The sequence below is a fragment of the Meriones unguiculatus genome, chromosome 6 (assembly GCF_030254825.1).
Source record: "Meriones unguiculatus strain TT.TT164.6M chromosome 6, Bangor_MerUng_6.1, whole genome shotgun sequence".
Taxonomy (NCBI): domain Eukaryota; kingdom Metazoa; phylum Chordata; class Mammalia; order Rodentia; family Muridae; genus Meriones; species Meriones unguiculatus.
This window is the reverse complement of record NC_083354.1, coordinates 25,415,775-25,618,260: the sequence shown is the minus strand read 5'-3', so window position 1 is coordinate 25,618,260 and position 202,486 is coordinate 25,415,775. Positions and strand designations below refer to the sequence as shown.

General features: G+C 44.0%; 4 protein-coding genes across 6 annotated transcripts; 2 read left to right on the top strand and 2 right to left on the bottom strand.

The window, feature by feature from the left end:
• Positions 1-5,361: 5,361 nt before the first annotated feature.
• Fem1b (fem-1 homolog B) lies at positions 5,362-22,707 on the bottom strand. Its single transcript, XM_021640474.2, has 2 exons — positions 22,261-22,707; positions 5,362-11,123 (listed from the first exon to the last, which is right to left on the bottom strand). The coding sequence occupies exons 1-2, from the start codon at positions 22,506-22,508 to the stop codon at positions 9,488-9,490; spliced, it is 1,884 nt and encodes a 627-aa protein (XP_021496149.1). The 5' UTR covers positions 22,509-22,707; the 3' UTR covers positions 5,362-9,487.
• A 22,099-nt stretch (positions 22,708-44,806) lies between these two features.
• Cln6 (CLN6 transmembrane ER protein) lies at positions 44,807-58,129 on the top strand. The gene is made up of 7 exons (XM_021640480.2): positions 44,807-44,985; positions 50,677-50,791; positions 52,063-52,161; positions 52,916-53,104; positions 53,590-53,645; positions 54,957-55,079; positions 56,973-58,129. Exons 1-7 carry the CDS (start codon positions 44,912-44,914, stop codon positions 57,241-57,243), a joined length of 927 nt encoding a protein of 308 aa, XP_021496155.1. The 5' UTR covers positions 44,807-44,911; the 3' UTR covers positions 57,244-58,129.
• Positions 58,130-62,887: 4,758 nt separating this feature from the next.
• Positions 62,888-74,926, top strand: Calml4 (calmodulin like 4). Of its 2 annotated transcripts, XM_021640462.2 has the most exons (5): positions 62,920-63,057; positions 63,139-63,169; positions 68,946-69,086; positions 70,908-71,096; positions 74,474-74,926. In XM_021640462.2, exons 1-5 carry the CDS (start codon positions 63,055-63,057, stop codon positions 74,569-74,571), a joined length of 462 nt encoding a protein of 153 aa, XP_021496137.1. In that variant the 5' UTR covers positions 62,920-63,054; the 3' UTR covers positions 74,572-74,926. The 2 variants fall into 2 exon arrangements, with proteins under 2 accessions (XP_021496136.1, XP_021496137.1); XM_021640461.2 differs by lacking the exon at positions 63,139-63,169 and having other exon boundaries at positions 62,888-63,057.
• A 2,278-nt stretch (positions 74,927-77,204) lies between these two features.
• Positions 77,205-186,641, bottom strand: Pias1 (protein inhibitor of activated STAT 1). 2 transcript variants are annotated; one of them, XM_021640470.2, is made up of 14 exons: positions 186,567-186,641; positions 158,920-159,364; positions 123,025-123,109; positions 122,749-122,796; positions 116,802-116,892; positions 115,955-116,089; positions 109,686-109,791; positions 99,889-99,962; positions 93,091-93,251; positions 90,532-90,662; positions 89,511-89,691; positions 86,398-86,540; positions 84,101-84,138; positions 77,205-81,001 (listed from the first exon to the last, which is right to left on the bottom strand). In XM_021640470.2, the coding sequence occupies exons 1-14, from the start codon at positions 186,588-186,590 to the stop codon at positions 80,708-80,710; spliced, it is 1,956 nt and encodes a 651-aa protein (XP_021496145.1). In that variant the 5' UTR covers positions 186,591-186,641; the 3' UTR covers positions 77,205-80,707. The 2 variants fall into 2 exon arrangements, with proteins under 2 accessions (XP_021496145.1, XP_021496147.1); XM_021640472.2 differs by lacking the exon at positions 186,567-186,641 and adding an exon at positions 162,117-162,225.
• Positions 186,642-202,486: the final 15,845 nt, after the last annotated feature.

Here is a 202,486-nt window from a genome sequence, read left to right as displayed (position 1 = left end):
CTAGGACCTGGAAGGGAGATGAGTGAGCATCAGGCTCTGCTGACAACCATCATTACAGAGAAGCTCCCTCAAGTACAACCTCAAATCAACAGTAAAATTTCCGTTAAAGTGGCATGGGAGCAAACACCTGGCATCCCAGCATTGTGAGGTAAAGGCAGGAGGATCAAGGTCACCCTCATTTACATAGGAATTCAAGAAGGACCAGAAATGGAAGGACAGTAAGTTTAAAAGAGCCTGGGCTATATAAAATCCTGTCTCAAAATGAAACACTGAAGCCAGGCATAATAGTGCATGCCTTTAATCCCAGCATTCCAGAGGTAGGGGCAGGTGAATCTCTGTGAGTTCAAAGCCAGCCTGATCTACATAGTGAGCTCCAAGGCAGCCAGAGCTACATAGTGAGACCATACCTCAAAATAAATTAAGCAGAAATAGACAAAAACAAACAAACAAACAAATAAAAAAGGAAACACTGTAGCTCATAGATGGGAGTAAATAACTGTGTTCTAGCTAAATCATTATAATATTTTGCAGTCCTCCTGACTTTCAAGGCTGAGACCTCAGGTTCAAGGCCAGCATAACCAACACGATAGGACCATCTCAAAAAAAGTGAAACAATGGCCATATAGCCCAGTGGTGGAGTACTATCAGGCACATTCAAGGCCCTGAATGCAATTCTTCAATCCCCAGTACAACAAAAAAACATATATAACATATTGTTGTATATATATATATATTTATATATACATGATAGATATACATGATAGATATAAACATGTATATATATATATACATGATTTTTTTATATATACATGATATATATAACATGTTTATATATATCAGAGAGCTGAGTGGTGGTGGCGCATGCCTTTAATCCCGCTTGGGAGGCAGAGGCAGCTGGATGTTTGAGTTTGAATCAACTTGGTCTACAGAATGAGTTCCAGTACGGTTGGGACTACACAGAGAAACTGTCTTGAAAAACCAAAAATCAAATAATAAAACAAAACTCAGATAAGGTTAAAAGGAAATAAAACTAACCTAAAAAAATGGTTCTTTGAAGGAAGCATGGTATATGTCTAACCTGAGAAACACTCTAAATAGCATGTGTTCCTATGGTCATTGTGTGTAAGTCTGCAGTAAAACCAAGTGTGGCTTCTACATAAACCATGGCTGCAGTTGGGGGTGGGCACAGAGTCTGCTCCCTAGCTGTCAGGATTTCTGAGGTCTTGGCTTTCTATCTAGTAGAAGAAACAGCTACAAGGAGCTGAGAAGCAGAGGAGCAAGGCATGCCAGCGGGGGCTTGAGGTGCACCCTGAGGAGAACACGGCCCTGTCATGAGGGAGAAAACCCTCAGAGAAGGTGCAGAGGCAGAGGGTCAGCCCTGGGCAGACTTGGGGAGAAACTTCTGTAATGTTCTGGGGAGTGGGTAAAATGTAGCCCCACTCAGTTCTAAGGTGCTGTGAGCTGAAAAGTCAGGAAATTTTTTTGCCATTAGATGGTGTGGCCTGTGGGCTCTGAGGACAAAGCCCGCCATAAGGCAGGCTGTCTGGGCTGAGTTTCAAGTGTGGTCCCAGAGTGGCCTCAGTACAGATCCGAACTCCACAGTGCCATCCTAGGCCTCACAGACTCAGCTACAGTGAGGTGGACCGAACTTCTTTATAACTGGCCCTCAAGAGCCATCAGCTTTTGTTCCTATCCTCATGGCCCTTCAGCTTTGTCCACACCTAACATAGGGACACACTGATCTCTATAAGCCCTACGGGTTGTCCTTCTATACACACAGTGGGTATTACTTATGCCAAGAAAGGTGGTGGTTCTTGTGGGGGACGAGGTTAAGCATAAGGGGGACACATGCAGAGAAGTAACAGAGTGAGGTACCATGGGAGTGCTGCTAAGAAGACCACTCCCTCCCAGAGGTCTTTCACAAGACAGGCTGCTACCTCCCCTGCCACTCTATATTCTCTGAGAAAAAGACAGTCCCTCTGGCTTCAAGTCCCAAGATGCTAATATGTGACGGAAATAAATGGCTTCATCATGTCCCTTTCCTGGCACTGCCAATTTCATCTGCCAGACAAGGAATAGCCAGGTCTTTCTCCCTCACAAGGCATCATCTGTTGTTAATGTCCCTGTTGAAGGAGAAAAACCCATCTGATGTATGAGCACACCACACTTCAACAAACAGACAAAATGAAAGGTCCAGCTCTTTCTAACCCTGTCCCCAAGTGAGACTTTATGACCTAAGTGTTGTCACATTGTGGTACTGTAAAGCAAGTACTGCTATTTACCCTAGTCCTATCATGATGATACCTAAACAAAGAAAAACATGATCTGAGGTCTCAAAGCTACCTGGATTCTTCAGCCCAGTGGCACAGCACACCACCACAGAAGCCTCACAGACAGCAGCAGGGGCAGCCCTAGTCTCTTTTGAAAGAGTACAGAACCATAGGTCAAGAGCCACACAGCTCACTACCAACCCTGACAGTCTTTATGACCAGGGATTTCTGAGCCTGAATCCTCAACTATAAAACAAAAGGGTTGTTGGGGCTGAAAAGATGCCTCAGCAGTTAAAGAGCACTTACTGTTTTCCAAAAGACCCAGGTTCATTTTCCAACATCCACATGACAGCTCACAACTGTCTATAACACCCTCACACTGTCATACATGTTGGCAAAACACCAACACACATAAAATAATATTTTTTTTTTAATTAAAATGGTCAGGTGTAGAGGCACATGCCTTTAATCCCAGCACTCAGGAGGCAGAAGCAGATGGATCTCTGGTAGTTGAACTTGAAGCCTGGTGTACAAAGTTCCAGGACAGCCAGGGATACATAGAGAAACCCTTTCTCACACACAAACACACACACACACAGATCTTTTTAGATCTCTATAGGCTAGGATGAGCACCCCAAATCGAAGTCTGAGCCTCTAACACCTTAACAATTAACAGGTTTTTATATAAATGTATAATAAATACGACATATTTGTTATGCCTGAGAGTGAAGGAGGAGAAGAAAAAGAAGGAAAAGAAAAAGAAGAGAGAAGAAACAGGGCCTAATAACTCAGACCTGGTATTCCTCCTAGTCTGGAGGCTGAAGCAGGGGGATCCCATTGATTCGGTGCTAAACAAAATAATCTTTTTTAAAGATGTATTTTATTTTAGGTGTATGAGTATTTTGCCTACATGTATATGTATATCATGTACATGCCTGATGGCCTTGGCCAGGCTTTGGGTCACCTGAAAATAAAAGTCCTATGGCTTATGAGCCACCACGTGGGTCTAAGAACCAAACTCAGCTGTTCTGCAGGAGCAGCAAGTACTCGAAACTGATGAGCCTTTTCTTCAGCCCCAACAAAATAATCTTTAGAGGTCAATGAAATGGCTCAGCAGGTAAAGAAAGATGGCAGGCAACAAGTCTGACAACCTGAGTTAGATCCCTGAAGCTTACCTGGTGAAGAGAACCAGCTCCTCTTACAAACCATCCTGATTCCACATACAAGTAAATAAACAAATGTGAACCCATTTACATTTAACACCTAAGGTAACCCTGAAATTCATGTGAAAAAATAAGCATACAACAATGAAAAGGCTGCTTATCTCTCACATTCACATACTCCAAAGAAATGAGCTCCTGGCTGATCTAAAAATACTTGGCATTTATCTGCCAGGCATTTGGACTGTCTCACTGATCATCCCAGTACAGACTAGATGGTATTCTTTCCCAACTCACAAAACCTGGGGCTCCTGAGAAGTCCCTCCTCAGAAGTCAGTCCTCAGATCAGCACAGCAGAAGAGCTGAGACTACCCAACTGCTTTCCAGGAATTTACAATTCAAATCTCGGTTAGTTGAATACTTGTGTCAAATTAAATTCCTGGTAGGTTAACATGTAAACCAGGGAGCTGGCGAGATGGCTGAGCAGTGCTCCTGCAGATAACCTGGGTTTGGTTCCCAGCACCCACACTGGATGGCTCACAACCATATACAACTCCAGTCCCAAGGGTTTCACCAGCTCTTCTGGCCTCCTTGGGCACCTATATGAAGGTGATACACACAATTCATAATTCGCTCAGGCACACGTATACACATAAAAATTCAAGTCAGTTTCTTTTTTAAAAAAAATTAAGCCAAAGGAAGGAGGAAGGAAAAGCCATCTTATGTATTTCAAACAGAGAAAATGTACATTAAAAAGATGTTCTGATCTTGGAATGAAGACAGCCTGACAAGCAGGATACAAACCTCAGTATCCACTAAAACAACAAAACAAAGCCCCTATGTAAGTTTGGCAACATAAAAATGTAAATTTTGGACCAGCAATATGGCTCAGGTGACAAGGACGCTTACCTCCACGCTTGAGGACCTGAGTTCAACCGTCACATGGCAGAAAGAGATTAACTGACTTCTGAAAGTTGCCCTCTCAGGTAACACACACACACACACACACACACACACACACACACACAATAAATGTACTTTTTAAATGTAAAGTTTTCATACAACTTTTTGAAAAAAATAACCAGTAGGTGAGAAAGTTCCTTTTAAACTTTCACAAAATTTCTAATAAATGCTAAGTAAATGGTCATAGTCCAACACTAAAGAAACACAAAATGTTAAAGGAGCACACATTAAAAACCAAACAAAACTGTTCATTAATCACCCTAGCAAAAACTAAATGAGGTAGTATGTGGTGTCCGTCAATATAAGGGAAAATAGAGGGCAATTTTAACAATCTGTCAGAACTGTAAGTACAGCCATTTAAGACAAAGTCCAAGGCTAGCAATGAGCTTACGTGGCTGCAAATCATGTAGGTGTTCATTACCATAGTACTTAGAAAACTGAAAATCTAAATGTCCACAATAAACACCTGGGTAAACAGACAACTACAGAAGTGCTTTGAAGTTTCATTTTTAAATATATATATATATATATATATATATATATATATAAATGAAAACATGTTTAACATATTAAATGATAAACACCAAGTCCATCCGCATTTTCACGTGAAAATAAGTGATATGTACATGCACAGAAACATACAGGAAACTACTCAAAGATGTTTGATAAGCTGGGCTCAATGGTCCACACCAGTAAGCACTCAGAGAGGCAGAGGCAGTTCTCCCTTAGTTCAAGGCCAGCCTGGCAGAGAAACCCTGCCTTGAAAAACAAAAAACAAAACAAAAAATTGTTTTATATCAACTGTCTCTACAGAGTCCAAATGGGACATGGAGAAAACTTGGCTTTACTATTTGAGCTTTTCTTAATATAAATTTTTTTTTCCACACACACACATAACTTCAACAATCCTTTTAAAAGGAACTCAACAAAAGATCTCACATTGAACAATAAAGACACAAACTTCAAGATACTTTTTTTTCAAACATTTACTGAACACAACACCATTTTTCCTTTTACACAGCAAAGTTGTTAGTTTCAAATTAGCTGAGCCATTAGGACTGTCAATTGCCATGAAATCAAAGGTGATTCTACATGTCAAACTCAAAGAGAAGGCATCATGCAATACACAAGTCACTGATAGGCCTCGGTGCAGTCAGCAAGGTCACTGTGCTTCATAAAGTCGCGTCGATGGCCTGACAAGAGTGAACGACAGAACATCACCGGCTCATAGTTAGCCACAGCGAAGGACTGGACTACAGCTCTGGAGCCCCTCTGCACCGAGGACTGCAGGATGCGGTGAACATTACAAAGGACAGTCTTGTCAATAGGTTAAGGCCAGATTTACTCCCCAGCTAGGTACCACTGAAAGACTGGTTAGGAAAGCTTGGAGGGAGGGGTCCCCTCATCTTTTTTTTCTCTACCAATTACTGAGCAACAACAAAAAAAGCCATGCACACATTTTACAATACCTGGTAAGAAATAGATACAAAGCCTGTCTGTTTCCTCGACTAGCCTGAATCTTCATGCCTTCATTTTTCCGAGAGGCTACTCATCCCCATGATTCACCACTAAAGGAAAGCTGTCAGTAATTTAGCAGTATTCACTCCTGTACACACATCAAAGATACCTTCCCCATAACCATCGAGAAGCCACTGTCCCTTCCCTACACACTAACAAAGGTACACTCCACACACCTAGGACTAGAGACCACGTTTACTTTACATTTGTAAAAGTCATGTATCAGCATTGTCACTCTAGGATTTGTCCCAGACACCAGGGTTGGTATGGGGCTGCTGCATGCCTGGCCCATCTGGGGCAGGTCTGCCAGAAACTTCTAAGTGCCTCCATGCATGTACACAGTGAGGGACTGCCAGATGACATCCAGAGTGGAGCTGTGCATTTTCTAAGTGGGTGTGGGCACAGCTTAGAATCTGGACTGAAATCAGTTCACAGAGCAAAAGGTAAGAGGGCTTTACTCCTGTTACTGTTGCAGGAAGTTGTAAGAAGGGTGCGCTTCTGCACTGACACCTGGGTGGCTGATTTTTACAACTGTCATGAGGCATAGATACTTTGGCCCACATACTCCTATGAGTCCAGCCACTGGCTGCTTCTCAACCAGCAAAGTGCAGACAATTCAATCCTTTGGCTTCCCTAGTCCAAGAACAAGAAAGCTCTTCTGCCTGAATTGTCCAAAGCAACCTCATTCTGAGGCACTGCCTCAACTACAATAAAGGACTGCTCTCTGGAACTTAAGTTTTCAGAAACACTACTCTAGTGCTGCCTTTAGGGAGGTGTTGCTCCCTAACCATAGTTTATGTCAAACAATGCTGCCATGCCTAAGCCCTCACAATCATTATTCATCAGCTATTAGCGTAATGAGATCAATCAAAACCCCTCTCAAAAACTAGCAAAACCAAAGCTTTGGCACATGGGCTGCTTTTTGGTTTGTGTGTTTAGTCCCCACAGAGAATCTCCAGACGGTTGAGCTGTGAGAGCAATCGGAGTGGACTGTAAAAAGTGTCAGTCTTTTTCAACAAGGAAGATGGGTTTGCTGCCCAGAGTGGGGTTAGTTACTGAAGCGCAAGTGCATGAAAAGCAGAAAGCACCCCCATGCACTCCTGGCTCATCCAAATCTACGTGACAGTTTACACGACCGAGAACTGGGGAAATCACAAACACTACCGAAGAAGTGTTACAGTTCAAAGCGTGATTCTACCAATAACAAACATCAAACAACAGACATGGCTGCAACAGAAGACAGCTCAGTAAGCTAGCTACAAAGCTACCACCTTTCACTTACTTATTTTTCTTTAAAAACAAAGTTTATGGAACATTTGGCTGAGCATATTTTCAAAGAATTCTACCAAAAACACATAATGAAAAAAACAGGCATGAAGATCACTTCTTCCGATAATGGCTTTATACAGGTGTCCCACAATGCAGATCTGGAGCGCTGGTACAGACAGAATTAGACCCTCAGCAAGAGCGCACAATGTGCAACTATACAATAAACAAATCTGGCTAGTTTGCCACCAGCACAGACGAGTTCACTCCACCCGTCAGCACTGTCTTCCCTCCTTCAAAAGCTGTCCTTAAATTCTATGTCTGAATATGCACATCTTATCATCTTCATATATAATGTATGGAACAGTGTTGGTCCTGGGTAGTGACGGGGAAAACGTTGTTAAAGCATGCAGCATTATCTGATATTTTAAAAAATGAAGCCAACTGAACACTAAGTGTCACAGCTATTCCTCACTGTCCTCATCAGGACTGAGTCCAAAAGAAAGACCTGACCTGAGCCTGGGAAGGGGCAGGGCTGACTCACCTTGTGCAGTATGTCATCTCTTCCGGGACACTGAGAGCTGCCAGAACAAGGAGAGACAGGAGGATGGATCTCAGAAGTTCCCAAATTAGGGTCATTCCAACACCTCCCTTTCAGCCATCAGAAAAGCCTTGTAAACTCTCAAGTTAGGAAAATAGAAATCTATTAGCATAGAAGAATTCACCACCAAAACATTCCTAACTGTAGCAAGAACACACACAAAGCACAATTAGAGCAACTGGGTCTCACACCCTTGGAGGAGGAAGCTTCAAGTCTCCCTTCCTGCCCTCCCAGGTATCTCATTTTGTGGGGTATCTGTTTAAGGTGCTGATTTTGGCTTGGTTGCTTTACACTGCTTCAACAGCAACCATTCTCCTACATGTTAAAAGCAAATCCACAGGTAAAATGTTTGTGAAATCTTAAAGGTTTAAAGTTTTTATCTGATGTTGTATCATGACAAGGCTTTTCACTAAAGGAAAACAAGAAGCTGCGGGTCTCCACTTATGGTACCATGCACTAGGGGTAGCTCAGGCATTTGTTTGGCACTAGAGAAAATTACAGAAACTAGTTTTACTTTCATTATCATTCCCAGCCTCAGTAGAAGCTGGTGCTCCTTCAACTTGAATTTCTGTGATGCTTAAAGAGGAAAATCACAGAATACTCTTGAGTTGAAATGTTGCTGATAAAAGAAAGCAAAAAACAAAAACCTCCGTGACACATTCAGTGATAGAAAAGTCTACAGCTGAGCTATACCTTTCGTGTGGCATTGAGAATCATTTCCTTATCAAATACTTCATTTCCTATACCCTACTCCTGGTTTTCCTACATCTTACAATGGACTAAGTAAAAAAACATCAGGTGTGTGTCCTCATTCCTTCTCATCTTATACCTAATTAGGGAGATAGAAACCCCTTCTGGAAAGGCAGTTTCCAAATTTTAAAGATACAACACAAGAAGAAAGGGCTAGAAAAGGACAAAATACAATGTCTGGCTATACTGCGACAATGTTTCCTAATACAGTGTGCTCCTTATTTATTATGCCTGTGAGCCAAATCAAATGCATGACTGCAATTTAGATCCGTCAACAGAAACCAGAAGAATTCAAGCCTAAGGGTGGAATCTAGCAGTGTCTACAAGGTTAAGACCACCAGTTAGAAGACACTACCCAGCAGAATGCCACGGTTTCCATGAATTCGACTTTGCAACAATGACTGCACATCATTTTCAATTAATCAGTAGCTAAGTGTTTCAAGTCCTCCTGCTATAAAATGTGCGGCATCCCTCCGCACATACTGGGAGAGCGAGAGCCATCCGCACAGGGCTCCGGCATCTCCCACTGCTCTCAGTCTTCCTTTAGTTCATTTTCTTCACGAAATCCTCAAAACTGCTGCACAGATGACATGCCGACATCAGCTTAACAGAAGTACTATTGTAGGCAGCTGTTTAAAACATCAATTTTAAAACATCATCAATTTTCAATCACAAATGCCCCCTATTACACAAAATCTCTTACATTCATTCCTTTAAAAAAGAAAAAGAAACAAGCAAAATGTCCAAACACCTTCCAGTTACACCTGAACAGTGCTGCTATTTAGTGTGCTGAAATCAATACCACATGAGAAAAGAGCCAAACGGAACCAAGGACGGACGGATGGGCTGAAAGGATAGTGGAAAGAAAAGGAGAATTTACAAACACATAATTCTATTGTCTGTGATTAAAGTCCTTTACTTTTTAGCACCACATTAAACGATTTTACACATCCAGTCACTTAATGAAATCCAACAAACTCTTCAAGAGTCCGGGGGATCTGGTCTTGGTAGTTAATGTCATTGGCCCGAACTGCTCGGGCAGCCAGGCACTTGAGGCTCATCTTCATCTGAGTTTTCAGTAGTATCTCAGACACCCCAGTCGTACTTTTGTCTAATGGAGTCTTATTCTGCTTGTTTGTCATATCGGTGTGAGCGCCAGCCTCCACAAGGCTGATGATGATGGAGTGCAATGTCAGAAAGTCGCTGATGGGCCTGTTGTACTGGACGATAATGTGGAGGGCGCTGTTCCCCTCATTGTCCACGGCATTCACCTCAGCGCCACAGTCCAGCAGGAGCTTGGTGACCAGCGCATTGGGAAAGCTGCAGACGTCATTGGTGTGGAAATCGTCAACTGGCGTGTTTGAGTTGACAGCCAGGTGTAGCAAAGTGAAACCTTCCCGCGTCCTAGGGTCCAGGTGGATCAGGTTGTAGATCTGCTTGTTAATTCTGCACTGGTCTTCTTCACTACACTGTGTCTTAGTGGAGATGCATACCAGGTACAGAAAGGTATAGAGGTTACACTCATAGTTGTCCATGGCACTGTGGACATCAGCATCGGAGATATTTTTAACTCTGTTCATGCTCTGCTCTATTTCCAAAACACTGCACCTCAAAACGCATTCTATGTCTGGGGCCTTCACGGCTTCGTTGAGGTGTATCATCTGCGAGAAGACTTGTGCGAACCGCAGCAGGTCCTTGTGGGTGTTCCTATTACCTTTCTGCCTGAGATGCAGTGCATGAAGCCACAATTTGATGCACTGCTCGAACTCCATGTTATCAGCATAGACAGCCCCTCTGTAAATGATGGGGTGGGAAACATCAATGTTGTCAGCACCTAAAATCCGCTCCCGAACTATAAGACCCTCCATGTGAAGAGCGTCTCTGTCTTGCCGAATGGCCTCCAGTTCCTGGGGGTTCCTACACTCAGTTCTGTTCCCGTAAGCATGGATGGGTGGGAGGACCTCTTTCTCAAAAATGTTGTTGCCATCCTGAAACCTCTCCAACATGGCTAAATATAAGTAGTGGTATGTCTTCATGATGTCATAGTTCTCACGGTCATTTGCAAAGGAGGCACCTAAGAGCTCCAAGGCTTCAATCCGACTTCTGCGGTCACAATCAGCATGAGAGAGCAAGAGTTCAACGACATCAGCTTTACAGCTTTCAGCAGCTACTTTCAACGGTGTCATCCCATGGCCATTCACCACTATTGCAGCCCGCCATTTTATCAGCTCTTTCACGATGTCAATGTGGCCAGCTTCAGCTGCAAAGTGCAAGGCTGTGGCTCCACAGTGTGCTTTGGCATTGGGGTCAGCGCGCTGTTCTAAAAGGTATCTAACCACATCTGTGTGCCCCTTATATGCTGCAATCATTAGGCAGGTGTTGTCATACTTGTTGGCAATGCTGATATTGGCATTATTTTCAACCAAATATTTTACAATGTCCAGTCTGCCATCAAAACATGCTGCCCGCAATGGGGTCGAGTTAGTGACTGTGGTGTGGTTCACATTGGCTCCATGGCTGACTAGAAGTTTAACAACTTCAAAATGTCCAGCTCCCGCAGCACACCAAAGAGCAGTGGCACCATCAATGACATACCTACACACAGAAAGAACAATCAGTCAAACAATGGGTTTATGTGCCCTCGCATGTTTTAAAGGATACATTCACAGGCACTAACCAAAAATCCACTCTCAAACATTAATAAAGTTTCAGTTTGGGTAAAAATAAAACCAAGTAATTTCAGCAAAGCATCTGACTAGCATGGGATCAATAAAATTACTGCTGTTATTTTAAAGGACAATTCTTTAAATCTGAAGAATACTCTCTACTACCATCAATATACTTCAGAAAACTCAAGAGAAGCTGGCAAGATTGGCTTACTGGGAAAATACATGCTGTGCAAGCATGAGGGCCTAAGTTCCAATCTCCAGAACACACTTAGTGCTGAGAGTGACAAGTGTCTAACACCGCAGTGTTCCTACATGAGGTGGGAGGGGGAGACAGGAGACTCCCCAGAAGCTAGTAATGGGCCAGCACGGCAGGCATAGACCCCATCTAACAACAACCTGTATCAGGGAGGAAGGTGAGGACCAATGCCACACACAGCTTTAACACCAACAAACACAAAGCATGCAAATGCAGAAGGAGTATCTGGGATCTACACGGTGTTCAAGCACTCTTCAGCGCACAGCATGATTTGCCTCTTAGTAGACCAGGGACCCTCCAGGGGCCAGTTTTCCCATTTAAGGAAACAGCTCCAGTTCCTACACAATTTCTGTTAGCTGCCGCTTTAAGGGTGGGGGAAGCTGCAGATGACAGCAGCCCTAAAACAGCGGTTCTCAAGCTGTGGTTCACAAGCCCTCGGGCAACCCTCCATCTCTAAATATATTTACATGATGATTCCTAACAGCAGCAGAATTAGTTATGAGGTGTGGGGCGTCAGCACAACACGAGGAACTGTATTAAAGGGTCACAGCAATAGGACGGTTGAGAACCGCTGCTTTTAACATTACCTGAGCTACAGCAACACACAATACAGGCAGCTGCATCCTGCTTTCCTTTAGGAAAGGTGCGGGATGGCAGGAGGCACATGGAGACTTAGTAAGCAAATATGCTCACCATGTAAATATTATGCTGTATAAAAATGTGTTTTAGCATGCTATGTCCCAAATGGAAGGTTAGTATGTGTGTGTACTATGTATCTGTATATATTCCCGAAGCAAATCATTATGAGAAACAGCTAGCAAGAAACAACTAGCATTTGGGAAACTACCCAGGCACCTCCCTGACTGGACACTGTGGACACTGAGGGTTTAGTTACCAGTTACTCAGTGAGCCTTTGTAGCAAGCAGGGTTTGCAACCTCTACAAAGTTAGGCTCTTCTGACAAGTCCAACCTTTCCCATTTTCCCCATCTCCTTTTCCTAATTTTAATCTTACTAATAATGGTTTCATGGAATCTAAAGAAGATTTTGCTAAAGATATTTAGAATTACTGTTCTAGGACCAGTCAGTAAGTATACCTGACAGTGTTAGGAAAGAAAGATGACCAAATAATTATTCACTAGTACAATTAAGCACACCAAAGATCTATTAATAAGCTTCACTGCACAACCTTATGCTGTGACACAGATCAAATTACAGCCCCCAAAAAGTAAGAGGGCAACTCCCACAATGCATCTCCAAAAGTCAGGTGTTACAGCTTGGGCACCTCCCTGCCTCTTAGAAATTATAGCTCTTATGAAAGAGGTTCAGCTCTGGGCAGGCTGACCTGCTCTTCTGCCTTCTACCATCTGGAAAGACAGCATTCTTCTCTGCAGAATGCAGCCCTTACCAGATAACCAAACTTCCCTTCATCTTGAATGTCCACTGTAAGAATCACCCAGACTTGTTGTGTTAAGTGTATGTATGTGTGTGTGTGGTGTGTGTGCTGCAGATGCCACTGAACATCTGGAAATGAGAGAATAACTTAAGAGAGTTAGTTCTCTCCTTGACCACGTGGGTCCCAGGAATGGAACCTAGATGATCAGGTCTGGCCACTGATTTTTACTGGCTGAGCCATCCCACTGGCCCTGTGTGTTTTTGATACAATGTATTAATACCAGTCTAAAAACGTCCTTTTGAAATAGAAACAAAATGTACTATTTCCTCACAGTTGGTATTTTATGTTCAAAGATCTTTGAATATTTGGGTGTATTTGGTGCTATGTAAACCTAATAGTTATCTGCAAGATGGGCATGATAATAGTACCTACCACTTAGGGCTACTAGCAGGCTATTGTAAAGACTGAGCTATATTGAATACTGAGTAGTTAGTACAGTTCTAGAAACACTGTAATATTTTGCATGAACAATTTGATGCATTTGAGCTATTCTTTAAAGTCAAGTGTACCTCTTTAAGTCTATACAGCTTAGAATTACAAACCTAATAAAATTCACAAACTTTTAAAAATGTAAATCTATTTATTGCATGCACATATATTTGTGTGTTGTGGTACACACACACAAAGATGAGGACGTCAGAGGACAACTTATGGGAGTTGGTTCTCTTTCCTACTTTTCCACATCCTTTTAGTTAGTGTTGGCCATATGTGCAAATGCACACGTGGCCTGCTAAGAGTGTGCTTTGGGTAACAGCAAATGTGTAGAGATCCCTTTGATGGGATATTCACTCCGAGGCTACTGAGACTTCTAAGCCACGAACTAGGAGTTGGTTTTCCCTGTTTATTGTTATCTTCTGTTTCTCTTAAAGAAACTTTGTAATTTTCAGTGCAGATATCTTGTACATTTTTCATTTGGTTTACTACTAGAGTGACTATTTTATAATACTACTACAAATGGTATGTTGTGACAATGAAAACATTTTAATTGAACTCTGTATAATATATATATACATACATATATATTTTAAAATATTTTATGGCTTTGTTTTCTCAACACAGTGTTTATTTATTATGTATAGTATTTTGCCTGCTTTTACATTTACACACTAGAAGAGGGCGCCAGATCTCATTATAGATGGTTGTGAGCCACCATGTGGTTGCTGGGAATTGAACTCAGGACCTTGGGAAGAACAGCCAGTGCTCTTAACCTCTGAGCCACCTCTCCAGACCCTGAACTCTGTATATTAGATGAAAATTTAGATATACTAATTTTAATTAAAATGAATTTTAATTAGACAATTGTTGGTAAAAGGCACAGTTGGCAATCATGAAGCTATTGCTTATCTAACATTTTACTGACTCCTCCAACTTCTTTTTTCTTTTGGTGATTTTTCTACAATAAGCTAACCCAGAAATTGCTATGTAGCTCAGGCTGGCCTTAACCTGGCAACCCTCCAGCCAGCTCCAAGTATTAAGATTAAAAGCATGTACCATCATGCCTAGTCCTGATTAATTCCTTAGTTTATAAACAATGAAAATAAGAGTAGTATTTTAAGCATGTGCCTAAATGGGAGTCTGAGACAGGAAGATAAGGTTGTAGGCAGCCTTTGATGTAAAGTGAGCCAGTATTTATTATCCTTCCCCCCAAAAAAATAAAAATTATTTTGCTTTATTTCATTTTTGAGAGAGGGTCTCACCAGCTGTTGTCTGGTCTGGAACTTACTTTGTTCCAGGACTCAACTGGCTCATGTCTCTGTGTCCCAAGTGAGAAAAGGTAATATATTTTATTTGCTAGTGTTAAAAATAATGTAAAGGACCAATTTTAATGTAACATTTCTTGAGATTTAAATACCTTATATTTGTATTCCTAGCACAGAGCAATTTCATATTTTAAAACCAATATAGGGCCTAAGAATGCAGCTCAGTTGTAGAGTGTTTGAAGAACATGTTCAAGGCCCTGGTTTTAACCTCTAGCACCCTATCTACACACACACACACATACACACACACACACACACAAGCAACAGCTTCACAAGCCAGTACAAGGACACATTGTAACTAACCGCGTTAATACCAACATCTACTAACTTCATATATATTCTAGGAACCAAACCCAGGTTCTGTGGAAGAGAAAAACAAGTTCTTTAACAGTCAAGCCATTTCTCCAGGCCCCTCCTTTAAGCATGAGGAAATGAAACAATAAGCAATTAGAATATTTTCCTGACATGAAATTTCCCATAATCTATGGTGAAAATTAAATTTCAGGCAAGCATGCATTTCACTTGATTTTTTTTTTTTTTGAAAATTATTAAGGTGGTATAGTACCTCAATAATATCAGCATTTTGAAGGCAGAAGCTGGTGGATCTCTGTGAGTTTGAGGTAGACTATTCCAGGACAGCCAGAACTACACAGAAAAACTCGTTGTCTTGAAAACCAAAATAATGCACTGTAGAGATGGCACAGAGGTTAAGACCACTGGTTGCTCTTCCAGAGTTCCTCAGTTCAATTCCCAGCAACCACATGATAGCTCATGATCATCTATAATGAGATCTGGTACCCTCTTCTAATATACAGGCATACACGCAGGCAGAATAGTATATAGATAATAAGTAAAATTTTAAAACCATAATAATAATAATGGTAATATTTTTTGTTTTATTTTAGGGTCTCACTAGGTAGTTCTGGCTGTCTGGAACTCACCATGTATACCAGCTGGCCTTGAACTCAGAGATCCTTCTGCTCCTACCTCTGGAGTGCTCAGATTAAAGGCATGGACCAACATGCCCAGCATTATTATTAAATTTTAATTATTTAGGGGGCTAGAGAGATGGCTCAGGGGTTAAGAGCATTGTCTGCTCTTCCTGAGTTCCTGAGTTCAATTCCCAGCAACCACATAGTGGCTCCCAAACATCTGTAATTGAGCCCTCTTCTGGTATACAGGCACATACAGACAGAATATTGCACCATAATAAAAATAAATAAATACATCTTTTTTAAAAAAATTAATTATTTAGTGTATATATGCAAACCAATGCACATCATGACATGAATGAGATTAGAGGACACCTTGCAAGAACTGGTTCTCTCCTTCCATCTTGTGCATTCCAAGAACTAACCAAGTCCTCAGACTTGGTAAGCACCCTTCCCCACTAAACCATCTTGCTAGACCTTCACTTCTTATAATAGAAAGTACTCGATCACTTTACCGTTTTTCCTTTATTCATATAGAAATACAACAGGAACTATGGAACAGTTCCAATTACCTACTCTTTTGTTTGCTCCTTTGCATGCACATATGTGCATGTATGTATGTATGTTTTTACTGAGTCAACTAAAATTCAAATATTACCTCACAAAGTCTCTAAGTATGTGTGTGTGCATGTATGCACATGTGTGTATAACTTATATAGCCCTAAAACAAAAATACCATTTTTTGCAGGATGTAAAAATATAATAAAATTAATGCACCATTTACTGAGTTCCTTCTAGAGAATCACTGTATTACAGTAATCTTGGAGCTGGTGAGATGCTCAGGCAGTAAAAGCACTTGATGCAAAATCCTCTCAGCTGAGTTCAAGCCCTGAAACCCACATTTTAAAAGAATTATTAGTAATAACGTAAAAAGCCAAGATTCAGCAGCTCACATCTGTAAACCCCAGCTCCACAGCAAAATGGGCAATGGGACTAGCAGGCTGCACACACAGCTCAACAACAGAAGTAACGAGACCCTACCTCAAAACAAGGTGGATGACAACATAAACTAAACTGTTTAAACACTGATCTTTCTAGTCTTGATCCGAAACTGTAATGCAATTCCCTACTATATGATCTGATCAATCCAATCTCTTCAAGAACAAAGTCATTCATGAGGCATAGAGATTTTACTGTTGAAATGTTTTAACGACTGATTTCCTGGTTCTGCTTAAAATGGAAATACATGGTTCAAGCACTGGGAACAAAAATGAAAACTCATTAGATGTGCATGATCAGAGCCTTAACTAAAGTCCTGGAAATCATTCTCAAGACCAACGGGGCTCCCTGACACATTGCCAATGTTTTTCTAAGCAAAGGTGGAAGATGTGGTCCTCCTGCTTTTCCTCTCACTGGCTTTGAAAATAAGAGCACTCAGCATTGTCCTACCTTGCACTCTCCCACTCATGTCTCAGCAAACTGGCTCAAGAATAAGTGTTTCCCAAACTAGCACAAAGGAGTCAGACCCCTAGTACCTACCCAGGTCAGCACAATTACTCCACAGCTGCAGGATGGCTTCCCTTTGCTCTGTTCCCCTTCTGTGGCATTTTTGAAGCTCCCCACCACCAACTGAATGTTGTTTTTCATTCCCTCAAGGAGCTCTTCCCTACTCAACCTCTATCAACTCCAGTGTTTACATCCTAGGCCATAAGCAAAATAATCTCAAATATTACTCCGGGACTCTAATTACTGACATGAGGCTTGATCCTAGAGGTCCCTCTAGGTCCTCTAGAGCAGTGGTTCTCAGCCTTCCTGATGCTCTGACCCTTTCATTACTCATATTGTGGTGACCTCCAACCACAAAATTTTTGTTGGCATTACTTTATAACTGTAATTTTCCTACTTTTCTAAACCATAATAAATATCTGACAAGTAGGATATCTGATATGTGACCTCTGTGAAAGGACTGTTGGATCCCCACAACCCACAAACTGATAATCATTGCTCTAAAGCTTATACTATGAATCCACTTTGGTTTCCAAGAGGTTATAAAAACTTTTAGGTGGAATGCAGTGTGATGGTTTGTCAACTACATGGGACCACCTACGAGACAAGCCTCTAGGCACACCTGTGATGGAGGGATTATGGAGGCTCTGGGTATGCCTAAAAGGGACTTTGTTGATGTGGGGAGGCTGAGGGAGAACAGTCCACACTGAGAGCAGCCAACATCTTTCCCAGATGGTTCCTGAGCTGAGCACCAGCAATCATAACGCTCTGCTTCCTGAGTGTGGATGTAATATGATGCTTCCAGCTCCTGCTGCCTCTCCATCTTTATGATGGACCCTTGCACTGTGAGCTGAAACAAAATCTTCTTCCTTGAGTTGCCTGTTAAAATATTTTATAGCAACAGGAAAAGAAACTAAGATACACAGAGTTTAAAAACAGCAAAAATCAAGCAAACAAACAAAAACCTAAAGTGGGTGTGATAGCACATACCAGTAATCCCCACACCAGGGAGGACTTGAGTTTTAGGCCAACTTGGGCTATATAACAAGTCCTTGTCTCAAAAATATCTGACACAAATAATTTTAATAGCTGTGTCTCTCTTACACAAATATACACACAAAACACATCAAAACTCATCATTATATGGGCACTGCTGTGCAAAATGAAACTAAAATGTGAGGTAATGAAACTAAATGCTACAGGCAAGTTATCAAGCAAATACCTAAATTTTTAAAAGACCATGTTTAGTAAATAACATCCTGAACAAGTTTGCCTAAAACTTGTGAAGATGGTATATGAATAGCTACAAATTAGAAACATTAAATCTACTTTAGTACACAAAAATAGCCTCATTGGTTCCCACCTGGTCATGGGTGTCAAGTGCCAACAATATCTAAAGTAAGAGATTAACTTTTTAAAATCCAGCCCCAGGGTGGAGACACAGCAAAATGGTAGAACACTGCCTAACATGAGTGGAGGATCTAGGTACTGGGCCCAGTGCCACAAAAATTGTTTTTAAAAACAAAAGCTGGGGACTGTAGAGATGGCTCAGTGGTTAAGAGCACTGACCACTCTTCCAGAGAAACCAGGTTCAAATCCCAGTACCCACAAGGTAGCTCATAACTGTCTATACCTCCAAGATCCAACATCTTCACACAGACATACATGCAGACAAAACACCAATGCACACAAAATGGGGAAAAATTTAATTAACATAAAAAACAAAAACAAAAACTGGGGATTGGGAGAATACCCCTTTAACCCAGCATTCGGGAGGCAGAGTCAGCTTGGTCTACACAGAGAAACCCTGTCTTGAAAAACAAAAAGAGAAAGCTAGCCTGGGCATAGTGAGTGGTACACCTTTTTGACTGCAGTAGTTAGGAGACAATAGCAGACAGATCTCTCTGAGTTCATTCAAGGCCAGCTTGGTCTACATAGCAAGCTCCATGACTGCCAAAGCTACACAGTGAGATCCTGTCTCTAAAAAAGCAAAACAAAATAAAAAGCTAGAAGCTAGAGAAATGGCTCAGTAAGAGCACATACGGCTCTCAGACAGGCCCAGAGTTCAGATCTCAGGAGACACATTGGGCAGCTCAGAATCATCTGCAACCAGAGAATCGAATGCCCTCTTCTGGACTCTCAGATGTCCATACAAACATAATATAAATCTTTTTAAAAATTATAAAATTATATAAAATAAGCCAGCCTTCAATACATGAGTGAGCTTCATGTTGTTATCAGCACTCAGACTAACAGGCTCTAAATGTCTGAAATTAGTGCAGTGAGAAACCATTCTTTTTCTGTTTCTCAAATGTCAAAATATGAGATAAACTGCAAAATCCTCTCAGAGACCTGTGAGCCAGCTGAGATGTAGTCATATATGTCAATCCTTCTCTTTTGTTAACTGATAAGCTTGTCAAAAGTGAAAGACCCTCAGACTGTACCTACCACAGGGATTTAAAGAATAAAATACCACCAGGCACAGTAGTACATGCCTGTAATCCCAATCCCAACACTCAGGGAGGCAGAGACAGGAGGATCTCTGAGTTCAAGGCCAGCCTAGTCTACAATAAGAGTCCAGGACAGCCAAGGCTACAGAGAGAAACACTGTCTCATAAAAATAAAATAAAACCAACCAAACAAACAAACAAAAGAATAAAATACCAAGCTACTTAAATATAGCAGTTCATAGCCATAACAATCCATAGGCTAAGTAGACACAGCTTCCAGAAGCCTTCTGCAAAACTGCAAATGGTTGCAACACTTGAAGTTACAGTTTCACCAGTCTTTGTGTCTTAGTGTTTGATATGAACATTAAAACCTGATCACTGCATCCTCCCAGTACCCCACTCTCTCAAGTGATCTCTCCATCCTCTCAGTACCAGACACTCAAGTAACCTCTGCATCCTCCCTGGGCCTAGCCTCTTCTCTCCATCCTCACAGTATTTCCTACTATTCCGTGGTTGTCTTTGCTTGGATCTCTTCTTGCAATAGCACTGAAACATTGAAGTATACCAGACTGCTGTCTCCCCTTCATGTCCCACTGTTATTTAAAGTACAGCTCAAATACTACCTCCTCTGTAAAGACCTGATTCTCCACCACTACAAGGCTGAGTACTTCCTTTTTCTCTGTTCTCCCTCAGCAGTCTCAAAGGCTCCTATAAGCCTAAATGGCAGGGCATCTTATGTTTGACTGTGCCCAAACTGTCAGCCTCTACAGTCTTATTTGTCTCTGAATATAGATCCCTACCAAAAGCTTAGCACACAGTAGGTGACTGCAACTGTCTGCTTTAGAACTCCTCAAGCTCAGCTGGAGAGATGGCTCAGAGGTTAAGAGCACTGGCTGTTCTTCCTAAGGTCCTGAGTTCAATTCCCAGCAACTACAGGGTGGCTCGTAACCATCTATAATAAGGTCTTGTGCCCCCTTCTGGTTTGTAGGCACCCATGCAAGTAGACTACTGTATAAATAAATCTTTAAAAAAAAACTCCTTAATCTCACTAGTTCGTGTGTAATGGTAAACAAGATATTCAGGTACATAGGCTCAAAACTGCATTTCCAATCCCTTCAGGAGTTAGGGGGAGGGTTATTTGTTTTTAATTTTTACTTGGTTTTGAAACAGGGTTCCTGTAGCTCTGGCTGGCTGGCCCCAAATTTACATAATTTTCCTACCTCTCAATGTTGGGATAAGAGGCATGCATCACCACACCTGGCATCAGGTTCTTTTAATTATCACCTCAAAATAGCTTTCTCTTTGATGATCCAAGCAGATACCATTAACCAGAGCTTTCTAAACTCCTGAGAAAATTAATTTCTTCCCTGACAGATCTCTCATTTCTACCCAGTAGCTCTGCAGCAGCAGCTACTATGGCAGGGATTTGCTGCTAACTTAACACACAGGTATTGTACAGTGGGGCCATCCTGCTTCACTCCTCTAGGTGCAGGTAAGGTTATGAGATGCTAAAAATTTCCAGGACACAGAAGCCAATGGGGAGAAACAAACATTAGTTTGCTATCTTTGCTCAACACCACCTTCCTACTATCTACAGCAGCACCAAAGATAAGCCAAGACCCAGGAGCTGGCATTTCATTAGAATGTAGCAGACCACTCGTTTTCCTCCCATTGAAAACAGAACCAAAGGCTTTTACTGTTTAAGGAAAAAAAAAAAGCAAACAAAATTTAACATTTCCCTAGTCATCTTAAAAAAAAAAATACTTTAAAGAACACATCTATAATCCCAGCATTTAGGAAGCTGAAGCAAGAAGCCGGGAGATTCCAGGCTAGCCTGTGATATGGAGCAAGACCTGGTTTTGAAAACCAGAATAATAGGTAAAAATAGGTAGGTAGGTAGGTAGGTAGGTAGGTAGACAGATTGACAGTAGCTGTAATGTGCCAATTATTCAGCAAAGAAAAAAAAAAGTCAAACATGATGACTCTCGCAAAGTAAGTACAATTAACCCCAAAAAATAAAATTTGACTAGAACAATAGTAATTTCTTAACGATATTAACTGTGAAGCCTTCCCACCTTATCACCTTACAGAATGTAATTTAGCAATGGCGTAACTTCTACATGAGGTCCAGAGACATCTGTGCAGGCAAAAAATACCTGCCAGCGATGTGGAAGAGTCAGAATCGTGTCTAGAGATGCCGGGCTGTGAGACGAAATCAAGAGTCTGTGTCTACTGCTCATTGTAGAGGCTTATTTTAACCCAAATCCCCACCGATCTGCTTTCAGGCTCGTTCCGACCACACGGGGTACAAAATGGAGTAGTTAAATAAAGCACCAGAAGGTCCCCAATTTTAATTGCTGATCTCGTTAATTTCCGATCTCGGTTAGGCCAGTGCTGATAGAAGGTATAAAAACCTAGATGGGCAGCCACCACTCCGACACTGCGTGTTCGCCGACTAATGGAGAAGACATTATAGATCCCAAGACCCAGGGTGTGGCTACCACCTACAGGGAGACTAGGGTAGGAGCCGATAAGAAAACATAGCAAAACATAGCCTTGGAATACGAAGTGGGCATGAATGGGGCAGAGGGAGAGATGGAAAGGAAGAAGTGAGTCCACACATAAAGACAGGGTGAGGGAGGGGAGGATCCAGGCCATGGGAGGTCCGCGAGCGTGGAGGGACGCCGGAGTTGGGGTGTACCTACCCGTCGAAGCGGACGGTGCCTGTCTGCTGGGTCTGCACACGGTAGTGTTCTAACAGCAAGCGCACCACCTTGGCGTGCCCATTTCGGGCTGCGATGATGAGGGGTGTGGAGCGCTGTCCCCCCTGCTGGCTGACATAGCCCAGCAGGTAGCGGATATCGCTTTCCGACCGGTTAAGGAGCAAGGCAGCCAGAGTGAGCACCTTGCCCTCGCTGGCCGCCTTGTACACATAGCCAGCCAGGCCCTCCATGGCCGCCGCCAACTCCAACACCCGTTTGGTCGCCACCGCTGCTGCTGCCTTGCGCCCCCGGAGGCCGCGTCCGCCAGCACTTCAGACCCGGGCCCTCACAGCCCATTCAACAGGGCGCCGCCGCCGCCGCGCCCAGGCAGCAGCGCGACCCAGCGAGGGCGGAGACACAGAGGGGGCTGAGCGCCGTGACCCGGCCCGGGCGAGGAGGAGGACGGTCAGGGCCGCCCCCGAGGCCCCAGGCACCGGCCCTGGGCCGAGGGGATCTCCATGGCGGCCGCCGCCCCGGGCCTCAGGCCGCCTCCTTCCTGCGGGCTGCGACAGGCGCGCGCCCGAGCTACGGGTCGCCGCTTGGGTCTCGAGAGGCCCGCGCGCGCCCCGATGGCTAGCGATGTGCACGCCTGCCCCGCGCCGGGCTGACGGCCCGGAACGGTCTCCGCTTCGCCCCTGGCGCAGGAAAACCACGGGCACTCGCCCGCCGGCAATCGGAAGTGTCGGGCGGCGAGGAGGGCTGCCGCAAGCCCCGCGTGGGTGTTCGCGGAACGCTCCGGCAGCACCAGCACCGGAACTTAGGGTGAGAGGGAGGAAGCCCTCGCACACTGAGCGGAGGAAGGGAGGGAAGGCGGGAGTGGGAGGGACGCTTAAGTAGGTATCGCTTCCTAAACCGACCGGCGGGCAAACGAAGCTCTCCTGAAGAACAGTTCCGCTGTGCGCAGTTAGCCGAGCCCTGGTTTAGTCTTGAAAGTCCCCAGTGTCCTTGACGCAAGGAGCCATCAACTCGCCTCCCTAGGACCCTGGGATACTTAATCAAGATTGGGGGCGGAGAGAAGGCTACCGAACTTACCGGCTTGGGAGCACACCCAGTTTTATGATTGATAGTGTGGGATACTGTCTGCCTGTGATGCGCGAGGGGGCGGCGAGGGGAGGGGAGAAGCAAGGAAGTCTAAGCACCCAAAACATCCACTCTTGAATAAGGACTATAGGTCTCGAAGCTTCCGAAATTTGGGCGGTCGTGGGAGCACTGAGAAGAAACTTTAAGCCGGACCAGACCTCCCAGGAAAGGTGGATTAAGAGTAAAATAAAGAGCTAAAAGGAAGCTGTCATAGCCAGACTGAACCAGTCTCTGGTCCTGACCCTGCAAACCTCCTATGTCTCACATGCGTCACAGAATTGTTAGGATTTGAAAAGAGCCTTTATCTCAAGAATGCTATAGGCCATCCACGTACACGGCTTTGGTTAGCGTCAGAGATGTCCTGGGGCTTGTGTGATTTTGTAGAGGAAGCAGACAAATAAATGACGTAGAGTTGTTGGATTCAGAGAGTTGTTGGGTTCGTATCATTACCATTTGCTGTGAAACAGGGATGTGGGTGTAGACTAGGAGATCTCGTTTGGATAGTCAGAGAAGACGTCCATAACAGGTGACCAGAACAGAGACTAGGCAAAGATCCTGAGCAGAGGACAGATGGTGAGCTTAGAAGAGAAAGCAGTGCGGCTGCCGACTGTAGGACGAGTTCTAAAGGATTAAGTCGTCAGCAGGATGCGAGTCATGTGGGCCCAGTGACCTACGTTCGGTGGCATCTGCAGAGTTTAAATAGGAAAACGACAAGATAGTGCTTAAAAAAAAAAAAATCACGTTGCATGGTTGCCTGATGTGTGTCGAACATACCCCAGGAAGCAAGAGTTTAGAAGCACAAACTCCAGTGAGGAGAGGCTGGGATTACAGGTGGTGGAGGATCAGTCCGCTTCTCAGATTCTCTCCCACAGCACAACTTTACCTATCTGCAGATCCCTATGCAAATGTTGGAGTTGTCCCCCTCCCGCTTACAATATTAAACAAAAACAGCCCTGGAAATGAGGACTGAAGATGAGACTTCTCCTTTTTTAAGATGTATTTATGTATGTTAGGTATATGAGTGCTGTGTCTGCATGCATGCCTTTAAAAGGGTGGATCAGATCCCATTAAAGATGGTTGTGAGCCATCATATGGTTACAGAGAATTAATCTAAATCCTCTGGAAGAGGAGCAGTTCTCTTAACGGCTGAGCCAGCCATCATCTCTTCAGTCCCTGATGATGAGATTTCTAAATCCAACATCTCTGAAATAACTGGTGGAAAGGTAGGGGAAACTAGCTTGTTTTGTGCTGGGGCTTCAGGTTGTAAGAAAATCAAGTTTTTAACAGGTTGTGACAGTCAGTTGTGTTTTGAGGGTTTTTGTTTGTTTGGTTGGTTGGTTGGTTTTTGTTTTGTTTTTGAGTTTTTGTTTTTTGTTTTGTTTTTTTGGTCAACTTGACACAAGTTAGAGTGCTCTAGGAAAGAGGAACCTCAGCTGAAAAAAAATGCCTCCATCAGATTGTGTGCAGGGAAGTTTGTAAGGCACTCTCTTGATTGTTGCTGGGGCTTAGGCCCCCAGAGGCAGCGCCACTTCTGGGCAGGTGGTCCTGAGTGGTGTTAACAAAGCAAGCTGAGCGAGCCACAGGTCGTGAGCCAGTCAGTACTCTTCCTTCATGATCTAGCTTCAGGTGTTGCCTCCAGGTCCCTTCCTGAGTTCTTAGTTTCCATCTGTGACCTGGAAGTGTTAGCCAAACAAAACCTTGCCTCTTCAAGTTGCTTTTGGTCACAGTGATTATCACAGCAACAGAGAAACAAACTACCACAGGGAAGCACTGATCCCTGAACGCTTTCTCTCCTTTCTCCCTCTCTCCATCCCTCTCTCAAACTCACCCCCTGGGCACAGCCATGTAAGTGTGCCTGCCTCCTAAGGAAAGGCCACTTCACAGCCTTTTGACCCTGCCACATTCTACATGTTTTCCCACCTGATTAGGTGAAGAAAATAATTTAAAAGTCTTGCCACAGGCCCCTTATTCCCAGTTTGTTTTCTATGGGAGACCTGGCTCATTCCCATACCCACTGTGAGACTTCCTTCTTCCTCCTTTGGTACTGTAACAAATAAGACCAGATAAGACCAGTAGTAATCCAGGAGAGGGGCTCCTCTCGTAGGTAGGAAAAGGCTTCTGCTCTGGCAGCCACAGTCAAGAGTCCTGAACCACTACACTAAAACAGAATTTAGTTCAGGGCTCTGGGTTCCTATGGTTGCTCAGTGACCATCCACCACTGGAGACTACTTGGTTGCCTCTATTTACCTGGCCTTGGAGGGTGATATTTCTGTGGTCAGGCTGTGCAAATCTGGAGAGAGGATGTGTAAACAGAATAAGTCTGCGTATGCAAAGTCCAGAGTCCAGAAATAGTTCCTTGTGCTTCAGACCTCTTAGGCTCTTCCTAGACAGATAGCCACTGAGCAACTAAGAACAGAAAAATAGAAGCCTCGTGGGCTCGCTAGTGGCAGTGAGCTGAAGCTTTCTCCATGGACAAAAGGCTGGGCAGCCCTTTGCCTCCTAAACAATGGAGCTTTGCCTTCCATGGAGCAGACAGTTCTTTTTCCATACTAGGCTTCCCCAGCCCAAAAGCTCTGAAGCAGTGGGGTTTTTCGGGTTTTTGTAGAGCGATCTGTGTCATTTTTAAACACCTATAAAGATACTCATTTTAATACTATGATCCTCTCTTGGTACAAAGAAGAGCTGACTCTGGTTTTGAACAGATCCCCATTGCATTCCCATATCTGCAGGCTAAATGGGGCTCCAGGCAAGTTTCACTTATGCAATGGAGTTTAGTACATTCCTTTCGGGACTGCATGATGAAGACATGCAGGCTCCTTGGCCAATTCTGATCCCATGGAGGGGTGTCTGTCAGTATATATGCTCTTCCTTTCTCTCACCCTGGCATTCATCCTTCCAGTGTGCCATTGTCCTGCTCAAAAGAGGAATGCCCTTTTGTGAACATTGAGCGTATCTACAGAAGTGTATCTGTCTCTAAGAACACCACCATGTACAAGGCTGGATGTGGGTGGACAGAAGATTCATTCAGAAGGATTCAAAGCTAAGCATAACAGCTTATGCCTATGAACCCAGCACTTAGAAAGCTAAGGCAGGAGAATTACCATGAGTGTGAGGCTAATCCGAACTGACTCTGTTGAGAAAGCAAGAGTATATTCAGCCATCTCAACAAAGCTACAGAAGGAAAATATCAGAAAGTAGAGTAACAACCAAAATATTATTTCTGAGCAGACTGTGTTAGCTCAGGGTCACAGGATGGGGCTGCCCATCAGCCTCTTCTTCCTCTGCATCTGAGTCGTGGTTTTTCCCTGAAAAACAGATCCAACTATGGACAATACTAAGGCAATGGAGAGATGGCAGCCAGTGTCTGTTACTTCAAAGACCAGCTCAGCCCTGCCAGAATCCAATCAGGAAACCAGACTGATTGGTGAGGCTGTTGTAGTCAACTAGCCTTCCCTACACACTAGCTGCAGCCAGGTGTTTAGGGTTATAATGACAGTGGTGATAGCAAGTCTCACTGAATGCATCCTGTGCCAGCGGTCACAGTGACCACTGCATGCGGGCTGGTTCAGTTTACACAGGCTGCTTAAGTGCAGACAATTATCTGTGTCCCAGCACTGAGGAACTCAGGCAGAAACTGTGGAGCAGCTTGTCTGTCATCTCCTAACTAGAAAGTTCTAGAAAGCCAGGGTTTGAATCTGACTCTCGTTCCTCTCTAATCTTCATCTCCTCTCACTTGCCCCCATCCAGTTAGCTCTGCATTTAGCTGCCTAAGGCTTCCTGTCATCCTGGCCAAGAAGCTGGTTAGCTTATCTGTAATTTTATGCTTCTGGAGAAGGGCTCAAAGAATCCTTAACCCCCACCCCACACCAGGAACTCCTCATTCCCACCCCAGAAATGCAGGTCCAGATCCAAGCATTTGTTGTCTTCTGCTAGAGATCTTTCTAAATTTTCCCTGAGCAACACACTACTTCTGGAGACCCTTACTCCTTTCTGAGTAAAGCTCGTGTTTGCACAGCACCCCAAAATCTTGAGAGCACTTACCCACCCACCCCATACAAAGTCTTCATCTCTGCCCTCCTAACTGTCTTCCAGAGCTGGGCCGGTACCGACAGAATCACAACCTGGCATCCACTGTGCTGAAAACCCAGACCCATTGCTTACTAGATGCATGCTGTTGGGCACACTACCACCTGGAAGTCTCAACATCAGTTGCCCTGTGTGTGACGTGAGGGTGGCAGCTGCACCTGCCTGTCAGGCTGGAAGGCCGAGCAGAGTAAACACTGTGTTTTCCTCATCTCACGGATTCTTTCTCCCAAACCCTGTGGGAATAAGCAGAGCGAGTCAGTTCTCGTCATCCTCGAAAATGAGTTTAAACCACATGACCTCTAGGCTCTCTTCCAGCTCTACGAAACTATGATTCTGCCATGAATCAGTTATTTAAGGAACTGTCTTTGCCCCTGATGCTGTAACACTCTCAAAAGACCCAGCCCTTCACACAGGGCTTTGTGTATAGTCGGCCGTCCTGCCAGATCAATGATAGCATGTAACAACAGTCCCTGCCTGGGCCAGGCAGTGGGAAGAGCAAATGAGGGAACTTCTAAATAGTGCTTAGCATAGTGCCTGGCATTGAGTGAGCTAATAAACCACAGTTATATTGTTATGTATCTTATAATAGCACTCCCCAAGCCCATCATTAAAAACTCACTAGGCATGGTGATGCATGCCTGTAATCCCAGCACTTGAGATGCTGAGGTGGAAGGGTGGCCTGGGCCACAGAGCAAGACTCTATCTTAAAAAAAAACACCTTGGACTCCAGCCACATTCCCTGTGACCTTGAAACCAATTAACTACTACGCTATGCCTCAGTTTCCCAGTCTGTAAGACAAACATGATGATCACCATAACCACCTTGGATTTCATGGAGAGCTGTCCCTGGCCTAGGCTCAGCATGTGTAAGTGACTTTTATTTTCATTTACAGATGAGCCCCATGCTCAGTAACATTAATTAGCACTCTCAAGCTGAGTGAAGCTGGGATCCAAACCTAAATCCAACTGGCCCCAGATCTTGTTCTCATACAAGGGTAAACTGGGCCGAGTAGGATTCATGCATGCTTTAGCAGGATTCTGGATCCAGCCTTTCAAATCTTCCCACTAGGAAGAAAACTTCTCCAGTGTGGAGCTCTGAGAATGTCTGCATAGAGAGCCCTCTGGTGGGAGGGCCACAGGATCCCTGAAGTCTCACCAAAGAAGAAGCAGGCTTTTGCTCACTGGTGTTTGGCCACATTGCTTTAGCATTCATGCGGTTCCACAGCCCAGAAACAAAGCAGCACCCACACCTGCCTTCCAGCCTGGGGCCTACAGCAAAACCCTTAGTATGCACATTAATGTCACCCTTGGAACTGGGCCCAGCTTGTCAACAGAAATGGTCCCTGGCCTCCAGGCCTATTCCATTTCTGAGGCATGATTCATCCAGCAGACAAGACCAGACAGACTCTTATCAGCAGGAGGAAGAGCTGGGAGACAGATCTAGAGTTTAAAAAGCAAAACAAGCCTCGCTAAGATCTGGCTAGAACTCACAGGTGCTGGGGCTGCAAAGCAGCAGTAGAGCCAGGCAGGGAAAGGGACCCGCCTGCTTAGCCCTGGCCTGCGGCGTCCCTTGTCCAATTTATCTTTCAGGCGGTCAGTCTCATTGATCTCAACGTGAATCCAACTGTGATTCTAAAGAAAAAATGCTAATGACGTTGCCTGTTAAGATCTGCAAAGGCTTTTGGAGAACAATAAGCTGTAATTTCCAATTGCTTTTTAAAATCATTTGCCTCTAAAGCCTTTGTTGCCAAATCTAACAACCTGAATCAGTATCCATGTGGTAAAGGATCTAGAACGGATTCTCACAAGTTTTCCTCTGACCTCCACATTTGCGACAAACATACACACTCACACAAATACATAAATGTTCTTAGAAAAAAAAGTTACTGCTTTCCTCTTACAAAATACCCTGTGCTTATTGAGAAATACTGAGAAGAGTGTGCTTGTTGAGAAATACTGAGGAAAATGTTCAAATGTAATTTTTCAAAATTCTAAACGTGTATATAGAATTCTACGAGAAGCAGGAAGAGTTTCCATACCTTGCCAGCTAATCTTTTGATTTTTTTTCTAAACTCACATACATATGTACTACATTAAACAGACCTGGAACTGTCATGGTTAGTTTTTCGATGTGACACAATCTAAAATCACCTGTGAAGAAGGTCTCCCTGAGGAACTGGCCAGATCAGGTTTACCTGTGGGCCTGTCTCTGGGGGAATTTTTGTAACTGAGTAAATGAAAGCAGGGAAGAGCCACCCTGAGCGTCAGCAGCATCCTTTCTTGGGGGCACTGGGCATGGCATGCATTCTCTCTGCCCCTCGCTGAAGCTGTGACCTGTTGCTTCTGCTGCCAGGACTGACCTGCATTGATGGACTTAACCTGGAATTTTGAGCTATAGTTAAATCCTTCGTCCTGTAAATTGCTTTTGTCAGGGTATTTTATGACAGCCACAAGAGGAAAGGAAACCAAGAAGATACTAAAAAGAGACATACATAAATTATTTTTATCTTTTCTTCATTTAGCAAAATCTTAGATTTTCAATGTTACTAAACATTCTGTAACAACTCCATAATGGAAGTAGACAAATTTGTTGCCATTTCTTTTTCTTTCTTTTTTTTTTTTAAACAATGTACTAGCCTAGGCTAGCCCATGTTCTTCCTCTACCTTTCCAGGACTGGGATTAACTGTCCCACCATGCCAAGTATAAGTGGTGGGGATCAAACCCAGGATTTGTGCAAGCTAGGTACCTTTCAAAGGAATTTTAATTAAGAACATGCCTGTTCTGGCAAGAGAGTACATTCAAAGACCTTCTAGGTCTCTGTGATTAGCTGCAATTCAAACATGCCTTTAATCCAGGAGATAAAGGCAAGCAAATCTGAGTTCAAGGCCAACCTGGTATAGAGCAAGTTTCAGGTAAAGAAAAGCGTAGGTCCAGGTGTGACACAAGCAATAAAGGTAAAGTTAGTTTGTAAAATGAAATATCTATGTTTAAAAGTGATGTCTAGTTGAGTGGCGGAAAAGGTGACAAATGAAAGAAGATTTGGCAGAATAAGACATGCCCAGCTCTCATGAGGAGAGAGGAAAGAGAAACTGCTTAAGGGGCAATGAGAGAGAGAGGAGGCTGTTTTACCTAGACAGTAATAGACAGGTTGCAGAGAAGGAACACAGGTAAAGAATGAGTGAGCCAGAGAATGAGAAGGACCCAGGAGATTAGAGCAGAGTGCTTTGAGTTAGTTGGTGGCCAAGCAGAGCAATTCAGGAGCCAAGAGAAAAGCCAGATTGGATAAGTCAGCTGGGAGAGGAGTTTGAGTCAGAACAGCTGAGTTGAACCCTACAGCCCAGAGCTCAGTTAGAGCTGGGCGCTGTTAGCGCACACCTGTAATCCCAGCATTCTGGGAGGCAGAGGTAGATGAGTTTGAGACAGCCTGGTCTACAGAGCAAGTCTAGAATAGGCTACACAGAGAAACCCTGTCTCAAAAAAAAAAAAAAGCAAGATGGGTTAGCTTACTAAGCAGTAAGTCTCAGAGGCTGAAAACATTCTTGACCTAGGTACAGAGGCTAGAAGCTTCTTAGGACTAGGCCTAAGTTAGCAGATGAAAGCAATATCCTCCAAGATGACAACTGAACCAGGCGAATAAAAGTTTCTTTGCAGAACCCCCTCCAACTGAGCCACACTTCAGCCCCCAGGGACATCTTTTTTATTTACATCTTAAGATAAGTTTCTAGAATTATGTACACGTATGAGTGTTTTACCTGTCTCTGCACCATGTGTCCTTGGTGCCCGTGGAAGTAAGAAGAAAGTGTCAGATCCCCTGGAACAGGAGTTATGGATGGTTGTGGGTCACTGTGTGGGTACTGGAAATCAAACTCAGTCTTCTGCAAGAGCAGCCAGTGAGCTCAGCTGTGGAGCCATCTCTTCAGCCTTTAATTTACATTTTCCTCAGCTGGTTATAGCTCAATAATAAATTTCTAGTGATGGATTTACCAGCTCAGTGTTTAGTGTTTTTGTCAGTTTTCCTCCCAGTGACACGTTGGCCTCAAAAGTCCTGAGCTCAAGTGATCCTCCTGCCTCAGCCTACCAAGCAGCTGGTACCACAGCCATATGCTGCCATGCCAGGTTTGCATATTTTTTAATTATACTAGTAGTCCTTTTAATTTGTGGTTTCACTTGCCACTGTTTCAGTTAGCCATGATCTGATAGTTCTACTATTTGTTTCTTTTCTCTCTCTGTCTCTGTCTCTCTCAGGTTTTGAGATGTGGTTTCTCTGTGTAATAGTCCTGGACTCATTTTGTAGCCCAGGCTGAGATGAACCTGTCTCTGCCTCCCGAGTGCTAGGATCAACAGCATGCATCATCATGCCAGGCATTTATTCTTTCAGAGAGACCATACTCATATTTCCGATTGCAGTATATCCTTACAATTATTCAGTGTTATTGTTGTTGCCAATCTCTTACTGTGCCTAACTTTAAAAACTTTTAGATTTGTTTCATTTTGTGTGTATGCTTTGCCTGCATGTATATATGTGCACCACACATGTGCCTGGTGATTGAGGAGGTCAGAAGAGGGCATTAGGGCACTGGAACTGGAGTTATGGATGGTTGTGATCTACTGTGTAGTTCTGGAAATCAAACTCAGTCCTCTGCAAGAGCAACAAGTGCTCTTAACCACTGGGCCATCTCTCCAGCCCACTGGGCCTTAGAAATATACGTACGTAAATAACAGGCCTTGGTACTGTTTGCAGCTGCATCTTTAGGAGTCTGGCAACACATTCTCTGTGGAAAAGGGGGAACTTATGTGCTCTCAGATGAACCACTACCCAAAAGACATATTTAGTTCATACTCCTGCCCACGAAGTGTGAGGACACACCTGTTGCCATCATCATCCTTGCAGCCAGACAACTACCATCTCTGGGAGTTCAGCTGTGCTGGCTGATTCCAGCTGGGCTTGCTGCCGGTTTAGCCAGCCACCAGACCACCTGCTGCATAGACTGCTTCCCTAACTGCATGTGGCCTCGGGGAGGGACTAGATTAGATAGGCCAGGAAGATTAGATGTGGAGGTCCAGAAGGTGGGGAGGGCTCGCCATCCAGGTGGCTGTGGGAAAGCCATCATCCTTGATGGGTAAAAGTTTCCAGTACAGGCTTTTGGGGAGAGGCCACACCCACATGCCTTACCTATGCAGGTGAGTTTCTGTGAGTTCCTGGCAAGCCTGGTCTTCATAGTGAGTTCCAGAACAGCCAGTGCTACACAATGAGATCTTTTAGCAAATATAAGTAAATAAATAACATTAAAAAAAGAAGAAGAGTTTGTCACCTCAGCCTTTGGTTTTTCTGTAATGACACTTCTCTCTCTGTTCCTATCACCTGGCCCTTTATGTTGCCTGTGGGAATTAGGAGCAGCACAATGGGCAGATAACTCTGGCTGCTTTTTTTGCTCCCTTTTGCCTTTGTTCTAGATCTTTCCTGTCTTTCTGAATCGTCTGTGAAATTGGCAAGGGAGGAGAGCAGAACATCTTCCCTGTCCTGTGCCAATACTGCAGAGACTTCAGAGGAGCGGCCAGCCCCAGCTTTGAGTGTCAGGTGCCACTCACACAGGATTTGTTTTGAGGAGTGTGTCGCTAGGTGATTTTACAGACCTTGTAGAGTGTATTCACACATGCACCATAGACGGTTTCTGTGTACACGGCTGGAACACTGTTTACAGTAGACATATAAGGAACATGTACTCAAATGATGGTGAACAGCCAGCACAGTTAACTGACAAACCGTCACGTGGCTTCTTATCATAGTCAAGTAATACATGCTGTACGGCACTGGCTGTGTTGACATTAATTTTTTATTGCTTTTATTTTATTTTACTCATTAATTTATCTTGAGTCAGGGCCTCACTATACTGTTTTGACTGTCCTAGAGTGCAATCTGTAGACCAGGCTAGACTCAAACTCACAGAGATCTACCTGCCTCTGCCTCCCAAGTGCTGGGACCAAAGACATGCACCATCACGCCTTGCTTTTCCTTTTTCGTAAAGAAGACTGTACTGTGTGTGTGTGTGTGTGTGTGTGTGTACGAATACCTGTAAGAATGCCTGCCACAACACATATTTGGAAGTCAGCGGACACCTTTTATGAGTCAGTTGTCTTCTGTGGGACCCAGGAGTCAAACCCAGGCCATCAGGCTTGGTGGCAAATGCCTTTTTCCACTGAGCCCTCTCACCAGACTTTTTTCTTTTTCTTTTCTTTAAGACAAAGTCTGACGATCTATCCTGGGGTAACCTTTAACCCTGATCTCCCTGCTTCCCTCAGCCCCTCCAGTACTGTGAGGCAGCATCACCACCTTGCCTAGATGCATGCTGCACATTTAAGCTGTAGTGAAGCAGCTTTGTTTATGCTGACACCACAAACTCCCAAGGCACTGGTACAGGGGCCGGCATGACCTCACTGAGAGTAACTTCTCAGATCCATTTTCTTCTGATGGGCCCATCTTTAAGATGGGAATCACTGAAGACAAAGGTATGCTGGGCTTATTGCTAACATTCAGAATTAAAGCAAAGGATAGGTTTCAGTTAAAAGTAGGGTATTTTTTCCCCTCATTCAAATTGATAATGTTTATAGGATTCTTATGGACAGTCTTCCAAAGAACACCAAGAAAACCTGTTGACTAAGCAAAATCTGAATACCTGTTTTAGTGCTTAAAGTGGGTGGGGCCTGATGTGCCAACAGCTACAGTGAGGCAAACACCCTTGAGGGGACAGGGCAGTGTGAGAGACAGTGAGCTTGCTACATCTCCCCCACACACACACTGGTAACAAAACCTGCAGAAGGTGAAGCTGAAGAACACTATTTGTAGTATACAAGATGTTTACTCTGAAAGTCCGTAATGTTAGCTATAATCTTTGTCGCCCTTGAGACAGCATTTCTCTGTGTAGCCCTGGCTCTTCTGGAACTCACTCTGGCCTCCAACTCACAGAGATCCACCTGCCTCTGTCTCTCTCCATTTGGGATGGAGAGAAAAAATGTCTGGAACAAAAACATGACAGTAAAGCCCTGTGTGGAGGGAGGTTTAGAAACTGTGGCCTTGATGGAGAAGGTGGGTCACTTGGGTCAGGGTAGGAGAGGTTGAAGACTCCTGATGGATCTGCATTTCTGCCACTCTCTCTCCTTTTCCCGTTTGCGTTAAGGCATGAGCTTTGGCTGGCTGCTCCAGCGCCTGCAGGACAGACTCTAGTCCTTTCGGAACCTTGAGCCAAATAAACCCTCCCTTCTCTAGGTTGCCTTGGTTGTGGTGTTTTCTCACAGCAGCAGAAAAGAAGCTGAGATAGAGACTAGCCTAGAACACAGGAGACCCTGTCTCAAAGGAGGGAGGGGCACAGAGGGGAGATAGAGAAGGAGCGATTCTTCCAGTAGAAGACCCAAGAACCTGAGGAAAGAGAGGAGCCTATCACACCCACCAACCGAAAGGCTCCGTGCTGTGAAGACATCTCTTCCCCCTATTCCCTGCTGCTCCAAAGCACCTCTATTCAAGAGTCCCCTCTCCTGCCCTTTTTGTAGAAATGCAGAAGCTCAGTAGATGTTGCCAGATTTGTAGGGACCACAGAAACCAGAATACCAAAAAGGATCCTGACGAGGAGCAAGAAGCGTAGTGAGGATGTAAAGTACATTCATCCTGATGGGTTATAAAGCCACTACCATTAAAACCATATTTGTACAAGGATAAGCACAACCACAGAGCAGAGACTAGAAATCCAGAAATAAGCCACACACAGGACCTGCTAATGCATGACAAAAGTTCCATTAAAATACAAGTGAGGAAAGACTCTGCCTCTTTGCCTCCCTCCCTTCCCCTTCCTCTTGCCTTGCCCTCAATATCCCCCATCCCTCCCTCCTTTGAACAACTGAAAACGCAAGCCCAGTAAGGTGACTTGGAGAGATGGCTCAGCACCCTCGTTGCTCTTGCAGATGACCAGTTCTCAGCACCCACACTAGAACCTGAGTTTACTTCCCAGCACCTACATTTGTGTGTGTGGGGGGGGGTTTAACTGAAGGAGCAAGGCCGTCAGGCACTCCTGACATGCCAGGGATCCTGTTATCCTGCTCTCACAGTGAGAAAAGACTGCAGGTATGAAGGACCCACAAAGCCCTGTGATGTGGGCTGTGTCCAGCGGCAGCTCCAGAAGGGGCTTCTGGTTCCCCAGGATCCCAGGGTTGTTAAGGCCAGAGCTTGGTCTAGAGGAGAGGTGGCGGGCTTGGGGAGCTGGAGAGATGGCTCAGTGGTGAAGAGCACCTGAGAAAGGTTCCCAGCATGCACACTGGGCAGCTCAACAGCCACCTGTAGCTCCAGCTCCAGGGAATCTTGCTCTGCAGGTCTGAAGAGCTGGATAGGGCCTGGTGAGATGGTTCAGTGGGTAAAGGCACTGGCCACTAAACCTGACAACAATCTGTGTGTGTGTGTTTGAGGAGGCCAGAGGGTGTTGGATTCCTGGAGCTGGCTTCATCCGGGTCCCCTGAGCAAACCTGCACACAAAGTTTCAAAAAACAAAAACAAAACAAAAAACCCGACAACAACAAACCAAAAACCCTATTTTATAGGTCCCTATAGGAAAACAGAACACTGCTAGATAGAGTTTGTGCTACTTTAGATATGTTTCCATTTCAGCAGCCTTTCTTAACTAGAATTTACCTTACAGAACACACTTCAACTGCACATAGAGGTGAAAAAGATTCAATAGGCTCCTTTTAAAAGTTGATAGGTGAACTGGGCATGGGTGGCGCATGCCTTTAATCCCTGCACTCGGGAGGCAGGGCATGTGGGTCTCTGAGTTCAAGGCCAGCCTGGTCGACGACAGCTTGGGCTAGAAAGCGAGTACCAGGCCAGCCAGAGTAAACATGGTGCGACCTTGCCTCAAGCAAACACTCAAAGACCCAACTTAAAGGTTAGTACACGACCTCCTTTCCTGTCTTAAAAATAGTTGAAATGACCTGAGTCATTTCAGTAGCAGATACTGAAAAGTGAGGTTGAAGTTAAAAAGCAAAAAAGTGGTTGTTAAGTACTTAAATACCGAGTACAGAACATTGGGGTTTATACAGTCTCGGGGAAGGTTGAGGGAGCCAGGCAGCGGTCCGTGTGCAGCGCCCAAGCCGGGTGGGTCAGGGCCTGCTCTGAACCCCGGTCACAGGATCCGCGCGGCAGAGCCACCCCTCTCCTGAGCTCGGGCTGCAGCGCCCCTGCAGGCGAGCTTCAGAAGCACACGCGGGAGCTGCCGGGAACGCCCTTGGGTCTCTGCACGCGCCGCCTCCGCAGGCCTCCCTCCCCCCACGTGACAAACCTCTCAGGAGCGCTGACCGCTCACGTGGGCAAGGATTCTGGGAAGTGTAGTTCCCGGCTTTTCCATGAGCACGAGAATTCAGATCGGAACTATAGGTTCTTTTCGCTACTTTGTCACTGCCTCTGCAGGAACTGGCATGGACATTGCCCTCGGAAAACCCAGCCAGCTCCTTGATTTTTTTTTTTATTTAATTTTAGCGGTGGTAGCGTAATTTTGCTCATGTTTTTGAGAAAAGGGCTCATACTGTATAACTCAGGCTAGCCTCAAACTCAGTCCTTCCGTAGCACACACAGCAACGTAAAAAAACTATTCTTTCTCCTCCAAGTCCGGTTGTTGTATGAAACAATCCTAGTTCATCACGATTCTAGGACACCTGTTTTCTCTCTTACTGTGCTGAGGATCAAACCCAGAGCCTTTCACTAAAACCACACGACTCCCAGCCCACCGCTTACTCCTCTAGCCAACGTGGGTTGATTTTATGCGTGTGCTCACAGGTCCGTGCTGGTGATGGGACTCTACAAGCCGAAGGCCAACACTGGGTCTTTCCTCCCTCACTCGCCCAGGAGCGCTTATCCATGTGAAGAGAGGCTGGCTCCCAAGCCCCAGGATCCAACTTAGTGTTGGAAGAATGGGAGTGTGCCATCATGTTTCGTGTTTTTTGTTTGTTTTAACCTGGATCAGAGGCGTCAAACCCAGACCCTCAGTCTTGTGAGGAAAGTGTTTCACCGACTGAACCAAACTGAGATGATGGTATCAGTGTTCCAAGTATTGGGGGGAGGCAGGAAGAATGAGAGCACAGGGCCACCTGGACTTCATGACCTGGTGTTCGAAGAAGAATAAGGAGGAGGAGGAAGAAGTCTAACTCAAAACTCTCCTCTAACACACATGAACAGGCACACGTGCGCATGCACACATATACACACACAAAGAGAGACAGTTTAAGTTTGTGGCTAGCAAGAGAGGTCTTTGAGTTCCTAATGGAAGCTACAGATTTCAGAAAAAAAAAATTATTGCAGAGGAGCATCTCTAACCTTATGATCTGGATCCAGAAATTCTGTAAAATGTGAAAAGCTTTAAGCCCTGATGTGATGCCACTAATGGAAAATTCAACATCTGGCCTCATGTGTCCTAATCAAAATACAGGTACACTAACAATACCACATGTAGTTACCTTCAGTTTATGTAAGTAAATGTGAAACACAACTGAATTGTGTGTTCAGACTTTAATCCTATCCTCAAAACGTCCAAATATGTGTCTGTGTATGTGTGTGTGTGTGTGTGCGCGTGTGTGCGCGTGTGTGTGTGTGTGTGTGTGTATACACATACATATACATATGTGTGTGTGTGAAACCTGTCAGGGATGTGACCTGTACATCCTGAAGCAGGTTGTCTAAAAATATCTGTGACCCCCTACTGTGGACCTGTCCAGAGAAAGTACAACTCTGATAAAAAATGATAATAAAAAGGCACAGTAAGAGGTCACAAGGCAGGAGTGGAGGCAAGACCATGGTTCTGGAGCCAAGCATGGTAGCAAGTGCCTTTAACCCAGCACTCCCGAGGCAGAGACCCCAGAGCTCCGAACACAGGCCCAGCTGGGCTACATAGTGAGTTTCCAGGCCAGTCTAACCTTCTGTAAGAATCAACTTTTCAGTAAATCTCAGTTCAGTTTTCATAAAGAAGCCAAAGCCACTAGAGTTCTCCTCCCAACATTTTATAAAAGCACACAAACATTTCAAATTAAATATTCACTGCTAACTACTGTCTGCCCATTAGTTTTAAATTGTATTCAAAATATAGTAGATGGGGTAGAGGTCAGTGGTAGAGCACTGGGCTAACATCTGTAAGGTCCTGGATTCTATCCCTAGTGTATAGACACACACACATACAGAGGAGGGAGTTGTTGTGTTACATTAAAGACTGCTCTAAGGGCTGGGGAAGTGGCTCGGTGGTTGAGAGTTCTTGTTGCCCTTGCGGATGACCCGCATTGAGTTTCTAGCACCCACATGTGGCTCACAACTGTTTGCAGCTCCAGTTCTAGGGGATCTAGTGGCTCCTCCTGGCATCTTTGGGCATTACACATATGTAGGCAAAATAATTCATGCAGATTTTTGTTTTGTTTTGTTTTTTGAGACAAGGTTTCTCTGTGTATCCCTGGTTCTCCTGGACTCACTTTGTAGGCCAGGATGGACTCAAACTCACAGAGATCTGCCTCCCTGAAAGCTGGGATTACAGGCATGTGCCACCATGCCAGGCTTCATATAGAATTTTTTAAAACTTAAAATAATAAGATTTTTTTTTAAAAAAAGAATGCTGTCACTCACCCCTGCTGATGCGGCCTTGCCAGGCCACAGAGGAAGAGATCCAGGCAGTCCTGATGAGACTTAAGCTATAGGCAGATGGCAGAGGAGAACTCCCCCTTTCAGTGGACTAGGAGAAGCTGATGAGGAAGGGAGGGTGGGACTGGGCAGAGTGAGGGAGGGGCTTCAATCGGGATATATAATGAATAAATTATGAAGAAAAAATTAAAATAATAAAAAAGAATACTGCCATAGCCACACACCTTTTATCCTAGCATTTAGGAGGCAGAGGCAGGTGGATCTCTGTAAGTTTCAGGACAGTCTGGCCAATATAGAGAGTTCCAGGACAGCCAGGGTAACACAGTGACATTGTCAACACAAAAGCAAACACAGAAAAACCAGAGAAGCTGGGCATGGTTTTCTAAATCTGTAATCCTTGAACTCCAAAGGAGGGGCAGGAGAATGAGGAATTCAAAATCATCCTTGGCAATACAGTAACTCTGAGGAGATACATGTGACCATTTCTCAAAAAGAGGTGGTGCACACCTCGAGTCCCAGCACTCAGGAGGCAGAGGCAGGCAGATGTCCAGGAGTTCAAGGCCAGCCTGGTCTACATAGCAAGCTTCAAGCTAGCCAGGGCTATAGAGTGAGGCCCTGTTTGAAGACAACAAAGCAGGAAGGGAGGGGCTCCTTGGGAGATGGCTCAGTCTGTAAAAGTGCCTGTCACACAAGCATGAGGAGCTGCATTCAGATCGCGAGAACCCATGTAAAGAGCAGGTATGGCAGCACAGGCCTGTAACCCCACTGCACTGGAGAGGGAGAATCCTTGACATACCTCCAACTACACAAATAAAATAGAAGAAGGAAGAAAGGGAAGGGGGAAGCATTGGTCTGTGTGGCCTCATTCCAGCGCAGCTCAGCAGATGCTTACTGATTGACAAGTCCCTGAGAACTGCCTCTGGTTTCTTGTCTAGCTGGGAAGTTTGCCTGCTTGGCCCATTAAGAATTATGACTTGCTTATTGTTCAGTGAGGGATCCTGTATCCAAGCAATGAATAGTTAATTTAATGTCCATCAAGGAGGCTTTTCTGCATTGGGTAGAAAGTTAATTCCCAGGTCATCCATACATTATGCATAGATTGCTTTGGCCTGATTCTCCTTTTGTCACTGAAGCCCATCCCAGTAAGATCAGGAAAGACAAAGGGGTGTGGGAGACAGAAATGGGGGTAAAGGACCCTGTGCAGAGCTTCTCTCTTAAACTTCAGGCATGAGGAGCCTTGAGGACAAAGGCATCAAACTCTCAGTTTGCCTTTCCAGCAGGCTGCTACCCACCTCTCTCGGCTCAGAAGTAATCAGTCTCCTTTGCCTTCAGCTACTCAGAGCGCTTTTGTTTTGTTTTGTCTTTGTTTGTTTTGTTTTGTTTTTTGAGACAGGGTTTCTCTGTGTGTCCCTGGCTGTCCTGGAATGCACAGAGATCTGACACCTTGTGTCTCCCAAGTGCTGGGATTAAAGTCTTGCACCACCTCTGCCCGGCTCAGGTCTTCAAGATTATGACTTGAGTTGGTACAGGTATTTTGGAAAACAGTATGGCAAGGTGGAGGCAAGAAGATAAGTGTTCAAGGGGGAGAGAAAACAAAACAAACAAAAGCAACAAAGGAAAGCGTAACTCTGCTCATGGTAAGCCCTAAGGGTTCCTCTGCAATTCTACCCTGGGACTAAAGCTCCGAGACAGAGGCCAGTGCTTCTTTGCTGTGCAGGGATCATGTCCCCCACAGAGTCCCAAGCAAGACCCTGCAGATGCACGCCCCTCGGTGCCCAGGAGTTGGCACTCGCTTTGCCCTCCACAGCATAGAGCTAAAGGAGATAGATGGTGTCCTTCAAGGGAGCAGCTGGGATAGGAAAGAACAGGCCTGTGAGTCACATCAGACTTCGGGGATTGGGGCTGTGTCATCCAGGAAAGCCAGCCACAGCAGCTTGGGCTCCTCTCCTCTCCAGCTGATTTGTTGGTATTTAACTAGTTGGGGATTAAATGGGTCACAGGCTCCCCCTCTACACAGCTTCCTCTTCTGATGGCTGGAAGCCCACGAAAAGGATATTAAATTCATGGTCACATCTGGGTACTTCAGCCCCCTCCCTTCCAAGCCCAGCAGCATAGCAAAGCCACAGAGGGGTGGGGGATGGAAATTGGGGTCAGAGTGGGGAGGCTACACTGGCATCAATCTGCAGATCAGAGTCCTGAGAATTAAGCCAAAGACCCAGCTTGGGTGGTGCCATTGGCTGACCTTGAACATATTACTTCAGCTCAGGATGTTCATTTTCTTTGCTCCCAAATCAGGACATCACCTGCTCTGGTTACAACCTAGGCAAGATAGAAGAGATTAAAAAAAAAAAAAAAAAAAAATCACCGAAGGAAGGGATAGGGATGGAGCTGCCTAGTTTTTGAGAAGCCGAGCAAAGTGAATAGGACTCAGTGAGTGGAGACCGAAGTTTAAGGTCATCCTTAGCTATAGAATAAGTTTGAGGCTACACTGGTTTACTTATGATCTTATTCCAAAAAAAGAAAGAGAGAAAGGAAAGAAGATAGAGAAAAATGTAAAGGGATGCATTGAAACGATATACCATTCAGTAGGGTGGGTGGAGGCATAGCAACAATGTGGCCTCTGGGCTGAAGAAGAATGACCTTGAGGCAGACAGCCCCAGACTCCCATAGTCAAGTAGGCCAGGCAGGTCTGACCAAAGCAAGGGAAGATTATCTCAATAAAAGTCCTCCAGGGAAAAAAAAAAAAGCGGGGTTCACCCCACCCCGATTCCATAGAAGAGGCCCTCAGAAGAGGATGATGTAAATAACCCACCCAGGAGCCTGGCAGACGGTGCAGGCGGCAGGATGGTACTGCCCAAGCATGAGGACTTAAGTCTGGCTCCCCAGCCTTCACCTGAGAGGCCAGGGGTATGGGGCACATTTGTTCCCCGCTGCGGGAAACACACAGCTGGAAGAGTCACATCATTGAAAGGCCTGTTTCTCTGAAAGCGTATCAGAGACAGGTGGCAATACAGCCCCCAACGGCCTCCCAGCTCCCCAACCCCCACCGCAGCTCTCACCGCCCACGCAGACTCACTCTTCCTGCTGAGCTTCATTCCTTTGAGTCCAGCACCTGGAGGAATGGGTGCCTGGATACCCCAAGGGAAGACGAGGACCCTGGCTCCAGAACAACAGGCAGGCAGAGCCCCATGCTCATTGGCCAGCTGACCTAGTCAAATGGAAAAGCTCCAGGTCAGTGAGACACCCTATCTCCAAAATAAGAGAACAGATACCTAGCGAAGACCTCTGGCCTCTAGGCGCACCTGCCTATGCCAGATGGTCTGCAAGGGGCTCATGTATTCCTCTACCCTCCATATTTTCTTTTCTTTCTTAAGATTTGTTTGTCATGTATGCAGTGTTCTGCCTGTATGTACACCTGCACACCAGAGGAGGGCACCAGATCTCATTACAGATGGTTGTGGGCCTCCATGTGGTTGCTGGGAATTGAACGGAGGACCTCTCTCTCCAGCGCTCTTTTTTTGTTTTTTCAAGACAGGCTTTCTCTGTGTACCACGGGCTGTCCTGGACTCCCTTTGTAGACCAGGTTGGCCTCAAACTCACAGAGATCTGCCTTCTTCTGCCTCCCAAGTGCTGGGACCAAAGGCCTGCACCACCACCTCCCGGCTCTACCCTCCATACTTGCAAAGCTTTCCCTGCCAGGCATGGGGGTGCATGCCTTTAATCCCAGCACTCAGGAGGAACTCACTCTGTGAGTTTGGGGCCAGCCTGGTCTACAAAGTGAGTGTAGGACAGCCAGGGCTGTAAACTGAGCAATTTAACTGAGCCACTACTAGACTGGACCTCAGGCAGTGTGCCCTGGAGGCACTTCTCCTGTTTGGTTCTTGCTCTTTTCTCATAGGACATCGTCTCTTTAGGTTCTGGATGCCATCGATGTTCCTGCGACTCACAAGCCCATCTGCCTAGGACCCAACGTGTTGCCTGAGCTTCAGACCCATAGCATCCAGTAGCATCCTGACGCAAACTTCATGTATCCAAAGAAGACGCCTCATTTATCCTGTACTTGCTCCAACCCACTTCGAAAGACTGTCCTGCTCACTTAGATGCAGAGCCAGGTCACATCTGAACTCCTCTCCTCTAGCAGCTATGCATCCATTCAGAAAAGATCGCCCCGCATCCGCCGTTCCTGCTACAGTTCAGGACCCTCATTAGAGCTCGGAACCCTACAGGCTGCACCTCCTTCTGGGGCACTTCTGCTTCTCCTCACCCACCGTGCGAGCTGTGCCTCGGCCAGTGCCCTCCAGCTGCTTCCCGAGCTTCTCAGGGACGGAGGGGTTCTGATCCAAGCCTGTCCCACCCCCACCTCAGCCTCTGTCACTCTGTCCCTGCACAGGCTCTCACAGAACGTTCCATTCCTCCAGATACCAAGCCAGCCTCTGGACAGGGGCAAGGTGGGGGGGTCATTCTGATCTCTCTGCCTGAGTTCTTTCCCACGTCCAGTTCACACTTCTCTGTCCTAAGATATCCTTCCCATGTCTACACAACCCGTCACTGTCACTAGCCACAAACAGGGACACTTTTCAACAGGGCTCATTGCTTCCTCCTTGCACAGAACTCACAAGGTTGTTAACACACTTGAATGGGGGAGGGCTTGGGTCTTTCCCCAAGCCAAGTTGGAATGACAAAGCAAGGACTGGAACTAAACCCAACTAGGAGAGAATCCACTGCTCTCCTGCGCACGCCATTCATCAAAGCACAGAGTTGGTAGTCTATTGAACAGTCTTTTCTTTTTCCCGAGACAGGGTTTCTCTGTGTAGCCTTGGCTGTCCTGGACTTTGTAGACCAGGCTGGACTCGGAGTCACAGAGACCCGCCTGCCTCTGCCTCCCTGAGTGCTGGGATTACAGGTGTGCGCCACCGCCCTGTCTAGCTGTTGAGCAGTCTATAATCAGAGGAAGGAGGGCTCGCGCACAGCCTGAAGGACTCAAAGACCCTTCTGATGTGATCATTCTGGGTCCCCAGGTCACCTGCGTCCAGTACCCTTCTCCAGGCTAGGCAAGGCCTCCTTCCTGCAGAAATGTACAGGACCCAGAAACCAAACCAAACCAAACCAAACAAACCACCCTCCAGGCACCAGGCGTCCTCAAGGGGTGTGCAGATCAGGCCCAGACCCGAGACCTCCAGAACATTGGTTAGGACCCTCCTTCCCAGGAGGAGAGCGCCCTCCTCCGGGCAGCTTCCGCTCTCCTGCCCCCCCACCCCACCCCGTTCTCCTTCCTTCTCCCTCTCTCCTTCCTTACACTCTCCGTTCCTTACCAGCCTCCTCTCCCTTCCCTCCCTAGGACCCTCCCCACCCTCCTCCCTCGACCAGTTTCTCCCCAAGCTCTTTCCTCCTCCCCCCCTCGTCCCTTCCCTCCCCTCCCCTTCCCTTTCCTTTTCTCCTCCCCCCCCCCGTTCCTTCCCTCCCCTCCCCTTCTCTCCTCCTCTCCCTTCCCTTCCCCTTTCCTCTCCTTCTCGCCTCCCTTCCACGCCCCCCCCCCCGTCCCTTCCCTCCCCTCCCCTCCCCTTCCTTCTCCTTCTCTTTTCCCCTCCCCTCCCCTCCTTGCTTCAGCTCCTCCCCCGCCCCGTCCCTCCCCTTCCCTCCCCTCCCGCCCTCCCGCCCGCCCCCGGGCCCGCGCTCGCGTCCGGCCCAACCTTCCCCGCGCCGGGAGCTGAGGCGCCGCGCGGCCCGCGCAGCCGACAGTCCTCCGGGAAGGCGAGGCCGAGCGCGCGGCCATGGAGGCGGCGGCGCGGAGGCGGCAGCTCCCGGGAGCGGCGGGCGGCCCGGGCGCCGCGTTCCTGCAGGCCAGGTGCGCGCCGAGCGGGGACAGGGAGGCCGCGCGGGGCCCGGAGACCTCGCCGGGGTTGGGGAACCGCAGGGCAGGCTGCTCGGCAGTCACCCGGCCAGCCCTGCTGAGTCCCCGCGCCACTTGCAAGTTCTCTGGAGCCTCCTGCTCGGGGCAGGACGGCGACTCTGCTCTGAGTCAGGAAGCGGAGGGGCGGTGGGGGCCAGGAAGGTAACCGGCGCAGCGGGAAGTGGCACGCTCCCGTCCCGAAGGAGGGAGATGTTTGGGGTTTCATCTGTCTAGGCAGGGCAGAGCCTTTCATCTTTCCCTCCAGTCCCCTTCACTGACTAAGTTCCTGTGCTGATTAAATACCTGTCATGTGCCTAGCGCAGTGCCAGGTGGGAAACGGGAAAGTCGGAGCCAACGCAGGTGACAGCCAGTCCTGGAGGGCTTTTTGGAGGAGTTGAGTGGTACAGCACTCTGCAGGGGACACTTAGCACTTTTAGGCGGGGCATGCTGGCTATCCTTTAATCCCGTCCCTCGGGAGGCAGAGGCAGGTTTCTAGGGGGATGTATTTCAGTCAGTAGTGACTGCATAGCGTGCAGAAAGCCGTGGGTTCGATCCTCAGCACCGCAGACACTGGATGTGGTGGCCAGTGGGAGAATGTGAGGAACTGACGCCGGGCCACAGGTCCAGGTGTCTGAGAAGAGGACAGGGGCCTGAACTGACTTCGAAGTGCCCGGAGTTGGACCAGAAAGCCCTAGAATCTGAAGTTGGAGGAGGTACCAGTCCTGAAAAGGAGCTGCTTAATCCGTGAGCAGTAGGCCCTTACTTTCCTCCCCTAAATGACCTGTTTAAAATTTGTACCGCATACCCCATCGGTACCAGAGCCATGGAAGGCTTTGAGCACTAGGATGCTCCACGTGAATTTTAAGAAGTTCTAGTGTGCTTTGGGGTAGTGGGGGAAGTTTTGGGGGACAGGGCTGAGGCCATCTCTTTCATTGTTCCTGAAGAATGTGGGATTCTTTGCTTTTTGGCTTGGATTAATTCTCTGAGCATGTACAGTGCTACGCCTAGCAATGTTTCTACCCGGTGGTCATCCTCTGAGGTCTTCAAGGCTTAGTAACACAGCGGCCATCTGAGTTTGTACTTAAACTCTATCGTGTTTGCACTGGGGCAGATTGGCCTGTGGGCACATCGCTGAGCACTTGTCACTGGACTGCCCCTTCCTCCTCTAAGTGTTACTTCATCATCTTGACTGATAAGGAGAGGAGCCTGATCAGACTGAGACGCAAACTGTGTAACCCAGAAACATTCCATGAGTTCAGGAGGCTTCAGCAAGCCTCCTATGGTACCAAGAGGCTCAAGTTTACCTTCCACATTTGCGACTGTCACAGTTGTTTTCCACTGTTACTTGTGGATTAATTCTAAACAGTAGACGTCAGTTTACATTATTTAAGCTGTCTTTGGTTTTCTGTTGTATTGAGACAAGATCTCCCTCTATTATGTAGCTGTGGCTGTCTTGGAACTCACTCTGTAGACCAGGCTGGCCTAGAACTCACAGAGATCCATCTGCCTCTGCCTTTACCTTCTGAATGCTGGGATTAAAGGGGTGAGCCTCTGCCCCTGGCTCTTAGTTATCTTTTTATTTTCTCCTTGTTATTCTTTGTCTGCACCTTCTCATTTTTTATTAAAACATCTCCATCTCATTATGTCTGGTATTTCATCATCCTTTATAAAGAGCCCAAAGTCATTCCCATTCATAGTTCTCTGTTTACTTGTCTAGACAAGCCCTTTTCTTTTCTGCCATTCAGGCTGGCAGATGCTGCTGTGTGGTACTGGCTACCCAGCTGTTGTGGGGTCGGTTTCCCCAGGTGGTAGACTGGGGAGCTGTGCAGGGGAGCAGGAGCAAAGGCTGGGCTTGTCTCAGGTTGCCTGGCATTGTGCTTTCACCACTGTCCTCAGTTCTGTCAAGGATTGCTGGTGATGGGGATGTAGGACCAGCATGGCCTGGGGGTTCAGACTGAGAAGTCTGGAATCAGGAACTTGAGACAAGCTTGAGGTTACTTATCCTCTGGACAAGAGCTTGGTGTTGAGGGGAGACACCTTTCCTGTGATTTGCCTTCACAGTTAGAGCCCCACAGAAGAACACCCTTCAGATGTTTGCAGTCTCTGTCTGTGTATTGCTGGTAAAGGAAGCTTTTATTAGGGTGAGGAAAAGCAGAGTGGGGATTCCAAAACACCATGTGTATCAGTCTTGATTCCCAAGCTGGTATTTTCCCTGTTGCTACCTCTTTTCCCCACCTGCCCTACTGAGCTAGGCTAGACTAGTGTCAAGGGCTCCCATTGACAGAAGTTCTTCCTGGGATAGAGGAAGAAATTGTTCCAGAGCCTCCAGTGGGAGCCAGTAACTTCTAGAGGCAAGCACCATGTGTCCCTTTCCCTGTGGACTTTCAAAATCCCTTTAACTTTTTTCTTTCTTTCTTTCTTTTCAAACAACTTTTTTCTTTTTCTTTCTGAGAGAGGGTTTATCTTTATAGTCCTGGCTGTCCTGGAACTCTCTCTCTGTAGAGCAGGCAGAGCTGCCCTGCCTCTGCCTCCAGAGTACGGGGTTAAGGGTGGACGGCACCACCTCCAGCCCTTTATTTTTTAAACATCCCACCTCTGCTTTGGGGGTTTCAGAATGAAATACTGAGGGCATTCTCCTACTCCTTCCAGATTCTTCATCACTTGCTCATTTGAGGCCTGTCCTACCAGTCAGAAGAGGAGGGAACACACATGGGCTCTGCTGGGCAGCATCACTGACCTCTTGAGCAGGCTGCACGTTTCTGCCATTTCTGCCTCCTCTCCTCCCCCAGGCCTTTCCCTCCAGCACACACGCAGCCTTTCTTCCTGCTTAGAACTTCCCAGCCCTGCATTAGTACACCCTTCCTTTCTATAGGTTCTGCTACGCTGATCCTTCTCTAGTCTGACCTCAACTGCCAGCTGCCTTACTATAGTGATCAGAATAGTCACTCATTAAGGGCACAGAGACCCAGGATTGAGTTCTGTGCTATCCAAAACTCCTGAATTTCCGAGGCAGTCAGGGTGAGCTCAACACCCCCAGCAAAAGGAAAGGTGCCAGCACATATAACCTGAGGCGGCCTACTGTGTGACACATGAACACTCTGTGAGCACATATGCACACACATGTGCGCGCACACACACACACACACACACACATACTTTATTTGAGGCCACTTCTTTTTCTCTTGAAAAAAGGAGGGTGGAATCCTGACAGTTCTGGGGCTTGCATCCAAGAGAGCCAGCATCAGAAGGAGCTCATTCCCCAGCTGGCCAAGCCCTCCCTGTGGCTAACACTACCTCTTTGGGAAGAAGCAAGAGTTGGAAAACGGGTAATAAAAAGTAGTCACAGCAGCTCTTTTCAGTGACTGAACTCTGGCCTCAGAGCCTCAGCATCTTTGTCTGAAAGACACAGGAGAGTAGCTCCTGCCTCCCATGCCACTGCCTCCTATTAGCTGAGATGGTAAAGGTCACACACAGCATCATGCACAGTTGGTGATCAGTGTGTGGTGGGGGGCACTAGGATGGGGAACAGAGGCTATGCTGACTTAGGGAAAGCCTACTCTCCCTGCCTTCCGCAGGACCACAGATCCCCTTGGCCTCCTTGGCCCTAGGTGCCTTGATCTGTCTATTCATCTTTGGGATTAGTGTCAGCTAATTAGCTGAGGAGCCCAGCAAATTATGATAATCACAACAGCATGGACAGAGGATTGCCTTTCTGTGCTGCTCGGCTCATGCGCTTGTAGAGCAGGGGTACTGAACTGGCCACAGTGATGCCTCAAGTCAGTGCCAGCCAGGGACAGAGCAGACAGCTCTGGAGGTCAGGGGTGTGCGTCACCCATGTTCTGGCCACACACACAGGATAGTGACAGCATCCTAATTGTTTCACAAGTTAGTAGTGTCTCTGGGTACTCAGTAAGATGTAAGAGGATCCAGACTCTGATGGGAAGGCTGGAGAGGTGGGGGAACCCTAATGTTCTCCCCCTTTAGGCTGCTGATATGGCTCTGTGGGTTAAGGCACCCACCAAGATCTGAGTTTGATTCTAGGACCTACATGATGGGAAAGAGAGAGGCCTCCAGGGCATGGCATGTGGGCATGCTCATATATTCAAATAAATAACTTTGATTTTTTTTTTTTTTTTTTTTTTTTTTTATAAAAAGGCTCCTCTCTTGAGGGCCTAGATGGAAGAGCACAGCTCCAGTCCTTTGCAGCCATGACTGGCCTGATCAGTGAGGAAATGCTTGCTCCCTGTAGGGCTGGTGTGATTTGGAAAAGCTTTCTCAGAGGAGCCCTCCCATGGGAAGTGCCAGGCCCTTGAAATTCTGTGCATCTGTGAACAGCAGGGGACAGGCTTTGAGGGGGACGGGCTCCAGCTGTCTGGTGGCACTTACACCTTGTCCCTGCTGGCGTCTTTCTCTGACATAGACTGGAAAGAAAGTAATGTTCCAGCAGCCCCAAGCATCTGTGCCGTTGGGGAGCCTCGGTGTGTGTGTGTGGGCTTTCGGCCCACCCCCAGTCCCTGTTGCTCTATGATTGTTCCCATGGGCCAGTCAGCAAGGACACATTGTGAGTGCTGAGTAGTTAGGGTTCTATTGCTCTGAAGAGACAATGTGACCAAATCTTATAAAGGGAAATATTTGATTGGGGCTGGCTGGGTTCAGAGGTTTAGTCCATTGTCTTCATGGCAGTACTCAGGCAGACATGGTGCTGGAGAAGTAGCTGAGAGTTCTACATCTTGGTCCTCAGAAGGAGACTGTATGCCACACTGGGCGTGGCATGAGCCTCTGAGACCTCAAAGCCCACACCCAAAGTGACATACTCCCTCCACAAGACCACAGCTACTCCAACAAAGCCACACCTCTTAATGGTGCCACTCCGCATGGGTGGTCCCCTCCTGTAGGAAGGAGCCATACCTATTCAAACCACATGGATGGAGATTAAAAGGAAAAACTCTGAAGCCTAATCACTTAGGTTACTCCTGGGGCAAGATACTTAGTCTATTGAATGCCCCCACACACACTTATAACACGAGGGTAACATTCAGATCCCAAAGAGTATCTATAAAGATTAAAGGAATCAAGTGAGCAGATGGGGATATAGCTCAGTGGTGGACACACGCTTCCCATGTGAAAGGCTCTGGGCTCCATCCCCAGCATTACACTCACAAAAATTCACAAAAATCAGGGACTGGAGAGATGGCTCAGGGGTTTTAAGTATGTACTGCTGTTGTGAGAGACTAGAGTTCCGTTCCTAGCACGCCGTGTCAGGCAGCTCACAGCCACTTGATACTCCAGCTCCAGGCCTTCTCAAGCCCCTGCACATGCATATAACAGAGATGTATATGCATGTCTTTTAAACTCAGTACACAAGCCAGGCATGGCAGTGCATACCTGTAATTCCAGCACTCAGGAGGCAGAGGCAGGCAGATCCATGAGTTCCAGGCCAGCCTGGTCTACAGAGCAAGTTCCAGGACAGCCAGGGCTACACAGAGAAACCCTGTCTCAAAAAAACAAATCAAAAATACGCCGTCCTTTTGACTATGAAATGTTATCCCTAGATAACATGTATGTCCTGTTTTCAAGTGCCTAAATCTCTTTGTCTTTCTCTTGTGTTGATGGCAAGAAGGCTGACCCTAGTCTTGTCCTTGCCAGGCACAGCTCCGTGAAGGCCGAGGAGACAGACCGCACGGCTCCCTTCCACTTTGACCTCTGGTTCTATTTCACACTGCAGAACTGGGTCCTGGACTTCGGCCGCCCCATAGCCATGGTAAGTGTGAGGCTGAGTCCTGCCCAGTGTTGAGGGGACTTAATGTGACATCAATGTGCTTGCTGAGTGACCTTGCAGACATTGCTTCTCATAGCGAACCAGAGGCTTTCCCATTCTGTAGCTGTGTGGGAGAGGCCAGGTGGGTCCTGATAGTCATCCTGACTTCTGTGTAACCCACCCTGAAGTAGTCGAACCAGATTTGACCACTCACTGAGCGGACAGAAGGGCTTGGGAAAGGCAGCAGAGCACACCTGTTGCCCTCCCTCACCATCTTGGGGGAGTACCGTCATCTAGAGGTGAAGCCTGTCAACTGGTTTTGCACATTGTAACTGACCAGATCTGTAATAGCTAAAATAAAGTCACTTCCAAGTTGTGAGAGTAACACAAAGAAGTCCCCAAATTAGGAAGTGTTACACTTTCCAGGCCCCGCTCCTGTCCCGGGCCTGAGGGCTTGGGGCCTACCTGTCCACTGCTTTCTCTGTTTATATAAACATATAGAAATGTTTTATATAACCAAAGGACATTTTGTTTCATGCCTTATATTCTGCACCTTGATTGTTTTACATTAGAATATATCTCTATAGCAATATATGCAAATTACTGTCTCCGTTAATGGCAAGTTAACCTTCCACAGTAAGCATGGACTATCGTGGCCTGAGATACACAGTGAAAGACAAGACAAAACAAACCTAGCTGCTAAACATGCCCAGCAAACGGCAGGTTACAAAATTAGTATACACAAATCTGCAGACTTCTCTATACCAGACACAGACGGAGAAATAGAAAGACAGCTCTATTCACAATAGCCCGAAAAAGAAAACAAAATACCCTGGAATAAGCCTAACTGAAAGAGTGAGAGACCTGGGCAGTGCAGAGCTCGAGGGCAGCTTGACAGTGCGGGCACTCAGTGGGAGAAAAGGAGGTGATAAGGTAGTGTATTTTTCATTAAAAAAAAAGGTTAAATGAAAAAGAAAGGTTTTCAAATAAAGAATGGTTTTAGACTATAAAAGAGTTTTGTCCTAAGATAAAAGATGACATTAAACAGTTAAAAGAAAAACCTAAAGCAAAAAACCTAAGACAGGCCCTGGATTTCTGTGTATCATATATGACTGGACAGTCTATTTACCATCAGTGGAACTCAGTTTCTCTGGGGGAGCTTTTGGCTTGGGGCTCCTGAAGAGGGTCCTAGAATACAGGAAGAGCTCAGTCTGTGAGTAACTGGTGCCCAGTGGCCTGTAGGCCCTCCTGTGAGCTTGTGGTCTCTTCCACAGCTGGTGTTCCCGCTCCAGTGGTTTCCTCTCAACAAGCCCAGTGTTGGGGACTACTTCCACATGGCCTACAACGTCATCACACCCTTCCTTCTGCTCAAGGTACAGACTTGCCTGCCTCGCTCCCAGCCTCTCTGTCTCTGTCTCTGTCTCTGTCTCTCTGTCTCTCTCTCTCTCACACACACATGCTTGAGAACTCATATATGCACAGGCATGCGCATAGGCACACGTTTCATGAGCTGTCAAACTGGCTCAGTGAGTCAGGTGCTTTCTGCCAAGTCTGACAGCCTGAATTTCATACCCACAGGACAGAGAGAAACAATTTTCACAAACAAGATGTCCCCTGACATTTACATGTGACATGTGTACCTACAGAAATATACACAATAAAGAAATAACTGCATGTTTCTTTAAAAATGTTTAAATGATAGACATCTCAAACCGCTACATTTTAGGAAAAACACAGCCTCAGAATACAGCTTCTGTGGTTTTGGAATGCCCACTCCACTTTGTATGTCCTGACATTCCCTTCTGTTTGCTGGGACCTGGCACTCAAACACCAGACCCCTGCAGCATGCTAGCCCACTCAAGGCGTGCACACACTAGGATAGTGGGAGGTCTGGCCTGGTCATGACTTCAGCCTTCAGGGTCTGGTACCACCGCGGCCGTCTTCCTGGAGAGGAAGGGTGTGCTCAGCAGACGTTGCTGGCTCAGCCCCCACCTGTCTGGAGCTAGGCTGCTCACTAAGGAACCCCCGACCTCTAGAGAGACTTTCTATCCCGTTTTTCTGAGGGAGGGGAGGTTCCCGCACACTGACGGAGGCAGGGGCCTGCCATGGACGGTGTGCTTCACTCAGCTCGTCGAGCGCTCTCCCCGCACGCTGCCACGGTCTATAATCTACGTCAGTATCATCACCTTCATCATGGGAGCCAGCATCCACCTGGTGGGCGACTCAGTCAACCACCGCTTGCTCTTCAGTGGGTACCAGCACCACCTGTCCGTCAGAGAGAACCCCATCATCAAGAACCTCAAGCCAGAGACTCTGGTGAGGCTGCCTCCCCAAGGCTCTGCCAAGGCCGCCCCGACTGGGGAATCTGTCCTTGGGGGCTCAAGAGGTTCCTCAGCCAGTCACCATGGCTCATGTGGCCAGGGGCGATCCTCTTGCCTCTGCCTCCCACAGTGCTGGAATTAAAAGCATGCAGTAAGTGAGGGCACTGATGTCTACCCAAACTAGTGTGCTCTTAGACTGCAAAGGGGCACAATGTCTGCCTGGATCTGGGGTGAACATCTGTAAACCCCAGCACTCGGGAGGCAAAGAGAAGAGGATTGCTACAAGTTCAAGATGAGGCTGGTTTATGTAACCAGACTTTGTCTCAAAAAAAAAAAATGTAATATAGTGATTGTCTCCCCATGGTCCCTCTGGTACCCCGGGGAGGGAAGGAGAATGGTGTATGTGTTGGGGGCTGGGGGAGTGGGCAGTGGTGTGGCTTGGGGTCCCAGTCCCTCACTCTCACCCCTGTGCTTCCTCAGATCGACTCCTTTGAGCTGCTGTACTATTATGACGAGTACCTGGGCCACTGCATGTGGTGAGTGACGGGCCAACTGATCTGTGTTCCAGGCACCAGGAGATGCTGGACAGGGCTCCCTGGATCCAAGTATTGAGTGGATCCTGGGGAATGGCTTTCTCTGCTCAGCGGAGGTGTCATGAGTGGTCTCCCTGGCATGCCCCTTCAGGCTCTTCCTAGTGCCTCCTTCCTACCTGAAGTTTCCACAGTGGCCACTAGAGGGCGGCAAGCAGGTGTTTGTCCACCTCAGCCATTCCTGAGCCTGGGATTGGGGAGGGAGGACGGTTAGCCCTGACACACTCTCTAGATGGTTCCTGATGGGGAGCAGGAGGCAGGTGGGGTTGTAGGAAGCTGAGAAGAGCCAGCAGGGCCAGGTTCAGGGGACACAATTTGCGTCCCTCATCTTAAAATCCCCAGGGGAATCTCCCTACCACCACTCAGGAAAATCTCAGCCGTGTGGGGTCCAAACCAGGGACTCAGGGCTCAAATAAGGGTTTCCTCTGCCGCCCCTCATCCTGCACTGGATAAGTTAAAGCCAGAGAGAAGAGATGAGAATGGCTGTCAGCTAGGGGGTGGTGGGCTAGCCTGCACTTGGGGGCCCATCCAGACCGGGGTGCTTCCCTCAACACACGCCCAGCACTGATGTCTGTGGGTCTGTCTGAGGCTAGGGAGGTTCATCCTCTTGGTTCAGAGGGTCCTAGGGAACCTCAAAACAGGCCTCTTGCCCCCTCTTTTTTACTTTACCAGATGACCCTTTGCATTGGAAGCTGGGAAAGGAGGGAGAAGAAACACATTCTGGGGAGCTTTGGGGAGTGGGCGAAGTATTGAGTGTAGGGGCGTCACAACAAACAAAAAGGTTGTGTGTGTGTGTGTGTGTCCTGGAAGGAAAAAGGAAGGCCCTGTGTGGGGAGGAGAGAAGCCATACCCTCCGAGGAGGCGGGACTGTCGGCTGAGTATGAGGGCCCCACAGCTCTCCTGGAGTGCCTCAGCACTGTTTCCCTCCAGCTGCAGCCCCGCTGGGTATCCGCACTTCCCAGCTAGCGTGGCACTGGACATGCTGGTGGTGGAGGCTCTAGATGAGACAGAGCCCACATCCCCTCACTTCCATGCCGAATGAAGGACAGGGTGGGCACAGGTCCAGGCAGCTTCACCTCTGTAGGAACACAAGGGAGCCGCGGCTCTTCTCTGCGTGAGCTCTGCCTTGACTCCCAGGCAGAAAGACTGGACGTGGAGCAGTGTGCACGCCACCTTGTGTGACAGTGCAAGGGACCAGTGGGAAGGTAACGGGGACGGCCCCTGTCAGCCTGTGAAGCTGCTGCCTCTCTGTCGCAGGTACATTCCCTTCTTCCTCATCCTCTTCATGTACTTCAGCGGCTGTTTCACCACCTCCAGGGCTGAGAGCCACATGCCGGGACCTGCCCTGCTCCTGGTGGTGCCCAGTGCACTCTACTACTGGTGAGTGGGCACTTGGGACAAAGGGCACAGCACTGAAGGAGCCACCACAGCAAAAAGCCACACATGAAGTGTTGGGTGTGATGGCACACTCCCGTAAGGCCAGAATTTGGAGGTGGAGACAGGAGGATCAGAAGCTCCAGACTAGCATTGGTGACATAATAAGTCTGATATCATGATGGGTTATATGGACCCTGTCTCAAAAAGAGAGAGAAAGAAAAAATGGTCACACTTGACCACAGACCTGCAGTGTGACCCCAGGTAAGACTTGCCATCTGCAGGCCTCTGCTTCCTCCTGGGTTGTGTGAGGACGGTGTCCTGGCCTGGTTTCTCCCTTACCAAGAGTCTCGGTGTGAAATAAACAGTGAGAGATGGCAAGGCTGCCTCTTTCCTCTGTACCTCCTCCCGGCACATCAGAGCCACCCTGAGGCCAGGAGTCTACCTCGAGTGCCATGTGCTGTGAATCCTCCTGAGCCTCAGTTTACCCCTCTGAACCTGTCCCCTTCTCAGAAGATGCTGGGATCCAGTGGGGAGAGAAGAGCCCCATGGTGACAAGATGACTGAGCAGCGGGATTTCCCAGCCTAGTGCTGCCCCTCCTGTTGCTTTGTTCTCCTCAGGTCCTGTTCCCCACTCAGGCCTCTGCCAGACCCTTGTTTTCCCATCATTTCTTCCTGGGAAACAGGTCTTTCTCTCTCACACACATACCCAGAGGACTGTGGGATTACGGGAAGGGCCAGCAGTCCTGGGCCTTCCGTAAATGGGAAGCCCCACCACATGAAAAAGGCCCTTCCTGGGCCAGCTCCAGACACTTCAGGGCCTGTACCTACAAGAGGGCCCATTACAGCTAACCTATGTTCTCCCTGAGGGTGGGACTAGAGATAGTGGCATTTATGCCAGAGAGAGAGGCTTGACCTGGGCATGCTTACTACCACAGTGGTAGATCCACAACTGTGCACCATTCACCGAGCATTGTGCCTTCCCAAGTAAGAGATGCAGACAGCCCTTGACAGACACCTTGAGGGTTGGGCCTCTTATGCTCCCCTCTTAAAGGAGAAAACAGCCTTGAAGTTGTTCAAGGTTGTCGCTTGATGACCCCCAAGGCCCCAGGCCACTGGGTTGTGGAGCTGGAGTTCCGTGCGTGAGCAGGTACCATCAGGACCGCCAAGAGGCAGACAGCGAGGAAACCTTGCAGAAGCCCCAAGTGCGGCCCTGCTTCCAAGGGAACAGTGATGACAATAGCCTCTGTATTGAGATGGCACCCCCAGAAACCACACAGGCAGCAGATGAGGCCCTGGGGAGTGAGAACCGAGGGCCATGGTCACATGGTGTTCTCTGCAAAGAGTGCGTTCTGCTTCTCACAGCCAGTTTTTGTCATGTGGAAGTGTCCTAATGTGGTGAGAAACGCCAGAAACCAAAGCCCAGGTGTCCTGTGATTCTCAGTATGTCTGTAGCCTTGCTGTTTGGAGACCATAGACCTGCCTGCCTCTGCTCCTGGGCACTGTGTAAATGTGTGAGCCACCACACCCAGCTGAGGATTTATTATCATTATTATCAAACAGGGTCTCTGTGTAGCCCTGGCTGTCCTGGAACTCACTATGTAGACCAGGCTGGACTCAAACTCAGAGAGATCTGCCTGCTTCTGCCTCCCCAGTGTGGGGATCAAGGGTGTGCATCACCACAACCGGCTATGCAGCAGTGTTACTAAAGCATGGAAAGTCAAAGCAGCATGGTGCCGCTGGGCTGTGGTTTAGGCCGTCCTGGCCCATGGGGTCCACTCACTAGGTGAGCTGCTCTGGCTGGCGGGAGGGCACCCCAGGACTTGGTCCAGAGGATGCCAGGCAGGATGGCGTTGTCATGGCACCCACTTCACCTCCATGCCTGTCCTCTTTCTCCAGGTACCTGGTCACCGAGGGCCAGATCTTCATCCTCTTCATCTTCACCTTCTTTGCCATGCTGGCTCTCGTCTTGCACCAGAAGCGCAGGCGCCTCTTCCTGGACAGCAACGGCCTTTTTCTCTTCTCTTCTTTCGCCCTCACCCTCTTGCTGGTGGCCCTGTGGGTTGCTTGGCTGTGGAATGACCCTGTACTCAGAAAGAAGTACCCTGGTGTCATCTACGTCCCTGAGCCCTGGGCCTTCTACACTCTCCACGTCAGCAGTCAGCACTGAGGCTTACTGTGGGTACCAAACCACCGCCGTGACGTGGGCCACCGCAGTGCCACGCTGTGCACTGTGCATGCGGATTGGCAGGATAAACCATTGAGAGACTGGTTCTGGTCAGGTGGTTTAGGCTTGTTTGCTTGCTTGTACTTAGATGGCATTCTCCGTGAAGCGGCCTGCCCCTGGGCCCTCGGTTTCTAGGTCACATCTTCTTTTGTGCTTTGAACAGAGCAAGTCCATCTCTGGGCTTTACCTGTTCTGGGGGCTCGGTGGTCCCCACGTGCTCTGTGGACTTGGGGCCACAGACCCCTTTGGGGGCAGCCTCAGCAAGGAGAGAGGTTCTGTCTGTTGCTGTGTCCCACCCTAAGCCTCGGAGAGTCTGATCCTCGCAGTCTGTCCAACCTCCCACGCCACTCACAGGCTGTTTAGAACCCAGGCTCCAGGTCACTATCCGCTAAGCTCTTGAAGCTGCCATGTAGCTTTTGAGCTACATGGAAGGCAGAGCTCTCAAGTCCTTGTTTTAGGATTCCCTGAAACCGTTGTAAGGGTCTAGGATGTTACAAGTCTGTCTCACAAAACAGCGCATCTCAACCTGAACCTCTTATCGCCTACCTGGTGCCTTGGTGCCCAGCATGGTGGCTCCTGCCTCTCCCCAGCCCACCTCCTCCCAGGCCTCAGACACAGGTCTCCTTGGCACAAGGCTCCGCCACCTCATTTTGCAGCCAGCACTGGCCTGTGCTGTGAGTCTTGGGGACACTCTGTGCATGGCCCTGCCTCTTTTCTGTTGTTCTCAGGGAACCCTGGGCCTCAGTTTCTCCTCTTCGGTTGTGGTCCTTCAGTGGGCTAGGCCATGCTGGGTGGTAAGAGGTCTGAATAAAGGCTGATGTGAAGCCCAGCCTGGCTGGTGGCTGTTTCTTGAGAGGGAGATGTGGGCTGAGGGGGAGACTGGTGGTTCTGGGGCCTAGACTGCAGAGGCTTTCTCTTGGGGAAGACTTTGAGGGACCCCTACCCCAGTCATTTGCCTATTACTCAGGCTGTGGGCAAGAAGGACCTCTTCCCAGTCAGTGAAGAAAAGTGGAGCATCCCCAGGCCTGGCCCAGGAACGTCCCACCAGCCTTCCCGTGCCAGGAGGCAGTGAGGAGCTAGTTCATGGAGATGGCCCAAAGCCACAGGCAGTTTGACGACTCACTTGGAGCCTGAGCTTATATTCTCAGCCTGGCCACACCTCACCAGAGCTGTGGGTAGAGCTGTGGGTAACATTGCTAAAAGGCACAGAGTGGGGAGCATGGCTGTACCCACACATCTGTCCCCTCAGCTGTCATTTTAGGACTATCATCAGAAGGTCTTAGACAGCCATCTCGTAAGCAGGGACAGGCCTGGCTTGTGGGGCCTGAAGACTATCAGTTATGGGGATGGGAGCCCTTAGTAAGAAGGGAGGTGTGGGGTGTGGGCAGCATAGGACAGAGGGCAACCTCAGGTGTCCTTTAGGAACACTATTCACCTTTCCTTTTTAGATTTATCTATTATGTAGATGAGAGCTCTATCTGCATGTATGTCTGCATGCCAGAAGAGGGCATCAGATCCCACTATAGATGGTTGTGAGCCACCATGTGGTTACCGGGAATTGAACTCAGGACCTCTGGAAGAGCAGACGGTGCTCTTAACCACTGAGCCATCTCTCCAGCCCCTGTTCTCCTTGTTTTTGAGACAGGGCCTTTTGTTAGCCTGGAGCGTGCCCATGATGCTGGGCTCACTGGCCAGTAGGCTCCAGCTGTCCCTTCCTCCCCATGCCTAGATTATAAACAGGTGCCAGCACACTTCTGTGAGTTCTGGGGGTAGACCTCAGGTCCCTGTGCTTGCAAGGCAAGTACTTTACTGGTTGAGCCATCTCCTCAGTCCTAAGAAAACATTTTGAAATATTCAGCAAAGCAAGGATTTAGGAGTAGCAAGTTCCTAGAGCCTTGGGCCACCATGTGCCTCTTAGACATTTGTCTAAGACTGTCGCCCTGGAGAGCTATCTGGATGGAGCCTGGCTTCATATTCCTGGATTTCTAGCAGGAAGCTTCTAGAACATACTATTCCCAGATTATGTCATGTTGTAGGAGAAAGCAGAACTAATCAGAAACCGGAGGTGGGCCCTGCAGGCCATGCTGATGTGGCTCTTTTGGGGATCACCACTCCACGGTCTAACTACTCACTGTGACTCCAGACTGCAGCTACAGCTTCTTCTGGAAACTTGGGGCAACAAAGCAGCTTGACTTTCCCAGTTGTACCTAGAAGGATCCTTGAGGCCCCAGCTCCGTGCTGCCCAGGCACCGGTATGCTGCCCATGTGGTTTTTCTAGGCAGCTGTAATGAGCATGATGGCTGAGAACAGCAGGTGTTTACCAGCTCAGTTCTGAGGGTGGCTGCTGACAAAGTTGTGTTCTCGTGGGCTTAGAGGATGCTTCTTCTCTGCGTCTCCCAGCCTATGGTGGGACCCATGCTATCCCACATGTTCTGGGCTGTGAGACCATTAGTCATGGCCTTCACTGTGGTGTCTGAATCCCCCTCCTTGAGTTAGGACCTACCCTACTCTCTCTGCATCATCTCATCTCACCTACATCCACAGACCCTACTTCCAGATGACGCCCCTTAGGCTATAGGTAGATGTGGATTCCAGGGACACTAGTTAGGCCAGGAGAGGCCTGAGCCGAAAGGGTACACAGGATGGAGGTGGGGGCAAAGGCTGAGGGCATTTCTTGCCTTCCACACTTTACCCAGAAGGCACACAGGATGCCTGCCAGGCTAAGCCTCACTCTCTTGGCGTGGGGGTGGGAGATAAGGACTGCCCTGTCAGCCCCCAACTGTTTGAGAGGCAGGACCCTTGGCTCTCTCAGAGCCTAGCTGAGGAACACAGCTTCACCAGAAAGAGGCAAGAGGAAGAACCTGTTGTCTGTGTCGCTTTTGAGGGCAGGATTTAGGGAGACAGGGTTGGGAAAGGACCCAGCAAAAGTTGGTGATGACCAGGGGAGGTGCTGGCCCCTGGCCAGGAGGGCCAGGCGTCAAGAATGACGGGAGTGCACTCAGCCCACCTGGTGCTGGAGAGGTGGTCTGTGGCATTTCACAGGGAGGGTCACACATGTGGAGTGCTGTGCAGCCCGGCAGGCCTGCACCGTGAGCCCTGCACCGTGAGCCCGGCACCGTGAGCCCACGAAGTCACAGCCTTGGAGCAGGTGTCTGGAACTAGCTGAGACAGTATGTGAGAGAACCCACATGTCGCCTCCAAACAGAGGGAACTGGGTGTGGCTGCAAATACCTGATGTGTGTGGGAGGTGGAGGCAGGAAGATCAAGAGTTCAAAGTCATCCTCAGTTACACAGAGAGTTTCGGGGCAGCCTGGGCCACATGAGATCCTGTCTCAAAACAACAAATGGGTGCCGGAGAGATGAGTCAATGAACACTTACTGTTTTGGGAGAGGGCCTGAATTTGGCTTCCAGCATCTACCTGAGGTACCTCACAACTGCCTGTAATCCAGCCTCAGGGGATCTGACCCCCTTTCCTGGCCTCTGTGGGCATCTGTATTCACATGTACACACAAACATACATAATAAAAAGTGTATTTTAAAAATGCTTTTCTGTCTGCTGGCAGCCATCAGATGAGTCAAGCAGACTCATCTGCAGTGGTCCTCAACCTGTGGGTCACGGCCCCTTTGGGCTTACATGGGGCCACATATCAGGTATCCTGCATATCGGGTATTTACATTATGATTCCTAACAGCAGCGAAATTATAGCTATGAAAATAAGTTTATGGTTGGGGGTCACCACAACATGAGGAACTGTATCGAAGGGTTGCAGCAGCGATGCGCTTTCTTCAGGGGCTCGCTGCTAGCTGTATCACCAACTCTGCTCCACAGCCAGGTAAAGCAAACAGACTGCTTTATGAGGCTAAGCAAAATGACATTCGAGGCAGGACTTCATGTTCATGTCCATCCTGGGGTTACCTGGCTAAAGACTGCCTAGTCGTTTGTGGAGAGAACTGGACTCTGCCGAGGAGCCCTGAGGGTCCCGAGTTCTTCCTAGGCTGAAGGTTTCCCACAGACCCTTTGCACTTCTCTCGCTTATCCACTCCAGAAGTTACCAGAATAAATCCTAACACCTAGTAGGCCACCAAACTAGCCTATTAGCACTGGGAGATTCCTGGGCTGCCATCTGCTAGCCACAGGAGTTGTGGTCTCGGGCAACAAAGTTCTGACACATGCTACCCAGCTGGAGAAAGCAAAGAACTCTCCAGCTCCATTAAGCTGTAAGTAATGTAAGCAATGCTTGCATAACATATCAATAAATGATTTAGGACAGACACACACACACACAGACACACACACACCAGCTTAAACGAAAACAAAGAAGGGAGAGTGGATGGGTATCAGGATTTCCTTAGGCATACATGGCTGATCCTAGTCCACACTTACTGAAACCCAAGAAAATGCCTTACCTGCCTTAGAGCCTACAAAGATAGGGTGTCTGGGGCCTCAGCTCTGCGCCTACAGGTGTCAAATTCCTGCCTACCTCCCTTATTCTCCTAAGGCCACTTAACTGCACCCCCCAGCTGTTCCCACTCTCTCCCTCCCTCCCTCCCCACCCTCCCTACCCCACAGAGTTGGGTCAGAGTCTCAAGATTCTCAAGCCTACAGCGGGTAAGAAAAGGTGACTCAGGAAAAAAACAAAAACCAAAACATTCCACATGGAGGGGCCAGGACCAAGGGGAGGACATGTGTCCACATGCCTCCCACGAGTTAATGGACCCTCATTTGGCTTAGCAGGAGGCCTCCTCTCTCTTCCTCCAGCAGCTGCAGCCTTTGGCATCCGCTTAGCTCCCTGTGTAGCACAAGCCTGTGTGCCCACACACAGTGACCGACAACGGCCAGACTGGACTCAGCGCCTTGCAGGCAAACCAGCCACCAGGTGTGGTGAGGGAAGGAGACTTCCTGGCTAGTCTGAGAATAGTCATGCCCAGGGCCCAGCAGCAGGTCTCGGAGCCACCCATCTTCCTGTCTCTCAGGGGAAAGGGAGACACACAGAATGCTGACAAATTCAGTCAGCAGCTTACACAGGAAGGGGTGAGACGAGGAAGGAAGAGAGAGGAACTTCCTGCCTCAGGAAGTCAAGAGAGGTCAACTCCAAGGCCTCCAAGCAGCTAGTTTAAGGGCTGGAGACCCAGCTCCATCACCCTCCACCACTCCCAGCCCCTGAGGAGGTAGATTCTGCTGTGTGCTGCTCATTGGATTCTCCTGGCTGCCATAATGTATCTGGCGAGGAAACTGAGGCACAGAGAGGAACGATTTGGATTCCAGCTGAGGATCGGTGTGTCCCAGCTGCAAAGCCTCTCCTCTGAGCATGGCTCCCTTCGACAGCCTCTTCTGGAGAGACAGCGTGGGTGTCTGGCTCCAGCAAGGAGCCCAGCTTAGCCTCAGGAGAGAGAAAAGGGTCCCCAGACAGGCTCAGACCTGGACACGGAGTCAGCCCCACCCAGAGCCCCCTTTTCAGAACCTAGGCTCTCAGGAAGGGTCCCGGACATTTGTCCTGTTGCTGCAGAGCCCCTGCCTCCAGGGGCAGGGACTTCCGGGAGAGTCTGTGCTGGTTTCCTCACAGTCAACCTTCTTAGGAAGGTGGGGGCATCCACTGTCAGAGGAGGCCGGAACCTGACCCTCATGGCACGGGGCCCAGTCTCCATAGCAGCAGAGGATTTATTACCAGGCCTCCACCCAGCCTGGTGGACTTTCGACTCCGAGCCAGAGGAAAGAGAACCAAACACGGTTCCAGGAGCAAGAGTGCCTGAGGATGGTGAGTGAGGGGCTCTGCCGGAAGTAGGTGGGAAGGGCCCCTGCTGAAGCCCCCCTCCTGACTGTTTTTTCTCTGCCGCAGGCCAAGTTCCTTTCCCAGGACCAAATTAATGGTAGGTTGGCCTTGTTCTTTAATTAGAAACTCCCCACAAAATGTGTCTCTCATTAGGCAATTTGCTTTGCTGGGTTTTGTTGGTAGGAAGGAAGGAAGGCCTGAAGGGTGGAGAGCCGGCCACCCACAGGCTTGGAGCCAGGTGCTGAGGGGTGGCTGGCTATCTGCTTGGGGGTGGCCCTGAGATGGGCTTGCTGGCTTCCAGGGCTTGTTATATGTCAGCATGACTTTCAAGCTGGGCCATAAAAGAGAGCTTGCTAGTGCTCCCGAGAGCCTGAAAGTGGGTCTGGGTAGGAAGCTGGTGACAGAGAAAGATGTCGTAACTGAACCACAGACAAGGGGCTGGGGCTTTGTAGTCAGTCAGGGCTAACCCTTCGGGCTTTCTTTATGGGCTTGGTCTCTACAAAACTAGGGGCTCAGGGGCACCTCCTGCCTAGTTCAGCTCGGGCACCTTATTCTAAGGCTTCCTGCAGAGCAGAGGTCTGTTTCCCCAAGACCAGAAAGGCAGAATTGAGCTACAGAGTACTGGCCAAGACCTGGCCAGGGGTCTGGTGGCTGAGTTCCTGGCAAAGAGACCAGAGCGCAGCCTGGAGCCTTTGCGGACTAACCATATTTTCCCTGAGGCTGTGCCCCTACCCCTGCCCCAAAAAGAGGATGGAAAGAGGCCCAGTAACCTCCTTCTCGTATTGCTGCTGAAATGACACCTCGTTGGAGAGCTAGAACTGCAGGTCCACAGGGCCAATGGGTGCTGCTGCAGGGCCGTGTCCACCAGGCTGCAGGGCCGTGTCCACCAGACTGCAGGGCCGTGTCCACCAGGCTGCAGGGCTGGCTGCTGCTTACCCAAGCAAGGATCCAGCCCAGAGACGTAAATGACCGGAGCTCAGTCTGGAAGATGAGGTGACAGGGATGTGTCTTATAGGCCCAAGTGGGTACTGTCTCCTCAAATCCTTAACTCTCTAGCCCCAAACCAAGCCCAGGACCAGCAGGGACAGGCAAGAGGACTTTCAAGCACAGAGCCTTGCCCAGTTCTGGGCTACGGGCTGGCAAGATGCCCCAGTATGTAAGGATCTGTACTGCTCTTGCAGAGGACCCGAGTTCCCAGAACACAGAGAAGGACTGCTCATAACCACCTGCACCTCCAGCTCCCAGGGCATCGGACACCCCTGGCCTCCTCGGGGTGTCCTTGTTCATGCAGGCACAATGGAAAATAATGTCTTTGAAGGGAGACCTAAGTTAGATTTCAGCCCCAGCAGTCCCCTCACCCCGCCCCTGTGCCCAGACAACAGACTCAGTGTCCCTCCCTTCCATGGTTTTTGAAACTACTAGAAAGGAAGAAGACAAATTTTCTTTGTATCCCAGTGTCTGACACCGAGAAGGTGGCCATTAATGTTTAGGGGCCGGAAGCCTGGATTGGGATGGGAGAGGAACAGGGTCTTTGGAGGCTGCCTGGCAATTCACCTTTGAGCCTCAGTATTCTCATCTGAAAAGGAGGGACACTGATGCCACTTTTGGGGGCTGCTATGGGCTAGGGACAGAGGAGAGAGTACCATCACATGCTGGACACTGGGCATGAGAAGTATACTTTCAGAAATTTTATAAGCTGATAATTAAAATAGAGCATTATTCAGCAGGGAAGGTATAGACCATGCCCAGTGTGTGGGGAAAGCTTAGGAGACAGCCTTGCTGTCATGGCACACAGAAGGCCCTGGGTTCAGCCCCCAACCCTACATTAACTGGGCATGATGGTATTTCCCTGTAGTCCCAGCATTCAGGGAGGCAAAGGATGAGAAGGCAAGGCTAGCCCGGCTGCGTGAGATGCAGGAAAGCAAGCAGCTTCAGCTCAGGGACTGTAACTTGCACCATGGTGAGAAACAGTTTATTAGAGGCTCCCTTATTGGATTTAGTAGAAGTCATTCTTTCGTTGAGTTGAAGCTGTGGGTTATGACTACAAGCGTGGGCAGCGTTCACCCGCAAGGGTCAGCTGGGTGGGCAGAATTCAGAGTGGAGAGCATTGCGTATTTTATTAAAATAATTTTATACATTCACTTGTATCCCAGCTGTAGCCCTCTCCCTCTTTCCCTCCCAATCCTCCCCTCCCTCCCTCATCTCCTCCTTGCCCCCTTCCGAGTCCACTGAGAGGGGGTGTCCTCCTCTCCTTCCGTCTGGCCCTAGCTTATCAGGTATCTTCAGGATTGTTGTAATGTCCTTATCTGTGGCCTAGCAAGGCTGCTCCTCCCTCAGGGGGGAGGGGAAGCTCATGAGTTCGTGTCAGGAACAATTCCTGTCCCCCTTACTAGCGCATATTTTATTATGTGTGAACTGTGCACTGCACATCCTTAATACCTGTTAGGTGCATGGTAAACATGTATGCATGCGCTGACAGAACTGTTACATCATTCTCCCACACAGACCTTCAGCACAAGAGAATGAGGCCTGGAGAAGGTCTCTTTGGGAATCTTTTAAAGATTTATTATGTATACAGTGTTCTGCCTGCATGTACACCTTCATGCCAGAAGAGGGCCCCAGTTCTTGTTATAGACAGTTATGAACCACCATGTGGTTGCTGGGAATTGAACTCGGGACTTTTGGAAGAGCAGTCAGTGCTCTTAACCTCTGAGCATCTCTCTAGTCCCTCTTTGGGAATTTTTAACTTGATGCATTTACCTCAGTTATTCTTTTTAAAAATTATTTATTTATTTTATATACATTGGTGTTTGACTGCATGTGTGTCTGTGTGAGAATATTGGAGCCCCTGGAATGGGAGTTACAGAGTTTGTGAGCTGTCATGTGGGTGCTGGGAATTGAACCCGGGTCATCTGGAAGAACAGCCAATGCTCTTAACTGCTGAGCCATCTCTCCAGCCACCTACCTCACTTATTCTTTATTTCAGTAAAACAGTCCTTTTCCTGTGCTAGCCCTACCCCAGGTGTAAAAAAAAAAAAAAAAAAAAAAAATTCAGCAGTGAGATGGGAGATAATTTTGGGGATCACAGTCGAGGAGAGCGAAAGACAGAATGAGAAGCAGTGAAAGATGGGTGGGCTAGGATGAAGAGGCACAGCTGGGGGAATGTGGGGGGGGGTTAACTGAAGGAGCAAGGTCCTCAGGCACTCCTGGCATGCCAGGGATCCTGTTATCCTGCTCTCACAGTGAGAAAAGACTGCAGGTATGAAGGACCCACAAAGCCCTGTGATGTGGGCTGTGTCCAGCGGCAGCTCCAGAAGGGGCTTCTGGTTCCCCAGGATCCCAGGGTTGTTAAGGCCAGAGCTTGGTGTAGAGGAGAGGTGGCGGGCTTGGGGAGCTGGAGAGATGGCTCAGTGGTGAAGAGCACCTGAGAAAGGTTCCCAGCATGCACACTGGGCGGCTCAACAGCCACCTGTAGCTCCAGTTCCAGGGAATCTTGCTCTGCACATCTGAAGAGCTGGATGGGGTCTGGTGAGATGGTTCAGTGGGTGAAGGCACTGGCCACTAAGCCTGACAGTCTGAGTTCCATTGCCCCAGCCCCCATATGGTGGAACCCCGAGAACCAACTTTTCTACCAGAGACCCTCTGACCCCGCCCCCATACACACACTAAACAACTAAAATGTATTAAAAATGCTTAAGAAAAGGTGGATCTGTTGAGGCTGGAAAAGAAAACATGTCAGTTTTTGTTTCTGTTTTTCCCCCAGAGGCTGGCTTGTTTAATCTTTGCCCTAGGCCCCACTTGCCAGCATGGATGAAAGCAAAGCAGTGTTGCCTGCCTGGACAGCCAGCAGATCCTGGTCCCTCCCATAAGCTTCAGCTCCTTGTTTGGAAAATGGAAGGGATTAGGGCATTAGGGCAGCTCACCCCAAAGAATCTGCATCTGTGGATCTGGAGCTTTCCCAAGCTCCCAGGTGGCTTGGCTTTGCCTCCAGAGGAGAGAGCCAGGACTGCTCTGCGGGCTTTGCGACCGCAGCGCAGCAGGCTCCTGCCCAGGGATGAGGACTGCAGGCGCGCTGTAGGCCCGCTCTGCTGAGGCTCTGCGCACACTTCCCGCAGTTCCACGGAGGGGTCAGGTCTCGCCAGAGCACAGCTTGAGAACTCAGGAGCCATGCAGCAGTCACAGTGATCCCCAGATTATCATCAGAGAACCATTGTCAGGCACTTGCTCCCAGAGGGGCTCTGCAGACAGAGGCAGGACAGTCTCATCATTTCGCAAAGCTTGCTGGGAGTCTGGCAGCCCTACCAGGCTCTCTTGTCAAGTCCCGTGTCAGCCCAGGTGCACTCCTTCCCTGGGGGTATCCAGGCACCGTCCTGCAGATATACTGGACTTGAAGGAATTAAGCTGAGCCAGGTTGGGAGGGTTAGCAGGATTCTCCGTTTTTGGTGCTGAGTCTTGGGGGGAGGGGGAGTGCGCTTTTCCAAGATGGTTTTCAGCCAAACAGCCCTCCTTTACTGTGGGGCATGGGGCTATATAAACCTTGGGGAAATGGGTAGTGGTTTTCGAGGTGAGTGTACGTCATTGGCTGGGGCTGAGGTGCTGGAAATACTTCATTTGCATGGAGAGGAATTCCAGGTGCTGGCTGGACATGCCTTATAAGAACATGGAAAGTTTTAAGTTGACACCTGATCACCAGGGTGCACTACCTCTGAGAATGGCGAGGGTGGTGAAGGTCAGGGTCCCAAGGCTACATGCACCAGCGCACACAGACCCAGAACAGGCAGGGAGTGATCCTCACTCCTCCAGTCTCAAGATGAGATTTCTGGGTTTGGACACATCTCAAGCTCGCTCTTGCTCCAGGCTGGTTCCAGTGGTCCCACAGCTCACTTGCCCTGCAGTCCCAGAAGACAGCTTTTGAGTAGCATCTTAAGGAACAGAGAATGAGAGGAAGGGACGTTCCGGCCAGATGAACCACAGGACACCAGTGTGAAACCTGGATTTCAGATAAACATTCTTTTTGAGGGTGGTATAGCCCGTGTAAAATTTGATATATGGTTGGTATGTGCTTATACTAAAAGCTAATTCAGTGGGGCTGGAGAGATGACTCAGTGGCTAAGAGCACGCACTGCCCTTCCTGGGCTGGGTTCCTGTACCTATGTAGGGAGGCTTACAGCCACCTGTAACTACAGTTCCAGGGCATCTGACCCTCTGGTGTCTTTGGCACTTGCACACATGTGGCATTAACTCGTAGAGTTAGACACATACAAAATAAGTAAATAAAAATAATATAAATAAGCCTTCAACAATTAACTCATCATGCCCCAAATTCTGTTTAACTTGGTAATTTTCTATTTGCACTACATTTATATAACCTATGTAGTGTGTGTGTGTGTGTGTGTGTCTACATGTTCTGTGGATGTCAGAAGACAATGTGCACAAGTTGCTTTTCCGTATACCACATGGGTTCTGGGTCATCAGACTCAGCAAATACCTGAACCAACTTGCTGGCCCCCTTTTTTTTGTTTTGTTTTGTTTTGTTTTTGAGACAGTGTCTCATATAGCCTAGGCTACCCTCTAACTACTACATAGTGGAGGATAACCTTGGACTCCTGCTCTTCCTGCCTTCACCTCCCAAGTGCTAGGATTGCTGTTTCTATTGGTTTCTGGACTTCAGGTGGGGCAAAAGAAGGGAAGAGAACAGAGAGCGGAAGTGCAATGTCAGGGTGCTTATATAACGTGTGCAAGGTCCCCCCACCCCCATTCATCCCCAATATGGGGCGGGGGAGGGGGAGGGGAGAAAGGAATGGAAGAGCAGAGGAAAGGCGGGGGTGGCAAGGGACCACCTGCTCCTGACTTCCTTCCCCAAATGTGTGCAGAGTACAAAGAATGCTTCTCCCTCTACGACAAGCAGCAAAGAGGGAAGATGAAGGCCGTGGATCTTCTGGTGGCCATGAGGTGCCTGGGGGCCAGCCCAACGCCAGGGGAAGTACAGCGGCACCTGCAGACTCATGGGATAGGTGAGTGGGCTGTCTGGGTGGGCTTACAAAGGATCCAGCAGGTGGTGGCCGTGGAGAAGGCTCAAAAGCCTGAGGTAGTGTGCCTCACCGGGACTGAATTGTAGAGAAAGCTAGCCATGTATACTGAGTTCCATCCCACGGGGACCCTGGTCTGATGTCCCAGGTGTCACATCCCCTGGGATAGCACACTAACATTGGCAATAGTGGTTTCCTTTGTTGTTGTTTCTCTGCTTTTATTTTGAGATAGGGTTGCATATAGCCTAGGCTGGTCTTGAACTCACCTTATGCTAGCTCAGGGCGATAGTAAATTCCTGATCTTCCTGCCTTCACCTCCTGAATGCTGGGCTTACAGATGTGTAAAGCCACACCCAGCTTCTACGTTTGGGGAAAACAGCCTTTTGCAGGTGTTTGGCAGGTGCTTAATGAAAACAGCCCAGTTGTGTGGGTCCTAACTGAACACTTCCTAAACAAAGGTGGTGTCCCAGAGCCAGGAAGGTGCCTGGGCTCTGGAGCCAATGGTGGACTCCAGAGCAGAACTCAGTTCTTCTGATCTCATAGGCTGACCAAGAAACAGTTGCCTAACAAGACTGCCAAACTGGAAGGAAACCTACCCAAAGCATTACCAACCAGCCCTCTCTGCTGCTATCATTAAGGGTGATTTTCTTTCCTTTTTGATGGGAACATATGGGACTTTTAGAAAAAAACCAATTTTTTTATTTTTTTTTTTATGTTTAGGAATTAAAAACTCAGGGCATAGCATCTGACAGCAGGCTGCCTACGCTGGGCACTGGACACTTAGGAAGGAGGGGCTAGCATAGAGAAAGGGGCATTTTAGGAAGCCCACTTGACCCGGAGCCTGAGTCCACCCGTCAGTGACGTCTTCTAGGGTCACTGGAGGGCATGTGAGCATCTCCTGCTGCAGGCAATGCCCATGGCACTGAAACCTGAGCTCTCCATTTCATGACTGAACGGGTGGGAGCTACACTGGATCCTCCTAGAAAGGAAAGGACACTCAGGGGGCATTCTCAACTGGTTGCGGCAGGGTGTGTGAGAGTTGAGGTCCCTTGCCATGCCCAAAGAAGAAGAGACTGAAGGCCACGGGAAGGTAGAGGGAGTGGGGAGGTGGAGACCAGGGCTTAAGACTCGTGTATCTTTGATGGGTCTGCTGGCTGCCAAGAGGAGACTGGACCAGGCCCCCTCCACTTTGGAAGCATGGGAGGAAGCAGAGGAGGAGGCTCAGTCTGGTTCTCCACCACGAATCAACTCTGGGTTTCTGTCTCCTTAGAAAGCAAGATTGGGGGAGGGAATAATGACCATCGTGTCTGAGTTGTGTTATTGTTTTCCTGTTGTTATGAGAAAATACCATGACCAAAGCAACTTAAAGACAGAAGGTTTTGTTTTAGCTTACATATCAAGGTAAAGTCCATCCTGGCCTGAAGCACCTGATCACATAGTCAGAAGGCAGCAATGAATGCATGCATGCATCTTAGATGAATGCTAGGTCTCAGCCCACTTCTTCACTGATATGGTTGGGGGTCCCCCTATCCTAGGGAATGGTGCCACCCACAATGGATGTGTCTTCACATCAAGTAACATCATCAGGATGATCCCCCACAGGTATGCCCCACAGGAATCACCAAGATTCTGATCTGTTAATTGATATCATACATGGTTACCAAGGATTGCTGGAAGGATAAAATGGAGACTTTCATCCTGTGAACGGCCTATGTAGGGTCAGAAGGAGCTGTGACTACTGCCTTGAGAACTAGGTAGCTGTGGAGCTGGCTTCCCCATCTCACTGTGCTGTGTGGGGTTTCCTAGACGAGCACGGAGAGCTGGATTTCTCTACCTTCCTGACCATCATGCACACACAAGTCAAACAAGAGGACCCAAAGAAAGAAATTCTTCTGGCCATGCTGATGGCAGACAAGGAGAAGAAAGGTTACATCATGGCATCTGAGCTACGGTCAAAGCTCACGAAACTGGGAGAGAAGCTCACTCACAAAGAAGGTAACAGCGCCCAGACTCTCAACCAGCTGGGGAGGGCTAGGGTACTATGGGGAGGGCAATGTTGTGTAGCCCATGGCCAATTGATGAATGGCCCAGAAGCTTATGAGCAGAATTCAAGCTGGCTGAGTGCTGGACTGGGGTTCAAGGCAGGACCAGAGGAGAGAGGCAGAAGTGGGCTAGGGTAGAAGATCAGCCCAGAGACAGCCCAGTTGGAGTCCTATCAACAGTGGAGCCTGTTTTCATGTGACCAGCTGGGGCCTCTGTCGGGCTCTACTTTGCTGGAGAGTGCAGCCCAATACAAAATCCTGAGCTTACTTTAAACATCGTAAGTTTGTTTGTTTTAAGAACTTTACTACGTGGTTGCCAAAAGTCAACTTGGAGGGTGATAATGCTGTGTCCCAATGTCAAAAGGGCATAACAGGGGCCAGGCTAGAGAGATGGCTCCTTGGGTAGAGTTTGCCCCTCAAGCATGAGGACCTGAGTTTGGATCCTGGGAACCCATGTGAAATAGCTGGACAGGTGTATGTGGCTGCCTGTAACCTTAGCTCTCACTCAGGAGGAGAGAGATGCCAGAGCAATTGAGCTAGCTACACTAGTCTGAACTGTGTGCTCCAGGTTCAAAAGTAGGGAGCCATAGAAAATAGCAGCTGTCAACCTCAGGCTTCCGCACATAGTTGCTAGTGTGACTCCACACAGATAAACAGGAATACACGTTCACACTCAAGCTACATGCACTCAGAGCTAGGACACCACCGGCAACACAGGTTGAGCTAATAGGAGCCGCCGGAGTGGCTCTGGAGTAGAGCTGAGGCAGAATGCAGAATCCAGCACCCCTCCTTTCCAGGGCCATCCTCTTTCCACAGCCACTGATGGTGTCTCCACACTGAGAAGCCATTGTGCTCCAGCCCCCAGTAGCCCTAGGATTGGGGTGTGGGAGCTTTTAGGGCACAGCTAGAGAAACCTGCTCTGGCCCCAGAACATAAGGTGGTCTTGCTTACTACATTTCTTGCCTCAGAGCAGGATGAGGGCCTGGGCCATTTATGGTGTGTTTCTTCCTAGCTTGCTGTCTAGCTAGCTAGCACAACTGTGGACCACGGCCTGCCCCTAGTCAGCATCACAGATTTCCAAAGCCAGGGTTTTCAGGTTGGCTGGCCAGCTTGCCTTGGGTCAGTTGGAAGGCTCAGCTTAGGCGTAGTGGCTTGAAAGGTCCCAATGCCCCCTGATGATTAACTTTTGGTCAGATTACAACTAACAAGTGCAGGTTTCAGGTTGTGGTATGAACTGAATCCAGGCCCTTCCTTCAGGGAGCCCTGGGATGCTTCTTCCCCATGCTGTAAATGAGGTTGCAACAGATATTCCTGGGGTACTGTAAGAGCTAGCATTCTATGGAGGTCTGCCCTCATGAAGGTCCTGAGCAAAGCCTTTAAATATGGCAGGTTGCTCTCCAGCACATTTCCGCTGGCAGCTTTTACTGCATCTGTTTGTGAAGGGGGAACACTGCCTTGGCCTCCATGGCACTGCTGGTGGCATGTTCTCTGAGGTGGTTAGCAGAGCAGTGACAGTCAGGCTCCTAGACTTCCCTCATGTTAACCAGCAAAGGATACTGGGAAGGAGCTGATAAGAGTGTTTTCCCTCCTTGTTGCAGTGGAGCACAAGGTACCACAAGTAAGACCGATTCTTCTGGGTATTCGGAAGAAATGTTCTGTTGTTTGGAAGCGCCCTTGGCACACGTAGCACCCTGCTCAGCTACCGCCGGGCTGGAGTGCTGCCCCCTTCTGGTCAGCACCAGCCCAGGGTGCGCTGCCCTATTCTGGTCTTTCACTGATGCTGGCGAGGATCCTTGGCCTGGCCTCTGTGGCTGACAGCCAGCCAACTGGCTAGAGGTTAGAAGCTTTTCCATGAAATAAAGTAAGATGCAGTATCTGTCTGTCTTCCTGTCTCTCTCTCTCTCTGGATCTTACTATACAGACCTGTCTAGCCTCCACCTACCTACCTACCCATCCGTCTATCCATCTGACAGGAACTCACTATATAGACCAGGCTAGCCTCACACTCAGAGATCCACCCATCTATTTGTTTGTCTGTCTTACAGGAACTCACTATATAGACCAGGCCAGCACCCATCCATCCATCCATCCATCCGACAGGATCTCACTATATAGACCAGCTGGCCTCAAACTCAGGAGATCCACCTGTCGCTGCCTCCAGAGTTTGGGGATTAAAGGTGTACACACCACCATACTTGGTTAAATTAGTATCTTTTAAAAAGCAATTCTGCTTTCAAAAAGATTTTATTTGGCACGTGTGGTGGCACAGGCTTTAATCCAAGCACTTGGGAGGCAGAGCAGCCTGGAACTCACCAGAGCTCAGGTCTGGTCTACACAGTATGTTCTAGGCAGTGCTACCTTCTCAAAACAAAGAACGTAGCAAGAAAAAAGATTTTCTGTATGTATCAACGCGGGTGTGTGCACACATGCAACTGTCCTGAGGAGAGCAGGCAAGGGGCCTCAGATCCCACAGAGCTGGAGTTACAGGCAGTTCAGAGCTGCCCACACGTCCACTGGAAATGGAATTAGGGTTCTCTCAAGAGCTGTACGTGCTCCTAACTGCAGAGCCATCTTTCCAGACCCGGAACAATGTAGTTTGATGCTTTTTACTTTAGATGCAGTTGGATTTCTTTTTCTGTATGTACACTGACAAGATAGATGAAGATTACACGTTGACGCTAGGGTCCACTCGAGCCCCGATGCTCACTGCCCACGTGCTCCTCGCCCAGCTTTTCTGCAGCAAGAGTAGAGTAGCGGAGCACTGTCACTCAGTATTCCTTTGGCAGCGGCCAGTGAGGGAAGAGGTGTGCTTCTGTGGAGGCGAGGCTGGACCAGCGTGGCTGTCTGCAGCTGTGGATGATCACAGTGTGACTGGGAGGTGACTAGGGTAGGCTGCACAGGTAAAACGTCAGGCTAAAGGTTCCTTGAGAGACAGATACAATGGCCAAATGTCTCTTTAAAAGAAAGCCCAGGGCTTAGTGCTGGCTGCCAAGCCCAGCCACCTGGAACCCCCACGGGGGAAGGAGGGGCTGACCCCCCCACATGTGGCATGTACAGTACCCCTCCCCCAGTGAAGAAATAGATGCTAAAAAAAGATTAAACTCAGGCACAAGGCAGTCTCAGTTACTGAATCCCCACCAGCACACTCTGTGCTCATATCCTGGACCCTGCAGAAAGGAGGAGAGTTCTAGGGTCTTGGAAGCAGGTTGTCCTTCTGTTTTGGTTTGTGACCCAGGCCATGGAAACAATCCATCAGATTTCCTGGGAAGACTTCTGGGGACCCCCAACCTCAGCAAATCCACACTGAAACATTAATGTGATTTATTGCAGTGGATGATCTTTTCAAGGAAGCAGGCATTGAACCAAATGGCCAAGTGAAATATGACACATTCATCCAGAGGATCACCCTTCCTGTACAAGACTACTGAGGTCAAGCTGAGATCAAGGGAGCAGAGCATGGGGGCCTCCTGGGCCTGAAACTAGCAATGACAAACACTGCAGTGAGTCCACAATCAGTGCAGGAGATGAAGTAGCAACAAATGATGCAGCCATGGTATAACATGCCTGTAGTAAAAGGTCTGTATTGATTTTAGTATTCGCATTAGCCTAGCTCTTTGCAGCATGGGAGGGGGGCCTCTGATTTGTAGTCAGGTTTGTGTATCAATGCTGGCTCTGCAACGTCATTACCATCACTTTGTTTGGGGAGACCTCTGTACTTCTCAAAGCCTTTGGGCCTTACAAGGATGAAGATCACAGCTTGAAAATAAATGGCTGGCAACTTGAGAGCATGTGGAATTGGCGTTTCCATGGTAGTGGTTTTTCTCTAAATGAGCAGTCTGCTAGAAGACCGGTCTGCTTTTGGGTGCAAGAACAATCTTCAACATTTCCAAGATAAAGCCAGGGTTGGCTGGGAACCAGCAACAAGCAGAGTGCACCCACACACATAGCAACAAGCACAGAACACAGACACACAGAGCAACAAGCAGTGTGCACACAGACAGAGCAACCAGCATAGAATGCATGCACACACAGACACACCCATTTCTTGTACCTCTACAATCCCACTGATAAATCATTTCCTTCTCACCAGCCAGACCAAGTGCAGGATGCTTTTTCATAAACAAGTATAATGTGAAACACACATTAGAGTGAGTGTAGGATCAGCTGAGCAGTGGGAAAAGACCCAGCTTTACATCCCACACCAAAGGGAAGTGGAAGGCAGGGCCCCATCACCACCTTAGAAGCCTTGCAGAATGAGGCAGCCTCTCTGATGCTCCTGGCAGTTTGCTGAAGCTGTGCCCTGGGCCACTGGTAGGTTCCAAAAACTATGATGGTTTGCGCAAGTGACCTGGAGTAATCCTGACTTTAAGCCACTCTCTTGGGACTAACAGAATAATGGGGGCGTATGAGGCCATGGCCAGAATCTGAGAGGCTCTGAAATCAACAGTGGGAACCAGTGCCCCAGACAGGAGAACCCGGGCCACCCACAAAATACTCCAGCATAGGCAGCGTGCAGAGCTCTGAATATGAAGACCTTCATTCCTTTGTGTCAGGACTGGCTGTGGCTGTTCCTTAAGTGAAGGCAGGAAGACATAGCAAGACACACATGCCTCCTGGGAAGTTAGACCAGACACCTATCTTTCACCAAGGGCTCTGGGAACACCAGAGGACCAAACAGAGCAGTCTTCATTCAACTACCTCACATCTCTGGACGACTCAGGCCAAACAAAAGGCCTGGGAAGGGAGGGCCTCATTTTCCCGGGAGTAGATACTATGTGTTCCCTGATTAGCTTGATTATAAAAAAGGGGTGGTGGTGTGGTGGATAATAGAGGCACAGCCCTTCAAAGAGGATTTTGGTTTGGGGCCAACATGAGATACAAAGCAAGAGCCTGTCTGGGAAACACAAAGATAAAAACGCAGAATTGCTGGGCTGTTCTAGGGAGCCTGAAGGAAGCCAGGAAAAGTGAGGGAAACATACAGTGAAAACTCCATGACTCCCATGGCAGTTCCTGCTAGGGGAAGCTTCTTCAGACACAAGGCTGCCATTTCCCTGCTGTGTGGGAAGGTTCCAGACTCCCAACACCTCTGACTTGTCATGGCGTTAGAATACAATCTGCTCACCAGTTTAGAATACCAGAGATCTGACAGGCGTTTCATGCGGACAGTGTACATGGGAAAGGGTGGGACATGGTGAGGAAAGAAACTGCTCCGGTGCCTGTCAGAAATGGCGTTTTTCCCCCCTTAAGGAGAGGATCTCATGTGTCCCAAATTTGTGGAAGATATCTTTGAACTCCTGATCCTCCTGCCTGTGCCTCCTGAGTACTGAGATTACAGGTGTGCACTATGCCTTTTATTTGATGATGGGACTGAGTCCAACGCATGCCAGACAAGCTCTCTGCCATAGAAACCAAAGCCTTCCAGTGTAGGCTTTGCTTGTTTTTGTTTTGTTTTCCTTGGCTTTTTGGAGACAGGATTTCTCTGTGTAGCCACTGCTGTCCTGGACCTCACTCTGTAGACCAGGCTAGCCAGGAACCCTCAGAGGGTCTGCCTGCCTGTGTGCTCCACCAGGTCTGGCCCCAGCGCAGTTTTAGAGCACACTGTGTGAATCTCACCTGGGGAAGTGATCTCCAGCACAGCTTGAGAGAGCACTTAGCTAGTGGGTATTCGGCATAACCTGGGCTGTTCTTCCCCACTCTTCTACTCGTGGGTGGCAGGTTGAGCTCACACGCCTGAGTCCGAATTACACAGATACATCAGGAAAAGCTCTGCTGCCTCAGTTTCCTCTGTAATGCATTCCTAAATTCCAACAAGTTTACCTAGCACCCAGCTGCTCACTATAAAAAAAGAGGTGTTTTCACAGCAGATAGACAAGCACCTTTCAAATTTTAAGGTGAGTTGTATACCATTAAGGAGAGATCTCAAAGCATGATGTGAAGGTGGCAGTTACTTGTCACGCTTTGAAGCCTCTGAATGCCAGGGGCCCTGGGAGCATGCGGCACCAGCACTTTCTCATGGGGACTGTTCCCCTGTGCCCAGCAGCAGTATTTTACAGAACACAAGTTAACTGAAGGCTTTTCTTTTATTGCATCTAAAGAGCTCTACACAAACAGGTAAACATTCAATAGGGAAACAACTTTTCTCCAATGCATGTAATAAATATTTTCACTTGGTACTTTTATACAAACTGACATCGGTCTACTATACATTTTTAAAAGCCATTTTACTGGTTTGGCATGCGGTATGGAAATTCTAAGAGAGAAAGTTTTAAGGCAATGAATCACAGATTTAAGTTCATGGGATTTATGGTAACTTTTGTCTATTTACATACATCTTCCCCGTGGTTAAGACAACAGCAGCAGCACACCCTGGGACCGCCAGCTCTTCCCCTCCCTCCTTGTAGTCTACCAAGCAGAATTCAACGTGTATCCACAGAACACAGTTCTTACCAAAATAAATTCAAATGTGCTTTCAAGAGTCCTGAAGATTCTGGGAGTTTTATGTATTTAAAATTGAAATTGCTTTAAAAACTAGGTTCTTTCTACATTTGTTCATTTACAATTGGGGTATATTTTCATTCGGTTTCACACACTTGTCTCAAAGGAAAATTGACCAAAAACCCCCCAAAAAATAAAAAAACAAAAAACCCCCCACATTTTTCAAAACTTAAGTGATTCTTTAAGTCAGTAATGTATAGCATCTAAATTAGCAATGGAAATATTTCCAGATTCGACCAAGTATGCATGGTTAGGTTTCATATTTTAAAAATGTGTCCGGCAATGCCCACAGAGTAAATTAAGAGCCACCTCCACCCTGCTAGTTGAACAGCTACTTTATTGATGATGTGTGCTTACAGAGACGGGGCACACGCAGCACTGCACAGAACACGCGTGTACATGCTAGTACTAAAGACTAAGGGGCTCCCGGCACCCTGCTGAGAGATGCTGAGAACAGGCTTTGTCCACAGCCTTTCAAAGTGGGCAGGGCTGGGGAGCGAGGGGGCCTGAGAGAACAGTGACTACAACAAAAGGGACAAAATGGCCATGCGCTTTCCTCTTCTAAACGCAGGAGATAAAGTAGTGCATGGCTCTAATAACTGTTAAAGACTGTGAAAGTCTCTCACTGACTTGACCACATGCCACATTTTAGAAAGCAACAACTGAAGAAACGAAGACCTCAGGAAGTGGAATGAACTAAATAAAATACACAGAGAACCAAATGGTCCGTTCTCCCATGGAGACATGACCAAAAAGCCGCAGGACACGGATTCTCCCCCTCCCACTCCCCCTCAGGTTGTCACAGTGCAGGCCAAGAAGGAAAACGGCCCTGGCTGAGGGACGCAGAGGGCTGGGCTTTCAACTGAATTGTTCTAAGTTTGTAATTCAGCATCAGACACAAAACCTACTGATCAATGTCCACTAACAACAGTAACTAAAAAACAAAAACCCAAAACAAAACCAAGAAAACAGAAAACTATTCATTTTACCTCAGATAGTTAAAATAATAAGAAATGTTTTCTACTGCAATGTTAACAAAAACACCCCCAAATTTTAGCAGCTCCCACTCTAATCCCAATTTAGACACAAATTATGACCTTATCCAAAATGAGCCTAAATACAGCAATGAGAAATGGTAGAACGTGTCCTCATCATACCACCACATGAATTTAAAAACGTAACTATTTCTGGTTTGAACTGACAACAAATGCCTTGTTTTATTGCAAATTGTTTTGTGACTAACACAGCCGTTTCTGTGTGGAACACACGTGCGCAGGGGAAGACGATGTTACTCACACACACTTGTTTATAAATACATATATACACACACACATATACATATCAACACCAACTTTTTCAAAATTCAAGTTGACAATTTAGTAGCAGAGACGCTATAAAACAGATATTATTTTTCGATGCCACACTGCCATGTGACCCATACACTTATCATACAACTGAAGATACAGCCTTGGCTTTTACCTGGATTAGTCTCGGCCCTTCTGTCACTGATGCTGGGTTTGAAAACACGTTTACCATACGTAAAGATGGTCCTTCACAACTCTGAGAGCACGAAGTCACTGGCAACTGGCAATGCCGTGCTCCTTGTGCCCCTTCCCCTCTGCTAAGCCCGCGCTCTCCATCCGCTCCGCCTGAGCTCCACTGTGAGAGCACGGCTGTCTTCTCTGCCGACTCTGAAGTATGAGAAGCACTTCCTTTGACCCTTAATCATCTCCTGAAGTTTTAGCATATTTACAAATTCTGCTATTAAGAGTAGGTAAGACCAACTGATTCATGAATTTAAAAAAACAAAACCAAAACAAGCCGCTTCCTATGCCACACTTGCCACTGAAGGTGAAGGAAAAATAAACACGGCTGACAAAGGAAGTATACCCAGAGCCAGGGACCAAAATAACTCAGGTTATATTTTTGAGTTTCAACTGTTTATCAAACAAATTTGCTAGGGATCCACATGTGGGCTGCACTGTACTGTCAGCTTCAGGGTTTCTGACTTCTTTCCTTTCTTCCTTCTTTCTTTTTTGAAGTGGAACAATGTCCTCTGAGAGCCGCACACGGCACCCCACGGGGCTTCTGGGTTTTTTCACATCCTACTTTGATATGCAGATCTAAGGAAAACTTGTTACCCTGTGACCAGAATGCAGGTGCTCACAGACGGGGCCGCCATATGAAATACTGGAGCGCCAGATCTCAACCGGCACAAGTACACCGTCACCCACAGGCCGCCCACAGGCTGTCCAGGCAGCCTCTGCTCCAGCACTTCTGGGACACACACTCTTTGGGGCTAGACAGCAGATCACAGAGAACCTGTATGGAGAACATGCATCTGGGGAAGTTGAGGAAGATGCTCTCATGAGAGTTTAAGACCTCTAAAGCACTTTGAAAGAAGCAGGCAACTGATATAACTAAATGCAAACTCAGAAGGAAGGGACACAGTACATACAGGCACACAGCGAACATACATACCCAGAGCGATGTCCTGAAAACAAAGGGAATGCAGCGGGATAGGTGAGAGTCATAACTTAAGGCGGTAAAATCCACGCACACACAAACAGAATCCAAGTCTGTTGCTTTTAAAAAATGGAAATCAAAACTATCCCAACCCCCACCCCCCACAACAAGGCCCACAATTTAAAACTTCATACATGCAATTCTGTTTCTGTTATTGCAAGTAAGATAATGCCATTTAAGTAAAATAAAACCCAAACCATAGGACCAATGGTGAAAAGTCTTCAGAATCCAGAAAATGAACTGAAGGAGGTTTGTGGGTGCTTGTTTTTTTCTTTTCTTTTCTTTCCTTTCTTTTTCTTTTTTTTTTTTTTTTAAACAAGTGTTTTATCAGACAGGCAGTCTTAGATTTATATACAAAAGTAAAACTGAAAATATAGTTTTGTTCTCTGTACATTTCTTTTAATTTTTTTCCCTAAAAAAAGGAAAAAAAAAAAACCACACTTGTGTACTTTTCTAAACAGGATAAGGTAAAACAACAGAGCACAGCGCTCTCCTGCCAAGTCATTTAATGCGGGACGGGGTGGGAGCAGCAGGGCGAGGGCGTCAGTCCAAAGAAATAATGTCTGGTATGATGCCAAAGATGGATGCCGTGTCCGCGCTGCTCCTGCTGGCCACGCCATGGCCATGGCTCTCCCTCAGACTGTTGGAAGACACAAGGCTGCTGTTGCTGCCACTGCTGCTCCCATTGGTGGCTGGCAGGGACGTGCTTCCTCCCGCGCTGAGCTGGTCGAGAAACACCTGCGAGGAGGTGTACGGGAAGAACCGGGAGGAGTGCAGGAGGTCCTGGTCATCCGAGACCGCCGCCGCCGCTGCCGCCAGCAGGGAGGTGTTGTAATGCTAGGAGGACCAGAGACAACACTGTCACGATCAGATGCACCTCTGCGCCATCTCAGCAGGTAAGGCCCAGGTGAGCATATCCTGCGCACCTGGCTCCTCTGGAGACAACACACTCCGCTGTGAAATGACACTCTCGGTCACTGATACCGAGAGCGCTGTGGCTTGGCATCTCAAACTGGAATAACATTTCTGATTGTGTGTGCATGTGTTTTAGTTTGTACTGCCTGCAGTTCTGAAAACTCTGTTTCTGAGGTGTTTAGAAACTACTAGGAGGAAGAAGAGCAGCTGCTCCTCAAGATACACTTCACATTCCCACCTGGAAGTTTGGCCTGCTATCATGCCCAGCTCACAGTTAGTTCTGTGCAGCCTGTCTATGCTCTCAGCACTGTAGGCACTGGGCGAAGTATTTGTGCATATAAGCATGCCTAAGCTGCAAAAGGAAGGGAGAACTTGCTGTAAAAAACAAGCAATGTCACGTCTGTGTGGGGCACTTCCAGAGTGGAGTGTATGGGGCTGCACGTCTCTCTGGTCAAGGGCCGTTGATAAGCGGCTCGAAGGCTGAGGACAAATCTGTGTACTACTGTGGGCTTTACCAGCATTCCGTACTGAGGCTATTCTACATTCATTGTTAAAAAAACTTCAAAGCTTCTTTTTAAAAGCAACCAGTTATGCAACAATTTTACTTAGCTTTCACAACATATACTAATTATACACAAGAATGGATTTCATTCTAACACTTTCACATGCGTGTGTCTTTTTGTCATAATTGCTATCTACTACTTTTTCTTGCTTCCCTCTCCCTGTAGCTGATCTCCTTCCTCTTTCCAATGTGTGTGTCCGAACGAGTTTACTCAGTGTTGCTCACAGAGCAGAGTCAACTTTTCAGTGGCTACACCACTGAAGAAAAATGTCTCCCCCACTAATCATTAACTGCCTGCAGCTCTTCAATTGCTGACTACTTTATTCTTTGTAATAACACTTAAAACATCAATACACCGTATGGCTGTGCAAAACATTTTTTCTTCACGCCTATACCCTATGAGATCGAATTATGTACTCTACTAAAAGAGTAAGGCAAATATACGTATGTATACTCTTTCTCTCCGCCTCCTCCCCGGGTCCACATAGGCCAAAGGGTTGCTGTCACTATCTACCAGCCACATGCTGTTTCCTGCGAGCTTTCCAGGGCACAGACAAAGCCAGCTTCTGGATGCCTGACGACACACTTCACTTCATCCTGAGTAGCTGCCATTTTTCGGAAACATGTTGCGGTGCTTTGCTTGGTTTGTCCCTTTCTATCTGAGATGTGCTGGGGAACAGGGCACAACAAACAGCCCCTTCTCTGATGTCCGTGCTCTCAAACACCTGAAGGGGTGCTGATGTTTGGGAGTTCCCACTAGCTCCTTCATGAAACTTTTTGGAGGCTCCTTCTGTCCCCTGCAGTTCCTGTCTCTCTTGCCTGCTTTTCAGCTCCAAGGCTTCTACAACAGTTTCCTCAGGAACCTGTCTGGGGTCTCTTCAGTGTCACATATGCCAACTTGGAGTTATCCGCCACCACACTACAGCATCGCTTTGCAACCTCCTCACCTTTGGCAAATCCTTGGGAATTTCTAGAGTGTATTCTCCAGATGCCATCAGTTCTCAGTTACATCAGCTACAGTATATAAACTAGAGCTTGTTTATATAGTACGTAAACAAGGCTATGAGACAGGACTGGTGTTGCCATCCATCCACATTCCCAGGCATGTCTCCTCAGTGCCCCTGTTTCAGCAGTAGCTTGGACAAAGGACCTACTCAGGCAGTGGCCCCCAAAGGCTGCTAAGTCTCCTTGATCAGCCAGCAAGATGGCTCAGCAGATAAAAATGCTGGCTGTGTAGCCCAATTCAATGTGAACTCAATTCAATGTCTGGAACCTCTCCATAGAGGTGGAGAGGACTGACTTCAGGGAGCTGTCCTCTGACTTCCAAACATGTGCTGTGTTTCACCAATACACTGCATGCATACACTAGCAATAAAAATTAAAAAATGTGTATACAGAGAGGGGCCATAGGAGAAGCTAAGAGAGGAAAAGGGTGGGTGGAAATAATGTAAATACAGTATACTCATGTATAAAATCCTCAAAAACAATCTCCATGATTTATTTCTATTGGTTGGAACAAGAAAGAACACCACTCTGACAAGAAGGAGGTACACAAGCACACTGCTACTGCACAACATCTTGCAAGGTTTGCTCCTCTCCCATCAGTGATCCGGCTTGTTACCATGAAACTCAAGAGGCCGTTCTGGACAGCAGCTGGATCAGGGCTTTAGCAGTGACAGCCACAGTACCAAGAAGGATGTGCTTCTGTGTCTGGGCTATCGTCCTTGGCCACTTCTCTATGGCTGAAACAGGCCTTTCCCAACCTGTGTTTGTCTCATTGTTTCTGATGAGACTCCTGCCACTTTGTTCTCAGGGTGCAATGGGACAGCCTGACTGCGAGGAAGAACCACTGACTTCCTCCCTCCATTCTCCATGACCAATTGAAATTTTGTTTCTAGGTCACTAGATACGGCCTTTTAGCAATTCATTTTTACATTTAGGGTCTGAGATGAATAAAGCAACATGAGCTTGAGTCAAGCTTGGGAGAAGATGAAGCAATCAGAGCTGCAGTAAACACAGCATGAGGAAGCACAGCATATTATATAACTGAGAACCAACAGTCACTTGCTGTTACTCTCCAGCATTCACAGACTAAACGTTAATATGTATGAGACACACCACTGGCAACACAGTAGAGACATAGGCTACAGCAGCTGTGGTGTCCTGGGCAACAGGACACTCTCACATATGTGGCCTAGACTGAACTCTCTCCATCACAGCCCAATGCCCTGTGTCTTGACACAGCAGACTGAGCTGTCAGTGGGCAGAGCCTGTGTTACCCTTCTCTGGGGTGGAGGTAGTGACGAACAATGGCTTTACTTAATTTTTACAGCCAGAGCAACACTAGGCATATGTACTCCACTTTCTAAGAAAATTTATTCTTTCTTCTGGCTACGTCTTATGCTTTTAGATATTTAAATAGACAATGAAAGGAATGAATTGTTTTCTCATGAACATACCTGATTGTCTCCTGATAAGAAAGGAAAGAAATCTAATCCTGTGGAAAGAAAAAAAAAATTAGCTCAGAGGAAAAATACAACAAAAAAAGGAGAGCAAACCTTTCTAAATATCCAGTACTTCAGTCTTCTACCCCGTGCTCTCTGGATTCATAGTTAAACACAAGGAATGCTGGACCATGGTAGTGCACGTCTTTAATTTCAGCACTTGAAAGAGGCAGATCTCTTAGTTAGAGGCTAGCCTGCTCTACTCAGCAACTCATAGGCCAGTTAAGGTGACATGGAAAGACTGTCTCAACATACAAAACTCCTACAAAAAAAAACCTCCCTAAAAACAACAAAACAAAACCATGCAAAGTAAGTTGGGTGTTCTATGGTACTTCCATCCGTATAAAGCCCACGTTTTGGCAACAAATACCTTGTTCTTACTTTCCTCACACGTAACCATCTATGTGTCTGCCCATCTGCCCGTCTGTTTAAATGGCATCTTATGTAGTGCAGGCTGGCTATAAACTATGTTGATTTTGAACTTTTTTTTTTTCTTTCTGAGACAGGGTTTCTCTGTATAACCTTGGCTGTCCTGGACTCGCTTTGTAGACCAGGTTGGCCTTAAACTTAAGGCATCTACCTGCCTCTGCCTCCTTGAATGCTGGAGTTACAGTAATGCACCACTCAATGTACCAGGCAACTTTGAGCTTCTTAATCATGTCTTCACTTCCTGAGTGCTGGAATTATAAACTACCATGTTTATTTGATGCAAGGAATCAAACCCATTGCCTCATGCACACTTGGCAAGCACTCTCCACATTGAGTTTCATCCCTAACCCTAAAGTAACCTATTTCTATCTATTTACACCACGGTGCCTCTTGGGGTCTTTCATTACTTTTGGTTTGATTCACAGGTGAAATTTTAAGAGGCCATACAAATTGTAGCAAAGCTTTTAATTATCCCTCTCAAAGTGTTTACGTCTCATCGTCTAGATCAGATTAAAACCCAAGGGTGTCTGTATGGCCAAGCATAGTGACACATGTCTTTAATCCATCCTGTCTTAAAGAAGCAAGAGATCCTGTCTTTAAAAATAAGTGTCTGGTGGCATCACAGAAAGCCTGACCCTGATTCCTGGCTGCAGGCAGACCTGACTTACATAATGGTTCACAGCACTGACATAACAAAGAGCAAGAAAACCAATAGTCTCATTCTGATGACTAACCTTAAGGCACATAAGCAATACAATATGCTGGCAACTATTCCTGCCTACAGCAGAAGAGACTACAAGATGAAGGCCTACAAAATGGACCTCAGAAGTCATGTATGTGTGGAAACAGGGAAAGAAAGGTGTCTAGAAAACTGCTGGGAGTAACCAGTCTAAATTACAGAGATACACCTAGAGCTGAAACTCTTTTCTGAGATAGGAAGGAATATGGTGACATCTCAAACTCCTCTTAAAGGACGAGTCTGCACACAGCAGGGTAATGCCTGCTGGTGGGTATCTGTCACTTTGAGGATAGTCAGGACCATCTCAAAAAAAAAAAAGTCTGAATTCATCACTACATGAAACAATAAAACAGGACGGGCAAGATGTCTTACTGGGTGAAGGTACTGTCACCAAAGTTGACTCAAGTTTGATTCCTAAAATCCACATGGTGGAAAGAGAAAGAATTCCTGTAGACTGTCCTCTGTGTCCACAAGTGTGCTCAGCATGAAACACCTCCTAAATCTCCTGCTTCTTTAAAGACAGGATCCACCAGCTTCTGCCTCCTGAAAGCCAGGATTAAAGACGTGCCACTATGCTTGGCCACACAGACTCCCTTGGGTTTAACTTGGTCTAGATGACGAGAAGTGAACATCTGCGAAGGAGAATGGGCTTACAATCCTAGCTCTTGGGCAAGGGATGACAGCACGTTTGAGGCCAGTTTGGTATGCTATATGGGGAGCTCCAGGCCTATACCAGGGCTACACAAACAAGACCATGTCTTGTAACACACAATGTCTGTTACACGCAGCCACAATCAAAGAACAAAACCCAGCATTCATCACCATCAACCTCAAGGCCACATACAGGAAGTATCCCAGCAGCCTGTAGAACGCTGGGACGGTCAGACCACTGCCTCAGTGTTTCCACAGCAATGAGCTCTGGCTGCTGAGAAAGGTGCCAAAGAAGAACCAGGCCATTTCTCCTGGGATTCAAAGCCCTGTTTTCCCCACATCCACTTCTTCCCTATACTCCACCCCCAGACTGAAGCCACACATAGAGTAAAGGCATGAGCCTGTGTGACAGCAGCAAAGGACCAGGACTCACCTTGTAAATCATAAGGCATGGGCGTCATGTGGAAAGGGTGCCTGTAGTCCTGGATGAGGGAGGTGTTGATGTAGCTTGTATCTACAGCAGGAAGGCTGGGTGTGCGGGACACAGGTGATGCTTGATGAGGAAGACTTAAAATGCTATAGGAAAGAAATATTTGGAAAACTTAAGTCACTTTAACACTTTAGCAAATCAAAGTATCCCATGAGTCCCACATTTTATGATAAATTAAAAAACAACAAAACCAAACAAAAAGCAAAGCAAATGGTAAGAAATAACTTTGGTATGTAGCAACATTTGTAGAGGCTGTAAGGAGATGTGATGATATCACCACCGACAGTCCATGCAGTCCTTAGATCGCCATCCTCCACTCTAAGAACACAGGAGCGATGCATAGCTGAGTCACCAAAACAGGACTCAAATGAAAGGTACAACAAAGGAAACTTCAGTCCTTTCAAAGTAGGTACTGAGGGGGTAGGCAGTAAGAAGTCTAGGCAAAGCTTTTGTGCTGAACAATTTCATGTCAGTTTGACTCAAGCTAACACCACCTGAAAGAAAGAAACCTCAATTAAGAAAGTGCCTCTATAGGTGGTGTTGCCCACTGGGCTGTGGGCAATCCTGTAGGGCATTTTCTTAGTGATTGATTTGAGAGGGCCCAGCCCATTGTGGGTGGTACCACCCTGGGCTGGTGGTCCTGGGCTTATAAAAAAAGCAGGCTAAGCAAACCATAAGGAACAAGGCAGTAAGCACCCTTCTATGGCCTCTGCCATTAGATCCTGCCTGTTTGAGTTCCTGCCCTGTTTGAGTTTCTGTCCTGACTTCCTTCAATGATGAACAGTGATATGGCAGTGTAGGCCAAATGAACAATTTCTTTCTCATCTTGCTTTTTTTTGTCATGGTGGTTCATTACAGCAAATAGAAACCCTGACTAAGACACCCTGGTAAAGAAAACACAAATAGTGACAACTAGGGGAATGCAGCAGATGAGCACTGAAGAGAAAGCTGACTTAGAGCTGGCAGTGACTTTGGTGCACCCATGTCTAGCTTGGCTGGCAGTATAGTTCAGATATAGGGCTGGTGAAGCCATCAAAGCTGTGAGGCAAGGCAACAGCATGTCCCAAAGTGAAAAAGAGACAGGAAGCTGTTAAAGGGAGAGTGGTAGAACTGGAAAGGAAACTCCAGAAAAGTAGTGACGTGTTTCAGCAGCTGGATGTCTAATCTTTCTCCTTACTTCCCTTAGGAAGAAAACAGGGCACCAGGTGGTGGTGGTGCACACCTTCAATCTCAGAGGCAGAGGCAGGGGCAGAGGCAGTCAGGTCTCTGAGTTTGAGGTCAGCCTAGTCTACAGAGTGAGTCCAGAACAGCCAAGGCTACACAGAGAAACCCTGTCTCAAAAAAATAATAATAAAATAAAATAAAATAAAGGAAAAAAAAGAGTATCTTTTCATTTTGCAATAATGGCACAAAAATATAACAATACATTTGTTTCCTGATGCTGGTGTGGGCCAGTTCTAGGACCTTCTACAGACATCCAAATCCCAAAAATCCTGATTTTTGTCCCTCATGTGTTACCCATGCATCCCTCCTGGGTCTCCAGGTTCCTCAGGACACTAACTACATTGAAACTACATTTTTTTTTTTTTTTTGATGATGTCCTCTATTGCAGGCTGGCCCCAAACATGTGGCAGTCCTATGAGTGATGGGGTTATAAATATGAGCTACAAACCCCAGCGTCAAGGTACAGCATGATGGAAGGTTCCTGGGAAACAGGCAACAAGCCTTCAAAACAGGGCTAACTGTGAAGGAAAGCCTAAGTCACTGCAGATCTTTCCTGACAGCTCACATGTGTCTGCAGCCAGTGTCAATGCCCCGGTGCACACAGTTTTCTACTGTAAGTGCTCTAATTGAACTAACTTTATAGCTAGTAGGTTCCAGGTTTTAGCCAGAACCCTACAAGCAGACCAAAATGAAGGCTCATCCTTGTGGCTTCTGAACCAAACAGGAACTGTGAAAGGCATTCGATGCACCTCCTCACATTCAAAGGAAGACTGGTCTTGTCCCCTTTCCTAGGAGCTGACACACCTGAAAGGGTGAAGTCTGCAGTGTGTGAGGACACAGAAGGTCCTCAGAATGGCAGAACGATCCAAGTTCACACGATCCAAGTTCACAGGAAAAAATGTATTATCTACACTGAATAAGTCCAGCGGGGAAGAGGATAGTGGCTCAGCTGCCCATGTGGCACGCTCTCTAGCAAGACGGCTACCACCAGGCTAAACTGGACAAAGACTGTAAAAAGATCCTGGAAGGAAAGCCATGCCTCAAATATGAGAAGATACAGGGAAAGAGCATTTTTTTCTTCTGTCATTATATATAGCAGGCTGGTCTGGAACTCATAGAGATCCATCTGCCTCTGCCCTCCCAAGTGCTAGGATTAAAGGTGTAGACCACCACACCTGGTCCAAAAGTAATTTTATTTACAATATTAGCCACAAATTTGTTAAATGAGGGCTAGTAGACTGCTTACAAGGTAAAGGCACTTGCTTCTCACTGTACCAATCTTAGTGTGATCCTGGGACTCACAAGGCAGTAGAGAAGCAATTCCTGAATGAAGGTTGTTTTCTGACTTCCATCACATTCACATAAAACAAACAAATCTTTTTAAAAAAAGGGACTGGTTAAACACAAACAAAATTCTTCATGATCCTGATGTAGCATAACTACCGTATGTATCAGAATTATCTTTAAAAAAAACTGTGGGAGTGCGCATGCACCCTTGATGGCCAGAGGTGGCAGCAGGTCCCCTGGAGCTTAAATTAGAGGCAGGTGTGAGCCACCATGTGGGGGCCGGGTGCTGAGCTTGGGCCTTCTGCAGCACCAAGCACTCTCAATTGCTGAGCATCTCCCCAGGCCCAGAAGCTTCTCTTGATAGGATGACTCCTATATCCAAACTCTTGTAGTACAGTACTTTTAATTCCTCAAAAAGGCCACGTCCCTGGAAAAAGTCAATCCACACTGCATTCAAAAGCAACGTTCTATCTGGCAGCCGTTAGCCTACTTTCCAAATGCACTTTTGTGAGAGAGGTGTCTAGAAAAGTCTTAGCAGCACTCACCCTTTATTATTTAGTGGTGACGTAGGAGACAAGGAAGGACAGGTCCTCTTGGCAGAGGGTTCTTCTTCCTCCTCATCTGATGAACTGTCTATGGTTAGGTCAATCACCTCCACTCTCTTGTTTTTATTTGAGGACTGGTTGTGTGAAGCCACCTGATGCTCCAATGTGGAGCTCAAGCATCCTGTGTGGAAATGATTCAATCACAAGGCCTACGTCAATTCTCTTCTGTTCTCAGTGTCCCCATGGATGTTCACACTATCACAGCAACACTACCACAGCAAAGCGGAGAAGCAACAGTGTCTGTGTTCTACTTTCTTAAAACTGCAGTACTCCGAAGGCAAAAGATATCTATGAGTTCAAGGCCAGCCTGGTCTACATAGTGAGTTCCAGGACAGCTGGGGCTACATACATACATTCATACATACATAGACAGAGAGAGAGAGATCTTGTTTCTCAAAAAAAGTATCTTTTATGTCCATTTTAGAATAAAAGTAGATTTAGAGCAGGATGTGTTATGTTACCTAGGAAATACTACATCTCCTGCTAACATTGAAAGTCAAATCTATTCACACATACATATAAATATTTAAAGAAAAAAGCAGGTGGGTATGAGGATGCACACTTTTGGTCTCCGCACTCTGGAGGTGGAGGCAAGTGGATCTGTGAGTTCCAGGCCATCTAGGGCTACAAAGTGACACCCTGTCTCAAAAGGAAAAAAACAAAACAAAAAAGAAAAAAAAAAAAGGAAAAAAAAGAAAAAAAAAGGTCACTACTCTGCACTGAAACTATTAAAACTTTTAAAAGAATAGATGCTTCAAAACGACAACTTTAAACATGACTTTAGAATACTCTGAAATCTGGTGCCATCAACATCTTAAGGCTGGCAAAAAAGCTGATGTAAAAAGAGTCTATTATTTCTAGACATTTAGTCAATAACCTAACAGTTACTTGTATGCTCAATAAGACTGAGAGCCCTGGCGTACCACAGCAGCAAGCACCACATTTGTGGAAAGTCACTCACCGTCAACTCCGTTGTATGAGGCAGTAACTTCCTGCACTTCCTTTTTTGATCTCATCGGAGCCCATGAGCCATCCTCCTTAAACTGTATCTCATCACAGTCTGTACAATACTTGAGAATTTCCATAAACAACCTAGACAAACAATCTGTCCTTAATACAGCATGTTTTAGATGAAGAGAAATGAAACCTTGACTCTTACAATATTTAGGTCTTCTGTTATATTTAAGTAGTAAATGGGGAAAAAGAAAGCAGAGCAGACAAATTACATTTGTTCTCAAAACCTAATGCTAAGTAGGGAAAACAGTGGAACATTACTCAAACTGCAGAACATTTATATAAAAATGTCCTGTAACTTTGAAAGAAATGACAATTTAAAAATACTTATTTGGTTCGTGCTATAGGAGTAGGTGGGGCTACAGCTGCATGTGTTGCGGTCTGAAGACAACTTGTAGGAGTTCGTTCTCTCTTTCCACCATGTAGGTTCCAGGCATTGAATACAGGTTCTCAGGCTTTGCAGCAAGCACCTTTACTCATTGAGCCCCAATATTTTTAAAGATACAGAAAAATATTTAGCTGGATGGTGGTGGCGCACACCTTTAATTCCAGTACGCGGGAGGCAGAGGCAGGTGGAGCTCTGTGAGTTCAAGAACAGCCTGGTCTACAGAGTGAGTTTCAGGACAGCCAGGGGCTACACAGAAAAACTCTTGTCTCAAAAAACTTAAAAAATAAATAAATAAAACTTGAGATGGTCAAGGAAAAAAAAAACATATCTTAAAACAAGATTCTGTGTGTGTGAGTAAAAACACACACTAGTATCCAGTTTTCTTCTTTATACTACAAACTTGCAAATTGCTCCTAGGACCTTATTTGATAAACTGAAATGATTCATATAAAAAGGTACAATCAACAGATAAATCCACACAAAATACATTGGCAATAAAAGAATATTTACAGGAATGCATGAGATTTATTGTGGTCAAATTATTCAGTCATAATATTAAATAAAACCAAAGCCTAAACATTATAAATAGCATATAATCAGAATTTATATTAAAGCTAAACAAGAAATTCTATCAAAAATGCCTTTTATTTCCTGTTCTTTCCATTTTTTTGAGAGAGAGAAAACTTTATTATAAGAAAAGGAAGAAAAATTAAAAAAAGAAGAAGAAATGGAAGAATTAAGATATATACTACACAGAGCTGGTAAAGTATTAGTATTAATTTAAATTTATAAGTTATCATTTCATTTCTGAAAAATGCAACAGGAAACATACTATTTACTTATATTCTCCCAAGACCCGACATCTTTAAAGCTTTGGATTGTACGTCTATTGATAAATACGTTCAATTTCTTGTATTATTCCCTTCAGGCTCTTATACTTTCTCATATACTCTAAATAAACTGTCTTGTTTGAGTGTTTCACTGAAGAATATTGGAAGTATTAGGAAGACATTTTCCCTTTCACAATTCATTTCCTTGTTTCTTGTTCAGTGATAAAAAGGCAAACAGAAACCTAAGGAAAGTGACAGACTCATGGCCAGATATCAACAGATCAAAACCCACAAACAAATAGACTATAAGGAGAACCACTGATCACTGCAATGTAATGGTGAAGACAGGGGAAGAGACACAACGGGAGAAAATACAAGGATAGAAACACAAGTAGCAGATCAAGGAGAGTTGTCATTAGCTGGCTGCCCTTTGCCGAGAGCCCTGACAGTGATGATCAGGTCTTGATGGAAGCCAGATCTTGTTTCTAGAAACTGGCTACCTTCTACTAAAAAGCTCAACTAATAAAGAAACTGTATTATTTACAAACTGTATGAATTATTTGTGTGTGCATGTGTGTCTGTGACTATGTGCACATGGATATGGAAAAGGGCATTGGGTCCTGAGAGCTTGGAACTGAACTTGGGTGACCTGTAAAAGCAGTTTAACTCTTCACTGCTGAACCGCACCAAAAACTCTTTTTTATTTTTGGATGAGTTTGAATTAGCCAGAACATCATAATTTGATCATGTTTTCTCTTAATGCAACGTATAGGTCTTAGATGTACTAAAAAACACATACATAACCTGTTTAGAACTACTGGTGCTTAAAATAGTAAACAGCAGAAGGTGCTGGAGGTTAAAAAAAAAGCATGTGTTTTTCAAAACAAGTAGAACACATATAAATAAAAATCAAAGTTAAAAAAAATTAAGTGTGTGGGGGGTGTCAGCGAGATGTCTCAGTGAGTTCAAGGTTGCTGCCACCAAGCCTAATAACCCAAGTTCCAACCCTAAAATATATGTGGTAGAAGGAAAGAACAAGCTCACCAACATTGTCCTCTACCTTTCATATGCTAATATACACCCCCAATGAATGTTTAAAAAATTTAAAAACCCTAAAAGATGAAAAGTATTTACATATTAATTACTCATTGATTTCTAGAATACTGAAAATCCTACAAAGCAACTTTGAAAGAAAGTTCCCTCTAGGTTTACTCTCAAACCTGATGGTAACAAGCTCAGAGAGCAGAGGGTCATTTCAAAACACAAGGAGCACTGTAAACATACATACCCATCAATAATGAGGTGTTCATATGGAGCCTTCTTATCACAGACAGGACAGACCCATGTTGGTTTCTTCTCATTCATTTGAATATAAAGAGTTGCATCAAAACACTGAAGGTGGGAACAGGTAAGCGCTCGACATGGAATTGTCAGCCGCATTTTCCCAAGCTTTAAGGGGGTGAAAAGGTCAATATTAAAATGTGTTGCTGAAAACTTGGGCTATAACTGATTTCCCGAAATACAATATGCATATATTCTGATTTAAAGCACACTTGCCCACAATTTTGTGAATTCTCAGTGAACATCATGGAAGAGGGGCAGAAGGAGAGAAGCATGAAGCCAGAGGAGCATGAAATCTGCTGAGACTGTCTCTGAGAAACAATAGGGAAGCCTCTCACCCATGATACTGCAACCATATGTCTGCCTAAAAAGACCCGAGTCAGGCTAAGACTGACAGACATGCTAACATAGGACAGGGAAGGCTCACAGTACCGGACTCCTAGACCAAGAACTATATACAGGCAATTAAGGGATGCTGAGACTACAAGAAACAGTATTCCCCAGGGATGAGCTTCCTAATTGGTTATCAGATACCAAACAGTCAGCTTGGAAATTATATACATACAAGTTAAAAGTTCATCACATGGACCGAGGAGGCTGTATTTATATACTTAGGCATATTTATACTAAGGCATACTTTATACTAAGGCATGTGTGTATAAATACATATCTATGTAATAACAACACTTAAAGAAAAGAGGCCATGATTTTGAGAGTGAGCAAGGAAGGGGGTCCTTGGAGAAGATAGAAGAAAAAAGGGAAATGGGAAAATGTTATACTTACATTTAGTTTTTTTAATTTAAAATTTTAATATAAAACACATTGTGTACAAGTGTGTGTGTGTCTCACTACCACAGAAGAACATAAAACACATTTTTTGAGAAAGCTCCCTGAAGTTAGCACACTACAGTGTATCTCTGGATACAAGCACAGACTGTGGGGAGGGCCATTTACTACCATTATAGGCTGCAGGTGATTTTCTTTTTCTCTTTTCTTTTCTTTTCTTTTCCTGAGACAGGATTTCTCTGTGTAGCCTTGGCTGTCCTGAACTCACTTTGTAGACCAGGCTGGCTTTGAACTCTGAGATCTGCCTGCCTCTGCCTCTCAAGTGCTAGGATTTATGCCCAGCATGAAGACGAGTTCTTGTTGGGAAGAAAGTGCTCTCTCATAGCATGTCTGTGGGGGAGCTGAACCTGGGGCCTCATGCTTGCTAGCCAAGCATTTTACCACTGAGCTGTATTTCCAGCCTTCTCACACTCATAATCTTAAATCAGTCTTTGATCTGAAAGAAAAAAAAAAAGCTAAGATCTAGAGATTTAGAAAAAGACAGGGAGATCAAGATGGACTCTAACATTTCTGAAAGAGTGTTTCATACCCATTTCCCATTTCCTCCATGGTGAGAGGCCTAATGGCTGGGGCAGCTCTGAAGAGGAGGCAGATGTGCACTCTAGCTCTCTTCACTGGGCATCATTACACAGCTAACAGCCCTGTGGCTCAAGCATCGCTGGTACATTTGGGGACATTTTTCTTGACCAGTAATTGTCACCTGAATTGACACAAGCTGACTCTATCCCACATACAGAGGTCTTCTTTGATCCTAAGCTGTTTGCTTGGGCCTAAGGTAAGAATCATGCCTAGGGACCTACATAGGGAATGCTATCATGACCTCTGTCCAGAACCAAGTCCATGATGGCCACAGAGCACATACACTACTCACTTTCTATAATGATATCATTTGCTAAGTTCACAGAAAAAGAATCCCTGTGTTTGTGAGTTAAAAGGGGAAAAGGTTCTTGGCTTACAAAAATTTCAGGGAAACGTGTAATTTCCTTGTCTACCAAGGAAACCACGGTCACAGGGCCCTAAATTATTGTTCTGGTACCAATGATTTACTGTGCTTCTAGGGAAGCCACTTAACCTTTCTCGGCCTCCTTTTCTATCTAGAAAGTAGCAGCATTTCCTCTTTACTTCCACCGGATGCAGTGATGAAGATTTAAAAAGGACTTTGAACATGCTAACAACTTAAGACAGGAGGAACATCAATTTATCAAGTCCAAAGTAGGGAGAGGAGAGACCGGAGCAAACTGAAAGGACCCTTCTCTTCTATGCCCCAACTCTACCCTTGAATAAGATTACACCATTTGTTTGTTTGTTTGTGTATCTCCTGCTGGAAACAGGTCAGACTCATGTCCTTGCCTCCAGCTTTAGAAAAGAACCTGCTACACTGTAAGATGGTAGTCTTGTATCCTGCTAAACTGTCAGCTGTGCATGCTAGCAGTCTTAGGAGAAACTCTGTCTGAAAGATGTGAATGGCACTAGGATTACAGGAATAAAAGCATGTGAAAGGAAAGCCTTCAAGAACTACTTCTTTCAAAGTGTAAGTAGACTCTCTGCCTGTCGCTTGGATTCTGAAATCATCCTTCTTCCTGTCTTACTGTCTGCAGAAGCATTGGGAGAAGCCCAACAGCTCTACAGCTGGAAGCTTAGTGTGCTGGTACTAAGTTCCCATAGGACTTTCAACCTATACTTTCTCCACTTAACATTAAGCAAAGAGCAGGAATTTGCATTTTGAAGTTACAGTCTAACCTGAGATATGGAAACTGAATTTGGAACTGAGATGCAGTGAGGAGAACATTTGCCTAACATGCAAGAAGCCCTGAGCCCTACCGCGCTCACACAGGTGTGCCTGCACTCCCAATCCTTGGGAAGCGAAGGTGTTCACAATCATCCTTGGACAGAATAGGGAGTCTGAGGCCAACCTGGGCAACATGATCCTCTGTTTCAAAAACAAAACAAAAACAAAAACAAAAAACCAAACGAATGCCCTGCCATTAAAAGAAATAAAAATAAAGGATAAAAATTTAATCTGGCACCATCAACTAGACCATAACTTGGAAATTAAATGCCTTAGTTAATGGCAAACAGGCAATAGGTTTCTTTTTTTTTTTTCTTTTGCCAGAACTAGTTTGTTCCTTGGCCTTTTTTCACGTGCCTATGGCAATCAAATCATAAGAACTGAAGCTGTTTAGTTAGCCCTTTGTGCACACAGGCAAGAACACAATCCCCAGCCTTCGTGGCGAGCTTCACCGACAAGGTAGCGTACAGTCTGAAAGCAAACAGATAGATACACAGTACAGAAATGAAAGTAATAAAAGGAATAAGAAACCAGAAGTTCATGTTCAAATATAAGGCCTTTTATTAGCTATCCCACAAATGCCACCTCAAAGAATCATAAAATAACTCTTATGTGAAAAATCCTATCTCTGGTTTTTAAAATCAATCACTAAAGATTTAACTGTCTACCAGACAAACAGGCATCTATTGTCTCTAACTTGATGAAGAGTGAGCTCTGAGCAGCTTAGACTTTTAGTTACAAAGTTCTCTTCCCTTTGAAGGACAAGAGGGGCATCTGCACTGCCCACAGGTAAACGTGAACAAGCCTCATTTAGTGAGGCTTAGAGTGAGACTGACTTTACTCAATGGTGCTACCGCTCATTACGCTGCCTGAGAGAAAACTAGACGAAAAGTCTCAGCCAGCTTACACCAGCAGGACCCTATAACACCATGACAATATGTACTTTTTCTCATAAAAAATAGTGATTGATATTTTTTAAAAATCTCATTTTTCATACTAATAAGTACTCATAAAATAAATTTCTAGTTTATTTTCTCTCTTCTATCAACTCTAAATTATCAGCGTTTGGGTTTACAGGTTTTTGGAACAGCTCACATCTGACTTCTCAACATTTCTGTCTCTTCTTAATAAATTAGAACTGACAATCCTCAAAGAGAAAAAGCATTTTAATTATTTTTGTTGCCTTTAGCTAAATGGCACACAAATAAAAGAAACTCATTTATTCTGAGCTCTGCATATTACAAAAGGGATAGAAATGCATAGTAAGATAGCATATTTACATATTTCAAAGAACAAATCTCCTTTTATGATTCCATAAATTTGATATATAGATGAGTTATCACAACTGTATTTTATTTTTGAGCAAAAACATACCTAAAAATATATGGCCTTGCTGTTCCAGAATAACTACAGAGGGATTACCCCTTCAGCCAGACAGGGACTCATGACATATTGCATTATATATTACCTATAGTAGCGTTTGTATAAGCTGAATTTTGAAAGCAGATGCAAATTTACAATGAACTGCTAAAACTGTTGGAACTAGTAAGAGAGGAGCACAGGGGGATACGGAACTAGAACTGGCTCAGTAAATCAAGAACAAAATGTGATCCACAGTTCCCAGTAACACGGAAGAGCACCTGAGCCGCAGACGGTAGCGCTCACACCATGAATAAAACTGCCCCATATACAGGGCTGCCTGTGTTCATATCAACACTGCTCAATGTTAAAAACACTGTTAGTGCAGCTGTAAACACTTTAAGATAAGAAAGCAGAGAAACAAGACTCCAATGAGTTAAGCGGGAAATAAAGCCTCTGTGTTCTTCTAAATTTGTCAAATCCTTGCAACTGGGGTTTTACAATAAACTGAAGCAGAGAGAAATCATGAAAAGGAGTAGGTTAAACTGGAGAAAAAGAATGAGAGACATCATTTTGAATTACCTTGTTTAAAGTTTTTTTTAATATATATTTTATTTATTTATTATGTATACAATGTTCTACCTGCTTATACACTTGCACGCCAGAAGAAGACACTATATCTTATTATAGATGGTTGTGAGCCACCATGCGGTTGCTGAGAATTGAACTCAGGACCTCTGGAAGAGCAGGCAGTGCTCTTCAGCCCCCGTTTTTTTTTTTTTTTTTTTTTTTTTTACCTTTATTTTATGTGCACTGGTGTTTTGTATGCATGTATGTCTATGTGAGTGTCAGATCTTGGAGTTACAGACAGTTGTGAGCTCCCATGTGTGTGTGCTGAGATTTGAACCCAGGTCCTCACAAAGATTTCCCCCCCCCTCACCTTCTACCTTCCTGGTCTTGAGCCCTTTTTATGCTTCTTAAAAAAACTAATTTTCCATTTTATTTTCCAACTATTTATTCCCCACGTACTTAACTATTTATAATCAACATCAATAACAAACCTTTCCTTTACAATACAAGGCTGGGGCTGGAGAGATGGCTCAGTGGTTAAGAGCGCTGTCTGCTCTTCCAAAGGACCTGGGTTCAATTCCCAGTCACCCACATGGCAGCTCACAACTGTCTGTAACTCTAGTTCCAGGTGGTCTGACGCCCTCATACCAATGCACATAAAATAAAATTAAATTAAAAAAAAAACAGGCTGTTGTAACATCTGGTTATTAAAGAACTTTTAATAATAGTAACAACACTTCTCTTAAGGAAAACGGTATAAAGAAGAATCAGAGGGAAAGTCCTTCATAGAACACAATGGCCATTGGACACAGTGGCTTCTAACTGTGTTTCTTCTATGGTCACGAAGATACCTAACAGGTAGGGAGGGATCCCAGCTTTAAGAACCATGAACAGGACAGAGCTGCAGTTAACCATACACAGATGGCCAAGCCAGGGCTTAGTAAGCAGATACAAACCTTAGATGTAGGATAAGCAATAGTTAATGTTTTAACAGCTTCTTGCTTCATCAAGAACACAGGAACTACCACCCTCTTAGGTTAGCGGGACCTCAATGCTGAAAGATGTCAATGATCCGACCTTCTTGAACAATCCAGGCAAACCATGAGACATGAGTCCTTTCAGTCTTCATATGGTTGAATATGGTTAATTTGACTAATCAAAATGTCAGCAATTTATTATTAATCTTTACTTTCTTTCATATGAAGGCAATATTCAATTGCCATTCCTAATCCTGGTGGGCCCAACAACAAATCTTATTGCTTGCTTATCTATCTATCTATCTATCTATCTATCTATCTGTCTGTCTGTCTGTCTGTCTGTCTGTCTGTCTGTCTGTCTGTCTGTCTGTTTATTTATTTATGTATTTATTTATTTATTGCTTGCTTATAGGTTTAATCATTTGGTCCTATCTTATGACTCTATATTTGTTTCATTCAAATGACTGTTTCTTCTCTTTCTGGCTTATAACTATCTTTATGTAAACTCTACATACAGGCATAAGGAACTCAGTCAGGGAGAACAGAATTTTCTCCTTTTCTCTTCTTCTCTTTCTCCTCCCCTTCCTCCTTCTTGAAGACAGAGTGTTGCTATGGTAGCTCAGCTGGCCTTGAACTCATGGTAATCCATTTACCTCAGCTCCATCCCCACAAGTGCTAAAATTACAGGCATGAGTCTCGTTTGTGTGTGTGTGTGTGTGTAGTACTGGGAATGGCATTGTTGTGTTTCAAAATCATCTCGGAGCTCATATGTAAACCAAGCTGGTCTTGAACTCACGAAGATTCACTTGCCTTTGCCTTTCAAATACTGTGGTTAAAGGTATGTGCCACGGCCAGCTGACACAGTTCTTAACTGGTGGATTCTTATAGCCACTGTTGATAAAATGACTAAATTGCAGTGTGGGTGACTGGGATTTTTATCAAGAAAAGTCCACAACATTGCTTACTCTGCTCTTGTAACTGGAACCTGAGAAACAGTTGTTTACTGAAGGCATTATTTAGATGATACACACCATGAGAAAGGCCCACTTTAGAATTATCCAGCTCACAGTCCTATGCTTCAGTGTCTTTCCATTTTGATAAACTGACAGTGTAGAGCAGGGAGATTCCTTAAGTTAGCAGAATTTCTCACACTCAGTAGAAAGATGTGTATACAGCAGTCTCAAAGGCAAGCATTAGCACTTACTGGACACAGCAGCGAAACCCGTAGGCTGGTGGTAGCTATTTCACTGTCTGGATCTGCAGTTAATTTCTCTTTAACTGAAATACATTGAAGAGAAAACAAGCAGAACAAGTTTATTAAAGACATTACCAATATAACATATTTAAAAAGGAGCTTAAAATCTAAAACCCAGAAAACTTGAAAATACCAACTCAGTCATCTTCCAATCAGCAGCCTGGAAAGCCAAGAGCAGCTCCCCAGCTTCCGTCCACAATGGTAAGCAAGGGAAGGAGTTTCACTTCGCAGTCTCACTGAGCTCCTGCAGAGCACTGGCCCAGAGCACAGCCCACAGGAGCAGCCCTACAGCCACTTGTGTGTTCCAGGGATGGCTAGCCCTTTCTGGGTATTACTCTAAGATACTAATGATTTTCTTTAAAATTATGATTAGCTTGTATTCTTTTCTTTTAAAGTAATAGAGCAATGATAAGAATAAATTTTGAAAGGCCAGAAAATGAACAAAATATTTACTATAACCACATTAACTTTAATTTCAAATTATGAAAAGAAAAAGATCAACTATTTTCTTTACCATATAACTAAATCCTGTTGTTTATCTGTAGACTCACTGTGCTGTCTTTAGCAAGTAAATATGCCTCTTTCAGCTTAATGTTATTTACAGTAAATCCAGAGGCCACATCAGATAATCTAGGTCTTTTCAGTTCAAACTTCCTACAATTTTCAAAAAAGAAGGCACTAATAACTTTTCTTGGCTATTCTTTTATGGTCTTCCAGCTTACTGTAAAATAGTCTTTATACTTCCTATGCATAGTTGCTTAAATAAGAACAGCCCCCACAGTTCATAAATTTGAATGCTTGGTCACCTGAGAGTGGCACTATTTGGGAAGGATCAGGAGGTGCGGCCTTCTTGGAGGATGTGTGTCACTGGGGGTGGGCTCTGAGTTTTCAAAAGCTCAAGCCAGGGCCAGTCTCTCTTGCTCTCTCTCTGCCTACAGATCAGGATGTAGCTCTTAGCTACTGCTCCGGTATGTGTCCTTCATTTTCCTCATCAGGATGATAATGGACTAAAGCCTCCGAAACTGAAAGCACATCCCCAAGTAAATGCTCCCTTTTATAAGAGTGGCCTTGTTCATGGTGTCTCTTCACAGCAACAGAACACCGACTATGACATAATGTGTAAACCTGAGGTAGCAGTAATCGCTGAAGATAGGAACCAACATAAAACACTGAGTCAAAAACTGCCCAGAGAAAATATTCCAACAATCTTAGAAACAGAAGCCTGAGCTGGGGTGGTTTTGAGCACAACCAACAACAGTTCCAGAGCTGCTCCAAATAATTATCACCACATTGGTAACACAGTGAAGAAAACAGGAGTGAGGGAAGCACAAACTGACTGGTGCCAGCTGCCATTAACAACACTGAGAAGCCAGCCCCTTTAGGAAGTATGTGATCATACACACAGTTTGGAATTTTTAGATGGCCCACATTTTGGACAGTACCCTGAAGTGTCTTTGATTACAGAATCTCAACCTAGAAGCACACCTGAGTCACACCTGGAGCACTGTAACTTGTAACTGATTAGCACTGTAACTTGTAACTGATATTAGACTGGGGAAGAGGGACAGGAGTGGGTGGTTTAAAAAGCTCCACATAGATATCTGATGCCAGACTAAGAAGTTACTTTATAGACTGGAAATCCAAGGTTTTCAAAGTCTGTATATATTTCACAGGCTGACTTTCATATCCCCAAAGCCACAAAACCTCTGGATTTTAGTTTGGAATATAGAGCCATCAAGATACCATAACTAACTAATTCCAAATATAAATTAGGAAGTTATGTGTTTGCCACTGTTCACCCGACCTTAGCTAATCCTTTCTTATAAAATAATAATTTTACTTAATTAGCAGGACAAAGTGGCTTTGTAATCCCAGGAGGATTGCTGAGTTGCAGGCTAGCCTGGTCTATACAATGAATTCCAGGACAGTCTGGGCTACAGTATGAGACCCTGTCACAAAACAAAACAAAATTCCAATTAACAATAACAAAACTCAACTCCTTAGTGACAACACATAACTGCCATAGGAAATAAGAATGGAAACAAAATTCGAATGTGTTTCTGAGGGTATCTGGGAAGAGAATGGCATGGGAATTCATGAACTAGGTGAGAGAAGGGCTGTCCTCAGTGTGGGAGGGGCAATCCAATTAACTGTGTAGGGGGCTGTGAAGTGGGCAAGAAAGAACAGAAAACACTGAATTCAGCCTCTGGGTCTCAATATTCACACAGCACCCAGGGCTCTCCAGCCATCAGCCCCATCTGGGAACTACATTATTGGCTTCTCTGAGCCGTTAGTCTGGGGCTCAGCCATGCTGCCCTGCTCCTCCAGCTTGCAGGTGGCACACCGTGGGACATCTCAGCCTCCATAAACATGCAAGCCAATGCCTCTATTATTTTTTCTCACCAGTTTTTTTCTATTTTTATCCTCCTGGTTCTTACTTGCTCTAGAGAATCCTGAGTAAGGCACCATCTACACTGCATGCCTTTATCAAATGGCCCATCAGCACCCTCCTACACAGCAATGGGAGCATTAACTGTCTAATAAGCATAAAGTAGCCACAGTGCATCAACCTTCAAATCAAAACTCGCTGGTCAGTACTTTGGAAGGAAACAACAGGAGGTTGCACACGGTGGGCAGAGAGAGAACAGGTCCTTGAGCCAGTAAGGCAGAATTCTGACTTACCAAGTCACTTTAGTCACCTTTAAAATGTGGTAAATGAAAATAATAATTATCTCACATCATTGGGTTAAGTGAGTTTAATCCAATAAAAACTGTCTTAAACTATCTAATATTATATTCAATAAATGCAAGCAATTGTTACTTAAAATAATTTGCACGCTCCCTCTCTTTTGGAGATAATTTTTTAAAAATTATGTTTGTGGATTTCTATTACAACAAGCAAACATACAGAAATCACCTTTGCTATGACAGACTTGATCGTACTCTTATACATTAAAAAAAAAAAGTGAGGCAGAGCTGGGTGCAGTGGTGCATGCCTGTAATCCTAGCACTTGGGAAGGAAGAGGCAGGTGGATCTCTGTGAGTTCTAGGCCAGACTAATCTATAAAGTGAGTGCAGGACAGCTAAGGCTACACAGAGAAACCCTGACTTGAAACAAACAAAAAACAAACAGAAACCAAGAAGTGAGGCAGCCCGGGCTCTCCATCAGCTGAGAGCTGCTCAGCTGCTCCAGGCTGAGGGTTCCAAACTATCCCACAACATCTTGAATATCTTTGCTCCAATGGGCTTCGAAGCAAGGCATGGTCAAGGCAGCTCCTGAAGAATGGTTTTAAGAACCTTTACTATGTTCTTAACGGAAATGTTAGTAATAAAGCAGATCCTGCAGTCAGGGACTGAACCCAGAGCCTCGTGCCTGCTAAGTGAGCTAGTGCTCTCACACGGAGCTGTATGCTCAGCCACGCCCTAGGAAAGACACTTTCAAAAATCCCACTAGAGTCTTTCGAGGACTGGACCTCTAGAAGAATTTGGGGAATGAGTAGGCAGTCCCGCTGAGTCTTCTGCTCTGCCAACATTGCGGCCTGTCCATCTAACCCAGGTCTTCTGCTGGGCTTCACACAGTGTTCAGCATCTATACCCTGCACACCTTCTATGCCATACGGCTCTGGGGATGCATAGCTGTCTCTATTTACACACTGTCCAGTTATGCATTAATAATAAAGACAATTCAGTTACATCTATTAATCACAAATTCTCCAAATCATGACTCATGGATTTGTTCTAGCAGTTTCTTTAGCAAGTCCTCAGGACCTTTTTCAGCGTAAGTAATCTGCAAATAAAGATAATTATTTATGTAACCCTAATCTTTATCTCTCCTTTCCTTGTTGTGCTGGCTAGGACCTCCAGCGTAATGCTAGGCACCGATACTCTAATTTTATTCATAGTGTTAGAAGAGTCAAGGGTTTACCACTAACTATAATATTAACTGAAGTTTTTCTTTCTTTTTGGTAAATGCTTTGGAACACTGAGGCAGTTCCCTTCTTGCTCCATCAATATTTTAATGAGATTTTTTAAAAATCAGGAATAAATGTTAAATTTAGTCAACTGCTTCTGCCGCACCTATAGAGATAAATAAATTTTCAGTTTCTCACAAAAACGAATTATAGATTAACTTTCTAATGTCCAATTAGGAACTTATAAAAATCAAAATAATTGAAAAAAAAGTAGGAAGACTGTTTTCAAGGCTTGCTAAGAAACTATAGTAATTGAGAATGTGGGCAACACAGGAGTCCAGAAATAGATCCACATACCTACCGCCAATCAGCTTTTGAGAAAAAAAAAAAAAAAAATCAAAGAAATTAAATGAGGAAAAAATACTCCTTTAAAGGAACATTGTTGAACAGTTGGTTACCAAGGAGGCAGGAAAAGCAAACCTCTGCACTCCACTTAAGAACTAACGCTCAGGAACTGTGTTACTATGCTCTGCAGTGGTAAGAGTACTTCATGAGTAAAGTTATAGTTAGCTATAAGTGTATTGAATCCCCGTTCTTACTAGCTAGCAGTGTTCATTATAGGAGACTGTACTTAATAAACTGAAATAGAATTTAACTTTACATTCAGTGCCTTAGTTGTACGAGTCACACAGTAAGTGTTCAACAGCCGTGCTGCTGGTGACTGCCATACAACTGTGGAGTTGTTTCAGACTGGTGCACCAGATGGTGCTGTTCTGGGGTCATAACTGTTTGAGTTATCACCCTCATTAATATTAGAATATTTTAATTCAGTCTTTTAAAATTGTAAGGCTAAAAACAACTAAACATTCCATTATAAGCCAGAAAACAAAAGGCTGATTGAAGCCTGATTTTCACTCTATAGTTCTTTACATCATTTAACACCAATCACCGAGTACAGAAGGACATGTCTATATTCTTAGCATGTGGGAAGCTGTCGCAGGAATATTACAAACCTGATGTCACAAACAAGAACAATAACCACAAAATGTGAGAGTTCACTATGTGTCAAGGTACTGCAAGAGGTAGTGAGACCTCCAAGAGAAAAAAGCCAATTGAAGGAGAAGATGCTCAGTGAGGTGCACACAAGATGATGGCAGTCAAGAGACCCTGGAGCTTCTGGGAACCAATGCGTCCCTGGAGTGAGGCAGTAAAAGCAGCTGGAAGGCTTAAGGGATAGAGAACACTCCAGTACTGAGCAAGAAGGGATGGAGAAAATACAATGTATTTTTGCAATGAAAAGGGCCAAATCTGTGTCACACTAGTGAAGCTGGAGACTTTATTCCATTGGTGTCAGGAGTTCAGGGATGAAGGAGTTCAAGGATGAAAGAATCAGATGTGCATCAAAAAGTTAGGCTGCTACCAGGCAAGAGACAAGAAAAGCCAAGAAAGAAATCGTTTATTTAATACATCATTTAGGGCCAAGGTTCTAAATATAAAGATAAGATTTAAGGATTTAAATGAGGGCAATGACAAAAGACAAGACAAATTTGAGAAATGTTTAGGCTGTCAGTTGGCAAAACTAGAGAAGTTTTAAATTCTTGATTCTGATGAAGTAGAGAATGCTTAGTAGTCAGCTTATGCAATCTGAAGCTGGAGGTGAGACCTGCATGAAGATTTGGGGGTTAGTACTAGTTTATGCAGTAACAGTGGTTGTGAAAGGTAGGAGAAGCATGGCATTCCAGAATTCCAGTACTCCCTCCCACTCCAGGGTCTCACTGCATAGCCCTCCCCAGCAGGCTTCTTAACTCACAGTCTACCTCGGCTTCCCCCTGCTGGGATTAAAGGCCACTATGCCCAGCATTCGGAGGCTTCTGAAGGAAGATGGTTGAGGACAGAAGAGAGAGGAGACAATTTCAAGGAGAGATATACTGGAATCAAACGCAGCAAAGCATCCAAGGTAGAAATGCTTTAGACAGAGCAGCGAGAAGGCCACTGTGGTCACTGCCTAAGCACATTCAGGGGAACCATGGAGCTCAAACACTATGTGAGTGGCAGAGGAGGAACACAGAGCAATGCACACTGCTTTTTCTGAGAGCAATAGGACAAACAAGAAACAGAGGTTGTTTTGTGTTTGTTTGCTTGTTCGTTTGTTTGAGACAATGTCTCACTGTTAAGACCTGGCTGGCCTGGAACTCACAGAGTTCCACCTATCTCTGCCTAAGTGCTGGGATTAAAGGCGTGTGCTACCACACCCATCAAGAAGCAGGGTTTTAAGGTATGAGAAAGTCTTAACAGGAGAGTTGTCAGAAAATACCTGAAGAGACAAGTGGGACTAGAAACGTAAGTGAAAGACAGCTCAGGGAATGCTGTTTCTGAGCAGTGCGGCCTCCTGTGCACTCACACCTCAACACCACAATCTGAGAGGGCAGTCAGCTCCTTCACAGTCTCACCTTCTAAATACCATTTCCACTTCAGAGACTATGAAGCACTGACATGACATGCAGTGCTTAAAATCACAGTCCCGGGAGATAGTCACTGGGTTAAGGTACTTGCTGCACAAACCTGACCTGAGGTCAGCCCTTGGACATATGCAAAGGCGGAAGGAGAGAACAGACTCCAAAGTTGTCCTCTGACTTCCACCCCCAACACACTAACACACATACACACTCATACTCTTCTCTCTCTCACACACACAATAAAAATAAACTTTTTTTTTTTTTTAAAGCAAAAGGTTCCTATTTGGCTCCAGGCATCAGACTTGCCCCACCTTGCTTATCCTCCAGCTGATGATCAGATCACTCATTCCTGTGTGTGAGAATCCTTTTTACAGCACACTTTTAATCCCAGCACTCAGAAGGTAGAGGCAGGCAGAGCTTTCTGAAGTCAAGGCCAGCCAGGTCTACAGATGGAGTTCCAAAATACCCAAAGCTACCTACACAGAGAAACCCTGTCTTGAAAACCCCGAAACAACCAACTCAAACCAAACCAAACCAAAAATATAAAAAATAATAATAATCCTTATATGGATTTCTACCACACATCACTACAGCACCTATGAATTTGTACACCTCCCCCCCCTCTTCTCATCTTTTTCTATACTTTAGTTTCTCTGATCTTTTCCCTAGGCATATTCCCTTCCTCTCCTGGGGCTCAACAACAGCGTTTCCTCTTCTCCCACCCCCAACACTGTCCTCTGCATCCCAGAAGAGAGGACGAGGACCCCAGGTGGTGTCTCTTCAGAGTTCCATCTTCCTTCTTCAAGGCACAAGTCACAACTATAACTCATTCATGACTTAGGCCTGTCTTTCCCACCAAACTGTAAACTTTTGGGAGATACAGGGAAGGTGTGGTATTGTGTAATGCTGCGCTTCTATTCCTAGAACTCAGCAGATGCTTCATTTAATTTCCTGAATGAAACAGAACTCAATTTTCTCTTGCCATTTTGGTTGTAAGCCTAGCCTTTTTACCAGTTAAAACATCTCTCCAGCCCACAAAATGCATTTTCTCAATGAAAAGTCTGAATTCTAAATACTATCAAACTTATTTGAGTATTACTGTGCATGGACTTGACTAACGAAACTGTCAGCAGACCTTCCTTACAAGGTTAAGAACAGTTTACAATCAACATAATTGTACACAAGTTCTTGCTTAAAAAATTTCTGAGAACTGACATTTTTGCATAACTTAAAACAGTAATTTAATGATGTAATTTTTAGGAAAAGCTATTTCTTTGCAGGTAACAGAGGTAAACACCTTTAGTCAGCTGCTATGCATGTATGTATGTATGGACGCTTTTTTTTTCGAGGCAGGGTTTCTCTGCGTAGACCAGGCTGGCCTTGAACTTACAGAGATCCGCCTGCTCCTGCCTCCTGAGTGCTTGCATCAAAGGTGTGTGCCACCATACCTGCAATATATTTAATACCGGTAGAATCCGATTAATGCTTCATTCATTCACCTGGCTAACAAGAAAGAGAAAATGGGGGCTGGAGAGATGGCTCAGATGTTAAGAGGACTGGCTGCTCTTCCAGGGGTCCTGAGTTCAATTCCCAGCAACCACGTTGTGGCTCCCATCTATAATGAGATGTGGTGTCCTCTTCTGGCATGCAGGTAGAACATTGTATACATAATAAACAAACAATCTTTAAAAAAAAAAAAAAAGATAAAATGGAACTGCCGTAACACTTTCACTCAGACTAGCAGAATGCAAGGATGCAAAGTAACTGGTTTTACATTTAGGCAGTCTTGCTGCTTAACAGTAGCTGGATGGGTTCCTAGAGACTCCAACCCCAGGCGCTCCTGACATGACTTTCAGGGGTGCTCTAGCTACATACAGGTGCAGAGAATCAAGAGCCTATACAAACAGCCTACTTTGTTGTTAAATCCAGAAACTTCACCTGGCATTTCTCTTTTCCACCACAGCCTACCACATAATATCATGTTTTCCGACTAGTTGAGATCTAATAATGCAAGGCAAGAATAAAGATTGCCAGTCAGGGATAACTTCAGCTGGGCTGTGAAAAGCGAAGAATGCCTCTCTTGCATATTCCTTCCGGTAGATGTCTATTCCTTCTTCTCTTTTCAGGCTCCTCACTTACTTCTTTTCTCTAACTCATGCTGCCTCCATTCTCTGAGATCCACAATGGTGCTTTCATTTTAGCTCTCCTGCCTCAGCCCACTGAGTAGCTGCGGATTTGGGTCTGGACCACCATGCCCAGTTATTTGCGTTTTCAAAAGGATCCTGTTAGTGCAGGGAAAAAAAAACTCCAGGGAACTACCGCCGGTGTTCTGCTTATCAGGAGTAGTGGGGCCTGCTAGTCTACAGCTGTTCTGCTACAGAACAGGGTGGAAAACGGATAGGAGCTGTGTTGCAGAGGAGCTTTGAGGAAGTTGGCCTTTAGCGTCATAGTTCTTCCCACCGAACGTTAATGACAAATCTGAGAATGGGCTGCTATTATTAATCCATTTTAAGAGCTTCAAGTGCAGGGTGTGGTGGTTCAGTCTGTAATCCCAGAGTTGATGCAGGAGGATCACAGCAAGTTTGAAACCAGCCTAAGCTAGAGTCAAGGCTAGTCCCTGAGTATAATAGGCTGCTTCCTAAGTACCAGAACCCACACCTCTAAGCTCTCCTACAAAGAGCAACATCCCACTGAAGAGAATCAAAGAAAAACTTAGACCACCGCTTTAGAACAGACATTGATGTGAAAAACTTGAAGCCAGGAAGTTCATTTGCAGACTTTACTTACATTTCAATTTTAATAAAGATGAAACACCCAAGGGGGAGCTGTGTGAGTTACAAACCTATCATTACAGACAAGGATAAGACACGAAGGGATGAAGAAGTGTGTTCAACATAACACATTTATTTCTGCTAACCCAACGACTTCTTCTACTTTAGGAAAGCAATGGGATAGCCATCATTTAATTCTGTGTATTTCTCCTGGATCTAAGACATTCTTAAAAATCAAAATGAAGTTCTTGGAATTCACACTAAGATTTCCTTTCCATCTTCTAAAGTTCCTTAAATATTGGTTGTATGAAGTTGTAATAAAATACTGTGTCTAAGAAGTAACTTTACAAAATAAATATTAAGATCTGTAACAGATCACCAAATATAGTTCATGGCAAAGACATTAAAACTACTCTTAGGTTTTAATTACAAGCTCACAATACTAAGTTCTTGGAGTTTTTAATTCTCTACAACAGGCTCTGGTAAAAAACAAAACAAACAAACAAAAAACTCCCATTTAAACTTGAGTTGAGGGGGGAAAAAAACTACTACTCTACCCTTAACAAGATAGCTTAGCTGCATATATGAAGTAAGTTTATCATACGTACTTAAAGCTCTAGAATGATCCGGATTCCTTATTCCCTTTGCTCGTAACCTCTGAAGAAGAACTGTTGAGGACAACTGTTTTACAAGATATACTGCCATGGAATAGGTCTGGAAAAAAAAAAGATGTAGAAAACCAATCACATATTTAAGTAAACAGCATATCTATTTAACCCACAGTGACAGGGAAAGAGAACTAACACTTGTCACGGCACCTACTGTGCCAAGCAAGTACTCCTAAGTATTTTGGTGAAACTGATTAGACTGATAGGTTGCTGAGTGGCTATAAACCTGTGTGTGTGTGTGTGTGTGTGTGTGTGTGTGTGTGTGTGTGTGTGTGTGTAAGGAAACTGAGGTAGAGAAGTAAAGAGACTAGCCTAACAGCACTCAAGTGTCAAGCTGAGAACTTCAATACAGGGCTGCTACGCTCTACGGCACTGAGTGCTTGAAGTTAATAGATTTACAGTTCTCTACATGAAAGAACACTAATAAGGCTAAATATAAACAAAGGCTGTTAAGATATTAAAGGTATCATAAACTGTACTTAGCAGGCAACCCACACTCTAAAAAATACCAGCTTCTAAATATTACCACTGAGATGGGTTTCTAGTTTACATATTTAGTGCCGCCAGATCCTGAAGACACTTGACCTGAGCTCACATCAAGCAGTGAACAGTAAGAAGGCCGCATGGAGAAGCTCTGGCTTGAAGACAAGCAGGACACCCAATGCCTACAGGGCTAGCTGAGAAGGGAGTGAGAGAAACAACGAGCAAGACAAGCGGAGTGAAGGGTGCATGCCTGAGAAAGAGCAAGAAAAAAGGGCCAAGGCTATGAGGAAAGGAAAGGGAAAGGTTTGAATGAGAAGGATCCTTTTCTGTTTGGTGCTGGGATTAAGCAGATCAAGACACTTGAAAAGAAGTGAGAAAACAGACTTCCTTATAGCAACAGTTTTCAATGCACTCTTGATATCTCCTACAGACTTCATTTCACCTTTGCCTATGGCCTATAGAGGGGGAAACAGGTACTACTCTATTTTGAAGGGCTAATGAAACTGAGGCACAGATTATACAATATGCTTATGATCATGTGACTGCTTGGATGGCTTAGGCAGTAGAAACCAAGAAGAAAGGCCAAGGATACCAAGAGGCAGTACCAAATGAACAAGAACCATGAAGTTCCACTAATTCTCCTTCTATACAACAGAGTTTATTAGAACCTTCAGGCCTACCCCCATGACCATTCCAATCCATCCGTCACCCACCTACCCACCTACCCACTCACACATCCATCCATCCATGCATCCATCCACCCATCCATGCATCCAGCAGTGTTAGGAACTGAAGTAAGGAGCTCACATGGTAAGAAGGCACTGCCACTGAGCAGTTTTCCCAGCATTAGTTTTATATTTTAAGTACATATCTGCCTCTTAGCAACAAAAGGAAATATCCCCCACAGAAACCCCCAAAGGTTATATTTTCTGAAGTTCAGAAACCTGTGTTCTCATATATATGCTGCATATTTTCTGGGGGGAAAAAAACTGAAGTAGCAAACAACAAGTTTACTTTCATCAGTATATTTCAGTGTTTTAATAAGGAACAAGTAAGTTTTCAACGTCCCTACATTTTAAAGGACACACTAACTAATCTAATACAGAAGTAGTAAGTGTCCTTCAGGGGGACTCCAAACCCTGTTCACACACAGAAACTGAGGAGAGGCTAATCAACACTGAGATCTGGACCTACAGCTTCAACCTTCAAACCTGGAACTACCCCAGGGTTTCTATTAGTATTTGTGATGAAACTAAGCAACATACATACATACATACATACATACATACATAAGTAAAGTGAATGAAAATTAAAAAAAAAAAAGAAGTATGCGTGCTCTAGTTGAAACAAGTAACCAGAGAAGAAAACAAAAGCTGCAAGAATGCTAGGAATGAAATTCCACTTATACTGTTGTGTCACAAGGAGCCACTGCACACAAAGATCCTCCAAAACAACAGTGGCTGCGGCCCCTCAAGGCACTATCTAGGCCCAACCTTTTTTTTTTAATTAATTACAGTTTATTCACTTTGTATCCCCCCTGTATCTCCCTTTCTCCTCCCCAACCCTACCCTTTCTTCCCCACCTGTGCCCCTCCCCTAGTCCACTGACAAGGGAGGTCCTCCTCCCCTTCCCTCTGATCCTAGTCTATAGGCCCAACCTTTTATATATCATCTCGCGCTGTTAATTTTGTCTGTAATTTCCCCCAAAGTTTGTAAAATTGTTTGGGCTCATAAGATACTTTCTTCACAATCAAAACAACATCTAGCCCTTCTGTCCTCCTTTACAGTAGTGTCCAAATGGTTCCTCCACTCATAGTGAAAGTTTAGTAAGTGGTAAATAATATAGAATGCCAGAGTAGAACAAGAAGTTACAATACGTTTCTCTCCTTCAGGAACTGGTGGCGTCTACTTATTTTTCTGAAAGACAAACTTCTTCGTCCTTTTTGCCTCCTCTTCTCCGACCTCCCTTCTCTTTGGACAAGGGTTTCAAAAGGGCTTCCAGTAAATCAGGCAATCCTTCTACTAAGATAATCACAGCCTTGTTTTTACTTTTTACTTTGAGACAGAGTCTCACTTAGTTACACAGGCTAACCTAGAACCAATCAGGCAGGTTTTAATCTTAAAATTCTCTTGTCTCACCCCCTGAGTAGCATGAACTACAGCCCTGCTTCCCCAGGCCAGGCTATGTACTATCTATCTATAACAGAGTGAGACATTTCACACAAACTCTTCAGAGGAGCCTCATAAGCTCAATAAAACTTGTTAAAAAAATTTAAACTTAATGTAGTAATTATCATCTGAGATTTACAAAAATAATTTCATTTCTTTCCCATGCATGGGAAGGAATTTATGAACTGAATTACATTCCTAGCTCTCAAAGTCCATTTCTAGTAAATTATTTTTGTAAAAGAAATATTATAAATACACCATTAATGGAATTAAGTTCTAAACTTAATAGTGGGGCTGGGCATGATGGCACATACTTTTTCTTGGTGGGGTGCAGGGTTGAGACAGGGTTTCTCTTTGTAGCTTTGGCTGTCCTGGACTTGCTTTGTAGACTAGCAAAGCAAGTAGACTAGGCTGGTTTCAAACTCACAAATATCCGCCTGGATGGCACATACTTTTAATCCCAGCACCCAGGAAGCAGAAGCAGGTGGATCTCTGTGAGTTCCAAGCAGCCTGGCTTACATGAATTGCAGGCCAGCAAAACTACATAGTGAGTTCCTTCCTCAAAACAAAACAACCAAGCAAGCAAACCCAGAACTCTCATAGTGGGACTCAGAGGTTATGAGCATTTGAAGAACAGAGTTTGGTTAACAAAGGTTTGTAACTAGTGGTGGAGACAGAAGAATTGCTGGGGGCTTGCTGGCTTCTAGGCTAGGTCAGACTACCCTGTCTCAGGGGCACATCAAAGAGCGACAGAAGAGGATGTTGATGCAGTCTCTGGCTTCTGTTTGTGCGTATGTTCACAACACGTGCAAGCATGTGCGCATGCTCACAGGCCATTCTAATACTAAATATTGTAACGGCAGGAGTATTCCTAACCAGAAATAAGCAAGGGTGTTCACTAGCACCCATGTTATGTTTAAGAAGTTCCAGCTAGTAGAAGAAATAAATGAGGCATATGTTATGCATTAACAAACAAATGGCAATGGCAATTTCAAACTAAATTCTACCTTCTTGGAAAGACTAAGAAGTCAACTAAAGCCAATATATGGACTAAAGTAGGAAATATGCACAAACAAGAAGCTTCCAAATAAGGCAAAAAAAAAAAAAAAGATAACCCTAGAAATGTAACAGAGCGAAAGATGCACTAGAAATCCTAATAATGAAAAACACAGGAATTAAAAAGGATGCAGGACTTACAAAGACAGCTATTAAACCTATTCAATTACTGAGGAACAGCAAGGGGATTCTGAGCAAACAGAGAAATGTAGTTCCTGACACCTATAACACTACCTATTACTATTAAAATCCTCCCTGTCTCCCTATTCATCTGTGACACTAAAGAAATCTTACTGAGTCTGAGAAAGACCTAGAGGTAGAGTGAGAATGCGTGTGGTTAAGAAATTCTACAGTGCATGTGGCAAAAGAAATATGAAGGTTCACTGTGCCTCATGCTAATAACTTTACCAGCTCTCCCCCAAGTCCTTCTCTGTAACTTCTCTCCGAGCTTAACTCGTATTTCCTACCTCACAAACTGGAGAAATCACCCAGACAGAACTTACCTCTCCAGTCCCTCTAGTTGTTTTACCATCCTATTAAAGAAGCTGTCCTTCCTAGCTATCTTGAGCTACCTTAAAGGATGCAATTCACTGCTGATTATTCCTCTTTCCTCTGAATGATCCTGCCACCATCCAGACACATTAAAAATTCTTTCTTTAAGACAAGGAACTTTCAATCTCACAGTCCCTCCGGCTCATCTTCTCCCCTGAGTGACGAACTTATAATTCACTATGCCTACAGCTTACCTCCAGCTTATCACAACTGAACACTTCTTGCTAATGCCACCAGTGTGCTCTCCATTCAAACAGTTACTTTGTATCCGTAAGTTCATTTGTGTGTGCATGTAAAGGGAAGACACTTACACTGGGTGTTCCTCAGTCACTCTAGGCTAAGGCCCCCATGAACACTTCTGTAATAGCTGGCTCCTAAGAGGTGACTGCTGTATAATTTTTGGCATCTACCCCAACTACTGAACCACTCTAACTAGTGACTTTGCACTAATGGAAACGTGTAAGCTTTCTGCTCATCTCTGATGTTTCCTACAAAGCCCTGAAAGGTCCCTGATGCTATTTCCACACTGCTCTTCAGTCAGTGTAGGGCTGTCAGATGCTTGGGAAGGACGCGGCTCATCCCTGCACCACACTGCTTGGTTTCCTCTGCTCCCCATCTTCCTCCCAGCGAAGCCCTTCCCTGGTCCAACTCCCCTTTCAAGTACTTGACTACACTAAGGTCACCAGCCAGTCCCACGTTACAGCACGGAAACAGATGAACATTCCTTTGTGTGTACGCACGAAGGCCCCAGATCTCAGGCCCCAGGAAAACGAGGATTTGTCCTCTCTACAGTGTATTATGCAGGGTATAACACAGTCAATGTCTTTTAGCCCATGGATAGTAGGGTTAACATTAAAAAGCTACAATCATTTTTAAACAATTTAAAAGATTATCCTAGAAAACAAATGTTACAATAAGAAACAGTATAGAAAAAGTTCAGAAACTGGAGCAGAATATTAACAATTATGTACATAACAAGGGTGGCTTCAGAATTACCATTTACTTAGTGGTATCAGAGCTGGGTTGACTAACAAGTGAAAATAATATTCTTATACAACATATGGATTAAATATTTAAAAATAAAACAAAAAGAACTTCATAGTCTAGTAGTCTAGCTTATTAACATCAGCTTGGGAAGCATGGACAGACTGAACATTATGGGAAGGGGAAAGACTACAAAGCAAAAAAAAAAAAAAAAAAAAAACCACCTGGTTAATATTTGGTACTATGAAAATTTATACCTACATATAAATAATCACATAAATAAAAAGCTAACAAACTAGAGACAAATATTTACAGGATGTAACAAAGGGTGAATTCTCAACATATTAAACCTAGTAAGAAAAGAAAAGAACCAAAGAAAAATGGATATGGGTGCAGATTTAAAATGTAAACAGTTAAAAACACCAAATATGTTCACTCTTCTCAAGAAGAAAAGGGGTACTAAATGCTAAAGAATTTTTAAAAGATAATAGTGTTTGCAGGCATACAAATAAACACTATAAATCACAGAACATATTTGTACATCTTTGGTGAAAGCCATCTGTCAACACATACAAAATTGCTAAAAATTCCTCATGCTCTTTGGCTCAAAAATTCTACTTCTGAAAATTTACTATAAGGATATCATCATTCACGTATACAAAGCTACAGCTGCCAGGACAGTACTAAGTATTCAATGTCAGAAACTAGGTTAAACAGTGGCATGTTCTTATAACCATGTTGATACAGCCATTTAAAATGCTGCAAAAGAATATATAATGACATAGGAAGACACATGATAAATTACTGACTGAAAAACCAATGAAGACTACATGATTCACTTAAGACTCACTGTGAGACGAAAGTCCTTTTCTGCTCATTTATAGTATAATTCACATATAAGCTCAGGTAGCCATGGTGGTGAACACTTTATGACAGGAAAATAGCTACAAACTAAAGCTTACTTACTCTTCCGATTTCTGCAGTCCAAGAAACAACAATGGTATTTGGTACTGTGGTGGACAATCGGACAAGTGAGGTGATATTAATTGGTCGGCTAGGTCGCTTTGGTTCCACGCCATTTTTAGTAGGTGGAAGGTAACCCTAAGGGGAAAAAAAAATATTTCTACTATTTCCACAATTGTTTCCATTTCTTAAAAAAAAAAAAAAAAAAAAAAAAATTCACAAAGTACAGGCTAGAAAGAAATGTTTTCATTAAAAAGTAGGGACACAAACAACGCTTGTGAGTTACCTACGCAATGATCTCTCTAAACAACCTACCAGGTTCATTTTAAGCCTGAGAAAAATAGCTGTGACAGAAATTCAAATTCTCTTAAATAAAGAATGAGAATGTGTTCACAATGGATTAAGGAGGTACGCAGGAACATTCTGAGGGAAACCAACACTGCTCTCACCTCATCCCAGCTAAGGTACAGCAGCACCCCACACTCTGCTCTACCTTAGGCTCACAGACTTACAGCAATATAGCTACGACTGACATACATCTCCCTAAAACACAGCAAAACACTCACGGGCAGCTCAAAATGCTAGAATTTTCTCTCTATGGTTCATACCAAAACTACTATCTAGAGTCAGCAGGTCTCACCTAATCACATACAATAACATACAGACACACATACAAAATGTCTTCTTCCTGTGATAGACCTTGGCTGAACCCAAGGTCTTTTCAATACTAAGCAAGCACTCTACCACTAGCAGGCATCCTTAGTCCCCAAAATGATAATTAAAACTATCTAAGATGACTTATGTAATAGTCACATAGGTAATGTAATTCAAAATTGCTTTTACAACTTACTGGAAGGCTGCAAGGTTTTGTATTCACTTTCACACAAAGGTTGGGAGGGAAGTGATCTTCTTGTGGACAACTGGTTTCTGATAAACAAAACCTAAATGGTAAAGATCAAATTTAATTTCCTTTATTAAAAGATAACCTCTAACATTTTTTATTTGATAGCTAACTTGAAGGATGATCAATTTTAAAACAGAAAAAGAACAAACAATAAAAACAGTACTTTTACATGAAGAATAAGCATATGAAACAGGCTTTTACAGCAAGGTTGGCCTCTGAACAGAGGTCTGAACCATACAGGCCCTGTGCTGTGTGCGCACACATGTGCATAAACTTGTGACGCCTTTAAACACCCTGGAATGCCAAGAACAGTGGCGCATGCCTGTGGTCCCAGCCCTCTGTGAATTCAAGGCCAGCCTGCTCTACAAAGCAAGTCCAGGACAGCCAAGGCTACACAGAGAAACCCTGTCTCCAAAAATTAAAAAAAAAAAAAAAGGAAGAAAAACAAGTTAGTCTAGATGTTGAAAACATTAAAAATTTAGATAGCTTATCAATACATAAACTATGTGTAGATAATAGTGTTCCAAGTTACCACAAAATACGTATATGACTTAAATGTTGAAAGCCCATCAAACTTTTGCACATAGACAATCACACCTGGTGCCATCCTCAATCAAAGGAAACAAAACACAGCTGAGATATTAAGTCACAATTGCACAAAACTGTATTCCACATTCTGCTGCTGGAGGGACAGATGCCTCCTGTTTCTGTGCAACTGGAACAGACCTTATGCATGTGCTGGGGACAGGAAGTAATAAGGAATTAACAATAAACTATTTATTTCTCAGTGTCTGTAGGAGCGCACAGAGTGAGGACAAGAATCTCAGAGCTGCGCCCTGTCTCTAAAACAGTGAGTTTTAAGTGCTAAGAACGGCCACTTCGCACTGCTGGGATCCAGGCATCTTTTCAACCCAGTCCTTCAATCCTGTAATCAGTCAGTCAGAGCAAAAAGAGCCGCAGGTGGCTCTCATTCATTTTCACCAAACGTAGCACATATAGATCATGTCCTAACTGGTCAACTATTCTATCCATGGTTAGGTTTGGGAGGAGAGTCCAAAGTTACACGTGGCTGGGCTCAGTGACCACACCTTCAGTCCTAGCACCACAGAAGCAGAAGTAGAGGGATCTCTGTGAGTTCCAGACCAGCCAGGGTTATGTAGCACCCTTTCTTGAACAACCAAAAGATTAAATGTGGATTTATGACAAGGAGTGTGAGTTTTCTTACTTAACTCTTTCTGTCTCTGCTAAACCACTTAAGATCAACAGCACATAATTCCATCAAGCATCTGGATTAGCAGTTGTAACTACCAACCTACAGGAGTGTTCATGATGACTTCAGAATTTATTTAACTATCTTATGAGAAGGCAGCTTTCTCAAATTTTATTAGCAGGTGTTAAAAGGTTATTTTTTTCAGCTTTTAATTTTTTGAAATTATGATTACATCATGTCTCCATTTTCCTCCTTTTAACCTCTTCTAGGATTCCCTCCCTTCTCTTACTCTTTTAAATTCATGACCTCTCTCTCTTCAATTGTTGAGTGTGCATATTTCTAAATATATAACTACAACATGCTCAATCCATATAATGTTACTTGTATACATATGTCTTCAATGCTGATCATTTGGTATTGGGTAACTAACTGCTGTGCTCTTCCCTGAAAAAGAGTTTTTTTTTCCTCAGTATTCCTTAGTTACCTGTAGTTCTTTGTCTATGACTGAGGAAGCCTCATGAAGGTTCTGTAGTTGAATAAACTTAAAAAAAAAACCTGTATCAAAACAATTAAAGCTTCTATATCAAAGATTTTCCCAGAGCTTCAAACAAGCTCATGTGCACTATAAATCCAGGAGGAAGATAAAGCACACAGTAAGCAGTTCTCAGATGGCCTCTGAAACATTTTCTGGTTCTCAGGAGACTATATTGAAAACATGATTGTGGAGCCAAAATCCCACCTCCAAGACCAAGTTCCATCCAATGAGTCAAGAAGCTCCTTCACTATTAGAGAACAAAGATGGAGCAATCACAGCATTTGTGCTACTTTTGCCTAAAGCAGAGTACTATTTAAAAAAAAAAAAAAAATCACAAAACATTTATTTCTAATCTTTTGGGGAAATCTTTATAATTCTCATCCTATTTACTGCCTGACTTTTACTGAGCTAGAGAAGTAGCTTTTTTAAATTTTCTGTCCCCAGTATCCACCTGTACCTCACTCCATCTTCACAGTAAACTCTCAGCATCTTTGGGCTGTAGAGGAGGCGAGCGCTCCTTGTTCACCCTGTGGAAGATCCATCACAGGCAGTCATCTGCTCTTACCCTCTGCTGTGAGAGGCCTTAGTCTGCCGGCTGGAAGCTGAGTGCTGGGACGGTCCACGTAAAGGAATCACTTTACCATGTCAAAGAGCGTGAGTGCTCTCTCTCTCTCTCTCTCTCTCTCATTTTTAGGCCACAGTTTCTAATAGACTCTCAGTTGGGTAAGAAATACTGATCTACAATAACTTGCTAGAAATATTCCTAGTAAACAGATATCATAGAGTTCACAGCACTATCTCTAAACCCAGCAGAGATCTCCATTACAGGTTATTTCTTTTAACGTTGTTGCTTTTTTTTTTTTTTTTTTTTTTGAGACAGGTCTTACCCAGGCTAGTAATCTTCCTAACTCTGCCTCCTGAGTGCTAGGATGATAGGAATGTGTCACTACATCTGACTTACAACAATAAAAGGAGGCCACAAGTATTATTACAGCACAGTAATAAGTTCAAACAGACACTACAATACCTGAATCTGTAGGAAAAGAATAATTTACCCAAATGACTCTAATTCAATTACATAAAGGGTGAAATGCTAACTTTCCAAAAAAAACTGAAGGCAAAAAAAAAGGGCCAATAGGAGACAGTTTCTGTGAGATGCTTCACAAGAATAGAAGCAAGGGGTCCACAAATGAAAAGAGACTAGATGTTTAATAATAACCAGACTATCTTTCATGATTTAGATAAGCATTCACAATGAGAAATAAAAAAAAAAGCACTTGATATAGTGGCTTAGCAATGTGAAGACAAGGGGATGAGAACGACTACTGCATTAAGATACAAAGACTGACTTAACAAATGACCAAAACAACATAAAAGGCTTTAGGTAGTTTTTGTCCATGAAGATCTGAAGGTAAGTTTTAATTTAAAATTGCTAAGAAAGGTCAGTGTGATGTCTTACAATTTTAATCCTAACACTCTGTGAGATCCCAGATCTCTGTGAATTTGAGACTAGCCTAGTCTATATAGCATATTGAAGGCCAGCCAGGGCTATATAGTAAAAACAAACAAAAAAGTAAATTAAAAAAAAAAAGGGTAGGGATACAATAGTCTTCTATTTAAAAAAAGTGTGTGTGTGTCTGTGTGTTTCTAAGAACATGTGTGTGTAGGTGACTGGGGAGGCCAGAAGAAGGTATCAGATCCCCTGGAGCTGGAGTGAGGTTGGATGTGGGTGCTGCTAACAAATTCTGATCCTCTGTAAGAGCAAGTGTTCTTAATCAAGCCATCTCTCCAATCCCAGCTAAACCATTTTTAACCATCAATGGTTCCCTTGAGATTTCTAAATTAGCTGCTGTGTTGGTTAATCTTATGTCGACTTGAACAAACTGGCGTCATCTACAAGGAAGGAACCTGAACTGATAAATTGCTTCTACAAGACCAGGCTGTAGGCAAGCCCACAGGGCATTTTCTTAATTAGTGGTTGACTAATTGGATCCAATTCATGGTGGGTGGTGCCACTACTGGGCTGGTGATCTTGACTACTATAAGAAAGCAGGCTGAAGCAAGTGGCAGAGGTAGGTAGATCTCTGAGTCTGAGGCCAGCCTGGTCTACAAAGCAAATTCCAAAACAGCCAAGGCTATGTAAAGAGACCCTGTCTCAAAAAATAAATCAAAGCAACAAAAACAAAAGGAAGTCAGGCAAGTGATAAGGGGCAAGCCAGTGATCAGTGTTTCTCCAAGGCTTCTGCACCAACTCCTGCCTCCAGGTTCCCAATCAGCCCTGAGTTCCCATCTTGGTTTCCCTTAAGGGACTGTGACTCAGGATAGGTAGGCCAAATAAACCCTTTCCTTCCGGAGTAGTTTTGGGTCATGATGTTTCCTAAGAGCAACAGTGACCCTAAGATAGCTAGTATCTAAGAAAGATAATCTTCCTTCAAAAGTTAAGTCATATCTGTTGCATATGAATATAAAATAGTGAGCATACTCACTAGATCTTAGTGTGAACGATGCTTTTCAAGCTTTATTTTGGTCTTGGAGTCTAGAGGTCATACACAGAACAGAGGAAGGCAGTGGACTTCCAGTCAGTGGGTGTGCAATGGATGGAGGATATGAAGAAGGAGGAGACAATGGCAGCCCCAGTACAGCCACAAGTAAACATGACAAAAAGCAACATTTGAAGCAGGTGGAAAATAAAGAGCTGGGAGTGGTAGCTCACACTTGTAATTCCAGCACTGGGGAGACAGAGGCAGGAGGATTGCTGTAAGTTTCCGGCCATTTTGGGCTACTATGTGAGACTTTACCTCAAAAACAAACAATAACAATATCCATGGGGGAGCACTGAAAGATGGCTAAGCAGGTAAAGGTGCTTGCAGTCAAACCTGGAAATCCAAGTTCTATTCCCGGAACCTATATATTAGAAGAAAAGATGTGACTGCCTCAAGTTGTCCTCTAAACCCCACATGCACACATAGCAAGCAAACAAGCAAATAAATGAATGAATAAATAAGCAAGCAAGCAAACAGAAAAGACAAAAAAGGTGAAAAAATATGCAGAACATTACAGCCTCATGGAATTAATTATGAGGGCACTGCCTTTTGTCCTTTAATTTGTTCAGTCATTCTCACAGTCTGCTCCTGACAGAGGGTGAAGTACCAGTCCTGTGCAAGCATACCTTTGCCAGTGCCTTTTAGAACCAAGTCTCACTATTACAGAGGTGAGGTGAGAGGTATGTGCGTGGCTCCATGAAGCTGGGCTGGGGTGTAGGCTGTGCTCTTCTCAGGGCCACTGGTGCAAATGAAAACTGGTGCACTTTTAATTTGTATGTGATTGTTGTTATCAGGTTTACAGGGAAAACAGCTCACTGAGGAAATCAACTGTTTTGTTTCCTTTTATCTCTTATTCCATAGGGACATGTATACTCACTGAGTTAGAAAAGCAACAAAGTGGTTTATATAAGCAAAAAAAAAAAAAAAAAGAGGGGCTAGAGAACTAGCTTAGCGGCTAACAGCGCTGGCTTCTCTTGCAGAGGACCCAGGTTCAATTCCCAGCACCCACATGGCAGTTCACATATAACTGCAATTTCGGACCTTCTGACACCCTCACATGCGGGCAAAACACCAATGTACCTGGAATAAAAATAAATAAAACTTAACAAAGCTTGAGAAGGCGTGGCTGCAAGCCTAAGTTGGCATGCTTCGGCACATTTTCTGAGAACATCCACAAAACGTCTCACATGAGTTCTGAATTAGGCCCATTAAATTACAAATGAAAAAGGATGGGGGGATTAGAATATCTGGTGAGTATGTGCATGAACTGCAGACTGCAAAGCTAACTAACTACCAGAGATCCTCCTGAGCCTCCTCCTAAGTGCTGGGTTAAAGCTCATGCCACCACACCACCCAAAAGTTAATACTTGGCAAGTGTCGTTAAAGACACCATCAGTTGCAGCTTCCCAGTCACCGGAGGACAGGCACTACGGAGAAGACCCAAATGGCGCAACAAGCAGAGCCTCTCAGGATGCTTTCTCTTCCTAAGTAGCTCACCCAATGTCTTCAATTCATTTCTTGAACATTGAGGGGATTCTCTAAAAGTTAATTTCTAAGAAACATCATATTTTAAAATTTGAGTATATATTATAGTCAACACTGTACCTTAATTGGACCTGCACTGTGAAGTCACATTTGGTCCCAGAAATATCCCTAAAATAGAATAAAGAATAAAAATTATTTTTAAATATATACACAAAGAAATGTCATTACATTCCTGAATACCAAAAATGTCAACAGTGTTGTGTCCCTGCCCGTGTGTGTGTGTGTGTGTGTGTGTGTGTGTGTGTGTGTAAGAGAGAGAGATGCTGGAGGCGAACCCATTTCCTACATTGGTCTTGGGCTTACACCACACTGCAGGTCAGACTGAAGGTGACTTACATGGAGCTGCTGATCTGCTGCACCTGTTGTGGTGTCAAGGCAAATGCAAAACAGGTTTCCCGAAAGCGCTGGCTGTTGTCTGATGCTGGAGAAGAAAAGAGTTACATTTTAATAACCCTGAAATTCATCAGTACAGAAGATAATAGTCAGAACCACATCATTAATTAACTAGAGACCAGACAATGAAAGCACTGAGAATTAACAAATAAGCTAGATGTGACATGTCAAACAGAAAGGTACAGAGAGGCTTAATTCCAGAAATAGCACATTAGAATTCAAATTCAGAAAACATAGCAAAGACTAATGAAAAGTTATCTAATTATACGCACATTTCTATAACGGCATATCAACACTAATTTCATTTAAACTGTAATTACATAAATTAATTTAAATATACATAGTTTCTGAGCTAAGAAACAAAGTACCTGCTTTGAGATTTCCACAGGTGAAACTGCATTTGATTTTTAAAGTAAATGAAAACTTTCGTTGTCTTCTGTTTATACTAGGCTTGTTTGTTTTGAGGTAGGATCTTGCCATGATGCTATGTTGCCAAAATCAGCCTCAAACACAATTCTCCTGTGCCTAGATCCCGAACATGGTGACTACAGGTGACTACATGGTGACTACTGCCACACCTGGACACCATACACATTTTATACAGTATCATACGCAGCTTCTCTTCTTCTTGGATGAGTTCACTTCTCAAAGAAGGAACAAGGTATAAGAGAAACACAAGAACAAAACCCAAAAAGGATGGAGGAGAAAAGGAAGCCAGCCAGCAAGCAGGTAAGCATGTGTCATTTAGAAAAAGGGATTCCCCAACTATGCTGAGATCAAAACAGGTGCAGCCAGGTGTGCGCACACCATGAACACACGCACACACGCACATGCACGCACACACACACACACACACTCAGGGGCTGGGTGCTAAGCACAAAATAACTATTTGTTGAATAGGTAAACTGTAAACATTAAGAAAGATCAGGCCTGGGGATGTGGCTCCACTGGTAGGCTGACTGCCTAGCAAATTCCTGTGCCACATAACATGGGTGTAGTGGCACACAGCAGTAATCTCAGTACTCAGAAGCCGAAGGCTCAGAAGGTCAAGGTTATTCTCAGCTACATAGTGAGTTTAAGGTCAGCCTGGGCTATATGAGGTTCTGTCTTTCAGGGGAAAAAAACTGAACTGCACTTTTCCAAGATAATTTTCTACAACAAAAGAATCACTAAGAGTTGCTACCATGGAATTCCTGGCTGTGGGCTGTCTAAGACTGCAGAAGCTAACTGGTAGCTCATTTCAATCTCTTGCTTAAGCAGGTTTGTTCTACTTGCAAGCAGCATGTAAACCACCCCAACTGCAGCATGCCTCATCGAAAAATCTGCACAACCACTGACGGAAAAGAGCACAGGTCTAAAATTACATTCTGTGCAGGAGCAGCATCTTTTAAAGGCTAGATTTGCATTTCTGCTTCATGTGGGGGAGAGGCTTTTTTTAAAAAGAATCTATCACCAAGGAACGGTTGCTAACCAGAAGTTACCACAATTGTGAAGTGACGACCTGGCAATGACCAAAAACCAAAACCAAGGAGCAACATGCAGGAAAGCAAACACTATCCTCAGTCAGCAACCTAAACTGACATACAGGATCATCAGAGGATCCTGTACAGAGATTCCCCCCCCCCCCCCAGCAGGCCTGGCCTAGCTAATTTAAATCTTTGGCTCCATTCTAAAACAGTGCTAAAATAATCTCCCTCGAACAAAAATTCTTATTATTCACTAGGCAAAAATTTAGACACGTTTTCAAATATCTGACTACGGTAAAGTTTCAGATGGCAACAGATTTAGAAAGACAAGATGATGGTTTAAACAACATGGCTGCTTCTTAATGATTTAAAATCTGCAATGCTAGAGACTCCACCCACCGGTGCCATAAGCACTGGCCTCATCTCGCTATCCAGAGCAGCCATGTTTCAAGTATCAGAAACATGGATGCCTTTACCCTCTCCACCAGAATTTCTCTTGACACACCCTAGACTGTGACACTCAAAAGGCCACCATAATCGAAGACACATTCAAAGAATTTATTATTTGTTTAGAATATGGGCAGTCCATGCACACTGGCCCAACTCCGTGCAAATGACATTGCCCTTCAGTCAATGAAGTAAAGTAGCCTTCTAAGTTCCATCGTCTTTCCTCCCCCTGCCTCCATCCCAGAGTGCACATGGAGAAACAGACCTTTGTTGTTACCCATTGCCATCTGTGACATCTATGACAACTCTGTGACATACTTCAGAAGGACCGTGATAACAGCACCACTATTACTGTGACATCTAGTGTCGTCAGCCCTGAGCAACGTGAAGGAAAGCTACACGCCCCTTGCAGATGCTGAAGCTGGCGAGCACTAGGCTGTATGTGACAGATGGACACATCTGCCCCTTCCCAGTCAGTCAACTCAGAGCTGTCTGATTTCACGGTTAAAAAGTATGTTCATGGACTGCACAGATGGTTCAATGGATGCGGCATTGCAGGACTTGGTGTGGATTCCCAGCACCCATGTAAAAAGGCAGGCATGTTGCTATGTCATTGGCCCACACCTGTAATCCCTGGGCTGAGACAGACAGAATGACCCCTGGGGCTTGATGACCAGCCTGTGCAGCTGAACAGGAGAGCTTCAGGCTCAGTAAGAAACTCCATCTCAACAAACCAAGGTTGACGGCAAATCTCTCTCCTCCCTGGACCCCTAACCCCAATGATTTCATGAATAATAATATAAGAGTATTAAGTAGTTGTGATATGCAACAGCCCACAAGAGTTTATAATTGCCCTTATTCTGGTCAGCAAGGCAGCTGCTGCCAATTTAATGTGTGGTACTCAGTAACTACTTAGTAGTTTAGTTTACATTTAAATTTTTTCTATGCTTGTTTTTGTTAATTTAAGTTATTTAATTGTCTAATCTTATTCCATGACTATTTTTAAGTCTACATAAAGGTTCCATATGTAAAAATATTAAAACCCTTAGAAATTTGTTACAAATATTTCTTAGAGTCTGGTAAACAACCCCCTCCCCCGCATTTTAGCTGCATTAAACCTGCAATTTTGGATGGTATGAAAGTTAACTCTGGCCCGAGAGATGGCTCAGCAATTCTAAGTGAGCAAGTCCAATGACATCACTGGGTCCCCAGAACCAATGCAAAAGCCAGATGTGGTGCATGTCTGTAGTCCCAGCACTCCTGTAGTGAAATTGAAGGTGGAGCCAGGACAATCTCCCAGAAACTCAAAGGCAGCTAGCTTGAAAAACATGCAGAGGTAAACAAGAGAGATCCTGCCTCAAACAAAGTAGAAAGCAAGGACTCATATCAGAGACTGTCTGCTCACATTCAGGAGCAAAACAACACATGTGTGCTCTCATACATGAATATGTATATACACATATCATACACAAAAATATATTAATCAACAAATGTCTGAAGTTACATTTTCATGTAGCTTACTTTATTAACCATTTGTAAATTTCTATACTAATTAAGACCAGTACATAAAATTCTTTCATTGTTTCTATATAATTTTATACATTTGAAACTTAGTTGCTTATTGCTTACAGTTATTTGTTAAATAAGTTGTACTTTCAAGCCAGGCATGGTGGTGCAAAGCTTTAATCCCAGCACTTGGGAGGCAGACGGGCAGATATCCTTGAGTTCAGTTCAGAGTGAGTTCTAGCACAGCCATGACTATGCAGAAAAAAGCCCGCCTCAAAACAAAACAAAACAAAACAAAAAAAGTACTTTTTTACAAGTTGTATCCTAATAGAAGGACCCTATATTAGGTCTTTACATCCAAGTTACTCTGTTTTGTTGTTGTTGATGGCTTTGTCTTTTTCTTTCTTTTTTTTTTTTTATAGCTATTTTTCCACTGATCACTTTCGGGGAGGGAAAGCAGACTCATTCTACATGCACACTTGTGATCCTCCTCCGTCAGCTTCTCCAGGGCGGGGGTTTCTGAAACGTCCGTGCTCAGCTTCCACTGATCTTTTACTGTGGTTTGAAAATACTAAAATACTACTTTTAGTCCCTATACCTTATTTTGCTTTAGCACCTCACCATTAGGTTTCTCATATTTATTCTTCTCTTTCTTTTTGTTCAGAACAAGGCTCTAACACACAGTCATCTAGACAGATTTCCAATTATTAGGATATTTTGGGGCTGTGTTGTGTGTGTACATGTGGAAGCAGAACAAGATGTCAGATGTCTTCCTCCATTTGCTTTTCTCCCCTTGTACCATGGTCTCTCATGGAACATGAAGGTCACCAATTTAGCTTGGCCGGTTGGTCAGAGAAGTCCCGGGATCCATCTGTCCCCACGTCCATTCATGACAGCAGGTCCTCACCTGCCTTTCTTCTGTAAACAGTGGGAATTCAAACTCAGTCCTCATGCTTACAGGGCAAGTGCTCTTTCTCACACAGCCATCCTGAGTCCTTCCTTTTACTAGCACTAATTTTTAAAAGACAGTCCAGCTATAAAGGCCAGGCTGGCCTTGAACTCACAGAGATCTTTCTGTCTCTACCTTCTGAGTGTTGGTTACTCTTATGACCTTTAAAGCTAAATGATATTTCAAGTAGAATTATAATAAACCTATAGCCTTGAGAGTGTGTCTCTTCCCATCTCTAATCTTTCTGTCCTGGAATATTATACCTGTACCCACTGATTCATAATGTCAAGGCTTTATTTCCACCATATAGCTATACAGTGTTCATAAATATCCTTTTTATACAGATTATCTATTCACAAGAGATGTCTCAATAGCATACATGTAACAGAGTATAAGCAAAATCTAATGAAGGCAATTACTACATATTGCTACGGGCGTGAGCCTCAACATAGTAGAGGCTAGAGACATGCCTCTGCGGTTGAGAGCACTTGCTGTTCTTGCAGAGGACACGTGTTCAATTCCTACATGGTGGCTCACAACCATTCATAACCCCTGTTCCAGGGGAGCCAATGTCTTCTTCTGACATCAGGCACAAATACAGTGCATGTACATACATGTAGGCATCAGGCACAAATACGGTGCATGTACATACATGTAGGCATCAGGCACAAATACGGTGCATGTACATACATGTAGGCAAAACACACATATAAAATAAAACTAAAAAAATAAAAATATCATTCAAGTATATAAGTAAAGAAAACTTAATCTACTGCCTTTGATGTAAGAGAAGGAATAAGAATATACAGAGAGCACTCAGGAGGCAGAGGGAGGCAGATCTCGGTGAGTTTGAGGCCAGCCTGGTCTACACAAAGAAACACATAGAACAACAACAACAAATATCCAAAGTGTACTGAGAGTGATGGCACACGCCTTTGGTACCCACACAGGAGACACAGGCAAGAGTTCAGTAAGCTGTGTGCCAGTAGGAACGTACAGCGAGGCTCCTTCACATAAAGAAAAAGTAAAATATAAGGAGCTGAGGATTCCTCAAGTTTAAGGCCAGCCTGGTTTACAAAGCAAGTTCCAGGTCAGTCAGAGCTACAATGTGGCATCTTATCTCAGAAAACAAACTGTGTATATATACACACTCATATCTATACATACACAGCTATATAAAAACTGAGTTTTTAGAGAAGAATGACAAGAAAAATAAACTTTAATTTAAAACGGTTACCTACGGCCATTAAGATGGCTTAGTGGGTAAAGGTTTGTTAGGCAAGCCTAGTTACCCAAGTTCAATCTCCTGAACCTGTGTAAGGGTGGAAGGAAATTAACAAACCCAAAAGTTGTTTCCTGACCTCCATACACACATTATGGCACACACACAACCAAATTATAAATAATTACAGATTTTTTTAATTAAAAAATTACAGGTTACCTATCACTGGCAGAGTATAGGGAATAAGGAGAAAAGTGAGAATTTGAAGAGAATCTTTTACTATAGTTCTATAGTTAACTTGACCTTACTTTATTCAAGATGCGCATTACACAACAGTAAAGAAAGTTTTGTGGGTTTTTTGTTTTTGTTTTTTTGTTTTGTTTTTGCCCACTGAGACACTATTCCAGCTCTCACTGTGTTTTCCTCCAAATCAGGCTGCCTCTGTATCCCTTAGGTGAGTTATATGCTTCATCACACCAAGCTTTTTGACATCACTGCCAAGGAATCAAAACCAGGTCTCCATCCTTCACAGCAAGCATTTTACTGGATGAGCCACGTCTCAAGCCCTAATCAATTACTATTTTACAGCTATACAGGAGTAGAAAGATCCAGTGTGCTACTCCACAGTTGGTAGATTATCCTGTGCATTTTTAAAAGCTGGGATAAAGGATTTTTAATGTTTTCATTATGAAGAAGCCAGTAAGTGAGGAAACATACATGCTTAACTGATTTAAACATTACACAACATAGAGAGAAGTTAAACCTGTATTATTTTCTTATGTCTTCTTGTTCATTTAAAAAAGTAGAATCATGGGGCTGAAGAGATAGCTCAGGGGTTAAGAGCACAGCTGCTCTCCCAAAGAATGTGGTGAATACGATTCCCAGCACCCACATGTAGTCTGACAGCAGTCTGTAGCTCCAATTCCAGAGAATCCAGTGCCCTCTTTTGGCCTCCGGGAGCACTGCAAACACATGGTGCACAGACATAAGACCCATACACATAAACTAAAAATGAAGGGCTCTTTCGAGAAGTGGAGGGGGGAATGCTGGAAAGACTGCTCAGTGATTACCAACACTGGCTGCCTTCCAGAGGATCTGGGTTCAATTCCGAGCACACACACACGTGACTCACACCCATCTGTGATACTCTCTACTGGCTTCCGTGAATACCAGGCATGCATATAATCCACAGACATACATGTAGGCAAAACACCCAGATGCACAGAACAAAAATAAATGAATCCATTTTTTTAGAAAAGAAATAAATCGTTAGACAATTTAGTTGTCATGCAAACATTATAAAAGGTACTTCATATTCCAGAGACTTCTGACACTAGATGTAATGTGGCTAGAGAAGCATTGTGTATTTATCCCTAACCAAAACATCCTTATTCAGCACATAACTCAATAAACTTTTATTTAACAAAATTTGGCTTGCACTCTATTTTTTCTTCTTCTTTTTTTTTTGGTAAAAGGTGGACACTGGACAACATTGTTTTCTTCAACTAAGCACAGTGCTAGTGAAGTTGTATCCAATCTACTTTATTAATCAACTCACTGAAGATATAAATATCCAAAGTTCGTTTTATGAATAAGACTTTCACAAATATTACAGAACATAAATGGGTACTACTCATGCAAGTTTGAGTTACTAAGCAAACTGGTTCCTACAGTCTATAGCTGTCTGTATATTATTTAATATTTGGAGGACATTGCTCAGAGTATTTTAGGGAAGAATATTTTCCATAAAAGGCACTTTTTAGTTTCAACCACTCTGTATTTCTTAGTTACTAACTTTAAAGTAAGTTGTCTAGACTAGATACATGATACACATATTTGCTGAAACACAGGGAGAAGAGGAGGAGATTAAATATCAGCTTAAACCTTATAAAGAAACCTCAAGAGCAGTTCAGATTTCTCACTGGTTTTAGGGAATTTGAGGACTATGCAAAATTTTCTGTGTGCTAAAAATTTGAGATTTAGCCAGGACGGTGGCACACACCTTTAATCCTAGCACTTGGGAGGCAGAAGCAGGCAGATCTCTGAATTTGAGGCCAGCCTGATCTACAAAGTGAGTTCTAGGACAGGGCTATATACTGAGAAACCTGTCTCAATAAACAAAACAAAACAAAATCTCTGCAATTTAAAAATGTAAAAGTTTCTGGGCTTTCCTCCCAGAAATGAAAATACAGGGATCAGAGAGCCAGCTCAGCAGTAAAGAACACTTAGTGCCTTCGCAGGGGATACAGTTCAGTTCCCAGCACCCACACTGTGCCTCACAACCACCTCTAACTCCAGTTCCAGGGATGCAACACTCTCTTCTAACACTCTCTTTAAGGCAGCAGGCATATGCACACACACACACACACTCAGGCAGAGGGAAAGGAAGGAAAGGAAGGAAAGAAAGGATAGAAAGGGAAGGAAGAAAGGAAGGAAGGGAGGAAGGGAAGAAGGGAAGGAGGGGAGGGGAGGGGAAGAGAGGGGAGGGGAGGGGAGAGGAGGGGAGGAAGGAAGGAAGAACATAAAACCCTAAATCTTTGGGTTTCTGTAGTGGGCAGTGACTTTTACATTACAATAATAATAATAATAATAATAATAATAATAATAATAACAACAACCACAACCACCAATTTATTCCTCTTTGAAGACTGTTGTTGATATGGCCTTCAAATTAATCTGCTAGTAATTAGTTTTCTAAAAGCAACCAAAATTACAAAGTTAAAGGACAGGATTGTAAGACAGATTTGAAAGGCATTTTCATCTGCTTTCCAAGCAGCAGTGTGAGCCTGCTAGGACTGCATCTCACTAGAGTACAGGTAAACCCTACATCACCCATGTAGCACCACACCAGCAGTCTCCATCAGGATGCCACTGTCACCATGCCTCTGTCTAGCTTACAAATCATTCTTCTAGGCCCCAAACCTCTTGGGGGTGAATTTCTCTGGCTGTTCTACTGTAGTGTTCAAGGCAGTTTTGCCTGAGTGCCAGAATCAGTGAGGTGGGTGGGGATTGCCTATCTGGTGATGGAGCCTCAGAATTCCTGACAAAGAAGTAACCTATCACATGTCCACTACAGCCAAAAAAACAAAACAGCACGTTTTAGAAGAAAAAAAAATAAAAAAAGGTGGGAAGAGCAATAAACAACTAAAAAGACAAAAAGAAAACAAATATCAAGAAAGTACAGAGGAAGCAACCATATTGGGCCAGGTGTGGTAACAATGTCTTTAATCCCAGCACTTAGGAGTTAGAGGCAGGCGATCTCTGTGAGTTCTAGGCCAGCTTGGTCTACAGAGTTCCAGGACAGCCAAAGCTGCACAGAGAAACCCTGTCTCAAAGAAAAAAACAAAACAACAACAAAACAAAAACATAAACCAAACCCAAAACCATGTATCAATAGCATAAGATAACCCAATTAAAGGATTAATGTTTTGAGACTAGCAGATATTATCAGACACTTTTTTAAAAACTGCAATTATAACCTATGCATAAGAAACTAATTTCAAACATAAAAAAATTAAAAGGTTAAACTGAGTGGAGTGCCACATGCCTAAAAGCCTGGTCCTCAGCAGGAAGAAGCAGGAGGAGTACGAGTTCAAGGCCATTCTGGGTTATGTAGTTAGCATCCTGGCTCGAAAAGCCAAAAACCAATGAATTAAGAAAGACCCACTTCTTTAAAAAGGAAAATTTTGTCAGGCCATAGGCAAAAGACAGACATAATGGAATATAAACTTCACAGACTGAGCTCAGTATAATAGCAAAAAATACTATGAAAAAGTCACTCTACCAATGGACAGCTGTACCCAGCAACAAGGAACAAAAGCAGTTCCTGAAGAGATTCTGATTTCCAGACTTAGCATGCTATATAATACTCAACATGTTCAGTTCTAAACAAAAACTAAAAGGGGATTCACATCCATGGAAGCAAACTGAGAGCCCAGAAATAAACCCAAGAATCTATGATCAAGGTTTCTAACAACATGCCAAGACTGCTCAAGAATGGGCGTCAGCTGGACATTCACCGACAACAAAATGGAGCTGCGTCTTCATTTGCATTATCTATAAAATTAATTGAGGATAAGTGGAAAACTGGGCCAGGTGTGGTGGCGCACACCTATAATCCCAAAGCTTGGAGAGGCAGAAGCAGGAGGATCTCTGTGAGTTCAGGGCCGCCTAGTCTACAAAGTGAGTCCAGGACAGCCAAGGCTACACAGAAAAACCCTGTCTCAAAACAAAACAACAACACAACAATAACCCCCAAAAAACCCAAAGTGGAAAACTACCTAAATTTAAAGTCTCATGACTTTGAACTTGACAATAGCTCTTAAACATGACACAAAAACTTAGGCAAAAGAAAAATAAAGTGGCCAGGCATGGTGGCCCAGTACTCAGGAGGCAGAGGCAGGGGGACCTCTGTGGCCAGCCTGGTCTACAAACTAGTCCAGGTCAGCCAGGGCTCTTGTAACACAGAGAAACCCTGTCTCAAAAAACAAAACAAAAACAAAAAAAAGTGTGAAATTCTATTTTAAAAAATTAACTTCATATTTCCAACAAAGAACTTTATCAAAGGAATAAAAAGGCAACCCAGGGAATAAGTAAGACTTGTGTAAACACAAACAGGGTAGGTGCTGACATCAGCACAACAGCCTCCACTACTGAGTGCAGAGTCAAGGCCAGTCTAGACTCCACAACAGGACTGCCACACAAAAAACCAATTCAACAAGACAACGAGCTTCTGCAAAAAGACAACCAATTTAAAGGACTAGCAAGCTGGCTCAGTCATTGATGTCCTTGTCACCTGAGGGTGAGGATTGATTTAGGAAAATCAAGGTAGATGGTGCTCCCAAGAAAACAACTCCTGAGACTGACCTCTGCTTCCTACCCCCATCCCAGAGAGAGAAAAAGAGGGAGAAAGGGAGAGAGAATAAAAAAAACAATCCAAAGTAAAAATGAACAACAAAAAAACTAGAACTGACATTTCTGCAAGTAATATATAGAAAAGCCCAATAAACACACAAAAATATGTTCAGATGTTATAATTCATTGAGGAAATGCCAATCAAAATCTCAATGTGGTATCCTTTAACCTATTAGGACAGCTAAAACAAAACAAAACCAGTCCCTCCTAAAGAAACAACAACCCTTCCCAACAATAGCCAAAACCAAAAACAAAGTACCACCACAAATTATCCAGTTTAGTAAGAAGATGGAGAAACTAGAATTTGTGTACATTGCTGGTGGGAATGAAAATTATTACTGCCGTGCAGCCACTTGGAATATAGTTTGGTGACACAGAACTGCTATACAGACTAGTAATTCTACTTCTGGGTGTGCAGTGTACAAAAGAATCAAGAGTAGGGACCAAAAGCATACTTGTATACACAGCAATGTTCATAAAAGCTTTTTTACAAGTGAAAGGTGAAATAACTTGTCAACAGAAAAATGGACAAAATGTGATATGGATATTACTTTGCATAAAATGCAATGGAGTTCATGCTACAATGTGAACAAAATCTGAAATCATGCCCAGGGAAATAAACTGGACACAAAAAGACAGTATGATCCTACTTGTTTGTTTTCTCATTTATTTATTTTATTCACTTTACATCTTTGTAGCCCCTTCCCTCCTCCCTTCCCAGTCCCACTTTTTGTCTCTCCTTTCTCCCCATGTTCCTCAGAAAAGGGGAGCTCCCTTTCCTATCCACCTCAGCTCATCAAGTTGCATCAGGACCGAATGTGTCCTCTTCCCCTATGGCCTGTCAAGGCAGTCCTATCAGGGGAAAGTGATCTAAAACTTGCAGGCAAATAGACGGAACTAGGAAAAATCATCCTGAGTGAGGTAACCCAGACCCAGAAAGCTGCACATGGTAGGTACTCATTTATAAGTAGAGTTTAGCCATACAGTACAAGATAAGCATACTTTGTACGAGGCAAAGACCCAAAGACGTTAAGTACAGAGGATGCATACATCACACTCAGAAGGGGAGACAGAGTAGATCGAGGTAATGGCTGAAGAGAGGGAACAAGGTAGAAGAAGAGGCACAGAGAGTTAAGAGGGTGGAGATCAAACCTCAGAAGAACAAGGGCACGAGGACAGAAGGCATATAGAAAAAAGAGAAACTGAGGGTGAGGACATCTCTGTGACAAGCTGGAGACCTAAGTCAGGGAAGGTTCCCAGGAGGATATGAGGGAGATTCCAGCAGACCCCTAGTAGCAGAGGACAGAGACGGAAGAGAACATCTTCTAACTAAACTAGTCTTCTAGTAAAGGGCGGGGAATACCAAATCTTCTAACTAAACTAGTCTTCTAGTAAAGGGCGGGGAATACCAACCCACTAACAAAAACTTAAATCCAAAATTTACTCTGCCTACAAGACGTGCACGGGTAAAGATAGATCAGATAAAGAAGAGATTGAGGGAATGCCCAACTGATGCCTGGCCCAACCAAAGACCCACCCTTACTGGAGACTGCCAATCCCTGACACTATGAACAACACTACTGCTAGCTAAGCTTGCAGCCAGGAGCCTGTCAGAGTTGTCCTCTGAGAGGCGATCTCCACGTAGGAGGCGCATAAACAAGGCGATTCTTGGAGACACAGAGTAGGCTAGGATTACTTAGGCCCAGCCAGGGAGAAGAGAATGAAAGGAACCACTTCCTCCCCAGTCAGTCAAAATTACTGCTGGCAAGATCTACTGTGCTCCACATTTGCCATCACCATCAAGCTGAACTTAAGTACTTCATGTAGAAATAGCAAAATAAAAGTCAGCATTTGAGAGTCAGGAGGACCAATAATAAACTGGAATTCATAAAAATCAAAAATTTAAGCTCTTGGAAATAATCTATTAAGAGAATAAAAAGAGAAGTCACAGCATGGGAGAAAATATTTTACAAATCCATTGAAAGACTTTTAACCAGAATACACAACAAAGGTCACTAACAAACAAACAAACAACTATATAAAATAGTCATTGAGCAAAAATATCTGAAGACTTTTCAGCAAAGGACACAAATAGCTAAAAATCCCATTATAAGATACTCAACAGTCTTAGCTGAGAAAATGCAAACCAAAATCATTGACCCAGTACTACAATTAAATTAAGATAACAATAGTAGCTGGGATCTAAATGGCTCAGTGAGTAAAGGCACTTGCGTTCAAAGCCAACAACCTGGGCCCGTGACAAGCATGTATGAAAATATCATAACAGAAACCCGTTATTTAACTTTTATTTATTTCTATATTTAACAATTCATTCATGCATAAATGTAACACAGCCGATAACAGTGTAACAGCAGAAGCCAGACTATAATAGGTTTAAGTAAAGAATGGTTTAGTAAAGTCATTGATTTCAATACACAAATAGAAGATCTTGGTTTTCCTAAATGCAATAGCAAATTACATTAAAGTCTCAGGTTTGAAGCTAAATCATCAGTGTTTTTAGTAACTGTCATTAGTTCTGAAGGTTCTTCAGTTCTAAATGCACAATAGTTTGACACTTTGCCAAGACAGGAATTTAAATACTGGTTATTTGGGGTACAGGATAAGTGCCCCTTAGTGCAACTTGTTCTAGGCTCTCAAGTGTAAACAGAAGTCATGCAAATTCCCAAAGCATCTTCTGTGACATTGTGGGTAAAAGCCATTCTGATGGTGTGCATCAGTAAGGGCTGATGATGTTTGCCAGGACACTTAGGGAAGGTGACTTTTCCACACGCTTCCTTTGTAAGTATAAGCTGCCAAAGTCCCATCTCTAGGAAAGACAAACACAACCTAGATAGACAGAATACACAGAGAGGAGTTTTAGAAAGTTCACCCTTTAAAGTTTTTGCAAATTATCCCACAAAGAGATGAACAAAACAAACTAACAACAACAAAATTAAACCCACACACTGTGTACACAAACTCAGAACATGCAACGCCAAATCCTAGGCACACAACAAGACTGTGAGGCCTGATACAGGACACAGAGCTCAGCTAATGGCTGCACTTTCGTTATTCTGCCTTATTGCAACGGAAAGCTAAAAATAGTCATCTTTCAGTTACAGAATACTTCTTACTGTCTTGGGGGAAGTGAAACTAAAGCACCTATCTCTAAATGTCACTGACTGGCTAATTTAAAATCTTTAAACATAATAATTTTCATTTAACTGGTTATTTTATGTGTATGAGGGTTTTGCCTGCATGTATGTCTGTGCACCATATGCATGCCTGTGGAGGTCAGAAGAGGGCATCAGGTCCTTGGAACTGGAGCTCCAGATGGTTGTGCACCACCATGTGGGTGCTGGGAGCCTAACCCAGGCCCTCTGTAAGAGCAGCCTGTGTGTGTAATGGCTGAGCCATCTCCAACCTTCGTGGAATTATATGGCTCTGTTCTCATGTCATTAAATATTATTTTATAGAAAATCCCCGTTTTAAAGAAAATGGTACTAGGAATGTGACCCACTTGGGGGAGTGCTTGCCTCTTGTGTATAGAGTCCTCAGTTCAATCCTAGTACCGCATAAAGCAAGCATGGTTTTACTCACTCTTAATTCCAGCACTTGGGAGGTAAAGGCAAGAGGAGCAAAAGTTCAGCGTCTTCTACTATGTCATGAGTTTATTAAGGCCAGCCTGGGCTACCTGAGAACTTCTCAAAAAAGGACAGAAAGCAGTTGGTCAGCAGTACAAATCTGATAGTGGATCAGTATATATCTTCTATTAGAGGAAACATACATTCATGCCATCTTCCACTGCTGTTTGTAAGACAGTCTTGTTTAGCTCTGGCCAACCTAGAACATGCAGACCATGACCATTCTGTGGTGGAAGTTTTGGTGTCTTTAAAAACTCGGTTATGTTATGTCAACAGGTTTCTGTTTTCATCCCGGGTGTGGGAATATGGAGCTGCTTTTAGTTATCTGCCACAGACAGCTGTCTCGTGAGGAATGTGGTCTTTGCCAGCTTCAGTCAGTTTAACTCTGAGGACTCTGAGAGGGGATAGATAGCAGGGCACATAGAGATGGGGTCTCATGTGGCCCAGGCTGACCTCAAATTTGCTATGTAGCTGAGGATGACCTTGAACTAATATTGCATCCTATTTCCATGCTGGCTTCTAGGTTCATTGCTTTTCTGTGGCTTGTATTAACAACATAAATAACTTAAAGAGAGAAAATTAATACTCAAATGTAGTTGGTTTCCTTTTTCTGTTTTCTTCAAATTTTTCATTTATTTTTGCTTGGTTCTTAGGTACCTGGTTCAACTTCATAGCCAGCTGTGAGAGAGTCCTTGAGTCAGATAAAAATCTTTCATATGTATAGCTGCCTCGGCATCTGTAGCATCTATTCAGTGCATCCGCTCAAAGGCCAGATGCTAACTCTCAGGGCTAAGCTGAGAAACAACATCAAGAGTAAATAAACAGAACAGGCAGATTGTGCTATGGAGGAAAACGGTGAAAAGTGTGAGCTAACGGAGGGGGCTGACATGAACCTGCAGTCAGGATATGAGTGGGTGAAACTGATGCCTTTTGTACAGCACCGGTCCAGCAGCAGCACCCCATGCAGCCACAGCCTGTTCTATTAGTGAGTTCTGTGGAAAATGGGAAAGTAAGAAACTCTGTTCATGCCCCCAAGAACTGAGCTGATTTTATTATCACATACTTACACAACATTTCACAGTGTCAGCAGTAGGATACTAAGACTTTAGAGAGAATATACACAGAAACACATTAGTTTTATATAAGGCATACAGAATTATAGAAGTGATCATATTCAACATGAAGTTTAAAATAAAAATATGACTCTGATGTTTGCTTTGATCTTTCAATGCATAAATATATTTGCTTCAATTTATTTTAGATGTTTTGGGCCTTTTCACACACACACACACACCCCGAGACAGGGTTTCTTTGTGTAGCCTTGGCTGTCCCAGAACTAGGCACTGTAGACTAGCCTAGCCTCCAACTCACAGAGATCTGCTTGCCTCTGCCTCTTGAGAGCTGCTGCACACCCGCAATCTTAGCAATTGGGAAGCAAGGCAGGAAGACTGCCTCAAATATGAGGTCAGCCTGGGACCACAAAGTGAGTTTCAGACTAGTCAGGTTACAAAGAAAGGACCTGTACCAAACAAAACAAAACATCGCCCCTTTTTAACTGGAAAACTAGACGAAGAGAAGGGCTTAGGATTGCAAGTCAGTAGTACAGCTCCTTTGCACAAGGACCCAGTACCTCAGAGTGCAATGTTGCCTTTTATACTTATTTTTTCATTCATTCATTCATTCATTCATTCATTCATTTTTTGTGGTATTAAGCACTGAGGACTTCAAGCTTGCTAAGACAGTGTTCCATCACTGAGCAATATGAACAATCCTATTTTATTTTATTTTATTTTATTTTATTTTATTTTATTTTATTTTATTTTATTATTTTTACTTTGAGATGAGGCCTTGCTCAGGCTAGCCAGAACTTGCATTCTTCCAATCTCAGCCTCCTGAATGTCTGGTATTAATTATAGGTGTGTGCCATTCCAGGCTTTAGGCTTCTTGTTGTTCTTTCTCTGTGTTTCTCTTTCTCTCTCCCCCATTAATTTTTTGGGTTTTGTTGTTGTTTTGTTTTGTTTTTTGTTTTTGTTTTTGTTTATATGTTTGTTTTTTGAGACAGGATTTCTCTATGTAGCTTTGGCTGTCCTGGGCTCACTCTGTACACCAGGCTGGCCTTGAACTCACAGAGATCCGATACCTCTAACCTCTCCCAGTGCTGGGAATAAAGGTGTGTGCCACCATGCCCAACTACTATTGTTTTCTTTAAACCTGTTTCTCTAGTTAAGAACACCAACTTTTTGCCATCACCTTTCCCTTGTCATAATGTTGACTGTCACATCTTTAATCATGGAGGACTGTGAGCTGGACATCATCAGATATGTGTTAACAGGCATGGCTCAAAACTGTCTAACACAGGCCAGTGAAGCGGTACTCCCGAGTAATCCTAGCAACTTGAGTTTGGTCCCTGGAACTACATAAAGATGGCATGAGAAAACCAACTCCCACAGAGTTGTCCTTTAGGCTGCACATATGCACGGGCAAATGCACAAGCTAAAAAAGCTTTTAAAAAATTACATCTATTCTATACTTCCCTTCCTTCTTAAATGATAAATAAGGCCAAAGGGTAAGACACTAAACAAGGAATCTAAATTCATGAGCCGAAGCCAGGCATGGTGGTGCACACTTTTAATCCCAGCACCAGGGAAGGCAGAGGCATGCAGATCTCTGTGAGTTCAAGGCCAGCCTGGTTTACAAAGAGAGTCCAGGACAGCTAGGGCACACAGAGAAACCCTGTCTTAAAAAACCAAAGGGGGGAAAAAAGAAAAAGAAAAATTCATGAGATGACATAGTGGTTTGAAGACTGAATACTAAATATAAATATGAGACATTTAGGGGCTGGAGAGATGGCTTAGGGGTTAAGAGCACTGGCTGCAATTCCAAAAGTCCTGAGTTCAATTCCAAGCAACCACATGGTGGCTTATAACCATCTATAATGAGATCTGGTGCCCTCTTCTGCCCTGGTGGCTCACAAGCAGACAGAATATTATATAAACAATAAATAAATAAGTCTTAAAAAGAAAATGAGACGTCTAACATTTGCCTATCACTGATTTTATATTCAGAACAGGTGAACTAGATTCTGGATTGGGTAAATAGTGGTTTATAAATCTAAAATCTGTATCTTAGGAAACAATCTTTCAATGTACTTTGCTTCGATGAGGACTAAGAGAACACACTAAAGCAGGCGGTATGAATTAAACCCACGCCCACTGTGGTGGTCTGAATAGGTGCGGGGCCCCCATACACTCATGCTTTGAATAGCTGGCCTACAGGGAGTGGTTCTATTCGGAGGTATGGCTTTATTGGAGAAAGTGTGTTAATGTGTAGGCAGACTATGTAGGTAGAACTGAAGCCTCACACAGTGTCGCCCCAGCCATCAGCCAGCTTCACCTGTCCTCACAGCAAGAGCAGTCTTCCCTCATGTTGGCGAGGAGCTTAATTTGTTGCATCTACTTAAATATGGAACACAATGGCAACTGATGGATAGTCCTACAAATTTCCAGCAGCTGGACCAACACATGGACTTTGACTCACTATACTCCGTGGATCATTTTTTTTTTTCTATTTTATAGATAACAGGAGGAAACCCAGAGACATTCTTAGCATTAACAAGGGGGTCTATCTGCAGGACTGGGGAGAATGCCCAGTAAGAAAATAAGGATGCTATGCTTAGGAGGGGGAAGCTGAAAGCAGGAGATGCCCAAGAAAGTCAAGCAGATGCCCAGGAAATGTCCCCCTGAAATTTGGCCTGGGCCAGTTTTGCACCCAGGTAAAAGAATATTTTCTTCCTGTTTCTTTTCTTTTTTTCCCCCCCACCTTTCTCAAACCACAAAACCCTCTGTGGAAAAAAATCTAGAGGGTTTCAAAGCAAAGATTATTTTACTCAAGGGCACAAAGATGGTATTTAGCCATCTTTCTGACTTCAGATGTGGATGAATATTAGCAGTTTTGTCTCTCGTGCATACTATATATGTAAATACAATCATAATAAATATGATTTCTCCCCTCATTTTCTCCATACATACATGTGTATGTAATAAAAGTACGTGAAAGGGAAAGAGCCATCTCCGTCAGCAGAGTCCACACCTACAGTTTCATTTTAACATCACAAACCCTTTCACCATGACAGTCAGTTCAAGTGAGGACTTTGACTGAAAAGAAATCTACTGGCCAGACATGGTGGCACACACCTTTGATCCCAGCGCTCAGGAGGCAGAGGCAGCAGGATCTGAGTTCGAGGTCAGCCTAGTCTACAAATTGAGTTCCAGGACAGACAGAGCTACACAGAGAAACCCAATCTCAAACAACAACAACAACAACAAATCAATCAATCAATCAATCAATCAATCAATTAATCTACTGTTCAGGAACCAAAAGTGAAGGTTTACCTTCTGATTCTACAGAGCAAGCCTGAGGATACAGAATAGTAAGAGCCTAACAAAGCATGGTCATCAGGATAGGACTTTCTTTGAATACTCTTAAAAGAAGAACTAAAGCAAAATCCTAAACCACAAGTAGAGGAAAAGCTAAGTGCTAGATGACCAACACGCCTGGCCACACAGCCACAGCCTCAGTTTGTATTCTAGAAGCATGGAGTTAAATAAAATGTCCTGTCAGAAATCCTTCTGCCTTCTATACCTATACCATAAGGTGAGAAATTACCCGAGAAGTAATCACATATAAATCTCAATAACCGCAATGATGTTTACAGTACTCCATTTCTAAACTGGCTAAGAAAAGTAGGGACAAATATACAAATATCAATATAACAATACCAGAGCATGTCGGCACAGGCCTGCAATGCCGGTAATGAGGCTAATAAGGAAGGATCACCAGCTTGAGGCTAAATGATGCTACCTGACAAAACTGTCTCAAAAACAAAACAAATAATAGTTTCAAAGTACTAGAAAAATGAAAGCAAAGCAGAGAAAGAATAATTCATGCCACAGAGATCAGGAGAAAAAAAAGCCCTAAATAACAAAAACATAACAAACAAAGACCAAATATAATAGAGTTAACATAAAAGTGAAATGTGTTTTAAAAGCAAACTTTCAAAGGCTACAGTGTTCTATTCATAATAAAGAAATGTGCTACTCTGTCCACTGGAACAGTTCCAGTAAAAAACACACAACAACAAGTGCTGGCGAGGATGTGGAAAATGTGAACAAACATACAGTTTTGGTGGGAATGTAAAATGATAAAGCTGCTTTGGAAGACAGTCTGGCAGTTCCTCAAAGGTCATTCAAAGTTAGCATATAAAGCAGAAATTCCACCCCTAGAAACATATATAATAGAATTGAAAATGCATATGTGCTAGATTGAATGAGAATGGCCTCCATAATATCATATATTTGAATGTTTGGTCCCCAGTTGGTGGAACTTTTTGGGAAGGACTGGGGAGGTGTGGCCTTGATGGAAGAGATATAGTACTGGGAGTGGGCTTTGAGGTTTTAAAAATTCACAGGATTCCCAGTTAGTGCTCTCTTTCTCTCTCACTCTCTCTCATAGCCATGCTCTCTGCCATGATGGACATGGATGTTAACCACTAACCTTTTTAAGCCCTAGCCCCTCTAGGTTGCCTGGGTCATGGTATCTCATCATAGTAATATAAAATTAACAAAGACAACACCCATGCCAAAACTTGTACATGAATATTCTTATTAGCTGAAATACAAGGGAAAACATACATACACTATAAGAAAAAGATGGAGTTCTAACATATACACACACACTTCTAGACAAGTTAAAAAATAAAAATAAAAATAGAAAAGCTAAACATGGCAGCACATGCCTATAATCCTAGGAAGTTAAAATAGAAGAATCCCAAGTTCAGAGCCAGCCTGGCTAGAAAGCAAGACCCTGTTAAGCAAAAACAAAAAATAAAAAAAGTTCAAAGATAGAAAGAAGGCCCTCAAGATGGCGCTGTGGGTAAAGTGGTTGTCTGAATGAGATTGGCCTCCACAGGCTCATATATTTGAATGCTTGGTCACCAGTTAGTGAACTACTTAGGAAGGATTAGGAAGAATGGCCTTGTTCTATGAGGTATGTCACTGGGGGCGGGGTCTGAGGTTTCAAAAACCTAAGCCAAATCCATGTTCTCTCTGTTCATACCTGCAACTTGTGGGATCATGTGTGAGCTCTCAGCTGCTGCTCCAACACAACATCCACCTGCCTGCAGCCATGTACCCTGCCATGATGATCACAGACTGCCATTCTTAGACTGTAAGCAAGCCCCCAATGACATGTTTTCTGTTGTAAGTTATCTTGGTCCCAATGTTTCATCACAGCAGTAGCAACCACAACTAAGACACTGAGCAAGCCTTATAACCATAGTTCATCACCGGAGCCCATCAGAGAAATAGAGAATCTACTCCTGAAAGCTGGTTATTGAAAGATGTCCTTTTATCTCCCCACTCGTACATAAATAACATATGGGAGAAAAGCAAACAAGTTGGAAGTAAGTATTTGTCAATTCTTTTCTAAGGACTGGAACCTAAAGGAACTCACAGCCACGTGTGAATGTGGTGGAACCTACCTCTCCAACACTCCAGAGGCTAAGACTGGAGAAAGAAAAAGAAAGTCTATAGGTAGCCTGGGCTATAAAGTGAGGCACTGCTTAAAAACATACACAAAACAAAAAGTGCAAAGAGTGCACGCGCGAGTGCGCGCGTATTTAATAACGACGATAATAAATGTGCTGGCAAGGATAGAAGGGTACAATGGGACTTAGATGTTTAAACAGGGTACTTTGTAAATTAGCTAGGAATATATATACATAACAAACAGGCTTGATCACAGTTCTATGCATGGGGGGAGGCAATGCTTACCCCAGAAGACACGTTATTAAATAAAAATCTCAGTGACAAACATGGAAAGCGCTCTGTGAGTTATGGCCAGGGAGATCCAGAAGCACCCACAACAGCACAGAATACTGTCATCATTCTTGGTTTCCCACCTGCCAGTAGATATGAAAAATACTGCCACTCTAGTGTTTTCTCCTAGTGTAAACACCCCCACACACATAACCCAGAAGTTACACTCCTGGATATATACTGGAAAAAGCCCATGCATCTGTGGACTACCATCTGTGATTGCCATAAACTAGACACCAAATCAGCCTCAAGAAGTAAATACACTGTGATACATCCACACCATAAAACAGCACTTAGCAATAACAATAAAACGATGCCATATTTGTTTCATTCATCACAAGGAAAGAAAGGAAGACAATGAAAATAGCTGTGGTTATATTACCAAATGTTCAACTTTTATTTTTGCTTTCTATCTTGCAATGTTTTAATTTGTTATTGAATGGCAGATGCCATACAGCCTAGGTGGCCTTGAACTTTTGATCCTCCTGCCTTTACCTCCAAGTTCTGGGACAACAGATGTCTGCCACCATATTGTTTTAGGCTATGCTGGGAGGCTTTAGGCATGATAGGCAAGCACTCTACCCACTGAGCTATATGTGTCTAAATTTCTTTTTTTTTTTTGTAGTGTATTCTTTTTATTACTAAATATTGGGTTCCTTTTGTTTATTTACTACATTGTATAGTGAGTTTGGTTGTTTCCAGTTTGGTACAAGTAAACAAGTAAAGTTTTTTATTTTATTTTTTCTTATTTTTTAATTTTTATTATTAGTTACATTTTATTAACTCTGTATCCCAGCTGTATCCCATTCCCTCATTCCCTCCCAACCCCACCCGTGCCTAAATTTCTTAATTCTAAATTTAGAGGGGGGAACCTAAGAACCAGATTTGAAAGAATAACTACCTAACAATCAGTTCGTAAAAAAAAGAAATGACAAACATATAAAACAAATGAAGAACTCCACCTTTATGATGACACATTCAGGGTAGGGCTACAAGGGTTATAGATTTGTAGATATTAATTAGAAATGAGCAACAAGTTTTATCACAGGACATCTGAAAGCCTACAAGAAAAACTGTGACGTAATCAGTGGGATTAAACATTCATACAGACCTTTCTCTGGGAGGAAATTCAGACATTTCTACCAATTGTCTTATAAAAATATTGGCTATGTTTAGATATATATACAGAGGTAGGCAACACAGAACAGTCCTTGTAACACTATTAAACAGCAAGAAACTAGTGAAAAGGGAGGCAACAAAAAATACTGAAGAAATCCATAACTCAGTCTCACTTTTGAAGTAGCCACTAGAAAAAGAGTCTGACAAACATTTTCAGATGCAGGAACTGCCTCTGGGAAGATGCATAAGGAACTGAAAGCACCACAAGTGGTGGGGATCAGGGTCTGGAGAACCTTCCTTCTTTGTAACCCCTTCCAGATTTTGGAGAGTCAAGCTAGAACAGAAGAATGGCATATGTGTATGAAAATGCCACAACATAAGCCATGACATTTTAAAAGGTCAGCTTAATATACTGAATGAGTATATTATCAAAATTTTAATAACAAAAATTATGTGCAATGACTCCATGTTAATAAAGGTCAGCTGTTAGAGCACTCCTATGATCCCAGCACTTAGAAGCACCAAGAGCAGCCTCAGCTACATAGCAAGTTTGAGGCCTGATTGGTCTACAAGAGAAACTGTCTAATGAAAGCAAAACAAAGCTACACAGCATAATACAACAACGCAAACAGATCAGTGGAAAAGAATAAACGCTAAGCCCAATGTGAGGAAATACACCCGTAATCCTAGCACTCAGAAGGACAGGGTAAAAGGCGCCAAAGTTCAAGGTTGCCTTTGGCTACAGAGTGAAATAATGTTATTAAAATTCACCTGAGCTGTTTTTGTGGCTCATGTCTAAACACCTCAGTATTCAGAAGTCTATGGCAGAAGGATTGCCTTGAGTTTGAAGCCAGCTTAGGCTATTGAGTTCCAGGATAACCTGGGCTGGAAAAAAAAAAAAATTAATCCATCAACCAACCAAGATGGCTTTCATAAGAAATAAGAATGTGCACAACTCAAATTTAATAACCATGAAAAAAATTATACCATAATTGATGTTCCCTCCCACCAGTAATGCAAGAATAGTTCAATATTACGACTAATATAGAAAGCCAAGAATGTGGCAAGACACATAATCATCATGGAAAAATCAGTGCTGGTATCAGAGCAAGATCTCATCTCAAACACCACCACATTATACAACAAAATAAGAAGTGAAATAAAGTACTGGTTTTGTGCTGTATCATAGATGAACCTTGAAAACAGCTAATTAAAAATGAGCACAGAGCCTATGAAATTTCCAGAATTAAGCAAGTTCTAAATCAAAATTTAGGTTAGTAGACTGTAGGAGCCGGGAGTGGTACTTCAAGTTACTGAAGGGTGTCTTTTGGAAACAACGAAAAATTCTGAAATTGAGATGGCAAGAGAGCTCACCCTTCTGTTCTGATTCAGGTGATGGCCTCTGCCTCTATCCTGCAGAGCTAACCACGCGCACTCTGAAACTCAAGCACAGGAAGTCTTCCTTCCTCTGTTTTCCCTCCAGCATTTATCCCAGCAACAAAAAATTAACAGGAAAATGGTACCAACAAAACGAGGACGCTACTGTCAGCAAAAGCTGATCATATGCTCCTTCTGGAGGTGGAACTGGTTTCTGGAGGAGTTTGGAAGTCTGGATTAATGGTCTGAGAATTCTGTATACAGAGCTTAGGTGATTCTGCCATGAGAAAAGAGACTAGACGCTAACAGTAGGCAGGAAGGCCAGTCTCTTCCAAGTTTCACACAAGAGTCATCGGTGTTACACTGTGGCAAAGAAGTCACTTCCAACTGTGTGTGTTCTAAGTCTTTGTGTAAGACTAAGTTTAAAGGTCACTGAGCTGACAGAAAATGTCAGCTGTAGCCGATTATTGCTAGCTCCATTCAGCTACACTTGCAGTGAGAATGCCAGCAGAAAACAGTGTTTTAAAAAAAATATATACGGGAAACTTTTGTTGAGAAACAGTTTGTCCAGGTAAGGAAGGTGTATGAAGTTGGGGCCAAAACAAAAAACAAACAAACAAAAACAGTGTGGCTACTTAACAAAAGGCAGCCAATTACTTTGTCAGAGAACACTAGGAAAGAGACCTTCAAGACCCCTCCAGATGGTTCAGACACCACAACCCTATCCAAGCAGGCTCCAGGACAGAATGGTCTTGTTCAGACTGTTCTCTCTCTCTCTCTCTCTCTCTCTCTCTCTCTCTCTCTCTCTCTCTCTCTCTCTCTCTTTCTCTCTCTCTCTCTCTCTCCAACAGACTAGCCTTGATCCACCTGTCTCTGCCTCCCAGGTGCTGAGATTAAAGATGTGTGCCCGAAGATTAGATTTTGTTTTAAGAAGAGTTGTAGGTACACTGAACACACAGGGCAATTAACAGAAGTGTTTCCAGCAATCTAGAAACTCAAAAGCCAAGTCATGATCCAAGGAGGCCCGCCTGCTGCTGGGGCTGGTGGCAGAACCTGGCATCCTCCAGGATTCTTCTGGGTCCTCTGTGATGCTAGTTTTTCATGAGTGCAGAATGCAAGGGTCATGGGGTCATGAGGACTACCACCCTGACTTTAAAGGAGGCTCTGGAAGGCCTGACATTATGCGGCAGGGACAGGATAGCTGGAGAGCAGCCCCTGCAACAGCAATGTGTGAAGCTCTGAGTGTGAAGCCCAAGACAAATGGAAACCCCAGAAAGCCAGAAGTGACTACCAAAGAAAGCTGCAAGTAGTGGGTAAAGCCAGCCCAAAAGAGAGGCAAGGTGGGCTGCAATGAGCAAGGGAGATGAGATTTTAAATCTGACATTCTTTTACATTTTTTAAATTAATTTTTAAAAATTTGATATGCATGAGTGTTTTGCCTGCACATATGTCTGCATACCATGTGTATGTCTGGTGCCTGTGAAGGCCAGAACAGGCACTAGATCTCCTGAAACTGAAATTACAGATGGCTGTGAATTACTACATTGGTGCGGGGAACCTCTGTAAGCGCTCTTTACACCTAAGTCATCTCCTCAGCTCCTAGAATTTATTTTGGTAGCAAATAATACTGAATACTTCCTAGCTGCATTTCTCTCCTTAGTAACTTACCTAGTCTTTAGTTTTGTTCTGTAAATAAGAGCTTCGCTACATAGCCTAGGCTGGCCTTAAACTTTCACACACACACACACACACACACACACACACACACCAACACACACCCCAACACACACCCCAACACACACAATTTTTGAAGCTTCTGGAGTGCTAGGATGAGAGACATTTTCAATCATCCTCCACATTTGCTCATTTTGAAGATCTGTTTAACTGTCTTTTGTTGTTGTTAGTGGTGGTGGTGGTGTGTGTACCTCTCTCACAGTGATCTCTCAGCTCTTTCTAGTAGATATCTCTTTGTTTAATTTTCTCCCTGCTGGGGACAGGAGCCATGGCCCACCTTAAAAGTACTGATGTTCTTCCAAAAAGCTGGATTCCCAGCACCTACATGGTGGCTTACAATAGCCTGTTGTTCTAGTTTGAGGGGTTCTGATGCCCCTTCTAACCTCCACAAATATCAGGCACACATGGTGAACAAACATACATGCAGGTAAAACACTGTACACATAAAAATAACTAATATTTTAAAAATTGTTTTTCTGGGGCTGAGGAAATGCAGTGGTTTACAGCATTTGCTACTCTTTCAGAGGACACACATTCAGTTCCCAGAACCTGTGCAGTGGCTCAAAACCATTTGTAGCCTTACATCCAGGAGACAAAAACCCTCTCTGGCCTCTGTAGGCACAAATGTGGCACATATACATATGTGCAGGCAAAGCACCCCATATACATAAAAATAAATGAATCTTTTAAAAGCTTTTCCTATTTGATATACATCTTTATACTTGAATTTTAAAATCTTACATAGCGGGGTGGAGAAATGGCTCAGAGGTTAGGTGCACTGGCTCCTCTTCCTAAGGTCCGGCTCTCTTCCAAAGGTCCAAGTTCAATTCCCAGCAACCACATGGTGGCTCACAATGATCTATAAAGAGATCTGGTGCCTCCTTCTGGCTTGCAGGCAAAATATTGTGCAAATAATAAATAAATAATTTAAAAAAAAAAGTCTTACATGGGAGCCAGGCACAGTAGTACAGGGCTTTAATCCCAGCACCTGGGGAGGCAGAGTCAAGCGGATCTCTGAGTTCAAGGCCAGCCTCATCTACAAAGTGAGTCTACAACAGCCAAGACTATACAGAGAAACCTTGTCTCAAAAAAACAAAAAGGGGCTGGAGAGATGGCTCAGTGGTTAAAAGCACTGTCTACTCTTTGAAAGGACCCGGGTTCTATTCCCAACACCCAGTTCAAAACTGTCTGTAATGCCAATTCCAAGGGATTGGACACCTTCACACTAATGCACATAAAATAAAAAATTAATCATTAACAGCAAGCAAACAAAAAACTTACATAGAAAGTTGTGGAGGAAGGTCTGGGAAAAGCTAGAGGTGCAGAGCATGAGTGAATATGGTTGAACACATTATAGGCATGTATTACACTCTCAAAGAAAAGTATTTTTAAATCTTCTCAATAAAGAGCTATATAATCAAGTTTAGCCGTCATCTCCTTGCGTTTTCTTAAATTGCGAACACAGGCTACTAAGTGTACATGAATGTCGTATGGAGTAGTAAAAAGCACAAGGAAGTGTTTATATTATTCAAGAGCGATTTCATGTGAGGATACAATCCTATCCATTAGAAGCTGCACTGTGTTTTGTGTGTATGCGTATGCACACACGTGTGAGCACAGTGTGTACACAGCGCTGGGGCAGGAGGGAGGCTGTCCTCCCTGACCCCATTCACTGAAGTACACTGAGCACTCTGGCCTCAGGCTTTGGGCCACCTGTGCACAGTCCAGGGGAGAACCCGACTTCTGCAGGATGAGTTCCTCAAGCCCCACTCTGTGAACAATACTACACTGAGGAAGACCGGCGTGACTAAAAGATCATCTCCTGCCATTTCCTTTCTTTTCTTCTCCCAGCGCTCACAGAAGTTCCCAACAGTTTGGGGTGAAGGTTAAGTATTCAAATTCTTTTTTTCTGTTCTTGTTTAGTTATTTTCATTTTGGGGCATTACTACTGGCTAAATTTGTTTGCAAGTAACGTAATCAAGGTTTAGTTGTGCCATAGAGGGCAGCAGGAACGTGCAAAGGAAACTAGATGCTAACCGTACCACCTGAGCAGAGCCACTTCACAGCTTATTTATGCGCTGTTTCCTTTTATTTTTTTGTTTTTTGTTTAATAAGCCAGAGTCTCAGGTAGCCCAAGTTGATCTGTATTCACTATATAGCTGAGGATAGCCTTGAATTCTTGATTCTCTAATGCCTCCTGAATATTATAATTACAAGTTTGTACCATCATGTGTAGCATGAAGCTACAGATAAGCTTTTTTAATTTGCAATTTTTATAGACTGGTATTTTGGTTGCATTTATGTCTGTGCATCCCTGGTACCCATGAAGGCCAGAAGACACTGTTGGATCTCTAGGGTCTGGAGCTGGAGACAACTCTGAGCTGCCATACAGATACTAGGAATCAAAACAGCAGCCAGTGTTCTAACTACTGAGCCTTCTCCCCAGCTCTCATCTCTCAATTTTAACAGGCTTTATTTCATATTTACAACTATATAAATGGGTTCTTTACTGGCTGTCAAAATTCCTTTCTACCCAAAAAAAGTCTAATATAGTTCTCAAGATTACACTCAAATACATAGATATCTATTCACTAATGCATACTGAATGCCTCAGGCTTCAGGACAACTGTATAAACACTACTAAACATGAAGTCAGAATCAGCTGATAAAAAGATTATCAACAAAGCATAGGTAAACCTGGTAGTTTTGTTCTGATGATCAGTGTTGCCAAACTAGGAAGCAAAGGTTCTCATGAGGAAACCCACCTAGAGAGACCGGGTCCTCTCCACTCCCCCAGTGTCAAGCACAGAGAGGCACAGCTTGTGTTGAGCTTCTTAAGAGTGTGTTCACAACCCTCCTGAAAGGCCTTTCCATTGCTGCTCAGGGCCTGAGTCCACAAATACACTGCCTGATCTCCAGGCACTAGCCATTAGGTATACGGAAAAAGAAAAACCCAATTATTCAAAATGAGAAGGAAATTGTCAAATATAATCTGATATCAGCACCCCTTGGCAGAAAACACCAGTAGCTGATGTCGTAAGATACAGCAGGAGCCTCATCTGCTTGGCACAGGATAGTATGTCTTACTTAACTCCTGAGGAAATGGGAAGCATCTGTTGCCTTCATTTCCCTAAAGAAAAATCCAAGTGTGTATATGAATGTATGCTTTTATACAATTTACACAAAGAGATTTTAGTTTGTTTGTGACAGAGTTGTCTGGCTTACCTGGAACTCACCCTGTAGACCAGGCTGGCTTCCAACTCAGAGATCTGCTTGTCTTCTTTGCCTTCCGAGAGCTGGGGTTAAAGACCTGCCCACTAAGGCCTGGCTAAGATCTTATTTATTGTGAAGATTTTATGAGAATGGTTTCTATACCTTCAAAAGTCTGAAGCCATTACAAATGTCTGTGTGAAAATCTTCCTTTAAAAAGAAAAGGGCTGCTACAGAAGCAATTCCATGGTAGCCACTTTCCTTCTCACATGCATAAAGGCCCTGGGCTTAACTCCACATAGAGAAAAGAGAAATAAAAGCAAGAAATCTCTCCACTTGCACTGGAGAGATGGCTCAGCAGTCAACCCTGCAGAGGCCCCAGGTTTGATTCCCAGTACCGTCATAGTGGCTCACAACCATGCACAGCTCCAGTCCCAGGGCCCCAAAGCTCTCCTTAGGCACTAGGCACATCACAATCTGTGACGTGATACCCAGACTCAGATGCAGGCAAAACACCCCCACACATTAAAAAATAATAATAAAATTTTAAAGGGGCCACTAATCTAGTTTCTAAATAAGACTATGAGCCCATAACGGGGTAGATGGAGCTCAGCTGACAGTGCTTGCCTAGCATTCGTGAAGGCTTGGGTTTTTATAAAACAGAGCACTGGCAGCATTCCTATAATCCAAAAAAGAAGGAGGGTCAAGGCACTCAAGGCTAACCTCCACCACACAGTCTAGACCTGGAGGCTAGACTGTGCCACATATGGCCCAGGGTCAATACAAACCCATCGAAGAACTGTCTTATTGGTCATCCCATCGCTGGATAGTCAGGACTCCTGCAGCAGGAATTCTACACAGGCCTGCTAACATACACCTGCGGTATCGGTACCTAAGGCAGAAGCAGGAGTTTCAATAAAGTCTGGACTACATAAGGAGACCCTATCAACTGATGAACTGATTCAAACCAGTTGCAAACAGAATGTTTTTATGTAGTGTGTTTGGGAAGGTCTGGGATTATAAACACGTATCACAACATCCAGACTGAGTGTTTTTAAAAAGTGCTCACATCAATGCTTATAGCCAAATGGAAGGAGAAAAGAATAATTGAATTTACTTGTCACATCCTGAACTCAAGTCACAGCTGTGATCAGTTATCCAACTAGAAGCCAGAACTAAGCTCTTTAAGGGCTTTATTTTAATGTATGCATTAAAAAACACAAGCTATTTAATTTTCTCAAAATACATGATTTTCTAAGATCTAAACAAATGAGCTTTTCAGGAAAAAATCATTTAGGAAATTAAATTCTGTATGAATAGCCACTTCACTTAATCAAAACAAAACAAGTCTCTGCCTGGTATGATAGCGTATGCCTGTAATCCCACTGGGTTCAAGACCAGCATGGACTACAGAGCAAGTTCAAGTTCTACCATGGCTACATAGTGAGGCTCTTACACTAACGCTAAAGAATCCAGAAAAACACAACCCTACAACTGTGTTCATCCTAAATTTTTCAGGTTACTCAGAATCTTTCTTTCCCAACAAAGACTTCAGATCATTAAAGCAGCCTGTGCAACAAATGTCCACCGAATCAAGCTTCTACTGATTACCTTTGAATCAGAATCAGAATGTTTGCCTTTAATTTTATGATAGAAATGAGAAATTGAAACAGTGACACATGACTCTTGTATTTTTATGTGAAAACATACCACAACGAAGTCAAGCCATAAAAACTGGTATTTGAATCAAATGATACACGTAGTCAATTACGGTTATCTGCAGCAGTGTCGCTCTGTGCAGTCCCTCCAGCAATGCACTGGGCGAGAACTGGGGGAGCAGAGCTGGCTCCGGCCAGCCTTTTTCTGAGAATTAATGTGTTGCGGACTGTGTGTTTCTACCTGAAAACACCCTGTTTAGTACTGGTGTTGACCCGCCAACCCTAACCCATGGCTGGCAGTACTAACCCTGCCTGAGCAAAGCTCACCTAATACTTGCACCTTACACCTCTGTTGTTGGGGACAGGCTCTCTCTGTGTGTCCTTGGCTGTCCTGGCACGTGTCTCTGCCTCCTAAGGGTGGGCCACGATTCCCAGCTACATCACAGCTTCTATCAATAGCTCCTACACTCAGGCCATCAGACAACATTTCAGGGGCCATTTAAAACAGTAAAGACAAACAAAAGAACCAAATCCCCAGCAACTACATAATGAGTTGAATTTGTAGATATATGCTTAGTATCTCTTTAGGGAAAAATCAAACATGCTTATCCAGTGTTGTAGATATCTGCTTAGTATCTCTTTAGGGAAAAATCAAACATGCTTATCCATCACTGGTACACGTAGGGTAGTGGTGATGGGAGGAAGAAATGAACATGATAAGATATATTGCTTACATGTATGAAACTGTCAAAGAATAAATTTAAAATGTTCTAAAGCTGGTGTGGTAGTTCACATCTTTCATCCCAGCATTTAGAAGGAAGAAGCAGGTGGAAGCCGTCCTGGTTTCAGGCTAACCAGAGTACACAGAACTTGTCTCAAAAACAAAAAATAAAAAAGATGTGTGGGGGGGGTTTTAAAAAAAAAAGTCCTTAAGTAACTTTCAGGCTGTAGGGTGCATGCAGGTAGTTACAAAACTTGAGAGACTGAGGCATGAGGATGGCCCCAAGTTTGAGGCCAGTCTGACAATACATGGGGAGTACCAAGTCCCAGGCTACTTGAGACCTTGTCTTAAAAAAATAAAAAAATAAAAACTCCACAAATTCTCAAAATGTGTTCTCAAGTTTCACCAATCAACAAAATTGAAACACCCAGTGATTTACAACAAAAATCGACAAACTTTCTCCTGAAAGAGCCAAACACACACATGCTCTGTTACATATTCATTGCTGATTAAAAAAAAAAAAAAAAAACACATTTATTTACTTATGGGATGGGGGTGGCACACACATGTGAAAGTCAAAGAACAACTTCCAGGAGTCAATTTTCTCCTTGTCCATGTGGCTCCCAAGGATCAAAATCTGACAGGCATGGTGAGAAGCCCCTTACTAACTAGCCAGCTCCTGGTACAGTCACTGGTTTAAGTTTAGCTTTTCTGGAGTATAAAAACAAAAGCAAATTCTGAGGACTAGAGAGAGCACTGGCTGTTCTTCCAAAGATCCTGAGTTCAATTCCCGGCAACTACATGGTGGCTTACAACCATCCACAATGAGATCTGGTGCCCTCTTCTGGCATGCAGGCATACATGTGGGCAGAATACTGTATAAATAATAAATAAAATAAATTAAAAAAAAAAGAAACAAATTCTGAGCTGGGTTTGGTGGCTCACAGGTAATCAGGAGCCAGAAAGTAGAAACAGAAGGGTTGCTGTAAGCTCAAACCAAGCCTAGGCTACACAGTGAGTTCCAAGTCAGACTGGGCCGCAGGTGAGATCCAGCCTTAAACAACAAAATTCTTAGCTAAGGATAACACAAAGACAGGCCACAGGTTCCAATCAGTTTGCTACCATAGATTACAAAACAAGACTCTGGTCTTTAAAAAAAAAAAAGAAACAAAACAGGGGAGGGTAGAAATAGTATGCCAGAAAGATGGCTAGTGGTCAAAAATATACCCTGCTCTTCCACAAGAAGGGAGTGCATCCCCCAGCAACCAGATCAGGTGTAAGCTGAGCTCCAAGCAATCTAACACCTCTGGCCTCTTTAGGCACCTGCACTCACATGCACACACAGGCACAGACCCTTAATAAAAATTAGTAATGCTTTTCAAGACAGAGTTTTCTCTTTATAACCCTGGCTGTCCTGAAACTCAGGTATGTACACCAGGCTGGCCTCAAACTCACAGAGATCCACATGCCTCTGCCTCCTCTGTGATGGGATTAAAACACTAAGACATAAGGATAAATAAACTATGGTAAATTAAGTCAAGCTACAGTACTCGTACAGGTATGAAACTGAAACAATGAATGCAGACATCAGAATGAAAAATATATTTGAGCAACTCAGCACAATGAGTTTAACTTTCTAAACATCATCTTATGTACTCATGCAGTATGCATTTCTACTCTCCAAAACCAGAATTGATACACATTTAACTATCACACAAACACCTGAAATTTATGTTAGTAACAGCATGAGAGGTCAATTATTAAGGTTAAGAAAAAAGTTTAAAAGCTGGACTCAATTAAATCCAAGCTATCAAAATTTTTCTTTTAAATCCCAGATGATGTAATGATTGTTCTTCAGATGATATGTAGCTACATGAATACATATAAACTTTGTATAAACACAGATAAGGATTAAAAATAGAGTCAGGGAAGAACAGATGCTTATCTTATTAAGGAAGATATAAAGGCAAGTCACATGATCCTATGTACAAGATTCATCTATGAAAAACAAATACCATGTGCAATCTGCATACATACAAACTTTTTTCCTTTCTTCTTCTTTTTTACAATGAACATGTAGAAGCTTTATATGCATAGGTAGATTCTCAACAAGTGTTATCTTTTTTCTTTTTTTTTTTTCTTGTTTTGGTCATTTTAAGAATAAAATGAGAGAGGGATATGCCGGAGAGATGGCTCAGTAGTTAGAAGCACTGGCTGCTCTTCCAGAGAACCCAGGTTCAATTCCCAGCACCCATATGGCAACTCACAACTGTCTATAATTCCAGTTCCAGGAGGTGACACTCTCACACTAATGCCTATGAAATAAAATTAAATAAAAATTAAAAAAATAATAATAAAATGGGGCCAGGAAGATGGCACAGCAGTTAAGAGTGGTTACTGCTACTACAGAGAACCTGGGCTCAATTCCTAGCACCCACATGGTGCCTCACAACCAGTAACTCCAGTTCCAGGGAATCTAATGGCTTCTTCTAATCCCCAGATACAAGGCACCCATGTGCAGGCAGAACATTCAAACATACAAGAAAATAAATAAATATAAATATATAAATGGTTTTACACGACAGGGTTTCTCTGTGTAGCCCTGGCTGTCCTGGAACTAGCTCTGTAGTCCAGGCTAGCCTCAAACTCAGAGAAATGCCTGCCTCTGCCTCCCACTACCAACTGAATCTAAAAACAATTTTGTTAAAGAATAAAATGGTGTATCATAAACTTTATGTTGTTTGTCAGGCTGGCAGGATGGCTCGGCAGGTAAGGGCATTTGCCCTCAAGCCTGACCACCTACACATGCAGTACACACTATAAAAATACAATAACAAAACTCATGTTGTTTTAAAATATCTTCCTGTATCTTCATTTATTCTACGAAATTCTGCTAAAAGTAATTAAAAATAAATACTTCCTCATTCAACAATAGAATTTCAGTAATGCTCTCAAAATCATGGTGATATGTTATCATTCTTTCTGCCAGTGAAATAAGCTAATTCAAGACAAGTTAAAGTATATAAATGTAGGTTTATTGGGAGCAGTTCTCAGAGGGTTCACTGATCCCAAAGAACAGGGTCAGAGAAGTCACCATGCAGAGGGAAACAGAAAAGTGCATGCATAGAGAGGAGAGAGAAAAAGCAGAGACAGGCAGACCCAGGAGAAACGAAGAAAGAAGAGAGAGGGGGAAGCCACAAAGTCTATATTATAGATATAATATACAACATATATATATGTATATATATATATATATAGAGAGAGAGAGAGAGAGAGTGTGAGAGAGAGAGAGAGAGAGAGAGAAGAGCCTCTGGGAAAAGAGAAGGCCCAGTCCTGGGCTGGAGAGCTCAGGGTAGAGGGTAGCAGGTAGAGATGCTGGGAGAACCTGAAGGGCAGGTTCACCCTGATCCCTTAGCTTCAAGGCCCCCTTAAGCTTCTCTGGCTGGTCTGAAGCCCAACATATGGCCTCACACCCATGTACAATGATTAGATTCAATGGATTATAAACAAACCAACCAACAACAACAACAAAAACCTGAAGTTAGGAGGAAGCATACCATGAAGGATCCAAGAAGAGGGTGGATATGATCTAAATATAATGTATCCATATACAAAATTCCCAAAGAAATAAAAATCTAATTTAAACAAACAAACAAACAAACAAAAAAACCTTCTCCAAAACACTGGTAGCAAATGCCTGTAATTCCAGCTCTGAGGAGACAGGAGGATCAAGAATTCAGATCATACTTCTTCATGTATAATGCCAAGCTAACCTGAGGTACATTAGGACCCAACCCCAAAAAAAACATCCCACTCAAAATTTGTTCTTAATACTCACAAATTCCTCAAACTGAAATGTTTAATATTAATGACAGGAATCAACAAACATTTCTATAAGAGGCAGACAAGAAATACTTTGGGCTCTGGGAGCACACATGATATTATTTATATATTCACTAGCTTTGTTTACATTTTAGGAATGTTTAAAAAAATAACCCTTAAGCTGGGGGCAGTGGCTCCCACATGTAATCTTAGCACCCAGGAAGCAAAAGCAGGAGGGACTGCTGTGAATAGCAGGCCAGCCAGGGTCACAGAATGAGACCCGGCCTCAAACAGCAACCAAGTTCTTACATAAATATTACACAAAAACAAACCACCAGAATTAGCTTGCCAACCACAATTTGCCAAGCATTGTTTTCTAACAGGCCAGCATCTGGAAAAGTCTGCTGTTAAAGTATATTACACCAAAGGCACCAAAAATCAAACAAAGTCAGTTGTGTTTCACATCAATAAAGCAAAGTGACATCATAGCAATTAAAACTGATGCATAAATATGTTGAACTCAATACCTTCCTAAGGAAATCTCAGGGTGGGAAACTAGTAACAACAAACTCCTAGCACTCATATTACATATGAATAGGAGTCTGTGTATTCCACACGCCTAAAGGACATGCCCCCAATTGAAAAACAGCAGCTCAAAGTTGACCACAACATCAAAGCTCAAATTTCCTTTCATGACAATCAAAACCATTTCCACATTCAAGTAATCCAAACCGGGCAGTCTGTTTTAAAAACAGAATTTAGAGACTGGTGGCGATTTGTTTTCCATTTTTATCCATAAGTGATACTGTACGTTAATTAGAAGCCAGGCCTAGTGGACCATACCTTTAAATCCAATGGTTCATGAGGCAGAGGCAGGAGGATCTTTTTGAGTTCAAGGACAGCCTGGTCTATACAACAAGACACAGGAGAGCAAGCAAGCAGAGTTAAGTTCAAACTTAGTATCTATCGTGTCTAAGCCATCAGCCACCACAATGCCTTTTTACTTTCTCTAAAGAATAGCTCTTATATCTTTGATTTAATCTGTAGTCAAAAGATTCTCATTAACATCCCGCTGCCACTACCAAACAAAATTTAAGAATAAACTGGCCAAACTGAAGTTTTAGAAGGAAGCTGCTAAGCACAGCAGTCACCGAGGGCCTCGCATCACTCTTACCTAGACTGGTGGGTTTGATGAGCTCGTCTAGCAGGTCATAGAATGGTAGCTTCTGAAGCTTTATATCCGGATGGACTGGGTGCAGCGCTGATGTGAGGTGTGGGAGTTCCAGTTCATGTTTAGGTCCCAGAAGAGAAACAGGGAGTAGTGGGGATGATGCAGGGTGACCATCGTAAGTGAGCTGTGGAATGGTGGATGGAGACAGAGTCGCTGGCATAGGACTTGAATGTACGTTGGGGATAGACAAGTCCGCAGGCGTCATAATTTTCTGAGGGAACCGCCGCCTGTAGAGTTCTTTAATTTTCATTTGTACAGCAGGACTACAGCCAGCCTTTAGCAAATGCAGGGCTTTTGTAAGAAGTTCGTGTTTGCGTCCGTGCTTGTTCCTCCCAGCGTAGCCCAACAGTACTTGAAGTTCAGAAACTCTAAGGCTCATAACCATTTGCTTAAAGAAAAAGTAAAATGTAAAATATTAGTATCTGAAACCATAATCTACAATTTTAAAGTTTTTATTTAGCCTCTTCATATGGTTTGCTTAAATACCAGCACATTTACCATACTAACTAAACAACGTTTAACCAATTAATAGCAAAGAAACTTTAAAAGTAATCTGCATGTAAGTTTACTGATTTTCATGTGGGATTCTAAAACACAGGACAGAATTTACACTACGTAGGACCACATCTCACTTTATCCTACTGTTCAGTGACAGTAACAAGCACTTACTAATTCTCCAGAAGCTTGGACTGTGGATGGCAAAGAGTAGCAATGTGCCCTCAAGAGCATTCCTGCTTTCTTGGGGGAAAAAAACTGTTAAGTATATATTAAAGGCAAACATCCTACCTCAGAACCAGTACATTATCAAGTACTAGTCTATACTACCTCTGGAATTCAAGGAGCAGTGTCCCATCAGATGCTGGCGCTCATACCTAACACTTAGCCATCAGGAATCCGTCCATTCACCATAATACGGGAAGCTGCCACACGACAGAAATCTACTTACCTTTATTAATCCTGTGCTCGCAATTTATTTCATCACTGTTTCTACTCCCCCCCCTTCTAAGAACAACAGGAAAGGGAAAGTTAATCAGAACCTCCCATTTTAAAGGAACAGAAAAGGGAACCAAAGAGGAAGAACTGACTCTGATCACACTGTTATGGAAGCCCTGTCCCTGACAGGAGATGTCAGGATAGACATTCACCTGCAAGCCTCCCATTCATTAAAGCCTCCATTCCTCCACTGATGGACTCTCTGGACAACAAATAGCAACACACAGTGCTGCACTGCCTCCCTACCTTTCTGTACCACTATACCCTTTTTCAGCCTAGACCAGCAGTTCTCAACCTTCCTAATGCTGCAACCCTTTAACACAGTTCCTAATGTTGTGGTGACCCCCCCATCATAAAATCACTTCCTTTGCTACTTCATAACTGTAATTTTGCTACTGTTATTAATTGTAATGTAAACATCTGTGTTTGCCTATGGTCTTAGCAACCCCAGTGAAAGGTTTGTTCAATACCCCCAAAAGGGGTTACAACCCACAGGTTGAGAAGCACTGCGTCAGAGGCCCCTTCAGGTAGCAGAACAGCCCTCTAACACTGACCAATGAGTGAAGTGCTCTGATGCAATACAGCTGTCCTGTCAAAGGTCTGTCCATCCCTCCGCTGTTTCCCACCTTAAGGTCCCACTTCACCTTCCTGTCCCAGGAATTGGAACTGCTTCACAGTCTACCTCTATTGGTCATTTTGGGGATATTTATTTTCACAATTACCCTGCTACACTGTCATTTCTATCCACACACTGATTCCTTGCCTAGACAGACTGAAGCTCACCAGGCCTGATCATCACTCTAGAACGAGGCCCATGACCTTTTCTCTTCAGCATCCAGAACCAGAGTTTGTTATCAACTATGTGGACAGTGAAGGAATGAACAAGAAAAGCATGACAGAAGAAATGAAGGTGGAGTGTGCAGTAATAAATCATTCAAATCAATGCCTAAATTCTTGCATTCTACAGAGACATACAAAGAAGTAACAGACTTTGGGAACAAACTGCTAAGCACATGGCCAACAAGTGAAACTGAGCCAATTGGGAGGCTGAGAGATCTCAAGTTCAACAATAAAACAAAGACTTTTACCCCCAATGCTATAGGTATTTTCTTTTAGGATATTAACAGAGATTGTAAACAGGACAACAATAGTATCTTATCCCTACTCACTAAAACATCCTAGAAAGGTATACAACAACTGGAAAATTATTTAAAAGAGAACTGCCAGGCATGGCAGAACCTATCTGTTGTCCCAGCACTGGGGAGGCAGCAGTAGGCAGATCTCTGTGAGACAACCTGCTCTACACACAAAAGAGTTCCAAGCCAGCCAGGGCTATAAAGAAGTCTCCTGTCAAGAGGGGATGGGAAGGAAGAGGGAGAAGAGAGCCAGCAAGATGGCTCAGTGGGCACAGGTCCTTACTTGCCACCAAGTTTGACAACAGCCTAAACTCAGTCCCCAGCACCCACACAATGGAAAGAGAAAGCAACAAGTTTTTCTCTGGCCTCCACAGACATTCCATGATACTCACATCACCCTCCTAATGTGTGTCTGTATGCGTGTCTGTCTATGTTAGTATATATGCTACATATGTGCAGGAGCCTACAGAGGTCAAAAGACAATACTGGATCCCATGGAGAGAGTTATAAGTGGTGTGAGCTGCCCAACAAGGAACTGGGAACAAAACTTGGATCCTCTGGATGAGCAGCAGCACTAAACCAACTCTCCACGCCCAGAAATGTACTACCTATCTTCAGCTGGACATCTGTACTCCTAGAGGGCACTTGGGAAGCCGAGAAAAAAGGAACTTGAGTTCAAGGCCAACTTGATCCTATGTAGCTCAAAGTAATATTAACTCAAAATAATTTTTTAATGAAATAAAAAAAATCAAACAAAAATTAGTAATTAAAAATAAATTGGAAGCCGGGTAGTGGTAATGCAAACCTTTAATCCCAACACTTGGGAGGCAGAGGCAGGTGGATCTCTGAGTTCCACACTAGCCAGGACTACACAGAGAAACCCTGTCTTGAAAAAAAAAAACAAAACAAAAACAAAAACAAACAAACAAAAAAAAAAAAACCCACAAATTGGAGTTGGCTAGTCTTACTTTTGTATTGCTGTGATAAAACACTATGATCAGGGCAACTTACAGAAGGAAGGGTTTATTTAGGCTTAAGGTTCCAGAGATAAGAGTCCATCCATCATGGCAGAGAATTCTGACTTCAGGTGGCAGGAACAGATGAGAGCTCACATCTCAAACTGCAAGCAGGAAGCAGAGAAAGCAAACTCGGAATGGGAGGAGGCTTTAAACTCTCAAAGCCCACTTCCAGTGACACGCTTCCTCCAGCAAGGCCACACTTCCTAAACCTACCCACAGAGTGGCACCAGCTGCAGACCAAGCCCTCAAATATCTGAGCCTATGCAGGACAGTCTCATTCAAACATCACATGTCTTAGGTTTTTGGGTTGTTTGTTTTTGTTTTGCCCCTGTCCTTGTGGTAAAATACTCTGACAAAATCAACTAAGGGAAAAGGGTCTATATTGGCTCAAAATTCAGCATTCATTATGGTGGGGAAGTAAGATGACAGGCACTTAAAGAAGCTGACCACATCACATTCACAACTGAAAGCTGGCAGCAATGAATGCATTCACACTGCTCGGCTTCCCTTCTCCATATAAAATTCAGGACACACAGCTGCTGGTGAGTCAGAGAGCAGTGCTGCCACAGAGGGCGCGTTTTCCCGTCAGTGAACAAAATCAAGAAACTGTCCCATACGCATGTCCACAGGCCATTTCCCCAGTGCTTCTAGAGCCCGGCAATTAACTTGAGGTCACAAAGGTAAATATGTTTGTTCTAAATTGGGTGGGGAGGGGGGACAGCATGAAATTATAAAGATAGTTATCTTTCCTTTTAATTCAATTCCATTCTCTAAGCCACACACAAAAACAGCAATTCAATAATTACCACAATTCCAGTGATGGTAACTTTTGTCCTTAATTGTGAGTATAAGATTAAACATAGCACAGATGTATTGTTGTATTCCTATAAAAAACACACTGACAATTTATATTTTAAAAAAATCTCTTGCTTAAAGGATCAAAGAAAAGGTTAAATGACAAAATAAACTTGACAGCTGTCAATTACATTTTGGCTACCTCAAAAAAGGCAAAGTGATAACCTGTGATTAATATAAAAAAATAAAAATTAATAATAATAAAACCAAAAAAATAAAAAAGACAAAGTAAACAATAGCAACCAAAAGATAGCTGCCATCAACTCAAGGTTTCCAGTTGGCTTTTTTTTTTTAAAGGAGGATTTATCATAGTTATATTTTTGAGACAAGTATCATTTTTTTTTTTACACAGGAAACAAAGAATCTGTTAAATGTTCATAACTAATTCTACTTCAGATACATTTTCACAATTTCATAGAGACATTTTGAAGAAACAAACCACATGACCCTTCCTCGCCACCTTGGGGACTGGGGAGCAGAAGGTTTGAGACAGGGTTTCTCTGTGTAGTCCTGGCTGTCCTGGAACTTGCTCTGTAGACCAGGCTGGCCTCGAACTCACAGAGAGCCACCTGCCTCTGCCTCCCAAGGGCAAAAGTGTGCACCTCCACCACCTGGTAACACATGCCTTTTAACTGGGGGGTGGGAGACAATTAAAAAGTGAATGTAGTTTACTTCAATTTCCAGTTCAAGTTCAGCATTTGAGCTTAAAAAAATATACGGCTAAGATGTGCGTGGGTCATCATTGGCTATGACTCGATTATCACTGCACCTGAAAACCTTGCAGTGAAAGGCCAGGTGGTGTTCCTTGCTATTACTGGAACAGCTTTTGCATACTCTTAAGAGACCGTAATAAACACACTATTTTAAAAAACTGAAGGGATGGAAAAGGGTCCAGCTATCTGAAGCATCACTCAAATGAAAGGATGCAGAGAAGCTGGAAAAAATTAATTCACAATGAGGAAGTGTTGACAACACACAAGAAAACTAAAGACTTAAATATTTCTGAGATGTTGAAATAAAATGTATTTTAATCTGCAATGTGCTTAAAATTCATTTGTTAAAACTACAACAAAATGAATACTTACAACTAAGAATAAGATTAACCATGATAGCTATACGAAATCATCACCTCCCAGGGAATTGCAGCATTCTGCTGACTACATCCTTGAATGATAAAGTTCTCAGAATCCTGGGGAATTAAAAATGGTTGAAATGTGTATGTTTTGCACAGAAGAGTATTCTGTGAAGAAAATCTTCCTAAAGTGTTTTATTTTTAATCAAACTGATATATACCTGATTTTAAAATTCTTCAAACTATTATTTTTTTATTTATGTGGCATACACCTACCTACATGTGGATGCCCAAGGAGGTCAGAGGGGTCATCAGATATGAGATACACAACTCCCTGGAACTGGACAGCTGGAGTCATCTGATGTGACTACTGGAAAGCAAACACAGGTCCTCGAGAAGAACAGCAAGCTTTTTTTAAGCTACTCTGCTCTCTTCAGCCCCACACATACATTTTTAGGACTTCTGGAAGAGCCACCACTGCAACCCATATAAAAACCTTTTTAAACACTTTTTAAGCTTAGATGTTAGGCTTTGTGTCACATGCCTATAAACCCAGGATCTGGGAGGTGGAGGTAGGGAGATCAGAAGTTCAAAGTCATCCTTAGCTAGACAGTGTGTTTGATGCTACCCTGTGTTGCATGAGACCCTATCTCAAACAAACAGCGCCAGTACTGTTCATCTCTAATCCTTCGTGGTTACCTGCATATCCCCCATCTGGTAGCTTGCAGAATTTTCTCTTTATGTGTGCCATGCCTGGGCAATGAACTTTTGGCTTGTTTCTACCTGGACTAGTGACTGTTGCGCCTTTACATTTAGAGACGCCTGTTCTGGGGCTTTCTAAAAAGTCCTCCTTCTGTCTTTTATTCTCTTCCTCACAGCCTGCCATTTGTATACTAAGCTTCCAAAACAACGATTCTCTTAAGTGTTTTCAGGGAATGACAGTGAGGAATTCCAAAGACAACATCGCCTTCAGCCTCCTTTGTTGGTAGATACATAAAACTCACACACACCCTATTCCCAACTACACAAGAAGAATCCATTTTAGAACTAAACAGAAAGGGCCAGTTTTATGTCCTCTCATTAGCTATGACTTTCCTTATCAACAGTTTTATCTACATCGTGAGCAAGAACAAGGCCCCTCCAGCTGAAAACAGTCACTCTCATTCACACCCTGCTGTGGAGGTTTCAGGTCAGTCACAGAGCAGACTCTGCACTGTGAATCTTTATTGAATATCACTACATAACGAAGTACAGACTAGAATGAATTAATAGACAAAATAAGCAGTTAGTTATGTCATTTCATATATAACTATTTTCTATACATCTAAAGTTCTATAATTATAAACACTAAAGCCAGGCATGGTGACTCAGGCCTTTAGTGCAGCAGTGGGAAGAGGAAGGAAGACTATGGAGGCCTGCATTCTTCTAAGTGCGTTCAGCCCAGCCTGGTCTACATAGTGAGGTCCAGGACTATTAGTAAGAGTGTCCAAAAAAAGACAACAACAAATTAGATACATTAAGGAAAGCATATCAAAATTAAAATATTTTACCCATTATTTTTAAAGTCAGATTATTCAATGAGACTAAATTCTGGGTCATTTCTAATCTTCCCACTAGAACTAATTCATAGCTGGCTGAGCACCATGGCTCACATCTGTAAGCCTAGCACCTGAGAAACTGAGGCAGAATCACTGCCGAGTGAAGCCAGAGTAGGATACTACCCAGTCAGTCCCAGAGCAGCCTTGGCTACAAAGAAACATAGTCTTTAAAAAAAACAAACAAGAAAAGGAAGAAAAAAAAAAGAAAGAATAAAGATAGAAATGAAAATACAAAACAAATAGTTAATAACCAACTGGGAGATTAGTAATTTGTCAACTACGCCTAGTTCAACCAGAAAACCTAGTTAGACAGTTTCTACTCAAAGTAGTCAGTCAGGTAGGCTGCATTCTTCTCCATAATCACCTCCCTCCCCATTTCTCATGTTATTTCTCAGCAGAAGACAACTAGAGAGTGATCTGTAGTAGCGGCCCTCCAGCTATCCCCTTCATCTCTCAGCCTCCATCCCATCAGACTGCTTACACCACACTCTCAAAAGATGACAAAACACTGTGAGGATATGTAAACAGAGATCCCATTTTCCTTCAAGCAATGTACAAACTTAACATTTTGAAAGGGTTACCATGGTTTCACTTTTTGATAGATGATGTACACGTCACCCTATCTATGTCCTACCACATTTCATGAAACATATGGATACAGGCTTCAAAAAGCTCCTTCTTGTTAACATGAATACTAAAAATAACAAATGTAACTCATACTGTTTTAAAATTTGGACACAGTATTAAGTTTAGTTTAATTTAATTTAAAATTCTAGAATTTAAAACACTAACACATTGACCAATTTCATGTGCAGAGACAGAAAAATATGGTTCTTATTTAAGGAAAAGGCTGCTCTGCACATAGATGTGCTATAAATGAATGTTTCTGCAATGGCGGCCAGGCACCTACTGTGTGTATCACCCTAATTCAACACCCACTGTGTGACAGGGTGGTAATAGCATGTACAGGATTTGGATTTTTGTAGTGACTGGACACAGTTTATCAAACGATAATTTGGAGGCTACACTTTCACTCCTAAGAGAGGGAACCATGGGCTGGTGAGAGGATTCAGGGCCTGCTGCCAGGCCTAACTACCTGTTTAACCTCTGGAACTCACTGGGCAGAAGTAAATCCACACCTATAATTGTCTTCTAACCTCCACAACACACACAGGACTGAGGAAGAGTGGCACACACCTACAATTCCAGCACTTGGGAGACTAGGACAGGGTTGCTAGTTTAAGACCATTCTTCACTATACAGTAATACTGTATGATTTTTCAAAAAAATCATTTTTGAAAGAAGGGAAAGAAAGGAAAAAGGGGAGGAAAAAAGGAAAGCAAAAAGAAGAGAGAGGAAGTGGTAACATAAGTTCTCAAAGATTCCTTAAATTTAAAAAAAAAATCTCTTGCTCTTGGGAAACAGTTCATCTAATCAGTACAGTCTTTTAATCTTAGAAACATTTTCAATTATAATCTTGTTACTGACGGTGGATAAAATAATAAAACATACATGCTAAATGCTTAAATGTGCCTGCTATACACGTTCTAGTAAACATGATTACTTTTCCTAGCACAAATTTGAATCCACAATACAGAGTGCTAGTAATTCCCACCCTATGTGTAAGAAATGTGACACTAAACTTGACGTCTAACAGTAAAATAATGATGCCCAACCCAAGCCTCCTGACTCCAGAGTTACTTATTACTGACTAGCAGCAGGATCTTAGCACAAAGCTCAGCCAGGACAGTGTTCCCACAACAGACAAAGGAATGGAGAGGAGGGAATACTCGCGGGGAGCTACAGAAATTAGACAACAAAGTGAGGAGATAGTGGGGCAAATACAAGAGCAGCAGTGAAAATGTACTGAAAGCAGTGCTTGGGAAGTTAATGAAGCAACCTTCAGTAGGGTCAGTCTGAGAAACAAACCAGCAGGAGCTGTGTATCTACGTAAAAGGTAAGAAGAAACTGTGACAAAGGAAACGGAAATTCTAAGAGAAACCTTAAATCACGTTCTAGCTACAGGTGGATCTTTAAAAAAAAAAAATCAGTACTGTTAAAGGCTGAAGAAATGGTCAGTGGTTCAGAGCACTGGCTGTTTTTCTAGAGAACCTGGGGCCAATTTGCCACGTAAGCACCCACATGGTGGCTCACAACTGTCTGTAACTACAACCCCAGAGGATCTGATGCAGTCTTCCGAACTCCTTTGGCACCAGGCAGACATGAAGTGCACGAACATTCATGTAGACATATTGAGACGCCTAAAAAGGTGAGAACTTTTAACTTTAACACAACACAAAAGTAAAAAAATAAAAATAAAAATAAATAATAATGTATTCTATAACTACACAAGGTTTCTAAAATTCTGGATCCCAGAACTCAGATGGAGGAAAAGCCTAGAGGGCCTGTATCAGAACTACTTCAGAGTACCAGGCAGAACCTACTTGAGGTGTGAACTCAGACCCAAAGTCAGATCCCAAGTCAGCATTTAACCTGTTACAATGTTGAGAGGCTGAGGTCGAAGGATCACTTGACATCAGGAGTTCAAGATCCAACTAGACAACATACTGATACTGCCGAAAGAGCAAGCTCCAGCTTCAGAGGAGAGAAACAAGCAAGGAGAACAGAGGAAAATGCCCAACAGCAACCTCTGGTCTCCACACAGGCAAACACACCTACCCACCCACATTCTTTTGATGCTAACACACAAACACACACTCTCACGTGCACTTTTTTTTTTCTCTCTCTCAACTTTATGTGCATGCACGTATGTGTTAGTTCAATAGCCAGGTATAACACAATAACACATGCCCATTATCTCAGCAGATCAGGGAGGATCAAGAATTAGAAGCCAGCCTGGACAACACAATGATACTCTGCTTTACTACACACAATTAAAAGAAACAAAAGTCAATGTTAATGCTATTCAAATTTTTTTGCTACTAACAGATTGTAGTGGCTTTGCCTTAGCAAAACATTAATTTATAAATAAGTGACATTAAAAAAATAAAAAAACAAACAGTGAGGGAGAAGGGAAGTAAGAGGCTAGGAGAAAAGAGGAATCCCAGAATCAAACCTCCCAGCACTGAGTCCTCACCACTGGTTCATACAGACACACCTCATTCCTTCAGACAGGCAAACAAATGATTGAAAGTAAACTACTTCACTAAACTTAGAATCAGAAGCAAAATCTGATTCTAAAACAAATGCTCAGTTTCACCCTCAGTACCTGTTACTTTCAGCAGATTCTGAAAAACACTAACCAACTCAGGATGAGGTGTTTACCTAGAAAAAAAATGTACTGGCCAAGTGTTGACCACTGAACATGCTGCAGAGTTTAACAAACCCAATGGAACTATCCAATCCTTCACCACTGGCATCGTTTATATGCAGGTGATGCTAATTAAAAACAGACCTTAGCATCTGGTAGCTCGCCTGTAATCCCAGCACTCAGGGAAGCAGAGGCAGGCAGTGTGAGTTCAAGGCTAGCCTGGTCTACAAAGTGAGTCCAGACTACAGAGAAACTATCTCAAAAAAAAAATCTATTTTTCCTTACAATGGGTACAGAGAAAGTTAAGACAAACTTTTATAATAGGTGCTACATACAGCAAGAATTAATTTTCTCAAATTAGTCTGGAATTAAGAGTTATTAATGAGCATCCCTCCCATTAGTCTGCATTATTCCTGAGACTATCTCAATTCAGGAGTAGCAAAAACTAAAAGCAGGATTGCCATGTCATCCAGTTTTATCACTCCTGTGTATACACGCCCAAAGGGAACTAAGTCAGCATGGAGCACAGGCATGTGTACATCCATGGCATGGCATTAGTCACAACAGTGACTACATCCAATACTGGGTCGCCTAGGTGTCCATCATAGGGAGGAAGGGGTAAAGAAAATGTGTGCATACACACAATGGAGTTTCATTCTCTCATAAAGAGGAATGAATGAGCAGGGAGATGGATGGAACTGGACAGCACCATGTGAAGGGAAGTCAAACGCAGAAAAGCAAATACCTTCTTTCATATGTGAACTCCAGAGTGTGCACATGCAATCCAAGTGTAAGTGGAATTATCTGAGAGGAGGAAGGGAGCAGCAGGAATGGAACTATAAGACAGGATAGGGAAGGGGTGTATAAGCAAAGTACATGCTATACATACGTGAAAATGTCAGAAACAACCAGCATTTTGTATAATAAATGTATAAAACCAAAAATATTTTTTAAATTTCAGCAGTAGCTCCTACTGGCAATTCTAAACTTCATGTTCTTTTCTCTAATTACAGTTCAGTTAAATGCAAAGCACTATGTATTTAGTGTGTGTGCATGTGCATGTGCGTGTGCGTGTGCGTGTGCGTGTATGTGTGTGTGGGGGTGACACATGCATGTGTACATATGTATGTATCATGTACATACCAGTACACACAGAAAGTAGTGCTGGGTATCCTGCACTACTCATCTGTCGTACTTCCTTGAGATAGGGTCACTCACTGACTCTGGAGGTAGGCTGCAGCCATTACGGGTCAGCAACCCTCTCATCTCCAGCTGTGACAAACCTTTCCTTGGGAAGACACAACACACACATCATCTTTTCACTCCAGACAGATTCCAAGACAGACCAAAATACGCATAGTCCAACTTGGAGTACCCTGAGTTTTACTGGGGTTACTTACTGAAGTAATGGTACGAGAGCACCAAAGACCAAAGGACAGCTGCACCACCAAGACCCACCCCCGTGTGAGTGACAGCTCAGAGAAACTGGGAAACCTGGAGCAACTCAGCAGGCTGGTGTGTCTTTTCCAAGTGACTCGTGTAAACCACTTCCCGGCATCTCAACTAGTGTTTGCTTCCCGTGGTCAGCTGGTCTTCAGTCTTCTTTGCAGCTCGGCTTGCCCGAGTTTCTTTACAGCTCTGCTCAGCTAGTCTCAGAGGGAATCTCATCTTTTACTGTTACTCTAACAGAGCAGGACCTAGTGAATACTGCAGGATGGAATATTTCTATCTCCAAGAAGCTGTTACACACCACCACCACCACCCTCCACAGTGCTGGCTGGAGTCAGGGACCCATGGCCACATCCAGCTTTTAACCTGAGTTTCGGGGACCTCAACTCAGGCCCTAATGCTTTCACCAAGCATTTTTACCACTGAGCTATCTCCCCAAATTCCTCTAACCGTCTTTTTTTTATATGTAGTTATTTTGCCTGCACATGTCTATGCACCACTTGTGTGTCTATGAAGCCAAAGATGTCATCAAATCTCCTGGAACTGGAGCTACAGCCATCAGCCACCATGTGTGTGTGCTAGGAATTGAACTCAGATCCTCTGCAAGAGCGACCAGAGTTCCTAACAGCTGAACCATCTCTCCAGCCATTACACACTTCTTTAAAAAGCCTTTTAAAATCTCACTAGAGGGGGCTGGAGAGATGCTCAGTGGTTAAGAGCACTATTTGCTCTTCCTAAGGACCCGAGTTCAAACCCCAGCACCCACATGACAGCTTACAATTGTCTGTAACTCCAGGCCTAACACCAATGCACATAAAATAAAATAAAATAAAATAAAATAAAATAAAATAAAATAAAATAAATAAATAAAATATTGTTTTTGAAAAAAAATCTCACTAAAAGGACTTCTGGACCATTGCTTCTTTCCCAGTCTACTTAAGACAGAGTCTTGTTAGAGTCCAGGCTGGCCTATGGAGCCTAGGTTGACCTCAAACTTAGGCAATCCTCTTGCGTTATAGGCATGCCTCACCAAATCTGGTTTTCTTCCCAGTCTTAATATACTACAAAAACACTGGAGAAAAGGAGAAGTCAGAGCCTTTCCTATGCCATCCTGAGAAGTGAAGATGAGGTGGGTTGGCAAGACCCTTAAGTGTAGACAGAGGGTGATCCAACTGCATTATACACATATATAAAGTTGTCAGAGAAAGAAGAAAAGTGTAGACATCCAATTGCACAGCCTATGTTTGCCTTCCATCCCAAAAGGGAGAGAAAACAAACATGTAAATTGTAAATCAATCACAGATATATTTGCAAGAGCTAAGCTTTGTTCCAGAGGAAATTATTAGCTAAAATTGGGTTAGAAAACATCTCATAGAAGTGTTCATTTGTCTATACAATTCTTATCCATGCCCACTGGGGGAGGGGGAGAGCAATGCAAGGTTGAGAGATAACCTAAAAAAAAAAAAAAAAAAAAAAAATTTCTCATACCAGGACAGATCCAAAGCACTTTCAGCACATTCACTCAGCTCCCTAGCTGCTCCCTGGGGTGCAGGACATCACGTAGCAGCTCTGGGTTGGCTTAACTTAATGGATGCCTCTTCTATAAGCAAACTGTTCTTGTCTTTTGGGTTTTTTTTTAAATAATCATTTTTATTTTCTTTTATGTGTTTTTGTGTTTTGCCTGCATGTTTGTCTGTCTGAGGGTGTCAGATCTTGAAGTTACAGACAGTTGTGAGCTGCCATGTGGGTACTAGAAACTGAACCCAGGTCCTCTGGAAGAGAAGTCAGTTCTCCTAACCCCTGTGACATCTCTCTAGCCCCCCCCCCCCTTTTGTATCTTTTGAAGTATAAAAAAATGTCAGGAATGAAGTAACAGGGACGGTCTCATTTTAAACTAGAAACTTTTCTAGTATGACTCCCATATTTTCTTTAAAAAAGATTTACGTTTCCAGAATTCATATTCTTGAAAGTGAAGTAAATTCCCTCCCCTTTGTGTTCAATCTATCAATTCCATCTGTAAAGGAGTTGGAGCTGAAGCTTGGTGGTAGAGCTCTTTGGCCCTGGATTTGAACCTCAAGACTACAAAGAAGAAAAAGAAAAGTCTACAAATCAAAATAGAAAATACTCGACTCTGCCTTAGTCAGTGTTTCTACAGCTGAGATAAAAGCAACTCCAGGAAGAAAGGGTTTATTTCTTCTCACATTCTGAGAAAACAGACCATCACAGACACTCAAGCAAGGCAGAGACCCTGCAAGAGTGCTGCTTATTGGTTGGCTTGTTTCTCGTGGCTTACTCAGCTTGCTTTCTTTTCTTTCTTTCTCTTTTTTTCTTTTCTTATATAATCAACTGTCAGTTAGACAGCTAGTCAAGACTTTTCCATTTTTTAGACTTTCTCCTCATTGATTGTTTCCCTTTGCTGTGCAGAAGCCTTTTAATTTCATCAAGTCCCATTTGTCATTGTTGGCATTTCTTCGGAATGACTGAGGCAGCTTTGGTTACTCTGATCCTTGACCAACACTCAACAAATGGAAATATCTTGTTTGTTTGTTTGTTAAGAGTCTCAACTCTGTAGCCCAAGATGACCTGGAACTCTCAGCAATCTTCCTGTCTCATCATCTTGTTATCTGTGATTAACAAATGGTAATTTAATTTTTTTTTTAAACTTTGTTTTATAGGAATGGGAGTTTTGCCTACAACCAAGATGACCTGGAACTCTCAGCAATCTTCCTGTCTCATCATCTTGTTATCTGTGATTAACAAATGGTAATTTAATTTTTTTTTTAAACTTTGTTTTATAGGAATGGGAGTTTTGCCTACAAGTATGCCTGCGCATCACATACGTGCCTCTGGTGCCCTTTGAGGCCAGAAGAGGGTGTTGGATCCCAGGAATTAGAGGTTACAGGTCTATAAGCCGTCATGTGAGTGCTGGGAATCAAACCCAGGTTTTCTGGAAGAGCAGCCGGAGCCATCTCTCCAGCCTCTAAATGACAATTTTTAAAGGATGTTCCAATATAAAATCCGAAACCATAACAATGAACATTTATTATTTACTAAAAGTCATTTCAAAAGCCAGGAGTGGTGGCACTCCTTTAATCCCAGAACTTGGGAGATAGGCAGGTAGATTTCTGAGTTAGAGGTGAGCCTGGTCTACAGGGCAAGATCTGGGACATCCAGGGATACACAGAGAAACTGTCTCAGGAAACCAAAATCATTTCAAAGCACAGCGGTACATATTTGTAATACCAGCAGTTGGAAATGCAAACAGGAGAAGAGAGTCAAAGGTCAATACTGGGAATATAGTCCCCTTAGTAGAGTGTTTGCCTAGCAGGAAACCCTGGGAAGCCCTGGGTTCAAGTCCCAGCACTAAGGCCTGTGGTCTATGTGTATAATCCTAGCACTGGGTTCAAGTCCCAGCACCAAGGCCTGTGGTCTATGTGTATAATCCTAGCACTTTAGAAGTAAAAGCAGAAAGATCAGAAGTTCAAGGTCATCTTAGGTACATAGAGAATATGAGGTCAGCCTGGGATCTCTTAGACCCTTTCTCAAAACAAACAGCAAGTTCAAGACCAGCTTCATAGTGAGTTTGAGACCAGTCTGGGCTATATGAAATCCTATCTCAAACAAAACAAAACAAAAATTCATTGGTCTAACCTCCACTCCAAGTCTTATTTTTACTCATATTTGACTTCATAAAACCATGCAATGGCTATTTTTAAATGTGGAGTTCGGCATGGTGGCACCTGAAATCCTAGCACTTGAAAAAGGCAGGAGGGTCATGCTGAGCTACAACCACAGTCCAAAACCAGCCTAGGCTACATGAAATCCTGTGTCAAAACAAATGGGAGTTCGCCAAATTCCATGCTTCTTCAAACACTGACACAGCTCACTACTGTCTTCAATGTAACACACTCCTTTCATACCAACAGCATCACAAGAGTCGAGTGTGGAATCTGTCAAATCACAGTGGTAAGTACAGTAGTTTTCCAAAAATCCAATTTCCCCCTGAAAGCTTAAATTTTATCATTAGCAATGAATACTGTCAGTTGTTTTCCCTGTAGTGACAGGCTCACTTTATTTTCAAGAAAATGTATGCCAAATACCCATACTTTGCCAAGCAATTATTTCAAGTAAAAACAGTGTTCCACTTAGAAAGGCAGCTGGTTGAGTTTGCTCCTCAACTGCACAAGGCTCTGTTCTGAGCTAATCATCAGGCCTGTTATCAGGAAAAGCACTTCAAACAGCATGCTCTAGGAGGTAAGCAAACACAGAATCAATGACAAATCACTAACTTTTATTCCTTCATCAAGGGCATTAAATGTAGTCAGTCAGTCGCCTTGCTTTCCCCAACTACATGTGTGCACTTGCATGCTCACAATATTGCGTGTGTGTGTGTGTGTGTGTGTGTTGAGAATCAATTCAGTGTGTGTGTGTGTGTGTGTGTGTGTGTTGAGAATCAATTCAGGACCCCAGGCAAAGTAGGCAAGCACTCTACTACCCAGCCACATAAGGTATCCAGTTATTTTTATTTTCTGAACATTTTTTTCAATTCCAAAAGGCTGTTGATGGGAATACATCACTCTCATAACTCAGTCACAGCATAGCGCTGGCCATGCTAAGTCACAATAGCTTTATTCCCCACTAATGTCATAATTGTCAGCATATCAAACAATGCCCTACTAGGACTGGAAAAATGGTTTTGACTTAGAGATACCCAGAGAAACACCATGAGTCTGTCAAACTCTGAGACGGTAATGGTTGATGCATTGCTTTTATAATCATAAAACACAAGTACTGTCTGTTTAAGTAATCATATGCACACTAAAGCCAACAGTCTGGTGCCTCACACATTCAACTGCATGAATGACTGGAAGACCGTAAGAGCCTGTAAATAACAAACAGATACTAGCTGCCACACTACAAGCCAAGCTCTAGGCCAGGAGCATGTTCTGGTTGCTTAGAGCTCCCACAGGCTCCTGCTTCTTAGGCTTGTTCCCAGCAGGCAGCACCGGGTTAGAAACTGGTGGAAACCTTGACAATGGGGCTCTGGTGGAGGAAGCTAATCACTCGGGCGTCTTCTGTAGGGTCTCGTGCCCCTGGTCCCTCCTCTCTCTCTGCTTCCTGGTGGCCTGAAAGCAAGCAATGCTGTTCTTCCCACCAGCTCCTGCTACCATGATGTTCCGCTCCACCAAAGGCCTACAGCAATGGAGTAATCATGGACTGAAACCTCTGAAACCAAGAGCAAAGGAAACATTTTCCCTCAGGCCACTCACACTGTGCCCTTTGTCAAGTTTCAAGGAGCTTGACAATTCCTCCTCATTCCCTTTCTTGGGTAATTTGCAGAAGCCTGGAACCCACAACAATGACCTTGTCTTTCTTATTTATTTATTTGTTTGTTTGTGTATGTATCTATCTATCTATTTCTGAAACAGGGTCACTACTTTGTACATATGAGTGCATATGTAAACCAGACTGGCATCAAAACCAGCTGCCCAGGCCACCTGAGTGCTGGTGATCAAAGGTGCCACCATGCTAGCCACACGATTTTAAAATACTAAAAAAGCATTTACCTTAACATAAATATGTGCAAATATATTTGAAATACAGATGTCAAATATATGTATAAAAAGATACTCTAAATCAAATAAAACACCTTAAAAACAGGAAAAATAAATAACCTTTGAGAGATACTTTGAAATTTAAAAAAGAAAAACTTCATATTTACTCTGAAACTTTTCTGATCTTTGAGAATAGACCTGTGACTTAATTTTTTAGGGAGAAGAAAAAAGAAAACTTAAATTCAACATTTCAGTACAAGATAGCTGAGGCAAGTTAGTTCATGGGCCAGCCTTGGATACAAAGCAAAACCCAGTCTCAAGACACTAAAACAAGCACTTAAACTTTTTGTTTTACTTTTGTAGAAAGTCAAGGCCAATGAGTAATTCAAACATTAAGTGAACATTCTTACTGCATTACACTCCCAACAAGATTATCCAGCATGTGCAATGAAATCAAGAGCTGAACTTCGAAAAATATAATACAATGCTTTTAAAACAATAAAAGCAGCTCATTTTTAGACATATCACAGAAAGATATAGCTATGTATAAATAAACATACATATGTGTATACAATTTATATACATATATAAACTTTTTTTGAATAATGAAAGTATACTGTGAATGTGGTGGCATAGGCCCAGCACTCCAGAGGCTGAGGCGGGTGGATCTCTCTGAGTTCAAGGACATAAAGAAAGCATATCTTAAAAAACAAAAAGTAAATTATATGTTATTATGTACAGTACAGATCAACTTATACATAATCACATGCATTTCATCAATGAGGTCCTTTAACAAGCTGGAGTTAGAACAATCTGTATTTCTAATCTAGAAATACACTGATATAACCACAAATTTGCAGATGTATACTACTTAATGCAGATGCATTTCTTTTAATGCAAACAAAAAAAAAAAAGAAAGAAAAGAAAAAAAGCCAGGCACAAATGGCCACAATGAATTTAACACTTTAAACGTGAGACCTACATAGTATTAAATTGCATATGATTCTGTTAACACTTTCCACATTCACCGACACATGAATAAATACAGCTAGTAGTGTCACACCAATAATTCCAACACGCAGGTCAGCTGAGGCAGTAGATTCCGGGCCAGCCTGCACTACGTAGTGTAGTGTAAACTCATCTCAGGAAGAGTCCTTCATAAATTGTCCTGGTGGCTGAAGAGGATGGTTCGGCTATTAAGAGCACTTGTTGCTCTGGCAGAAGACCTGGGTTCAATTCTTAGCACCTACACAATACCTAACAACCACCCACTACCCCAGTTCCAAGGTATCCAACAGGCAAAACATTCATGCACATAAATAAGCAAATCCCTAAAAAAAATTATCCTGGACACAAACGAACAGCTCTGCTCTTCAGTTACCGACTTGTGCTACAGAGGAGGAAGCACAACACACATAAAGTGGACCGAAGGCAAACTGGAGAGTCCTAAGTACCAGATCCGCTAAGACTGACTGCACTATGCAAAGCCACTGAAGGCTTTTTATTTCATTTTTGTTTTTATTTAAGATTTATTTATTTACTATGTAGATAAGAGCTCTATCCAAATGTACACCTGCATGCCACAAGAGGGTATCAGATTCCAGTATAGATGGTTGTGAGCCACCATGTGGTTGCTGGGAATTGAACTCAGGACCTCTGGAAGAGGAGACAGTGCTCTTAACCACTGAGCCATCCCTCCAGCCCTCATTTTCGTTTTTTTAATGGAAAGTTTTGTGGGTATTTTTGGGGGACGGAGGAGGTGAGACAGTGTTTCTCTACATAATTCTGGCTGTTATGTAGACCAGGCAGGCCTTGAACTCAGAGATCCACCTGCCTATGCCTCCCAACTGCTGGGGCTAAAAGCATGCACCACCATGTCCAGCTCCTTACAGACACGAGTCACAAGGTGAAAGAACTGTTTGTGTGAAATTAACACGGCAACCAAAAAGAGAAACCGAAACAAAGACAGCAGGAAAGGTAAGGAAGGAAGTGCCGCTTTCCAGCCACGGCACCAGCGCTGTCAGTACCTGGAACTGGTTCCTCTTCAAAAGGTTTTATACTAGTTTTATGTTTTTGACTTAAAAACAGAAGGGGGGGGTGTTTCTTCATCAAAGTCTGAGGGAAAGGCTCTGAGTGTTTGCCTTTTCCCAGGAGACCTCTGAAACCCAAAGTGGAGGACCCAGAGGCACTTCCCTTGTGGGAAGCCTCGGTAGGCTCAGCAGAGCTGCTTTGCACAGGGCTCCACAGAAGCTCAGGCTGGCCACAACATGCACTGTCGTGGCTGCCCTCACAATGAGTTGCGCTCCCTCTGCCCACCCCAGGGGTCTTCTGTGAGTCAGTACCTAACCATCTAAAGTCAAAGCATAACTCCCGGGTCATCCACATTTACAGGATAAAACTAAGTACCGGAAAACTCTGCCACGCCTACTCAGAAAGAACACTAATGAGCAAGTTTCAGCAAATTTAGAACACAATCCCTTCTATAGCTTAACTTCATCACTTGTTCCTTCCCTGGCTCTCGACTTTTCAGGTTCTACAGTGCTCCTGCCAGGGGTGGGCACACACCTGAAGTCTCAGCATGAGGGAAGTTGGGAAAGAGAGTCCTATGTCTGAGACTAGCATGGACTACACAGTGACAGAGTCTCAAATAAGAAAAGGAAAATCATTCTACATGTACACTTATTAATTACCATAACCCAAAAAGATTTCTTCTTAAAATAGAAAAACGTTTTCACAGCCTATGTAACCTTTCCATCACCAGTTCCTCCAAACAGCATTACCTACCAATTTAAAACCACGGCAACACTGATTTCACATTAAAAAATGAGAAGTTGCTCTCCTTTCCACTTCCTCTATATTAATGTTCAATACAGTTTCAACATGCCATTTAAAACTGACAAGCACCTAATGCATAAAACCCATAGTATTTGATTAGTTTAATATAATTTCCAAAATCAAACATACTTGAAATCAATTAAATAAGCTTTACCATCAATTAAATATGCTTTATCAAATATAATCTCACCTGACACATAAAGAAATAGGAAGGTAAAACAAGAAACACTCTAAGAGCTGCTAAATTCCTCCACTTGGAGCACCCGAATCAGAAAACCATCTGCACTGCTCTCTACAGCTCAAAAGTCTTGTTAAAATTAACATTTGCAAAGTTTTACACGAGGCTATCTGTCACGGCATGAAAATCACAGGAAGGGTTCAATCCCAGCCAAACCATATAATAATGATAAACTGTATAATGTTGAGTTACAAGAAGAATAAAATACAAAGTAACCTGGATCTATAACTACAAACTTGAAAGACTTGTCACAAAAATAACAGATTACAAATAAAAAGGTCCAGCTGTTAATATAGTTCAGATGATAAACAGCTTGCTTAACATTCATGATACTCCAAGTTCAATTCCCAGCATGACATACACCAGGCATGCCTAAAACCCCAACTCGGGGAGGTGGAGGAGAGAATCAGAAATTCAAGGTCATCCTACACTACACAGGAAATTTAAACACAACCTGGACTATATGTGAACTTATTAATATGTGTGTGTGTAGTATGTACGGATGTACAGTATGTATATATGTACGCATGTTGGGTGTGATGCTGTTCAACTTTAATCCCAGCAGTGGGCAGGAAGATGCAGGTGGGTCTCTGGAGTTTGAAGCCCACCTGTTCTACACAAAAAGTTCCAGGACAGCCAAACCTACATAACAGAGAGACCCTGCCTCAAAAATAAATAAAATGAATGAATGAATTCAGTTTTTAAGTATTGTGATAATATACATATACCTACAGTCACTAAAGGTCTCAACAGACAGATGTCCAGATGTTAACCATTGTATTTCTGAGAGCTGGAATTACAAGTGCCATTTTTCCCGTCTTCTTTTTAGTATTTATAAAAATATCTTCCCAAGCAAAATAGTAATTGCAAAAATTATTATGCTTAGTTAGAAGTGAGTGTTAGTACAAGTGAGACTGTCTAAAAACAAAACAACAAAACAAAAACAGAAAAGTGGGCCTTGGAGAAATGGCTCAGTGCCTAAGAGCTGGCTGTCAGAAACCAGGATTGGATCCCCAGCACACACAAGGCAGTATGGCTTACAATCATCTGTAACTTCAATTCCAGGGGATTCAACACCCTCTTCTGGCTTCTGTGGATACTGCATGAATGTAATGCATACATTTAGGCAACACTCAAAAGCGTAAAATAAAAATAAAGCCTAAAAAGAAAATTAGCTGGGGTGGTGGTGCACACCTTTAATCCCAGCACTGAGGAGGCAGAGGCAAGTGGATCTCTGTGAGTTTGAGGTCAGCCTGGTCTACACAGTGAGTTCCAGGATAGCCGGGGTTACACAGAGAAACCCTGTCTCAATAAATAAAAGAAAGAATGAATGAACAAACGAATGAATGATGTTAATTTGTATGACCCCAACTAACAAACTCCAAGTGTTTTTAAAAAACGATTTGCAAAACTGAGCATAGTGACACTCATCTTTAATCCCAGCATTCTGGAATGAAAGGCAGGCAGCATTTTGTGAGTTCAAGGCCAATGTGGTCTACATAGTAAGATATAGACCACCCAACCAGCCAAGGATATATAGTAAAATCTTATCTTTTATTTTTTTATAGCATAGTTTTTTTCTTTTTATTTATTAATTATAATTTATTAACTTTGTATCCAGGCTGTAGCCCCCTCCCTTATCTCCTCCCAACCCCCCCCTTCTCTCCCTATAAGCCCTCTTAGTCCAATGATAGGACAGGTCCTCCTCCCCTACTATCTGACCCTAGCCTCATGAGGACTGGCTGCACTGTCTTTCTCTATGGTCTGGCAAGGCGGCCCCAACATGGGGAAGTGATCAAAGAGCCAGCCACTGAGTCCATGTCAGAGACAGCCCCTGCTCCCTTAACTATGGAACACATATTGAGACTGGGCTGCCTATGGGCTTCCTCTGAGCAGAGGGTCTAGGCCCTCTCCATGCATGGTCCCTGGTTGGATCATCGGTCTCTGCAGGACCCCTGGGCCCAGATTTGTTAGCTTACGAAAACCACAGCGAGTGTCCCCTCAAAACACCCTGGCATAGAGCAAAAGGGAATGCCCTAGCAACCTTCATGAGCTAGGTATCTTAAACAGTTCCAGGGCTGCCCTGGCATCTTTAGGGTGGCCTACAGAGAAGAGCTTCGAAACCAAAGACTCAGATCCAAGTTCTTGCCACTACAGTTGGGAAAATTTGCCTTTTCTAGGCTTCCCTGCCTCTTTTATTCCTCTATTTGCAAAGAGCAAATGATATGTGATACATTATAAATTGAACAGCACTACAAAACTAAGATATCAGTATTCTTCAAACAGCAATAGAAGATAGTAGAGCACAGTGGCTTATGCCTCTCATCCCAACACTTGGGAGATAGACACAACATCAGGAGTTCAAGGTCATCCTCAGCTACACAATGAATTTAAGGCCAGCTGGGGCAACATGAGACCACTATCTCAAAAAATTAATGCTTAGCAACAGCTCAACACTTAAGAGAACAGTACTATCAATTCTATGAAGTAGTGAACCAAGATCTTGTTTAGTTTTTATTTTTAGTAGGCTACATCTCATAAAATCCCACTTTCTGAGACAGATACTTCTTTCTAGATCCCACTACAACTACAACCCACTTTATTTTCTTATCCCTAGTTACCATCCTGAAAGGGTGCAAATTACACTGAAATCAAAAGCCTCAGCATGAACCCTGGAATAGCATGTTGATGGAGTTCACCAGGAGAAACCGAAGGTTAATCACCTACTGCAATCAAAAGGGATTTCAAGACAATCCTTGAAGAGAAAGACAATGCAGTCACCCGGAGAAAACCACCAAGGAAAAGGCGGTAATATTTCAAAACAATTACATGAAATACTTAAAAACTAAAGTGTTTTTCAAATTGTTTTAAAATACTGTTCCCAAGAAGTGACATAAAACAAAAGCCATCTAAATGCAGCACTTCACAAAAGCAAGTCAGAGAGATTAAAATAAAATCCATGAATAAAATGTCAGATTTACTTGCCTCTGTGTGAAATAAAAGCAGACAAATTACACCGCAGAGATCAAAACTAAGTGGTTATTTGTTGAAAATAAAGAGACAGATATGACAACAAAATTTACTGATATGCTTACACAGCAGATACTTTTAAAAGTATGGCTTCCTTTCTCATTGGATCCCATTATTTACTCCCTGAAAGTGATGAATCCTTCCCTCCCACTGTTCCTACTATAAGTTAAAACACACACACACACACACACATACACACACACAAGCAATATAACTTATTGTGAGATTTAATGCAAAAAAAAATTTGTTAAGAAAAAATAATCACTTTGGAGGTGAGTGTGGTACTGAGATCCCAGCATTCTGGAAACTGAGGCAAGAAGGTTGTCAACCTCAGGCCATCAAGAACTACAAAGTGAGTCTCTGTCTCTAAAAGGGAAATGTTTATTTTTGTTTGTTATTACTGTTTGTATTTCTTGTTTTAGGGCATATGTTCTCAACCTATGGGCCACAACACCTTTCCTGGTGGAAGACCACAGGAGTAGCTTTGTAGACATCCTGCTTATCAGATATTTACAATCCATAATAGTAGCAAAATTATAATTATGAAGTAGCAACAAAATAATTCTACGGTTGGAATCACCAAAACATAAACGAATAGTACTAAAGTATTAATAAGGTTAAGAAACATTGTTTTAAGGGTGTTTTGTTGTTGTCTGAGGCTTTTTTTTTCCTTTTGTTTTAACCTGGCTTATTTTCTAGAGAGTCTTATATAGCCCAGGCGAGGCTAGAACTCACATTCCTCATATCCCAACCTCCTAAATTGCCAGGATTAAAAGCAAGAGAGCTATCTCTAAAAGAATATTAATTAAAGGCATGGTGGCTCACGACTTTAATTTTGAGCACTCCAGAGGCAGAGACAGGTGGATCTCTGTGAGTTGGAGGTCAGCCTGGTCTACACTGCAAGTTCCAAGCCAGCTGGAGCTACACAGAGACTGTCTAAAAAAACAAACAAATCAGAGGAGCTCCAATGAAACTGTCAGGTTACCACTACCAAGATCAATGGGGCTGCACACTCTCCCACTCTGAAGTGTCTTCAGCCTTCACGCCTCCCAGAAGTAACTTGTGGGTATTCCCCTAATGAAAAATTAAGCTTTTCATAAGCAAAAGTGCACAGAGAACTCATTTTGATATGTATGACTCACAATCTAGTTTGTACTGGCACTATCTTCAAGCTTGCACTATCCCTACAGGGGATATGGATCTGTTTTTCCCATCTGATCTTTGCAGAATCACTACAGATTTAAAAGGATTCACTAAAAGGGCCATTAGGAAAATAATTATGAATACAATTGGCAGCACAGTCAAATGTGGGCTGTGAATTGGGATAAGGAAAAAAATTAGTATAATTTTTCAGGTGGATTTCTGGGCTATAATTTGTTCAGCATTCCCATTAGAGATCTGTATTTTCATTTGAAACTTAAAAAAAATATAGGGTTCCCCCCCCAAGTATTATTTGGATTTTTTCTCATTTTATTAGGCTATATGGCATTTACCACCAAAGATCGATCAATCTCTCTCTCTCTCTCTGACACACACACACACACACACACACACACACACACACACTGGAAAATATTTCGGAAAGAAGTAGCTTGCAAACTTCACTGCACAAAAAAAATACACATGCATTCTTAAGTAAGTCTGGTAGGGGTTCCTGTTATCATTTCCCCTACTCTGCAAAAAAAGAACAGTAAATCTACCCTCAATGAAGTACTAGTAAAACTTTTAACACAGCTATCACCAGCTAAGTAATCTATCACAGCTCCTACAAGTCTCAGGCACACACAGCAACAAACCCATGTGTCAAAACAGTTATTATAAATTGAAAAATTATACAACAGAAACACATAAGAGTGGAAAACAAGCTCTCTGGATAATCTCAAGTAGGTTTTAGAGAGGATGAAAAATGGAGACAAGTTTTTAAGAAATACCATTTCCATTAAGTGTCCATTGTTTGTACGATACTGGCTCTTTCTGAGTAACTTTACCTAACAAGATGCTCTGCCTCCCAAATGCTGGAGTAAAGACTCTATCTGACCCCGCTTTCTCAAAACAGAAAGAACAAAGGTCATCCCTCAGCAGGCCTGTACTTTTCTCACAAGCTTTTTCGCCTTAATCAACGACCCATGCATAAAAGACCTGCTGGCTAATTTTCAAACGGCTCGTAACAAAATAAATATTAGGAGGCAAAGATGACCGCAATACACCCAAGGGGGCTGTCGGTGGCACATGTTTTTAATCCCAGCACCAGAAGCAGAAGCAGGTGGATTTCTAAATTGGAAGCCAGCCTGGTCTACAGAGTGAGTTCCAGGATAACCAGGGCTACAAAACAAACAAACAAACAAAAACAAACAAAAAAACCATACTGATTGTTGGGAAAATGATTATCCAAAACACACATATTTGAGTTCTGGTTTTTTGTTCATTTATTTTTAATTGCAAGTGGATTAGCTCCAAAATTTCAAAATTCTGAGGCTTTCTCAGTGAAGTCAATAGTCTGAAACTGGGATAAAAGAAACTATCCAACAGGTACAGTGGTGCACTCCTGTGATTCCCAGCACTTGGGAAGGCAGAGGCAGGCTGATCTCTGAGTTCTAGGCCAACCTGGTCTACAAAGTGAGTCCAGGACAGATAAGGCTACACAGAGAAACCCTGTCTTGAAAAAAAAAAAAAAAAAAACCAGAGAGAGAGATTATCTAAATTGGGTATGGTAGTAGATGCCTTTAATTACAGAACTAGGAAGGCAGCGGCTGGAGGAACCCTGAGTTCAAAGCCTACACATGGTCTGTTTACACAGTAAGTTCCAGGCCAACCTAAGCTACATAGTGTGAACCCCTATCCTAAAAAAGGAGAGAAGGGGTATCCATTCAACATTTCCTGTCTTAAACAAGTTAGTAATTAGAAGTAAACTTAAAATAACAAATACACAAATCTTGCACAAAAATCCTGGGATGTTAGCACTCGAAAGTTACTAGGAAAAAAGAATCTTCCACAAAAAAAGGCTTTTCCACCAAAAGAAAAGAAAGAAAGAAGAGTGCCCAAAAACAAATGTAGTGGTCTGTTTGTTCTAGAAGTTATTTCATCATAATGGAGAAAAAATTAATTATTGTATTGATTATAAAAAGAATTTCTAAATCTCCCAGAAGATCTACACTTGCATAGCCCAATCTTCACTGACAAAGATGTTAGTTCTCTGTTGAGCTAGAAGCAGCTGTTTGGTTCGCACACAGGAAGCCAGAGGAGGGAATGCCGTGTTCAGAGCCTCTAAATAACATGCGTTAGTTAAGAACTGCCTGCTACTAAACCAAAATTATTCAAGCAGAGCCCCATTTGTCACAATCCAATCATAAGGGTTCCACCAGCCCTCCCCCAACTGCTTGTGTAGTGGTATATCTGCTTGGGTAAAGAAGCCATCATCGGTAAAGATTGGGGTGGGAGAAAAAGCGGGGGAAAGGGGGCACCCTTTCATCTAATTTCGCGAGGCATGAGTAATTGGTACAGTTGAGAGGAACGATGGAACGTTCTATTTATTGGAGGTTGGAGTAGGATGAGGGGGTGGGAGAATTTCGTTTAAATCAACATGGCCAGCAAGATGTCCCTAACAAACAAAAGGCAACGGGGGGATATAAACACGAACCATTCACCTCCATCAGCTATAGCATCGCCATCATGGTGTGTGCGGAGACCCCCAAGGCTGCTCTCACCCGCCACTCCAGCGACAGTAAGAGAGTGGAGAGAGGTGGCCGCATCCCTGCCACCGCTCCCAAATGCACACTGTTCCAGCGGGTTGCTCCCCCACCCACTCCGGTGGCCCGGAATCAAGAGAGAAACACTAACGTCCCGCCGGGCAGACTCCCCCTGCAACCCCTCAGCCGAACCCCCAACGCCGGCTCCGGGCTCGCTAAACTTTCCGAGAGCTTCTCCCCCGCGTCCCCCGGCCGATTGCCCCACGATCGCGCATCCCCACCGGCCGGGCACCCACTGACAGGCGGGCAGCGGCGGCAGGCGGGCGGGGGCGCCTGGGCGCCGCGGAGGGGCGGGGCGGCTGGAGCCAAGTTCCCGGGGGTCCGAGCGCAGCGCTGACAGGAGCCCGGGACTGCGAAAGAGGAAGAGGAAGCGGCGGCGGGGCAGTTTTCCCGATCCCCCCCTTCCCAGCGCACCCTACCCCCGCCCGGCCCCCGGCAGCCCGCGGCGGGGGGGCGGGGAGGCGGACTGCAAGGTGAGGCAGCCGGGCCCGGGGGCCGCCGCCGCCGCCACGTCCCGACTCACTCTCTCTTCGCCCCGCCACCCCCGCCAGCGGCGCCCACAACAATAACACGCCGGGGACGACCCGTCAGCGCCCCCGAGCCACCCGGGGCCCACGGCCCGCCGCAGCCAGGCCCCCTCCACTGAGGCCCGCAGCGCCTCTCCCGCCTGTAACTCCAGACCCGGGTGGAGCCCGGCCCGAGCGTCCCCCCCAGGGTCCGACCCATCCCCCCCAGCACCAGCGGCGCCGTCTCCGCGGCCGAATATTAGAAGTGAATTCGAGCTGCGCTTTACCTTTAGTTCCGCACTGTCCGCCATCTTGCGTCTGTCAGCGCAAGCGCAGTGAAGCTCGCCGGGGACCGCGCTGGACCCTCCCCTCTAGCCGACTTGACTCCGCCCCGCCCCGCCCCTAGTCCTTCTCGCCCCGCCCCCGGCCTCCGCCCCACTCCCGGAGCTCGCCGCCCCGCCCCGGGCACGCACAGCTGCGAAACCCGCACGTACTATTTAAATAATGGCGCCAAGCGGGAGTTTGACAGTTACTGCCCCCTCGGCCTCCCCGCCCCCACGCTCAGCCCGGCCAGGAGCGCCCGGGCGAGAGGCCGCAGCTGGCGAGGGGTGGCCCTTCGGCCGTCCCTGAGCCACTGTTGTCAGAGCCACAACGCCCCCCATCCGCAAGATGCGTTCTGCACCTGCCCCCTAAGCGGCTGCGGGTGGGCCACCATCAGCCTTTTTCGTTGAAAGGGCATTTGAGGAAACGTTTCTGGGTTTGTTGACGCAGATCCTCAGGATCAGCTAGAAAATGTTCCCACGGTATCTTTTCCGAAATAAAAGCTCAGAGGTGGGAAAAGGGCGAGGCCCAAGACAAATTCTGCTGACGTCCATTCTCATCGACTCACCCTGTGCGGTCAAAAATTAGACAAGATCTCCTTCTGTCGCTAAAGGGGAACAGATAGATCTGTGGACTAATAAGGACATAATTACTAACGGTGATGAACAGCATTGGACCAAAGGGCTCACTAAGAGAAAAATGCTTAATCCCAAGAGGGTTTTCTCCAACTACCTTAATATTTAGACTTGAAGAAAGATTTTTTTTTTCATACCTACTCTCTTCTAAAAGCCTCCTCTGCTTCCTGCAAAAGCCCAGCCTTTTCTTACTGATCAACTTCTTACTATCAAAATCCTCTTGATATTTGGGTTATTTTCACTCCCACATTCCCAAAGTTTTTACTTCAGTATTCTTAGTTTCCCACCACACCTTTTCGACATATAAATACACCAAAATTCCTCTTACTTAATTTTAAACTTCCTTTGAATCCAAAATTGTCCTCCTCTAATTCTCTCCCTCACTGAATGACTTCTCAAACAAGGGTTCATTTTTCGGTAATACTATTCCCATTCCCTCAGTGGCGCCAGTCTCTCAGCCTGATGAAGCTTAGACTGCCATTATCTTGACCACTCACCAAGATGACTGTTCATCTACCTCTTCCTAAAGCTCACTGTCAGTTCCCCAGGTCTTATCTAAGTTGGCTAGACGGAACTAACAGTTGATGTGCTTGCTTTTCTTGAAACATTTCTCCAGGAATTTTCCTCCACATCGCTGTCACTGTCCACACATTCCATCATTCCACTCCTGTTTCTTCGCTGGGCGGGTCTCTCTCTCTCAATCTGTCTCCCTCACTCTCCCCCCTTCCTCTCCCTCCACTATTTCTCTTCTGGGTCTCACTATGCAGCCCTGAAATTTGCTATATAGACCAGGCTAACCTTAAACTCAGAGATCTCTTGCCTCTGCCTCTCAGAGGGGTTAAAGGCATGCACCATCTTGCCCAATTTTGGCTTAATCTTAATACTGGAGAATGTGGCACACACCTTTAATCCCAGAACTCAGGAGGTAGAGGCAAGGTGGATCTCTATGAGTTCCTGGCCAGCTTGGTCTATAGAGCTAGATCTAGGACAGCCAAGGCTTCAGAAAAAAGACCCTGTCTCCAAAGAAATAAGGAGGGAAGGAAAGAAAATTGGAGAATCTAGGACTCAGTCTGTGACTTTTAGTCAACCATCCAGAGCTATCATTTAATTCTGACTTTGGTATATATTTGGAGCTGGCCATGATAATGAAGGCCTGTAATCCCAGAACTCAGACCACACTCACTAACAGCTGAATGTGCAATGCAAAGATTCAATCCCAACATTTGGGAGATGGGAAGACTGAGGCAAGAGTCGTTCCCAGAGTTCAAGGCCAGCCTGGGCTACATAGTAAATTCTAGGCCAAATTGAGTTATATTGCAAAAATCTGAGCTGAGATGGTAGCACCTGCCTTTAATCCCATCACTCAGGGAGGCAGAGGCAGATGGATAATTGTGAGTTCAAGGGCAGCCTGGTCTGCAATGCAAATCCATGACAGCAAAGGCTACCCAGAGAAACCCTGTCTCAAAAATAAAACAAAACAAAACAAAACAAAACAAAATCTGTCTATAAATAAATAAATAAATAGCCAGGTGAGGTGGCCCAGAACTGAAAATCCCAGTACCTGGGAAATGGAAGATCAGGAGTTCAAAGGCAGCCTGTGCCACACAAGTTTGGGGTCAGTTTGCCCTACAAGAGGCCTTGCCTCAAAAATAAATATTTAAAACAAATTTGGCCTTTGCACCTACTTTCAGGCACAAAACTCCTAAAACTCCCAGGAATTTCCTTATAGGTATGTCTTTTGTTATTCCTAATGAGTACTTCCCTTGTACACCGGAGCATGTTAATCAGGTGACTCAGGCTGAGCTCCTTCAAGAGCTGGAAGGGATCCACAAAGATTTTTTTTTCCCAACTCTTTTAAAAATAGTGCCACTCACCAGCGATATGGCACATGCCTATAATCCCACCACTCAGGGAGGCAGAGACAGGCAGATCTCTGTGAGTTTGAGGTCAGCCCGGTCTACAAAATGAGTCCAGACAGCCAAGGCTACACAGAGAAACTCTGTCTTCTCGAAAAACCAAAACAAACAAACAACAAAAATAGTGCCACTCCCTGTGGGCCAAGCTTCAAACATATGAGTGTATGGGTGCCATTTCTATTCAAACCACCGCAGTCCACTCCCTAAACCCCACAGTCTTTTAGCTACAACACAATGAGAAATGCAACTAATCCAATTTCAAAAGTCTTCATAATCTGCCACAGTCTCAACAATGTATAAAAGTCCAAAGTCTCTTCTAAAACTCATGCAGTCTCTTAACTGTAATCCCTTATAAAATCAAAATCAAACAGCAGATCACATACTTCTGGTGTACAATAGCACAGTATCATTTTCTAGCAAAATCTCAATTATTCAGTTTTACCAATAAAGACTCAGGAGCCCGATGCTGTGGTGAAAGCCTGATAGCTCAGAGACAGAGAAAACACCAAGCTGACCTTCCTCCTCAGCCAGTGTTTCTAGAAGGAAATCCTTTTCAAATGCCATTTCAAAAAAATATCCTTTAAACTGAATGTCTCTCTCTTTTTTGCCTCCTGTTTGTCTCTCTATCCGTCCTCCTGATTTCCTCTTTTTCTGTTTTTTCTTAATAATCCTATGTTTACTTCCTGTAAACTGGTTGCTTGCTCCTCCTCTTGACCTATAGTTGACTTTATTAAATCCTGTTTGCAATATTCAAGCACAAAACTCTTGTATTAATGGTGTATGTAAGCCAGCCTGGTCTACAAAGCAATTCCAGAACAGCCAGGACTACACAGAGAAATCCTGTTTCAAAAAAAAAAAAAAAAAAGTACTTATTGTATGTGTATGGATGTTTGGCCTACGTCTACCATGTACATATTCAATGCCTATGGGTACCAGAAGAGAGCATTAGATGTCCCAGACTTACAAATAGTTGTAAGCCACCATGTGGTTGCTAGGACTGAAACCCAGGTACTCTGGTAGCACAGTAAATGTTCTTAACTACTGAGCCAGCTCTCTTAAGATTTTTTTTTAGAACAGTATATGAAAAAAAACACAACTATAAAGGGGGAGGGGGAGGGGTGGAGAGGGGAGAGGGTGGGGGAAGGGGAAGAGGAGAAAGCAGCAACAGCAGGTGTTGTTGGAGAAGAGGCTCATGCTCAAGAGTGCTTGTTACTCTCCCAGCTGGAGTTTGGCTCCCAGCGCCTGTCCACCTACTTACAAGGACCTATAACTCCAGTTCCAGGGATCTGTAGCCCTCTTTTGGCTTTTGTAGGCACCTATGTATCTGCGGCACACATACATACAAAAAATAAAAATAAATAAACATAAATATAAAAAGTAAATAAAAAAGAAACTGCGGGAGAACAACCTCCTAGAAGTCACAGCAGGGGGAGAGGTGCGCGGCCCAGGCTCAATCAGTGAAGCCTTCCTGCTGGTGCCTGAGTCTCTGCTGAGCCTCAACCCGCTTACTGGTTTCTGGGACCCAGTCTGAGTCTCTTGCAAGGTTCTATATCACTTTCCAAGCCTTTTCCAGATTCCCTACATTGGTTGTTTTTCTTGATGCTATGACAAAATAGCTGACAAAAGGAACATTACAGGAAAAAAAGCTACTTTGGGTCACAGTTTGTCCATTCATGCTGGTGGGAAAGTCATAGCAGCAAGAGGTGTTCCAGGTGTCACACATGGAGACATGGAGGGGCATTGGACCAAAGTCAGGAAACAGACAAAAAGGAATCTTGGAGCTTTCTCTCTCTCTCCTCTCTTCCACTCCAAGGTCTCAGCACATAGCCCTATCCATTTTTTTTTTTTTTATTTCTGACCTGTAACTCAGAGATCCATCTGCCTCTGCCTCTCAGGTGCTGGAATAAAAGGCATGCTCCATCACATCTGAGCATAAATTCTCACCTGAAACGCACAGCAATCTCCTCACTGTGATATTCTGCAAAATAAAAAAAGCAAGTTGCGCACTGTGGAAGAATGGGCAGAAAAACTAAAAGCCCAAGGAAGGGGCAGAGGGCTACAGAACACCATCTTCCCAGGAGGGCGGGGTGAATGCATTCTCGACCTCTCAGCACCTATAATTACCTACAGAAGACCTACACAAGACTGAGCCCAGTAACATTCCATTAAGGATGGGGGGGGCAGAGCCTTGTGAGCCAAGGTTGTAACCATGGCAATTTCTCCATGCTGCTGTAACAGCTCACCAGTATTTCTTTAAAGAACCCTAACTAACTTCATTGATACACCATGAAAAAAGGTTTTGTTTCATTGGTTGTTCGAGACAGGGTTTCTCTATGTAGCCTTGGCTGTCCTGGACTCACCTGTGTCCTGGAACTCACAGAGATCCACTTGCCTCTGCCTCCCAGAGTACTGGGATTACAGGAGTGCACCACTGTGCCCTTTGGGGGAAAAAAATGTTTTTTAAAAGACATGAAAGAGATGGCTGGAGAGATGGCTCAGTGGTTAAGAGCACTTTCTGTTCTTCCAAAGGACCCTGGTTCAATTCCCAGCACCCACATGGCAGCTCATAACTGTCTGTAATGCCCATTCCAAGGGATCTGACACCTTCACACTAATGCACATAAAATAAAGATAAATAAATAATTTTTTTAAAAGAAATGAAAGTGGAAACATAACTAGCTTGGAAGAAGGAGGGGATCATCAGGAGTCAGACGGGGATGAGGAAGGGTAATGCATGTGTGTGTATGAGGCAGTGAATACAATCTAAATATATACATATGTGAAACTTATCATGTATAATATATGCTAATAACAACCTTTTAAAATAAGTTATACACTCCAGAACACAATGGCAAAGAATAAATAAATCCTCTATTTCTAAAAGGGAGACTAGGGCATATCCCAGAACAATCAGGCTAAAGAAGAGCAAAAGCCAGCAAAGGCCAGGTCATTCAGCTGCACATGAGGCTCACGGCAGTGGACAGGCTGCATGGGGGGGGGGTCACACAGCCTCACGTCCGAGGTCCTGTCACCTGCAGGATGCTGTACACCTCTCCTGCACACACTCTCTTCTGCCTGTAGCTTCCTTTAGTGACCACCCCACGATCCTGACAGCTTCACAGTTCCCTGAAGCATAGGCTTCACCTTCTGAGCTACACAATGGCCTCTCAGAGCCTCCTTGCAGGGAATATGTAACAAAATGTTTCTGAGGACTTGGCTGAATTTAATAAAAAGTGAGATAAGGGAACTGACTGCCTAGAGGGCAGGAATAAAAGGCAAAATTAAAAAAAAGAATTCAAAGACTTATAGGACTAAGAAGCAAACTTCTTTTCACAGTAAAGTAGATTTAAAAAAAGATAAGTGACAAAATAATAAAATACTCAAATTCACAATGATGAGCTAATTAAGGGTACTGTCAATGTCCCACACCTCTAGGCAGATTAAGGTGTCCAATAGTGAACAAGACTTGCTGGGAAAGGACTGGGTGAGGGTATTTGTCAGGGGAATGTATTTGGTGCCAGGAGCGGGGACTCCCAGTTCTGATGTCTGTTCAGAGAGGCGTGGAGAATCCTGTCCTAAGCAATGCCGGGAGGGTACCTCTTCCATTCCATTTCAGATTAACCTGGCCATGTGACTGAACTAGATCAATAGAAGGTGGAACTTCTGTGTGTCACCTCGAGGCAAAGCTTCTGGCCTGCGTTGGTGCACTTGCCACCCCATGAATGTGTGCACATGCACACACACTCTTAAAGATACAGCCAGGCAGTGGTGGCACACACCGTTAATCCCGGTGCTCCGGAGGCAGAGGCAGGCAGATCTCTGTGAGTTCAAGGCCAGCCTGGTCTACAGAGAGTTCAAGATAGACAGCTACACAGAGAAACTCTGTCTTGAAAAACAACAACAAAATAATAATAATAATAATAAATAAAAATTTAAAAAAGCTTTATGATCTGATACTTATTCATTTCCTCCCCTCTTCTTCCTCCTCCTCCTCCCTTTCTCATTGCCCCAGTGATGGCAGAGCATGTCTTAGGTTGAGTGCCTCTGGCTAGCAGGGCATTCTGCCATCATATAGTGTGAACAAGAGTTACATTTTGAGGCATTCATGTGACACTAGAACTCAAACCCAGAGCATCCCATATACGCAGCACACACTCAACTGCACCTCAAGGCCAGCTTGAGTTAGGCTACTGAGGTTTTAGGGCAGGCTGTTATTGTGGCTCCCCACTACACCCTAACCTTACTCTGACCAAAACAGCAGCACGAATGGTTAACCCTGTGGAAAAACAGTACCAGGCAGGAAGGAAATCCACACACCAAAACAAACAAACAAACAAAAAAACCACAAAAACAAAAAACAAAAGAAGTTGCATCAGACTATAGATACATTACGTTTTGTTTTGGTTTGGTTTTCAAGACAGGGCTTCTCTGTCCTTGGTTATCCTGGACTCACTTTGTAGACCCGGCTGGCCTTGAACTCACAGAGATCTGCCTGCCTCTGCCTCCCTTAGTGCTGGGATAACAGGCATACACTACCATGACTGGCAAAATATATCTAGCTAAAAAAAAAAAATTTTTTTTAGCTAGATATATTTTTACTTTATCTTTGTTGTTATTGTTTGGAGACAGGGTCCTACTATGTAGCTCTGGATGTTCTGGAACTTACTATGTAGACCAGACTGGCCTCAGACTCACAGAGAATCCATCTACCTCTGCCTCCTTGATACCGGGATGAAAGGCATGTGCCACAACACCTGGTTATTTATTTTATTCTTTAATTAGATGTACACATGTGTGTCTGTGTGTGTGTGCATATGAGTGCATGTGTCCACAGAGTCCAGAAGTGTTGGATCACCCTGAAACTGGAGTTACAGCTTTGTGAGCTGCCTGACATGAGAGACGCAAACCAAATTTAGATGCTCTGCAAGAACAGTGTCTTAGCTCTTCGAAGAGAAAGCATTTAGTTGGAGCTTGCTAACAGTTTGGTGCATCACCATCATGGCAGGAAGCACGGTGGCATGCAGGCGCGTGCTGGAACAGCACCTGAGAACTACATCCCCCTATCCATAGGCAGAGAGAGAGAGGCGCTGGGCCTGCCACAGGCTTTTGAACCCTCAAAGCCCACCCCCTGTGACTCACTTCCTCCAACAAGGCCACACCTCTTAATCCTTCTAATTCTCCAAATAGTAAGCTCAATTGGCTACCGAGCCAACTCTCCAGCCCACAAATTTTAATTTTTATATAATGAAAGGTGCTGATCCTGTGGCTCAGGGATCATCATGGAATAAGGGACAGAAAGATTGAAGGAGCCAGAGATTGAGGAAGACCTAAGTGACACTGTGTTCTGGATAGGATAAGGCTATAGTACTCTTTTTTTTTTTTTAATGTTTTAATTTCATGTACATTGGTGTTCTGACTTGTATGTATGTCTGTGTGAGGATGTCAGATTCCTGGAAGCAGGAGTTACAGATAGTAGTGAGCTGCCATGTGGGTGCTGGGAATTGAACCCTGGTACTCCATAAGAGTAGTCACTGCTCTTAACCGCTGAGCCATCTCTCCAGCTGTAGGTACAGTATTCTTGAACTCCAAGCACAAGACCTGAATAAGATCAAGCCAGTCAGCATTCCAGCCTGGAGGAGGGAGGGGCTCATGACTCCCACCCCTAGCTGAGGAGCTAGTGACAGTTGATGGCTGATAGGAGAGGAGGAGTCAGTTTTCTTTCAGGGGTGTAGCCCCTGCTAGGTTGATCGTCCTTCAGTGGGTGACCCACACCCATGAGTATACACTCAAGGGCATACAAATTGGACACAATAGATTATTTTCGAAAAGAGAGAGAGAACTTGAAGTTGGAAGGGAGCTGGAGTTTAGCAGTGAACCTGGGGAGTCAGGGGGAGAACTGGGGAGTGGTATACAGGTATGAATTTTTCAAAGAATTAATGAAAAATATTTTAAAATTATATATTTGGGGTGATAGTTTGAATGACAATGGCCCTTACAGGTTCATGTATTTGAATTCTTAGTCCCTAGTTGGTGGATTATTTTGGAAGAGGTGTGTCACTTGGAGTGAGTGTGGGCGGTCGGATTTAAGGCTTCAAAGGTGCATACCAGACCCAATCTCTCTCTCTCTCTCTCTCTCTCTCTCTCTCTGATTCCAACTATCAGATTACATGTGAGCCACTGCCCCAGCCTCATATCTGCTTGCCTCCCTACCGCCATGTTCTCCACTCTGATGGTCATGGACTAACCCTCTGAAACTGTAAACAAAACGCCAGTTAAATGTTTTCTTTTATAAGTTGCCTTGGTCATGCTGTCTCTTCATGGCAATAGAACAATAACTGAGATGGATAGAAACCACACTGTTTAGAGTTCATGCATACGGCAGTCCTGTCCTATCCAGAGGACAGTGTCACTCAGGTCTTCCCCAGCCCCTGGCCCTTACAGTCACTCTGTCCCTTTTTCCCTGGTGATTCCTAAGCCTCGGGAGCAGGCTTAGCCACTGAGAGTGTTAACTGCTCTTGCAAAGGACTGGAAGATTTTCAGCTCTCATGTCAGGCACTTCACAAGTGGCTGTAACTCCAGCTTCCAAGGGATTCAGTGCCTCTGTAAGGCATACATATAAGGGGTAAACATTAATTATAAACATATCCATGAATAAATGACAACAAAAGCTGACTAACTGGTAAAAGCAAGGTTATGAGGAAGTTGTGATGGACATCAGTGCTGGCTTCTCCTGCACTGCCTTTACTCCTCTGCAGACAAAAGCTCTGGTTTCCTTCTGGGACTCACCCCTCTCACATTCTCAGGCCTGTGGCCTGGGTAAGTGTAATGGCACCTTAGCTTTAGGTGGGGCCAGAGTAGGCTATGGCATGTAACAAGTCACTCTGATTGGTCTTAAAGAAAGGAAATCATATGACACTTGTGGGAATACACTGGGTTTTGATTTAGGGCCATCACAACAGGCGTAGGGACCACTGTGCCTGTGTCTCATGGTAGGTAAGCAGCATTAGGACTGACTGAAAATACACCGTTGGCCAGCAGAATCCTCCACCAGGGTGAACACTCCCCCAGGAACTCTGGATGGAACTCAGTGCTGCCTGTGCGTTAAGCCTGTTCTCTACAGTCCAAGCCTGGGGACAGGGTTTTTCTCACTCTAAGTGCCTATTACATGTTAAAGCAAAAGAACTGAATGAGTCGATAAAAAAGAAAGGAAAATATAAAGGCTAAGGACAGATATATTAGTCATTAGCAGAGTGCTTGCCTACTATACTCAGTATCTTGGATTCACTATCCAGAAACACCACACACACACACACACACACACACACACACACACACACTACAATGTAAACTTTAAGACACTGAAGGAAGAAAATGAGGAGGACTCTAGAAGATGGAGAGACCGTCTATGCTCACAGGTTGTTAGAATTAGTAGTATGAAATGGCTATATTCTTGAAATCCATATATAGAGTCAACACAATCCCCACCAAAACTCCAATGACATTCTTCATTTAACTAGCAAAAACAATCCTAAAATTCCCACGGAAGCACAAAGATCCAAAGGTGTCAAAAGTATGCCTTGGATTAAAAAGAGCCCATTCAACAAGTGGTGCTCAGAAAACTGGATTTCCATAGGTGGAAGAAAGAATAAAATTAGATCTGAATCTCTCTTCCTGCACGGTGCGTGCATGCGTGCGTGTGCGTGCGTGCGTGCGTGCGTGCGTGCGTGCGTGCGTGTGTGTGTGTGTGCGTGCGTGCGTGCGTGTGTGTGTGTGCGCGTGTGTGTGCGTGCGTGTGTGTGTGTGTGTGTGTGTGCGCGCGTGTGTGCGTGCGTGTGTGTGTGTGTGTGTGTGCGCGCGTGTGTGTGTGTGCGTGTGCGCGTGTGTGTGCGTGCGTGTGTGTGTGTGTGTGTGTGCGCGCGTGCGCGCGTGTGTGTGTGTGTGTGTGTGTGTGTGCGCGTGCGTGTGTGTGTGTGTGTGTGTGCGCGTGCGTGTGTCTGTTTGGTGAGTAAGAAGGTAGGTTATTATGCTGAGGGTCATTCATTACACAATGTTCACAGTCTGAATTCCTAGCCTATCCCCCCAAGGCTGCTCTGCTCACCTGTGTGAAGTATCTTAGCTGAAGGTTGGGCCCCGTCTCTCACGGTATCTTCTGATTTGAGAGTCAGGATCCGGGAAAGCCCCGAGCCCCGGGGCAGATCTAGGCGGTGTGTATCCGGTGTCCCCAGCAGTCCTGTACACATGCTGAGCACTGCGTTGCTCCTGGTCGTTCCTTCCGTACTGTCAAGCGGGCGGTGTAAAGCTCTAGTCACGTGTCTGGTTATCTCGAGTAAGTGATGGTCTGGTTCTGGTTATCAGGTGCCTCCTTCAGCGCGTGGGGTTCCTAACCAAGCTAACTTTGTCCTCAGAGTGTGTATGTGTGTAGTGTGTGTAGTTGTGTGCTCATGTGTATATATAGTGAATGTTTAGTGTGTGTATTATGTTTGTAAGTGTATGTAATATGCATACGTGTAGTGTGTGTATTTGTACATATGTATCTATGTGTGTATGTATAATGAGTGTGTATAAGCAGTGTGTGTGTCCCCCATTTGAGCACACGTAGAGGACAAAGTAGGACCCTGGATGTCATCACTTTCTGTAGGGGCATGGCCTGGTGCTTTGTGCTAACTGTTAATTATCTTGTCCCCCGAGATTCTTATTGTTATTGTCCCTCATACACCCCAAAATGATTTTTGTGTTACCTTACCTCCTGGTTGCCTAAATAAAACTTCCTATACCTGAGCAGGGCAAAGGTGGGGTGGCTGGAGCTAGGGTTCTTGGGTTTGGAGGAGAGAGGATCGCCAGAAGGAGAAGATGAAAAAGGTGGAGGAGAAAGGAAGAAGCAGAGTTGCCGTGAAATAGGCAAAGAGCCACGTGGGCTGGGAGGAAGGGCTCTGAGAATGACCTGGAAAGGAGTGGCCCAATGGAGAAAAAAAGCAAGTATTTGGGGATTATGGATGGAAAGTAGTCCACATAGCAATTGTTAAAGCAGATGGCATGGCATGGGGGCAGAGAGATAATGAGAAAGCAAAGGAGGAATTATCTGCCCAGCACAAAGTGAAATAAGGCAAATCTAAAATCTGACAAGTGTCTGTGTCTTTACTGATTATGACGGTGGGTTAGATAATACCGCCAAAATAATTATAGGGCAAATAATGAAGATTAGTAACATGTACTTTTAAAATTACCATAACAACTTTCCATTTCATTTTTAAAATATGTGATTTTATTATATGTGCATGTGGAGGTCAGAGGACAGCTGGAGGGAACTTCTCCTCTTCATTCACTGTGTGCACCTCAGGAATCGAACTCAGCTCACCAGGCCTCGTGGCAATTGTCTTCACTCAATGAGCCAGCTCAACAGCCCTCCACCTTATTTTTAAAACAGGGTTTCCGAGTGGCCCTGTAGGTCATTGTTTGATCTAGACTGGATGGCCAGCAAGCTCCTCGGATCCATCTGTCTTGGTCATCCAGTGCTGAGGTTGCAAGATTTGTGGCTGTGCTCCGCTTGTGTGTGGATGCCAGGGATCTGAACTCAGGTATTCTTGCTTTCACAGCAAGTGCTTTTACTCACTGAACCATGGCCCCACCCTCAGACACACCTTCCACACACACACACACACACACACACACACACACACACACACACGCTCACTTACACACACACATTTAAACCAGGCTCTACATAAGAGAAAAAGCATGTAGTATTTATCTTTCTCATTCTGGTTTTGTTTAACATATGGATTTCCAGTTCCATCCACCTCCCACAGATACCGTGGTTTCATTTTTCTTTATACCTGAGTAAAACTCCATTGTGTGTGAGGCACCACATCCATTCTTCTGCTGATGGGCATCTCGGCTAGCTTCAGTTCTTAGCTATTGTGAATCATGCAGCAATAAACATGAGTATGCAAATACCTTTGGTAGGTTTAGAATCCTTCGGGAGAATATACCCAGGGGGCAGTGTGGCTAAAATGACGCAGTTTTAGTATTTTTAGGAGCAACCACACTGGCCCCCATATTGCTGTGCCCAAAGTGTGTGCGGTTCCAACTTCTTGCATCCTTACTGCCGTTTGTTTTCCTTATAGTAGCTATTCTAGCCGAAGTAAGGCAGAGCCTCCGCATTGGGAAAGAGCGTTGAACACTGTTTTCAAATGTTTAATGGCCATTTTCATTCCTTCTTCTGAGAACTGTCTGTTTAGTTCATTAGCCCATTTACTGATTAGATAGTTTGGTTAGGGGATAATTTCAGTAGTTCTTATATTCTGGGCTTGAATCCTGTCTGCTATGTCAGCACTCCCATTCTGTAGCTTGTCTCTTCGTTCTGCTGATGATTTCCTTTGCTGTGCAGAAGCTTGTTAATTTCACACAGTCCGTTTATTAATCCCTGGCATAATTTACTGTGCTTCTGGAGTCCTTTCCAGAAAGTTCTTGTCTGCTTGTGCCTATTTCTTGAAGTGTTCTCCCTTTGTTTTCCTCTAAAGTTTCAGGTCTTGCATAAGCTAGAGGTGTCTATGTGTGTGAGAGAGACAGAGAGAATGTACTAATCTGCAGTAGGCATTTTTCTGTGTTTTTTGTTTGTTTGTTTGTTTGGTTGGTTGGTGTTTTTTTTTTTTTTGTTTTCTGTTTTAGTTTGTTTGTTTGTTTGTTTTGCTTATCGAAAGCCTACAAATACCCAATAAAACAAATCATCAGGACATTCTAATCCTCTTCCCTTCATGCCTTCCATACTACTGTGGAGATTACTGTAGATATACTAACATCTATTTCTCCGATGATGACAGTTCACAGCTATCGCATCGCTGTCTACACTCTCCGCAACAGCCAGCAGAATACTGTGCCGAGACCCCATTCCTGCACTCTAGCGAGAGAGTGGACATTTGATCAAGGTGGTGCCTGGTTCACACCTGCTGCTGTAGACCTGCCTGAACTGCATGGACGGCTCCATGGCACCCTCCGGATCTGACCTCCAACCTTTCCAATGAGACACAGTTTGGAGGTCAGGATGCTGGGTGCTAAGATAAACTTGTGATGGATTCGAGGGGGGGAGTGGCAATGCGCTCACTTCAGCTTGTTTAAATAATCGTGGAATGTGCTCACGCTCTTCAAACTCAGAGCAGTAAATTCTAAAGAGTTCAAAAGCGAAGGGTAAACACTTAAACGGTTTTAAAGATGATGCAGATAAAGTTGCTCTGAGGGCACAGGCATTCTGCAACAAAGCTGGGGGAGGTTGAGTGTGTTAAGAGTTTCAGGAGGTCGTCCATCCTGCGTTTTCTGTGTGTTCTCTTAATATCAAACATTCTGGCACTAGGAAAATTATTAGCTTGGAATTTTGTTTCTGAAAGTATGACCAGAACTTTTCTGCTTTTTGTTTTGTTTGTGCTTTGGAGTTTTGCTTTGTCCAGCTGGGGGAGGGAACCCGCAGCCTGGCTCATACTTGGTAACAATTTCAATTGATGGAGATGATCTATTCCAACATACACACACACACAAGACGAGATTTTTCTCTATAAACACCCTGGCTGTCCTGGAACTCACTTTGCAGACCAGACTGTAGACCCAAACTCACAGATATCCGCCTATCCTGCCTCCCTGGTGCAGGAATTAAGGGCGTGTACTGCTATGCCTAGCCAACTCCAATGAATTTATTTTTTAAGAACATGAGACCCAGGACTTCGGGAGAAAGCCTGGTCAGAAAAGTGTCTCTTGTACAAGCATAAAGACATGAGTTTAATCCCAATCCGCACAAAGCCAGATAGTGTATGTCTGTAGTCCTGAAGTCAGGGAGGCAGAAATAGGCAGGTCCCTGCAGCTGCCTGGTAAGCTAACCTAGTTGAGTCAGTTAACTCCGGGTTAAGGGAGAGACCCTACCTCAATAAACAAGATGGAGAGGCCGGGAAAGAGTATTAACTATTAAGAGTAGATACTGCTCCTGCAGAAGACACTGGTTTGGTTTCCAGAACACACTTAGGGGCTCATGACAACTTGTAACTCCAGTTTCAGAGGCTCTGGTGCCCTTTTCTGGCCTTCAAGGGCTCCTGCATTCATATAATGCACATAAGCGCATACTGGACCACATGTACACTTAAAAAGATAAACCCTCAAAAGATAGGAAGAATAAGATGGAGAGCAATGCAAAGGGTGCCTGATGTCAGCCTCTGGCCTTGACATGCCCACATCCATGTGTACCCACACACAGGTGTCCATGTAAGTGAACACAGCATGTAAACATAGGACAATTAAAATCACCAGAAAACCCAAAGGGCATAAAGCCCAGGCCTGGACATAGTCCTAAGCCATGGGTGCACACAAAATATTTGAGAATGAAATATTCTTAAGACAATGACTTGCTTATGAATAGCAAGTTGTAGCCTTAAACCCCAATTCAAGCATCTTGACCCTGGGTTTCTGTTCTCTAGGTGCTCCCTCACCCTGGCTGGCTCTACCACCCTGGAAGTGAGAAGTTTTGAGCCACACATCTGTGGTCTTTGAACAGCACTTTCATTTTTTCCTCGTCTTTTCAGTTAAGCCATCCGTAAAGCTTGGACCATGAGGGAACAGATCCTGTGCCGTAGCCGGGCAGGTAATGTCCCCAGAGCCATTCAGTGGCCCAGTAACAAGCTGAAAAGAATCACTTATCAACAAAAAGTTGGCACTCTGTAATCTAGGGTGCCGTACCCTTGGATTCTACTGGGTTTATTAAGTTTGTTGTTGTTGTTGTTGTTTGTTTCATTATTTTTGTTTGTTTGTTTGAGACAAGACCTCACTGTGCAGCCCTGGATGGCTTGGAATTCACTCAGGAGGCTGTTCTGCCTCCTGAGCAATGGGATTACATGCATGGGCCGATATGGGTAGCTAAATTTTTACATTTGTTTATATTTTCTCAGACATTAGGTCTTGACTGCAGCTTCCCCTTCCTCCTCTCCTCCCAGCCCCCTCTCTCCCTCCCCTCTTCCCCCTCAATCCACACCCTCTCCATCTTCCTTCAGAAAAGGGCAGGTTCCCGGGGATAGCAACCAAACATGGCATAGCAGGTTACAGTAAGACCAGGCACCTCCCCTCACGCTAAGGCTGGAAGAGGCAGCCCAGTGGGAGGAAAGGGTCCCAAAAGCAGGCAAGAGTCAGAGAGAGGCCCTGCTCACATTGTGAGGAGTCCCACAAGACCAAAATATTTTTTAAAAATATGTATATGTGTGTCTGTGTGTGTGTGTCTGTGTGTCTGTGTGCCTGATATGGGTGCAGAAAATGGAATTTGGGGCCACTGCAAGAGCAAGGCATGCTCCTGACTGCTGAACTAGC

Bases quoted from the DNA above. Each gene is read 5' to 3' on its own strand.
- Pias1 (XM_021640470.2), bottom strand. From the start codon at position 186,590: ATGGCGGACAGTGCGGAACTAAAG. The intron at 116,090-116,801 runs GTAAGTTGTAAA...TTTTCCCCTTAG, and splicing joins CAAAACCTTGCAGCCTTCCA to GGTTACCTTCCACCTACTAA. The intron at 109,792-115,954 runs GTAAGTAAGCTT...TTTTTTTTCCAG, and splicing joins GGACTGCAGAAATCGGAAGA to ACCTATTCCATGGCAGTATA.
- Fem1b (XM_021640474.2), bottom strand. From the start codon at position 22,508: ATGGAGGGCCTGGCTGGCTATGTGTACAAGGCGGCCAGCGAGGGCAAG. The intron at 11,124-22,260 runs GTAGGTACACCC...TTCTGTGTGTAG, and splicing joins GGCACCGTCCGCTTCGACGG to GTATGTCATTGATGGTGCCA.
- Calml4 (XM_021640461.2), top strand. From the start codon at position 62,925: ATGGCACGGGGCCCAGTCTCCATAGCAGCAGAGGATTTATTACCAGGC. The intron at 63,058-68,945 runs GTGAGTGAGGGG...AAATGTGTGCAG, and splicing joins AGCAAGAGTGCCTGAGGATG to AGTACAAAGAATGCTTCTCC. The intron at 69,087-70,907 runs GTGAGTGGGCTG...GGGGTTTCCTAG, and splicing joins CCTGCAGACTCATGGGATAG to ACGAGCACGGAGAGCTGGAT.
- Cln6 (XM_021640480.2), top strand. From the start codon at position 44,912: ATGGAGGCGGCGGCGCGGAGGCGGCAGCTCCCGGGAGCGGCGGGCGGC. The intron at 50,792-52,062 runs GTAAGTGTGAGG...TCTCTTCCACAG, and splicing joins TCGGCCGCCCCATAGCCATG to CTGGTGTTCCCGCTCCAGTG. The intron at 55,080-56,972 runs GTGAGTGGGCAC...CTCTTTCTCCAG, and splicing joins CCCAGTGCACTCTACTACTG to GTACCTGGTCACCGAGGGCC.